Source organism: Stegodyphus dumicola, chromosome 8 (assembly GCF_044657685.1).
Source record: "Stegodyphus dumicola isolate Sdum_Otavi_A_Nest chromosome 8, ASM4465768v1".
NCBI lineage: Eukaryota > Metazoa > Arthropoda > Arachnida > Araneae > Eresidae > Stegodyphus > Stegodyphus dumicola.
The window spans coordinates 36,908,309-37,152,101 of record NC_140775.1 but is presented as its reverse complement, the minus strand read 5'-3'; the positions used below and the strand labels follow the sequence as shown (position 1 = coordinate 37,152,101).

Below are 243,793 nucleotides of genomic sequence, written 5' to 3'. Positions count from 1 at the left end.
TAAACATAGTAGTATTTTTTAGAATAACACTAGTCAGAATGACAAAGTACTGCCTACTGTTACTAATCAAAATAAAATCAATCACTTGCAAATGAAGTCATGACATAATTAAAATTATGATAAAAGAAATTGCAGCTAAAATTATAATAAAAGAGAAACTCATTCTTCATAATTATTTTTATCGCATTATTGAAAATAAGAATTTTAAATAATTTTTTTTAAATAACATTTGATGCATGTTGCTTTGTAAAAAAAAAAAAAACACAACATATATGCCTGCACGATTTATTCACAAATGGGATAAATTTAAACAAATAATAAAAAACTATGCATTATAAATAAATTATATAACTAACAGTGACTTGCATGTATTTTTAAAGCAGATTAACAACTCTAACATTTTCAAAATTGGAAAATATAACCACATATTAAATAAAATGCACATAGAAAACATTAAAATATCAGATAAATATTGAAAAGTACACAATGAAAATAAAAAAAGCTTGGTTAGACTTTTTCAATAAAAAGTGCACAAAGACTACTTGAATATGACATGGATACTAAATTAGGATAGAATCATATTAAACTGTTCCTATGATTTGAAATTTAAGGAAAAAAATTCAAATAATTTTTTGGCAATTATGATAAAAATGTTTTTAAAAATATATCTGACAGATTTATACATGAAAAAAAATTACATTTCTGTTACATGAAATTTCAAAAGCATTTTCTTTTATCTTTAAATCAATGTTTTCTCACTATTAGCGGTAAAATAACACAATATGTTCAGAATTAAAATACAATGTAATAGTTTGGCAAAAGTCGAGGAAAGCATAGATACATTATTAATTGCATGTATATATGAAAACAGTATCATCATGATCCACTATATATATTTCAATACATTTCAAATACAAAAATAAAAAGATAAACCAATACAAAATTCACTTATGAGTATTCCTCTTCTTAGGTACAATTTGCATGTTCTTAGAAATAATCACAGAAAAAATCCTTCATAAGAAGAAAGAAAGTGAAAAAATTCCTAAATAATTTACTCTTATTTTAAATACAAATTACAAGAAATACAACTTTTCAAATTAATTTTATTTTTAAAATTAATTTCTACTATCAAAAGACTTAAGATTTTATACTTTCCATGCTAACGATAACATTATACAACTAATGGCAACAGTACTCAAAAATATAAAGAGAAACTTGAATGTATGTTACATTTCATTACAATCAAGTTAAACTCATGGTTACAGAAAAATGACTACTTGAGTTATGATTTGCAATATTTAATTTTAGCAGATTGTTAGGAATTAAAATAAATACTAACATAAATTTAAGAATATTCTTAACAAAATATCTCTGCATTATAATATTTTACAGCTGTGAAATGGTGACCATAAAATGATTTATGACCATTGCAAGAGCTGGAACAGACATTTTAGTACATATATTTTCTAATCTTTTCTTTTTCTCTTAAATTATTATTCAATTTAAAAATTTTGATTTAAAAGAAGTTACTGGTATTAAAATGTTTCTGATCAAGTTTCAATCATTTAGTATAATTTCTAATTATAAAACAAATTTAAAAGGCTAAGAATATTATAACTTATTGCACTAATTTCTAAAAAGATGAATTATGGAATACATTTCATATTGCACTGCACTTCCAGCCCTAATTTTTGATAAGAAAAATAAAAATTTGAATATGATTGCAGCTTAGTATCATCAAGATAAGAATATTAAATAGTTGTTAGACAGATTACAAAAATAAATAAATAGTTATGATTTTTCTTCTGTATTCTTCAATATCAGTATGGTATACTGGTATGGATATGGGAACAATATTGCGCAAAATGCGTAAAAATAATGAAATGGAGTTAATTGAAAAAAGTTGACCTAATCAGTGCATAGTATATTTTTTTTTTGTTAGGATTTGATTAAAATAAACTAAGAAACAAAAAATTTAGAAATGATCGCACACTAAGAAATAACAGAGTATTTTTCTGTTATAAGTATAGAATATTTCGGTGGTTAATATCCAGAAGAGTATTTAGCTGTACAAAATTCAGAACTGACTTTGTGCTAAATAGAGCATCCTTTGTGCTAAATAGAGCATCAAAAGTTTTGCTTCATACCGCAATCCATTTTATATACAAAAGATTCAAAATAAGCATACAAGGCAAAAATTTCACATTCAGTATTACCCACATGACTGGACATTATAAAATAATAATAATAATAAAAATAAAAATAAAACAAACATATAATCCTATATACATAATGAGGTCAATTTTGTGTTTTTAATTTCAAGCTGCCATAAGGCAGAATAGCACATTAAATACAGTTTCATATTTATACGACTAATCATACATTACAATACACAAAGAAGATAATAAAGACAAAAAATAATTATCAATATATACAGAGATATATAATCAATATTTGATTTCTGCAACACCTTTTCTTAAAACATTTAATATAGGAAAAAAAAAATACAGATTTACATTTTTTCTATACAAATGAACAAAAAAATGTATGAAAATTTAATAATGTACAAAATAAATATTCATATATACATAATAACATCTCAGATGACACTTATTTTTTCAGAGCAGATGCATAAAAAATAAATCAATATAAAATTTTAAGCTTTACTGAATTACAACAATAGAAGTACTAAACAGAAAATGGCTCAATCTTTACAAATGCAAGAAAGAGGCAACATTCGTTTTTGCTAAATTTTAGAAATCTGAATGGGTAATATGTATATAAATATATGGCACATATGATGACAATGTGTACAAAATTATAGAAAATTACATTTTTAGTAGCATACAAAAATATAATTAGCATCACTTTACATTGAGAATTGTCAGAAAACGTCCATACCATAGAATGTGGCATAAATTAAATGGCAAATTTTAAATATTTGAAGACTGTCTGTGTAATAGATAAATTAGTCGTTTTATGTATTCTGCAAAATATAAATTAGTAATTAATTGGAAATGAACCAAAAACATTTTGAATATCATTTTATAAATATATATTCATAACTTAGAGCATTAAAATAAACTACTTAAATATTTAACACAGAAATTAAAAAATCATCATTTTCATATGTATCAAAGAAAATATTTTTCTTTACAAGTATATACCTAACATTAAGGCACCGTTGTATTTTTTATTTGCATAAACAGATTTAATGTTTTTTAAAAACATTTATTCTCACATTTCAAGATACTAACCACACTTGTTACAAATTCAATTCAAAACACACATACTGACTAAATAAAATGTACAAGTATGTATGTGAATATGCATAAAATTCTTTTTAAGGAAGATGGAGTTCTCAAGAGAGAGAATCTCCTATTTTCATGCCAGGCGTTGTTAAGACTTCTATGCTATTAGTTTTCCCAGATGTAGATGCACATTCTAAAGGCAATGAGCAGTTTTTAAAAGGGAGAGAAATACTTCTGCCATCAGTGGTGACTAATGTTATCTGAAACAATAAGTTAAGATTATTACACATAAGATAAAATGCTGGAATAAAAAATAAATACAGTATAAAATATGACACTTTTTTTAAATTTAATTTCTTAACAAATGAAAGGGTTTTTTAGCATCTTAGTTTAACTACAAATATAATTATAATCATACAAGGATCAGTAACGAGCACATTATAGTCATAACAAACATAATTATGTAAGGAGAGCATAATTATACAGATACATCCTTTCCTTGATGTCCTTTATTCCTTGACACATGTATTCCCATGATTATAAAAATTTCCACAAAATAACTACAAAAAATCTGATGTGTACACCACATGACTTCCTTGTACCGAATATTAAATTATACGCATTTTTCTTGTATTTCATTTAAACTTATTGGATTGAACTAAATCTACTTCTCCGACAGCGCATAAACCACAATAGAATAAATGCATTCTTTAAAATTCACTCTAGTATTTGTTTACCATAAATTGTTGCCACATGTTCTTTCAAATACTATAAATCTAGAATGATGTATAAAAGAAATTAAGCAAACAAAACAAAAAAGAAACAGTTTTTCACAGACGATGGAGTATTTCTCATTCAATTAATTCAGTTCTCACTTCGCGAGAAGGCAAAAATACATAAAAACTCAAAATATCTATATTAAAAATTACAAAGTAAATCTTGAACACTTATTTCCTCAAAAAAATTCCACAAAGGATTAAGTATGATTTAATTGGCAATAATAAATGAAGGTGTTATCTTTGTTGTTGTGAAGCTAAGTTTCTCTAGATTGGCAACAAATCCACTAGTCTGCTGTTTCAAATGTAAACAATCAATGGCCGCCGTAAAAAAAAAAGGCTTAGCGGCACTTAAACAACTTTAAAATTGTTGATAATTCTAAAAATATTGCACACAGATTTACTAAAGGCATAAAAACCTTTACCGGAAGATAAAAAAACAACATAATTCAATCATTTTTAAAGCAAAAAATGTACAATTTACAAACATATAAGAATAAAGAAACTGAGATCACTGAGCCACGTAACAGAGTGGATATATATATATAAATATATTTATATACGTTTGGTGCAGCCGATTGCAACCAAAATACGAGGTGCACATCTACATTTTATAGCAGTCCTATATACAAAATTTCAACGTTCTGAGGCTACTCGTTTTTGAGTTATGCGAGATACGTACGTATGTACGTACGTACAGACATTCGTACAGATGCCACGAAAAATTCTCTTCAGAATTAATTTTAAAGTAGTTTTATAATTTTTTTGGAGGAAACGAGTCTTTTATTCTATCCTTACGTACAGATATCACGCAAAAACATCGTTAAATTGCATTCGATAGCGGTCAAAATGGATATTTTCGTTGAAATATGCTGCCTGAAACTTTTCATGATTACAATACTTCCTTCTACTTCGTACAAGGAAGTAAAAATAGAAATGTGGAACTTAGATCATTACAAAATCTCGCTGCTATAGTTTCTTTACAGTACAATAGATAGAGCAACAATGGTTGTAAACACGGAATAATTAGTAATGAAACGATATTGTTAAAGGAAAACCTAAGGGCATTTTATAGTATCATGAAACTAACTTGCTCATCAATGACAATTTAGAAATTTACATGGACAAAATCCTTTAAATGGTAAGGTATCAGGAATGAGCATAAAAAGTTTTAAAGAAATCAGTAACATGGGTGACTTTCAAAGAAGAGACAGGCCTGTACATGAGGACAATGTTGACAGCATTTTTAAATTGGACAAAAGATAAGATCAAGGAAAGAATCTGTCATACCAGTTTGTGATATCAGCACTTTGAAAGCAGGAAAGATGTTACATCAACTGTTACAAAGCAAACATTGAAGAACATATGGGAAGAGCTGGAATACTGACCTGACATTCTTCAAACTACAAAGGGGTCACACTGAGATTTACTAACCTAGCACTTCATAAAAAGCTCAGTTACTGCAGTTACCAGTTCCAAAAACTTATACAAGTCTATTTATAATAGTTTTTACACAATAAATTTTTGTAATCAAGAAAAGACTTTATGCTCATACGGTATATATCTTAAGATTTACAACTATGTATGCAATTATTGGCATGCAAGTATGATGACAAAAACTTCCTTAACAACAATGCATACAACATCATAAAACAATTGCAGGAAGTCATTATAAAATGAGAAGAGAGATAAGATTAAATTCAAGAAGCCCATCAAATAAACATCTAATTACTAGTTATAATTGTCAGTTATTGTTGATACTGAACATTGCTGACATCATTATCAATATTTAACATCAATATTAAAAAATCTAACTAACTACCTAAAATTTGATGATATAGTTTAGCTAAAATTTAACAAATTATCCAAAAGAGGTAATAAAATTCATTAAATCAATGTTGTTGAACCAGCAGACACTGAACAAACTTAAAAATATTATGCACTGAGCCTGCAAAGTCCTTACACAGCCTTTGCTGCAATAGACCTCCAGTTATACCAATGTTTTAAATGATGCAAATATTTATGTTTTACCATGTTTAAATAGAAATAAATAAATAAATAAATCCTTTAAAATTTATGAAATCTAAGTTTTTTTAGAGAGTCCACCAGCTGATATAATTAAGAAAATTTCATACTCAGGCTAAAAAGTTAAATACAAAAATTGAGACTCCCACAAGACAAAAACTGACCAAGATAGAAAGATATTTTAAAGACTGATAACACATTAGGGAATGTACATAAATTAATAAGCATGATAACAAGTATTATGGATAAAATTAACAAGTATTATGTACAGTTTGAAAGATGTTTCTTAACATTTTCATGCAAATTGTCATAAAAAGTATTGACTAATAATTTTTTAAAGATCTTATTTATAGGATTTCATAGTATTTGTGATTTAAAAAATACTGGTATGCTTCAATATTGGAACACAGCCAACTCGTAACATTATCTCTGCACATATTTAAAATGAAAAATATTTCTAGTTAAATTAATTTTTTGTATAATTATTAAATTATGATTCTAATGAAATACAATTTCATAAAAGGTGTTTTAAACATTTGAAACATATAAGAGTCACACTTATAAGTGTGTTCATATAAACTTATAAGGGTTACACATTTTGAGTTTGAAAATTTTTCCTAAATACAAGTATAGAGACTGGGACATTTTTTCAATTTAAAAATGCCAAAATATGAATATTTGCATCATTTAAAACATTTTTATAACTAGGAGGATATGTCTATGACAACAGTAATGATTTTTTAAAAATTTTTATTATATCCAATGGCTAAGCAAAAAGTTACAAAAAACTAAAAATCTCACAAACAAAGGATTACAAACAGTAGAACTAAGAACAAAAAGACCATTTAAAAATGCCAAAGTCATTGCCTAAGGAGCATTCTTGCCTCCCATTATCTCAATTCTTTTGTAAGACCACGAAGAGCCTTCGATTAATTTGTAAGATTACGGGAGCTTCAAAAACAGCCTCCCACTTAAGTTCTTTCATATCATTCTGCATTTTGATTAATCTTTTCCATTCAACATTAGTCTTTCTTGACATTTCTCTTGCATATTTTCCCTTTTGCTGGAACTGGGAATAGGACTGTCCAAAGGCGTTTGTAATGGCCTTATCTGAAGATAGCAATTTATTTCCAATGGAGATCAGATTCTTCCTACACGAGGGTTGATGATTTTGGATGTTAGAAATAAACTTACAAATTCAGTCATGAAATTAAAAGTCACATAATGACTCTAGATACAATGTATACTTAAGTGCGAAGTCTCAGCAAATTAAATAAATGGTTTCATCCACAATCTTAATGATAAAATTTAAAAAGCTTGCTATATAGAATAGCTTGTTCAGAAAATAAGTTTGATATTAATCACTGTACTTGATTCAAAAATTTCAGTTTAAAAATATCTTTATAATTTCTTTTCTCTCCACACCTCCTTTTTTTTTTTTTTTTTCTTAAATACTCTGTTTTCTATTTCAAACTTCAACAGAAAAATTTTCACAATGTCTAGATCAGTAAGAACATGATTTGTTACATTTTCTCTTGAATATCTACTGTTTGTTCAATACCTTCAATTTTGATTTATTTAAAATTGTAAATCATATCTCCTTCTACAAAAAACAGTCAGTTAGGATCTTTTGATGAACTCGGATGTTTCACACTTCTATCAAAATTTATTACGGTTTTTAAACTAAAATCTGAAGAATTACACTGCAAGATTTTTTTTAATATTTCACTAATGGTTATCAACTTTTCAGCATGTTTTTGCAGTTTTAAAATAAATTTTATTTGTTAATCTTCAAGATACATGAACAAAAGTAATAAAATACTTAATATTTATACATACTACCAAATGCAGTAAATATTATTATTATTATTTATATTTAATGTAGAAATGAAAAACTACTTGATTCTGAAAATGTACTTTCTCGAAATAAGAACCGACTTTGAAGTACATTGCTAAGAAAACAATTCTAATGAATAAACTTTATACAAATATTAAAGTTACAATCCAGTTTTATTTAAAATTTAAAACGTTAGAATAGCTATTACTGCATTATAAAGTGGGGTGAAAAAGAAAAGAAACTAACCAATTTATTAGAATCTTTGTCTACAGATATATAAGATAAATTTTCTGAGGATGCCACATTATTTTCTTCCACTCCACTTAAAACTATCTGTCCTTGTTGTGCATTAAATATCCCATCCACTGAACTCAAAACAAATTGGCCACTTTGTAACACATTTAAAGTTTCTTCAGAACACTCGCTGATAGTACTTGATGAAATCTTAGGTGGCTCAGAATCTGAGAAAAAAGTTTACATAAGATATAATCATTGTTATTGATCAAATTTCAAAATAAATAAAAAGCACTAGATAAATAGATAGAAATATACTTTTAAACAACTAGGTGTAGATGCTTGGATGCAATTTAAGAAATGCATAAAATAAAGTGTACTTTTTACACACATAACCCTTTTTAGTAAAAGAATATGAACGTATAAATTCTAATTGATTTTTTTTCCTTTAACCTAACAGAGGGAGATTATTTTTGCAATAAGCAAAACAGGGATGAATTAGTTCATGGCAAAGCATGCTACTGCTATCTGTATAACAGAAAAGATGACTACATAGAGGATTTTCTATGGAAAATTGGCTTAATCTGGTTAAATATGTAAAAAACCACGACAAAACTATGCTTCCAAATCATTCATTAGAATTTGAACTCATTAGAAACTATTCATTAGAATTTGAAACTGAATAACCAATGCTCAGCAGTCTTAGCCATTCGGCCACTAGAGGGCCCCAGAAAATTAGGCCTAGAAAAAAAATTGGTGCTACTTTGGTAGACGGTTGCACGGATTTTGGCGACTTTTTGGCGATTTGCCTTTTGGCGAGTAATACAACTTGTTTCGTATAAATAACGTATCCAGCAATGGTATTTATTTGAAATAAAAATTTTGTTGTTTATAATATTTTATATAATTTTATGTTGTGGATGATGAAATCAATGATGTCACCTTACTTAAAAAGTAATTGATTTTATTAATATCTATAAATTTAATCTAATGTTTTAAACATTATTTATGGCTGTTAAATATTAAAATAAAATTTAATTTTGCATTTGTTTTAAAAATGATTTTAGTATGAATGATTATTTAAATAACTTTAATTCTATGCGTGATGTAATCAGCTTCCTGGTTGGTTACTGAATATTTGTGCATTACCATGCCATTTTAAAATTTTATTATTCATCTCTTCGAATTCCTCGGATTTCAAATGGAATGGATATCTCCGTTTTGAAGACGAATGTTGTTATTGGTAATTACCAAGAATTATTGGTATTGGAATAAAAAAATTGCCTTTTGAGATTTTATTTTGGCCAACCTGTCTTTCCTAATCAAAGATTTATTTATAAATTGTTAATAGCATCAGAGGAAATTTTGGAGGAAACCTCGCTAATTGCTTCTTCAATGAAGTGCGAGATATTTGGATAACAGATGAAGATGGTTAAAAGATCCGATTCAATTATGATTTCGATTTTTTTTGTGGTACTTATCAATAAACAAGAGGTTAAATTACTCAAAAAAATGTAAGTACATATTTTTCTTTTATTTTTTAATTGTATACTTCAATTTTTGTTAAAAAAATTAATACACCATTTTCAAAAATTGCTGAGATAATTATTGTCACATATGTTTTAATGTTAATTATATTTTATATAATGTATTTTAAAGTATTTGAATTTAATAATATTCTAATTCTTTTAAATGTTGGTAGGATGGTTTTTAATTCGATATTCAATTTCAGTAATATTTTAATCTAATTAAACGTTGGCACATTGTTTTTATTCTCTTTTTTGCTATATGAAAGTAATAATAGCCTTACTTTAGTACTTTATACTTATAGTAAATGTATTTATTTACACTTGCCTGCCATCTTAAAAAACGACATTTTCAACAAAAAATTAATCCATTACTTTTAACGATATTAATTTTTTTAAAGTTTGAATACTTTACTATGCGTAAAAACAGTGTTTTCCAAGATGGCTGACGATTGTAAAAATCGCGGCAACGTAAATCGCCAAAAATCCGTGCAACCGTCTACCAAAGTAGCACCAAAAAATTATCAAAATCATATAACCTAAACTATTCCCACTCTGATAGAATAGCAATTTTTATATAAAAATTTAATTTCTTTAGATAAAAGGTATTTTTTTATTTGATCTAAATAATAAAAAAAGCCACATTATTGCCATGTGTGGTATGCTATCTTACTAGATTTAAACTGATACTCTAAAATTTGGAAATTTACAAAATCTGCCAAAGTTTTGAAAATTTCAAATCTCAGACTTTGAGCTGATATTAAAAGGTGTCATCTAACAAAAATTTTACTAGTATGCTATGTGATTTAATATATTTCACAAACTAGGAACTATGAATCTATTATCTAGTTTTTAACGAGATATTTATTGAAACATCTCATATTTGAATACACATAAATGAAAATGAAAATATAAATTATTCCGAAGCAATAAGTAACTTTGAAGAACTCAGTTTTAAATAAAATTTCCTAACTGGATTGCTCATACATCCACAGATATAGCAAACAACTTTTTTGAGATTTTGATTGTATACAAATAATAAACATATCTTCTGCAGTCTTGATTTATTTAAGATTGAATAAACTGATTGACATTGTGATCGAGTAAAAATTTAAAAGCTGTTCTTAAAAATTAACATGTATTCATTGAACACTGGCAAGAATTATAAAAGAGAAAATATATAAAATATGAGACAAACTAGTGATGGAGTGAGGATGTAGGAGGAATATAATAAGATCATAAGATGATTAAACTTATATGCAGATTTACTTTGAAAGATGTTGTCAATAAACAAAAGCCATACTGCATAGCGGATATGAAAGTTTCAGCTAGAAAGATTACATAAACTAGAATGATTACAGAAATCAATCATAAAGTAATTTCTTCTCAGTAGTGTGAATAAAAGAACAGCCTCACACAAGGTTTCACACACAGCGGCACATTTTAACACAAATATCATTCTACAATATTGTTGTGGATTTGAAGAAGATTAATTTTTTCTTTCTTTTTTTAATTGCAATTGAAGTTGATTACAACCTTGAATTGTATTGGTAAACTCTAAATGGTTCAACCAAGGTGATGAATTCTCTGTTTGTTTTTATTTATGTTAGGTTACAGCCGAAAACATCGCGGACGAAAACGTCTAAACATCGTGGTACAAAACATCGTCCTCGAAAATAAAGCGGTTCAAAAACTTCGCAGTTTAAAAACATCGCCGTCGAAAATATCTTGGTAAAAAATAAAGTATCTACAAATCATCGCATGACGATAACATCGCTGACATGCTTTTTTCAGGCTTTAATAACTGTACATGGATATTCCCATAATGATTTGTGAGCGCAAGTCATGTAAGGAAGGATAATTTTTACTTTCACATTTTTTTATTAACTAATAAATTTTTGCTGAGAAAATAAGAAGGAAACTTAAGCATAGAAAATTAAATGCAACTTAATAGATTATACTTTTTATAAAAAATTACCTGTAGAATCTTTATAAAAAATTATTTATTAATGGTCTTTGTTAGTTAACTATGTTGATTTAAAATTCTATTAAGTGCTATAAGTTGCAGCATTAATTTTCTATGCTTAAGTTTTCTTCTTATTTTCTCAGCAAAAATTTAATATTTAATAAAAAATATGAAAGTAAAAATTATCCTTCTTTACATCTTGCGCTCACAAATCATTATGGGAATATCCATTTACAGTTATTAAAGCCTGAAAAAAGCATGTCTGCGATGTTATCGTCATGCGATGATTTGTAGATACTTTATTTTTTACCACGATATTTTCGACGACGATGTTTTTAAACTGCGAAGTTTTTTAACCGCTTTATTTTCGACGACGATGTTTTAGAACTGCGATGTTTTCTCTTTGCGATGTGTTCTCCCACGATGTTTTGTATCACGACGTTTTCGCCTTGCGTTGCTTTCTCCGCGACGTTTTCGTCCGCGATGTTATCGGCGGACACCTTATGTTAAGAAATGTATATTTGCCTTCAAGAGAAACCAGAAATAAACCAAACACTTCGCTGGAAACAGGTGTTTAGGCAAAATTAATATTTGTGTAAGATCTTTCAAGGAGTTATCTCCTCTTCAAGCATGGTAATATGCATATTTTGAGATTTTTATTTCTTGCTGTTTCGGAGGAAAATAGTTTACAGCTCTGGAGAGATGAAAATAGAAGCAAGATTTTATTTCTTGCTGTTATAATCTTTAAAGAAATAAATTTCTCACAAGACATAAAATCTAGATATAAGAAATCTAGACAAGAGATACTATTGCAGTTCATCGGAGGTTTGAAAATGTTTTGAAGAAGTAATAATGTTGACAATTTTATATGGATTCAGGATTCATTTGGGAGCTAAGACACTCTGTGAATTTATTTATCCAGAGTAAAAAATTTCATATTGCAATAACACACTGAATCAAATAAAACTGATCACCTTTTGGATATTAGTAAAAAAGAATATTTGTAGTTAAGCAATTAAGTTCAGAAAATCTTGATTATATTTACCATAGTTGTGTGATGCTGGTTTTGGGATTGTTGGTATAAAAATCTTCCACATGGAATAGAAAAGAATGTGGCTAATTTAGAGTTTTATTCGAAGATTTGAGATATGCAGTTCAAATGTTCAACTAATTCTAAATTATATCTTTTATGTAAATCACTTCTGAATTAAAAATTATGTATTTTATTTTTAAAAAAAGAATCAATTTAAAAAGTCAACCACATAACAAAAAGTTAAGTAAGCTTATATTCTTACTCTAAACAACATCGAAAAGTCCTGAAACATTTATAGGTATCATAAATAGAAAAAAATATGAGCACCACTAGCATAAGTAATGCTGCAGATACTTCTGCTCCTGCAGAAGTTTATTTCTTACCCGATATTATCTCGAGTGGCATTTCTTCCAACAAAGCAGTTTCCTTATTAACTTCGATTGAAATACTTTCATCCCCTTTTGTTAATTCCTGCGCTAACAGGTATGTATGACACTGGCCATTCTTCTTGTGTTCCTAGAAGGTAGAACAATTTTATACCTTATTTAAGAAATATATCTGTTTTATATTTAAAGTTCAACAGACTATGAAAGAGAAATGTTCACAATTGCTTTATCACCAAATTAAACAAAGGAAATAATCCATGGATAAATTTCTTTTATTAAATAGGCTAAAATTTAAGCACATGTGTCATGGACTTCGCCCCCCCTGCTTCTTAATGCTTCCAGCTGAGTATAATGGATTCATTTATTTTAATACTATATGAATTTCATCCAATATTTAAGATCAATAAATGGTAAAAATTTAAAATATTTCACTCAAAGAATAGTGGTAAATCCTCTTGCCCTGTTCCCAATATGATAATTACACTATGGCTTATGTTTCACAATATCCTACTTCTTCATGATTTTCAGTGGAACAAATTATTCAGTCCAAAATTCTATGCACATTTCAGCTAAGGGAAAGTTTTATTATACATCATGACTTTTTAACAACTGATGCATAATTTTAGTAGATAAATGCTACAAAAATACTTCATTGATAACTCTGTTATTCAGAAGGGTTTATCCTCCTCATTTATGTTTTTTTCCCTTGTTTCCCCTATGCTCTAAAAAATCATATAGTAATAATAATTTTAAAAAAACCTACCCAAAAAGGCTCTTTTAAAGTTAAATTTGGTTTATCAGTTATGTTGGCTCAGATGGAATAACAAAACATTTTACAGGATACTACATGTATATGTATTTAGATGAACATCAGAAATTATATTTCTTCTGATATTTGAAAAGTGAAAAAATACACAACAGAATTCTATAAAAATGTTTAATGTTTTTAATTAGATATATCCAGAATTAAATGTATTTTTTAAATCAATCAAATTAAAATTTAAAAAAAAAAAATAATAATAATATTCTTAAGAACTGTATCTACTGCTTTTAAATAGCTTGGTTTATTAATCAATAAAAGAAAGACCTAATTTGAAAGAAAATACAGTCAAAAGTCGTTAATCCGGACACCCATAATCCAGAATGATCTATAATCCGGACCTCGCAGCTACAAACTTTCTGCGCATGCGTCAATGCATACTGCGTTCACGCATGCGCATAATACTTTTACGCATTCGCATATGCGTGTGCGCATGCGCGTAATACGTTTATGCAGGCGCTTTTGATGTATACTTTTGATGTATAACGGACTGTGTAAGCTAAGCTAAAATTATCTAATTGTCTATTTCAGTTAATGTTGCAGATTGCGTTGTTCCTTAATCTTCGAATTGGATCCGGCTTATTATTTTTTGCAGACTGTTAGAGCAATTTTATAAAAGTAAGCTTGAACTTTCGATTAAGTCAAATAGAATTTCCGATGCTGGAGCTGCCAAAGCGAAAGTACGATGTCCATCAAACAAAAAGTGGAATTGCTGCAAAAAATGGATAAAAGCATATCCTTTGTTTCTCTAACCATTCCGAAATCTGTTTATCAATTTCACGTTGCTCTGCGGGGGGGGGGGGGACGTAGCGGCACGCAATAAACTGGAAGTTGATCTGTCAGCACTATCCTTATCTTCAGGGCAGATGTTTTTATTTTATTCAGCTTATAATTCCTTACTAAACGTAGCATTTCATCTCTATGTATTCCGTCTTTGATATGATTTAAATCAAATTCCTCGTCATTATAAACATCACGAGTACACATCAAATAGTTTTCTGGTTGCAATTTTCTAATTTCGACTTTGCGTAATGTATGCTTTACGTATGCGCGCGTTGAAAGAAATGTTTAATAAAGTAAACAAATAAATATTAAGCTTTTTCTTTCCTAAATTTTGATACTCTTTAGATCATAATTGCTCTTTACTTCATAAATTACGGTTTCATATTTTTAATTCTTTCATTTCTGCATGCCATCTTACCAGATTTAAACTGATGATCTATAATCCAGAAAAATCAATAATCCGGAATCGCCGAAGTGCCGATGAGTCCAGATTAAAGACTTTTGACTGTATCTTACATTTTGTCAAATGGCAACAGACTCCAATGGAAACAATGCATTTAAGTAAATAGCATAAAATTGTGTTTTGAAACTAATTAACCTTTATGAGGTCACAAATAAGGCCTTGGAAGAATTTGGTCTATACATTAAATTACAACTAAATACTTTCTGATGATTAATCAATTGACTTATATTCAATAAAACTTTTTAGTTTTAATTACTATAATTAATTTTAATTTAGATGTTAAAACAGAAATAAATTGCAGAAAGATAGATCAAAAATAAAATCAAGATTTCAGTTTCACATAAAACAAACCTACAAACTAATGAAACTTCATTTCTCTAGGCAATAATAAAAATGAAAAAGAAAGAGAAGAAAAACAGAAAAGATAATATTTATTAATTTTATATTTAAAAGGATGCCTTTATCTTTATCTAGATTTGTCCGGACAATAAATAAGTCACCAAGTCTCATAAAATATGCATACCTTAAGTTGCTCTAGATTTTTATATGCCTGGCCACAGTCTGAACAAGTAGAAAGCTTCTGATCTGTATGGCGACGCTCAATATGTTTTCTTATATCCGTAAAGGTGTAACCATAAAAATCACAAACACCACACTTGTAATCCCGCTGTTTTAAATGCCTAGAAGAAATTATTTTTGCTGTCAAAAAACACATTCATTATGAATTTTTAAATCAATGCCAGAGCCAAAATAATTTAAAAAACAGTAATTTTAATTATACTTTTTGGTTACAGAATTTTATATGTTGCAAGATATAAACAGAACTGATTTTTAATGCAAAACAAAATTACCCCTATTGCAGATAAAAAAAATTCCTACACATTGACTGGATATAGTATTCAACAAAGACTTTGGAAAATAAAAGAATTGATGTGGGGTTGATGTGATTGATGTGTGAATTGGGGTGATTCATTTAAAAAAATCATTGCTTTACTAATTGACAAATCATTCCTTTACTAACTGTTAGTCTTGCTTCAAGATGCTCCTTTATGAGAAAGAAATTATGCATTAAAACATTTGCAAAAATTCAGCACTTATTTTGCAGTAAAATTAATTTTTTATGATCTTTCTAGCAATACAAGTTTCAGACAATTTCCATTTTCCATTTTGCAACTTTTAAAAATAAAAAAAAAAAAAAGTACAAAAACTGACTTTATTTGATTATATAAATCTAATTTTGAATCAGATATTTATAGGCACATGACTGTTTTTACAAAATTAGATTGGATTTCTCCTTTTACTGATTTCTTTCGATAGTCTGTGGTATTTAGTAAACTTCACACTTCTTATCCTAGATTACATTTATCATATATTCTGACGTCTAACCTGCACTTTTAATACAAAAAAATAGATCAAAATTTACAGGTGAACGTTATATGTCAGTTATATACATAGAAAAAATAGGGGGAAGATGAATATAAAAAAATTAGATTTCTATATGTACCTAAATGCTACTTATTTAAAAGAAATGACATACCTTAACAACTTAAATATTGTTACGAATTTGGTATTTAAAAAGCTAATGTTAGTTCAATTATAAATTAAATGGTTTTATTTCCCACGCAGTGCAGCGCGTGACGAATATTAAAAAGAAAGTTAAGCCGGAAAAATTGAAAATACAGGAGCACGTGCATTTAACATTAAATAAATAAACAGGTCTTTTGATTTCGAGAAAGCATCAGAAAATTCTCGCACGCGATTTAAAAGTCTTATAAAGGGAGAAAAACCTCTCAGTTCGTAGCAATTACTTAGTTTGTTGTTGTTTAGAAAACTGCTCTTGTTGATTGTAGCGAATTCGCGGATTAACTTTCTTTAGCTGTTTTGATTTATGTTCTATTGGACATTTGAGTAGTTAGAAGATAACTACTGTGAGATATTGTAATACTGCATGATAATTTGAGGAAATTTAAGCATTTTTGTTGTGATAATAATAAATTTTTGTTCATTTTCATCGGACTTGTGCATTCATTTTCGTAACGAACCCGTACGCCCGCAACAATATTTTCATTGTTGGATAACACAAGAAGTTTGTCTCATCCAGCTTCCTTTACATCTTCTGGTACAACATTAAATTCTGTTTCATCATCACCATTACTGTTACTCTGACCCATACATAAATAATTCTCTTTCATTCCATCTAGATTGTTATATATGGCACATTTTTTAAATGTGTGTGTGTGTGATTATGGCAAAGCCTCGAGGGCTATCTGCCTAAGGGGAGGGATGCCTTCGTGGAGGACTTTCTAAGGGAAAGTGGCTCGTATACACGTTACACATGGGGAAAACCCCGAAAACGCCCATGCAGCCAGCCCGTTCGCAGGATTCGAACCTCGGACCGAACTACCAGTGTTCAGCGACTTTACCACTCGGCTGCTGGTGGGCCATTTTTTAAATGACTTTTGAATGACATCACATGTAATTTCATTCCATGCTTTTATTATCCACTCACACACTATTTCTAGAGACTGTCATAAGGCATTTGGCCACATTTTATAAATGTTTTCTCACCTTCTAACATCCACATATTCCACTGTAATTTAAAATTTTTTTGAATGGTTTATTGATACAAACATCTAAAGGCTCAGTTAATCTGCCTGGAATAACTCCCATGTCTGCATCACCCCCTTTCAGCAATTTCATATTATCCATTTGATGAGATCTCAACATGTCCCACACCAAAAGACTTTCTGGATTTTTTAAGGCAACAGGACACTTTTGCCAAGCATTTGTTATCCACAATTTCACACTGTTTTTGTCCATCTATCCTTTCTCGTGAACATAAATGAAAACAACATTTGAGAAATTAAATTTTACCATCATTTTTCTTTTAAAAATAACCATGAGTTTTAATTTTGTACTGTTCACTAAGCAGGAAAGCATTACAAAGAGAGGAGAGACTGTTCACAACTTGTTTTTATGTGACCTGTTTTTGTTCCTTTCATATCAATTGTTTTATTTCCTATCATATCGGACATTATTGAAGCTTCATCCATATTTCCAATATGTGACCATTAATAATTTTTTTCCCCTTCGTAGGTCAATAACACACTTCTCGAAATTTATCAATTTGTTTTCAAGATCTTTTGAAAGCCTTTGTGAAACTTTTGTTATTTCGATAACACACTTCTCGAAATTTATCAATTTGTTTTCAAGATCTTTTGAAAGCCTTTGTGAAACTTTTGTTTTTTCTCAGAGAATTAAATTATTCCATGCCATACATTGACTACACCAACTCAAAGTTGCTTTAAAGTTTTTACTTTCAGTTGCTTTCTTTCTTGCCCACTTTAAGGCAAATAAAATAAACGGTTTCTTATTATAATTAATCAGTTTTGGCCATTTTCTGGCATTCAGTTTGCAACACTCTCTTCTAAGATAAGCCATTTCATTAAACCTTTATGCAGAGCACATTTATTCTTTTATATATTAATTAATTTTGTTTAATTTTTCTCCCATTCATGTACGGAGTTTTCACCAACACCAAATATCCATGCTGCAGCACTATTTCCATTTTATGTTCCAAAGTTTCATTTAGCAGAAACCATATTTAACTACTAAAAGGATATTATATCAACTGTATTTCAACTACAGAAAATGCAAGTTACTAAAACCTTCAATATGCATTTAAAATCACAGCTTCAAATGACTAAATGAAGAGAAAACATCTGACTCCTAATTCTGTGAATTCATTCGGCTCTGAAGTGCATTCTTACCCTTCAGAGCCAAATGAATTCACAGAATCATTCAAATTAAGTCCCCCCTTTTCTCAAAACCCTGGAATAACATTCTCATGCACAACTACATTAATACAATTCAGTCTCTTTGCAGAATTATTTACTCTTTCAATCATCTCACCCCCCCCCCACACACAAACATATTGTTCCCTTTATTGCTTGTCAATTCAGTATACTATTGTTTAAAAGCCTGGGGAAAATCTTTGAATGAATGACTTCAAAAAATAAGTATGATAAGCATAACACATGTAACTTTCAAATTTTTTAATAAGGGTTCACATTAGACAGCAAATATACTTAAAAATTTAAAAAATGTAGTTTGAAGTGCATACTATATGCCTGAAAATATGGTACTTATATAAACAAACAATTCAGTTTTAAAATCTTTTTGGTATCAAACATTACAAGGGCCTAGATTTAGCAGATATTAACCCCATGACACATTATCATTATAATTATTTTGTATTTTACGATTTCTGTTTATTATGATAATATATAAAATATAACCATCCCTCTCCACTTCTGATGTAATGATTCATCTGCCTCAATGGATTAAAAATCAAAATACAGCCTCCCCCCATTAAGTTCCATTTCATCAGTTTTCAAGGAAACAGAGAAGTTTTTGCAAACCTTTAGTATATTACTGCAAGTATATTCTTTAATTTAAAAATTCTAGACAATCAAAAGATGTTGCTTTTTAGATCATTTTTAAAATGAAACTTATCTAATGAAAACTCTCCACCAATCTTTCCTTTCTTCCCATGTATTAAATTCTAAAAAACACAAACCAGACTATCAAACTGTTTGTGAATATCACACATGCTGATGCAATCTAAAACAACCGACAACAAAGCAATACATATTCAATATGAACTTTTTTTAACTAAAGGATTATGAGCTCGCCTGCAGACTCTGATCTCGTTTATGAAAAGTTTTTCTTGCTTAATTGCATCTTATATACTTTAGTTCACATTCTTTAATCTTTACAATAATATCAAGGGGGGATGCCATAAGGACTAATATCAAGATTTAAGTAATAAGATTTCAGTACTTAACATATAAATTCGTTATACATTCTAGCTTAGATGAGGTTAATTAGAATTTTATGTATTAGATTTACTAATAAAAGAATTCAAAGTGAGTAAAGCCAATATTGCATTTACTTCATTCAGACAAATAAACATTTTAATAGAAAGAAAACCATAGCGTACAATAAATATTTCCCAGTCAAGCAAAAGAAAAATAATCCAAATAAATTACAAAAACTGAAAAATGATTAAAAGCATAATTACTTCTTGATGATGATTACCTTTTTAAATGCAATTCTTTATTTTTTATGTGACGAAATGATTTGTCACACAGATCACATTTGTGTTTGGGAGCATCATGAATTAGAAGATGCTTTGTTATATCAGACTTCTCGCAGCCCCTGAAATTTAAAAATAAGAACATTAAAAAAAATCATACATGAACATTAAAGAGCTAATGTATTTACTTTTGCTAAAAGCATTACTCTATGAATCAAATAAATTAGTTCAAAAAGTTATGAAAATGAGTTTGTTTTCCTGCAAAATGTATGCTAAAATTTTCAATCAAATTTACAAGCTCCGATCCATACTTCCTGACGATGTTTTATAAAAACCTTCAAAAATCTTAACTAGAGCTTGTAAATATATATTAAATCAGAAACAAATTATTTTTAAGAAAATACAAAAAATTATAATAAATAGTAATAAAAGAGTTAAAAGAAAATATTGCACATATAGTTGCATACAACATGTTAAAAAAAATACAAGTTCCCGTATAATGTGCTATGCAGTTCTAAAATAATAAGAATAATTCTGAAAGGAAGTTTCCATTTTTTTCAAAGACATTTTTTATAAATAATTAATTACAAAAGTTTTAAACATATCACATCCTTTTTGCATTATAAATTGAAAATTATGTTGAAGTGTAAACACTGGAAGAAATGAGATTCTGATGTTCACAAGATTAAAGGTAAATGACACAAGATTTAACAGACAGATGTGAATCTAACATTTTCAAAGGATACCTTAAAAAGTAATTCTCAGAATCGTATTGAGATGGATGCAAAAAGAATAATGTAAACATGGACATCCAAAAATTAAATACAAAGCAGCTAAGTTTATTAATATAGCTGAAGCTTGTATACTATATCGAGAAACAAAAAATTAGACATAGAAAACCTCATGAGCCACCAGGGCTAAAGGGCTAGTTCATCAGCTTCTCGTGGCTGAAACCGAAAGAAGAGACTGATGACGTAGTTGGGTTCGCTTGGTCAGTTCTGCTGTTCAGTTTCTTAAGCATTTGCTTGAGAATCAAAACGCTTTGAAAAATAGTTTAACAACCAATATGAGCCGAGATTTTAGCTCATGAAATTGCAATATACATGCATTTATATATGAACTAGAAATGTATTTACGTCATACCAAATTAAACTCTAATATGCGTAAAACATAAGTAAAACATGCATAAACATAACTATTTTTTAATTAACACATATGCGTAAACATAACTAATTTTTTTAGGTCGAGTGTACCCTAAATGTAGTAATTCTTTTTCATAATCATCTTTTTAAATATATGTAAATAGTAACCCACCGATAACATACGTAAATTTCTACATTTACGAAGAATTCTTTTTGCGTTAAAATATAAGTTAGTCGCAAAGTAATTTGCATTATAGAAATATTAAATAAAAATATGCAAATACATTTTGAGAATACATGCTAAAGACATTACACATCTATCTAATTAAAAACTAGTTAATACTAATAATATATTTCATAACACATTAAAATGAAACAAATTTCACTTCTTCCATTTTTGCTTTTCAATTAGCGTTGATAATGAGTAGTAGAATTTTGTAAGCTTTTGCAATGTCTATTATGAAAGCATTATTATGGAATATCAGTATCAGTATTATTATTTAACGTCAATTACTCAAAAAATAATGAAAATACTTATTTATATATTTTGGAATAATAGTATGTATTCTTACAATTTAAAAGTATATGCTCTGATACTAATTTATGTTTATGCAGATTTTCATGGTTTATTTTATATAGTAAAATTTAGCAGTCTAAATTAGTATATAATAATATATAATATTTTATATAGTAGTCCAAATAATTAACTGAAGCATGCATAAATTAGGTCACAAATTAAGTGAATAATAAACAAAGTAATGATTCAAATTATTATTTTTGGTAGGAATAATATGAATCAACTTACATGATTTTTTTTCCTGTATAGTTTGGTTCAATAATCCTCTATTACTTTTCATCCATTTATTTGCTTTCTGGTCAGCTTTTCTTGCCGATACAAGGGTTGCATTCCTATTCAAGTGCCGAACCCTTATAAATGTTTGTGAACGGCAAAATAAACGAATTGCACTCTTATTCACGGAGGGAAAACGTTTCTCAAGTTCCGAAATGAGATTCTGAATTACACCTCTACCTTTTCGAAAAGAACTTGCATGAAAAGAATGGAAAACATTTTCCATTTTCATCATCGTTTCCATCCAAACTGGTGATGGTACAGTTAATTCTCCTTTAGATAATAAAAATATCCAATTTGAGTCGTTAGATATATCTACGATTTTTTTTTATATTTCACCCAAAGTAGGATCTTTATCTTTTACACGATATGCAATATAACCTGCCACATAAGCGAGCGATTCTTGTTCATATGCAGATATATCTTTCGTTGAATCATAAATTTCTGTTTCCCAAGGAAGTGACGTACATTCATCATAGATGTCTTCGTAATTAACTAAATCATCTTCGTATAAGGAAGACTCAAACATTTGTGCTTTTTCATTTGAAGAAAAAGCTGTTTCTAACAGCTCTTTTGTCAAATATGCTTCAACTTTCTTCACATCTTCACAGTCATTAACATTTGTCTTTAACGACAATTTAGGCAATTTGTTTGCCAATAGCAACCTTTTCAGGCAAATTATTACGTCTGATGGAGACGGATGGTCATTAAAACGCCCTAGATCCCGAATCTGCCTGAACAAGCTTTCTAATACATCTTGAGTCAGTCTTGATGTTAAAATATATTTCACATTTATAGATTTTACGTCGTCAAATAAACCGAAGAGCGAATTTATCGACATGATAATACCTTTCTGAGAAGGTAGCATTGTCTTCTTTCTGCATACTCCGAAATCAAAAATCATTTGCTTGATCTCATTTAATTTTTCTTTTTGTACTTCATAATAGCTTTGTAGGACAAAAGCAGCTTTTAAAAGCTTATTGCTAGAGGGTAATGGTACATTACTATTCATAATGTCAAAAAAATCATCAACCATTGAAAAAAAATTACTTGTTGCAGCATTACCAGTCAAATGCATAATTGCTTTAGCCGTTTTGGAGCAAAATAAGGCTTTTGCTGGTGCTACTTTCTGTCTTTCGTTCCCTTTCACAGATAAAAATTGAGGTTTCAGTTTATAGCACAGTTTAATTTCTCCGATATCTTTATTGAGTACTTCATATACAACGTCTTTGTTCATAATTGTACCATTTCTGATCATAAAACCTTTATCAAGAAAATGGTTTCTCAAAAGCTTTATGCAATGTGGCATATCAGCGAAAACCCATATTTTGGTGCTGAACTTGGGACTGTAAAAGAAAGATTTATCTGTTGAAATTTGTAATTCTTTCCAAAGGGTCCGACTACCTCCCTTGTCAGATAAAATTGCTTTGACTCGAAGCCCAGACGATTCAAGTGCAAACAAAATGGAAGACAGAAGATTTTCCTTCATTTGACGATCAAAATCAAAATAAATGGGCTGTTTCCATTGCGAAACGAGTCCTCGAACCAATACAAATTGAGTCTTTTTAAAAGGACCTAATATCTGATCTAATTTTGAATCATAACAGAGTCTTGAATCTATATAAATTTCATGGAAACTTAATACGCATAATCTTTCTTCGTCAGTTTCATTTTGGCAAGATTTTTTTATCAATAACAGTACATTATTTAAAATGCCAGGAATGCAACTGAATCTTGAGCACCATCTTTTCAGTGTACTTGCACTTGGAAGCGGAATACCCATTTTTTCTTTCCAGAAGTCGTATGACTTTAAGGATAAGGATCTGATTACTATGCTTTTTGAAATGTCGTCTGGAGACCATTTAATTCGCTTTTTTCATTAATGCATTTATTTGGGTTTCGGTAAATATGTTTTGAATATACGTTTTCATTTTTCTTAGCTTTTCATTTTCTTGATTCACTTTTTTAATGTCCTTCCTCAGTTTCTGAACTTCTTCTAATATTAGTTTTCTATTTCTTTTAAATCTTTTTCTTTGCTGGGAGATAGTTTTTAAATGCTGCTTTCTCTTAGTCTGTAAAACAGAAACCTTATTCTCAAGAGCTAATAATTTTGTGATTAAATCATTCACGTTCTTCTGGAGGTTGGAACAGTTACAACATTGCTGAGTAATATTATTTTCAGTGAGCTCCTCATAGCTATTATTGTTATTGTTTTGAAGTTCCAGACATGCCTTTTTAGGACTTAAATTCTGAATTCTTCCAAATGCACTTTGTAATTTTTTTTTTTTTTTTTTTTTTTTTTTTTTGCCTTTGCTGCCTTGGTATATTCTGATAAATAACCAAGTCAGGAATACAAGCAATTGGAATAGCAGTTGACTTCAGTATCTTTTTTGTCGGTAATCCTAGTAACCTATTTTTCATATCATCTTCATAATCAGATTCAGTGAAGTGATTGCTGCATATTCGAGCACTATTTGTGTTAACAATATCCGCTCCTCGACACCTATGCAACCATTCTTTCATTAACTGAATATTTTTGTACGGAAATCTATTGGAATAGCAGTTGACTTCAGTATCTTTTTTGTCGGTAATCCTAGCAACCTATTTTTCATATCATCTTCATAATCAGATTCAGTGAAGTGATTGCTGCATATTCGAGCACTCTTTGTGTTAACAATATCCGCTCTTTGACACCTATGCAACCATTTTTTCGTTAACTGAATATTTTTGTACGGAAATCTATGAAATACCATGCTAGTTTCTTTCGTATTATGATACGTATTGCTACAGGTAGCAACGGCACACGATACCATTTTTCAATGATTTCTCATTGCAAGAACTTTCTAAATACAAAATTCCTTTAAAAGTATCATCAGTTATAACTTTAAAATAAAAAATAAATAAATAAATAAATAAATAAAAAACTCTTTCTCTGAAACTAACAGAGCTAAAGAAAGAGAATCCAAGAACTAAAGATTCAATCTTTCGCACTGATGCTCTGGTCAGTCGACGACGGGACGAACCCAGTGAAGTCACATAACATCCGGTATGGTCACCAAGAGGGGTTTGTGTCGGCATCGTTCTTCTCAAAGGGATGACCCAGCCCTTCTCTTTCTTTAGCCCTGATGAGCCACACTGATATAAAAGGAATGTGAGACACTTATCACTTAAATGACCCAAAGGAGAAAAAATAAAGTGTACAGATATTTCCAGTATATTTTTCAATTAGATTCTTTGAATAAAATATTAACTTGCATGAGGAAATCTAACTAAATGCACAATTTCAAAATTCTTAAAAGAAATTATTAGATTAACTTAAGAAACAATGTATGAACAACAGCAAAGCATAAATATATATATACATTAAAATTTGAGGAAGAGTAGAATCAGATTATTAACTTGCCTCACCTCAATAGACACCAAGCACATAAAAAAAAATACATCATCATTTTTATAAAACAAGACATAAAAAAGACCAAAAATCCTTAATTCATAAATAAGTAAATATATAAACAAAATTAAATGACTGGCATGCAATTCTACAAGTTAATTGAATACTTCAGTGTATATGTATGCACATATACATATTTAAACGATAAAATAAAATTACTCACCTATAATCACAGTAAAGGCACTTATATGGTTTATCAGGTTCATGAATTCTTAGATGCCGCTTCAAATGTGCCTTCCTTGTAAACTTTTTATCACATATATTGCAGGAATATAAAACTTCAGCAGGCAAATGTACCATTTTTATGTGCATTTTTAAAATGTAATGATCCTGCACAAATTTAACAAAGATACTGGTGTTAATTAATCAATAAAATGACGAGACAGAAAAACTATATATAAGCAAAGCTTTAATTTGAAAATATTAACCCTCTGCATGGTAAGGTTACTTTTTGTAAAGATGTCAATTTATTTTACATTTTTCACCAGTTCTACAAAATATTTCAGCTTTTAATTTTTTGATGATATAAAACAGTTGTTTTCGGAGCTTCCATAACTGACAAATTAATTTTGATATCTTCATTATGTTCTATATTATTAAAAAACATATATGCAAATTTTGCTAACATTTTGACATAACATAAATAGTGATGAATAAACTACATTGGTGTGGCTGATATTTATTATTCATCAATAATGATTACTTAAGATACTTTCTAATTATTTGCACCCTCATCTAAAAGTCTTAAAAAAAGTATTGACGAAACAAAGTAATATAATTATGTCGCTGAAATAGGTATAAGGCAACACACAATGTTAGCAAAAGGTATTTATGTGGCACTTCAGGTATGTCTGTAGCACATGTCTATTTTATTTGTTTTAGCCAGTGTTCAATTTATTATGTGTGTTAGCCAGTGTTTTAGCCAGTGTTCAATTTATGTTCAATTTATTAATATTAGTCTATTTTATTTGTTCATGTTGTGCATAGCCAAGTTTATGCAGTTCTCCATTTTTCTTAATGAAAACATATTGCTGTGCCTATATAGGAAATAAAAGTGCAAAAAAGAAGGATTTCTCAAAATAAATAAATAAATAAATAAATCTGAAAGCTTTCGGATTTTACATTACGCCTAAAGGGGGATTTTTTTTTTTGTAACATTTTGTGTGCTACCTTTATTTATTAAATATCATATTCTTCGCACTTAAACCACAAAATTCAGTTCAGGAGCAATATAGCAAAATAATTTTAAAATGAGCATATCTTCACAATTTCCGATACACAATCTCGTGCTCTAGAGATAAAAATTGTCCCCCCCCCTCAATACAGTGTTGCCATTGCTTGCTTTGAAATCATTCTGTTAATCAAAAATTCATTTAAGTTTTACAAAATATGAAATAGATAATAAAATAAAATCCAAAGTTGGGCTTCCAGATGCCCACATTCAGGTGGAAACGTATGTTATTCAAAATTTGATGGCTTTAGGTACTGTTGCTTTATCACAGTGCAAGAAACATACATACATTTATACAGATTCTTCTTTATTTCATTTCTTTAAATATAATGCAGGGCTCTAATATTTATTGGCAACAATTTGAAAAGTGAATCAACATTTATAGTGAATCGATGCAAAATGCCAAAACAAAATTAATAGTCCTTCTGAGCAAATTGCCCTTTTGGACTAATAAATAAATAAAATAAAATAAAGTGTTTTGTACTGATGTTTCTTGCATTTTCAGTTTCGTTGACTGACTAGTTTTGTATGGAATTTTTAGTGTGCCACCTTATTACACATGGCTGCTAACTTTTGCACCAGCTTGGCAAAAAAATTAGTCTCCAATGAGTTTGCAACTTTTGGGGGGCAAGGGGATAATCAGGAAGTACCATCATTAATCTTACTGTTACTCAACACTGCTGATTATTATTCAGGAGCAAGCTGCCAGCAGCACAGATGAGAACTTTCAAGAAAACTACATTTCAAGAAAAATAATAGCAGTGACACACTAATTTAAGAAAATATAGTATGTGGTATCAATTTTAACACTGAAAAATAAATAAATAAATAAAATAAGCCACATATTCATTAAAACAAAATGTTGAAATAAATTTATCTCAGAATAAAATCTTTGGATTCCTGTATAACAAAATACATAAATAAAGAATTCATGATTCACATGAATAAAATCAAAACTCGCATTGCTGTAATACATTCTTCTTGTTTACACTGCTAGATATTTTCCACACCTTTTCTAATGCTGTACAAGCCCAAAATCCAGATGTCCAATACCTGGACCTCTGGATTGCCAACCAAAAAATAAATAAATGAATAATTCTGAAAAATCCTCTCTTATAAAATCTAGGAAGGAGACTGTAAAAAGCAGATGTGGTGTGAATGTAATTTTTCTCACAACTAACTGAGATTCCTGGATTTTACTTTCAAACACTTAGGAAGTTGCACTGTAGGCAGTAACAATACATTGATCAGGATTATGTTGATGTTGACCAGGATCACTCTCCCAGTTCTTAAGTAGTTGTGAGGAGATGACAGTGCCAGCACTACCCATTTGCCGAAATTTCTGCAGGTCCTAAATTCTGCACCCAGTACCTCCCTAAACTCTAAAAATTTTACCATACCTAATTTTTGCTCCTCAATGCTCCCTCTAATTTCTAAATTGTTTACAACGTTTGAATTTTTCCATCTAGAGCAACTGCACTGGCTTTTGGTGCTTTTGGAGGGTTAGTATTCTACTTGACATAAACAATAAATGAGGCTACAATGTTGCCATGTCTATATGTCATCTTACCAGAATTAAATTGGTGATCTACAATCCAGAAATTTCTAAAGTCCCAATGATTCCAGATCTCAGATTTTGTATCTCATCTTTTAAGATGCTTATGGATACTGTTATTCATAACTTATAACATCCATTATAACTCATGTATGCCTTCTATCCTAAACACGAAATCTACTTTTGTTAAAGAATGCATATTTTTAAATACACTGGGGTACAAAGAAAAAAAAATGTTTTGAAATGCTAAACTAGAAAGCATTCTTTTTGTCTGCAGAATGCTTTATATAAGAAATAGCTTAAATAACAATCAACAAATGTTTACAAAGCAAAATAATGAATACATGGTGACTGTAAATAATTCATAGGGTTATGAAAACACTGCACTTAAAAAAATTACATATGAATGATATATGAAAATAAACAGTAGATATCCAAGTTTCTGTTCATATTATCACAAATTTACAATGTGGCTTCTTATGGACACACTAAGTCTACGAAGCATTCAAGTTTGGTGTACACCTGCCCCACCATCTAACTATTAGCTGCCATACATGCATTAGAAATGTTATTCTTGACCTCAATCGAAGTTTTCAGTACAGTCAAAAGTCATTAATCCGGACTCGTTGGGACTTCGGTGATTCCGGATTATCGATTTTTCTGGATTATAGATCATCAGTTTAAATCTGGTAAGATGGCATGGAGAAATTATAAAATTAAAAATATGAAACCGTAATTTATGAAATAAAGAACAATTATGATCTAAAGGGTATCAAAATTTACAAAAAAAAAAGCTTAATATTTATTTGTTTACTTTACTTTCTTCGCTATCGGAAGCGAATAATAATGACGAGGAATTTGATTTAAATCATATCAAAGACGGAGTACATCGAGATGAAATACTACATTTAATAAGGAATTATATGCCAAATAAAATAAAAACATCTGCCCTGAAGATAAGGATAGTGCTGACAGATAAACTTCCAATTCATTGCGTGCCGCGTCATCCCGCTGCAGAGCAGCGCGAAATTGATAAACAGATTTCAGAATGGTTAGATAAACAAAGGCTATGCCTTTATCCATTTTTTGCAGCAATTCCACTTTTTGTTTAATGGACTTCGAAACATACTTTCGCTTTGTAGATCCTTTACATATTAGTAAATATATATCGGAAATTCTATATGACATAATCGAAAGTTCAAGCTTACTATTATAAAATTGGTCTAACAGTCTGCAAAAAATAATAAGCCGGATCCAATTTGAAGATTAAAGAACAACGCAATCTGGAACATTAACTGAATTAGATAATTTTAGCTTAGCTTATACCGTCCGTTATACATTAAACGCGCATGCATAAACGTATTTTGTGCATGCGCACACGCATATTTAGCAGTCGTAAAGGACTTTGCGTCCACGCGACGCATGCACAGAAAGTTTGTAGCTTTGAGGTCTGGATTATGGGTGTCCGAATTAACGACTTTTGACTGTACTAGAGTTACATAAAAAATTCTTAGCATACTAATACTCAGGGATAATAAGAAACATTATTTTGATAGTTTCTGTTGCTTGGTCCTCATTAACAAAGGCTGGCAGTAAATAACTTACAAGGCCAAAAATTTGGCTTGGTGGAAATAATGGCCAGATTGGATTGCAGACAGAGATTTTGAGTGTTCTGATACTTATGACACTTTTTTTTTTAAAAAAAATCTGTGATAATGTGTCTCTACATGCTTAAATCTTTTGAGGGAAATCTTTTGAGGGATACCTCAAAAGACAGATCCATTTAAAAAATGTTAAATAATTTTCAGTGCATTGCCAAACCCAATATTATGGAAGTTTGTCAGTAAGTTTATCATACAAATTTTTAAATTAATATGTAAACTTATATATTTAATGTTTATTATGATGTATCATTCATTATTCCATGTGTAAAATATTTCTTCTGAAATACAGTGTTTTAAAACCCAGTGAATCACTTATAATCACATTGTATTATCCAAAAACACCAATTGAAGAATACCAGTTGATGAATAGCTCTAAAAATCAATGTAATTCAATAAGATGAATAACAAAATGAGTTGGAGAAGATAAGAAAAGAATACCTTATATTTTTTTCCACATATTTTACAAAAACAGCCACTGTTATTATGTCTGTAAGAATGCCTCTTTATCACATAGGGTTGTTCTGCCATGTAATTACATTCTTTACAGATACATCTTGGATGGTTAGCCTGCAAATGAACAAACACAATTTTTCACTCTCTAAAAATATTAATTTTTTTTTAAATTCAATTTTAATCAATTTTAAAAATAGCTAGGAAATTGTTAATATTCATTTTAAAATATCTAAGAAAACTTAAAATTCCTCTGCCTTTTGAAACAACAATTAGAAATGCTAGCAAACAATAAGTAAAAACTCTGATGCATGTAAAAAACACTGAATAAACTAGCAATAGTAATAAATTTTGAATTAATTTTATATTTTTATTTATTTTATGTGGAAATGAAGAAGCAATGGCAATGGTTTCATGAGTTTCTACATTACTGCATGCTTCATGAATAATCAAAATACATATGATCAATAACGCTGGTATTTTAGCAGTCCATAAATTAAACACTATATAAGATCAACTGTGCTTTAAAATTATAATAATAATGATGTGTTGACAGATCGTGCGATTTTTTCGCAAATTTGCTACTTTTGAGAAACTTCTAGGACTAAAATTTGTGTGTATTTGATTTTGCAAAAATTTTGCTACTTTTTCATTTCCTTGTGCTACTTTTTATGAGTTTAAAATTTTTTAATTCATTAAAACTTTTATATATTAAAACAATGTATCTGCTAAAATAAGTTCATAATAAATAAATAAAAAGAAAGCAATCTAGGCTTAAATAGAAGTTGGCATCAGGCAAACCTAAGATCATAGAGCAAATGCACTTTATAACCAGTGGCTGATGTTTTATGATGTGCTTAATTGATTAATTTGTTTAATCTTTAAAGTTTGCCAATAAGCAATGCAGTTGTAGAAAGGGTATTTTCAAGAGTCACTTCGACCAAAACGAAACATCATAACAGAATGTGTTTGGAACTCCTAAATTCCGTATTTCGAACGAAAATGTCATTGAAACATTGGATTTTTCCTCCTTAAAATTCTGTAAAAAAAATTCAATATTAAGTACACTTTTATTTAAGCATATTTGTCAGTAACATTTCTCTTTTCCATGCTAAAAAACTAACCTTAGGAGAAGGAGCTTTTTATGCAATTTCAAAAATTAATTGATATTTGCCTTTTGTGTAAAAGGCAATTTAAATTTTGAACTCATAGGGCACAGAATGTATTATTAGAGATAGATAAGAGAATTCCATAAAAACAATAGCAATGAAAATAAAATTTAAAATTCCCAAAATTCTTCAGGCTGCTCTCTCAGCCACATTAAGGCTTCATCTTGAATACTATTAGCATCTGCAAAGAATTTGTCTCCAAAATGTTTTTAGTAGACCAAACAGGAAACTACTACTGTTATTGGTATAGTATACAGTACATTTCTTGAATTAATTTCTCCATCCTCTGCACTGCTGAGTCCATTTTAATCTGAATAGGATGCCCAATTTGGTTTGCAAAATGAAATTTATGTTGAAAATACTTCTTAACCCACTATGACAAACACTTCTTTCCATAAACAAGAAATATTCCTTTATGAACATTATTTACAAGAAGACCTTTTGCCTTCCCAAAAAATGGACAACAGGATAATAATCGAGTTTCAATAGCATTTTCAAACTGAACTGCACATGTGCAACTGGTACTCAGTAAACTATCTAAATGAATATCATGAACTAGGATGGTTCTGCAACCTATTAATATAAGTGGAAAGTACTCATTGCTATTCTCAAATATATCACGCCAATTTGTGACATTCCCTCATAAAAATCTTTTAACTAAACATCAGATTATTACTCTATTAACATTTATTACTCTATTGATTAAGAAAACCTAGATGGGATTAAGAAATATGAAATAAAAATTTTCTGGAAAATCAAATATATATTATTACTAATTTTATGAAAATTTTAATAAGTTTTAAAAACATGTTAGAAAAATAAAACTATGTATAATAAAAGAATTAAATGCTCCAAAAGAATAATAAAACAAGACTTTGTCAAACTTACAATACAAGTGTATGAAATCAAACAGTTTCTAAAACATTTCGTATTATATAAGACATACAGTGTCTCAAAAAAGTGATGGGACACTTGTGCTTTACAAAAGGAAACTGCAATAAAATAAATTAAAAAAACATGTAAATTTTTTTGTGGGTGTGTTTCATACTTAAATTTAGTAACAATTGTTACATAACATACATTTTCTCAAAATATTAAAATATTAATTTAATAAAAATAAAATTGTTTAGAACGGAGCAGAAAATGGCTCACTTAAGTGATGGGACACTTACTTTTCCATCAAATATTTTACTTTTTAAAAGGTTTTAACATTTTGTTGGATTTCCTTTTACTTTTAAAACATGATTTAATCTTCTTGGGATTGATTCGACTAATTTTTTTTTTTTTTTTTTTTTTTTTTTTTTGTGATTTCTGGAGTGATTTTACCCAATTCTTCTTGAAGCACCGATTTTAATTGTTGTTTTGAAGAAATGGTGTGTTTGCGAATTCTTGATTCCAATTCTTGCCAAATATTCTCTATGGGATTTAATTGTGGAGATTGTAGAGGTGTTTTTATTATTTCAGGACAGTTATACTGCAGCCAGAGTCTAACGTTCAAAGCACTGTGCTTGGGGTCATTGTCCTGGTAGAATTTAAAATCGTTATGAAGGTTCAATTTTCGTGCTGAAGATTTCAAATTTTGATTTAAAATGTCAATATACTTGTACTGATCCATTATACTGTCGATAAAAACAAGATTACAAACTCCAGCGGACGACATACACCTCCATACCATAACTCCTCCTCCACCATGTTTTACTGTTGGCACCAAGTTCTGTTTGCGAAATTCTTCCCTGGGTTTTCTCCACACCAAGATTCTACCGTCAGAACCAAATATATTAAATTTACTCTCATCAGCAAATATAACTTCATTCCAGTAATCAGAATTCTTATTTATGTTGGATTTTGCGAAAGCCAGTCTGAGTTTTCTATTCTTTTCACTTACGAAGAATTTTTTCCTGGCTTCTCTACCGTGATATCCAGCAGATCGAATTACTCTTCTAATGGTCTCAGAATTAACAATTACTCCATATAATGCTTTTAAATCAGCTGCAACTTTAGGAGCACTCATTCTTGGATTTTTTTTAAATATTTCGAACTATAATTCGCTTTATTCCATTGGATAGCTTTGATGGTCGGCCAGGTCTTCTTTTATCCTGAATCATATGATTCTTTTTATATCGTTTAATGATATTGAAAACTGTTGAATGACTGAAGTTAACTGTTTCAGTAGTTTCTCTAATAGATTTTCCACGTTCAATATGCAAATTAATAACTAATTTTCGAATTCCAGGCAAAGTTTCTTTTCGTTTAGCATTCATGGCTGCACAGAGCTAAAAAACACAAAAAGTCCAAAACAAACTGGAGAGAAATACTGCAGACGATTTTATAAATTATTGGCAATTGCTTTTGAGTAAAAATAAATACCCCAAAAGATATTTTTATTGCTTACTTCAGACGATTTTTGTGGCATAGTACGTAGTGTCCCATCACTTAAGTGAGCCATTTTCTGCTCCGTTCTAAACAATTTTATTTTTATTAAATTAATATTTTAATATTTTGAGAAAATGTATGTTATGTAATAATTGTTACTAAATTTAAGTATGAAACACACCCACAAAAAAGTTTACATGTTTTTTAAATTTATTTTATTGAAGTTTCCTTTTGTAAAGCACAAGTGTCCCATCACTTTTTTGAGACACTGTACATATATTTGAAACACTAATAAATGAAATTTTTAATGCCTGTATAATATATACTTATCGGTACTTTCTGATTATTGGCTTCCCAACCAAAAAGTCACGAAAAAGATTCATAAGACAAAGCAGTATATTACCGAAATACTGTGGCAACACAAGATGTCACCGAAAGTACTTACATGGCAACCCAGGTATAAGTGTAGCACATGTCTGTTTTGGCTGGTCTGCAGTGTGGAAGTTGTACTAAGCTGAGTTAGTGCAACAAATCACTGCGTAGAGAAAACAAGTCCAAAAATGAACAATTTCTCAAAAAAGTTATTTTATTAATGAAGCTTCTTGCTTTTTTAATTTTATTGGTAGAGTGTTCTTGTATAGAATTCATAGCGTATCATTACTTTTAAAATAGATGTTGCTTTTCATGCACCAGCTTAACAAAAAATCAGTCACCAATGAATTTGTGAATGCTCTCCAAAGTCTGTGACTTTTCAGTAGAGGGTGAAAATATCAGAAAGTATCTGTTTATTTCTAAAATGAAAGTTCTCTGAATACCTTGAAATGCTGAATAATTTCTTCATCTGTCAAGTATGGCATTTGGCATACTCTGCACTTTTTCGAGCCTTTAAAAAAAAATGTTTTTTACAAAATGGTTTAATTTTCAACTAAAATTTCTCATCACATTTTTAATAAAATGGAATATAAGCAGCAAGAAATGAAGTATTCATAGCACAAACTTTTAATAAATAATGCTATTTTTGTTTACATTAATGAAGTATACAAATAAAACAAGCATTTAATATACAGACAGTGAAAATCAGAATAAAATGCCTATAACTTGTTGACAAGACGTTACAATGAAATGGCATCAGCATATATGTAACAGGATTCAAAAGTTGAAGAATTTGGCATACAGTTTCTTATTGTAAACAATGTAAAGTACTTGCTTCAAAATAATCCCTAGCATGACAATCATTTTTACCAGTGCACACTGCAGCACCTGAAAGCACATTGCTATATGTCATTTTTTGTAACATTCCATTATGCTTCCCCCCTTTTTTTGTTGTTTTTGTTGACATGAACCTTCAAATCTTGTTTTATATAAAAGCACCATTTTTGGAAAAAAATTCTGTGGTCAAACGGATAAGCAAGTGCACACTCATAGCAAAAATTAAGGAAAGGGCTGTATATAATATGCAATATAGGGCTGTATATAATATGCAAAAAATATGGAAAATATGGGCATTGTTTCTCGTATACTTAAAATTTTCAAGATTAAGTACTGGAAGTTCATAAATCTGAAAACTCTTTCTACTTTAGAAACAGTACGAACTCTGTTCATAAACCTGGAAAATTTATGAAGATTAGAACAGATGAAACTGACTAACAAGTGTGGTTACTGAAGCAAACTAGCAAGCATGGGTAAGTTGGTGAGATTCCGAGAAAGAAGAATATTGGTTTTGCATATTCTGCAAAACGTTTTAAAAGGTTTGTTTTGCAGACAAACAAAAAAAAAAAAAAAAAAAAACTTCAAGTTAATTCAACTAACAATATTTCAAACTTTTAAATTAAGAAAATATTAAATTAATTATTGGTTTTAAAAAAACTATGTATTTTGAAGAAATAAAACATGGGATCTCTTCAAAAAGTGAAAATATTTTGGCATACGTATTTCAAAATTAATTATTAAGTAATCACAATAATTACAAGGCAAATACCCTTTCTGCAATGTATTTTAGTATATGGTATTTAGAATATTTTACAGTAAATCATGCTCGTCATTTTGATAATCTGGATGCCAGGTATCTTTTTCAGTCTTTAGTGCTTGTGCAGTAGTGGAGAAGGCACAATAGTTTTATATGCTTAATTTAATCATTTAAACAAACAGTATTTTAAACTTTTCTCTGCATTTGCTTTCATCTGATGTTTTTCCTTTTGTCAAGGAGAGGTTTCAACCAACAAAAATCAAGGCAAAAAAAGTTACCCAAAAAAAAAAAAAAAAAAAAAATTTACTAAAAGGGAGACAAAACCTGGAAAAGCTTGTAGGGGGTAGAGAAAAATGTGTAGTAATTAGCAAGAAGTAAGTCAAAATGTGTCAATATGGTAAAAAAAAAAAAAAATAAATAAAATAAAAATAAAAATAAATAAAAAATAAATAAATAAAAAAAAAAAGTGGTATGAGTTTAACAAAACAGTTCCAATAATGATTCTGTTAGAAATTTGATATCTATAATAAAGGTGACCATATGCTTCGAATTTTCAGTCCCTGTCCCGATTTTTTGCAACTCGTTTTTTGGTTTCAAATTCATAGCATTTGTTCTGAACTGTTCTGAAAAACACTAGTGTGAGAATGTAAAACTTTATATGCATATATTTATTTAAGTAGTGTAGATTGCAAACTGAGAATACAAGTGCAAGTTAAGAGACATGTGCCACAATTTCTGCATATAGCATTTACCTTAGAAAAATTGTAGTGGCAAAGTTCTATTTCTCATCCCTGTATTTCTTCCCCACTCTCCACAAACACACACAGAATTTTTACTCACAGTTGCAGTTTACACTTTCACTTAAAGACAGCACTGCAATTTTTAATTGATATATTCATGCCATTGTTGGTATATTAGTAATTGCCCCTTTGGTTCTATTCTGTTTTGAGGACTATAAAAAAATTGCAGCGAAAATGTATGCGCAAAAGTGCCAAATCTAACAAACGTGCCCATTTAACAGTGTGCCAAATCTAGCGTACACACCGATTTCAGATTGCATAAGTTTACATAGTTCTATATTTCTTAAGACGGCATTGAAATACTAGTTTAATTTTTAAATCCTTTTTTTGATATTCTACGGATTTAACAATTTGGGAATTACCCCTGACGAAAAGTCTGCAATAGAATTTTGGGTAAAGTACAGATTCACCCATTGCTTGATGTGTTTTTAAGAATTGCACATACTCGCTACCCATGTACACAGCAAACTATTTTCACTTTAAAAAAAAAATCCCAGAATTGCACAAAAATGGCACTGCGCACACCCTTGACTTTATATATGTACACATCGACCTATTTTCACTCCAAAGTTCCTATTTTCAAAGTAAAAGAAAATTGACAAAAATCCAATTGTTTTTAACCCTTGTAAAAAGGGGCAAACAAATAAAGGGCGATTCTGCACTTTACCAAAAATGTTTTCAAAGAAAAAGCATCATTCATTAGAGAAAATTATGTTTGAACAACCAAAGAGATGAAATTATGCTTTAGCAATAACACGGTAGTGAAATATAGATGCAGGCATCCATTCAGTTATGTTTAGCAATTTTTATATAAATTATAATAATGACCTGAAATAGTTATTTACTCTTATGCTTCCATTTAGTCATGTTTAGCCTTTTTATATAAATTATAATAATAAAAAAGTATTATATGAAATTAACCTTTCATCTAAATTAAAACATCAAACTTAGTTATTTACTATTATACTTCCTTTCTTTAGGGTTGACGAAATTATTTTTGGCAGCACTTTCATCAAAAATAGTTTAGTGATTTTTTACGGCCTTTTTTAGTACCAACCCCTTTAATTTATATATTAATTGCCTCCCCCTCTCTGTAAACATACACAAAATTTTTACTGTTTTGTTTTGTCACAGTTGCAGTTCAGATTTTCATTTACAGACAAGCATTGTAATTTTTAATTGATATATTAATGCTACTGTGATTTGAATTTATAATATATACATATATTTTTTAATTATCAATGCTGCATTATATATCTGTTCAACGGGGTGCATTACGTACGGTAGTTATACCATCCCCTTACGCATCACACAGCATCTATAAATAAATTCTTTTGTCATTTGCTGAAATTTCACTGTAGATATACCCATCTAAAATCATTCTTCTTTTGCTACATTTAGACCATCATCATTTTGATTTTGCATAAGGGGTATTTTTTTTTTTTTTTTTTTTTTTTAAATCTGCGGAAACAATAACATGTAATGATATTTCCTATTTCGAAAAGACACATATATTTTTTATTTATCAATGGTGCATTACATACGCGCTAGGGATATGTTTTACTGCAGTTTAATTTATTATTTTTTTTTATCCTATTGACTTTTTTTTAGTAATGGGTTCAAAACAAGAATGTGAACATTTAACGAAGGCCTACTGAAGGAATACCCATGTACTGAAAAAAACTATACTGGTTCCAATTTATGCTGCAATACATTTCTTCAAAATCTTCAATAAGCCATGGTGAACGTAAAGATATTAAACTTCATATAAATAGCAATAAACATAAAATGTCAAATGTCAGACTTTTCTCTTGCATCCAGCTTATTATTAAAGAAATTTTTCAAACAAGAGAAAATAAGTGATAAGAAGATCAGCTACAATAAAAGGTACTATTTCATACCATACTATTTTTCACAACCATAGCTATAGATCTATAGACTGTACGTCTAAGCTACTTCAAGTATCATTTAAGCCTAAAGTTACATATGCGCAAGTCAAGGCCAAAGCAATAATACTAAATGTTTCCATGCCTACTTTAACAGCTTTGCACAATGATTTGGAAAAGTGTTCATTTGTTTCAATCTTAACTGAGGAATCCAATCACATGGAAATAACTTTTCTAATACTTATTAGATTTATAGATTGGAGTTATCGAGTTAGAGAAAAAATTTTAGAATTTAAATTCTTATCTCATAAAACATGTCATATTGTCAGCAACTATTAACTATCGGTCTTGAAGAAAATAATTTTTTAAAAAAGTTATAGTTCTTTGTGCCAATAATACGAATTCTAACTTTGGAGGATCTGAAAGACACGGAGAAAATAATATTCTTGTTAAACTGAAATGAAACCTTAACCATGGTTTAATTGGAGTCAGATGTGCAGCGCATATCATTCGTAACACTATAAGAACATCAGCTGATGTTCTGCCAGTTGATATAGCAATGAATATTTTTAAGACATACTTTATTCTTGCACTATTAGAGTAGAAACATTGAAAAATATCTGCAACTTCATAGAAACTGATTTTTCAATGATACTAGGGAATTCATAAACAAGATGGTTAGCATTATTTCTCGCCGTTTGAAAGGGTACTCCAAATGTTTTTAACCACTGAAAGTTTACTTTCAATCTTAAGTGAAGTCTCCCATGCTTATTTTAAAATTCTTTGAAAACCCAGAATCAGAACCTTGGCTACATTTCATTAACACTCAGGCTTCAATATTTCCTTAAGTTATTAGAACAACTGAAAATCAAACTGCGTCGATATTTGATGTAATTGCTTCAATGGATGATTTGAAAGGTTCAATATTGAGCGAAGCAGAGGATAACTTTATTCCAAATAATGTTAAACTCTAGGAAAACTTGAAGAGGATGGACATGTGTCACAATACCAAGTTATTGAATTTCAAAAAGCTATTGTTTCATTTTATCAGACTGCTTACGATATTTGGAGAAATGCACAAAAAAAAAAAAAAAAAAAAAAAAAGGTATTTCAGGAGATAGAAACTTACAGCTGGTTCACATTAAATGAAATATCTTCTTACACTCAAGTTGAAACAGTCTTTCTGTTTATTAATAAAATGATACCAAGTCATAAATTATTGGATTATTGGAAATTGATATATATGAGGAACATGTCATATATCATGGAAGAAACAATATTGGAATGATAAAAAAATAAGATGTGCCCAGTTCAGAGGTGGATGGAAATAGCTAAATATTTTAATGAAAACCAGATTCCTAGTTCAAATGTTTTAAAATTGCCAGTTTTTCTGTTGTCTTCCTGACATTAATGTTGCAACTGAGCGAGTATTAACATTATGAATATGTTTTTGGACTAGTGATAAGACGCAGTTTAAAGTGGACATTCGAAGGATAAGAAGAACAAAAAAGATATTCCAAGAAATATTCATGCTTCAGAGAAATATAAGGCTACTTCAAAATAATTTAGAAATGTTACAAATATATTATTTTGTTTAAAAATAGATATCGTGCTTTGATTTATTCTTTAATTATTAAAAAAATATTATGCCACTATTAAAAATAAAACAAAAATTATTTATTTTGATTTATATATATAGACCTACATACCACCTCCACAATAATAAACTACAGTCAAAAGTCTTTAATCTGGACGTCCATAATCCAGACTGATCTATAATCCGGACCTCAAATCTACAAACTTTCTGCGCATGCGTAAACGCATGCATGCACATAATACGTTTACGCATGTGTGTTTAATGTATAACGGACGGTATAAGCTAAGCTAAAATTATCTAATTATCTATTTCAGTTAATGTTGCAGATTGCGTTGTTTCTTAATCTTCTAATTGGATTCAGCTTATTATTTTTTGAAGACTGTTAGAGCAATTTTATAAAAGTAAGCTTGAACTTTTGATTATGTCAAAAAGAATTTCCGATTCTGGAGCTGCCAAAGGATCTACAAAGCAAAAGCAAGTTTCAATGTCCATCAAACAAAAAATTGAATTGCTGCAAAAAATGGATAAAGGCATATCCTTTGTTTCTCTAACCATTACAAAATCAGTTTATCAATTTCACGCTGCTCTGCGGGAAGGGGGGGGACTTCACAGCACGCAATGAACTGGAAATTGATCTGTCAGCACTATCCTTATCTTCAGGGCAGATGTTTTTATTTTATCCGGCTTATAATTCCTTACTAAATGTAGTATTTCATCTCGATGTACTCCATCTTTGATATGATTTAAATCAAATTCCTCGTCATTATAAATATCACGAATAAATATCAAATTGTTTTCTGGTTGCAATTTTCTAATTTCGACTATGCATAATGTATGCTTTACGTATGCACTCGTTGAAAGAAATCTTTAATAAAGTAAACAAATAAATATTAAGCTTTTTTTTGTAAATTTTGATACTCTTTAGATTATAATTGCTCTTTATTTCATAAATTACAGTTTCATATTTTTAATTTTATAATTTCTGCATGCCATCTTACCAGATTTTAGCTGATGATATATAATCCGGAAAAACCATGACTGTAATTTATTTGTAATAAAAATATTTAAAAACTTACATATATAGCATCCCAAATTTCGATCTTCACATTGCAATAATAATAATAAAATAATTTGTTTGTAAAAAAAAAATAAAAAAAAAAAAAAAAAATTACACATGTTACATCACAAATTTCCAAATTTGATTACCTTATCTATAATTTGCATTTACAATTTCACACAAATTTTGTATTTCAGGATTTAAAAAAAATATAACATCTCTACATAAGAAGCAGTAATAAATCTAACATACATAAATCTAACATCTACATAAGAAGCAGTAATAACTAAATCAGCTTATAATACATGTTTATTATTATACATGCTTATTATACAGTGCATAACTAAATCAGCTTATTATACATGTTTTTAAATTCATACTTCTATTTATTTTATTTATTCATACTTCTATTTATATTCATACTTCTATTTCAGTTGTTAAGTGAATATGTTAAACTCTAGTATTTCATACTGAACTCATTTCTAATGAGACAACTGATTGCGTGAGCTCTCTCCCCCCCAACTGTGTAGTAAGAATATAAACAGTCAAAATCTGTTTGCATTATCATGCAGTTAAGATTTCATAGTAAAGGCAGGAATAAAGGTAATAGGTGAAAGGTGATGTTTCTTCGTATGTATATATTTTCGGTACTTGTCTTCTGTAGTGGCCTCAGCAAGAGAAAACAGCATTGGTGTGATTCGAGCTCAACAAAGTACAATTAGTTGCCAAACTTCATAAACACCCATGAAACAAAATTGACTATAAAAACAAACTGGCAATTCATTCAATATCTATACAACACAAATTATTTAATATACACAAGTATATGCAATTTAATATAAATTTCTATTTATTATAGCTTTTAATAGAATTTTGTGAGCAATTTATTTAAAGTAAAAGAAAAAAATTCAACACAATTTATTAAATATATATACACATTAATTATTGTATTTAATACAATTCTGTAAGTAACTGTTTTAAAATACTTGGGTGTCTAGCCATTAATCAGATTCCAAACAACACAAAAAACATGCCAGAAAATTCCATTTATTATTAAATATGCCAGGAAATGTTATTATTTTATTTAAAACAATTTGTAATTAATGCAATTTATTTTTTAAAAAAGAAAAGACGTAAGTATACTGGAAAATTCTATTTATTATTTATTTAATATTATTTTATAAGCTATTTATTAAGAAAAACATGCCTAGAAAATTCATTTTTTACAGATGCTTTCTTGTGGCCACAGTTCAGCAATTGCTGATAATAATGCCTGAAATTACAACTACAGCTTCTTTTCCCATCAATGGAAGATTAAAAATAGTCAGCACAATGAATAATTTAGCATGAAAACTCATTATATCAATACAATAAAATAACAAAAAATGGTTCGATTATTTTAACTGTTTGTTTCTTGCTCACATGCAGATTGGTAACCGACTGTTTCTCACTAATGCAAAAACATGCCAAATTTACTTTCTCACCAAAGCTGCTACAGAAGACAAGTACCACATTTTCTCCAGTACCTTCTGATTATCCAAACCCTAGCTTCAACATTTGATAGAACAACTATGTTCTTGGCATATTTTTGGCTATATACCAGTGTTTCCCAACCTTTTTCGTGCTATGCCCCCCTAATCCTCTCTAAATTTTTTAAGCTCATCCCCTAGCATATATACATAATTTTTAATATTTAAAAATTGAAATTTTCATGAAAGAAACTTTAATGATAGCTTTTAGGAAGAAATGACTATGAAATTTTATGAGCAAACACAGTAAGTGAACTTTCAAAACATGGAGAACTCATATTCAAGAAAAAACTCATTTTAGTGAAAGTTTTTTATTTTAAGTATTATCAATTTTTATTATTTAAATTTAGCGAGTTCTTTGTGCTTGATACTTGCTGCAAAGAAATTCTATGTAAGATTTCAATTTAGATAACTTGAGTCTCAAGTCTCCTGGTTTCATTTATATCCAACTGATTTCTTTCTTTCTTTATTTTTTTTTTTTAAGCAGCAAATCATTTATGGCACTAAATCCGCATTCAGCAAAATATGAAGATGGAAATGGTAACAATAGTTCTCTTGCAAATTTTGTTGCATTTGGATATCCGATTCTGGTTTCCTCACAAAGTTGTGTCATTGCTCCTTTTATATTAAATAAAATTTTAATTGATTCATCATTTCGCATTTCTGCGAGTTCCTTTTACTGCATATTTGAAATATCAGCCAAATCCACAAGCATTGGCTGCATCATCCAAGTTGGAAAATCAATTTGTTTTAAGTTACAACATCTTTTAAATCAGCCGATAAAATTTTCAGATGATCGACAATAACAAGTATAGCGGTACCAATAAAAAATATAGTGGTAGTTACGTCACATTTTTTCAGCCGATGAGACTTTTCAAAATTTTTGTGGTATATGCCTGACATAATTCAACAAAGATAATGAAACCAAATATCTTCCTTTTGCATCATAAGTTTTATTTGCTCCTTGAAGTTTTTTAATTAATATATTTAATTTTTCAAAGATATCGGCTAAATAACTCACAATTGCCTTGTTATCTGTTAACAGATTTTTCATTTCAGGTTTGTCGCTTAAAAAATAACTAAGAGTATCAAATAGTTCCATAAATCTTCCAAGCAGTTCCCTTTCGGCAGCCTTCTTACTTCAGAGTGAAGTACAAGTCCCATATAGTCTTCATTTTGTTCTTCATAAAATAACTTGAAAAGACGTTCACATTTGGCCCTAGCTTTAGTAGCATTGATACACTTTATAACTGAATTTAGTACTTCATTTAGAACAGGCAAATTGTTTTTAGCTTCCAGGTTTTCTCTATGAATAACACAATGCACAAGAAGCATTTCTGGATTCTCATCTTTTATCACTTTTAAGCAAACCTTTTTCTTATTCCGTGCTTTATTTTATTTTTCAACCATCATGTTAGGAGCACCATCTGCAGTACAAGATGTATTAGATTTTTTATTGGTATGTTTTTATATCTAAGCAATTTTTTAGCTTACTATAAATATCTTTGGAGGTAGTGGTGCTTTCTAATGATTACAGAACATTTCTACGGCAAAATCCCCTTTATGAATATATCTTATACAAGTTACAAGTATGGTACAAGTTTATTGGTATGTTTTTTATATCTAAGCAATTTTTTAGCTTACTATAAATATCTTTGGAGGTAGTGGTGCTTTCTAATGATTACAGAACATTTCTATGGCAAAATCCCCTTTATGAATATATCTTATACAAGTTACAAGTATGGCCTCACTGTCTCTCAAAGTTGGTTCATCCATTTGCACCGAAAATTTTCTTGTTTTCAGCTTTTCAACAAGTTGTATTGCAATATCTTCACTCATTTAATCTTTCTTCTGCAAACAGTATTATTATTTAGTGGCATCTTTTTCAAGAACAGTTTTAAAAGCTGATATTGAGGGTTTGATTAAATTTTCCCCTATAGTACGGCTTTTCCCAGATTAAGCGATGAGTAATGAAATTAGATAAATAGCCTCAAGAGCACGATTAACAGTTGCATTATGAGCAGTAAATAGACACTTTAATATTGCTCTTTTTCAAAATTGTTCCTTAAAGTGGGAAAATAATTCAAATCTGAATTAATATCAGCATTATGTTTTGCCTGCAAATGTGCAAATGTGACGACCTAATTTCATTGATTTGTTGGTCAGGCATTATTGGCATAAAATGGACAAAAGTTGACCGTTTATGGACCGAGTATGAAACCAAATTTTAAATATGCCTCCAAATAACGACAAACATTTTTTCTTGCTTGCACCCCTCATTTCACTAAGGGCTGAAAGAAATAAATATAAAATCAATATAAACAAAGCTGAAAGCAGCTACTGTTGCCATTCAAGGAAAGAATAAGAAACGGGTTGCCATTCCTACAGTAAAAAATAAAACAAATTCGTTGGCTGAAATGTACAAGAAGCGTTTGGAAAGCATAATGTGTCAGTTATTTAAATGCCTTTGCATAATGTGTCAAAGTATAATGTGTCAGTTACTTAAATGCAAGCATTTAAATGTCCATGTCTACAGCGAGAATTCTTTATAAAATATTTAAAAAGCACCGCAACTTAAAAAGTTTTTTTATGTATATATCACTTACATTTTTCTTTATTTTGGGGAACAAAAAATTAAATTTTGAAAAAATTTGACTTCATGAAACATAGAACGTCCTTTGTCCCCTTCAACTCTGGACGAGTCCATTTTCGAATTACCCCCCTTAACTGTAGTATTGCCCCCTTGGGGGCGTGGGCCCCATGTCAGGAAACATGGTTATATACCCATGTTGGCATGTAGTATTGTTTCTAAATGTACAGGCATGGTAAGATGGCTTCCTTGTAAACCAGTTTTAGGGTTGCCATAAAATAGCAAGGAAGGCAGGGTTGCCATATTTGGCCTGAAATCGACCATGGACAGATGGAGAACCTTCTGGAACGAATTCTTACCGGTTTAGCCCAGAATGTTCTCGAACACAAGCCGAAAGCTATATAAACCCTGCAGGTCCACAATTAGTTAGTGTGTGCCTCGTCTAGAGTGCAAGATAGTCAGTCTAATCTAGTTAGTTCGTGCGGAGTTGATCGAGTTGACAGCTGGCCAGCGAGTGCCGAATGGGTCGTTGAGTGCATCAAAAGAGTATCTTCGTATATCGTGTTAAGCTCCAGGAACAATTGAACCAAAAAGTCGGGAGTTGTGCTCTGTGTGTCGTCGAGTGCATCACAAGTTGTAGCGTGGAGAGACTCGAGAGTACGTGGAGTTCCGAGAACAACCGAGGAGAGTCGGGAGCTGTACTCTGGTGCTTTGCAATGAAGCTGTCTCCACTGTTATAGCCTGATAACCTCTAAAGGCTGTGTTACTGATTGTGTCGCCATGTTTATAGTAGTTCTTCAACGACTGTAACATGATTTTGGAGCTATCCTGATTAGTACTGGCTAAATAAATTGTGTTTCGACATTCCATCAAGTGCTGTCATCGTTATTCACTCCAAATTCACACGAACCCCGTACGAATGTGAAGGAAGAAAATAATATACAAACTGGTATCAGAAAAAAAAAAAAAAAAAAAAAAATGCAACAATGTGTAGTAATGTTGGCATGTGTCATAATGTTGGCATATATGCCAAGTGTTTGAATATACACGAATTTATATGTTTTATATTAACTGTCATTTCCCTGAAGAGTATCCCTGGCAGTGAAAGTGTAAATATTGGACATACAGATTTCTTTTTTTTCTAATACAATTCCTTATTCTTTAATTAAAAGAACTTTTTTTATTATTATTATTTTTGCACTGAGCAATACTTTTGAGGCATCGAAATAGAGAAACAATGCAATTTTGTTAGAGTTGCCAATAAGGTGGCAGCTTTTCATGGAGTTGCAGATAATCAGAAAGTATATTTCCTTCATTAAAGTAATCTCTACTGTGATATCACAGTTTCCTACATTTAGAAAAGGCACTTTTAAAAGTACTCTACTTATTTTGATAAAAAAAAAAAAAATAATAATCCATCAAATGTAATAAAAATTAGAAAACCAGAAAAAAAAAAACCCCACCAAATATACACAGTTCATAAAAAATATGTTTTGAAATTAATATAAAATATCTACCACACTGAGTTATCATAAATAGTAAATTCATACATATTTCAAAATATGTTCACATTTATTTAACATACCGGTTATTTCTTGAGCTGGTAGAAGTACGGGAAGAATTTTTTCTGGTCTAGTTTTCTGGTCAGTTGAGACAGGAATGACAGTAGTTGTTGTTGTCGAGGTCAGACTTTCTTCAGAAGTGGAAGGTTCCAGTACTGGCGAGATTTTTTCTATTGGTAAAATAGCTTGAAAGCTTGAAACATTATCTGCAAGAATTCCTGACTGAATGAGTCCTGAATTAGAGTTTTCATTTACATTAGTTAATTTACAATTATCAGAGTCATGTAAAAATTGCTTACTCTGAGTAAAATCATTACTAACTGAACTATTTATGACTAAATGAGCTTTTAAGGATATTTTACCGGAAGTATTATTTGAGCTAGTCATAGTGCACCTAAATGCATTAGATTTGTCACTATTTCCTTTTAAATTTTCTTGATCAGGTACTTGTTGAATAATATAATTTTTATTACTATCACTCTTTCTCCCAATCATAGCTTCATAATGTACATTAAAGTCTTTTAAACTGACATTTGAGCCTAAGAGATCTTCAGGTAATTCAGAAGGTTTACAGCTTTTGCCATCTGTTACAGTAGCATTTGTACTTGTACAGTCAGATATTGATGATTCTGTGGTTGTGGTTACATTCTGCAACAATAATTGTATATTTTTATCTTTCATAAAGTCACTATTGATAAAGAAGTCTTTGGGAATTCTAGAATTTTCTAGGCCTTGAACATTATTAAAATTATCATTAAGCACTGCTTCATCAGTTTTAGTAACACAATAACGATCATTTAAACTATCAGAAAGACTGCAGATCATGGAAGAACTGTCAACAGAAGATGAATTTGTTGAAGGAATATTCATGCAGAAGTTTTCCTGTGAGCATTCTGGCACATCAATTCCATTATATTGAGGGTGGGTGGATAAAATAACATCAGGCAGAACAGAATCACTTTTAACATTCATATCTTTAACACAATCATCATCTGCAAAATAAATAAACAAATCTGAATTAACATAAGCTAAACATATAGGAAGAAAAACATACGTTCATTTACAAATAAATACCTCACACAGTATACAGTTTGATACATTTAATTTAAAGTAAATACAAAGTCTAAGATTCAGCACTGCAGAGACTTTGGCAATTAGATTTTAGAAATTTCTAGATTTTGAATCATCATTTAAATCTAGTAAAATGACATGTAGACATAACAACACTGCAGTTTCACTTATTGTTCAGGTCAGAGAGAAAAATGATAATCCACTCACAACCACTCAAGGGCCAAAAGTGTTATTCTGGCCAACATTCCACTCCCTAGCCAGCAGGTGTTTGAAAGTGACATACCTGCAGGGAATCTCAGTCAGTGGGTAGGAAAATGGCATTTAGGTATACTTGCCTTTGTTGGCTGAGTTTTATATTCTCTATTCTTAGACCTTTTTAAATGAGGAACAGAATTTTTCTCATTATTTTGACTTTATTTGCATACTTATTTACTTATTGGATAGGTGATCTGGAAGTATGGTTATTAGATCGTTCTGGATACTGTACATCAGAATGTGGAATATGGTGTAAGTTGATGTCAGTTGATCATATTTTATAAAACAATGATAGAATGTGAAGAAAATAATACAATATTCTTACGCTATTATATGTACCAAATTTTAATTTGCAGTTCACATTACATAATACACATGTATACATTATAAAACAAAATTTGATACACAGAAAACTATAAATTTCCTTCTAGATCTTTGTATTTGTTGCTAAGTAGATTTTATACAACTATGAGTATATGATAGTCCTATTTCTGAAGAAAAATATATGTATAAAAATGGAACTCTTAGAGAAATATTTTACATTAAAAAATGTAATGGTAAAATATTAAAAAATGTGTGCAAGTTACAAAATTATGCAGCTGTTTAAAAATAGTAGAAGATAACAGAAAGGACTGTTGAAAGTCTCCAAATTATACTGGTAATAAACTCATGATATTGCAAATAACTATTTCTAGTTATTATGTTAAGTAACCAATTGCTTGTTGAAACACGGTTTATAGTCTTGTACTAGTTTATATTTTAAAAGTTTTTGAAGAAAGAGATCTTGTCACTCCCAAAATGTGATTTATTATATGAAATTTATTATTCGTGTTTCATTTTACATAAATTTCCAGCTAATTTGTATATAGAGTTACTTTTTTTTATTACTACATTAAAAAGATGTTATGCAATAAATTTTACTTTATTATTCAAAAAACTTTAAACACTGCTTACTTTCTAAAATAACTTCACTAACTTCTGACTCAGAAACAGGATCTACAATAATATGATCCATATTTGATATGATATCTTCACAAGAATTATCTACATCAGCTTCAGAATGGGTTTCCATATTTTCCAGTTGCTCTGTCATAGGGAAATTTGTAGTGCTTCCTATTGAATGATCTTGGACAGCTGGCTCGGCAGAATCCACAGTGCTTGTTTCAGAATTATTTTCACTGAGATTTTTCCCAAGCGAGAAAGCTTCATTTTCTTTTGATGATTCATCACCTTTTACTTCAGTAACAGAATCATTATTTACCTGGAAAGAAAACATGCATTATTTATTAAATAAAATATATATGCTATCAATAAATGCATCATACATAAATAATCACTTGCGATTGCCCAGAATTTTTACATTTACTATTATTTTCCAGAAACAGGAATGCCTGAGAGAAAGAGCTAGAATTGCAGATTTTTGATTGTTTTCTAATATGTTCTTTAACATAGAATTAAAGTATGAGTTAAAGTCTGATTTTTTCCATTTGTTATCATTAAAACTTGGAAGTCTTCATTAAGTTTTAGAAACATTGCAATTTGTTAAATATCTAAAAATTTACTTTATATCTAAAGATGTCATTTAAGTTTTATAGCAAAATTATTACTTTCATAGTTACTTTCAGTCAAGAGATTTCAGGTATGTGCCTTGTTAAGCCCATTTACGATAAAATACAAACTTAGCTGAATAAATTAAAATTTTTTAGGCAAGATTTACTGATAGTATCTTTAATAATAAAACACTTATCACACTTTCATAACAAAATCATTAGTTTCATTAGACATACTGGATATATTAATTGCATTGCTGGTAAGTAAAAAAAAAAAAAAAAAATTGTGCCAAAGTGACATCATACATTCACTCTTCATATCAAAGACATAATAAGAACAAAAAATGCACCATAAAAATACATAAAAGCTTACATATGAAGAAAAGATTATTAAAGAACAGCTAAGTACAGTGGAGAAAAAATGCATTTTTTCCTTCTGTACGCATGCTTAGGTATAACACAATCTTTAGCAGCAAACATACTTATTGCTTCATAATCAAGATTGAGAGATCTTTGAAAGCACATATATGCATTCAAAGCATTCAGATAGTTAATATCTTTATACGTGATAATGTAAATATTTTATAAAACAATATAAATCGCATTTATTAATCAAATCATACTCTTATTGCTTCACATTTGTTAATGCAAATTTTTATATAAAGCAATATTTAAACTAAAGAAAAACTTTCAATTTCCTGAAATAATAAATTCCCCCCTCCCTTTTTTCCCTCTTCAAAATAGTAAAAGAAAAGCAAAAGTAAAATCATTTATTTACTGTAATTATTTTTGTACGATTTGCAGCAACATTTTTATTTATTTATTTATATATTTTTGCTAACCAATTAAAGATAATTGTGTAACAAACATTACAGAATAAGCATAGAAAAACATTCATAACAATCTTGAAATGATTAAAACATAATTTAAACATATTAAATTAATGCTAGTTACAATTTATAGATAAAAAGCACAAATTTATTTTAGCATATAATTTTGTATTAATAAAGTAGAATTCTTAGTTATATTAAAAATAAATCCCATGATAACAGATTAAGTATTATATAAATGTTTTTCTAAGAGCTTAATGAATATTAGATAACAATTTTTGTTGACATAAAAATTTACTGATGACTCTTTAGTATTTTATATATAAATATCTCAAACCATTTACCGTTTACGAGTTTCGAAGTAAGTAACATATAGTAAAGTTAGTGCATAAGCAAATATGATTCAGAAATTAAAAATTTAGAATATAAATGAAAAGCAGCAAATCAGTCATAAATATTCATACGTTTAGTCATAAGTCATTTTGATTGTTGTAAATGTAGGAAAACCTATTAAAAATGGCATACTGTATAATAGTTACCTGAAAATGCTGAAAAAGAATTAATAAAATTTTGAGAAATTTCTTATTTATGTATAAAACAAACCTGGTTAAGACCTAGATTTAATCTGTTGGCAATAGTTTGAGCCATTTCCTGTAGAGTCACACCAGCTGGAATACTAGATAAAGGCACTTGCATCATTAGAGTTTGGCCATCAGCAGTCTGTACCAAAAAAGCTTGCGTTGGTTCACTTTCAACTATAGTTTTTCTTGGCCTTCCCCTTTGACGTTTTGAACCTAAAATTTTAAAGTTCATCAGTTAGAATAATAATTTAAAGAATGAACAAGTGCAAATATATCGGATTTTAACGAAGGTCTCCCGCCACCACAAATCTTGTCTGCACAAATAGTTCGCATTGGTGTGTTTAATCATACTTTATCAAATGATTTTTGGCATTTGAAAGAAAAAAACTTGCTTAGAACACTGTGTTGTAAAATTTGTAAAAAAAAAAAAAAAAAAAAAAAAATCATTGTCATTAAGTACAAGGTACCTGAAATGAAACTATCATGCTAGATTAGAACAATAGCAAATTAGAACCATCATTTACTTCCAGTCCTGTGGCAAAAAGTAAATTAAAGAATGTCACCAAATTATACATACAGCTTCAGGTACTAATGTTGTATCATATGACACTGTGAAGATTTAGTACCGAAAGTTCAAAAACAAGGACTATGACATTCAAGAAACAGATCACTCTGGCTGGCCTACTGATGTTGATGAGGACTGCCTGTGAGAAACTGTGGAAGAAGATCAGTATGCAACCACTCTAGAGCAAGCTAAGGAGTTAGACACTAGTGCCACATCCATTGCATGATATGCATCACATAAACTTGACGTACAAGTTCAGTCGCTGGGTGCTGCAAGAGTTGACTCAAGCAGATAAGGACAGACACATTCGGGCCTCTACTAACATGCTCGAATATCAATGCAAGGACAAAATTCTAGACCAGATTGTCACTTGTGATGAAAACTGGATTTACTTCAACAACACAGGCTAAAAAAGGGGTTGGTCTGCACTCATTGAGACTGTCCGCAGCATCGCAAATTGCAGTTTGACTAACAAAAAGATACTGCTTTGTATTTAATGGGGCTGCTGTGGTATTATCCACAAAGAGTATCTGGAAAAAGGTAAAACCCTCAACAGTAAGGTGTACAGTGAGAAGCTAGTCTGCTATCAAGGAAAAACACCTAATTGAGTTCAGACACAAAGGAGGTAATATCAAAATAGTACAAGACCACATGTGTCTGCATTCACCGGCTGACTCTGTACAGATTCGAATGGGATCTTTTGACCATATACTACAGTCAAAAGTCGTTGATTCGGACACCCATAATTCGGAATGATCTATAATCCGGACCTCAAAACTAAAAACTTTCTGCGCATGCGCCGCGTTGACACATGCACATAGGCGTTTACGCGTGCGCGTAAGACCTTTTACGACTGCGTATATGAGTGTGTGCAAGTGCAGAATACATTTTTGCGTGCGCGTTTTATGTATAATGGACGTATAAGCTAAATAATTATCTATTTCAGTTAATGTTGATGATTGCGTTGTTCCTTAATTTTCGAATTGGATCCGGCTTATTATTTTTTGCAGACTGTAAGAGCAATTTTATAAAAGTAAATTTAAACTTTCAATTATATCAAATAGAATTTCCGATATATATTTGTTAATATGTAAAGGATCTAAAGCGAAAGTATGTTTTGAAATCCCAAATCTGTTTATCAATTTCACGCTGCTCGGCAGGGGGAACGCCGCGCCGGGCGCGTAATGAATTGGAAGTTGATCTGTCAGCACTATCCTTATCTTCAGGGCAGATGTTTGTATTTTATTTGGCTTATAATTCCTTATCAAATGTAGTATTTCATCTCGATGTGCTCCGTCTTTGATATGATTTAAAACAAGTTCCTCGTCATTATAATTCGCTTCCGATAGCGAAGAAAGTGACAGAGGTTATTGAAAACGAAAAAATTTCGATTGACAAATTAGTCAGTATTCTCAACACAGCAATTATAGGACTTGAACAGCGGAACTTTGTAACTGAACAAGAAATTATGTCTGTTTAATAGAATTAAAGAGAAATATTATCACATGAAATGAAGCAAAACTTAAACAACTTACATTGAAAGAAATGTTTAATAAAGTAAACAAATAAATATTAAGCTTTTTCTTTTTGCAAATTTTGATACCCTTTAGATCATAATTGTTCTTTATTTCATAAATTACGGTTTCATACTTTTAATTTTAGAATTTCTGCATGCCATCTTACGAGATTTAAACTGATGATCTATAATCTGGAAAAATCGATAATCTGGAATCGCCGAAGTCCCGACGAGTCCGGATTAACGACTTTTGACTGTATATAGCCCTGACATCGCTCCTTTCGACATCTTTTTTCACACCTGCAGCTACATCTTGATAATGCTAGCTTCCATTTTGCACACAATGTCCAAAATGAGGTTGATCTGTTTTCGGATTTGCGGCCACAAGTTTCTGGGCCAAAGTGCTTGAAAAATTAGCAAAAAATTGGCAGAAAAATATAGATTTGGGTGTTGACTACTACGAGCACTAAAGGTACTGCTTTCATCTTTTTTTCTAACTTTATTAAGAACGTTTTCTTACAGAAAACTTTTCTTACAACCAGATACAGTAAAATTCCAGAAATCCGCAAAGCTTGGGACCAGAGGTTGTGCGGATTTTAGGATTTTGCGGATTTCAGGACAGAAATGATAAATCATAATATTCAGACTAAAAGTGCAAAATAAATAAGGCATATTAGAAACATTTAATTAAATTATTATACAAATTATTGCAATAACTTATTATATGCATTAAATTGCTATTACATATATAAATTGATTATATTATTCACTGTATTATATATATACAGCATTGAGGTTTGCCGATTTCGCCTCATGCAAAGATTTCCGGTTTCGGATTCCGGTGTTAGAATCACTGTTGCTGTAAAATTTCAACAGCTTTTCTTTATTTTTTTCGTATCACAATTCTGTACGATTCTGCTATAAACCGAGGAGTGGCACCTGTCTCCATCTTTTGCAGAATTTGCACTTTTTACATTACCATCAATGCAACGTGTTTACGTTTTTCAATGTTGCAAGCAGTAAAATCATGAGTGCATTTCTAATCTGTAACTGTATTAAAAAGGGCTGAAATTTAAAATATTCTTAATTTATCCACAAAATATTCGGATAAAAAAAAAAAGCACTAAATAATCTTGTGAAAGAACAAAGCTCAGAAAATACAGTCAAAAGTCGTTAATTCGGACACCCATAATCCGGACCTCAAAGCTAAAAACCTTCAGCGCATGCGCCACGTTGGCACATGTGCACAGGCGTTTTACGCGAGCGCGTAAGACCTTGACTACTGCGCATATGCATGTGCGCAAGTGCAGAATACGTTTTCGCCTGCGCGTTTAATGTATAACGGACGGTGTAAGCTAAAATTATCTAATTATCTATTTCACTTAATGTTAATGATTGCGTTGTTTCTTAATCTTCGAATTGGATCCCGCTTATTATTTTTTGCAGACTGTAAGAGCAATTTTATAAAAGTAAACTTGAACTTTCGATTATGTCAAATAGAATTTCCGATGCTGGAACTTCCAAAGGATCTACAAAACAAAAGTATGTTTCAATGTCCAACAAACAAAAAGTGGAATTGCTGCAAAAAATGGATAAAGACATGAAGAATGTGACAGAGAGGTTAGTGAAAACGAAAAAAATTCGATTGACAAGTTAGTCGGTATTCTCGGCACAGCAATTAACGGGACTTAAACAGCGGAACTTAGTAACTGAACAAGAAATTATGTCTGTTTATAGAATTAAAGAGAAAGTATTATCACATAAAATGAAGCAACTTAAACAACTTACATTGAAAGAAATGTTTAATAAAGTAAACAAATAAATATTAAGCTTTTTTTTTTTATAAATTTTGATACCCTTTAGATCATAATTGTTCTTTATTTCATAAATTACGGTTTCATATTTTTAATTTTAAAATTTCTGCATACCATCTTACGAGATTTAAACTGATGATCTATAATCCGGAAAAATCGATAATCCGGAATCGCCGAAGTCCCGACGAGTCCGGATTAATGACTTTGACTGTACAACAACGTGAATCATGAACTTGAAAGAAGAGTTGAGTGAATTGTCTGCTTTCTTACCTTGATGCAGATTAGAGAGGAAAAAACTTTGATCATGATGTCAATAATTTGGTATTTCCCTTATGACTCATTATTATTCGTTAAGTATTTTTTCTTTGATATTTAGTACTCAATGTTGCAGTTTTCGGAACCTATAAACTGAATGCTTATATTTTGAGAGACAACGAGGATTTCAGGAGTTGCTGGATTTTAGGTCGGCGGATTTTCGGTAATTGACTGTATACACATACATATATATATATATATATATATATATACACACACAATAGTTCTTGAAAATGAAGGAAACATTAAGTATTGCAATAACTCAAAAAAAAAAAAAAAAAAAAAAAAAAAAAAAAAACAAGTATTACAATTTTTGGTTGAAATATACCTTTTCCCATCAAAATAAAACTGTTATCAAACAGTGCTTATAATAAAATAATCAATTGCAAAGTTAGTTATGTATGTATTAACCCTTTGACACGCGATGATCGCACCCTGAAATCACCAATTTTCGAATTTTTTTCTCCTCTTCTTTCCAAAATTTTTGAGTCAAAATCAATTGATTACTAATCTTTTACCTCTAAATAACACAAAATGACCGCAGAATCATATATATTTTAAGTCTTAGTACTTTAAATAGAATGCCTTTTAAAATTCATTTTCAGTGAGACAAATTAACTTCCTTTTATTAACATAAACAACTTTAAATTTCAAAACCTATTCAACACACATCATGATTTCTATCGTGAAAAATAAAAAATTGCAATAATTAAACTGCATATATAAAAAAAAACCATCATATATAAAAAAAAACCTATCTATTTATGGCATTTGCTTTGTGGTTTCAGGGCGCGACTACTGCGCCACTAGAGCATTGTGTCACAGTGCTCACAGTCCTCTAGAGACTCGGTGGTCGTGCCTTGAAACCACTGCTCTTCACAATGGCATTTGCTTGACTTTCAAATAGGAATGTTTTTTTTTTTTTTTTTTTTTTTTTTTTTTTTTTTAAAAAACCAGATATAGATAAAGGGCTTTGAAACCACAGAGTTATTTTATTACTAAACAATACATGCACCTGCCCTGTGAAAAGGTGTTTCTTTTCCAGAGATTTTTCTCTGACCTCAACACACTTGCTTTCCAAGCTAGTGTTGTGAGTTTATAAATTATTTGGTGTGGTTTAAATTTAATGTAAATATACTTTGCTATAATTAAAAATAGAAATCACGTACTAAAAGTTTTATTTATATTAAAAATATTTTCTAAATGTTTTGGGACAAAATACGAATAAAATAAATATGAATAGGAAGCGAATGATCCGTACTAAAGCCAAAAAGACCAAGCCCCCCAAGTAACATAATAAACCACAAATTTCATGTGCCAGATGAAAAGAAACTAAATAACGCTGGACATATACCAATGAAATTTAGAAGATCCAGGCAGTGTACATTTTGTAGCACAAGGAAGAAACCTCATAGAACAAGATTACATATGCGAAATGTGCAATGTGAGTCTATGCATGTACCAAAGAGACAAAACATACTTTGAATAGTGTCACAAAAAAAATGTGTTCTTTGAAATTAAAAAAAAAAAAAAAAAACACTGATTTTTTTCCCCTTACTTTACTGAGTTTTTTAATCCATTTATCTGAACGTTCTTATTATGCAGGTACTTAATACTCTCACTGCTATAGTAAAATTACATAAATGTTTATTTTTTAATTTATTCTGACGATTTACTTTGTAAAAAAATGTAAAAAATTTACATATAATACAATTCTTACACACATTTTTTTTTAAATTCGTAAATTTTGTCATTTATTGGAAATGCGCACGGAAAAAGGTAAGTTCCTCCCCCCTACTACCACAGTAAGTTTCAAACTCCTAAACGCGCACTGGTTTCACAGTGCGTCCACCACCCACAGAACAATGGGCAAGAGTAGATATTTTTTAATTCATATATTACTTGTCTCTAGAATCATAATATTCAATTTCTAGAGTTTTTAGTTAAAAAAAAATTGTAAAAATAATATAGCGTGAGTCAAAGTGTTAAGATGTGCCTAAAGGGCAGGGGCGTAGCTAGAGTTTACAGCGCCCGGGGACAACTGAAGAATTTGCGCCCCCTTTCTGTGTGCTAAGAATGGAAAACATTTCATTAAAAAATTTTGTAGCATCAATTTGGCGCCCCTTGAATGCTGCGCCCGGGAACAGATATCCCCCCTTCCCCCACCCTAGCTACGCCACTGCTAAAGGGAAAACATTGTGACTTTCAAAACTTTTCTTTTGTAAATATTTCAATTGTATGGTAACTTTGCATAAATGTACTTTAATCTCTGTACCTCACATTATTTTAAAAAGTGCAAATACACATTTCCATCAAAAAATTTATATACACTTTAATGAAAAAATTATTTAATGTGTGTTAGTATCAAATTTAATTATAGGTTAATATATCAGAGGTTTGCTTGGGTTAGGTTTAATATAATCTTCCTACCCCTGTACCTGAACAATTACTTAATTGTGATCATTGCCAGCCAGATACATAGTCCATGGTTGTTTGAATAATATTGGTCAATATGCCTGTGAGGACTGCTGTACATGAAACTGTAGTTTCTTGTTTCCAATATGTGCATGGATCTTTGCTTTTGGTTTATCTCTTGTGCAGAACACAAGTGCTATGGTGCATCTCAAATTTGCCACAAACCTGCGTAATTGCCTAACACATTGAAGACTGAAATTCATGCCTCCACTGGTGCTGAACTTAAACAGAATTTTCAAAATTGAAATACCTTTTTAGAATAGACCTCCATTCTTCAAATGCCAAGCATGCCTCAGCCATTCTGATTTACTATCATACACCAGACGATACAGTTGTGAGAGTAGTGGCATCTGTTGAGAAAACTCTCTACAAAATATTGTAATGAAAATTTAACTTTGACACCAGTAAGCAGATACTCTCACTTAACTGTATATACATTTTTTAGACAGTGTACTATCAATGCTGTCACAGAAACAGACATTTTAATAAACAAAATGAGACTGTGTACTCTCGCAGGTCCTTAAGAGCGAAATCATTTTTCTTTTGTAAAACACTTAACTAAATTCAAAATCACCTTATCCTAAGCAATGACAAAATACCATAATGCGTAAGTTACTATCTTGTTTTCTAGTTCACCATATACACTAATTACCAGCCAATCTCCTATTAGTTTTTATGTGATTATACTTCTTGGCACATTTGAGAGAATAAAATTTTTAATAACATACTCCAATCTACTAATAATAAACCTTAGTTTATACATGTGGGTTCAAGGTTCAAAACCTGCATTATCTAATTCAATACCAAGTTTAAATCCTGCAGTCATCTTTACTCTTGATCATATCTTCCACTAAAATATTTTATCTACAGCATTCTGACACTTCATTTTATAATACATATTAATTTTCTAATAAAATAACTTGAAGTCAATCTAAAATCAATAATGTAACTCAGACTTTCAGAAAATTTCATCAGAGCCTTTTGTACAGTTATGATGATTCTTCCCCAATTCTGGAAATTCAGTATGCAATCAAAACTCAATAAGTGTTTAATAATGTGAGAATAAACATATCGCACAAAAATTAAAATGTAGTCATGTAGTTTTATTTACAAACTCTGAGATTTAACTTTCATAGACTACATTTTATATATTCTAAATATATCTACTGACTTAAGAATTCTTTTTATTACAGACAACTGCATTAATTTATTTCTATGTAGTTCCATCATAGGAAATAAAAGTTTAAAAAAATGGCATTCTAATTACACTATGCAAATAAGAGTGGATAAATACAATCTTTCACTGGAAATTACCATTATTAAAAGACCCAGTTGAACTCACAGACTGTGGTAGAACATATTTCTTTGGTCTTGCAATAGCTTTTCCTTTCCTTTTTCTGGAATTAGCCTCTGAGTCACGTTCAGTAATATCAGTATCATCAACATCACTACCAAGTTCTTGCTTTAGATTTCCAGTTTCATAATCTAATAAATTCACACATTCACATACATTTAGTAGACATCTCAATTTTTTTTATCATAATGATTCAAAATAACAAAAGAAAGAGTATGTATAGCATTTAACACTAATATAAACAAGAGCTGCTCAATTTTGCATTATTCATTACAGAATTTTAGTTGTTGGGGGTTGAAAATGAATTTTATTCAAAGGACTTTTTTGCAATTTTTCCGAAATCAATAAATTTTTTCAACAATTATACCTCTAATAGTTTTAAAATCCAAAATTTAAAAATATAGGTCTTGTAGTACTTTTTCCTAGATTAAACTATTCCCTTTAAAATAAAGATTTAAAAAAAATTAATTAGGCAACTTAATACTTTTTTGATGCACACGCGTACCTTCAGCAGCATATGCTGTTGTTTACTTCAGAGCTAACATGGTGAAGAATTTAATTTCTTAACTGCTTTTCGCTCAATAAATGAATAAGCGAGCATGCGCTTTACATATACAGCTTAAAGACTGTAAACCACGAGTTTATTACATTCGGTTACTCAGAAATTACCATATTTGACGGCATATAAGATGCACCCTTATTTAGAAGGCCACATACATGTAGATGTAGAAAAAGTTATTTGTGTCTAGACCTTTATCCGGGCTAAAAATAGCATTCAGTATTGAAAGTTAACCCGTGTCCTTCATGTATAAGATGCAGGTAACTTTTTTGAGACCAAATTTAGGAAAAACGTGTGCTTTATATGCCATCAAATACGGTATATTTTTGAAGTAATTTTGTATCATTTCTTAAAATTCTGTCAAATGTTTCATACAAACAATGAAAATATATTTAATTTGTATCACATATTTTCATGCTGCAACTTTCAGTTCAGTGTCTTCTGATATTTAATATTTCTTAAATAATATAAATAAGCTCCGAGTCAACTATTAGAACTAATTTCAAAAATGCATTTTGAGTGCATGTGTTTTGCCAGCACATGCTTTTTACTCAAAATGTTTCATTACCTCCTGCTACATTACATTTTAATCTTATCTTATATTTTTTTCATTGATACACTGTTTCAAAAATGTAACTTCCTCAAAAAGTGCACATTAAAATATATTAAAATTTTTATTCAATTCAAAATGCTTTACTTCACAATGTTACTAAACTTGACAAACAGGTGCACTATAAGTAAAACAAATAATAAATTACTGAATATCTTTATAATATTTATTTGAAACAATGGCATAAATGATTTAAGTTAAAATGTTTATGTAATAGTATAACACATCAAAAGAGTTCAAATAAAAAATTTTAATTAGCTTAAGCAATTTAACCGTTTGTCAGTAAGCTAAAATCTTACCTTTCAAAACTTTAGCTAACTTTCTTTTCCTTGAACTTCGACGAACTAAAGCTCCATCTTAAAAAAAAGGGGAAAAGGAAAAGAAAATTCATGAGAATGGAAATAAAGAACTTTTAATTATGATAGAAAGCTAAGAAATTAAATGTACTATACATTGTTTAAATTTTAAAAAAAAATATTTAAATAATTGCATTTTATGTATATTTTTTCTTTTTCTTCTATTCCACTAAAGTATAAACAAAATATTTTTAATAGTTCCATTACCTACTTCATATTTTACTTAACAAAGATCCAACATGCAAAACTAAAGCAAAAGATCACTTTTACAAAATCATGCATAATAAAAACAGAATTTCGTAGTGTTTGAACAACTCAGAAGATAAATTTCAAACAGAAATGAGACAAGGAAATTGATAAATTAGTCATAAAAGCAGCAATTTTTTTTTTTTTTTTTTTTTTTTTTTTTGTTTTGTTTTGTTTTAATTTCTTCAAATCACAGACACAAGATACCTCTCATTACACAAAGTACACAATTAAAAGTATTTTTTATTTATTAATTGTAATGAAATTGGATAAGTAAAATGTTACAAGTTTCTTTCACAAACAGAGACCACTTATACATACAAATATATAAACAAAACATTTTTTTTAAGGAATTTGTATGTTTTACATTTCCAGATTTAATAACATTAAATTTTAGATTAAACTATTATTCTGAATTCATTATTTAATGCACTCTTTCAAAAACTTCCGTAAATAAAATATGCTTCTAGTAAGTAGAAATAAAATATTCTTCTTTTATGAAATATTTCCCACTTAGAAAATTTTTCAATACATGGTTTTACAAAATTTTAAACACTGATAATATATAATTTATTCAATACTTGATTCTAACATATAATGCCCTCTAAAAACTTAAAGTATTAGCATAGCTTTTGCTGCATTAAGATATAACTTACAAAGAAATATTTTGTTTGATAAATTATTAAAATACTTAACCATTAATAGCAAAACTTTAGTGTTTCATTATTATAATAAACATTTCAGCAACATTCACATATCATGTAATATCCAAACACATTTGTATATTGCTGAGATGGCTTCTAGCTTCAGTTAGTTGTAAACCAAACAGAATTTCTAGTGACTTCAGTGAAGAGTATTCCACTGCCTGACTAAAGACTAGTTTACACCTGTCCGAGGGACCCACAACCAAGCCCTCTCTGCGACTACTTTGACAATGTACATGCTCACTTCCTCACTTCGTCCGAAAAGAAACGTAGGGGGAATGAGTCAATGAGTACATTTTTTCTTCGAACCAGTTGAAAATCTATCCGGGCAATAAATAACTCTGAACAGTTTTCACAGAGACGTTGTGTCCAATTTTTTTTTTTTTTTTTTTCATATCGTAAACGCTGAGATGCAGCGATAATCTAACTATGGCATTTTTTAATGCATATGCATCTTGTGAAGTATTATAGGATACTTCACTACCTGAATATTACAACCATTGTTTAGTAATGCCTAAATATAATGTGGGTATAACTAATGATCAGAATGGATTTAGGTTTTTGATATTGTAGATAAAAAACATAGAAGAAAATTAAATTAGGATATCAGATTCAAAATATTTATTTTAAATATATTTATTTCTGAATTTTCTTTAATCAAAAAACAATTAAATTATATATTATTCAACTCCCCAATAAAATATAGTTTTCATTTAAAAAAATAAGTGAAAGGGCAAACATTTATTTTATTTTGTTGATATAAATTTCAAAAGACCAGTTTCTACTCATGGCCAGTTACATCTAATAAAATGTAATCTAAAATTTTGTTTTATAAACTTTCCTTTTTATTTGAACCACAAATCAGATTTTATTTACAAACGATAAGTCAGAAGTATTAAAATAAAAATCGCCGACAGAAGGCATATAATTTGAGGGTGTTGGAGAGTTCAAGCAAAAAATTAATAATTTTCACTCATAAACAGAAAATGGCCTCAAACACTTCTGGAATAAATATGCTGATTGTGCATTATGGCATTCGAAATAAATATTGCAGAGAACTGTAGGAGTCACCCGTCCCCAGTAAACAAAGCGTTATCTGTGTTTTAATTTTGCTGGCAGAGCATCTCAAAAGTTTTTCCTGAATAAGTGGAGTGACTATTTCAATAAAGTTTCAAATTATCCTTCACCCATTTTGATGAAGTTATTGTAACTTTGGATATCCTTGCCCTGGAGTTCATTTAAAAGTTGATTTAATGCTCCCAATCCCTCACGGCAAACTAGTTTTCTAGGCAAAAGTCATGTTTTGATTTCTTTTCCTTCCCCCCCCCCAGAACAGAAATTAATTCATTGGAAACTACTTCAAGCACAGCAACTTGCAAGTCAGTATCCATTTTGCAAACTAACGGAGGCGAGTTGTCAGTCTGCTCTGATTGGTGTAAACAATCTATCAGAGTACAAGTCCGTTCCCTCGGCTCAAGACGCTCGGACGAGAGGCTCACTGAAAGTCACTCGGGGCTCACTCAAGATCAGTGTAAACTGGCCTTAACTATAACTCCAAGGTCAGCATGAGAAACCAGTTGGCACAAATCAACAATCTATAGTAAAATGTTCAGAGTGGAATATAAGGACTTAAAAATAATACTGTTATAAAAATGCTGAATATATTGCATACAGCAGTGGTACCAAACTAAGACTGTATGTAGGCCAAATATAAAATATAAAAACAGCTGATGAGCCAGGAATATATATATATATATATATATATTTTAAAAAAACAAAAATATTTTAAATAAATTTAAAATTTTATAAATAAATATTTTATCAAAACATACATAAATAATGATAATGATATTGCAAAGTAAAAATTCTAATTTTTATTTTTTACCTAAGTTTGGTACCTACAATTTTTTTTTTTTTTTGGCTACAATTTATTATTCAAATATAATGACAGCTAAATATTAAATTTTCAGACTGACATTTATTTAAAATAGTTCTAACATGTTTAATTAATCATTAAATAACTAACTTTAGTTTAAACTAAAAATTTTAAAAAAATTATAAACACATTTGTCAGAGAAAATTTTCTAGTGAGACAAAAAAGAATAATAAAGACAAAGCACTGTCTTAACTTTTCTTCATCGCATAAGTACATCTAATTGCATTTAAATAATTAAAAATTTATTTATTTATTACTACAGCTTGTCACTTGATGGCATCTTGATTCTGATAAAGTTCGCAACTTTTACTTGAATTATCTTAACAATAGACTGCAGATGCTCATTGGTCAATCGGGTTGTTTTCTTATTAATTTTCAAATGTGAAAATGGCAGCTCACATATAATGCATTTCTAAACAAAGTGATTATTCTTAGTGCAAAAATTCATAAATAAGCTTATTTATTTTTTGACCAAAGAGTAAAAGTTGATAAAATCTGTATCTTCAAATGCTTGAATAAGATTTACATCACACTGTAAATTAATTTAATTTTTTTATTTTCTGGTGCGTTTTCATGTTCGTTTTTAATGGTTATGAAAATTAAGTAAACTTGGACTTCAAACAACTAAAATCTTAAAATGTTTTTTTACACTATGTTTGCACCAAATACATAATTGAAATGTGCTCACAAACCACATAAAACTGCTTTGGGGGGTCACCAGTTTGAGATCACTCGTATACAAGACACTTGAATTAGTTGTATTAATTTTATGACTGATTTGGTTTATGGCAAAGTACATATGAGGGCTATCTGCCTGACGAGTGGGATGCTTTTGTAGAACACTTTCTATGGAAACTGTCTTAGATTTAAGTTACAGATGGAGAAAACCATGAAAATACCCATGCTGCCAGTCTCTTTGCCAAGATCTGAATACAGATATAAAAAACCAGTGTTAAGTCATCTTAACCACTCAATTGCTATACCTCACGAAAATACAGAATACACACCGTTCTTCTGCTAATACAGAATGCACATTTTGCAGGAATGGTACTATCTTTGCATTGCAGTTACACTTTGTGATAATATACTTTAGCTATACATTTGATATACAGTACATAAATTATTGAGAAAACTGAAGACATGTTAATATAACCATTGATGACTCCTGCAAATTCCAGTGCTGTTAGCTGTTGTACAATTTAGCAGACCACACATTTCATAAGTAATAACATGCACATTACAGGTCAAGACACAACAGTGGTCTAGAGTTCTAACCCCTGTATAAGGAGAGCACAATATGATAAAACATAGATGGGCCCATGCCTTGATTATTCAATATATGTTTAGGTAGTATGTGCATATTATGCATGGCCTTGATTGCTCAATACATGTTTAGGTAGTATGTGCATATATGCATGCTTTTATGATGATTTAAACTTTAAAAGATGTATCAAATAATACTTTTAACCATCAATAGACTTTTTTTTTTTTTTTTTTCCCTTTTCTTTTTTTTTTTTTTTTCCCTTTTTTTTTTTTTTTTTTTTTTTTTTTTTTTTTTGCAGGTGGGGGTCCAAACCCCTCATCATAAACAACTAATGAAAACAACCTTTCTGTAAATAAGAATAGGCTCAACAATGGTGCATCACAGACTATAACTTGAATGTCATAGTGAGGCATAATGGTAAAGCATAAAAGTGAGTTAAAGTTAAAGAACAACTGCTGCCTGAAAGCTACATCTGACACAGAGGGGCTGAAGATAATTATTAAAAATTACCCTGAATGTTACTGCTTTCTCATAATTCTAAAAAAAAAAAAAAAAAAAAAAAAAAAAACCACTCAGAATTACGTGCATATGCATGAAGAAATTTTGATTTTTCTATACTAAATATCAAGACTTTTATAAATAAGTGAAAGTTATTAAATTTAGTTACTGAATGATCCACATGATATCTGCATCTGGAAACTTGCATTAAAATTTTTAGTGCAGACCTTACATAAATAAATACGAAAATTTAAATTTATTAAACACTTACCATCAGTCACTACTTCAAGCAAGCCTTTTTCTTTTTCTTCTTCAGAAACAGTTTCAAATTCCATAGATTCAGCTGGCTCAGGAGGAGGTGGAGTTTCTTTTGTAATTTTCTCTACTGAAGCTTTCCTGAAGAAAAATTTATACATATGTTTTACATACAATTTATACATATGTTTATACATAATACCACATAAGAATATAAATGAAGTATAATTCATATTCATATAATACTGTAATACATTTTAAATCTTGCAGTTAGGATTTAATGAAAATTATTTTGGCCCAACAGATTTATAGATTAAAAAATATGCATATATTTTCTGATAATATTCTGCCTGTATGTATCTCTCTCTCTCTAAAAATAGAAGCTACAAAAAAGTTCCTTCCAGTGAACTTAAGTTTTATGCAAAGTTTCCCAAAAGAATTAATCAGATAATAAATCTTGTTATTTATTTTACACAGTAATTCTTTAAAGACAGTAGGAAAATATTTACTGAATTGTCTCACAGTACATATAAATCAAAAAGAAGTTAAATGCACATCAAAGTCTTAATTAGCAACATAAGGTAAAATGAAACATCAGACATTTCTCTTTTCTATATCTAAAAGGTTGTAAGACACTTATTTTGAAATTGATAATTTTATAATTAAGAATATTTTAATACATTAACATCTTAAATTTAAAATTTACCTAGATTATAATTTGAATTTTTCAGTTATGAATAAACTTAGTTTTTATTTTACCTTTAGACATGCTATTGAATTTATACTTTAAGATGTTTATTTTTTTAATTAAAAAAGTAATGATAGAAATTAATAATAGTTTTTGGCTTAAGAAAAGTAGTATTTTTTGGAAGTGGAGGATCGAACCGTACAACACATAAAGCATTATTTTAACATTGTAGTGCCTAACATTGTAGTGTAACAATGTAGTAACATTGTAGTGTAGTGTAACATTGTAGTGCTATCAACATTGTAGTGCCTGGTCCTCCAACCCTGAAAATAGGTAGCACCCTCTAGGTGGAAAAACGGAAATATTTGGGTCATGTAATCGGATCTGGAAAACATCAAGCAGATCCTGAGAAGATAAAAGTGATTTCCAAATTACCAAAACCAAAGACCACGAAACAACTCTGAAGTCTATTAGGCCTATGTAATTATTATAGAGACTATATTTCAAAATATTCTGAATTAGTATATCTACTTATGGAACATACAAAGAAGAAGATAGCTAAGGAAATACCATGGAGAGAAGAGCACAACATAGCTTTTGAAGAACTCAAGAATGCTCTGATTAAAGCTCCACCATTGTATACATCAGTTTTGGGGCAACCAATTATTATACATTGTGATGCCTCACAAATAGGAGTTGCAGCATGCTTTTATTAACAAAATTTCAATGAATGCAATCAGTAGCTAGTTTCCAGTGCCCGGGGACAAATGAAGAATTTGCGCCCATTTTCCTGTGTTCCAAGAATGGAAAACATTTCATTAAAAAATTTCGTAGCATCAATTTGGCACCCCTTGGATGCTGTGCCCGGGAACAGATGTCCCCCCTTGCCCCCCCTAGCTACACCACTGAATGCAATTATCCCATAGCCCATGCAAGTTAGAAGTTAACTCGAGCACAGATGGTTTACTGTTGAAAAAGAAGCATATGCTATTGTGTGAAGTTTGAAGAAATTTGAAACCGGATTTTTGAATTTAACGTTGAGCTTTACACCGACCATAATCCTTTACCTTACCTGATAAAATGTGCACCGCAATCATCTAGATCACAACGTTGGGATTTTGCCTCACAAAAATATAATATAGACATGAAATATTTACCAGGAGTCAAAATGGGTAATGCAAATGCTTTATCCAGACTAATTTTTTATTTTTTATTTATTTATTTATTCATTCTTTTTTTTTTTTTTTTTTTTTTTTATGAACAGAAAACTCTTTAGATACTTAATGATATGGACATAAAGACTTTAATTTTGGTGTTTAGATTAATTGTTAATTTTCTTATTTTCTTTAAAGCTTATTGCAAGATATTCTTTTACTAAGTAATATTTGTAAGGTTATCGAAATTAGTTTACTTACAGCAATTAGATAATTTAAGTGTAACATTCTTAACCATTTGGAAGTTTTTCTTTAAAATGTTTACTTATAGGAGTTAACTATTTTGTTATGCAAATGTTGTAACATTTTTATATTTTCTTTTAGTTGATTAGTAGTTATAATGTTGAATTGTGAACACCAAGCTTTGTTATCAGAATGCGTCTGGACATCCTGCCCGACCACAGTCTTAAGGGGAAGGTGTAGTGCCTGATCCTCCAAACCTGTAACCCCAAAATAGTTAGGGCCCTCCAGGCAGAAAAAGGGTAAGTTGGAGACTTGACTTTCAGCAAAAGCCAAATGCTTAGTATGCTCAGTGTGGTAATTTTATAAATTTAAAAATTTAATCAACTGGTATATTTCTATTTGTACAAAGTGTATATAGTTTACGTTGTGTGTGTGAGTAAATTAATAAGGTTAACCCAAGTCCATTAATTGCAGGCAAGACACTAACACCAGCCATGGCTGGATCCTACAAACATTTTATTTACTTTCAACTGCTCTAAAACACTACTGATTTTCTGTCTTTCTCAGTTTATTCTGGTGTTATACATCACCTATCCTATAACTGTAATTTAAATTAAGGAATTTATTTTAATGTACAGAAAAGCGAAGAAATATTCTACTTAGAAAGATTCATAGAAAGGTTCATCTGCCCACCTGACATGAAGAGAAAACAGACGCTTGTAGCTGAACTCACAAAATTACGTTTTTGAAAGTATAAATGACTCTTGGAATGTAAAATTCTTATTTTTTTTTAATTCAGAATATGGGATACCTTAAATCTATATTTGTAAACCAAGGAAGAAAATAAGAATTTTAATTTAAAAAAAAAAAAAAAAAAAACTTTAGCATCATTGCACAGAACAAATAAACATCAGAAATTATATAAAACAAACAGTAATTAACAATAACTAACTTTCATACAAAGTTTTTCATCAAATATATTTCCTGAGCAACAAAATAATTAGCTTGAGAATTTAATCTTCTAAAACCTGGACGAAATTCTTATAATATAGCCTTCAGACCAGTACAATCCAAAACACTTTTGCCCCCTCTTTGACTTTTTCCTAATGAGAAAAGTCGTTAGTCCCCTCCATAGATGCAGTAAAATTTACATGTTTGTCGGACACCGTTTCACAGTAGATGGGTTGTTAGATTTATGATTTTTTCGATAATTATTTTGCTTTCATTCAAATGAAGTTCTAAATAAACTGTTTATTTAGAACAAAAGGTATGCAATGTTTATATTTCATTTACTATTTCTGATCAATCTCGGCAATAATTTGTGAATTTTATAACTTTGTTTTCACACTTCATTTATATTTGCATATTTTCATATTAGAAGTTAGAAAATGAGGACAAAACTTTACAAAATATAATAAATACGAACTAGCTTTGTAGGTCTGCAGGTTGGAATGCAATTTTTAATAACATATTTTTATTAACAAAATATAGTAATGACTAATTTAATGAAATAATAATAATAAATTCATTAATAATATTTATTACTATTAGATGATTAGAATGAGATTCAATACAATTACTTGAGATGAACTCACAGCAATAATAAAGCTTTACATAACAATAACAAAGCTTTAAATTTGCTTTTTTCAATAATTTTGCTATTATAATATAAAAAAGAAACATCAGAGATACATTGCTTGCGTTTCATCATTTAATATTACATTGGACTATCAGGCAAAGGAGATACATCATTAAAGAGAATTCTCTTTGTAAAATTGGCTTTTGTTTTTGTTAGCAGAGAAAAAAATCTGCGACCTATATATGCAATAATCAAAAGTATTTTTCAGAACAGTTTTAAATGTTTATAAAGAATTATATGTCAATTTCCTTTCATAGCCAGAAATTTTGTCTAAACCCATCGTTATATCCAAAGGTTGAAGTCTATTTCATTTTCAATGAATATTCTATTTGCACATAATATATTTTCTAATTTATTTTAGAAAGAGTAATCTTTCACGTTTTCAAAAGAATAAGGGCATACTGGATGTTGACACTCACAATGTAGTAAATCTGTTTTTCATATTTCTTCCAATAATGAAAATGATTACCCTAGAATATTTTCAAAGCAAAATTAAAAAAACTGTTTACGCCAAGTTTTGCATAAAGTATCTTCTAGTGTATTTTTTATTTAAAGTGTGAAATTTTCTCTCTGACAAGGTAAAAAATCATGAACGGAGGAAAATTAATTCATGAGAAATAACTTTGAAATGCAATATTTCCATCGTAATATGGAACAGTGGAGAAAAGTGCAATACAGTTTATTTATTCACAAATAATCCTCTCATCTGTTTAATTTATGTACTGTCGTTTGTGAAATATAGGTTAGTAAATTAAATCAGTTATTTCAATACTTTTTCTTTATCAATTTTTTACGAGCCCTTCAGTAGAGCGGTAAAAGTGGCTGAACACTTATAGCTCGCTCAGATTTGAATTCCGGCTAAAGGATTGGATTCATGGTTTTGTGTATCATAAATAATAGCCAGCTTCCCTTAGAAAGTCCTCCGTGAAGGCATCCCTCGCCTTATATAGATAATTGTTGTGTGCTTTGATGTAATTCAGTAAGCGAACAAAATTAATCCAATCAAACCAGGAGAACAGGTTAATTAAATGTGGAATTTTCCATCAGGGACATAAATGCGAGTAATTTTCTCTTAAAAAGGTTTACACAAAAGCATCCATCCGCTTAAGCAGCGTTCGTGTGCTTTTCCGTAATCCAATCCTAATTCTCATATATTTAATAGTAAGTTGACATACACCTTATTACAGACAAAATAACATTCCTTTTTTAAAGATACATTTTTTTATTAACTTGTCTGAATTCCTTTTATCTCTTGAGGAGTATAAGAATTTCAGCAAATAAAACGGCTGAAATTTTATGCAAAGTAACTGATGTTTTGATTCAATTTAGAAGTTACGTGAGCTTTAATGATATTTAATACTTGAAATACTTTACGAGGTCATCCCTAAAAGAGGGTCTAAAGATAAATTGGTTTTATTTAATTTACAATGAATGAAAATCACAAAAACTATTATGCATGTGACTGTCTCTTACTTATCTCCTTATAAATCAGACAAAATTGCCTACACAATAGAAGCACTTCAAAAGAGTTAACAGTTCTTAAGGGTTTATGCACTCCAACAAAAGGGCCAAAATAACATCTTATTATTCATAAGTATAAAAAAGGAACTAAACGATAAAAGTTTTACCTATTTTCTAGAAGGGCATTAAATCTAAAATTTTAATCTAATCTTATTTGCTATGATTAAGAAGTATTAAATATCGTAAGCTTAAACAGCGTGCAAAATTGCTGAAGTTTTAATCATAGCAAAAGTTAGTACTAAAAACGTTAGCACTAAAATTATGAGACATAAAATATTAAATGTTACTCATATTTAATAATACATTAAATATGTGTGCTCTTACATTTGAGAAAGAGATAGCTTCTATTTGATTTTCAAGTATGTTGGCTTGAGACGAAACCTGTGGGTTTTGCCAAAATGTAGCCAAACTGATAAGATGAGGGAAGCAATGCGTAGCTAGTGGTTATTCTGAGCAGTAGCCAGTACTTATTCTGAGCAGCGACAATCGACCACCCAGAGATCTACAGATAGGAAATTCTCTAAAATAGGGAGAGGGATACTGGTACGACAAATGTACCACTACCGGCGTTAAAAACAGTCATTTTCCTGGTACGACTGCTGTACCGCCGGCTTTAAAAAGTTAAGATAGAAAATTTAAGCCAAGTTTATTTTCTCAAAATTTGGTTGTAAAAAGGAATTCATCATTGTGCAGCCTATTAGAACTTTTGTTCTTACCTCATCTCATGATGCTTAAAGCTGTTATTAAAAAGATAACAAAAATAAATTCCATTCTTCTAGTCTTTAAGAATATTTTTGTTTTCTTAATAATTTATAAAAAAAAAAAAAATGCTTAAATATTTCCAATTGTTTTATTACCATTAACTTGTTACAAAGCAAATTATCATGAATATCTCAAAAACTTACTTCCCTTTAAGAAGCATTTTTAAATATAAATAATATTAACTCTCTCTTAGTTTATCTCTGAAATCCATAACTTAAGAATGCAGAATCATCTATTAGGATGATTCACAACTGATATTCACAACCGTCTGTGTGTATATTACATAAATATACATTCATAAAATGAGATACTAAGCATTTTAGAGAGTTTAAAGTTTAATACAATCTACAGTAAGAAATATGTTTTACTAAATCTTTTCTTCAGTCATCCCCAGCAAGAATTTAAATGTTTATTTAGTCAGATCAGTTAACATATCAAATATCTTAAGCTTAGATATTTTAATTATTACTGAGGTGCTAGTATTACCGAGGCCTTCCTCTTCTGCGACGTGGTTTTTCTTGTTCTCTAACAGGATAAGCAACAACTTGGCCGGTCTGTGCATCATGCTGCAGAACGCATTTCTGACCATTTACCATAATCAAAGAATTTTGGGAAAGTTGGATAGGTTTACTAACATCAATCATCACAACATCACTTGGAGTATCTAATATAGCACAGAAAGAGATGAGGGGAAAAAAAAAGCTAATTAAAATTTGCATAGTATTATACTCAAGCACTTTATGGTTTTTGCATGCATATTAAATGAATGTTTCATGTTATCTTTCAAATAAGAATGAAATACATTTTGCAAAAAAATAATTTTCATAACAGGCTTTTATTTTGCCCAAACTGCAGCTTTAGTAAACAAAACAGACAAGAATTGTTTTTAGGTTTCTGAATTCTTCAAAGTATTTATCAGTAATCTCAAAATATATTTGGAAAATTTATTAAAAAGTGCTGATATAAAGAAAAAATTACAAGATACAGTTTTTTTTCATACAGAAAATAATGTAATCCTGTAACCAATACATTTTATTTCCCATATCTTGTTCTTCCCTTTGTCTTAAAAAATTAAAACCTTGCATTAAAAAAAAATTCTGATTATCTCCTCTACCATCAAAAGTTTCCATGAGGCAATGCACTATGTTCCCAAACAATTATGTGGCAATTCATGATATTGCCTAAAAATAATTGGCAACTCAGGTATAAGTGCAACAGACATGTGTTTCAAGCATATGCAGATTTCCATCTCCAAAATGTGAAAGTCATTCTTCTAACTTACTAGTTTATTTTTGCACCAAGTAACTTTTCGCCCCTTGTTATGAATAACAAGGGGACTGTGTATTTTACCAGCAGATGAAAAAGGAAGTGATGCATTTTATCAGAGCACATTCTCTCTTTCTGTCTCTCTCCTTTTTTTTTTTTTTTTTTTTTTATTTATTTATTTATTTTTTTTTTTTAAGCAAAAAACAGATTACCGTGTACATCGGAAGGACAATTGGTTTGCAATGCCGAGTTCAAGCATAATACCAAATTTGTGCAATTCTCTGACTTTTTTTTTTTTAATGAAAATAGATTTCTGTGTTCATGGGGAGAACAAAAGTTCAAAAGAAGTTGTATAAGGATTTCTTGAGTGTTTTATTATGGTTGTTTCTTGTTTTATTAATATTATTTATTTATTGTGCTTTTACAAAATTCTTGCCACTATTTTCAAAACGACTGTTGCTTTTTGCATATTAACTTATAAAAAAATTAGTCTGCAATGAGTTGGTAACTTTTTGAGGGAAGGAGGATAATCAGAAAGTACCCAAATTTTTTCAAAGAACAGAAGTTAATCAATAATAGCAAAATACTTGAAGCCATCCGCCTAGAACAATGAATCAGATTCTTCAAATCATGGAGGATAACCTAATGCTCTAAAATGCCAATCAAAATTAATGACTATGTCATACACTACAACAATGAAATTTTTAATTAAATTTTTTATTTTAAAAATGCTGCATTAGACCACCTTTAAAAAGAGTCTAGTACTCCTATACATGCTTTAACTATTATACTTAAGTATCTCCATCTAATAATTATTATACTTAAGTATTCTTTATTTGTCTTATAGTATGTTTAGTAGTTTTTATCATTTGAAAAACAGACACCTAAAGAAATTTTAATAAAATTTTATTGATTTTTCAAATATACAGTTATAAGGAACACTGATTTTACACTGAACATTAGTTGAATTATTTTAATAATTCATAATTTAGCCTTTAGTGGGAATTAATTTGAATTAAAAAAAAAAAAAAAAAGGACGTGAAGGATATGCACTTTTTTGCATGCTTACAATCTACTTATGGGTGTGCCACAAAGAAAGTATTTCTGAACTCTTATGAAAGTATTTCTGAACTCTTATGACACGGTCAAAGGCTAAGAACCGGTTTGCAGCACGAACAACCTCTAATGAAGGGCAATTTATTCTATTCTCACAGAAACCTACTTCAGGCATATGGAACGTTACGTCACTCCATTTTTGAATAAAATATACATCTAGCATCTAACTTTATGCTCAGATAAACTTCTTAGCAACATTCAACAATCTGCTCTACTCTTAGGAAAACCCAAGCAGTACAAAAAAACATTCTGGAATAGAGACAATATTAAAAACATTTCAGAAAACAACTTTTTTGGGGTTAAAGTAAGTATGTATAAAACACACTTTTTCACATTATAGCCAAATAAATAAACATAAAATGCTATAAAATAACAATATAATCTTATGAACAAACAAGGAACTCCATTATATTTTCATTTTGCAGTACTGAGTTTATATAAAATATTTAGTAATACAATATCTCACTTTTTTTCACAACTGGCATGCAGATACAAAATAACAAACTACATTTGAATAAACCTAATTGCAATAGGTAACCAGTAATGTGTTTTCAATCAATAACACAATATTGTAGTAAAATTTAATTAATTTTATACAATTTTATTCATACTGAACAGATATTCAGAAAAGAACTTCATGACATTTTTCCTTTTTAAAAATTTTAAAACAATTTATTTGTTTATTACTAATTAGCAAAATTTTATAAGTGAAATAAAAGCATTATTTACAGATCTGCTCCTAATTTAGCAGCTTAAAAGAATACACTAATTTTTCAAACTGATTAGGCCTTTCACACAATTTCAGCTTAACATGAGATAAAAGTATGCTGCCTCTAATAAGCAACCCTTTTATATTAGCTGAAATATAACTTTTTTCACAAATCCAATAGTCATGCTATCGGAAGTTAAAAAAAAATAGCTTCTCACATCAAAAACAATAGTTTTGAAACATATATAACAAGTTTAAATTCTTATACAGGCAAAGACAGTGCTAGGTTTTTTTCACCACTAGGTGCAATATTTGTTCCTGAATTTTGCCATGCACTGCATCTGTAAACTCTAAAACTTTGCCAACCCCTAAATTTTCATACCCGGTGCAGCTACACAGGCTACACCAGCTCTTGCACCAGCCCTGTATACAGATTATAAAGAGAAAATGCATAATAAATACATTTAAAATATTTTTGCTATTGTAAACTTCCATCCAAGTGAAATACAGCATCATAGACAAAAGGGATGCAATGCATAGTAAAAAAAATTTTTTTTCCTCCCTTTTTTTGACTTAACACAGAATAAGAAAGGTATTAAAAAAAAAAAAAAACACTACTCAAAAACTTACTTTCTGGTTCTGCAGTGAACTGGTCTTTACTTGCAGCAGAAATATTATTAAGATTACTTTGGAGGATATCTAGAGAATGAGATGAGACTTCTGGAATCAATCCTTGAAATTCTTTGACAGCATTTTCATTCAGACTTTTAGAATCAGGAATGGTAACAGACTCTTCTGTTTCATTCAAAAAACTGAGGTCAATATCTGAAATATTGCCTTCAGAACCCACAGGAACTTCAGCACTTTGAGACTGAGCATTTTCAACCGATTCCACTAATAAATTAGGCACTGATAATGAATTTTGAGCATTTATAGATTCTGCAGATGCTGAAGAATCTTTGAAGATTATTGTAGCATTACTTGTATCAGTATTTGGTACTTTTTTCATTGCAGAAACTGTTAAAATTGCAGAATTTGGCATTATTTGAAAAACAGTACCTAAAATTTAAGAATATTAATTTAAATCGTAGCAGGCATAAGAAAAAATAATTTGATAAAAGCAAGAAATTTTAGCCCACAACCAATAAAAGTAAAACTTTTTTTTAAAACAAATATTTCAAGACTTGAATAATCTGGCTTCACATGGTAACACTTGTTATAATCACTCATGAGATATTCCCATTTTGCATTTACTATCTGAATTTTTGCATTTTGATTTAATGCTTTACTTCAAAAATCTAAGGCATAATGAATGAATTGCACAAAATTAAATGCCTAAATAAAAAAATGCTATATAAAATAAGGATATAAATCTTGAATGGGAACATCTCATAAGCAAAAACAACAAGTGCTACCACTTGGAAAGTAGATAGGAAAAAGAACAATATCTTCCCCAGTCAACTCTGAAGTTCACTAGCATAACAGGTAATTCTGGTTTTGCAACCATTCACCTGGGCAGTTCCTCTCTTCAGTGTTTCTTTACTTCCTCCCTCCACAGTCATATCACTTATATGTAGGTCAGTCTTTTGCCAGGTCATTGAACAGGTTGCAACATAGTGAAGACATTTACTCATAACTTAAAACACACAAAACAACTAGCAAAGAAAAAAAAAAAAAAAAAAACCAGCTTCAATTCTACAATTTTCCTTGATCCATTGATCAACATTAGATCATAGAGCATGATTTTTGAAAGACAATCACATTCTTTTACAAATTATTTCAAGACATCTAAAAAATAAATAGCAATAAAAAAATATAATCTTCAAATTCATCAAGTACATTATTTTTTGTTAAAATTTTGCAGTTCTTAACCATTTATAAACAAGTTACATTTTAATTTTCTCTTATTATGCTATCCAGCACAAGTTTTAAAATAAAGAATACTTTATTACACAGCATATGCAGAAAAATATAGGTTAGTAACAATATAGTATTACTATGAGAATTTACTCAGACTCTTGAAAGACAAACAAAACTGTTTGCATTGTTAACATAGAACCTATGAAATATGGATACAATGAATAATAAAGTCAATAACTTATAGATTTTATCTATCTAACTAATGACAAAATTATTTAAATTCAGATGCTGATTTTGAAATAAACATACTACATGATACTTCTTTGAATTATTCTGCAAATATATTAATGAATTTGAATGGTATGGAAATTCTGAAAAATTATTCTGTCTGAAAAATAATTAATTACTCTTCAAATTCTTTATTACAATGAAAACATAATTACTTTAGATACATATATTAATAAAGAAATACACTTTTCACCCCTTTTACCAAATAGTAATCTGTTAAAATCAAACCAAGTATTTTGGAGATTCAGATTTTAACAAATATTTTTTATCATTTATTACTTATCACATGCAAATATTAAAAATGACCAATGAGTACCCAGTTTTCTGTAAAACAAGCATTTTATTTCACATTATTCTTAAAAAAAAAAAAAAAAAAAAAAAAAAAAAAAAAAAAAAAAAAAATTTTTTTTTTTCCAACCAAAAAACTTAATCTGCCAGCCAGCCTTCCAAAGAAATTAACAGCTCTATATGTATAAACTATAAAATTTATTAATCTTTAATCATATTTAGTATGATGAAAAATATTTAAAAATATGGGGGAAATGCAATCCAAAATCTTTAGATTAAAACCTAGATGAACAATTCAAAAGACATGCCATAAAAATTTCAAAAAAAGATAAAAATCTTCAGATTAAACAAAAGCTGCACTCTGATACCAGTACCTAGACCAGTATCACACCTGAAACGATTTTAAGATAAATACTCAATGATAGGCAGTATAGAAACTTTTAATTTAAAAATTCATCCACCCAGAAGTTTAAGATACACAATGTAAAATCTTATATTTAAAATAAGCTTTTCAAAATGGCCGTGCCAGCTGCTAGGGAGAAAAATTTACTGTGATAACATTTGATCAAGAATTATTGCCACATGGAGTCTATGCACTTATAAAAAAGATCATTAAATGTTCAAGATATAATTATTCATTGCTTGAGCATGAGGCTTGGAACAAATATTTGTTATAAGTGGTAGACTTTTTCTAATATGTCAGGACATAAAAAATCCATGAACTGAAAACAATAAAACAAGTCAAACATACTTCAAGATGTTTAAAAATTTTTTTTAAAAAAGCCATCCTTGCCATTCCTAAAGATGCTAAATGAGATTAACCTTTTGAAGATGGGATGGCCATTATAATGGCCATAGAATCCTCTGTTTGAAATGACAGGGTTATCCACTTTAGTGGCCATGTCTTTTACCGCCCATTTTTCAGGCTGAAAGAGTGGGGTGAAATGTCAAATTTGACGTCTCTGGGGTTTTAACCACTTATCTCTTTCAAAGGTCTTTGTGTTAAGAATCCGGTTTTTTCCAATTTTTCCCTTTTAGTTCTTGTAGCTACATAGCTACAGAATTCGCAATAACTGTGTTTGTAAATTGTAAACAGAGCCTTGTGTTGCTTTAGAATATTGCATACTTTCGTGAGTTTTTTAGGAATTATTTTGACATTTTTCTTGCAATATGCCAAAAATTAAGAATACGTAAACTTCTTCAAGAGCTTGATGATGAAATATATACACATACATATATCTGTATGTTTATACACGTATGCATAAATCCACACGCAAACACATATATATAAATGCATCTGTGTGTGTACATGTACGTGTCTATATATACGTTATTGCCATTTAAGGGTACGCATGCTTTCCACTTTATGTGCATATCTGCACTTATACCATATTATATCAATGCAGACATACATACTACATGGATATGTAGTATACATTTCCATAAACAAATATAAATTCCCACGTACTTGTATACATGTACAAGCACTTTTTCTTACATTCTTATCAGTTTATTCTTAACAGTTCTGTCTGACTTTATTTCCATTTATATCTGTTTATGCTGAAGTGACCTTCACAACGGAAGTTTACTGTGATAGTACTGTTATTCAAACAAATCAAAAGAACATAAATATAAATTTTGTGTTAAAGAAACAACAATAGTTTTACAATTTCAGTCTGAAACCTGGAAATTGTAAATATACTAAACACTAGTCAATCAGTTTGAAAGGTCATCTCTAGCCATTAGATTCCAGATGTAATGTTATTTTAAAAGGTACCTCCGTATCAGTGTCTCAATTTCACAGTCAAATAATTTTGAAGTAAGATGTTCAGAATCGATTAGAGTAGCATTTGTGAAATTTCACTGTCCGTTGAGCTCTGAGAATACAAACAGGATGTAAAAGTTCTCAAATAATGTACAAATCATTGTTCTAATGTTCAATCATCTGAATTTCTGAACCTTGACCTTTTAAGTGATTGAATGCCTTTGTCATTCATTTCAATAAAAAAAAGAGAAAAACTGTTAATTCAACTGTGTCAGTATAGATTTCGCATGGCCTGACATTGAAGATTTTTTTAGTAACTGCAAGTAAAGATACTTGCTAATATATCGTAGAATTTAAATTCCACCATATAAAATATGCCACCATGGTTGATGTCACAGCTGCTATAAAGAGAGTCTGTAGTTGAAACGAACTGGTTTAAACAACAAAGGAAATAAGAAAAATTCACATGGGACGACGATTTCAAACAGGAGAAAATTTTGCTGACCAGGCACCTGAAATTATCTGGAAATTTCTCTTAATGTGCTAAATTATGTAGCATAATATAGAATAACATAATACAGTACTGAAGACAACAACTCATTATCGCGTAACTTTTGTTCCACAGTTTTTGCAGACACTATGCATAACAAGCAATTTTCTCTTCAATTTGAAAAGCTCTTTGCACTAAGAAATTACCTAAATTTTGATACCCCGAGTGAACACGTTTCCTTAGTAAGGCTGGGAATTTAGTTTCAGACAAATGGAAAAAAAAAAAAAGACAAATGGAATTTACGTTTTGAATTATGGGTTTACATACTAAATAATTTGACTTTTAACGACTTAAATTCATTCTATTCTTAATACTTGAAATATATCACTTACTAATTTTCAATAAACAGTATAAAACGATACATGATTAAATATTCTTTTTTTTTTTTTTTTTTTTCCCAAATTTTTAAAACTAAAATATTCTAAAAAATAGCTTTTGAGTGTCTGTTTTACTATGCATTAATTTTCGAAAAAGAACTGAATTTTAATTAGTAGCACTTATGTAGTTGGACATTGCAATACTAACAATCTACAATAAAATAAAATTATTTTTAATTAAACCAATTATATTCTAATTTGCTGAAAGTTTCCTCCTTCAGTAATATGTTATCAAGCAGATTTTGAACAATTATGTAAAATTAAAATTTCATTACACATATAGAGCATAATTTTAACAGTTCCACTGAACTTTAATTTTTAATCATTTCTATAGCTTTAAGCTTTTATTTTTTAATTATTCCCTGTATGGAAAAAAGTTCAAAGAATATATACCAAAACAGGACATTTAACAGTTAAAAAAAAAAAAAAAAGACTGGTTAAATTTTAAATTATCCAAGGAAATAATCAAATAGTTGAAAAATTTTTGGACATAACATTAATATAAAGATACAATAGAAATAATTATTGTAAGCACTTAGTAAAGACACATAGTTTTGCAGTGTAATTTAAAATTCACACCAAAATTTTATAAAAGTGAAAGTAACGTCCTATAATGTAAAAACTGGCATTTTCTTTAAGGAAGGTTTACACATTTCCCAGTAGTCTCAATCCGGAACAACTGTAATATGAAATTTTCCCTCAGTGACGAAAAGCATCTTGAACTCTGGTGACTAATCCCTACACTTCTGTTCCTTTTGCAACACAGATGCACCCCTCTGAGAATCCATTAAACTACACACAAGAATCTTTGTTGCAAATAGGAGGTGATTTCTTATAGGGGGGAAGCATTCGGTTCAAGATTCCCCGTCCTTTCAAGGCTTTTACTGCTACCAAAGCCCCCACCTCAAAAGGTTTAGATCAGGTGAGTATAGTTGCCACTCTATGCAAGAAATATTCTCTCAAGGTCCTCTACCAAGTTTGCTCTGTATGGACATACATTATCATCCCTTAGGGTAACAGCCGGACTAGCTGTTGCAGCATACAGTCAATCTGGAATCAAGAGTTTCATCCTCATACCTTTCAGCCATACTTTTCAGTACTTCTTGCAAAGACAAGCAGGGCAGTGTAATAGCTGAAAGAAATTCCAGGCTGTAGTCTGCACTGAAGGGATACTGTTCAATAACATTTGACATTATAAGAAATTCCAGGCTGTACTATTATGTAGTCTGCACTGAAGGGATACTGTTCAATAACATTTGACATTATTATTATTCAAATGTTATTGAACAGTATCCAATATACTGTTCAATAACATTTGAATAATAATAATGTCAAATGTCCGTTATTCAATATTCATTTTCTGTTCAGATCTTCACATTTTATAATCAGATTCCAAAACTTTGACTCATCCATAAACAGTACACAGGACCACTTAGATGCTTTCAGATTCACATGCCAATGACTCTTCTACAATATTCTTCTTTCTGGCTTTGTGTAAAGAGATACAAACTTGTGATACCTAGGTCTGCATATAGCCCTTTTATAGGAAATCTCCAATACATGATAGTAGAGATATTGATCTTCCAATTATTACAGCATACTGCTCTTAAAATTGACACTTGGATTAAACTAACTAAGCCATATATTTACCATCAGGGGTGTGTATCACATCCTCAATCAGGACTTCTGAAATTATTTCCAAAGCCAAAAAGTTACAGAGTGCACCAAAGATAATGGCAACAACTTTAATGAATGTCCTGCTTCAAGTATGTAGTATTAAGAATAATCCAGTATTTTTTTTATTTATTTATTTATATTTTTAGAGTGATCACAAAATAACTAAAATCAAAAATCATCTTTAAAAAGTTTTTCATCAAACTCAACTTCGTAAAAACCAGGCAGAAAGGCAGAGTCTTCAAGTAATGCCTGATTTGCACATTTACAGACAGTAAGTCTTAAATGATCACATTATACAATATTTGCACTCTTTCTATGAACATAACGAGTTTTTTACAAGGAAAATTTAAACATGTATATTATACAGCTCAGAATTTATACTGTGAGAATTTATACTCTTGGAAAGCAGTGTATATTTTACACTAAAGCATATTGTGAAAATAAAATATTGATAAAATTGCAAATATAAAGATAAAAAGAAAGGAGCTGATTTGGGAAAAACTGTTCATCATTGAGATTGTTCTATGCTGTAATACTAACAGCCAAGGCTTTTACAATTGCATACTATTACAATACCAAAAAAGATATTTAATGTCAAGTAATCAACAATGCTATCATGAAAATCCCATGTATCAGGTAAAAAGCAAAGACATTTGTTAGTGCCAGTCTTAAAAAGGCTGTTATTACAATATGATTGTTTATTTGTACAGAATATATAATCACCAAATTTTTAGTTAATACCACTGATTACTTGTGTTTATTGTTTAGAGATAAGTTCTTTCAGAAAGCCAGTACTTGGATTATATTCAGCATAGAATGTAAAAATATGAAACATATTAAATCATTTCTGATTTTTATTCACCATTCTGTATCTGTGTATCTATGCATAATCATCTACTGGAAAAAGCATACTGAAAATTATTAAATTTTGTTAATTTTACATTACTTATTTAAAAGAGTAATTTATAGAACATTTGTGTATATTTAATTATCTTTTCATATTATAATAATTATACATATTATAGAATACTAAATAAATATGTAAACAGTGAGAAAATGAAAGACAGTAAAATTTCAAGGGGGGGAAAAACTAGAAGAAAGAAAATTTAAAAATTAGCAAAACACAGTTTCTCCCCCTCCTCCCCCCCCAAAAAAAATAGTACATGAACTTGCCATTAGTGGCATCTATGAAGAGAATAAAGCTTTGTTTACACAGTGGTTTCTAAATCATAAGTGCTCTATGCCGAGTTTCGTTGCTAGGCATCGAGTGAACATTTTTGCCTACACTCCAGTTTGGTTAAATACTCTAATATGAGTGTGTAGGTGCTAATGATCAGCATTACTAAGAGAACACAATATCAGGTGTTACTTAAGCTGTTGTACTGCATTACACACTGCTCATCAAAATTAAATAAGAGTCTGAAAAAAATATGCTCATTACAAGTTCTAACCAAAATCTAATAATGTTATTCATGTAAATTACCTGCAACTGAATGCAAATTTAACTTTTGCACATAAAATATGCAAATTATATGATTGACAATAATATACCGGTGGGTGGACATAAATTTGAAATTTGGTGTGTACTTTTTTTGGTACTATTCGGTTTTGAAGGCCGTAAAAAATTGCAGCAAAAATGTATGCACAAAAGCACCAAATCTAGCAAACGCGCCCATTTAAAAACGCGTCAAATCTAGCATACGCGTTGATTTCAGATTGCATAAGTTTATATAGTTTTATATTTCTTAAGACGTCATTGACATACTAGTTTAATTTTTAAATTCTTTTTTGATTTTAAATCCTTTTTTTGATATCCTATGAATTTAACAATTTGGGAATTGCCCATGACGAAAAGTCAGCAATAGAATTTTGGGTAAAGTGCAGAATCACCCACTGCTTGACGCGTTTTTAAGAATTGCACATACTCGGTATCCATGTGCATATCGACCTATTTTCACTTTAAAAAAAAATCCCAGAATTGCACAAAAATGGCACTGTGCACACCCTTGACTTTATCTATATACACATCGACCTATTTTCACTTAAAAAGTAAAAGAAAATTGACAAAATTTCAACTGTTTTTTTTACCCTTGTAAAAAGTGGCAAACAAATAAGTGAGCGATTCTGCACTTCTGAATTCCGATTCTGAATATTTTCAAAGAAAAGGCATCATTCATTATAGAGAATTACTCTTGAACAACCAACAAGATGAAATTATGCTTTAACGATAAGTTGGTAGCGAAATAGCGATGCAGGCATCCATTCAGTTATGTTTAGCAATTTCTATATAAATTATAATAATGATCTGAAATAGTTATTTACTCTTATGCTTCCATTCAGTCATGTTTAGCCTTTTTCATATAAATTATAATAATAAAAAGTATTATATGAAATTAACCTTTCATCTAAATTAAAACATTAATCTTAGATAGTTATTTACTATTATACTTGCTTTCTTGCCGCAATTATTTTTGGCAGCATTGGCATCAACAATAGTTTTGCAATTTTTTACGGCCCTCGAAACCGAACAGTACCCTTTTTTTTTTTTAATGTGATTTCTGAGAACACTCAGTTTATTGGTGATGATTCAAAGTATCACTTGAGTAAAAGGCAAAAGTGGAGGTTAACTGTAGACTAATTTATTTGTCCCTCATTTTTAATTTTCATAAATTTAAATTTAGTATTTTGAAATTAATTAAATGCCAAACAAGGTATTTTGTAATAAATAATGCTTCTGTACAAACTGGTTTTAATCATTCTGCAATAAGTAACTGTAATGTTTTCCTTTTGTCAATATCCTTTAATTTTAATAAGCAATGTATTATAGTACCCTCCCATTTTGTTTGTATTTCAGAATATAAGCAGCACTTTTCAGCTCCTCCTAGCCTAGACAATGAAAAACAAACCTGTATGATGCCACAATTATTCTCAAAGAGATAGATATCTAATAAAACTTCCATAAAGATTTCTCCTTAAACACTTTAGAAAATGAAGAGCATTTAATCTTAAATGAGCAATTTCAAAGGATGCAAAGAAATGCATTGATCATTTATGACTCTCCTTCAAACACAAAATCAAGACAGCTTATTTCTATATACTAGCCAGCTGATCTAGTTAATAATGAACCTAATTGTACAACATAGATCTCTGTCAGAACTTTCCAAAAATAATGCTTAGAAATAAGACTGAGAAATACCTGCAGTTTTAATATTGACTACATGTTTAAATATACCCTGTTCCTTAAAAGTACTATTTCTTTTAAAGATACTGGATTGTATGCAAACTAAAAAATATAACAGCATATACTAATACTTCACAAACAAGTACACACCAATATAGTTATACACGTACTTTTTACTGTTACATATTTTAATAAATAATTATGACACTACACAAATGTGCCTAGGAAAACCCACAATCATAAATGTTCATTTGAAAACCACCAACTTCAAAAATTGCTCGTATAAGTAAATGCTCACACAAGCAAATGATCAGGCAGAATAATATGCACATAAAAATATTCTTAAATAACTACCATTCATAATACTGCCAAGATTTTTATTTCTTTGACTCTGAAATAAACATTTCTATACATGTATACCTTTAAATGCAGATTGTACTTCATCTATCCTGCCTGTAAATGTTCTTCATGCACATATGTTCAAACAGCACAAAAATTAAATTGTACAAATCTTTAATGAGTATGGTTAATATGTTTAAGTTAATAAGCTACTTTAAAATAAAAATGGAAAAGAATAACACACTAAGTAAATCTGACTGCAAGAAAATCAATGATAATTGTTATTTATTTTAGCAGGAGCAAGATTTTTTCAACGTCTACCAAAGTATTCATAACTTCAGCAGTTTGTGAATTAGACTTCCTTGAGGCTTTCACATCTAGAAAAATCTAGTTCTTACTTATTATCAGAAACAACTTTGCAAAAATCACTAAATTTTCAGAATGTGCCAAACTCTGGAAACCATGTACACAGCCATTCTTTTCACAATCTATGTTCATAACAATCCTTCAGCCAAGCAATATCATCATTTTTATATGCATCCTTTTTGTTGTATTCCAAGTTGCAGTTTTTATACACAAACTGCGACTTTTTTTTTTTTTTTTTTTTTTTTTTGTGAGAGTGTGTGTGTGTGTGTGTCTTGAACTCAATTTCAAAAAAGGCATTTAAGGAAGTGGAATCTGCAACAATGGAAGAAACTGCAGTAACATTTCTGCAGGAATGCAATATTTTATATAAAATCACATAAGGGAACAATAATGAAATGCTATTGCTAGATAGCTGGTGCACAATGCCTGCACAGACTCTTCGCACATGGACAAAAACTCTTCGCACATGGGGTTGGACAGCACAATATACTTACAGTAAATATTGCTAATTACAGGACATAATGAGAGATATATTTGATTCAGGATGGAGAGACATATTACAGAACTTCCATTACATGAGCTACTATAGCAAAGTTTTTGATAACCAGTGCTCATGCTAAATTGCTGGTTTTAGTGATGTCAGAAACACAAAACGGACAATATGCAATGCAAAATAGGTACTGTTCAGTGTCCCTTTCACTGTCTTTTCCTCTTTCGGGAATGTTTTTGAGCGAAGATACCATCAGTTGCATTAAAAACAGTTTGGCCTGTAGTATTGTGAAAAACATTATTGTTCTAAACCAGATATTTCTTAAGATGCCAGTACAAACTCCTTGGAGATTGATGAAATTTTAAAGGGGGTCAATGAAATTTTAAAAGGGATCAATGATGATCAAGGAGTCGATAGCCGGATGTGCATAAGCAATTGATCGGCATGATAAAGATCCTATTGATTACAAAAACATTATAAATAAATTGGTAATTAATTGTAAACTGATAAGCAATATCATATAGCACATAAAAAACCATATAATATAGGGGGAAAATTCACAAGAATTATTTAATGCATTTTAAAAATCAATAATACTTTTTTAAACTATATATATTTTTTATGCTAATAGTATATTCTAAAAACATAAAATGCAAGAACACAAGAAAACATAACCAAAAATATATGAAGAATATAAAACTTTTCTGAAGATATATAGATATATTGTTGCATAAAAGCGACTCGCAAAATTTAAAATATTTTAATGTTTGCTTTCAAGTCATTAAAATTTTTAATGAGCCAACATGGCTCATAGAATCGTGATATATTTGATCTTGATGTTATGCCACAAGAAGAGTTGATTGCATTTAAGAAGGATGTTCAAGCCCAAGCTTATTCAAAACGTATGTGTATGCAAAGTTTCGGAATTTAAAAGTCATCTAAGAGAAATCCCATAATAAAAGCTGTTACCAAATAACATTATTGAGATTTCTCTCTGCAGGCTTTGGTCAAATTAATAATTTACTATGGAAACAAGAAGTAGGTTGAATATTTTTTAACAACGTGACTTAAGAATTAAGCAATATGATGCCAAATATTTTTAAAAATTGCATCAATACATCAAGTGCATCCATACAGTAATTAAATCTAAACTTTTGTGAAATTTGTATTTACGACTTATTTCTGTGATACTTTATTTGTATTTGTAAAATTAAAAATTACAGAGATAAAGTCTAGAATTCACCTGCAGAAAAGGATCCTGCAAGATCAGCTGGTATCGCAGCAGTATACACACAGGAATTTTCTATCGTCATATTAGGATTTATATATACAGTGGATGCTGGCTGTGAAACGGGAATACGAACATCAGACTGCTCTGGTGATTCCACTGCAATTTGCTGATGAGTGCTGAGCAAAGAGCACTCACCCTCTACATCTTCTGTCATGGCTAGAAGATACAACAGTTTTCAGTTTTTCAGACAATATGCAAACATTCATTACATATCTATGCTTAATTTATTAAAGTCTAATTTATTTCTTGCTGAATGCATCAGGTGGAGTGCAAATAATATTATTAATTCATCTATCTAAAGTGTACATCAAAATTCAATTTAGTTTAAGAATGGTTTTATAGAAAACCCCATGAAACCTCTCTTTCAGAAAGAGTAAAGATGATCTGCATTATAGCTGAATATATAAAAAAATCATATACTATTCTTGGTTACATCAATTTTCTAAAATTCTGAGTAGTTCCTTGATATGTAGCAAATTTCTAAAATTAAAATATTGCTTAAACATGTATACATAGTAACAGTACAAAAAATATTATGGATTTTACACTTTTTCATTTATTTTATTACGATTAAAATATTTTTTAGCATGTATACATAGTAATAGTACTAAAAATTATAATAGATTTTACACTTTTCATTTATTTTATTTTAACCTCAAATCACAAAATGACATTTAATTAAAAAATTAGTCATAAAAAATTACACTTAAAGTTTCATACATTTAAATACATGATTTTCTTTTATATTTGCTTATTTAAATAATATATTTCTAGTGCGTAATGCAGAATATTTTTGCTCCTTTAAAAAAAAAGACATGATGTGCCAGTCTCTAACAAAATTCAAAGGCTAATGTTTACAAATTGGTGCCCTTAGTTTTTTTTTTTTTTTTGGAGATCCTTTATCGACACCAAGACTGGCACCAGGAAGGCACTGATTTCGATCCCGAAAGACCCTTCACCTTCGGACCTCTCAAAAAACTGCTACCAAATCTTCACAAATCCTTCCGACCCACTTAAAACGATCGCTTATCCCATCTGCTGTGAATTTTGCCAGATTATAAGCTCTTCCCAAAATTCATAAAAGTGTATTCCTTTCACATAAAATTTAGGCACTGCTTCGTATCTGTTAGCTAAATATTTAATTTCTAGATTTTTAACTTATTGGATAATAACATTTACACCATAAAAAATTCAATACAGTTTGCAAAAAAAGTTAAAGGTATTTCTCTACAAAATTTCCTGATGGTTTATTTTGATATTAAATCATTATGGTACTATTCGGTTTTGAGGACCCTAAAAAATCACTAAACTATTGTTGATGCCAGTGTTGCCAAAAATAATTGCGGCAACCCTAACGCAAGAAAGGAAGTATACTAGTAAATAACTATCTAAGATTGATGTTTTAATTTAGATAAAAGGTTAATTTCATATAATACTTTTTTATTATTATAATTTATATAAAAAAGGCTAAACATGACTGAATGGAAGCATACGAGTAAATAACTATTTCAGATCATTATTATAATTTATATAAAAATTGCTAAACATAACTGAATGGATGCCTGCATCGCTATTTCGCTACCGAGCTATCGCTAAAGCATAATTTCATCTCGTTGGTTGTTCAAGTATAATTTTCTATAATGAATGATGCCTTTTCTTTGAAAAAATTCTCGGTAAAGTGCAGAAGCGCCCACATATTTGTTTCCGCTTTTTACAAGGGTAAAAAAAACAGTTGAAATTTTGTCAATTTTCTTTTACTTTTTAAGTGAAAATAGGTCAATGTGTACATAGATAAAGTCAAGGGTGTGCACAGTGCCATTTTTGTGCAATTCTGGGATTTTTTTTTAAAGTGAAAATAGGTCGATATGCACATGGATACCGAGTATGTGCAATTCTTAAAAACGCGTCAAGCAGTGGGTGATTCTGCACTTTACCCAAAATTCTATTGCTGACTTTTCGTCATGGGCAATTCCCAAATTGTTAAATTCATAGGATATTAAAAAAGGATTTAAAATCAAAAAAGGATTTAAAAATTAAACTAGTATTTCAATGGCGTCTTAAGAAATATATAAGTATATAAACTTACGCAATCTGACATCAGCGCGTACGCTAGATTTGGCGCGCTGTTAAATGGGCGCGTTTGCTAGATTTGGCGCTTTTGCCCATACATGTTCGCTGCAATTTTTTACGGTCCTCGAAACCGAATAGTACCATCATTATTTACCAATGTTCTAGTGGAAGGTGCATTAAGATGTCTAAATACTAGATTTCGTGAATTTCATTTCTCCTGCATCGAAACTGATGAACTAATTTCACTTACTCAACTCTGTTTGATACAAACACATTTTGTTTTTCAAAATAAGTATTATAAACAAACTGAGGGATTAGCCATGGGAAGTCCTCTTAGTCCAATCCTTGCTGATATCTACATGCATTATTTTAAATCTAAAAATAATTTTTATTAGTATTTGAAACTTTAAACTTCCTAGTTTGGTTCTGCTACGTAGACGACACATTTAATCTGTTTGATGGTAATGAAACTGATTTAAATAATGTTCTTTCAATAATGAATTCAATTGATCCTGCTATTCAGTTCACTTTTGAACTTGAGATATTCAATTCTCTTCCGTTCCTTGACATTTTGGTCATACGTAACACATCCGACTTTAGCACTACTGTTTACCATAAACCTTCATCGGTTTGCCTTCCACCACACTTCAAATCATGTCATCCGACGAAACAGAAGTTGCCTCCATTTTATTTCAGTGTTTTCCATGCACTTCAAGTTTGCTCCTCCAAATCAGCTTTTGATCAAGAACTAAATTATTTAAAAGCAGTTGCTATTGACAGGGGCTTTACACCCATTATTAACCATGCAGTTAAAAAATTCTCATCACACATCAAAAGGTACAATCCTGTTTTAGGTTATTATAGGAATCCTGTTGTTATTCCTTTCTTTCCATCAATTAGCTATAAAATTGCATGTATTTTTCAGAAATTTAACTTTCGGGTTGTTTTTTCTTCCATCAATAAAATTCCTAGTTTCATGCTTAAGGACTCCATTCTGGATATGAATTCCTGGAGTATTTACAGGATTCCCTGCCACTGTGGTTTAATTTACATTGATCAAACAAAAAGAGCCTTAAAATTTCATGTTAAAGAACATGAGGCATATGTTAGGAAAAAGGAAACACAGAAATCCGCTGTTGCTCAGCATTGTTGAAATGAAAATCACTTTGCATTTTTCTGCAGCCACAATTATTCAGAAAACCATTGGTGAATTAGAATTTTTAGAAGCATTTCACATCCAAAAAAACATTTCTGTTCAAGTTAATGATCTCAATTGCAATCCATCTTTACCTTTAGCCTTTATAGAAATTTTGTTTTAGTTTTTCTTGTTTCATCAATAGATGGCACAAGTAGCTTAACTTCTGTCCAACATTTCTTATCTTATCTTTCTTCACCCTTTATTTGGTTCATTTGTACTTAGCAACTGAAGAAGTAAGTTAGTTGGTTTCCCTTGAAAGGTCAACTAATTTCTACTAAATGAGCATAATTACATCGTTCAGTGACTGCATTTTCATTTGTAATTATACCTTTTCAAATTTCCATTTTGAATTTAATCAAGATTCAATTTTAACTATCTAATGAGTTACTTAATTTAAATATAATTCTAACTACTTTTGTCACAGGAGATAATACACTAAATACTCTATTAGAAAACAAATTATGTATATATATAAATTTAAATATAATTAATAAATTTCTACTTATGATTATCACCTAGGAAAGGAAGGTTTAAAACTATTTCAAATTGTAATTAGGAAATGGTAAAGCTTAAAAAGACTGTGATTAATAACTTGTAATAAACTTAAAATAAGTTTAATATTTGTATTGGTATGCCTCAAAAATGTACATTTTAAAATAAAATAATAATAAAATTTATGTGTCAGGGAAGTACCTACATAGGCTTGGGATTATAAATTACTATGGCTTTGTACTTTTAATAATAATTTTTTCCTAAAGTGAATTTGCTTTCTAAATTTCTCATTTTAACATTTCACTACTTTTGATTTTGTGCAATTCTTAACCCATACCTATATGGTTTAAGAAACATAAATTAAACAATTGAAGAGTTAGGTTCTGGGAACAACTTCCCCTTGAAAAGGTCTGTCTCCTGCCTGCTTAACAATTATTCACTTGCGATTTAGTTTTAAAATTTTTAAAAGATTTCAGGATAATTTTTGGATTGTATAATATTTTTTATGTATTTATATGCTTATCTGTATTTACTTATGTTTTCTGAATTTGAATGATACTGCAAATTAGTTCACAGCAGTAATCATTTTATTTATTTTCAACTGAATTCACATAAATAAAACAATTTGCTGTATATAAATGAGATGTATTTGTTTATACATATATATTGATGACATAATGTTGTCCATCGCAGTTAATTTGATATCAGATGAGTGCTTGACTAATGAAGACTCCAATCATTCTGCAGTCACGGGTGGAATAAAGATAAGTGATCACTAAAATTTCGGTTATATAATAAAAGATGCTGGGAACTTTTGAGGAATAGCAAAATCACTTGATAATCCACACATATCTTAATTTCTTGTTGATTACTCTCACAGCACGTCACAACGGAGACAATCCATGCCTCACAATTTTGATGATGATGCATTACATTTTTAATACAAGTAGCAAAGCAAGAGACATCCTTCAGATAGAAAATGCATAGTTGGATTGCTCAGGTACTTCTAGCAAAATTTTTCATTAATCCGATTGGCTAAGGAGTTTCGAAAAAAGTTATTACCAGTTTTAGAATACAGGGGGGGAAACCAAAAGGAGGAATTAAGAGGGATATTGCAATTTGAATGATAATGTTTTTGCTAAAAAGCCTTATCTATTGCTACATCTTTTTTTCTCAAAGTGAGGGAATATGTAAAAGAAATACCTACTTTTTTAATAATAAATTAAATATAATACTTTGACTTCTTTTTGGCTCCCCTTTTCATTAAAAAAAAAGCAATAACTTTTCTAACAAAATCCTTACTTCCTGTAATTCTGAAAAGTGATCTGTCATCTGATGTCTATTGTGCAATTATTCCTGAAATGTGACAACCAAATATTAATCTACATAATCTTGCTCTTTCAGACACCACTTCTTTTAGTTCACTGTTTTAGTCGACCTTCCTTTTCCCCTCCTGCTAGCCATACAAAATTTACTTTCCTCTTCTTCTATTGTCTAATAAGATATAAGCTGTACAAAGCTGTGGGGTGCATGTTGCACCCATAAATAATGCTGGTAAACTTATTTATATGTTCAGGAGGTTCACTATTATGAAATAAAAATTATGTGTTAAAATCTGAAGCCACATCTGAAAATTTTTCTTTTCCATTCTCTCATCTTAAGCATGCATGCAACTGTTTTTTGAATGCTCAAGCCATCTTCCTAAATCATTATACAAGTATATATGGTTAACTCACCCCAGTGCTTGAATCACACCAATATTTGCAATGTTTCTATACTGATTTTTTTTTTTTTTTTTTTTTTACAAATTTATTTTTATTCTTAACCCCTCGAGTACATTTGATGTCTGAGACACGTCATTCACTTTTTTCACCTAGAAGCGGATGACGTGTCTAAGACGTCAAACCAAAAATTAAACTCTTGGGTACATTTGACGTCTGAGAGACATCATTCACTTGTTTTCCCTAGGAGTGGATGACGTGTCTAAAACGTTATTTGAGGTTAGACACAATTTTGTTCATTTCATTGTAGCTTGTATCAGTCATAATAGAAGAGGCAATTACAGTATTTCAGTGCGATACACTGCCCCATTATGTGAAAAATAAGGAATATATTTTATGATAGTGATAGAAAAAGTGACTTTGAGAAATCTAAAGAATTGTTTAGTGATCCTGAAATTGACAATTACAATGAAATACAAAGCGAAGGTGATGAAGACGATATTGAACTAGAAAATGATGACAATTGTAATATAATATCGAAGACGCACAAGACGTCTATCGAGCAGTGATAGTGAATCTCCTCGTGAACCAGTATCAGAGGAATGGATTTGGGAAGAAGAAAATGTAGCCGATATAAAAAGTTTTTCTGAAATATCTGGAATTAATCCTTTGAGCCTGCGTAGACTAGGTGGTAATCCTACGCCTTCAGATGTTTTGAAAGAAGTCTTGAATGAAGATTTTTGGGACAGTATAGTAGAAGAGACGAATAGATATGCCAGACAAGAGATAGAAAAAGAAGATTGAGTAACAAAAAAAAAAAAAAAAAAAAAACACCAAAGGTGGTTTCCTGTAAGTTCTGATGAAATGAAAGCTTATATTGCATTATGCATCTTGATGTCGCAAATGAAGAAGCCAAAAATGCATATGTATTATTCAAAACGATATGCAGTAAGTACTCCAATTTTTGCCAGCACTATGCCACGCGAAGGTTTTTTTGATATTTCAAGCTTTCTACATTTTACGGATAATGAAAAGGAAAATAAAGATGGCAGAATAAGAAAGATTAGAAATATAGTGGATTACCTAAATAAATTTTGTTACCTTTATACTCCCAATAGTGAAGTAGCTACTGATGAATCACAAACAAAAATTATATCCGTTCCACATGCAAATATTTTCTCAAATAAATCCGTACCCACGGGGTTAATATCTGACACAAAAGTTGTTTCCTTACTTGGATAGTTTGTTACAAGATACATTTGATTCATTCTACTGCGTTTACTATTTTACTTGTAGTTTGTATTTGTTTTCAGATTTAATTTGCTCAAAATATTTTGTATTTAAATCAAAAAATGGCTGTGTTGCTGTTTTATGCTATTATTTGGATTTTAATAGACAGCCTGTAGAACCTGAACTGGGGTAACTTAAAGAACTATTAAGTTTAGAAAATTTGCATCATAAGTTCAAAAATAGGCTAAACCAATTGCTTATCTTAACACATTAACCCCTTGGGAGTAATTAAAGGAAGATTTAAGTTTAGAAAATTTGTATCATTTAAAGTTCAGAAACAGGCTGATCCAGTTGCTTATCTCGACACATCAAACCCTTGACAAGAATGTGCTGACAGTTATTCATATTTTGGTTTAATCCTAGTATCCAGTGCACACGGGATTTGGCTACTTTTGGTGACTTTATAATGAGCAATAAAAACAGGACATATACGATGAGTAGTAAACGGGTCACTCAAAGAATATATATAGTTATACTTAGTATATAGTGTATAGTATATACATAGACGTTGTTTGGGTATATATATAGTGTATAGTACATAGACGTTGTTTGGATAATTTTTGGTGTTGGCGATAATTTTCAAAATTGCGCCAAGGCTGCACCGTATACTAGGATTTTACCCATATTTTTTCTACATTATTTCCAAAATGCAAGATTAGGATAGTTAGAAATTAGCACTGATAATACAGGCATGGCAATATTTCTCGATTTTCATTTTAAATTTTATTAGATTTTTTTTTTTTTTTTTTTTTTTTTTTGTATAATTACGTTTACTTTTACACACAAATTAATTGCACAGGTGCTTTTACCTACAATAAATTTATAGGTTCATATTTCTAGATATAAATAATACTTGATGAATTATCTATTTGTAACAAATCTTAGTAACAAAATTTTTTAGATAAAATCATTGTTTAAACAATATTATTGTTATTACTATTTAGTTTTTAAATTATTCACTGTTGAAAATTACATAGCTAACATGGTAAAATTAAAAACAATAGAAATGTTTTTCCTAACTAACAGCATTAACAAAAAAAAAAATTTTAACTTACTCCACATATTAATTATTTAATAGAAATCGCATCTCCCTACAATATAACGATTTTCAAATAGTAACTTTAAATATAAACAAAAACCCAAAGCACTGTATCATTAATGCTTTTTGAAACTCTCGCCAATTATCCAAAACTAAGAAATCCACTCCTAAAGGAGATACACTAAACTCCTACAGCACACTTCTCCGTTTCCCTTTGCTGAAATCCTATTTACAGATTTTCAGTAAATGGACTCAAATTATCAACAATTAATTTATGTTTCATAGTATATGCTGTTTTTTCAATAAATTTATAAGCAACATAAATGCAACAGTTCAGACATGAAAACCGAAACATTTACAGCTTAAATTTAATGATGGTAATTATGTTGGACTTGGTGATGTGATCAGTATTAGTCATTATGACCATCTTTCAGGCAAAATGCAGTAAAATGATTTTCCTTTAATATTTAAATAAAACTCATTTATTTAAATGTAAACACTTGATTAGCTAAATGTAGCTAATTTAAACAGATCGCCTGTGACAAGAAGGCAATGAGAATATCAACACATATTCCAATATGTGGTTAAAATATCAACATTTACCAAATTCATAAAAGTGAAGCAACAACCTCTGTTAAGCCTAGATTCAGTTTCTATACTAACATCTATGCCAAACACAGGTTGTTGCTTTACTTTTATGATTTATTTCAGGCATGTTTCTCTTCTGTCTTGATTAACCAAAATAAAATACACGATAATTTATGTTAAACTGTAGAGACGAAAATATTTAAATTTCACAAGTTGTTTTTTTTACACCTATAAATGCAATACACACTTAAAAATTCCCGCTATTCTAAAATTTTCAAGAAAAATCATTTTATTGCATGACACCACATGAGTCTTGCAATTGCAAAAAACACATGTCATATCGAAAAATATAAACTAATATGGCGTCCACACGAGCGCAGCTCCGCGCGAACGTTTTCTAAATGATTTTCTATTTCTTATAATTATACATTAAAATTGCTGAATAATAAATAGCTAACAATTATGCAAATATTTCAAAAATTTATAAAACCATATAATTCTTCATAAAGCTTACCATCAGCTTTCCGAATACTCTTTAAGCGTTTCTTCGGGATAATTCCATCACTTTTAACAAGACCGGAAGTTACGTGCTGCCCTCTGCTATTTTTGATGCGACTTGTTAGGCATTTCAATATTATTTCTTCAAATTAATAAGTTTGATGAAAGTACATGATTTAAGGAACATAAAGATTTAGTGAAGCAAAGGAAAATTATGCTAAAATTTTGCTAAATGGTGGCCTAAATACAAAATAAAATATAATTTTTTTTCCCGCCTTTCAGATTTCTTTATATGTTTTCTGCATCGTAATTGAGTTTGTATTTAATAAAACAATCCATTAAATTTTTACCTAAATTTCTAAAATATTTTTAAAAAAACTACTTTTCATGTAGAGGAAATGAAATGAAATGACATCATGATAAAATAGTCCAGATGTAATGATTGATAGTTATATTTAGAAGCTGATTTTACCATGTTATTCAGCTCAAGTAGGTTTAAAAGTTTACTTTTGTACCTTATTGCTTCTCCTTTTTATCATTATCTTCAGAAAGTTAACACAGTGTATGATTTAGTATTTGTTTGGAAACGCTTAACTGTCTTGTATGTGCGACATAAAATAACATTAACATTTAGGATACATTCAACCACGGTTTTGTGCATTAAAACGGTTTCAAAATAATATTAGAATTCTAATTAAATTCCTCTTTCTATTGTTCCAACAGCCTCACTGTATTATGCAAGTCTTGAATTATAAGTAATATGGTAGTAGTTAATCCGCAGTGTTAAGTCTGATGTAATATTTTTCCTTTCTGGTAAAAACAATGCAAATTGTACTGTCTTATACTTTTTATATAATTCCAAGCAAAAATTAAACCCGTATGTGTGCAAAAATAGAAGTCATTCTTCGCAACAGTTAGAATTTTCTGAAAATATTCTGCAATTCATTGTTATCCGGACGTCATTCTTTCCATATGTGAATTTATGAATCTACTTCTGCGGTAATTAGTCAAAAATTAAGCAATTAGGTAATTTTAGATTTATTTAAATTTGAATTATGCTATTATGCTCCTAGAAATAGTGCCACATCGTTTTGTTGATAGTAATTGTGCAAACTTTTGTTGTATTGATAAGTAGAAAATTTTATATTTATAAGCAAGTGTATTGTTGGGTTTTCATCCGCAGAGAACCCGTTAGCGCCGTTGCATTTTTACTCGCCAAGCTCGCGGTTCATCGACGATAAGCCGAGCCGTGAACGTGATATTTTGTAAACGTGATTTTTAGTGCATGTAAATTTAAGTTAGCAGATAAAACAATATATTAAGCATATGGTAGTAAAAATTCACAGATAATAAGCATGTAGATGTAAAACTAATCGGTTAAACGTGATATACGAAAATAAATTTGTATTAAATTCAAGTTAGCACAGAAAAGAATATATTATTAAGCATAAGACTATATAAGTGTTTATAACGGGAATAAAAATTCATTTAAGAAATATAAATTAGTATTAATATACTGAAATTTACCGGTTAAACGTGATATACGAAAAAAATTTGTCTTAAATTCCAGTTAACACAGAAAACAATATATTCCTTACACCAGCAGTGGTTTGCTAATTTTGATGACCATGTTGATGCATCAAACTATTCCGTCATCTTAGATAATCAATAATATTTTTTTATTTCAATTTAATAATATATTTATGTCACACCTGCCATCCTCTGAAAGGTTATTGTTAGAAAAGCATTAACAATATATTACCTTGTTAAAATTTTACACCATAAAAATTGATTTATTCTCATAATTTTAGATAACAATAACCAATAATAAAAGTAAAAGCATCACTTAATTATTTAAAATGCACATGCACGTTTTTGCAGTCTACGAAAAAAAATTATTTGGTACTTTTCCGTTCTGCCGGTGCAAGCGATAAAGTCGCCAATAATGGTACAACTGATGCCAAACGGAATATTCTTGCTGGTAACCTTTTACGCCTCATTTTCAAAACAAGTCGCGCTTTTTCTTATCACATTGATTGTTTCTTTCAATACTGGCATATAATTACGTAAAATTTTTATCAGATAGTACAGTTTTATGTCTAAGGCCATTTTCGGTAATTAAGTCAATTAGGATGCAATCACAGCGCTTACCCGAAGCCGAAAATATAGAAAAGGTAAAGTCAAGGGTTACATTCATCAATTCTAATGAGAATGCATTAGCGAAGTAAAGCACTGCAGTTTTACATAATTTCTGAGTAAGCTATTCGTACGAATTGAAATATTTCTTGCATTTAAACTTGTGTTCCAAATTAAGATTTAACTTGAAATTAATGTAGATAATTTTTGTAGAGTAGTTTACATGAGATGAGATCGCTTGGGGTCACGTGATATGAACCAGCGAATTAGGATGTTGAACCATGAAAGCATAGTAAATTTTTAAATTAATGTCTTTTTACAAATTTATTGGCTTTTTATAAAATTTTAAGCAATATTAAAATGTTTGTGCCTTCAAAATAAAAAAATTCGTGTAGAACATTTTTTGAATATTTTTTATGTGTATACTGTATGTTGTCGCCAATAAAGTCTGCTTGGCGAGATTTGCGCCGGCGAAACGGAAAAGTACCAATTATTTTAAACGTTGGAAACCTCATGGTTCTTAGAGCTGTTAATAATTAAGAACACAATGTGAACAGTCGTGTTACAAATTAGCATTCACCCCTTCTTTCATCCCGAACCGAGAACCGGTATCTATCTACGAAAATATTTCTATCTATTCGTTGTTAAAAAATTCAGAAATAATAATAAATAAAAGAAGAATAATATAAATCTGCAAATGCAAACAACGACAGTGATATTTCAACAAAATAAACAGAAGCGAAATAGTTGCAAACTTCGAATAAGCGAATAGGATATATCCGATGGGTTACCAGGTTTGAACTATTATCGCCAAAGTTGGCGATGTTTACATTTACCGGGTTCTTTGCAGAAGTGCTTCCGTATTGTTATTTAACTCATAAATAAAATTATATGAGGTATCCATTCTATTGTAACTATGCATTCATCTTCATTTGTATAGTTAGTAAAACTTCATTATTCATAGAGGAAAGATACGACATACATGAAAGTTTATTACAAATATTATAATTTTGTTAATAAAAGTAGTTATATTAATATAAAAATGAGAAGTTAATATTTATTATTGTTACAAGTCTAAACCATAGTTTGAATGTGAAGCACATGGTCACTGAATACTCGTATTTTGAACCCAGGTAAATGGGCTATCTTCATCAATGTTTTACTCATGTGAGCCAGTTTCTCCTAAAAAGCCCTCCACTAAGATGTTCCTTCCCCTTGAACAGATATCCCTTGTTTGTTTTTTCAAGTAATGTGAATATGAAATACACTTTTTAACGTGAATATGAAATACACTTATGTCCATAAATTAAGGCTAATTCAGAATCACATGGAAATTGAACTGTAAAGTTAAAATTTCGCCTTTGGAATTATCGCACACATTTTCAAGAATAATATGCAAATTACAGGCCATCAGATGATGTTGATATTACGTTACAATGATGAGAGTGTAAGAGAAGTGTATGTAAGGAATGGTAGTAAAGAAGTAAAATTTTTCAAAGTATTCTGTAAGCTACTTCATACCACAACCAAATAGTTATGACACAGAGGATGCATTTAGATGATTTTTTTATGTGGTAGAATTATCGGCTACCAGGAACATGAGTGTACTCAGATGGAAGCATCCAAGGAACTTGGAATAGTCCAAGTGTCATTTCTAGGCTTTGGCAACGATTCCAAAGTGATGGAAATGTCAGTAGACATTACAGTACAGGTCTTGCCAAGTTACAACGCTGAGTATGACAACCGGTATTTGGCAGTAACTGCCAAAAGATGCAGATGGAGCACATCATCAGATATCTTTAGCCATGGGTATGACAATTTCAATGCAAACCACATATGAACGTTTGCGGCAGATTGGTCTATATGCCCGCAGCATCTTGTATGTGTTCCATTCACGGCAACTCACTGTCATCAGTGGTTAACCTGGAGTAAAGAACATGCAATGTGGATATCATCACAGTGGACTTGTGTGATGTTTTCCGGCGAGTCCAGGTTTAGCTTGCAGTCTGATTTACATTGGATTTTCATTTGGAGAACTCCAGGTACCTGCTACCAGCAAGACAACATCACTGGACGACATCATTATGGTGGTGCATGATTGCTCGTTTGGGGTGGAATTATGCTGGGCTCCAGAAGATCTCCATGTTCAGATCAAAACCATGACACGCCAAATTTATGGTGACAACATTTTGAAACAGCATGTACCTTTGTTTAGGGGTGTCTTCATTGTGCAGACATTGTAAAGGAATGCCTTCAATCGGAGGATGTCACCTGTATGGAAACATTCTCACCTGACTTGAATCTGATATGGCATGTGTGGGATATGCTTGGCCAACAAATTGCATCCCATCAAGCACCTCTGAAATGTGCACCTGAACTTCAGAGAGTAATGCTTGCTGAGTGGAGTAATCTTCCCTAAGATCAGCTCAATAATTTGATACTCAGCATGCCTAAACATTGTGTGGACTGTATTTGATCTTCTGAGAGACATACAATATATTGACCATCATACCAACCATGTAATGTCAAGTTTTTAATTAGGGAGTTATTTTTTGTAATTGCGTTTGTTTTGTTTCTGACCCCTTTTTTTGCCAGAGTTGACATTATCCTTAATTTATGGACATGAGTATATTTTGTAAGTATGCAGTGGAATTCTGTGGTTTAATATATTTTTTAGTTTATAAATATATTTATGATTACTGCATCCACAGTAGATTTTATTCATTGAAATACAAATTGTGAGTGGACTTTTTGGAGATTGAAATCATGGTGTTTGCTTCTGCTAAGTCTTAAAAGTTTTGAAATTTTGCAATGGTTAGGGAGAAAAAATGTTATGTATGATATATAGTCAATTAACTATCTAGCACTAGCTTACATGTTATTTCTTAAATTTCCTGTGTGTAAATTAAAACAGTATTTATTATTAAAATATGCTAATTTACTAATTGTAATTTTTTGGCTATTTTAACAATAAATAAAGAACATAACAAATAAAAAGTAGCCATTAATAAACTGTAGGTAACATTAAGAATGTTATTTCTTTAAAAGAAACCTATATTTCAGTATGAATGCATAATAATATTACAGTATCTAATAAGATATCTTCGTTTCTACTTTTCTGTAACTTAAATCTTGCACATTCTTATTGTCATCTGTGTTACATCTTGGGCCTAAAATAATTCATTAGAGAACTTACTTACTGCCAGCTGAGTTGCTGTATGTCAGAGTTTCTTAAACTTTTTTCAGTCGCGACCCCTTTTTATCACTGAGATGCTTTTGAGACCCCCAGGACCCCATAATATTTACAAACATTTTGTAGGACCCCATAAGTATTGCGCAAATCCGACACACGCATATGTGAAACTACTGTCAATTTTGTTCACTTGTACTGTAATATACTATTGCAGTTTTAGGTCATTAACTTTAATTTCTAATTTTAAGCCATAGAACAATGTGAAAATTTTAAATAAGTAACAAACAAAATGGCAATGTTGCATGCAAAGGAAGGAAAATGAGCGTTTATATTATAGAAAGAATGCGACGAAAATTTTTTGTTTTTTTCTTTCTGTATTGTCTTATGTTTATCAATTTTCAGATACATTATGTAAAAATAATTGGCAATTGTAAAATTTTTATAATTTAAGAAAATACCAAAACTACTAAAATTTTTGGCGACCCCCATGCTGCAGTTCCCGGGACCCGTAGTTTAAGAAACCCTGCTGTACGTGAATATGCAGTTGACTGAGCAAAACTGTAGACTTAATATCAGTTCATGTTTGCTTTGCTATGATGCATCAGTTTTTGTATTAGGCTGGCAGGAAGTTCAACAGTTAGAAGGAAAAATTTTGACATGACTTCTGCGGGTAGTTTGCAAGGGTTTGCCTTTGTTCGTGAGATAGAAAGAATCATCATTTGAACGAATTCATTTTAAATTTATGAGGAGCTTGTTATCTGAAGCCATTGAGGAAGGAGAAAATTATTCGAATTTAAAAATTTTTCAGAATCCGCCGCCAAAAACCTAGGAGAAAAAATATGCAAGAAATGGTATATTAACAAAAAAAAAAAAATTAGAATCGATAGGTTTATCAGTGCAGGAACATCAAAAGGGTGCAGTAATCTTACTGGCACTCCGTGCTAGCTGGATGTGCTATCCATTTATACCGAGAAGGCACTTCGTAAGGAAAGAGTAAACACCTTATAAGATTTTTCTGTACATAAAGATTTATTAATACCTTTGATTTTAAATGGTTGCAACTGCATATGAACAGTGTAATTCTTTAGCTGTTTTAACCAAAGGGCATTCAATCTATTATATGAAGATGCTATAGAAACATGAAGTAATAAAATTAATCTTCCTAACAATATATCCCTTTTATTCAGGTATGAGATTTTTTGGTACTTCATATTTATTAATTTGCTTTAAAATTTTTTTTGAGTGATATTGAAAATTTTTATGGCTCATGTATGTCCTAAAAACAAACATAAATCATTTTGCACATAAAAAAAAATATTGTAGAAACAAAACACTCTATCAGTAGATTTAAATATATTAAAAATTGGTCTTTTCCTTTCACACAAATACATTAATAAGAATACTATACTTGTAAACAAAGCTGAGCACTGTATATCGTTTTTGATTAATTTTTAGATATAAATAGGGTATTCATGATGTGGGAAATGAGGAAACTGTGCTATTACTAAAATAAACATATTCAAAAAGTATAAAAATATATGCTGACATTGTGTTAAAAAATCTAACTGATTTCAGTTATCTGATCATAGAATGTAATAATAAAATGGAATCATTACCTTATATTTTCCCCTGAATTTGGGTAAAGTCAAATTGGTACTCTGCCTCAGAATTGATTTAAAGTCAAAATGTTACTAATTTTTTAGTATTTTGTTTTCCAGTATTTATGCCTAGATGAAAATTAGATAAAAGTATATTACATTACTGGCGGAAATTGGAGGCACATGGATACAGAGTTTGTATAAATCTTTGACTTGTTATTTTGGCTTTGTGTAGCAGCGTTAGTGCAAAAAATCACTACTACATAAAGCCAAAATAAGTCAAAGAATTACACAAACTCTGTATCCATGAACACGTCAACCTATTTTTGCTTAAAAAAATAAGAGAATTGCACAAACTCAGAATTGCGCACTTCCTTGACTTCGTCCATGTACACATAGATCTATTTTCACTTAAAAAGTCAAAGGAGCATCCTATTTTACACTAGAGCCAAAGAAAAAATATATAATCTCAATAAACTACATTTTAAATCAAACAATGAAATAACATAAAAAAGGAAATTAGTCTTATAGCATCTAAGCACTACACAAAGGAAATATCCACTTAACCTTATTTAGAAATTTCCACGGCACACAAAATTCCTGAACAGCATCCAAAAACTTTCCTCAAACCATGTTCCCTTTCTAATTGAACACTTTATATTGTGAGCATTTGAACTTTTCTTGTGACATTTGAATTATCTTTATGTTCGACCATACACATTTCCTTTGTTCAAACAGGACACTTCCATTGAATTACATCCAACAAAGTTTTTCTTCTGTCCTCAACCACTTCAAAAAAAAAATACCTTCCGCCTTTCTCGTTTTATACCACCAAACATTTATTTTACCACCGGCAGCCATTTGATGATGCGCAGCACACAGTACACGACGTACTTAATAACTGACATCCAGCAAATATTTTCCCATCAGTCAAATTTACCGCAGTCACGCAACCAATCACATCATAATAGGGCTTCCATAACATTCAACTACTCAGGTTATCATAAATAAAACAACAACTTCGCGATAATCCAAGAGGCCCCTTTAAATATACATTATCCAAAAATTGTTATGATTGCAAAGGAAAAAATTTAGTTCTTTTCTGGCATATTCCCATTTGGAAATACTTAGCATTTTTCATTAATAAATATATTTGAATTGCATGTTCATATATTACTTTCCTCGAATATTGTTAAGTAATTATTTTTATCAGAATGATTTCCAGAGGAAAAACGTTTAACCAAATTAGATATTTCCAAAAATACATGTTTACAATAAATCATAACCGTTTTATTTCTTTGACTCGAGGTGCACCTTTCTTACCATGTTAAACATTGCTAAACACAGACTGCATTTTAAAATTTATGGCATCTGAAATTTGGAGATTTTTTTAATTATTAATTATTCCAAAATAATTAATTTTCCCAAATTACTTATAGACATATAATAGTTGAGTAAGTGAAGTTAGTTATTAGAAAAATATTTGGCATATAAATTTCAGCATTTTATTTCCTTTATTTTACCCGCGTTTGATTGAAGTCTGTTTTTAGTACTGAAGCTGAGAAGTATGTTTTATAATTGTTGGTGTGTTAAAATTAAAAAAATATGGGGAGAATTTTACTGAAAACAAATTGTTTAAAAAATCAGTTCCACATATCTATTAACTGAAGTAAATTCATAAATGATTATAGAAAAGGAAAAATTTTTATAAAGGTGCCCCCAAAAATAATTTTATTCCTAACTGTAAACATGAACAGAAAAACAATTGAATGAAAAACAACTTGATACTTTGTAGTAGTATATTGTGATTTTTTTTTATTATTGATGTAACTGTGTTTGATTTTTATAGCTGCTGCATTTTAAGTATGGCAGGTTTGGATTCTTGTCTATTACCTCCTGCCAGGACTTTTGAAAATGACATAGAATTCACAGTGTATGACTGGAATAAAAAATTTGAATGCAAATCATTGGACGATTCAGATTTCAAACAATACTGGGCCAAAAATGTTCCAGTTATTTATAGTCCTAAACCAGACTGTGATTGCCTTAACTTGATTTATGATGAAGCTACTGCACAACGGGTACTCTTTGCACCACTGGAGCAGTTCATCTGTGGAAGCAGCGATCCATCACAAGTGTTTGAACGTATCAAAGAGCTCAGCGAAACTCCATCTTTATGCGGAAAAGTTTTTAAAGCAGGAGAACCTACGTACTCCTGCAGAGACTGTGGCCTCGATCCAACTTGTGTTCTCTGTGTTGATTGCTTTAAGAACAGGTAATAAAAAAGTGTTTTTAGTTTTTATGTAACTCTTTTTAATTGTAGGATGTTAAATTCATTTGTCCTTAAAATTTTACTCCTATCCCAATATTTTTCGACAGCAGTAACAAAGCAGATTTAATAAAAGATTTATTATTAATTTATCAATTACTATTAAATTTACTAATTAATGAATTAGTTTAAATATTCTGTTTCCTTTTGGGGGGATTGTGGTACATGTGCCTATTTTGCTCACACCCACATCTAACTTGTATGTTTCTTTCACTAATGAGTGTATTGATACTGCATACACTTCAGTGCAATCTGTGTGTCATTAAGTATTTGTTAGTTTTATTTTGAATTTTTCTGAAGATACTGCATAAAAATAATATTTTTACAGTGGGTTTTCCCTTACAAAGAAGTTTTATTTGTCAGTGATTGTGCATTGTTTTCTAAACCCTTTCTCATCTTCCTGGTAGCTTTGTAATTGTCCTTGTAGAAGTTTAGATTTGAATTAAAAAACTCGAAGTGTATGGTAGCCATTGTCCCAATCTTTAAATGTTTTACATTTTAACAATTGTGGCAGAGATTGAAATACATGATAATCTGATGAGGTAATATCTTAAAAAAGTACTGTGTGAGAAAGGATTGCCTTGCTGAATTGTTAAAACTTTTTGTAAGGTACATTGTTTTCTAAACCATTACTCATCTTCCTGGTAGCTTTGTAATTCTATCCTTGTAGAAGTTATTTAGTTCTTAATTAAAAAACTCAGAGTGTATAGTAGCCATGGTCCCGATCTTTAAATGTTTTACATTTTAAAAATTGCTGCAGAAACTGAAACAGATGAAAATCTGATGAGGTAATATCTTAAAACGATAGTGTGTGAGAAAGGATTACCTTGTTGAATTGTTAAGACTTTTTGTAAAGTCTTTCATTCATTATGTGGTCTACTTTTATTTTGCTGGAGGATTACTCTTCTTGTACCAACTAGTGCTGGGTGTTTGATGAGAAAAACTTGATGCAGATGCTCAAGGTGATGAACAATATATTTTGTAATGTATGATTTTGTTTATTTCCAAGAATGCAAACTAGACTATGTACTTAACTTCCCACCATACTTAATACATATCCTGTTGGATGTTGTCTTGGCCAGGACTCAAATGCTATTTTTCATTGAATGTTGGTATAAAGAACCCATATTTTGTTACCTTGTGACAATATAATAAACAGAAAAATCAGTTTTTACTTGTTAAAAAAAAAAAAAAAAGATTGCTAGTCAAGCACTGGTGCATGCTGTCTGGTAAGAATTGATGAAGTCCCCTAATTCTTTTTTGTACATCTTTCTAAAAGTTCAGAAAGTGATTTATTATAGCAGTGTATGATACCCGTAGCAGAATAGCCATTTTTGGCTGAATATTTTGAGAACACAATTAATCTTAGATAGCAGATAGTCATTATCTGCATTTGGTGGTTTTCCACATTTTGTAAAATTGTTAAGATCATAATAACCTGACCTGCAATGTTTGTACCAATGATGATGTTGCTAGAGACATCTTGGATATTTGCAGCAGCTTATGTTGACACATTAAAACCTGTATTGTAACCTTTATGTCTTGTATCATTGAAACCTGTATGTTTGATGTGCACCTTGTCACTTTCCATTTTGAAAAGAAAAGTAGGTAAAAGTATAGTTTAGGGTACCCCTTGGTGATTTTTGGCGGTACATGGATATCGATTTTGTGCAATTCTTTGACTCATTATTTTGGCTTGCGAAGCGGCGATTTTTGCACGATAAATCACCGCTACACAAAGCCAAAATAACAAGACAAACAATTGCACAAACTTGGTATCCATGTACACATCGACTTATTTTCACTTAAAAAAAAATCCCAGAATTGCACAAACTTGCATTGCGCACTCCCTTTACTTTGTCCATGAACACATCGATATATTTTCACTTAAAAAGTCAAAGGAGCATCAAATTCTACAATATAGGCAAACAAAAAATACATAATCTCCTAAACCAAACAATAAAATAACATAAAAAAGGAAAAACATATTATACATTTAAGCACTACCAAAAGCATATGTCCACTCACCATGATTTTCGAGTTCGCTTCGTACACCCAGAGCCACGTAAAAATCAAAATATCAATCATACTCAGATGACTCTCGTGGAAAGTTGGAGCTAGAATCAAGTCTTTCAGATAGAAGCAAATTGCTGTAAGAAATACTTCCTTCATGCTTAAAAATTAATTATTAAAATTGTTTCCATATGCTTATTGGTTAATCCAGCTCTGTGTGCAGTAAGGGACCAGACCTTAGTTCAGAAGGGCTTCAAAATAGCATTTATAGACTTAAATGACATTAAAAAAGTCTCTTTATATATTTTTAATATTTACTTAATTTTTTTATTAATAATATATTCTAAAACTTGCTTTCATTTTGGTAGTTAATAATTTCATTTCCACCAACTGAAGTTTCTCATTTCAAATCAGTGCAAATTTAACATATAACAAGTACTAACAAAAAATATGTGCATGAAGCAAAAGCAATCATAGCAGCTATTAACTAATGTATAGTGTAAATGTGTACTCCTTTCTGCTTGGAATAACTAGAGAAGTTTGAATTGCAGAGCAGGGAATTCTTCATGAAAATATAGCTAATTAAAGCAAGATTTTACAATCTAGCAGAGGGAAATATGTTAGATATGAAACATTATCTAATATTTCAAGATTATTAGGCTATATAATTTATTTTCATAATTTTGTTTTTGCAGTGCACACAGACTTCATCGCTATAAGATGAGTGCAAGTGGTGGGGGTGGCTACTGTGATTGTGGTGATGAAGAAGCATGGAAATCATTTAGTTATTGTGACAATCATCATAAAGGCAAATCAGATGAAGTATGTAAAGTACATAAATTTTTTATACATTATTTGTTCGTTGTTGCTATTTCCCCTGTGCCACTTATAGTAAATTTATAGCATCATAATAAAACTCCCATAGGAAAATATTCAAAAATTTTAAAGCTGCACACATAATGCACAAATAAATATTAAGCTTTTTCTTTTTGTAAATTTTGATACCCTTTAGATCATAATTGTTCTTTATTTCATAAATAACGGTTTCATATTTTTAATTTTGTAATTTCTGCATGCCATCTTACCAGATTTAAACTGATGATCTATAATCCGCAAAAATCGATAATCCGGAATCGTCGAATTCCCGACGAGTCCGGATTAATGACTTTCGACTGTATTTATTTGTTTACTTTATTAAACATTTCTTTCAATGTAAGTTGTTTCGTTTCATGTGATAATATTTTCTCTTTAATTCTATTAGACAGACATAATTTCTTGTTTAGTTACAAAGTTCCGCTGTTCAAGTCCTATAATTGCTGTGTCGAGAATACTGACTAATTTGTCAATCGAAATTTTCTCGTTTTCAATAACCTCTGTGTCACTTTCTTCACTATCGGAAGCAAATTATAATGACGAGGAACTTGATTTAAATCATATCAAAAACGGAGTACATCGAGATGAAATACTACATTTAGTAAGGAATTATAAGCCAAATAAAATAAAATCATCTGCCCTGAAGATAAGGATAGTGCTGACAGATCAACTTCCAATTCACTGCGCGCCGCATCATTTCCCTCCCCCCCGCCAGAGCAGCGTGAAATTGATAAACATATTTCGGAATGATTAGATAGTCCAAGGATATGCCTTTATCCATTTTTTGCAGCAATTCCACTTTCTGTGTAATGGATTTTGAAACATACTTTCGCTTTGTAGATCTTTTACGTATTAGTAAATATATATCGGAAATTCTATTTGACATAATTGAAAGTTCAAGCTTACTTTTATAAAATTGCTCTAACAGTCTGCAAAAAATAATAAGTCGGATCCAGTTCGAAGATTAAGGGACAACGCAATCTGCAACATTAACTGAGATAATTTTAGCTTAGCTTATATTGTCCGTTATACATTAAACGCGCATGCATAAATGTATTATGCGCATGCACACAGGCATATTCGCAGCCATAAAGGTCTTACGCGCACGCGTAAATGATGCAAAAGCAAAGTTGTAAAATTAAACTTATAGCAAAAGTAGCAATAGAAGCTCCCTAAGGTTATGTACTGTGCAGATATTGAAGACAAAAGTTTTAAACTTAGCCAATTTATTAACAATATATAAAAATAAAAACACAGTGAATAAATTTAATCAATATCAGAAACTTAGAGTATAACATAATCATTATCAAAAATTACTCTTCGTTGATAATCCATTAACCCCAAAAATTTTTCCTTTAAAAAATATTACACTATTAAAGACACAGTAAATATTTTACCTTATCTCCAAATACTGGCATTTAATATGCAAAAAACATATCACTAAACAGAAATTACGCGGTTTTAATCTAATTCGCTACACTATCAATAAGTCCATGCTTCGTGGTCAAGAAGGCACCTGGAAAATTAAATTAAATCCTTGAGAGCACTTAAACCGGCAAAACGCCACTCACTGTAGTTACACATGAGAAATCACAGCTTGGGAAATCATCGCCGCTAACTCTGGAAAAACACTTGTGTTGAAGATGCCGCCTTTATAAAGACAGGATGCCAGCCACATCAGTCGCTCACATCGTAGCCTCTTTTGAGAATCCAGGAAAAGTCATCTTGTAGATTGGAACCACGGCACTTATCACTGGACGGCACACATCTCAATATCCTCTTCCAATGGGGCCTGGAACGGCACACCACAGAGCAAAGAAACAGGAACCAGAAGGAATAAGCCAGAGCGAAGCGAGAAACTTATACCTGAAGTAGACATGACGTCATCTCACGGCAACCAATCAGCTATCGGCACGACTCAGCTCTTCCGGATGACGTAACATCAAGTTTTGTTTTTGCATCTTAATTAGACTGGAACAGTCCGTTCTTAATACAAACAGTGGCAGTGAAAACGAAGTAGAAGTAACTACTATATCCCTTTAAAATAAGAACTAAGCCTTATGTAAAAGTTAGAAATATTTCAAGGAGGAGAGATGATGCAAAACAAGGGTTACAATAGGTCATATTTTTCAACACTAAACGCCTATGCGCATGCATCAACGCGACGCATGCGCAGAAAGTTTGTAGCTTTGAGGTCAGGATTATGGGTGTCCGAATTGCGACGCATGCGCAGAAAGTTTATTGCTTTGAGGTCCGAATTAACAACTTTTGACTGTATATATTTATATATGTATGTATTTTGCAGAAAAAAGTTTTATTATTAATATTTATTTTAAGTAAAAAATAACGCTTTTTGTTTCATGTTGGAAGGCAATGTTCTTAAATGAGCTCATTATTTTTAGGCTAAAATGTGTATTATATTTGGTACTTACCACAGCTACTTGAATAAAAATTGCCAAATTCTAGCAACCAAGTGCATAATAATTCAGTTTTAACAAACAATAATGTCATTTTCATATGGAACAATTATTGGATATTTTATTGTATTTCAAAGTTCAGTGTGTTTTATGCATCATTTTTGTCTTACATTCAAAATTTTTATGTATGTGCTGATTGTAAGTAAATAAATTTTCAGTATAAATACATAATTTAAAAGTAAAATACAAATGAAGTAATATGTATGTAATAACATATTAACCCGTTCACGACGAGCACCTCTGTTACCGAAGCGCTGTCTTGGGACAGCGCGTTAACCGGATACGTAGTCTTGTGGGGATGGGCAATTCGCACTGCTAAGCCTATCTTTGGAAAAAAATTTGTATAAATTAAATTTGTCATCCAATTGTTTAAATTTTTGGTACATTATAAGAAGAACGCTCAGGTAGTTGTCAGTTAATTTTAAACCGTTATTATTATAGTTTCCTTAAAAATTTTATAAAATACTCATTCTAGAATAGTATAATTTTTCCTTTATCCTGCAATTAAATATACAGTTAAAAGTCATTAATCCAGACTCGTCGGGACTTCGGCGATTCCGGATTATCGATTTTTCCGGATTATAGATCATCAGTTTAAATCTGGTAAGATTGCATGCAGAAATTATAAAATTAAAAATATGAAACCGTAATTTATGAAATAAAAAACAATTATGATCTAAAGGGTATCAAAATTTACAAAAAGAAAAAGCTTAATATTTATTTGTTTACTTTATTAAACATTTCTTTCAATGTAAGTTGTTTAAGTTGCTTCGTTTCATGTGATAATACTTTCTCTTTAATTCTATTAAACAGACATAATTTCTTGTTTAGTTACAAAGTTCCGCGGTTCAAGTCCTATAATTGCTGTGTCGAGAATACCGACTAATTTGTCAATCGAAATTTTTTCGTTTTCAATAACCTCTGTCACTTTCTTCACTATCGGAAGCGAATTATAATGACAAGGAACTTGTTTTAAATCATATCAAAGACCGAACACATCCAGATAAAATACTACATTTGTTAAGGAATTATAAGCCAAATAAAATAAAAACACCTGCCCTGAAGATAAGGATAGTGCTGACAGATCAACTTCAATTCATTGCCTGCCGCGGCGTTCCCCCCGCCCAGCAGCATGAAATTCATAAACAGATTTCGGATTTCGAAACATACTTTCGCTTTAGGTCCTTTACATATTAACAAATATATATTGGAAATTCTATTCGATATAATCGAATCTATTTGATATAATCGAGAATTAAAGAGAAAGTTTAAGCTTACTTTTATAAAATTGCTCTAACAGTCTGCAAAAAATAATAAGCCGTATCCAATTTGAAGATTAAGGAACAACGCAATCTGCAACATTAACTGAATTAGATAATTTTAGCTGAGCTTAGCTTACACCGTCAGTTATACATTAAACGCGCATGCGTAAACGTTTTATGAGCATGCGCACAAGCATATTCGCAGCCGTAAAGGTCTTACACGCGCACGTAAACGCCTATGCATGTTGCTTTGATGTCCGGATTATAGATCATTTCGGATTATGGGTGTCCGAATTAACGACTTTTGACTGTATATGGAAAAATATCCAAACAATCGCAGATTTTATTTAACACAACACATAATTAAAATTCAAAAATATTAAAACTGTCTTTCATAAAAATTCAATGTTAAACAATGAAAAGAAAGCAATATTTCAAAAAACAGACAGTGTATGATATTTTTTTAAGCATGGGTATACGCAAAGCCCAACATTGCAAATGTACAGGAATAGAATATCAGTAAATTTGACTTATTTAGCATTTGTGTATCTTCTACGGTCAAATAGCGCTATCGTTTTGTCATTAAAAAAATAGAATACCAGCAATAGAACATTAAAAAAAAAAAAAAAAAACTTTCACTAAGCCGTACAAAATATTCGTCTCAATGCCAGAAAAATCTGACAGTAATAAAAAAGTCTCGAATGATAGAACATCTACTCCACTATACAGGGATTTAAAAAAAAAAGGAAAAAAATATAAAAATTAAATTTAAAAGTATTCCAAGCATCAAAAACATGTTCATTTGTTTATATGAAATGACTCAGTAAGAGCCATCAGGTTACTCAACACTAACGAATTAGCATTTGTGTATATTCTTCTACGTTCAGATACCTATATCGCAAAAATAAAAAGTACCTTAAAGCATGGAGAACACGTGCATTTGTTTATATCAAATGACCCAGTTAAAGAGACATTACATTGCTCAACACCCACCCACAAATCTCCCTCTCATTCCGAAACAAAATACCAAAAATAAAAAGCATTGCAATGGAATGAAGGTACACATACTTAACTCGATATATTTCCCCATAACAGACATCATCTAGACTACATCTAGTGGCAACAAAAATACTAATTAAACATTCTATCTAAAAAGTCAAATGTGGTACGCTCGGCCATAGAGTGAATTAAATGGCGATTCAAATATGACACACCTGGCCGTGAGGTAATGTTCGCTGCTGATGCACATATCATGCGCCCGTACTGAATGGGTTAAATTTGTATAATATATCATTCTATATATAAATATATCATTCTTGTTCCCCCTGCCCCCCTCCTTGTTAAAAAGTCTCTAAACTGCACCAGGATAGTTGCACTAATGAATAAGTATATTTTGTTTGCCATTTCTCTAAAGTACTGAGGTTTCAACTTCTAGCTACTGGTGAATATTCAAATTTTAATTCTAAGTTACATAAAATTCTGACTGAAATGGAAGTCATAGTTTGGAAATGTGCCATCTATAGCTGTGGTTTGTGCATGCATTCAGTACAAAGATTGAATTAGTTTAAACCAGCCCATATAGTGCTGCAAGTATTGAATTTTTGAAGAAGTTTTATATCTATCAGTGCACGACTCTTAATTAACCTGATCTAACCTTTTTTGCATCCAGTCTCAGCTTAAGAAAATTATTTTGAAATCTAGGCTTAAGTTAGCCAATGTCCAGTTAGAATACATAGCTTACTACTCGAGTTTGTAAATGTATCAAACCAATAATGCTTCTTTTGAATATCCAGCAAACCACTGTGCATGGCATTGCCAAACTGTAGCTTGCGAGCCAAATTGAGGCTCTTTGGCACCTTAAATGTGACTCGCATGTAATAAACAGTAGTTTTATTTTTGAATTACAGTTGCAATTTCAACCCTTTAACGTGGCACTTTTTTAACCTTTACATACATGGTTTATATGTATGGTATATGTTTCAGGGTTTAAAAACATATTTAGGATGTTTTAAGAATGGTACGCAAGTAATTTTTAAAAAAATTACAAATACTTTTTGAGATATAGTGCATGTCTATATGAAGTTAGGTAAATGTCATAGAACTGATAATTTTCATAAAAGCTCATTTTTATTAAAAATATGTACTATATTTGATAATTGTAAATATGGTAATAAATTTCATTGATTGATAAAATATGATTAGTTTTCCATAAAAATATCTAATTCAAAACCAAACCTTGATCATTAATTACATATTGATGAAATAAACAATAAAACTTACTCCAAATTTTTGAAGAACTTTTAGTAAAAAAGTATTTACATATAGGTTAACAAAACATGCAGTAAGATGAAAATTAAGCACTGCTAGAAAATCTGAAAGGAGAATTGTGTGATATTTGAATACCATTGAAATTTAAACTCTTAAGGTATATTTTGGGATGAAAAAATGCTAAAAATTTACTCTGTGGTACTCCTTGGTGTATCTTTTTTTTTTTAACGACAACATCGGTGCCAGGATGGATTGGCAGCGATTTCAAGATGGCTGCTACATAAAACCAAGTCATAAGAAGTCAAAGAACGAACTAGGCAATGTGCACTGACTCAACTTTGCCCATGTACACATCGACTATCACTATTTTCACTTGAAAAAAAAATCAGAGAACTGCACTAACTAGGCATTATGCACTGCCTTAACTTTGTCCATGTACTCATCTATCTACTTTCACTTAAACAAAATCAGGAAGCTAAAACAAAATTAAAACTATCATGATAGCCAGAAAAAAAGTCACTACTGTCGTAACACACAGAGGCGAATGAATAACCAAAAATACAGAAACCGAGGGGAATAAATTACCAAAAATACATATTTCCTATCCTAAAAACATTAAACAACAAATCTTTTAACAAAATTTAACACACAGAGACAAATAAATGAAACATCAATTTTTTTAAGATACCTTTTTTTCACGTGCATACATTTAGGCTTCCCACACTGTATCCTCCATCCTCCAGAAAAGCAATTCAATTAAATTTTTTGTCATTTTCCCTCATCCGCTGCTAATCAATGTTCATCCTCTTTCCCACATCAGGCATACTCAAATGATGGTACCTACAGCAAAATAATAGCAACTTCAAAATCCAAGACCATACCACGAACATGCAAGCAAACACAGCAAATAATGACAAAAAACTTAAAAAAAAAAAAAAAAAATTTCCCTAAGGCTAGTTTTGCCAACATTATCAACATTAGGATTACCGAAAAACCTATTTCATGCAGCAGGCTTCCATATTTCACGAATAGCCAATACCGCTTGGCGAATTTTTCAGACAAAAACCAAGGGGTACTGTACAGTAAACATTAGCCAAAAAATTATTATACACAGGGTTCGTAGCAGTCCTTATATTTGAAAATAAAAGGCCCTTATAGGTGCTTACTTTTTCTTTAAAGCCCTTAATTTTTTGTTTTTAGTGCTTATTTTTTGCTTTTAGTGCTTTTTTTTTAAATGAACGCACAATTTTTCCCCGTACCAAAGCCAAATCTAAATAAACAACTTTTCTTCCTAATATGGAATGTCATATGGTGAATCATACTCCTGAAAATAGCTTTTCCCTCTTTCTCTGCATTGTGCGCGGAGAGTACAGACAGGTGCCCGTCGTTCTGTTGGTCAAAGAATTGCGAAAGCAGTAGAAAATTCCGGTACATTCGGAATTCTTTTTCTCCCACACAAATACTACACACGTTTGAATTTCTATCAAGATCTTAATTTGCATTCTTGTTCCGCTTGGTCAGCTCATATTCGTGTTTATTAAGATCGTTATACTTATATTATGAGCATATGTATGAATGTTTATAATAACATAGTTGCAGTAACTGCTGAAGTATAGTAAACTTCCAAAAATGGTTGTGTTTTAACACAGATTAGCTTTCTAAGGAATGATATTCAGAATGGCTTAATAAAGGGAGAGTAATCAAATAGTCAAAATAATTTCATTATTTTTTTGTCCAATACGTTGTACAGTACGAAGGTTGAGAGGTTCTCCCCTTTCTCCACAAAATCTCGAATATTGAAACTGTTACATCGCTACAAAACAAGCAATGGACCTTTTTTTTTTTTTTTTTTTTTTTTTTTTTTTTGTCACTTTCCAATCTGGATTGAATAGGGCTAAAAGTTCTGCGGTCTACCAACCCAAGCAAAGAATGATTCTATTCCGGAAATTTAACGCAGTCTGTTGAAAATTAGAATGAAAAACACCCCAGATTGGTAAATCTCTTCTTTTTCCTTTATTTAATTCTTTATTCTCCCAATACCGGCAGCTGTTGAATCCGATTGCATAATATCATGTAGGGAAGAATTACGGCATACTTATTACGCAATAATGTTTGCAATATTTTGCAGAGATAATTAATTTTGATGTTAGGTCCGAGATTTGTTTATGAACACTTAAAAGAGTTTTACTGTGCTTGCAAAGCAGAGTATTTTTCTATTCCGTTTTCTGTTCCGTTTCTGTTCCGTTTTTTATAGGATGCACATATCGAAATGACAAAAGCATTTATTTAGTGGAAAAATCTAAAGAACGGCTACAGTCTATCCCCCCCCCCTCCGCTCCTCTTTTTCAAGTTACGCTCGACTGTCCAAATATTCGCCAATTTTCAAGTATGCGGGTAGTTAAGCTTTTACTGTTAAAGGATGACTGCATGAAGCAAATTTCTGTCTTCTGATTTCAGAAATGTTCCTCCTTTTTTACTTAAATTACTTTGCTTGCAATATCTGTTAAGGAAAAACTGATATACGATGAAAATTTAGAAAATGTTCAGAATTTAGATTTAAATTAGTTAAATATCAATATGAGTGGAAATATAAATTGTATTTATTATTAAGTTCCAAGCGAATAAAATAAATATGCCTTATTATTATTTATTTCCTCTATTTTGAACTGAAATTTCATCATGAAATGTTGTAATATAGTTTAGTTCTGCATAGTTTTTTTTTTTTTTTTTTTTTTTTATTTCATTATAAACTAGTTCTGTAAATTGAACTGTTATTTAAAATTTAAAAAAAGTAATTATTTTCCATGGTTGAGGTAATGCTTATTCTCTCTTAATAAATACTGCATTTCTCATATTTTAAATTATGAGTCTAATTTTTAAGGTTATGCAGTTGTATATAATGTAATTAGACAGGTGCTTATTTTTTTCTTAAAATGTGCTTGAAAAGTGCTTATAGGTGCTTATTTTTTAACTAAAATGTGGCTATGAACCCTGTATACAAAATCAGTTTTGTCTCATTTTTCTTCATGGCAATCCACAAAACATGAAATACATAGCCTGACTTGACACGTTGTACATTTTGTACAGATTGTGCTTTTGCAATTTTCTGAAGTAACATCTTTTGCAGGGAGCTACAAGGTGACCTAGTCCATCAAATCGCAACTCTTTATTTATTGATCATTAAAGATTAGTTGCTCTTGATACTGGTGTTCTACCAATTTTAAGAGGGGGTACATATTTTCAGAGATAGGTATTAACAATTTCTCTTTGAAAATGCAATTGTGTTACGTCTTCAGACTTTCTTGTTAGAAACCATGCATTCTAGATACTTAATCAATGAACCAAGCAAGTATTGACCACCGCCAATTTTTTCCCTGTTACTGAAATTCTGTAATAGATTTCTGTTTGTATTTATTATTAGTCGCTGTGTAGCCAGCCTTCGTCTGGCTTTTATATGTACCAGAAAATTGCCTAAAGGAAACACCAAACATTAAGTTTAAAAACTGCACAGAATTTTACTCTGCAGAACTACATTACCCCCCCCCCTAAAAAATCAATAAAAAGGTATTACATATAGAAAAATTACAATGAAATAAGCAATGTCCCTTAATGCAAATATTAATTATCCTTATAAATAAATTAACCAATTTCCCGTGGCCTTCTCTTGACAAACGTCCAGTATCCAAAAGAAACATTAAATTTAAAACTGCATAGAATTGTCGCTCCCATTTTTCCGAGTGGCAGCAGTGATACATCAGCAACAGTGCCATTGTTGCCAATATTATGTGAGAGAATTTTCGATTTCATGCGATTTCATCAAAAAATGTAAAATAAAAAATAAAAAAAAACTGATTCGAATTCTGAAAAAAATCGCTTTGAGGTGCCCTGGGTCTATTAGCTTATTTGCAGCATGAATGAAAGACACACACACACAGAGACAGACTCTTCTTTTTATATATATAGATATAAAAAAATTACAATGAAATAAGAAATATCCCTTAATATAAATATTAATTATCCTAATAAATTAATCAACTTCCTGTTGCAAAATCTTAAGAATTCAAATGTATAAAGGAAGTTAAGAACTTTGTTTCTTAAAAAAATCATGGAAAACTTTTTATATAATTAAAATTATATATAATTAAAACATAATATAAAATTACAATGAAATAAGCAATAAATCTTATATTTTCAAGAGAAAATAGTCAGCAGTCCAGTATCCAAAGCAATGAATGAAAAACTGTTGCCAAAACCACATTTCTAAAAGAATGAAACTATCATCAGAAAGCAATAACCAATCAAAATTGTGCTTTGTGGATAGCATAATTCGAAGTATACAAACCTCTTTGCTGTTAGCTAATAGAGAGGGGGGGAAATTCTTTTGTGCCATGCGAGACACTTGCACGTCAAAATAAAATGATTGCCATATGCATGTTCCATGTCCAAAAATCGAAAAAAAATAAGCAGCATTTTATCTCATATTTTCAACAGTCAGCAGTCCAGCATACAAAGCATTGAATGAAAAACTGTTGCCAAAACCACATTTCTAAAAGAATGAAACTATTCAAAATGATGCGATTTCATCAAAAACATATGATTTTAAAAAATGTGATACGAATTTTGAAAAAATTTCTTCTATGCGCACTGGCTCTTGCCGAGATGCACCTATGTACCAAATTTTGTAGCCCTTGGTCCCTTTTCATCTGATGGAACAGGAAGAATTCTGTATGAACCAAATCTGATGATTCATCAGATTTGATTCCCACTGACGTCTTCCTGTATATACATATATATGGATATATTCCTGTGTGTATAAGGCATATAAGTGAATTTAGTTATTAGCATTGAGGCAGGAGACCAGTGAACGCTGACAACCGCATGTGCAGGAGCTTTGTCACAATGCAAGAACCACTGGCTGGAATTCCCCTAAGCCGGACGTTTTCACATTGCACTTCTGCGCAGACATTTCAACACCTCCAAATAGAATTGTTGCTTGACAGTCGTGTTTTGAGGGACGAATTCTCAGTGTGCGATCCCTTTGGCGTCGGAAAAAAAAATCACCATCGTCTTCAAATTCGATTTAGCCTGATGAGTCTTGTTTGGATGAAGGCGAGCAGGTGACTTCCATTATCTTTACTGTTTAGTTTCATGGTAGTACCCATAACACCATGACTCATTGACTGTAAGATTTTGGTGAAAAACTATGGATCTGCATCCTTCATTTCACGACAAGCTTTCATGCAGTGATCCATTTGTTCTTTATTTAGAAGTCTGGACGCAGTCAGCAACCATTACTCACATTACCAAATCATCATGCAGAATGCATTGAATAGAAATCCAAGACAGTCTGGATATGTCTTCGAGTTGGTCAATTGTTCCGAGTTAGTCTTCTCTGATGAGATAACGGATTTTGGTGATGTTGTCCTCGGTTTGTACACTTGAAGGATGAAAGGAATAGAGCTCATCTTCAGTGGCCATTTCCCCCTTTTAAATTGAGAAAACCATTAACACACATGTGCTTTAGTGAGAGCACGGTCTTTGTAAGTTGTTTGCATCATCAGAACAGTTTCAGATGCATTCTTGCTCAGTGAGAAACAAAACTTTATAGCTGCCTGCAGTGCGTGAGAATCTTCCATTTCTTCATATTATTTAATTTTGAGTCCCTCCTCATGTATATAAATTTCAAAAAATTCAGTTACATTTCAATTTTTCTGTCTGTTAATACTTTCAGTGGGCGTTCTTTGTTCACATTGCTGCTAAGTATTAGCATAATTGTGTTAAACTTCTGCTGGGAGATATTTTGTACAACTGTTTTATTATTATTATTATCAGTAATTTTCATGTAGATTATTTAATTTTTCAGTGCTACATTTCATAATAAAAAAATATGGTACTATTCCGTTAAAGCAGCGTCATTTAAAAATAAAAATAAATAAATAAAAAAAAAAAATAGAAGAAAAGAATGCTACAATACACCAAATCATGGCTTGGGATTTCCAGTTTTCATTTGAAATATCATCATAAGTTATTTTTATTTATTCTCTCTTTTTTTTATGTATTTCACCATTTTTTTAGTACAATGGACTACAATTTGGAAATTACCTAATAATTAAGAGGTTGCCATAAATATTCCTTCAGGACAAAGGAATAATTCATAGCAATTGACTTTGTTCCCAAAATCATCTGATGAAGTTAACTTTTCACTGAAACAAAGCTCCTATATAGCATTGTAATGTATGTTCTTCCTGTGGGGGGGGGGGGAACTGAGAACTAAAACATGATTTGAAGGCTTGTATTCTTTCCTCAGTGCCATTTGTTTTATCTGTCTGTGGTGTTAAGAGATTGACGTCGATTGAATTTTGCCAACTTCAGTTAGAAATTAGCTATAATATAACATAGATTAGAATAACTATTTGAGGGAGGTATGTGCAAATAGTTTGTCTCGTAAAAGAAATAAAATCTGTGGAGCCAACAAAATCATAGAAATAGATGAAAGTCTTTTCACACAGAAACACACACAAAAAATAAATAAATAATAACAAAAAAAAATTGGATATATCCTTCCGAAACAATAAGTATTCAGGGGTTTATGCCAGGAAAGCAAAGAATGTTTTCTGGTCGCCGATCCCGATCGTTCTGCTATAGCATTGATGACTGCCATCCAAGAAAACATCATGGATTTCAGCATAATTTTTTCAGACTGCTGGAAAGGGTATGAGAAAGAGGAATTAAGAAATGCTGAATCACAGTTATAATTTTGTAGACCCCGAAACTGGATACCATATCTGAACTGTGGACTGATTGTGAGACAGTGCTAAATGGAGAAATAAATTTCAGTGGGGCACTGCTTGCCACCATTTAAAGTTGTATTTGATAGAATTTATGTGGTGTCAGTTACAATCAAAAACTCAAATTTTTCTATAATATTGAATAATATTTGTAATTTTATGTCACCTGTTTAGATAAAATTTCGTTTTGTTTTGTTATTTTTTATTTGTGTGTAAAGTACTCTAGATTAAAAAATTAAAAAGAAAAATTTACTTCCTTTGAGAATTATGAAATTTAAAAAAATTACTTTTTGGTCTTTTGAACTCTTATTATTTCATAATTTTATACTTGGCATGATGGCCAAAAGGAAAGAACCAAATTTTTAACTGACGCCGCTCTAACGCAGTAGTACCAAAAATATATAAGTATGACTTAGTAATAGACTAGAAGAAATGAGTGGGATGTAAACAATAGGTCATGGAGCCCTATGTTTGCATTTTCAAAGGGTTCAGTTAGCCCTCATTTCATTATTTATTCACAACAGTGCTCATCCGCATAAGGAGTAAGCTGGTGAGTGATTAATAGGATAGATTGTCGGCCATATATTCAGATCTGAAGTTATATAACATGTTTGGAGCTCTTGGGAGGGCTGTTGTAACTCACCTCCCCAAAACCTTTAAGGATTTAAAATTCATATTGCCACACAAGTGTGACCAACATACAAAGGAACTCTTAACTGCCTCATTTTCAGCATGAAGTTACATTGCAAGAGTTGTATAATTGTTAGAGGGGACCATATTTCCCTATTACTATTATTAACTTATGCCTGTACACAATTTCATTAATTTCTGACCATCAATTCTGAAGATAATTGACCCAATATTAAAATTTTGTTAATTTTTGAATATCAGTGTATGAAAATGCAGTCAAAACTATAAAACTTAGATTTAAAACAAAAATGAAGGAATACAGATCTGATACAATTTGTGATTTCATAATTGATTATTAATTTAATATAATAAATCTTATAATACCATTGCTGCAATATATATGTATATAATAGAGAGAGAGAGAGAAATATATAATTTACATCATGAATAATTAATTATACAGAACATATTGAGGCAATTAGGAAATGATGTAGCGAGTATTATTCATCCATTTCAAAAGAAAAAGGGAAAGCTATGGAAAATAAACTCTATAGTTAGTCTGGAATTTGAAAACCAGTTTGTGGTTTGTCTTAAATATAATATTTTATTTCTAACCAGTTATAATAAGTTGTTTTTATGAAAAAAATGTACTGTTTCTTAATAGGGTGTTGATGATTTTAATGTAGTGATCAAAATCACTAATTAAAATTAAAATATTGTTTGTTCAAAAATAGTATATGGTTAAATTTAGACTAGTATAGGGCCAAGGCTTTTCTGTGCTGTCCAGGAGTATTTTGTAAATGGGAATGAATTAGTCTCTTATTTTTTAAGGTGGAGATTCTGGAACTACCAGTCAATAGGAAGTGTCTGCTAAATGGGAGTGTCATTTAATGGATGTTCAACTATACTTAACATTGCTTATTATCCAAATTGGGAGGGAACTAGAAGTTTTACTAGAAAGGTATGCAGGCGCTGGTGGTTCATGCAAGGCTGAGGATGTTAATTATATTTTGGCAGTGAATGTTATGGTTATGTTTTATTCAACTGATAAGTGTGCTAATAAATTTACCTTTATTTTCAGATGTCGGGAAGTCCGTTGGATAAATTACCTCCTGAAGTAATTGAGAGATTGCGCTTGGTAATGGGAATAGTCCTTGATTATTGTCATACCATGCTGACATATGAGCAAGGCCTAAGTTTACCTGCTGACCTCCTGTATGCTAATAAATCTATAGGAAAACATGATCTTCCAGATAACTTTTGTACAGTTCTTTTCAATGACGAAATACATACCTATGAGCAGGTTAGACCATTTCCAAATTGTCAAGAAAAATCTTCAAATTTTATTGTTTAATGCTGTATAATGGATTGTTTTAAAAATTCTGATCATTTCAAAACCTTGCAAAATAATTCTTTATAACATTCTTGAAATTTTTGCTGTTCATTATATAAAGGATGTGTTAAAGCAATGCAGAATATTTTAAAATTAAATACATTTTCTGAATATAAGCTACAGTCTGCTTCTGAATGAGAATTTTACCTTTGGCAGCTTCTGTAGCTTAAAAAAAAAAATTATTCACTATGTTATCAAACTGAGAACAATTTTAAAAAGGGTGCAGCAAGAGAGTGCATTGCAGTATATTGGATTGTTCTATTTAATGATGATAACTTTACCTCCATGTTCAAACTTACTTTGAATAACATTTGGCAATAAATTGCAACATACCCTATTTGTAACTTTGAGTGAGGGTTCAGAGATCTGAGGACTGTATAATATCACTGTGACCAATACTTACATGCATTTGCATAGTTAGGAAACTTCAGCAGTAGGACAGCCGAAGCAGGTCATTTCGATGCCGTATTTTTATCTATTCTTAGAATAAATATGGAGTAATATAAATAAGTAATATGACTGATTTTTATTTATTGAATTCGCGATTGTTTGCATGCATATTTGAAATAAATATATGTGTGTATATGTGTGAAAGTGTTCTAGATTTTTGTTTGTGTCCCAGATTAGTGAGAAGCCCCCTCGCCAACGTCAAGGCCCCAGGACATGAGGGAGGGGGTTTTTTTCATTCATTTATTTATTTCACAAAACAGCATCAAAAAGGCAAAATACACAAATAGTAAATAAACATATGGTTACAAAGTACACAGTCCAGTCACATTAATGTGACCACCACGTACTTTCCATGTCAGAGTTAAATAACCAATCACAGAAGGCAGGTGGCAGCACAGTGCAGTTGAGCGTATATAAAGGGTGTGTGAGGGCTTCGGAAAACATTTCAATCGTTGGTGTAATGCAGAAACGAAGCGATTTATCCGACTTCCAAAAGGGCATGATCATCGGCTTTCGGGCCAAGGGTGGAAGCATTTCCGAAACGGCTGAGTTTGTGAACTGTTCGCGTGCCGCCGTGGTAAAAGTGTACCGTGCATGGCAAAATGGGACTGTCCAAAATCAGCGACGTGGCAAATGTGGTGCACCACGGGCCATAGATGACAGAGGCGAACGACGGTTGCGGAGATGCGTTCGGGCAGATAGACGGGCTACCGTTGAGCAACTGACCACCAAAATGAACCAAGGGGCTACCAAAAGTGTCTCCCAAAGTACTATTCAGCGAACATTGCTGCGTCTGGGCCTCCGAAGCAGACGCCTGGTTCGTGCACCTATGCTGACTGCTGTTCATCGACGGCGAAGGCTAGAATTTGCACGCCAGTACAGCAGCTGGACGTCCACTGAGTGGCGACAGGTTGCGTTTTCGGATGAATCGCGTTTTATGCTCCATCGCACAGATGGACGTTGGCGTATAAGGCGTGAAACCTCTGAAAGGAACCACCCTACAACCATTGCCGGAACGGTCCAAGCTGGAGGCGGGAGCATTATGGTCTGGGGAATGTTTTCCTGGCATTCTCTAGGTTCACTGATCATTGTGGAAGGCACAATGGATCAATACAAGTACGCATCTGTCCTTGCGGACCATGTTCACCCCTACATGCGCATTGTTTTTCCTCAGGATGATGGCATCTTCCAGCAGGACAATGCGAGGTGCCATACAGCTGCCAGTGTACGTGCGTGGTTCGAAGAGCACCAGGATGAGTTTACCGTCCTCCCCTGGCCAGCAAACTCACCTGACTTAAACCCAATCGAGCATCTGTGGGACCATCTCGATCGAGTTGTTCGCGCCATGGATCCTCAACCGCGTAATCTAGCGCAGCTGGCCACGGCATTAGAGTCGGCATGGCTCAACATCCCAGAGAACACCTTCAGGGACCTATGTGACTCTCTTCCTGCACGTCTCGCAGCAGTCCGCTCTGTGAAAGGTGGTTATTCTGGCTTTTGACAGATGGTCACATTAATGTGACTGGACTGTGTAGTTGTATTATATTGCAGACAAATATAATTACAGATAAATAAGATTACACATAAATAAGATTACATCACAGAACTGTTATTATACTAATCCATTGCAAAATTATGCGCCACACCTTTCAGGTATTCCATTATTTATCGATTTTCAAAATCTTCAACTATTACTTTAATTCTCATATCAGCTCACAGATACCTATTCCGCTTGTGCTGCGGTTCATCTCCACATACAGATTGTTTATAACATTGATCAATTGATTTTTGAACATGCCTGAGACCATCTATGAATTCCCATAATGTGGGGTGTGAAATACCAAATGATGATGACATTAAATTTATTTGAATGATGATGCAAACTTATTCTCAAATTAAATAAAAATATGAAAAGTATGGCATCAAACAAAAGCAAAAAATTATGGCCTCGAACTTACCCCTCGTCAAAACGACCTCGTTTCGAATTGACCACGCGTCGAACTGACCTGTACCGGTAGGACAAGCAGTGCACTGACTTTGGCAGGTGGGAGGCTTTTCCTCACTGTTGTATTAAGGTTCGGCCACATGAGGAGATAAAATTGCTCGGTGATACGGTAAGATCTCCCTCACTAGCATGTAACGTAACAACATTTGCTGTGCTTAGGGCGATTTTTTTCCAAGTTGCTCCGAGCTGCTGAGACAGTCAAAGCGGATCACATGATTTGTATCCGTGAGGAGACCTCCTTTGGTCTCACAACAAGCATAATAATTTGCTAGTTTTCAACACCTTTATTTTTCAGGGCTTAATTTTAAAAACAAGTAGTAATAATAAAAAACAGAAACTAGCAATTACTCGAAAGAGTTTCTGCCCACAAAGATTCGCTTAAAAAATATTCAAATCGACTTTTCCCATCCTAATGCAGAATCTTATGAAGATCTCACCATGTTTCAATTAAGAAATGTAGTATCTCGCACTGATAAGACTTGCCCTGGTCCTGATGGCATAAGTTATTTGATGGTAAAGCACCTGCCCTATGAATCTCTAGTGGTCCTTCTTGCTCTTTATAATAAGATATGGAAGGAACAAATTTTTCCTACTGTCTGGTGCAGGGCCTTATTATCCCTATAGTAAAACCTGGCAAGGACCCAAAAAATCCTTTAAATTATTAGTCCATCGCGGTCACAAGCTGCCCGTTGCAAGATTATGGAAAAAATGGGAAATCACCGTCTCACCTCTATCTGGAGACTAATCATTGCCTATCGCCTTACCAAAGTGCTTTCCGTAAGGGAAGATCTTCACTTGATAATGCCCTGTTTTTAGAAACTGCAGTACGCAATGCATTTGTGAAAAGAAATCATGTGGTTTCAATCTTCTTTAACATGGAAAAGGTGTACAATAGAACTTGGTGGCATGGAACTCTTCATGACCTTTACAGCACTGGATTGTGAGGTAATTTACCCATTTTTATTCAAAACTTTTTGAAGGACCGCACTTTCCAAGTCAAGATTGGTGCGCTGCTTTCTCAAATATTTGTATAACAGGAAGGTGTACCACAAGGTTCAGTGCTCAGTGTCACTCTTTTCAGCCTGAAAATTGATTCCATTTTAAGAGAACTTCCTCCCACAGTGTATGGTTCCCTGTATGTTGATGATCTGATGATCTATTGTCAAGGTCAAGATATGAGATACATTGAGAGACAACTACAAATTGCTCTAAATAGAATCATAAAGTGGTCCAACAACAATGGTTTTAAATTTTCTAGCCAGAAGACAGTCTGCATGCACTTCTGTCACAAAAGAAATCTACATCTTTATCCAGAGCTGCATCTTGACGGCTCTTTGATCCGCGTTGAGCCAGAAGCAAAATTCTTAGGAGTTATATTTGACAGAAAGCTCACTTTCCTTCTGCATATCTTAAATCTAAAGAAAAAATATGCTAAAGCTCTCAACATACTGAAAGTCCTGGCCAGTACTTCATGGGGAGCAGAACATTGTTCTATGCTCCGCATTTATAGAGCTTTAATCCGTTCCAAACTTGACTATGGCTGTGTTATCTATGGATCAGCAAGACCTTCTGTGCTACTGAAATTGGATCTAGTCCACCATCAAGTGCTACGGATTTGCTGTGGAGCCTTCAGAACATCTCCAGTCCAAAGTTTATATGTCATCTGTTTTGAACCATCTTTGGAATTCAGACACAAGCAGTTGTCCATTAATCTTCATTATAAAGTAATGTCACAGGCCGAACGTCCTGTCTGATTCATGACATCTGATCAGCACTGGCGTCTTTACCAAGCCCGTCCTTCATGTATCCCACCTTTTGATCTCCGCATTCACTCACTGATTGAAGAATTCAACCTAAATGATCTGCATCCCAAAAACTTTGACCTTTTCTGTATTGTTTTCTGGCAAGAAGTGAATATTCACCTACTTAACATTTTAGGAGAACTAAAGAAGAGCTGTACCAATGATATCCAATATCAATAATTTTCCTAGAGCATAGAAGCAGTTATTCTAACTACAAAGCAATTTTTACTGATGGCTCAAAGAATCATGATCATGTCGGGGCAGCTTTTGTTTGTGATAAAGAAATAAAGGGTAGTAAACTTCATAAGGCTGCATCTGTCTTTACTGTGGAAACTTTTGCCATTTTGAATTCCTTATTCTTTATCTCTAGGCTAAATAGCAGAAAGTTCATCATCTACTCTGATTCTCTGAGTGCTCTTGAATCAATAAATACAAATACCAGCCGCCCTTTGGTCTTAGAAATTTAAGGCACACCTCCGTTTGAGAAACGCATTATATTGTGTACTGCTGGGTGCCTGGACATGCTGGCATCAAAGGTAATGAACTCGCCGATATCGCAGCAAAATCTGCTGATATTACCTCAGAAAATGATATCCCTTTTACAGACATATGGAATTACATCAGAGTAAAGATCTTGTCCAGGCAGCAAGAATTCTGGGAATGCCAAACTCTGAACAAATTAAGGCAGGTAAAACCCAATTTGGAGTACTAGGAGTCGAGAGGGAATCAGAAGGAGGATATACTACTGACTTGCCTACGAATTGGTCATTGCAGACTGACACATCAGTATGTCTTGAAAGGAGAAAATGAGCCTATTTGTGGCACTTGCAACGTTCCCATTTCGGTCAATCAAATTTTAACCTGCTGTCCTGCTTTTAGTCAGAAACATGAATTTTATTTTAACACATTAAATGTTACCTTAACGAATCTCATTGGAAGAAACCCTCACATCATCCTCATAAGATTTTTAAAAGACATCTCTTTTTACCATATGATTTGAACTACATTTTATCCCTGCTCTACCTGTTGCTAGAGCATTTCTCAGTCATTTCTCCATGCCTTCATCTCAATGGAAGAAACCCCCACATCAACCTCATAAGTTTTTTTAAAAGACATCCTTTTCTACCATATGATTTGAAGTTATTTCCCTTTTACCCTGATCTACCTGTTGCTAGAGTGAATGGACATTTCAAAGTCATTTCTCCATGCCTTCATCAGCATCTCAGGTCCATTTCATCAATTCACTTGATACAATGTGTTTTGCATCTTGAATTTTATTCACCATTTGTCTAGCTCATAATAACCGTCAAGGTTTTGTGCCATTAAAAATTCAACCAACCAGCTCAGTTCAGTTCAGGAAACAGGACTTGAAATTTAAGTCAATCATGTGGATAACACCCATATTTTAGATTGACCACCATTTGGTTTTGTTCGGAATAGCTGCTATAATTTCCTCAATGTCCTCAATGATTAAATGAATACTTTTATTCAGCTTTGTGAATAGTTTATTTTTGTCCATTATGTGTAACAAATAAGTATACTTTTAGTTTTACTTTTTATATTTTTTTTGGGGGGGGGGTGTTATTTAATGTATCAAATATTGGTTTATTCTTGCTTAAATATTTAATGTAACTTTTTTTGGCAGTGTATTATTGGTCAGTAATTAAAGATTATGCTGTTATTTATTGCAATTTACATTTTCTTGAATACTAAATTGTTTTATATTTTAACTTTCAATCTTGTATTTTATTGTATACTATTAGATTTCAGTACTTTAATTCAAAATCTGCAACTTAGTTGTTTAAAGTTGCATAAATAGTATAATATTTTTTTGTGCAAAGGTATCAAAAATTATAAATTTTTTCTTTAGGTTCTAAAATTATATAAATCATAATTCCTATACATCTAGAATAATTATCCATTCTCTTTTAATGTATTTTGTTATATGATATTCTGGTACTTTTCCGTTTCGCCGGCGCAAATCTCGCCAAGCAGACTTTACTGGCGACAACATACAGTATACACACAAAAAATATTAAAAAATGTTAGTTCTAAGAATTCTTTTAAAAAAGAAGGCATAAACATTTTAACATCGCTTAAAATTTTATAAAAAGCCAATAAATAAAGACAGTAAATTTGTAAAAACACATTAATTTAAGAATTTACTATGCTTTCATGGTTGAACATCCTGATTCGCCGGTTCAAATCACGTGACCCCAAGCGATCTCATCTCACGTAAACTACTCTACAAAAATCTAATGCTCTCAGTAATTATCTACATTAATTTTACGTTAAATCTTAATTTGGAACACAAGTTTAAATGCAAGAAAGATTTCAATTCGTACGAATAGCTTACTCAAATTATGTAAAACTGTAGTGCTTTACTTCACTAATGCATTCTCATTAGAATTGATGAATGTAACCCTTGACTTTACCTTTTCTATATTTTCGGCTTCGGGTAAGCGCTGTGATTGCATCCTAATTGACTTAATTACCGAAAATGGCCTTAGACATAAAACTGTACTATCTGATAAAAATTTTACGTAATTATATGCCAGTATTGAAAGAAACAATCAATGTGATAAGAAAAAGCGCGACTTGTTTTGAAAATGAGGCGTAAAAGGTTACCAGCAAGAATATTCCGTTTGGCATCGGTTGTACCATTATTGGCGACTTTATCGCTTGCGCCGGCAAAACGGAAAAGTACCGATATTCTTATTAGTTTACTCATTTTAACAAAAGCAAAAATTTCATATATTTTTCTTGAATATATTTTTCTTGTTTAGATTATGATTCCTTTAATTTAAAAATTTTAATATGTTCTTTTATTATTATTTGTTATTAATACTTATTTTACTAGAACTGTGAGCATTATTATAAATTGTCATGTTTATTATAACTTAAATATATGATGAAGATTTATTGAATGAGTGCATTAAGTTCCTTGTTTTGAAATATTTTTCCTTTGACTTTTATTTCAGGTTATTGAGACGTTAAATAAGGCTATTAGCTGTACTAAAAAAGCTGCAATTGATTTTGCGACAATGATAGATCGAGAAGGAAGAAGTATAGTGAAGAGCTCTACATTTGCTATTTGTAATCAGGTGCGGCATGTTATCGAGAGAGTTACTGCACGTCAAGCAAGCAAGCTCAAAGTGTTAGTCATGCAGTCAGAAATTATTGCTCATCAGACATTTGCCTTAAGGCTTCTTGCATGGTTACAGAAAATTGTGACTTTAAATGAAGGTTTGTTTTTCCTTTCTCTAAAATCAAGTCAGATAAAGTTTTATGATTTAAAATTCTGAGTTGAAATCCTGAAAACTAAAAAATGATTGATATAGTCAAGCTGTAGTATTTGATTCCTCTTTAAAAATAATTAAGGGGAAAAAATGAAATATGTAAATTATCAGATTATTTTTTTTATTATAATATATTAAGTACTGAATGTATCAAGGTCATTTTTATACTTGGAGATTTCTGATTTTAATTGGTTAGGACAATGCTTTTCAAATTTTTCAGAGCATTTTGTTATTTTCTCTAACTTTTATTGTGGAGAGGGACAAATTATTATTTTATTTGTAAATATTTTGTATTACAAGGTGTGTTCAAAAAGTTCGGTGAAGTTTACCATAAAAAAAAAAAAGGAAACAAGAGAAACAAGCAAAATAGCTTTACTGGCCTTCAAAGTATTCGCCATTAGCAACAATACACTTTTGACATTGGGTGTACAATTGTTAGAAACTGTCTGCAAACGCTTCTTTCGGTATGGCGCAAAGCAACGTTGTCACATGTTGTTGGATTTCAATAATGTCGGAAAAGTGTTGGCCTTTCAGAACTCCTTTGAGGCAGGGAAACAGGAAGAAGTCCGCGGGAGCCAGATCTGGAGAATATGGAGGGTGATCCAAAACTGGAACCTGATACTTGTCGAGGAATTGGGTTACACTGATCGCAGTGTGCAGCCGGGCGTTGTCATGGAGCAGATTCCACTGTCCATTCCGGTACTGTGGCCGAATCCGGCGTATGCATAGCAGCAGCCATTTCAAAACCCCCTCGCAGTATTTTGCATTGACGGTTGTAGCCGCTGGTACAAATTCACAATGGATCAAACCCTTACTGTCGAAAAAGACGATCAACAACGTCTTGATCCTGGATTGTGTCAAACGACTTTTTTTTTTTTTTTTGGAGTGGGTGACGACGTTGAACACCATGCCATGGATTGCCGCTTGGTCTCCGGATCGTATTGATAGCACCAGGATTCATCCCCTGTACTTATTGTTTCCAAGAATTACAGATTCCTGTCACACATGTTGATAAAATCTCCAGAGGTTTCCATCCGGTATTGCTTTTGCTCGTCTGACAGCGAGTGCGGTACAAACCGGGTGCATATCTTATGTTTATGCAAATGTTTGTGCACAATGGTGCTCACACTGTCTAGGCTTATCTGCAATTCGCCAGCTATCGTTCTTAAAAATAGTCGTCGATCTGCCGCAAGCATCCTTCGAACTCGTTCCACATTGTCTGGAGTTGTGCATGTTGTAGGGCGCCCCGACCGCATCTCATCTTTAACATCCTCCTTTCCATCTGTAAAGCTTTTAAACCACTCATAAACACACTTTTTACTCACTGCTTCCTGACCTTAAACTTTCACTAACATGTTATGTGTCTCCGTCGCCGTTTTGCCTAACTTGAAACAAAACTTTATGTTTATGTGTTGCTCCATGTCACACTGACAGTGTTAAACTGCTCATAGCGTGTGCTTCCTCTTATCTGTCGTAAAATGGCCGTTAGATGGCTCTAGATGACATTTCTCTCACTGCATTTGCGTGAGTGCAAGATCCTAACCGACGCGGTTTTTTAATTAGAAATTTCTAATGCAGAAGCATCTATAAAGAATATACATTAAGAAGAAACTCATTATAAAGTAACTAGGGATGAAACAGATGTCAATTGGCTAGTTGCCAAGTACTTAATATTCGAGTTGAATTTGAGCTGGACAATGTATGAATTATGTGTTTTTTTTTTTTTTTTTTTTGTTTTTTTTTTTTTATTTAAAGAGAGGCTGAAATGAAATGTATATTTTTTCTCAATGGTGAAATTAAATGAGTACTTTTCAGGAGCTGCTATTTGTTAATCCAAAATATCCGTCCTCTCCAGTAAGAATCAAGGAAGTGAGTAGTGACATGTGGGATATCTAAAAATATGTTCTATCAGTAATGATGGGAGGGGGATTCCTAGTCAAAATTTTCTGAAAATCATTATTTATAAAATATAAGTCCAGGTATAACAAAAATGAAAACTGTAATAAGATCCATTGGTTTTTTTAGGTTTGGCAAGAATAGTTTTGCACTAACTACAAAATACTGATAGTTTTCTCTGGTTTCTATTCTAGAGACAAAATGAACTAACTGCATTTTTTTATTATTTATAACATAAATTTTGACTGTGAGTATTTTTCATACATTAATATTCATGGTGTCTCTGTGTAACAAACTCTTAAAATAGTAACTTGTTTTTAATTTGTAAATAAAAAATTCTTACATGTACCTTTTATCTGCATTCTTACTTTCTTTTAATTTTTTCTTCCTGCTAGAACCCCGCATTAAAATTTCAAACTTGCTTTAGAGTGTAATTCTGAGATTCCAGTTTAAAAGCAAAAATTTATGCAATAAGAAAACACTTACATTATCACTTTAACGATAATACTTTCACAAAAAATATTTCTTCATAGTGTTTTTCCAATAACTTGACTGTTTTATCTGCTTTCTTGGAACATTATTTATGCAATTTCATGTATAATAGTAAAAATTAACATTAATTTCCTTGTCATCAAAATAAGAGTGAAATGTTTAAAAATGTAGCTTTCTCACTGACTTAAAAAGAATTTAAGTTTATCCAGATTTTTTTTTTATATCAGAGCTAACTCTTTTTTAATTAATAGCTTATTCATTAGGTCTGTAGTTTTCCGTAAATTTATGATGAGGAGAAAAACATAAAAAAATAAATGGTCGTTTAATCACATTTCTTTGCAAAAGAGCCTTCTGGTTGCAAGGAAGAAAGGAAAATTATGTACATGGCACAGTTTAAAATTATATTTTTATGTACATTATCAAATTTTATTTTATATTTTTAACTTTATTTACTATGTATTGACTTATTATTTTGTTTTTTCAGGATTTTGCCAAATTTTCACTAACTGTATTATGGAAGGTGGACTTCTGGAAAATGTAATGCTAGTTGATACACAATTATGGAAGACTGCACGAAATCAATGGCATCAGCTTTTCATAAGTGGCATGCTTATGGAACAAAATTGTAAAAAAGCATTTGCTAAAAGTTTCACATCTGTATATCCAATTTTATTGAAAGAATTTATAGCAGATGATCATGATCACTCAATATCTGTTACATCATTATCTGTTCAAATTTTTACAGTGCCTACTCTAGCTCATGCTTTAATTCAAGAGGAGAATGCTATTACTGTGGTGTTGAGAGCATTTCTGTCTGAATGTGAACAAAACCGAAATGAAGATGGTAAACTTTCTTTTTCACGAAGTCAGAATAATGGCTTTCGTAGAGCACAATATATGCTTTATGATCTTGGTTATCTTGTTACTGTTACTCCATCACAGTGGAATGATCAGATACGAAAGAGTTTTCGTAATGGTTTACAATCATTTTTCTCTCTGTTAGGCATGATGCAAGGAATGGACTCTGTTGTTCGCCAGGTTGGGCAGCATGTTGAGTATGAGGCAGAATGGGAGACTGGAATAAATCTCCAACTAAAAGTTGCAAATGTAGCCTCATTGCTTCTTAAGTGGTGTGGTTCAGACTATGCTGTTTTTGTTAAGGCTTTTAGGGCAAATTTGAAGCATTTTCACTCTTTGCAATCCAAAACTACTTGTGTGGGAGTGGAATTAGCTAACCATTCTGCTTCTTGTATTGAATATGATGTGGCGTCTATGCCCATTACAATACATTTGCCTTTAGTTCGCTTCCTTGCAGGACTGTTTCTCCACTTAGAAAAATTCAGTTTATCTTACGAAAGCCCACAGTTTTTAATAGAAGGAATGGAAAGACCAAGCCCTGAGCAACTAATGGAACTTCCTCTTCGAACACTTGTGATGTTAGCTCAGTTTCGTGCGGGAATGTGGCGAAGAAATGGTTATTCTCTGCTCAATCAAGTTTATTTTTATCACAATGTCCGCCTCAGGGATGAAATGTATGACAGAGATATTCTAATGCTCCAGATTGCTGCATCAATGATTGAAAGTAATGAATTTCTAATACATTTAATATATAAGTATGGATTAATTAACTGGGCTGCAGAAAACTATGATGGTACTAATCGTAAATCAGAAGATGATAACATTAGACAAGTTTTAACTGTAGCTGAAGAATTCTTGAGTCTTGTCCTTGTAATAGTTTCAGAGAGGTTCACGCCAGGTTTAGGTAATGTGACTGAATCAGAAAAGATTAAGAAAGAAATCATTCAACTTCTGTGTATTGAACCAATGCCTCATAGCCAGTTATTCAAGATGTTACCGAAAGATCCAAATGATGAAACAGGGATGGAATATGTTGTTAAAGAAGTAGCAATTTTTAAAAAACCACAAGGGCCTGGCACTGGAAAATATGAACTTAAACCAGAATATTACAAATGTTTTAATCCGTTTTACTACCACTACACTCGAGAGGAACAATCAAAAGCTGAAGAAGTCCAGCTTAAAAGAAAGAAACAGCTTTGTGAGGAAATGTGTTGCCCTCCTCCAGTTCCACCAGAATTCTGTCCTCGTTTTGCAATAATAGCAAATATTCTTCAGTGTGATGTCATGTTGCACATAATGGAGCTGGTCTTGAAAAGAACGCTTAATTTGCATTCTGCTGCATTTTCTGAGACACAGTTGGAAAAAGTTTTGCATTTGATTGGTGTGGCTCTGCATGAAGAAGAACGAGCAACTCTTGCTGAAAAAGAAGGTTCATTTTTTTGTTTTACTGCCAAAGCAAATAAACGAGGATTTGTTGGCTTGTTAGAGGAATGCTTAAAGTCTCCAAGAGTAGATCTTTGTGGTGAACCACACAAAGATCTATTACGATGGGTCTTGAATAAGTACAAAGCTGTAGAAAGCCTTCATGTCAGAGACAGCAAACAGACACAAGAATTAGATGTAGCAACAGCAACTGCTAGTACAAGTGAGTCATCAGCTCAAGACAGAAAGCGAAAAGCTGAAATGGCTGCTGCCCGAAGAGCTAGAATTATGGCTCAGATGTGTGCTATGCAGAAAAGTTTCATAAAAGAGCATGCTGATATGTTTAAAGAAACACTTGTTGAAGATTCTAACTTGTCTAAATCTGAAATGGATATATATGAAGAGCTTCATACAGATGATCCAGTCTGTTTTGTCAAAGATTCAAAATGGAGAACTGCATCTCCAAAAATATATACTTGCATATTATGTCGAGAAGATCAGGAATTGACATGTGCTGGCAGAGCTTTAGTTTTGGCAGCATTTGTGCAAAGGTCATCTATTCTTTCTAAAAATCGCAAACATCAACTTATTGACCCTGAAACATATGATCCACTTCTGCTACCAGCTGACTTGTTTAGTGCTCCTCATGTTAGCACTTGTGGTCATGTTATGCACAGCGATTGTTGGCAAAAGTTCTTTGAATCAGTTCTACGTAAAGAGCAGAGGAGACCTTTGCGGTAATTTTTTATGTTCTATTATGTAGCAGAATTATACTGAGGAAGCATCTTCATTTAATGATAGAATTTGTATTTCAGTTAAAGAAAAATAAATAGTTATTGTACACAAATATTTTATTAAGCATATGTAAGTATGTTGATATGAAATTCAGAAGCTAAAGTATCAAGATTTGAAATTGGAAAGCAATTGATTTTGTAAATCACTGCTCTCTGATGATGAGCAAAAAGATACAAAAAATCCTTCTTTTTTTCATTTTGTTAAAACCTTTTTACTAAATAAATGTTTTTTAATTTCTTTTAACCAAGTTAAATAATTTTAACCTTGTTCTCCATGAAATACTGAGTGTTTATACCCCTTTCATGTGTTAATATATTTAATTTTATGTAAGAATGTATGTAACTATCTGTGCATGTATGTATACATGCATGCACAAATAAATGAATGAATGTGTGATGATAATGAAAAAATATGAAGAAAATTATATGTGCTATAAGCAGCAGTATAGAAATAAACTTAAATTTAGGTTTAAAATAAAAGATGCATAAGAATATTGAATAAGTAAAACTCTTTAATATTTTATTATGGCTAGAAATATACTATGCAGGTTGACATTACAACCATTATATGCTTCATGTTCAGATGGTTGTTATAATCTGAACCTGAATGAATAGGTTTCCAGTAACTTCTGAACTAGCTTTGTTTATTCAAATTCTTGTGAATATTTTTTTTTTAAATCTAGTTTTAAATTTAAAATATATGTGGGGAGGGACACTAAAGAAGTTATTCTCGATTAAGTAATAGGAGAAAGGTATAATAATGTATTATAAGCTGCAGTATAGAAATAATAGTCTAAAAAACATTCTCTCTCTCTCTCTCTCTATATATATATATATATAGTATATTAAAGGTTTTCTCTAAGTTTTATAATATTTGAGGGATAATTGATAATGCCATTGAACCATTTATATTTTTCCAACTACAGCTTCATTATATAGTTTGAATTTAAAGTTTGTAATGCAAAATAGTTTTCATAATTTATTAATGAGTCATTTAGTTTAGCAGTAAAAATTGTTTTAGTTTAATAATACCAGAAAACAAATTGTTTTAGTTTAATAATACCAGAAAACAAATTGTTTTAGTTTAATAATACCAGAAAACTGTTTAGTAACTAATTATGTTTAGTTTGTGAAGTTGCTTGATTTTTAGCAATTTTTATTTTTAGGGTAAAAATAGTTATGTATATAAATATGTGTGTATAGATTATATGGAACTCGGATACTTTGTTAAGTTATATGCATTAAATGGCAGTTTTTATTGTAGCAGAATTATATGAAATTTTTTATTCGGTTATATGTAATCTTTTTTAATATTATAAATGATTTTTATCAGCCATTGTCATTTTCTAATAAGGCTTTATCTTTTTTGTTAATATTATGTCATTTTCCCCCAATAATCCAAGTAAAAAATAATGCCACATTTGTCACTTCTTGTCATATTTATTCTAGTTTTTAACATCCTATGTAAATATGTTAATAGCTCTCAGTAAATTTATTTTTATTTAATTGTGAAAATGACTTATCTGGCACCCTGCAAAAATGAAAGAAATCAGCATCCTAGCCCGCTGCCAATGTTCCCTATACTTGAGCTGGTTATGAGGACGCATGCATTGTATGTGTCTGCATGTATATTTCTGTATACACTCTGCTGCAAAAAAAATATATGCACTTAGAAAAACTGAGCGACAGCTATGACACTCTGCATGAAAATGTGGTTTGGTGAGATGTGTAAATAAATGATTAAACTTGCAGCACCACTCAGCATTGTGAAGTGCTGAGCTGGTAGAATGTAAAAGGACAGGTGCAGTGAGTGACGAGTATTTACAAACATGCTGACGGCTTGGATATACATCACACTGCAGTGAAAAATGTCTTTAAGACATACTCAACAGCATTACGAACAGTTGCCAGGCTTTGCAAGGGGTCACATTATAGGGTTGAAGCTCAACCAGCATATTAGTCGAAGCAGTATGGTTGTTGTTGGAATCAGTGGCTCAGTGAAGACATGATCAGCCACCATAGTGGCTTAGGACTTCCCCAAATCGCCAGTGAGCTATATGATCACAATTATAAGAGCTGCCATGTCTGCACCAACAGTTATGCTATCATTGATTCAAGGCCATCTGCCAACTCACTGGGATCCAGGGATATGGTTCGCAGAAGACTAGGTGAATGTGGGCTCAGATCTCGTTGTTGATTAAGATGCTTGCTGTCATCTTGCATGGTGCTGCTGGACAAGCTCAAGGTGGACAATGTTCAGTTAAAGAAATGTGATCTTCAGCAGTAATTCACGCTTTACTCGCAATGTTGATGACCACCCATATATGTCTGGAAATTGAGAGGTGAGCGGTCCAGTGTACCGTTTGTTACCTAGTGGCACTCAGCCATACACAATGTGACAGACTAGAGAGCAATGAGCTGGGACAGCCATTTGTGCTATAAGGTATGTTGATGACATTTTGCAGCTGATCGTATACTGCCTATGCTAGCAGGTAGTCCAGGTTTTGTTTTCTAGCAAGACGATGCTCAGCCATCTACACGACTTTCCCAATAATGTCTTCAACATGTTAATGCCCTCAATGAGCCTGCCAGGTCTCCAGACCTACTGCCTTTGAAACATGTTGGGCAGGCAAATTCATCTGTGAATAAATATGTCCCAACTCGCTGACCAGTTGCTCCATTTGTGGCACAATCTATCGTAGAGGGACATTGGCAACTTAATAGACTCCATGCCCAACTGAGTATCAGCTTATATAACTTCCTGTGGTGATTTTACCGCCTGCTGATTTTCATATTCTTTGTAATGCTACTCATAAATAAAAGATTTTTTCAGCCCAGTTTTGTATCATTTGTTTATCTATTCGAATGCCAAACTGCTGCTGAGTTTCATAGTTTGGGCTCAGTTTTTTCTAGGTGCATGTATTTTTTTGCAGCAGAGTTGTGTGTGCATATATGCTTATATGTATATATACTCATACACTTTTTGTAAACATTACAACACTATGGAAGAATTGTGCGAATAAACTGCAGCTGAGAGGAAAGGTAAAAAATGTTTAAGTTACGCAAACTATTAGAATTTCAGAAAGATAGTGCATGCTTTAACTGAACAGCTCTCCTTCAGCTATCATGTTAGATTTATAAATAGAAGGCCATAGTGAAATGTTAAAATTAGTGTTTCATTATCTACTGTTAAATGTTTCACAAGTCAGTATGTGTTGTCAGTGGCACTGGGTCCAATATAAGCAGGTTATGTAATTTAAACAGATTTGAATGATCAGCCTGTAAGAAGAAGGATTTTTCTGTCATGAAATCACAGCTCACATAAGGTATGATGAATATCGGTGATGTGCATGTGGAAACAGTGAGCTGAAGTGTGTACCAGATAAGTGACAGACTTTGCAATGGACCACAGAATGCTGCATCAGCACAGGATGAATTTCACCTCATCCACATGATACTGACAGACCATCTTGATGGTTGGCACAGCTCTGGAGCACTGGTACAAATATTTTGTTGTTAACTTTGGCAGTTCATTAGGTGCAATATGCTGTTTGCATATTGCACCTGTAAGTGGTTTCCAATGAATCTTGTTTCAGTTGGAAGTACAACGATACTCAAAACACATTAAATGCTATAAGAGTAAACACCATCTTCCCAAGTGCATTATCTAGCATCTTATTGAATGATTGCCTAAGGGTGATGGCCTGGGGAGGCTGTTGGATGAGGGGTGATATTGTCTTATAAGAGCCTAAGATACTTTTGTTAGTAATAGCTGTATTAGGAAGATAGTAAAGCTAGAAGTCTTACTCTTTATTCAGTGCATTTCTGGAGGTAAGTAGGCAGATATAAGTGTAGAGGCTATCCAGTATTTATCATAAATGAGTGGGTATTGATCTCGTACACTACATGTCCATATTACCAACATCCTTTCATGGCACCCTAACATCTTCAGACACTGCAATAATGGGTTCTAGGAAAAAAGCCCACAGAATAATGCTTACAGTGAAAAAACCCATATAGAAGTATGTCCACATAGAAAAAAGCTCGCATAGAAATATATTCACGTGGAAATAAGCCCACTGATAAAAAAAATCACGTAGAAATTTCCGTACATCAATCAATCAATAGTTAATGGATTCGAACATAGTGCAGCTACTTGAGTTTTGTAAATAAAAATTATCCAAAAATTCTATGATATATATTTCAAAAACTATAACTTATGTATAGATTCTATAGCAATATATGATTAATAAATATGCTGTTTTGTATTAAGAAAAAAAGAGTGGAGGAAGGAAGTAAAAATGAAATAAAATATACAATTAACAAAATATTGCAATTTTAATTGTTAAGAAAATTTGTAAACATTTAGAAGAATAAGCAAATAGAAATAATTACTTTATTTAAATTACTAAAAATACCTTATTGTAATTAAATCATAAATATATATTTCAAAAAGTTATCAAAACATAAACTTACTGAATATTAGCTAATATACACAAAAATCTAATTTTATCATCTGTTTCATCATAGTCTCTTACGTGATTCACGATTACTGAATGTATGTTTTCATATTTTCTTTTTTCCCCTTTCACTACACCTTGAATTTACATTAGCTAATAGCAAACGTTGACATGCTAATTTTTTTTTTTCAGTTAGTCAAATAAAAACCGCATACTGGGATGGCTGCAGTCAATGAATTTAAGGCATTATGAAAGCCTTCTCAACAATTTGTGGTTTTAGGCGATTTTTTGAAGAGTGTGTTGTAATGATTCCACACTTCGATTGGGAATTGTGGTCGTCTACCCATAAAGCCCTGGATGTATGTAAGAATTTCATTTATACCTGTCTTTGTTGGGATATGTATCAGCAATTTGATCATGAACTCTTCTTACTTCATGGGGTGGAACAAACGATAAAGCCGCAAGTGATTTTATCATTATTTTGTAATCGATGCTTGTTTCAAAGTCATTCTTTAAACAAACATTTAAAATTTTCTCTACAATACTTTGGCATAAATGAAAGTAACATCCTTTTATCTCAGTGTGTGGAAAAGCATTGGCTGCAGCATTCGCACATGGCTTTTCAAAATCGACTAAAACTTTGTTGGGAGCCAAATCCAGAAATAAGTTTTTAATTATATCAAACATTTTTGTATAGATACCTTTGGTCTTTTTTGTTAGTAATAAATTATACACAAGGTGGATAAGAATTGCCAAATGTACAGCTGGTAAAACAAATTGGGAACTTTATCAAAGTGCTGTCTCCGTAAATTGTATGTTTTTTTAATTCCAATAATAATTCTTTATCACCAAACACCAAAATTCTGTCTGGATCATCAACACCACTATCAAATAGAATTAATTGAATATATTCACTCAAAATTTTACTATGATTTTTAATTCTTTTACATACCGCCCCTGAAAGGGTTAATGTGAGCATATTTCTATTCCAGCCTCTTTCTGTGTGAGCATTTTTCCATATGATCTTTTTTCTGTGTAGACGTTTTTTTTTTTTTTTTTTTCATGTGAGCATTTATATGCGTAAGTATTTTTCTGGGTACCACAACGATGATGTAGTTGATTTTGGGCAACATAAATATAATAATTCATGGTAATTAACATCTACTGGCATTCCTATATATGTGTTTCAGCAGAACAATACTCATCCATATATTGCTAGAAATGTTTAACTTTACCTTAAGATCTTGTTCTTCCTTGGCATACTCATTCACCAGATATGTAGCCAATTGAATGTGTCTATTATTTCATGAACAGGCAACTCACTCATGATACTCAGATCAGGGCCAGCATCAGAGGCTGTGCAATCAATGCAGTTGCACAGGCTAATTTTGGAATTTAGGAAGCAAACAGGCAGTAAAATTTAGAAGTTGCAGAGTTTGCACCAGGTAACAAAATGCCTACTGCTTGTCTTGGCTCAGATAGAAACAATATGAAATGCTATTCCTCAGGTATATATTCAGTTCAAATATATACCTCATTGATTCAATGCCACACTGAATAGAAGCTCTTATTGCAGTGCACAATGCTTAAATCTGATACTGGTTTGAGAATTTAATATTCTTGTATTATTTTGTAATGATTCTGATGTGTAATTTTCACAAACAGGAGTATATAATAAATAAAGGGTACTCTCTGATTTCCAGAAAAATTGCCTATTTGTTGGAAACTAATTATTCGCCAACCTCATGAAATATAGTGGCCATTTTAAAAAATGGTGTGTCATTGAAAATTACATAAACTAGCAGCGAATTAGTGAAATTGAAAATATAATAACATCCCCAATGAAACACTGAAGATTACATAAAACAAACACCTATAAAGAAATACTGAAAATTGCATAAAGCAACAACAAATTAACTAAATTTTGAAATGCAATAAACATCCATAATAAAGCATTGAACTCCCTTTTTTTCTGATCTTCTTGTCCATGTGCCCATAAATCTGTTTTAACATTAAAAAAATTGGAGAATTGCTGAACTCTCGGCATTACAGAGTAACTTGGCACTGCTCTCCATATATACATTGTACTTTTTTATCTTGAAAAAAAAAATGGAGACTTGCATAAATTTGGAAAAGGCTATTATTACTAAAAAAATAAAATACAAGCCCCCCCCAAAAAAAAAAAAATCTGGAAGGTTTCAGATTTTAAATTACGCCCAAATAGGCATTTTTTTTTTTTTTTTTAACATTTTGAGTGTTTTTTTTATTTCTTAAATATCATTTTCTTTGCACTTAAACCATAAAATTCGGTTCAGTAGCAATGTCGCAAAATAATTTTAAAATGAGCATATATTTAGAATTTCCAATACACAATTCTGTGCTCGCGGGAGATAAAAAGATTCCCCCCTCCCCCGGTAGAGTGTTGACATTGCTTGCTTTTAAATTGTTGAGTTTGTTACTCAAAAATTCGTTAAAGTTTTACAAAATATGAAACCGATAATCAAACGAATTCCAAATTTCAAAATTTGGTCTTCCACATGACCATATTCATAGGAGGATTACATCATTCAAAGTTGGATGACTCTATGTACCATTGTTTTATCACAATGTGAGAAATATATGTACATTTATGCACATTTTCCATTATTTAATTTCTTCAAATATAATGCAGGACTTTAACATTTGGTGGCAACAGTTTGAAAAGTGAAACGGACATTTATAGTGATTCAACGCAAAATCGCAAAATGAAAACAATAATCCTTCAGGGACAAAGCCCCTTTTGACTAAAAAAGGTTAATTGCGCTTAATTGGAAAAAAAAATTTATCACAGTCACCTAAAAACAATTCATCAACTATTTTAAAACTGCAAAATTTCTATAATGTAACATCAGAAAAAATAGCTAGCTTTTTTTCATTAGTGGGCGAACTCCACAATGGCATTGCAAGGGGAAAAAATTCCACATATTAATAACAAGTAGAAGCCATAAACATGACCCTCGAATTTTAAAATCACATTCATTACACACTGGCATAATACCTCCACAACCATTAGTGGTTGGCAAATAAATACCTTTTCATTAAACTCTGAGTTGCCTACTTTGGTGACATAGCACTTTGCCTGATGGTTCTTCATCAGCGTTGGGCAGGTAATCAGAGTACCAAATAAAGAATTGGTAAATACGTAAATATATAATGAATTTAATATGTAAATGTGTATGTAAGATGACTTTAGTATTTTATGAAAAACAAAAGTTATTCTGCTACATTTATTATCATTTAGGTATTTAATTTTGAAGTATATGAATTTTATTGTTGATATTGTACATGTAGCTGTTACTAAAATTCTAACAGTTCTGTGTTCTATTTATTTAAATATTAAACTATATAATTTAATAAATTATTATTGTTAATTTTTCATAGCAATGCATCAAATGTATCTTTGTGCCACAAAGATGGCTACTACAATAAAGTTTGATGTTAATGTGTGTCTGTGCGTAAGTCACTACTACAAATAAAAATTATAATGTTAGTAGTTCTGCTGTTTCAAATATTGCCAAGTTTTCCCATCTGTATTAAAAATGTGCTTCTCACCCCCTCCCTGTTATTTAAGTTCTTGAAAGAATAATAATAGTTATGTTTCAGTTTTGGAAGGCATACAAGTTTTGATGTTGAAAAAAAAGAATTTTTGTGCCCATTGTGTGAACGCCTCAGCAATAGTGTCATTCCTATAATCCCACCATTGTCGACACTTATTCCACCATCAGTAGGCATAAATCAGGTTGAAATTTCCATGGATGAATGGTTAAGTGCTATGAAGAAAGTGGCTGAAGGTTTTCAGTTAGAAAAACTAGAAGATCTACCTGATGGTAAGTTTTTCTTTTCTCAAATGGTTTACTCATGAGATTTAACACCTGCTTTCACAAGCAATTGAAATTGTTGGAACAAATAGAATAATCATAAGGTTTCTTACCTTGTTTCTTCACTTTACACACCATTTTGACACTGGTAAGGCTGCCTTCTTAAATCAAAAAGGCTACTAAAAGGTAACACTTATCACTTATTAATCATTTTAACACACACTTAATATACATTAGACGCTTAAATATAGTAATAAATCAAAAAGAAGTTAGGGTCATGAAAGTTTCTGGGCATGTGCAGATGCCTGGTAATCTGAAGCACTCCATTCTAAGTTTGCCATTCATCATTTTTATGTGAATAACATGGGTATTTGGGTCTTGTTCAGGATAAAGTTCAAGTATTCTTCCCATAGGCCTGTCTATTCATTTTCTGTTGTCACTTTCAATAAGAACAATTTGACCTAAGGGTGGCTGGATGTTTGTACTTTGAGTAAGACCACAATTGACCCAGGTATTCTATCTGATATCTTTTCATCAGGTCTTGCTTAAGTTTTTGACGATAACAAAAATGTTTTAATAAATGATTTGACTTGAAAACATCTAATTCAGGTAGAGATCCAGTAGGTATTTCTTGTAGAAAAGGTTAAAGGTTGCAAATCTTCAACATCCTATGACAGTCAAGGAATGGCTATTGATTATGTATTCTGCTTTGCTTAAGATGGTACCCAGTTCATCATCATGTAGTCGAGCTCGTCCCAGATTTCTTCTTAAGAACTGTTAAGTCATCCCAATTAGTTGCTTCCACCATCCGCCCCACCAGGCAGAGGTAGGAGGGATGAAAATCCACTGAATCCACCTAACTGAAGCCAATTCCTGTACCTTTTGCCGTTCTACTTGATAGAAAATATTGTTGTGCCCACAATATTTGTACCATTGTCAGAATAAACATATAAGAGTCTTCGTTTTCTTGATACGAATCTTCGGAATGCTAAACAAAAAGTTCCAGTGTTCAGTGTTCATACTAATTCTACGTGCACCGCTCGAATCATAGCGCTTGTGAAGAGAACGAACCAAGCTTTATTTCTTAAGTATAATGGCCCTCTTAAATGAGTTCCTGTTATTTCAAATGCAGTTGTGTTCTTTACATGATTTTCTGGCAAAGGGGAAAGCATAACCTCAGCATTGGAAGCTTCAAATCTTCTGCAATTCTTCGCAATATCTCAAAACTTCACAAACAGTTTTTCTATATCTTAATATCTAGAAGTTTTCTGTCAGTTGAGATATCAACATATGTATTCCAGCATGGCCTCCTAATCTTTTGTGATGTTCCAAGATAAGCAAACAAACAACTGGATGTTTGCTAGGCAATATTATTGGCTGTTTGAAACTGTTGGTGTCTTCTCGTTGTATAAGACTTGTAGTGACACGGATTAAACCATCTTCATCAAGTTGAGGGTATAGATATTTCAAAACGGGATTGGTAATTGAGCCAAAAGCTTCTTGCTGTATGCTTTTTAGTAATATCAGTTCAGCTTTTTCTCTTTCCTTGACAGTCAATTCTTAATAGAACCCTTCTAACTTAGGCTTCTTGGCATTTGCTATGAAATGTTTCATGCAGGCAAACATTCTAACTATCACCAAGTAGGAAGAAAAACCTATTGTGATACTAGGGTATCTTTTTAGTGTTGATCATGGCCATCTTACTTTTCTCTTGATTTAAACTTTCTTTGTCAGCTAAAATTTGAGATTTGGCCATTCCTCTGCTGAAGATTTTAACTGTTCTGGACCTTGTAACCATCTTGGTTACAAGGTCTTCGTTTTATAATAAGGTATCTAACAGAACTTCCTCTAGACAGAATATCTGCTGGATTAGGATTTCCCAGAACATGATGCCAATAATCAGGGTTAAGCAGTTCTCTTATATGATGTGACCTATCGGTGACAAAAGTCATTCAGTGCTCATCTCATTTGAACCAATTTAAGGCAATGTTAGAATCCGTCCAGTAATGTGTTCAGGGTTGCCACGCTACCTGGAAAACCGGAAAAAGTCAGGAAATTCGAAAATTGACCGGAAAAGTCAGGGAATTTAAGTATTTTTGTCAAAATCTCAAAAAGTCAGGGAATTTAAGTATTTTTGTCAAAATCTGGAAAAGTCAGGGAAGTTCATACAACAATCCCACCAAAAAACGCGACTTTTGCGCCGACGTCTGAAGAGATAACTTTTTTGGCGAATTGTGTATCACGCGAGTGTCATTCGGGCAGCTAGCATAGAGCCAATTTTCGCAGCTCCAATTTGATTGTCTTTTAGAAAGGCAAAGCAAGTTTCCCGCAACTTTTGGTTTCCAGTGCAGTGCATGAATTAAAGAAAGTATCTGTTCTCGTATAAAACAAAATGGGTTTAATCCTAGTATACAATACCATGGAGGTTAGAATCAAAGAATATGTATTGTAAAGAAGGGAAACAGCTGTGCATGCGTGATATATCTGTCGCCAAAGCTCGAAACCGGTGTCGAAGTTCGAAGGTCACATTATCAAGAGTTCATAAAATGAATATCGTTTAAAATTTCTTTAACCACTTGCGCAAAAAAGACATGACACGCACGTTGAGATGCTTTTGTCTCAAACCACGAGCGACGTGAACACCACGTCGATAAGCATTTATTGCAAAAAGGAAAATAACGTGGTGCACACGTCGCCTAACAACGAGATTGTGTATTTCTCGAGTTACAGCTCTGGATTGCACTCGCAGATGCGGAGCGGCGTAAATGAGGCACTTTACCGCTTGTTATATTGTAGCGCACGGCACCGCAACCGTGAAGTTTAGTCTTAGCGCAAGTGGTTAAACTCTGAAGGAAAAGAAGATATTTTTTGGTGCAAGTAAATTAATTCATGGATTAGTTTTCAGTGGAAAAAAAAAAACTACGAAAACCCGTTTTTAAAATTATTGCAAAAAATCCAAGAAGAAACGTCCTTTGATAAAACGGAGTTTTTGCAATAATTTAAAAACGGATTTTCGTAACTTTCTTTTTGTCAAAGAACGTTTCTTCTTAACACCTGTTTCTCAATTTCCTGTATACATCGCGGAGAGGGAAATTCTGGCCGCCAGGTTCCGTCGCCAAATCCCTTGGCAAATTTTCCCTCCGCATTCTAGTGGCGTAATAACATTTTACTTGTATGGAACCTTTTCTTCTTTACATAGACGTTCTTTGGTTAGAATAATCTCCATGTATGGTACAATGGGATTTGGCGACATGACGATGCGCAGTAAATGGGTCATTTTGGTCTTGGCGACAATTTTCAAAATTGTGCCAAAGCCTTACCGTATACTAGAATTTTACCGCAAAATATTTTTAAACCTTTTTTTTTTTTTTTTTTTTTTTTTTCGGTACTTTTCCGTTTCGCCGGCGCAAATCTCGCCAAGCAGACTTTATTGGCGACAACATACAGTATACACATAAAAAATGTTAGCAAATGTTAATTCTAAGAATTTTTTATTTTGAAGTCATAAACATTTTAATATCGTCTAAAATTTTGTAAAACTGCAATAAATAAAGACTAAATTTGTAAAAAGACATTAATTTAAGAATTTACTGTGCTTTCATGGTTCAACATCCTAATTCGCCGGTTCATATCACGTGATCCTGAGTGATCTCATCTCACGTAAACTACGCTACAAAAATCTAATTCTCTCATTAATTATCTGCATTAATTTCAAGTTAAATCTTAATTTGGAATACAAGTTTAAGTGCAAGAATTATTTCAATTCGTACGCATAACTTACCCAGAAATTATGTGAAACCGCAGTGCTTTACTTCGCTAGTGCATTCTCATTAAAATTGATGAATTTAAGCCCTTAACTTCGCTTTTCTATATTTTCGCCTTCGGGTGAGCAGTGTCAAAATCCATGAATGTCCTTAAAGCATAAAATTGAACTATATGGTAAAAATTCTATGTAATTGTATGCCAATATTGAAAGAAACAATCAACATGATAAGAAATGGCTGCGAATTGTTTTGAAAATGAGGCGTAAAAGGTTACCAGCGAGGATATTCAGTTTGGCATCAGTTGTACATTACTGGCGATTTTATCACCTGCGCCGGCAAAATGGAAAAGTACATAATTTCCATACAATGGGATTTGGCGACATGATGATGCGCAGTAAACGGGTCATTTTGGTCTTGGCGACAATTTTCAAAATTGTGCCAAAGCCTTACCATATACTAGAATTTTACCGCAAAATATTTTTAAACCTTTTTTTTCCCTTCTTTTTAATAAATACCTTGCCATTTTGCAGTAAAATAAAAAAATAGTAATCAGTCATCTAGGCTAACCATGTAATATAACTATATTCGCTAAAATATGGTTGAGTATTCTAATTCAATTTTTAAGTAATTATCTTTATTTTTATGTTATTCGTATAATTTAATATTGCTTCTTCCCTCTGAATTTATTTATTAGTAGTAAATAATATTTCCAAATTTCAGGAAATTTTATCTGGGATAATCCTGAAATTAATTCTAGCAGTATGATGACATACCATCACGAAATTTAATGCACGTATTTTTTCCTTATGTATGCTGCGATACATAAGGAAAATAAATATAAAATACCTCAATTCATTAAAATAGGTTTCTTTCTTTCATTAAGCTGCAGAGTGTCTGCAAAAAAAGCCTTATTTTATTCCAGATTGGGAAGATTCTAATCTCAATCTTCAGTGGAGAAAACAACAACTATTATAATTATATTTGTGTTTTCAAGTTTTAAGGTGCCTTTTACACATTTAACACATGTAAACTACACTGTTTCTTCGGAGAAGTTCTCTTCTTCATCCATCTCAGTATAAATGTGTTTTTCAGATGTGTTATACCTCACACAAGTTAAATTTACCTAAAATCTAACCTAACTATTTAGCATTGCGTTGTGATTTATAAGGACTGGATTAGCCTCGTGTTGAACTGGTGATGATCATGAGTAATAATTAAATAAAACATACATTTGTTATCCACTGGATATATCTTAAATTTTATTAAGTTTTCTTAAGTGGAAAAGTAAACAAAATTATCAAAGTATACCAAGAATAATTAAGAATAAATGTCCTCTGGGATTTATTTAATAATTAAGTGAATTTGCTACACAATACAAGTAATACCATAATTAATTTACCTCCTATCACAGCCAATGTACATTACGTGGATAGACTGAAATTTTCTTGAAACACACCTGGAAAAGTCGGGGAATTTCATTCTCCTGTTTGAGTGGAAACCCTGTGTGTTGGTCTTTTTAAGTCTGTCTTAACGTTAGCAGTCAAACATGCTACGAATTCCAGTCTGTCAGTTGTGATTGTCTTTAGTAAAGTTATCCTATTTTTAGCTGTAATGAATTCGCAAGACATGGACTGTTCGGTTTTTATTCGGATAAAAATACAAGCTGCATAAGCGTTCTTGCTGGCATCAGCAAACACATGTAAACTACACTGTTTCTTCGGAGAAGTTCTCTTCTTCATCCATCTCAGTATAAATGTGTTTTTCAGATGTGTTATTTGATTTTGCCAGTTTAAAAATTTTTTCATGATAGCTTCAGGTAATTCTCTGTCCCATGCTATTTTCTTTTTCCAACATTCATCTAGTAGTCGCTAACATGGAGTAATTGTCTCGCCAGCTTCTTAACTCAAATTCAACAATTCTTTCAACTGCTCAACGAATAGTTCTGACTCTTTAACACTGTCAAAAGTAGCAAGACACTTATCAACATAGAAGGAGTCTAGCAAGATCAAAGCTGTATCTTTAAACTGAGAAGGAGCATTTTCTAAATGGTATTGTAACGTGGCACTCAACAAAAAGGGACTGGATATAATTCCAAAAACAACAGGACAGTGTCAATAGATTTTCAACTTATTTGGATCAGCATCTTCCATCCAGAGAAATTAAAGATTTAATTTGTAAGAAGACTTGTTTTATGTCTGCTGTAACAGCAAATTATTTTATGCGGAAATGAGTTAATATCGCTGGAATGAGTTCCATGAGATTCGGACCTTTCACTAAACATTCATTGAGATATGCCGACTTGCAGAGGCATCAAACATAGGCTTAATTTCCGTTGTTGCTGATTTCTTAAGTATTGCTCGATGAGGTAAAAAATGGCCAGGAGTCATTTACCTCATCTTCTTTCAGCTCTTCAGTTATTCCATCCTTTAACCATATTTGTAAGATCTCTTGATAGGCTTCTAATTTGTTAGCTGTTTTCAGTCTTTTAACTGTAATGTGCAATCTTCTTTCAGCTAATTCTTTGCCCTCAGGAAGTGCGAGATGCAATTTGAGACAAGGTAGCGTTACTTCGTACCTTCCCTCATCATTAACTTTCAGAGTATGCTGAAAATTTTCAAGTGCAGCTTGTTGGAATTCCGCAGTAATTTGGCTTTCAACTGTATCTATAATACCTATGTGCTCTAAACTGCACATGTCTGGAAGGTTAATGTCATTGGTGAGTAGAAATATGATAGACAAATAGGATTCGGATACTTTGGATACCTATAGAATCTTTCCCATGAGTGTTCAGCCTAAATGAGTCCAACAGCAACGGGTTCATCAGCCAAAACTGGCAGCAATTTGTTTATCTGAGCTAACGGAGTGAGTTCCATGTGTCGACTAGCTCCGCTGTGTCTGTAGTTCAGATTTTTCAACTTGCTGCCCTATGGGGGAAAAAACTGGTTTTGGAGATGGGTCGGCTACGTCAATTGTATTCGTTAGCTCAGATAAACCCAAGTGGGAACAGGCCTTAAGAGTTTATCAGCCATATCCGCACTGACAAGTAGATGAATCTTAAAATCAATATCTTGTGAGACGTTATTGGCACTATCAGTCAAAGTTTTTTCTAAACCTTTCAGTTTTTAATGAAGAAATTTTTTCTGTATTTTTGCCTTGCCACGAAGTGAGAACTGAATTAATTGAATGAGAAAAGTATGTCTAATGAAATTCTAGGGAAAAAAAATGTTTCGTATTAGCAGCAAATATTGTTGGCAGTCTGTCTCGGACAGAGGAGAATGTTTAGGAGTATTGCTTGTGCATTATATGAGTGGCGCTGAATCGTCTGTGAAAAACTTTTTTTTTTTTTTTTTATTTGTTTAATTTTTTTTATACATCATTTTAGATTTATTATAGTATTTGAATAGAACGTGTGGCAACGATTAGATAATTCTTCAGATGATGTATTTTTTGTACATTCTGAGTTATAAAATGAATAATATATAATGCTGTTAAGTGAACCTAGCATCAGTGTCGCTATGGTAAATAAATATAGTGAATTTTAAAGAGTGCATTTATTCCATTATGGTTTATGCGCTATCAACAAAGTAGATTTAATTAAATTCAATAAGTTTAAATGAAATGCAGGAAAAAATGTGTGTAATTTAATATTTTGTACAAGGAAGTCATGGTGTACACATCAGATGTTTTCCTTGGGTTGTAGATACAGACTATGTAAGGTTTTGATTCAAAAAAAAAAAAAAATAGTTTCAATTATTTAATGAAGTAGTCAAATATGATTTTATTGAATTTTATGAAATGACAGAAATGAAAGGGAAAAAAAAAAGAAAGAAATAGTGCAAATATTTTTTAGAAGAATCTGTTTTGGCAGCAATTGACATAACTCAATTTCATATTTGGCATATTCAAAAATTCAAGTTTATGCAAAATGAAAATATTAAACTTTTAACTGCCTAAATGGCTTGATTGCTTTTATGCAGCCATAAGAATTATTTAGTTTATTCATATTTCTATGTTATTTAAAGTATTTTGTTTTCCATACTTTCTTAACTGATCTATAAATTATTTTTATGACCTGAAGATTATGCAAATGTTTGGTAAAATAAATTCTCCTGAAAACAGTAAATAAATAAAGCTAAATTATTTTTATATGAAGGTATGAAATGTATAACATAATTAACGTCTTTTGTTTTACAATAATGCTTCAGATGTTCATAATTATCTTTTGGATGCATTTTAAATTTACATCATTTAGCTAAATTGTTAAAAAATAAAAGATTTAAATTATTAAAAGTGCCTTTGTTATTGTTAAGTAATTATAATTTAAAAGATAAAGATGTTAAGTAATATTGAATTACTATTTAACTACTAAGTACATTAGCTATTTTGAATTAAAATAACATTTCGAGTAATGATTAAGGGAAGTGTTAAGGATTTTTGGAAATTAAATTTTTGTTGCCTTAACACGTTCAATAGCTATATTACTATCTGCCACATTGCATGAAAGATGATTTAAAGACCACAAATTTTGTCTAATGGCTATCTTTTCTATATCACATGAAAAAGAACCCTTTGTATTATTTGTAGCAGAGCATATCATGATAAAAATCTAAAAACTTTGGAACTAAAAACATTCTGATAGTCAAAAAGAAATAACTGCTTCGCAGATGCAAAAATTTGCTGACATATTAAATCAATTTTTCTTTTTTATTGTTCTTGCATCCATTGCTTGCATTTTCAGGGTGATGAAAACTTAGTTTAAATTTTAATAGTTATATCTAATATTTCATAATTGTAAATTTTCTGTTATTATACAAAATTCAATCAAAAATAGCCACCCATTTCATTTCTAAATATTAATATTTTGCTTAATGGTTAAATAAAAAGATCGGTATAAGTTAATTTTAATTAAGACTTTGCTATTAATTTATTCAATTAGAATGCATTTTATTTACCGTAATGAAAGCTATGGAAGTCTGGGTGTAATATATATATATTAATATCTTATGGTATTTATTGGTGATAAAGAATTTCAATCAAACTACTCATTTATAAATTGAGATTTCACCAGCTGTAAAGATTTTCAGGGTCTAATTAAACTCTTCAAAGTTAGATTATTGTGTATTTCACTGTGTAAGTTGAGAAGTTTTAGCAAATTTTTTACTACCAAAATATGCGAATTAGCTTATATATAAATTTGAAATTATTTAGAAATAATTTGACCTCAAACAAAAAATTCCGAGTTGGATAACGATAGAATTTTTTTGCAATTCTTCCAAGTTACTCCCATCTTGAAGTAAGTCTTGGTAAATGTCATTATCATTTCCTTCCATAATAGTGTTCATCAAAAGTGATTACTTTTAGTTTTAAAATTAGCAAAAAACGCATTTCTTCTCCAAATTACCTTGACATTTTTTATTGTATAGCAGAAATAAAGAATTCTAGTTTACTCATAAAAGCAAGAGTGCAATTAAGAAAAAAAAAATATTATTGATCATTTGAGAATGATTACCACAGCAGAGAACTGAAGTAAAATTCACCTTGCTCTCCCCAAGATGAAAAATATTGCACATGCCCAAAAATTGCAAGAAGTGAAGAATTATTGGGGACAAAAATACCTTTTTTTCCACAGTATTCTCATGCTTATTTTTAATAGAAACACAAAATAAATAAATGCTCACCTTCAGCTAAATTAGACAATGAATTACTTGAATATTTTATGATCTGTATATCTGAATTAATAGCATGATTATGATTGTCTGAAAGATCTCGTTAAGGTAGAAAATTAATTATTAACATGTGTGGGAGTAGCTATAGGTGGATTTCCTGGGCACTTTTAAATCTGACTTACACGTTATTCAGCGTTAGCTGAATTTTTGAAAGAGCTTTTTTTTTTTTTTTTCCTTTGCTTATATACATGTCAGCTTATATTTAGAAATGTAGAATATTTGTTTGTCTGCCCAGTTGTATTTCCTTAATGAACAAGATATTTGTCAGCATCATAGTTAAAACAGTGATTTTTTTATAAGTACATTACAAAATTCAAGATCTGTTTGTCCAATATCTAAACCTCTAGATCACCAACCGAAAATAAATAAAATAATAAAAAATTTTGCTCAAATCTAGGAATGGAAAATATGATACTCAACTAAAGGAAACAAGTTTACTGTATATGATGATATTTCTTCTGAGATTCCTGCATGTTGCTTTCAAACATCTTCTGGCTAGGATGTTACATGGTAGCCAAAGGCAATTTTTTGATTGACATTATATTCATTATTGGCCAGAATCACACTCTCAGCCATTGAGTGCTTGTGGAGGGGATCTAAACCAAAAGTGAAGCCCTATTGTTGCCGTGTTTGCTTGTCAACTTCCTGTATTTAAACTCATGATTAAAAATCCTGAATAACTTAACTCTCAATGATTCCAGATCTCGTACTTTGTACTGCAATATGAAATAAAATTTTTGTGTATGATAAAATATATTTATTTCTTTTTTTCTAGATGATAGGTTTAAAAACTTCCCGTTCCTGTATAAAGCAATGTCTCTAGAAAATGCAACTAGACAGTTAAGTGGCCCAAGTTGTGCCAGTTTCAAAGAGTTATTCTCAGTTTTTGGAGTAAAGCATCCAGCAGAATCTGGTCCTCTTTTCTCCCAGAATTTGATTGATATGATGAAACTCTTTTCAGAAGCTACATACACTGTTAGTATTTTTATTCTGGTAAAACTAAGAAGTGTCATTTCATCTTGAAAATGTAATGAACTGCTGTATTGTAAAATATATAATTATAATGTTTTCTAAAACAACAGATTTGAAATTTTGTTCTCCATGGTATAAATGTCTTTCAAAGCACTATTTCTGTAATAATCTGAATGTTCATTTTTTGTGGGTATGTTGTGTGATGCCTCTGAAAACTGGTATCGTTTTTAAAAAATTTGGTGTTAGTGAATTTAAACATTATCTGCTATCAGAATGAATACCCTGTTTCCTGGAAAAATTATATGTCTCTATTGTATTTAAGTTTAATATTTTTCTATATCTGTATATAAGTCATAGTTATATAGTTATAATAGTGTAATAAATATATCTAATATTTAATTTTGTTGCTGATTTAAAAAAATGTGTTCAGATAATTTATGTAAAGTATTTATATGCACATGAACTGGAATCTTGGATCAAGAATGGCTTACTTCCTGAACAGTGTGATTCATAAAAAATTATCTGACCCAAAAATGCCTTGGATGATGGACAATAGTGTTAAGAACGTTGAATCTGGCAATATAGGATTTCCTTATATATATTTGACCTGTGGTACCATAAGTAACATGGGCAATATAATTACCACTGTTTTCTGTTGCTTAACTCTCATTAAAAAATGCCTGGCAGCAAGTGACACACAACAGAATCATGAATTTGGCCTTGAAATTATTTCAGATGGGTTTGTAAGCAGAGAATTTGAGCTCTTTGACATTTTAAAACTCTTTTAATTATCTATGATATTGTGTCTTTAGGGAAAATGTACGGTAGGACCATGTGGTCTAAACTGCGATCCACGTGTGGCCCTCTTATTCATTTTTGTCAGCACTTGCACTTCTTACTAGATAAAAACTGTTAATTAAACACTTGGGAAAAGTGTATACCCTTTTTACTTCTTTAAATAACAATAAACAGGATAAATTATATTTGTGCAGAACAGGCCATATAAAGCAATCATTAGGATTCAAATTAGCTGGCAGTGTTCAATAAACTGCAAGGAAATGCCATCAACAGTATTTGTAACAGCAGTTCAGGGCAGAGCGACCAGTACTAAACATTATTTTCTTCACTGTGCTGCAGCTTGTACAAAAACAATTTAGTGGGAAACCACTGACATTGGCAACGGTGCCCATCAGATGGCTGTTTTCATTCTCAGAGATGGTAGCACCGTACAATCTTCATCTCTCATATAACGGCCACCTTAATCTTTGACCATTGTAATCCATGATGTGCATGCTTTAATTTTTACTGCTTCCATTCAGTACTTACTGCCTAAAATAGCAGAGCTAAAGAAGTGGTGTTTTGAAGATGAGAAACAAAAATTTCGGTCCAAGTGTCAGGAAAGTTATGTTTTTATTGAACATAATAGAAAAGCACGGTGTGAAGTATGGCTCAGGGACTTGGAGGATTAATGCTGAAGAAGTAACATCCTGAAGGGTATCATAAATTTTAAAGAATTAAACAAAGAAGCTTTCATTATTGTTCAATCTTTATAGAGCAATAATACTATAATATTGGTAAATGAGGAGTTGCTAAAAATGTTATTAGAATATGAAAAAGCTTCTAAAACTCATTTTCTCAATTCTTAAAAAATATGCTAGCTTCCTATTTTAATAAATACTTGGCTTGTACAAATTATTGCATTATATGCTCTAAAAATGAAAAATAAATTCTTTAGCATTTGTAATGAAATTTTATGTGTGTAAGTTAATAAGATGCATTTCCTCCCTCTCTAGGTTGGCCTCAACATCAATGTTAATGTTTCTGATGTAAGAATTCCTTCTATGGCTTGGTGGTCATGCACATACACAATACATGCAATGGAATGGTTATTACGTGATAAAAAGAAAGCCTTGTTTGGTGCACATTCTTCAAGGAATGCTCTCTGTCTTGATGCAATTATCCGATTTTGTGGAGCAAGCTTAAAAATATTTGATCAAGACATTATAAGAACAAACTGCATTCGAATTCTGCGCTACTTAGTCCAAGGAGAGCATTATCTTTCTAGTCCCCAATGTTGTCTGGACTTTGATGCTTTCTCTTTATTGGCTTTCCTTGTCTTGTCAATGCCTGTTCTTTTTGAAAGTTCCGAGCCTGATAAGACACGTGTTCTTCATCCTTTGGGAACTGCTTTGGATAAACACATATTACATTTATTACTTACCTTCCATTTCGTGCAAGTGCTTCTTACATATCCATTTCAAGAAGAGGAAAATATGGATACGGATGAGATGTCAGAAGTTAGTGAAACTTCTAAACTTCATGGTGAAAATGTGACTGCTCTCCTTTTCTATGAGGAAGTCTGTACCGCCGCCGGGTTTGATCAGCGGTTGCCTGCACCGTCCGGACACACCATTGTTCACTGCCTGAAAACGGGCTCACTTCCTTTCCTCAGGTGTGCAGCCATTTTCTTCCATGTACTAACTGATACCCCTTCTACATCTGCTCTTCAAGAAGTTAATGATACTGAATTTGAAAGTATTTGTAAATATCTTGGACTGCCAACAACTCTTGATGAACTTTTATCATCCACATCTCTAAAGCATTTAGCATTGAGGTAAGATTTTTCCATTTTTTCTAAAAGTGAATATAATAATATTTTTTAAGTGATAAATTTTATTTACATTGGAAAGATTATATTCAGCTAATTAGGAAGTGTATCATGTGTGCCATTCAGCTCCATCATGAAGAAATTTTGAAGAAAAGTAGTAAAACAAAAATACAAGTATTTGCTTTCTGTTGCATAACTAAATTAGAAATATTGGTATATACTGTGTGTATCAAACAAATTTCTTCATGTAATCTCTCAATTAGATGATACAGACCAGGGGTTCCCAACCTTTTTTCCCTAAGAGCACATTCTAGAATATCTGTTGGATAGTGTGCACCATTTACGTTTTCAAGGTGAATTTATGGTTGGATAGAGTATACATGCGATAAAAAAAGATATCATTCACATTTCACTTTGTGCTGCTATCTGTGTTAGATGCAATTTCTGTTTCATTAAAAATGAGAAGACTTTCACATAGAATTTTTTCTTTCACATAGATGATACAGTGATCCCCTCGTTTTTCGCAGTTAATGGGCACCAGAACCTTCCTTGAAAGCTGCAAAACCGCGAAGTAGGATTTGTCCCTAGGAGTATTTTAAATATATAAACAATATTTATACTTTACACATTTAAGACAAAAATTACAACAGTAAATGTGTCAATGCTAATTAATAAGATTAATTACAAAACCTTATACAGTAATAAACATTAATCAACATTGCTTTCTGAGAGAGGCGAAGAGTCTTGTGTTAGTGTCGGGGGAGAGGCTCTCATTTGAAGAATAGAAGAATCTCATAGAAGCTTTAGGCTCACTCAGAGACTCTTTTGCTGGAGTCGCTGATGGTAGAGCCAGGGGCTTTTCCTTAGAGGAAAACATGGTGGTGGGTAATTGTTAATTTTTTTTTTTTTTTTTTCCTTCAAAATTCCCCTGTGCAAGAACATAACCCCATCAACTCTATTGCTGAACTCAACAGCTCGAACCATATTGTCATCAATGTCTTGTGCAAATTGTTGCATCACTCTTGCCATGTTACACAGTTGCAGATTCTCCAGGGTTAAGGTTACGCTTTTTAATTTCTTCTTCATCTTCTTCTTCCTCACTTGCAGACTTTGTCATCTCAAGGAGGTCTTCATCGGTAAGTGCGTCTGAGTGGCAATCGATAAGGGCGCTGATGTCTTCTTTTGTCATGTTTACAAATCCTTCATTGCTTTTGATATGAGCCAGCCTCACTGCTGAGTGATAAACTTCTTCAGGAGTAAAGACTGGATAGTCATGCACCACGTTCGGCCATAATTTTCTTCCAGCTAGAATTTATGGTCTCGCTCTTCAGGTTCTTTAATGCTCACTGAATATTAGATAAACATGAGGCAATGTCGTAACTGTGCCAGTATGCTTTCAAGGTAAATTCGTCATTGGCATCGTCAACTGCAGAGATGAGGCCCTCCATCGTGGAGCGAGTGTAGAGTGCCTAAAAGGCATGAATGACACCTTGATCCTTGAGCTGAATTAGAGATATAGTGTTCGAGGGCAGGAACTCTATCTGCACACCGTCATATTGCAGGTCCATTGCATGGCCTCCTTCACAGTCTATTAGGAGAAGGACCTTAAAAGGAAGGCCCTTTTACGCCAGATACAGCTTCACCTGGGGAATGAAGCAATGGAGGAACCATTCAAGGGTCAGAACTTTTGTTATTCAGGCCTTGGAGTTATGCATCCAGAACATGGGCAACAGAGCTGTATTTTTGTTTTTTAATGCCCGTGAATTTTTGGCTTTATAAATAAAGCCTGGCTTATGCATAAAACCTGCAGCATTGCCAGCCATGATGACAGTTACACTGTCTTTGTGAGCCTTGAAGCCTGGCTTCTTCACTTCATTTTTGAAGAGGAATGTATGTTAAGGCATCCTCTTCCAAAAAAGGCATGTGTCATCCATGTTGAAAACTTGTTCAGGGAGGTAGTCTCCCTTACTGATGAGGCTAGGAAACTCTTCCTCCATGTAACGACAAGCAGCATCGTTGTCAGCAGAGGAAGCCTCATACCATATAAAAACATGTTTCTGAGGCCGTATCTTTTTTGGAAATTTTTCAAACCAGCCTTTGCTGGCTGAAAAGCCTCTTCCTTGAGGAGGCGAATTGCTCCTGAGAGAGAGCTTTGGCCTTTGTTCTGATCATATCAGTGTCCAAACTCACTGTCTTTCCTGCAATCCACAATGCCAGTGCAGCTTCCATTTTCGCACTTCTGTTATCATGCAGAGTTACCACACGTTTCTCTTCTTTATTGAAAGTTAGTGAAGCAGTTTTGCAGATGTTTGCTTCCTCTTTCTTGATGTACTGCACTGTAGATTCATTCACCCCGTAATGGCATGCATTGATCATATCTAAAAGTTTCACTTTTTCGCTGATGGTCATCATCTTCTTCCTCTTGGGTGCTCCGGAGGAAGCTTTCGCAGGAGCATAGCGCTTAGGCGGCATTATAAGGGCTTAATTAATAAAAAAAGTTATCGCTTAAACAAAAAAGTTATTGCCAACACAACACTAAAATACAGTATATGAGATAGTCAACATCATGGACAAGACTGGCAATATACAACAAGAGAATATGCTAGGTGAGGCTGCGATGATGCGCAGACAATCAACTCGCAGGGATAAATCTACTTGTACTCTCATTGGTCGATCACTGGAAACCAATCGCGCGCCTTTATGAGAGCCCATGTTATGTAGTGCGAGTCAACTCATCTCTTTGTTTGACATGCAGGGATCCTTATCTCTCGCGCATCAACATGAAACAACGCTCCCTTTCCGCAATGCGGCTGCCGACATGGTTATATATTTTTATTTTTTGATGAATATTTTGGAAAAGCCGCGAAGCACAGAAACCGCAAAACATGATGCATGAAGTGGCGACGGAACACTCTATTCCTCTCCTCTCCTTTCCAAAACTTGAAACATATATATTTAGTTTTTCCAAAAAAAGAAACTTAATACTGTGTAAAGAAAGCCCAAATCTAATTTAAAAAAATAAATAGCATATAATTAATGAATATCTAATCTCTTATTAATATATTTCAATCCATATACCTCACAATGCATAATTCTGGGAATGCTTCATTTAGTGAGGGGACTTCTGTATGCATTTCTTTTGTTTATATCTGCGTCCTCTTAATATCCAAACCACCGTAAGGGAAAACTAGCAATTTCTGTGCACATCATTATTTTTCTCATCTGTCAACTAGCTGTCTGACTAGCATTGTATTTCGCTAAAAAACCCAAATTTTCGAAAACTGCGAGAAAAAGGTATATGTATTGTTGCGTGCATACGGGTTTGTAATAAATTGAGTGCAGAAGTCTGATGAAAAGTGAATAAAAATTCATTATTATCACAACAAATAAAATACTTAAATTTCCCAGATATTTATGCAATATTGCAATATCTCACAGTAGTTATTCTTTTTTTTAAACTACTAAAACGTTCAACAGAACTTAATTCAAAACAGAGAATGCTAATACAGTTTCACCTTGAATTCACTACAGTCATTAACAGCAATAAGTAAACAACAGTTTTCTAAACAAACTGAATTGAGATGTTTTGATCTCGCTTTTTATAAGCTTTTTAAATGCGCACGAGAATGTTCTGTTTTTTCTTTATTTTTCTGGATGTTAAAAGAGTACAATTACAAGATATTCATTTATTAAATGCTCCTGTATTTTTTATTTTTCTGGTGTAGCTTTCTCTTAAAATATGCCTCATGCTGCATTGCATGGTAATATAAAACAATTTTCATTAATTCTATTTAAAAAATAGCTAAATCATTACAAAAACTGTAACACTGCCCCCTTCCCAAGGACTGCACATCCCGGACAGTACAATCTCTGGACAGGAAGCCAAACTTACAACTAAGGCATCAATGCAATAATAAACATTACATTACAATAGCATACAAATCAAATACTAAATACAAGTCAAATCAAATACACATTATGAAGGACCATGCTCTTACACTATTTGCAATTATTCACACTACATCCTAGGGCTATAGTAATGAGCTAACCTGTCATAATGAACGATTTTAGGTTTAGAGTTAGATGAGTTATGGATCCAAACCACGACATCATTCACCCTGTTTAGGACTATATAAGGACCATCCCAACGTGACTGCTTTTTCGGACACAGTCCTTTCCGTCGAGTCGAATTCCACAACCACACCATGTCTTCTTCGTCAAATCGATGTCCAACAGTTCTTGTGTCGTATCGGGTCTTCACCTTTTACATCGCTCTTGCATCACTTCAAACCAGGCCTGAACACCATGGATGTATTCTTCAGGCGATGAAGGTGCATCTAGAGCGCAGCCGAGTAGAAGATCGCAAGACAGACAAAGCTCATGACCGAAGAGCATCTGAGATGGAGAATATCCAGTAGTCTAGTGTTTCTCTTCTACCCAAATATGATTTTGGCAGCTTTTTGTGCAGGGTCTTTCACAAAAGGCATCGGCGTTTCCTGGTGAGGATCCCTTCTGATGATGGATATTTATGTCATCTGCTGCTGAATGCAGTTCGTTGTTTTTAAGTCCAAGGAATATTTCCTTAAAAAGTCCAATCCGAGTATGCAGGATCTGTAATCTCTTCCACGTATGCCGTGTGATGGTAGGCAGCACCTCCAAATGCAATGCTCACATTTAACTTCCCATCTATGTTGATTTCATCACCAGACGCATTCTGGAGGGTAACAGAGGATGTCATCCAAATGAGTTTATCTTTAAACTGTTGAGCTAAATCCTTCCGGATGATAGTAACATTAGCTCCTCTGACAATGATCATACTCCAAGGAACTCCATCGATATGCCCATTGATGGACAGTCCATTACTGTTGCCACTCACTGTAGAAATCTTGAGTGCTTTAAAACAGGGATTTTTATTATCTGGCAACCTCCACTCCTTGATATAGTCATTAATTTTTTTTCTGTGTCATTGCTGGGAAATGATTGTATTTTCCATACCCTGGGTTGTTCAGCAGTTCCTTCGTATGTGGCCTTCACTCCATAGTTCCAGCATTTTTTTCCTTGTCACTCCTTTTCCACTTCATGGCATTTAATTATCTGTTTAAATTATCTGTCTTATTTTCCGTGCTATGGGACATTCTGAAGTTCCTTGCTATGTGGCCTTCAACACCGCAGTGTTTCTTTTTTCTTCTGTTCCATCTCATGGCATTGACATATCTGGTCAAATTGCTTGTTTTATTTTCTGTGCCCTGGGGTATTCTGCAATTTCCTCGTTTGTAGCCTTCAGTGCCACATTTCCAACACTTGAGAGCCAGTTTGTTCTCACTCCTACTCCATATCAAAGCACTAACTTGTGTGGATAAATAATTTAAACAAGCCATCAATCCATCCACTGGCTCATGGTCTCGCACAGCACTGCCTGGGTGAAGCTCTCTACAAGTTGCCTGCTGGGCTGCCTCGAATTTCATAGAATACACTAAAGTGCTTTTTATGTCCTTGACATTCGCAGTGCTTTCTGTATTTCAGGATCTTGGATTTTGTCGATGAAATATTGCAGCGGCAGGATTTCCCTTATTTCTGTAGGGCACTCCGGAAATAAGAGATGGGACAGCCTTTCAACATCCATGGCGAGCTCCTGGAGTGTTTCCGTGGGCTTCTGTTGATGGGATTTTAATTGAAGTCTGCTGTAATCTTTTACACATTTTTCGCCAAAGCACAGCTCCAACGTTCCAGGTAAAGCTTCAAAACCTAGCCTTTGATTTTCTGGAAGACACTAAAGGATATCTGCAGCGTCTGCTGAAGCGGCTAGATGACAGGCCTTAGCTTGGGAATCCCATCAATTTGCTTCAGCCACTATTGAAAATTGCGTCTTGGACTCTCGCCGGGAGGTCTTCCCGTCATATGTGGATAACTTCAGGGAGGGACGAGCAGGCATGGGTAAAAATTTAAAACCATTGAAATTGCTTCCTTCTGTCGCTATGAATTTCTTTAAAGTATCAACTTATTTGGCAACTGCAGAAACCCTGTCGTCAATTTGTTGTTTGATTTGGTGTTGAATGGCAAAAATCTTCCCTTCAATTCGTTGTTCCACAAAAGAAATTCTCTCTTCTATTTGTTTTTAGACAGAAGAAACTCTGTAAATGATTTGAAACTCTCTCTTCTGTTTGTTCTATGAGAAAAGAAACTTTTCTTCAATTTGTCTTACTTTATTTTCAACCTTGTCTATTCTGCCTTCCATAGCCTCGAATTTATTTTCTATTATGCAGGTAATTTCTCTTTTCATCTCCTCTTGTCCTGCTTCAATCTTGACCAGTATTCATATTTCCTTTAACTGCTTCCATCTTTCCCTTAACAGATTCCTGTCCTGCTTTCATCTCTGCTTGGCCTGCATTTCTATTTTAACAGAATCTTTCATCTCTTCTTTAAATGCAGCAAACGCTGCCATGAATTATCTTAATTGTTCTTCTATCACTGTTGTTACTGGCATTCAAAATCCCACTTCTGACACCAAAAAGTCTTGCCTGCATACGGATTCGTAATAAATTGAATGCACAAGTCAGATGAAAAGTGAATAAAAATTTATTATTATCACAACAAATAAAACAAAATGCTTAAATTTCCTCAGATATTCGATCAATATTGCAATATCTCACAGTAGTTATTTTTTTCTTAAGCTACTAAAATGTCCAACAGAACTTAATTCAAAACAGAGAAAGCTAATCAATCCAATTTCACCGCAAATTCGCTACTATCATTAAGAGCAACAGTTTCCTAAACAAACTAAGTTGAAATGTTTTTATCCCACTTTTTATAAGCTGTTTAAATGTGCATGAGCATATTCTGGTATTTTCTCAATTTTTCTGGATATTAAAAGATTACAATTAAAAAAGATATCTATTAAATGCGCGTACTTCTGTATTTATAATTTTTCCGGTATAGCTTTCTTTTAAAATAAGTCTTGTGCTGCATTGCACAGTAATATAAAACAATTTCAATTAATTCTATTTAAAAATAGCTAAATCAATACAAAAACTGTAACAATATGTATATACACATATACTTTTTATTTATATGTATATAAGTACTTGTGTATTATCCCCCCCCACCTTTGTATAATTTGGCAGATTTTATGGGGGGAAAAGCAATTATTTTTATTGTAAAAAATTATATATTATATACATATTGTTACATTACATTATTATACATACATATTCTATGTTTCAGTTATATATACAATGAAGAGCCATTACATTATGACCACTGACCATCAATAACAGTAGGCTTGCCCAGGAACAAAACCACTGCGCCTGCACGGCTGATGTTAGATTATACAGTACAAAGGCTGTAATCCCAATGTCCATTTTCCGGACTGATCTAAATAATAATTCAGACCTCCGAAAAACCAATGCGCAAGCGCTTGTGCATAATACGTTTACGCATGTGCCTTTAATGTATAATGGAGGGTATAAGCTAAGCTAAAATTATCTAGTTACCTACTTCAGTAAATGTTGCAGATTGCGTTGTTCCTTAATCTTCTAATTGGATCCGGCTTATTATTTTTTGCAGACGGTTAGTGCAATTTTATAAAAGTAAGCTTGAACTTTCGATTATGTCAAAAAGAATTTCCGATTCTGGAGTTGCCAAAGGATCTGCAAAGTGAAAGCATGTTTCGATGTCCATTAAACAAAAAGTGGAATTGCTGCAAAAAATGGATAAAGGCATGAAGAAAGTGACAGAGATGTGATTTGTTTCTCTAACCATTCCGAAATCCGTTTATCAATTTCACGCTGCTCTGCGGGGGGGGGACGTCAGAGCGTGCATTGAACTGGAAGTTGATCTGTCAGCACTATCCTTATCTTCAGGGCAGATGTTTTTATTTTATTCGACTTATGATTCCTTACTAAATTTAGTATTTCATCTCAATGTACTCCGTCTTTGATATGATTTAAATCAAATTTCTCGTCATTATAAATATCACGAATACACATCAAATAGTTTTCTGGTTGCAATTTTCTAATTTCGACTATGTGTAATATATGCTTTATGCATGCACGCCTTGAAAGAAAGGTTTAATAAAGTAAACAAATAAATATTAAGCCTTTTTTTTTTTTTTTTTTTTTTTTTTTTTTTTGTAAATTTTGATACCCTTTAGATCGTAATTGCTCTGTATTTCATAAATTATGGTTTCATATTTTTAATTTTATAATTTCTGCATGCCATCTTACCAGATAAACTGATGATCTATAATCTGGAAAAACCGATAATCCAGAATCGCCGAAGTCGCGACGAGTCCGGATTAAAGACTTTTGACTGTACATGATACCATGTTGATCCCACCATATACACAACGTTATTTTTTTCCATGAATATTCTGTTTATTGGTTTCATTTGGTTTGAGCGAATCATAATACATGATACCATGTTGATCCCACCATATACACAACATTATTTTTTGCCATGAATATTCTGTTTAACTGTCAATGTTGAAGCATGGCCAGGTGTTCCCCTGATTTCTCTGAGTTATCATAGTGGATTCTTTTTTCATCACCAGGAACTTTACAATTCAAAAAACCTTTTTTCTTATGCTTGCCAAGCAGCATTTCACATGTTAAAAACCAACATTCAACATTTCTCGGCATCAGTTCATACGGAACTCAATTTCCGTGCTTTTAAATCATTCCTAATGATTTTAAATAATGTGAAATTGCTTGGTGAGTCAAACATAATTGTAAATTCTACTTGCATTTGGCATGAATCTTCATCCTGTAATGCTTCCAATTCCATGTCTTCATACACTTTCTTTCTTCTGCCATGTTCTTTGACGTCAAATTCATTGTTGTTAAATTTTTTAACCACTCCTGACAATTTCTCTTACTTATGGTAACCTCGCCACATGTTTCTACGAGCTATGCCTCGGCTGCATATTTCTTCAAATTAAAGAAGTACATCAAAAGTTCTTACAAATGACACTTCTTCAACTCAAAACTTGACATTTTCATGCAAAAAAATATATGATGCTGGTACAAAATCACTAATATTTCAAGGTTATGTTGTTGGCCAGCCTCACAATATGATGTTTTACATCAGACGATTTTAGCCATAACTTTCTGGCGGCACCATTTTTTGCCAGACAGCAGAGACTTATTTGTACTTCTAATATATATACCCACTCTGTTACCCAACATTTTGAGCTCGATTTTTTTTTTAATTCTTATACGGGGTAAGTTGTGCAATTTTTGCTTTAAAAACGATTGAATTATGGTTTTTTTTTTTTTTTTTTTTTTTTTTTATGTATTTAGTTAATCTGTATGCAGTAATCATAGAATTATCAACAACTTAAAAGTTTAAGTGAAGCTAGGTTTAATGAGGCTGTCACTTGTTTATATTTAAAATTCTCGCTAGAATAGTGAATTCATGCCAATATCAAAATGTTTCAAAATACTCTGCATTTTGAACTGTTATCAATTGATTATGAGGTTTCTATTGAAGATTGCAGCATCTAGTCAGATAAGTCTTTGCATGTGTGATGGTTCCAATCTTATTCATACTAATGCTCCAGCTTCATTCAGATGAGTCGCATTATCTTCTTTTAACTGGACCATTTCAGCATCTTTTTACCCTGTAGGACCAAAACTTAACTTTAAATTTTGTGTGCCGAAAATTTTGTCTTTCTGCCCACTGGCCGAATTGCTTGCTTTTGCATAGAAATTCTAATTTTAATTGCAAAAGTTACTTTTTTAACTGTTTTTAAGGGTATATAGTGTTTTTGTTTTTCTGCATTTTGCAATTTTTAATGAAGATGTTTTAAGTTATGTATTTTTCCCTTGCGGTTAAGTGAAAACTGAATTAATTGAATGAGAAATATATCTCTAATGAAATTCAAGGAAATAAATTTGGATGAATTGCAGCAAAAATTGTGTGTAATTTAATAGGTCATAGGAAGTCATGCAGTGTTCACATCAGATATTTTATTCAGTAAAAGAAATACAGTCAAAAGTCTTTAATCCGGACCTCAAAGCTACAAACTTTCTGCATGTGCATTTAATGTATAACGGACGGTATAAGCTAAGCTAAAATTATCTAATTATCTATTTCGGTTAATGTTGCTGATTGCATTGTTCCTTAATCTTCGAATTGGATCCGGCTTATCATTTTTTGCAGACTGTTAGAGCAATTTTATAAAAAGTTAGCTTGAACTTTTGATTATGTCAAAAAAAGTTTCCAATTCTGCAGCTGCCAAAGGATCTACAAAGTGAAAGCATGTTTCGATGTCCGTTAAATAAAAAGTGGAATTGCTGCAAAAAAAGGATAAAGGCATGAAGAAAGTGACAGAGAGGTGATTTTTTTCTCTAACCATTCCGAAATCTGTTTATCAATTTCACGCTGCTCTGTGGTTGGGGGCATGAAGAAAGTGACAGAGAGGTGATTTTTTTCTCTAACCATTCCGAAATCTGTTTATCAATTTCACGCTGCTCTGCAATTGGGGGCATGAAGAAAGTGACAGAGAGGTGATTTTTTTCTCTAACCATTCTGAAATCTGTATATCAATTTCACGCTGCTCTGCGTCGCAGCGCGTAATGAACTGGAAGTTGATCTGTCAGCACCACTATCCTCATCTTCAGGGCAGATGTTTTTATTTTATTCAGCTTATAATTCCTCACTAAATGTAGTGTTTCATCTCGATGTACTCCAATATAATTTAAATCAATTTCCTCGTCATTGTAAATATCACGAATACACATCAAATAGTTTTCTGGTTGCAATTTTCTAATTTCGACTATGTAATATATGCTTTACGCATGCGTGTGTTGAAAGAAAAGTTTAATAAAGTAAACAAATAAATATTAAGCTTTTTTTTGTAAATTTTGATACCCTTTAGATCATAATTGCTCTTTATTTCATAAATTACAGTTTCATATTTTTAATAATTTCTGCATGCCGTCTTACCAGATAAAATGATGATCTATAATACGGAAAAACCAATAATCTGAAATCGCCGAAGTCCCGACGAGTCCGGATTAAAGACTTTTGAGTGTATTTCTTTCATTTGCACTGTAATAGGATAAAACTTTTTAACATTCTTATTTATTATATTGTGTTTTCTGTAAAAGTTTTTATTTGTTTGTTCTTAATTTATTTGTTAGTTTATTATGTTTGGGTAGAAAAATTTTTAAAAGTTAAATTTCAGTGTGAATCCTGTTATATTCACATATTGTATGTATATCTTAAAAATTTGTAAATTTTTTCAGCTGGGCTCGTCATCCACGTACCCTGCATCTTCTGATGCTGGACCCTGAAACTTCTGGATCTGAGAGTCTTGTTCGTCATCCACTTTCAATAAATAAATTGGTTCCTTTACCTTCAGATTATAGTGAACTGATCAATAGTGTATCTGAGTTCACTTGTCCTAATTCAGACGGGGATGACAGTCGTAATCCAACTATTTGCCTGGTGTGTGGTACAGTTTTATGTTCTCAGGGTTATTGCTGCCAAATAGACCTAAATGGTACCCTTGTTGGAGCCTGTACTAATCATGCACATTTTTGTGGATCAGGAGTTGGAATTTTCTTGAGAATCAGAGATTGTAAAATTCTTCTACTCTCAGATAAAAATAAAGGTAAGGTGTTTTTGTTGATATCCCTCATATTATAAATATCTCAAACCATGTAATATAGAGTTTGACTGAATCATCTGCAATTCGCTGGTTGCTCAGCTTACTATATTATTCAAAAATCATGATTTTGAAGGCCGCATTATAAAATAGTTTTATATACTTTACACCAGTAGTCTCAAAGTCAAATAGCATGTGGCCTAAATGGATAATCTAAAAGCAGCTGATCATGTGTGTGTATTGTGCCATATAGTATAAATATCTCAAAACATGTCATATAGAGTTTGACTGAATTATCTGCAATTCACTGGTTGCTAAGCTCACTATATTATTCAAAAATAATGATTTTGAAGGCCGCATTATAAAATAGTTTTATATACTTTACACCAGTGGTCTCAAACTCAAATTGCATGTGGCCTAAAATGAGTAATCTGAAAGCAGCTGATCATGTTTGTGTATTATGCCATATAGTACGAGGGTAAGTTGAAAAATAAGTTTCCCCTGTCGACTGTGGTCAGAGTTGTGTATGAAAGTCAAAAAATAGAATGAGACATTAAAGATAAGACATACCTTTATTTTTCCACATAGGTACCAAGTACATTGAGACATTTGTCATATCGCTTGATAAGCTTCAAAAAGCCCTCCAGGAAAAAATCAGGGCTTTGCATATGGAAGAAGCGTTGAACAGCTTGTTTCACTTCAGTATTGCTTCCAAAGCGCCTTCCCCCGAGATTTTTCTTCAAAGCCGGAAACAGATGGAAGTCGCTTGGTGCGAGATCAGGACTGTATGGCAGATGGTGTAGGCACTCCCAACCAAGAGTTGCAATATGGTTTTGCGTTGCCGTCGCCGAATGTGGTCTGGCATTGTCATCCAACAGCAGAACGCCAGATGTGAGAAGGCCAGGCTGCTTTTTCCGAATCGCCTCTTTCAATTTCGACAGGGTGTCACAGTAGTGCGTAGCATTGATGGTTCCAACCTCCAAAAAGTCCAGCAACAAAACTCCTTGGGCGTCCCAGAAAACTGTGAGGAGCACTTTACCTGCAGAGGGAGTTGTCTTGAACTTCTTTCGGACAGGTGATGACGGATGTTTCCACTCCATAGATGCGGCCTTCGATTCTGGCGTGAAATGGTGGACCCACGTTTCATTCCCCGTCACAATCCAAAACAGAAAGTCATTGCCATCTTCATGGTAACGCACAAGATGTTCCAGGCTGACCCCCATGCGTTGTTCTTTGTGTGTCGATGTCAATTGTCGGGGCACCCATCGAGCTGACGCTTTTCTGTATCGAAGAATGTCGTGAATGATGTTTCGAGCTCGCTCATGTGAGATTCCAAGTTCTTCCGCTACTTCATCGATGGTGATACGCCGGTTCGCTCTAATCATGTCATCCACCTTCCTGGCATTTGCATCTGTAGTGGCCATGCACATCCGTCCAACTTTCGGTATGTCCTCCACTTGCTGATGTCCATCACTGAATGTGCGACACCATCTCCACACCATTTGCTTCGACTTCCCACCTGGCCCATAGTGAATGTGCGACACCATCTCCACACCATTTGCTTCGACTTCCCACCTGGCCCATAGACTTCCACGAGGCGGTTATGAATTTCTGTTCCTGATACTCTACGTGCCCATTCATAGCGGATAACCGCTCTCACTTCCTCCTTTGACCACAAATTCAAAACGCACCTTCTCTCCATACCTACCAGGACTCAAATGAGAGGCTGGTCTCTGCTTTGCGCTGGCACTGCAACAGTGCCATCTGCTTGATTTGCAGTGACCTCTACCCAATGGTGTATCGGTGACTTGCACGTTTTCCTGCTGTGTCGCCTTTCGCCCATAGCCGTTCAACACTTCTTCCATATGCAAAGCGTGAATTTTTCTTGGAGGACTTTTTAAAGCTTATCAAGCGATATGACAAATGTCTCAACGTACTCGTACGAGAATAATAAAATAAAGGTATGTCATATCTTTAATGTCTTATTCTATTTTTTGACTTTCATACACAACTCTGACCACAGTCGACAGGGAAAACTTATTTTTCAACTTACCCCCCTCGTATATGTAACCACTAAAGTGCTGAAATCAGTTTTATGCAGATTAACTAGGATGATCCATTAAAGGAAAATTGTTTAATTTCTTAAATTACCTAGGTAATCTGCGCATTATCTACTAGGCACTCCCTAAAGTGAGAATAAGATCTTTGCTGGAATAACAGCAAAGTTTCTGCACCCTTAAAACAGCTGCCATTTCAGGTAGGCTTTCAGAAAATTTTACGGCAAATGTAAACGTATCACAAATAGGTGTGCTTGTCACAAGATCCAGTTGCTATGTAGTTCAAAGTGTCAACAATCTTTAAATCGTATTAATAAGTGAGCATAATTTTATATAGGTTTTGCAAGTTCATTTCCTTAATTGTAATAATATTTTAAATTGGTTTATGCATTGTATTATAGTTTTGTAATTGATTGATTCTATCAACTAATTTGTTGATTGTCTAATCGTATTAACCTGATTTTTTAGATATTGAAAAATAAGTAAATAACAATATGTTAATTTAAGCATACAGAAATGTTGGTTGCTGTTGTTCCAGCAAAGCTCTTTTTTTTTTTTTTTTTTTTTTTTTTTTTTTTTTTTTTTTTCTCCAGTTTAATGATTGCCTAGTAGGTAATGTGCAAAGTGGGTGGAAGAGGGAAAGGAAATGAAAAAAACAAGCATTGAACTTTAATGATTTGGAAACCATTAATGTGCACATTACCTATGTAAAATGCAGAAAACTCTTGATTCAGCACTTTAGTGGAGCAAATCAATTAATATGCAGATTAGCTAGGTAAATAATATTCATATTAACAACTTTCGTACTGAAGCGGAAACATATACACCTAATGTATGGATATCACCCTTTTATAACCTGCTGTTATGTGTAATGTCTGTATGTGATGTACTGCACATAAGTTTGTAATACATTTGGATATTATATTTTTTTTTTAATTTAATTTGCCTTGAACAGGGTTTAATTCAAAATTTGTTTCAATAAAATTCAGTTGTATTTTTTACGAGGCTTAACAATGCAATACAGTACAGTGCAATACTTTCAATACAATACAGTACTTTGCAATGCATTACTTACTTTTTATTTATCAAACATAAAATCTTTTTACGAGATTCTTTTTTTTTTTTTTTTTTTTGGCTAAATTCTTTTTTCCATTTAATTTAGGTGCCCTTACAGATATTTATCAAAGCATAATAAACTATAATAATATCACAAAGGAAATATTTATTTATTTTCTGCCTGAAATCGAGATTTTGGCAATAATTCTAATGCATTAAACTTAAAGTAAACAAATTTTATCAAAACTTTACAGAGAAAAACTTTAGAAGTGTTGCAAAATGTGATAATAAATAATGGCTACCTCTTTCTTTTATTTATTAAATTTTTCTTCGACACATGCAGGGAAAAAATGCATATATGTAAAAGAATTATAAAATTCTTTATATCTTACTACAGTTTGACAATTGATGGCATTTCAGTTCTGATAAAATTTGTAGCTGAAGAAAAATTACTAGAAACTGTCAACATGGATTTTAGATGTTCATCCATCGAGTTCTTTTCTCAGACTTCAAATTTTCAACTGCAGAAAATACTTCACATATAAATAAACTTCCAAATAAAGTGATTCTCTTTTTCAAAAATTCGTAACTGAGGGTATCTTCTGACCGAGTACAAATAAAGTTTAATCAAATATACATCTTCTCATTGTTGAATAAGATTTGTATAGAACTGGCAAGCTAATTAGCTTCCCTTGTAGAATGCATTATTCATGTTCATTTTAATATCAATAAAAGTAATGTAAATTTGGATTAATTGAAGTTAAAAAAGCATTAAAGCATTGAAATGTTCCATCTTTTTTCCCCTGAAAAAATCTTGTAATAATGCCCCCCTTTTTGTGTGTGTGTGTTTGAGTTTCTTTATTTGAAATAAATAATAGGGCAGGATTTAAGATGTAGGAAATGTTAAATGTTTTTAATTTTTATTGAATGAAAAATTAGATGTATCAGTAAATTTCAAAAGCCGCCCAGTGGGTATGGTGGTCAGGGAAGCTGACTACGATGTCGAAGGGCCTGGGTTTGAATCCCGGAGAAGGCATGTTTGTAACTGTCCATCCCTTCATAAAAAAGGCAATGATGGTCCACCTATTAGGTGCCCCTATAATAAAGAGACCACCACATCTGGCCTTGTATAGATTAATGGGTTACATTTTTAATTGTTCACAATCTGCCATTGGATTTTTAAAAAAAATTCAAAATGTTACTGTCTTTATTTTTTCACTTAAAAAATGATGTCCTGTTTAAGATGCTTCACTTAATATAATTTTCACTCTTCAAAATACATTTTTTTAATATTGTAAACAAATACTACATCCAAAAAACTACATGTATTTATTCCCATTTAATGCGACACCTCTTGCTGAGCGTTATTAGCCATGTCATTTATATTTGACTCGTAACTTGTTGTTTTTAATAGCACACAAGATTCACTTAAATCTGAACCAAATTGATTTTATAGAATTCATTGATGAAAATACCTGCTCATAAATGTATGAGGACCCAAACTAGTGACTCATGAATACATTTCAGTTATGATTTATTGTAAATACACTTATATTTCTCAAGATATAGAGATATGGACTGAGCTTATATGCAGAACTGTTTGGTGGAATAAGACATAGAATGAATAAATTAGGCTTTCTTTTTGTCAATGCAGATTTGTATGTTGGTGATTTATCATACCTTGGACTAAGCAGCATTTTAAATATTCTCAATGAAGAATTGTGAGGAATAAATGAACTAGTTTGCTTGTATTAAAACTTTTGCTATAGTCAAACTGCATCTAAGATTTTAATAATTTAGACTCTGATTTTACATTATTTTCATTACTACTTAAAAACAAACATAAAAAAAAGTGCCAGAAAATCTATAAATGGAACTAATTCTTTATAATGTGATATGAATCTTATTCAGAGATTTGAAGATACAGACTTATTACTTTTATTCATACGAGTCCTCAAAAAATAAATATCCTCATTTAAGAAATTTTATGATAAATCTATGAAAAAGAACCTGATGAACATCTACAATTTGTGATTAATATACTTTCTGGTAGTTTAAATCTGAAGTTAAAACTTTCTGAGAATCGACACGTGTCAAGTTGTAGCAAAAAATAAAGAAGTTTACAACTACATTGCATATGTATTTTTCCTGTATATATAAAAAAAATTTAATAAACAAAATAAATTAGGCTGTTGTTATTTACTCTTCATGTCAAAAACTTTTAAAGTTTTCATAATTTATCTGTTTTTAGTTAAATTAAGCATAAGTTATTTTAGTGATTAGTTCAATGTAATATGATTATTTGAAATAAATGTCAGTCTGAAAATTTAGAATTTGAATAGAAAATTAATATAAATTTGAATCTCCCACCACCACCACTTCTTCATTAATATCATCATTGTTTGTGTATGTTTTGATAAATGTTTAGTAAGAAAAATTCCAAATCTAGTTTAAAATTTGTTTACTCAGTTTTAAATTTTTTCCCAATTTAAAAAGAAAAAAAAAAAAAAAAAGAATTCAGCCATTTAGCTGCTTTTTGGTGTTTCAGATTGCTGCTTTCTGAGTTGATGCCACTACAGTAAAGAACTGTTATTATATGAGAGAGACTTGGAGACTTTAAGCTTTATATATCTCAAATTTAATATAGTGCACTTGTGTGGTTATTTTTAAATTGTGTATAGTAAAAACTATGAGAGAGTCTACTTAACCAAAAAAAAAAAAAAAAAGTTTTGTTGTGAAAAATTTAATATAAAAAATTCTAATTTTTTTATCTGAAATGTCTTAAACATTAGAATTAAATTTTTTATAGGAAAAAATATTCATTTAAAGCTTCAATTTGTAAAATAATAATAATAATTTTTATATCATTCCAGATTTTTAACATAATGCTTTGAATAAATGGAATATTTAAAATAATGTAAAAACACTGTTTTGAATGTACATTACTTTTTTACGAAAGATAAATTTTGAAGTGGTATAGAGAAAATAATATTGAAGAATTTTGAAAGCTTTTCATTATTTTCCCCTTTGTTTCTTTCTAATTAGCATAATTTTTTTTAAACTATGTACCAGCTATGTTGATTATTTTTAATTTTATTTAAAGGTTGTTTTACTGCACCTCCATATGTTGACGAATATGGAGAGACAGATCAAGGACTGTTTCGAGGCAATCCTCTCCATCTTTGTTCTGAGAGATATGAAGAACTGCATGAGTTATGGTTAAGCCATAATGTTCCAGAACGTGTCTCACACAACATGGAGCAATCAACCACACTACCAAATTGGCAATTGTTGTGACCCCATGACTGACATTATGTACCTTTATTTATTAATAATCTACTTTTGACTTGAATAAGTAATTGCACTTATTCTTTTGTTGTATTATTGCCGTTTATTTTTTTAAATTACGAAGTCTCTTCTTCAGAGCAGAATAATTTGAATCTAAATTTCCATTTTGTATGTTACCTCAAATTTGAAATACTCAAAAGATGTACATAATATAGCCTTTTTTTAAATCCTTGTTTCAAATCAAATTTTCTCTGGAAATGTGTTTTAAAATTTCAGAATACATAAAAGCAATTAAAAAGGATCTGTATTTTATGATAGTTTCCTCTCTGATGAGGTTCTATGAATGTCTGTATTGTATGATAAATCCTGCCCTTCCTTGACCCCCTTTTTCATGTACAGTTTTCGGAGACTGACTTTTTTCATTGATTATGTTAGTCTTTACTTCCTGTTATATAATTCTATTATGGGCTCAAATTGGTAACAGATATGAATATTTGTTGTATAATTGAGTATGTAATTAAAGTTTAAAATACCAACTTAACATGTTTTTTTTTTAATATTTGATTATTATCTTAATTTTTTGGTATGAATATTCAGAAAACTTGTTAGTTGTAGAGTGGCAATATAGCATTGAACAGCAAGAGGGAATAAAAATGCACTTGGATGTTTTGGCCACCCTAAACAGTTGATTATATATGAGACTACATGAATATTAAATCCAATTATATGTTATATATTCATTTAATTGTGTAAATATTATAATTGCTATATTAGAAAGAATCATATCAAATCATGTTAATCAGTGCTTTATGTTTGTTAAACAATATTTAAAATTATTTTAAAATGTAACATAAAGTTGGTTTTTTATTTCAAGAAAACACATAACATGAAAGTTATGCTTAAAATTCTAAAAGCAAAGTGACAAGTCTTGGCAGATTGCTTAGCACAGAGATTTAAGAATGACAAAAATACAGCCATATATAAAGAGTATTTGCACATGAGGTCTTGACTTCTCAATAACGAGTATTTTTTAATATTTTATATTCCGAGTTTTATAATTCCAAATTTGTTCCATCAAATAAAAAAAAATATTGTTTTCAATTTTTCATTTTCTTATTAATGAGCAAAAAGACTATCAAACAAAGCAAAAAATATAAAAAGAGCTGGGAAACAATGCTATAGATAAGATTTTATGGTTACAAAACTTGCTTATCCATAAAATTGATTGATTTATTTTGTGAAGTTTGTATATGGGTTTAGAAATTTCATTAATAACCCTCTAACTGTTAAAATTTTTCATAAAATTCTGAATTGGTTGGTGTAATATATATTTTTTGTGAAATTTAATTTTTTTATTTATATAAATATATTTCTAAAAACTTGCACATATTGCTTAACTTGTTTGTGGCTACATACATATAAGCTTGTAAGGGGAGGTTTAGTGCTTGCATTTACATTATACAACTTTGCATATGGTTTAAATAATATACACACTATCATATAAGATAGTAATTTTATTCATTTAAAATTGCATGGTCGTTTATCAGTAATTATGGTTTCAAAATTTGATAATTTTTCTGTGTGTGGCAGATCTTGAAACAAAGTATGCATAATCCAATGCTATAAACCTGGGGAAAAAAAGTAGCATCAGAAAAAATACATATATTAAAATTACATCAAGATTTTTTAGTGCTAAATTGTTTTCTGCCTGTAAAGCTATGTATGATGTTAAGGGGAAAAAAAAAAACTGCATTGAGCACATACGTCCTCTTACACAGAATTCTAAGACAAAAAATTACTTGCATAAAATCAAATTTGCAGGGTTTGTGCTGCCATCTGTTGAATATTTTTGGATTTAAATTAGTACTGGCATAATAAAAGTGAATAAGAGAATAGTTTTTATTGATTCATTTCATGAAGAGTAGAGCATGTAAGATGCACAGAGATAACAAAATTAATTTGGAATGACCACCTATATGTGAGTCAGATACAGTTGTTAAGGTACATTGGTGCATGAACATTTAAAAAAAATATTGGTTTAGCATTATATATTACTAATTATACCTGTAAATTCTTTCTTTTAATACTTGTATGAATTATTTAGAAGCATGTGTTTTTAATAGTTAATTTTGTACAGTGATAAACAGTATAACTTAAAAGATAATAAAAATTATTGATAATTGATTGCCTGATTTTTTAAATTGTAAAGTTTAATTTGGTGTGAGAAGTGAAAAAACTAGTTTAATGACATTTCTAATGTCAGTGCAGAGAGAAATTAATGATCACATCCATAGCCAGGACAAGGGTGAGGGAATTGCCTCAGGTGAACAGTTTTAAAAGTGGAGCCAAATATGCAATGGGAATTTAGAATATGTTTAGAAAAATGAAATCATGATTACTTGACTAAGCATTGGAATGGATGAAGAAATATAAATAATAATAATAATAATAATAATAATAATAATTGTGTGGTATAAATGATCCTGCTGAATTAAGGTAAGAATTAATAACATTAATTATATTTTTTTAATGCTGAGTATTATGTAACATAAAATCTATTATTGGAACTAATGTATTGAAGTTTATTTATACTTATTTTCAACTAACATTCTGAGCTACATAAGCTAAACTAGTACAGAAAGCACCATACTGCCAACATTAGTAATTCTCTACCACTTTAATTTAATAATGACTCTTTGCTGTGATTTTACCATACTTGAGTTAGTGAGTTTCTGAGTTCCTGAACTGAGCATGAATGGCAACACAAATTCAAAGTTTATTGAAGCAAACCTAATGCAAAAAGGCCTATTAAAATAGCACTAGAAGACCAAACAAGAATACCTCAAAATGAAAAGTAACATATTAAAATTGTTTGCTTCATAACTTTTTTATTATTGTTGTTGGTCTTGGTGGTGTGTATTTGTGTAAAATTTGTCATTGATGGAGATACATGAGGCTAGAGTTTTGCTTTGTTTTATCCATATTGTATTCATGCTAGAACTTTACAGTTGGTTTCATGTACATTTAATTCTGGAGCACTTATGCATATTGCCTGACTGAATCAGCATATTTAGTCTGTATTTCTGAGACTGGATGTCAAACATAACTTCTATTTTGAGTTATTCTGTTGATCCTTGTATAATAATTGTTGAATTCTTTTCAATGAAGCAATAAAATGAATTGTTTAGTGTCAAAGAATTAAAAAATGTGATCTGGACACCACACAACTTTGTTGTACAGCCTATTTTTATACACATTTTTTGCTGCACTTTATTTAATCGTATTTCCTAGAATTATTTTAACTTAATTAACTGATCCCTTGAGGTAAGTTAAAAATGACATCAAAAATTGCAAATTATGAAATTAACTATCTCAGTCCATTTTTGTTGTACAGGTATCAAACTTCTTATAATTTTATTTTTTCATAATGATCATAAAACGTTTAAAAATATAAATGTAGGAACTGAGAAACTGCATTAAAAGTTATATTTTGGTATTTGTCTATTTCTTTTTTAATCTTACATTGAATATTTTTGTCATTTAAAACACTTCTGTAATTGGAAGTCTATGACTAACAGAACGAAATTTTAATGTTCTGCAGCTAATCATTTTCGAGTTATGCAAGAAACATACATACAAGACGTCACGAAAAAAATTCAGTTTTACAATCTATTTTTTGGTAAAGAGACTTTTATTCTGTCCATATGTACAGACATCATGCCAAAAAATTAGTCAAATTTAATATTTCAGTTGCAATACTATATCGGAAGTTTTTTGCCATTACAATACTTTTACTTCATACAGGAAAGTAAAAAAGAGGTTGAAGATAAACTATTTGGGCTAATTCTAATATAATTGACATTGAAACGAATATGTTTCAAAAAGTTTAATTTCGTTCCATTGATTGTAATGTACCTATATAAAAAGTACTTTTTTTTTTTTTTTTTTTTTTTTTTTTGTTTGTTTCTTTTCAATGGTTCTCACTTAAGAAAATTTTAAAAATACAGCTGCAAAAAAAATGAAATGAGAAGAAAAATAATTCATCTATTAGTGCTGTTAATTTAATGATTAAAAAAAATAATCATCAAAGCCAGGAAGCAAACTTGTTGATTGCTGGGATTAGTCTCGAACACCTATCATACTCATTAAATTGAACACATTGAAGCCCTCTGAGTTGACATGAGGTGGGATACTAGTCGAGATAAATCATAAAGAAGCATTAAATCTTATTAAAATTGTGCTTATATTGTGGGGATATGATGAGGATGGTAACATAAAAAATATTATCTGCTGTTTCTATTACCATATTTAAATTAGAGTTAGTTGGCACATAATGTATTACCATATTTAAATTAGAGTTAGTTCGCACATAATGTATTAGTTCACTTTCACTGTTTTCCAAAAATCACAAAGATAGCAATAACTCATTCAAACATAAGCCAATCTGTATCAAATTTGAATATGTTGTCATATAAGAGTTGTTGAGTAAAACTGCCGTATGCAAATTAGTGGTGCTGCAGTCTGAATGCGTAATCTGTGAGGAGTATAAAATTGCATGTTTTGAGAGAAAGCCTGTAAATTTCGCTGTGATACTGAGATAAGAAATCTAGGATAATTAATTCATAACAATGACCTCCAGGCATCATCCGAAGAATCTGCGACTGGGAGACTAGTGGCATGACAAAGTCAGATAGAAGTGGCCATATGACTAAATGTTGAGTCCTCCTATGGTTCATAGATTTTAGCAACAATTTCTAACCACAGATTTGGCATCAAGAGGTTCAGCCAATGCTGAGGCTAACAGAGATGACATCCTTGATACTTATATGTCTCCTGGCAGTAGGTGATGATTTGCTGCTACAGGATGATAGTGCTAGATGCACAAGGCTCTCATCGTAAATAACAATCTTCAGTAGCAAACAATCAGTGCATAGAGCTGCCTGCTCGATCACCGGACCTGAATCCACCTGATAACCAAAAAAAAAGAAAAATATCTGAGTGTTAAAAGACTTCACCTGTAACCCAATCCGGACATAATTTTCTCCTAGTTAATGTAAGTCTCTTGCTGCCGGGTTTTGCTAATGAAAATTAAGCAGTGGAAAATATTAAAATGGTATTTCCAGAAGTCCCTGAATGTTTATTATGTTTCATAGATTACCATAAATTGTATTTGAAAATTATATATTGCCGAGTTGAATGTTCGTAAGAGACACTTTTTGTCATCCGAGGCATTTTTTGTTCAGATAGCTTGTTATCCGAGCTCTCACTGTATCTCTTAAAATGAAAGTAAAGATTTACTCAACGTGTTATTAGGAATGATTTGCACATCAGTGTTAAAAGAAAAAGAATTAAAGTGAAGAAAAAATTAAGAAGCTATAAAAGTTATTGCACTTAACAGAATTGGAACCATTCAATTGGAAACAAGTTAGAATAATTTTAGGAAACCCAAACAATTTTAGCGGAAAACGTTATTTGGTTTACATCTGCATAACATCAGGTTAAATTAAGAGTAGTTATGGATTTGGAGCTTTAGTGAATTAATTGCGGGAGAAATTTACTTGAAAATGTTTATAGCGGAGCATAGGTCATGTTAAAATTCGGAATTTTTGTATTATTGAACAATACGCTGTTGCCTATTAGCTATTGGTAATTAAAATGTGTCATTTTTACATTTTATAAAAGCGTTCTTGCTTTCAAAGTAAATAACATGGATATGCGATGGGCATCAAGAACTAACGCTATTAAAGAATTGTTGTCTACAAATAATCAAAGTACTACATCGTTTATTAAAAGGTATGACATCCGTATAGGGCTGGCTGTAGGTATTTTGCTGTCCGGTGCAATCTCTGTGGGACCTAAATTGTAAAAAATTTTACCCTTGTCAATCCTGTTTTCCGTGTCTTCCCTAAGTTCTGAAGCTTTTGCTGTTTCTAATTTTTTCCTCTCGTTTCTTCTACAAATCCTAAAAGTTTTGCAGGCCCTGCACCCACAAGTAAATAAAGTGCATCGATTAATACAAGATATGGCCTCAAATGATAAATTATTGCAGTGGGATGAAAATAATAGTATTTTGAAACAAATCAATTTAAAATTTTTATGAATGTTATTTAGTGAAATCAGAAACAGAACTAAACCTTGCATTCTGTAATTAACATAATGTATATAAATCTGCACACTTAATAGAAGATTTTTTTTTTTTTAACAACAGATGACGGAAAATATTACCAGAAGAATTCTCGAGAAGTGTAAAAATTTATCATTAAGATTTAAATATGCCAACAGGAATGGAAAAGGAAGGTTAATTAAATTAGATTTTCCAGAATCAAATCATAAGAAAACGAATTCGATGGAAGACTAACTTAGATAACTGAGATTTAATTTAGATATATAAAACCAAATTTAGAAGTAATTATGAACATACGACGATTGAAAAGATTTTTATCGCATCAGAAATGTTAACAGATCCAATTAGCTATAAACTAAAAGAATTAATGATAAAGAAATTATAAGTACATTTCATGAAAAAGTAATGGTAAAACATGATAAAGAAGGTCATATATGTAAGATTGAAAAAATATAAAAAAGAAAGGAAATAAACTATTTGTTAAATAGTTAGGTTATCCTGATGAATTTAACAGATGGTTAAATAAACAAGACCTAAAACATATGCCTTTTCATCCGTAAGACGTTAAGCTTTTTCGACTTAGGATTTCATCCCTAATAAATGAATATAGATTACAGAGAAAGAGTCCAAAAATACCCAGTCGAGAAACTTCAAAGGACCCTCCGATTAAGGGCACTTCTTAGATCCTTTGTTATAAGACGGAAGATCTTCAGACAAATAAATAAAACACTCTCTAAACATGAATAAAACACTCTCAGAATCGAAAGGATAGGGATTTAAAAAACTACCAAAATTCTAAGACATAAGTCTTTCTACTTAATCCGAAGGATTTTCATCCTTAATAAAGGGGAAATTTTTATGATCTAACAGATAAGTTTTATCATTATGATGATAATATAGAGAGTAAAGAACTGATAGAAATAGAAAGAACAAATGTAGATTATAATAAAGTTAGTAAATATGAATTTCTTTTCAAAAATACAAAAGATAGAATTTTACTTTCTGAATCTTGTATTGAAATAAAATGGAAAATTCTAAAGAATAATAGAAATTCTATAAACAAAGATAATATAGCAGCAAATTGTGGATTAAGTTTATTTATTGGTAAAGAAACTTACACAAGATGGAAAAGTTATTGAACATACATACTTTAGTGATTATTTTCCTATCATTCAACAAGTTACAAGACTTGGAGAATATACGCCTGATTATTCAACAACATAACCAACTGATATTTTTTTTTTTTTTTTTTTTTTTTTTTGATAAGAGTGATAGCGCTAATAGAGTAAAATATAACATTAAAGATGATGGAACAATAAAACAGCTCAAACACCTATAACTGAGAACTAGTAAATTAAGAATTGAAGAAAATGAAAACTATAGCGGAGGATTTGATAAAAGCTTGAAAATGGCGAGGGACAATCAATCTGTTACAATGTGGGTAGATCAAATCTATGATTCTTTTAATTATTTCAGGAAAGTAATAACAGGTTTTCAAATAAAAATAGAATTTGAAAGAGAAAAAAATAATGAAAATATGATATATACGGATGTCGCAAATCCTAATTATAAAATAGACCTTGAAGATTTAACATTTTTAATACATGTGAAGTTTAAAAACAAAGCAGAATTATTATATAAAGAATTACTATTAGCTGATAAATATATAGATATTTATTGGAATCAATATGTAATTCATAAATGAAACAAAATTGAAAATGCTAAAAGTGGATCATATCCTATAAGCACTACATCTAATGAAGTTTTAACATTATTCGTTATTCCACAATATGTAGACAGAAGTTAAAAATTATAAAAAAAAAATAATAATATGATATTTGTTCATTTAGATATGGAAGAATGTTAGGTTACAATAAATGGAAAGTTATACAATATACAGTATAAATGGTAAAGTATAATATGGATTTTTTTTAATAAAGAATGGAATAAACCCTATGAAGTTTATCTAGAAATTACAAAGAATAGAAACGAAGAAAGAGGATGTATGCTAGTTTATTTAGCATATGGAAAACTATATCCTGTTACTCCTTTTGATCTATCACATCATGAAAATTATACATCTTTAGGAAATTTAACTTTAAACTTTCGTTATGGATTAAAATGTTAAACTGCGAAAAGCTATATATATATTTTTTTTATTATTGTAGTATTTGTTATTATCCATATTATTGTAGAAGGGAATGTCTAATCATATTAAATATGAATAAACAAGAAATTAAATTAGTTGACACTTTATCATCAAATGCCTAGTCTCTGATTGCCAATTATCTACACTTTGATGATAAAATTAAATCTGGTCAACCAGGGTCACATGGGGATGGTTGGTTTTAAATTAACTGATTATGGAAAATAAAATTTTGAAAATCCCATAGATGTTAGTACAAAAATATATGTTTTGAATGAATTGACAAATAATTATTAAAATTAAAAAGAACTCATTGATAAGTATAATATTGATGATAGCTTTTTAAATTTTGTTAATGAAACAGCAGAGAAAATACAAAAGTCTTAGAAATAAAATGAATAATTATTTACATTCAAATGATGGTCATGCATTTGATGCAAACAATAAAATTATAACGAGTGTAGCTAAAGCACTTAATGAAATGGATGCTGTTAATAAAAAATATGTAGATAAACTGATATTTGTTTCAAGTATCAAATTGTAATATTAAAAAGGTTAAAAGTTATTATTTTAATGAAAATTTAAAACTTAAAATTAATATGATAATGGTTTGTTTATAGAAACTCGTATTTATTTTAAATTACAGGTAAATTTTGAAACATTAAAAGATAACACAATGATGGAGTCTAAAAGATGTGAAACAGAATCTATGTCCAGGAGGTAGATACTTATATTCTTATACTTGTTCAACTATTTTAAAAGGTTAAAAAAAAATTAGAAATACATATAGATAATGTACCACTTGAATTTTAAAATATTTTTTTAAAAATAAAATTATGTAAAAAACCGAAAGGTAGTTCGGCTAAAGGCCTTTAGCCGTAAACGAAAAGCCCTTAAAGGAATTATACTAAATAAAAAGAGATGGAAGAGTTCAATAAGTTCAGATTCTTATCCAAAATCGTTAAAATTAAAAGATTTAAATCCTGGAAATTATGATCTGCTCTCAATGAAAAAAATTCAAACAAAATTTGGAGAATCTCTCACTATTAAATTAGATGTGAATGATGAACTAAAAGCGTATTATCTTGCTAAAAAACATGGTGATCTTCCTCATAAAGCCATAAATGAAATTAATAATGGTAACTATGTTTTCTACTATAAAGGAATGAAAGATGGGCAATATATATGCAAATTAGTTTGAAGTGAAATAAACTTTATATTTCTTGTTATTTTAATTTTTTGTATTATTTTAATTTAAAGACCTTTTCGGTTATAAATTATGTATTTAAATTTTTTAAAACTTCATTTTACACTACTATGAAAAAGATAAATTTTCATCATTTTTCAAAGCTGAAAAGTTTTATCCTAAAAAATGATAAAAATTTATATATTTTCGTAAAAATAATGAATTTTGAGAAGTGTTGAAAATTTGTATATTTTCGTGAAAATTTAAGAGTTTTTCGTAAAATTATTCAATTTAAAAAATGATGAAAATTTATATATTTTTATGAAGAGTTTTTAAGGGGCCGTGTGAATAGTGCTGTTCCGGGATACTTCTCGGAGAGAAGTGTTCCGGAATAGGGTGACCGGAAAAATGCCCACAGGAAAAAGGCTCACAGGAATAATGCTCACAGAATAATGCTTACAGGTATAAATGGTCCCAGGAAAAAAGCCCACACAGAAAAAAGCTCAATGGAAAAATGCTCACTTAGAAATATGCTCACACGGAAAAATGCTCACATTAGATATATGGTCAGTGGTATAAAATATTATAGTACATACCAAATTTTACTATAGTTTTCATTCTTTTATATACCGCCTCTGAAAAGGCATTTGTCCAATAACCTTTTCAAATGATTAAAAATTATATTTTTCTTTTAAAAATTAAGTAGGTGTACGATGTTCAGATAGATTAATTAATGTAAGGATATTTCTACGTATTTTATTTATCAATGGGCTTATTTCCATGTGAGCATAGCTTTTTTCCGTGTGAGCATATTTCAAAGTGAGCATTTTTCTATGTGAGCATATTTCAAAGTAAGCATTTTTCCATGTGAGCTTTTCTCTGCGTGGGCGTATTTATGTGTGCGCTTTTTTACTGTGCTCATTTATACCTGTGAGCATTATTCCTATGGTCTTTTTTCCTGTTGGCTTTTTTTCCTAGAACCCCAGAATAGTCCTATTTACACTTCTCGAAATTTCAAAAACAAGGACTATTGACATTCAAGAAGCGGAGCGCTGTGGCCGGCCTGCTGGTGTTGATTGAGGCCCACCCGTGAGAACTTGTGGAAAAAGATCAGTATGCAAACCACTCGAAAGGTTTCTAAGGCTCATATCACACGGCGTTTGTTTCACACGAACAACTGTTTCGGACAATTTTTCTGCCTGGTTTACTATTGAAAGAAAGACGCGCGACTTTTTCCTTCCTTTCCAAAAAAAATTTCAGGTTGTTCGTTTTCAACCAATCAGCTATCAGCTTCGAATGCTATCAGCTTGTTTGTTAGTGGGGAACCAGTTTCCCCTGCGTTAACCCCAAAGCGATCTGTTTTGATTGGCTGTTGTGACAAAGCAGAAAAATTGTTCCAAACAGTTGTTCTTCCGAAACAAACCGACGTGTGATAGCAGCCTAAGGAGTTAGACGTTAGTGCCGTATCCATTAGTCGCGCTATGCATGGCATAAACTTGAGGTACAAGTTCAATCGCTGGGTGCCGCGTGAGCTGACTCAAGCAGATAAGGGTAGACGTGTCCGGCCTGCATAAGCTGCTCGAATACCCACGCAAGGACAAAATGTTCTGGACCGGATCTCCACTTGTGGTGAAAAGTGGGTGTACCTTCAACAACACAGGCCGAAATTCTTTTGAAGTTGAGCCCTTCGGCAGCGTCGCAAAGCGCAATTTAATTTGACTAACTAAAAGCTCATGCTTTGTATCTGGTGGGATGGCCATGATATTATCCACAAAGAGTATCTGAAAAAAAGTAAAACCCTCGACAGTAAGATATAGAGCGAGATGTTAGTCCGTGTTGACGCTGCTATTAAGGAAAAACGTCGAACTGAATTCCGGCGCAAAAAGGTAATATTCCATCAAGATAATGCAAGACCACATGTGTCTGCATTCACCGGCTGGACTCTGTACGGACACGCTCACCACATAGCCCCGACATCGCTCCTTCGGTCTTCTTTTTTCAGTTACATCTTGCTGGTGCTATCTTCCATTCTGCACAGGACGTTCGAAATGAAGTTGATCTGTTTTTTGGACTCACGGCCACTTTTTCAAGTTTGTGGGCCGAAGGCTTTGAAAGAAGAAAATCGTGGATTTGGGGGGGGGGGAGATTACTACCCGCACTAAAGGTACTGCTTTCATGTCGTCCCCCCAACTTTATTAAGAAGGTTTTTCTGCGGAAAACTTTCCTTACAACCAGATATATTGATTACAGTACTATATATGTATATTATTTCAACGTTATACGACATATATTAAAAAGGAAATTTTAATGCTTTTCATTTGGAAAATAATTCATTATATCTATCATTTTCTGAATATATCTGAAGTTAGTAAACATTATTGTAAGTGATATGGTATTATGATCTGAAAACGTTATCTTTAACGAATATAAAAGTGTGTAGATAGAGTGAACTTATTATGCTCGTTGAGTGTCTACATAAAATATATTTCTTCCTCTTTTTGTTACTAGCCCAAAGAGCAACTTACCCAGAAGGGCTATTAATTTCGTTTTGGCATTTTGCGTCGTGCACCATAAAACAGCGTTTCACTTTTCAAATTGTTGTGACCAAATATTAGAGCCCTACATTATATTTAAAGAAATTAAATAATGAAGAATCTGCATGAATGTATGTATGTTACTAGCACAGTGTAAAAACAACAGTACCAAGAGACATCAAATTTTGAATAACGTAGTCCTCCACTCGAATATGGGCATCTGGAAGCCCAAATTTGAAATTTGGAATTTATTTTATTATCTATTTTCTATCTTGTAAAATTTTAACGAATATTTTATTAATACGAATGTACGTGTGTTTCTCGCATTGGGAAGAAATAACTGTACCTAGAAAGATCAAATTTTGAATAACGTAGTTTCCACTCGAACATGGGCTTTTGAAAGCTTAAATTTGGAATTTGTTTTATTATATATTTCATATTTTGTAAAATTTTTAAAGAATTTTTTATTAACAAACTCAACGATTTCAAAGCGAGCAATGGCAACACTGTACGAAAAAAAAAAAAAAAAAAAAAACATTATCTTCAACGTGCGATTAAGTGCGAAGAACATGGTAGTTAATAAATATAGCTAACATAAAAAAAAAAAAAAAAAACCCTCTTGGGAGTAATGTAAAATCCGAAAACTTTCAGATTTTTTTATTTTTCTTTTAAATTTCTAATTTTTATCAAATGGCCAGACACCTTTAATTGCACATAGGAGTACGCATTCCCTCTTTGCCTCAAGTGAAAAAAATACTCACGTACTGTGCAGTTTCTAGAAACATGTGTTATTCCTAAATTTTACTCTATTTCAGGGATCCTAAACCTTCTCGTACTTTAGGGCACATTCTAGAATATGGGTGGGGTGGCAGGCACATTTTTTCTTCCATGGTTAATTTGACTTTCTAAGTTGGCATAATTAATAATATACAAAATATACCAAAAAAATCCAAAATTATAATTTTAAGACATAGAAACTATCAATTGTACTCTTATTTAAAATAAATAATTACTAAATAGTACAGACAAAATTTTCTGGTAACTGATATTGCATTTCATAGGTCATGCCTTCATAATAAAGAGCGTAGAATGATATTACAGCTCGTAAGCAATCATCAAGATGTTCATCTGTAAATCGATATGTTCTTTGATTCTGAGATAGTCATTGTTAAAAACAATGATGGAAACATTTTTTTTAATTTTCAACAAATAACTGCGTCAAATCACCCTCAAACTGGAGCCTATTTAAAATGATAAGCAAATACGCTTATTAAACCCTTCTAATTAATACTAATTCATACTTTAACTACTAAATATAAAATATTTATATAACATTTTACTGAAAACTTCAGTAATTTTTCTTCGTAGTTGCACAGCAACGGGCACACGTAAAACCGTTGGCGGGCACAATAGTGCCCGCGCGCAGAGGGTTGGATACTCCTGCTCTATTTTGTTAAATTTGTTGGCTGCTTTTAACACATCAAAACAATGTTATTCGTTTAAGTTTCGATAAATTCTCCTCCGATGTAAATAAGCGTTGTTCCCAATCGTAGTTGAATGGATCAATTTTGGATATTTTAATAGTTCATTGCTGAATATAGTGTTGAATTAATCATTTAAAAAGTCATTACATAGTCTTTAAAATTTTGGGACAACCGTTGGTTTATATTATCGAGTTCCGTAAAAATATTTTTTTTCATCTCTACATATAATAAAAGAAAGAATCTGTGTGTCTTTCGTTCGTGCTACCCGTAAGCTAACAGACCCAGAGGGCTACGAAATTTGGTATATAGGTGCATCTAGGCAAGAGCCAGTGCACCTCGAAGCGATTTTTTCAAAATTCAAATCAGATTTTTTTTTTTTTTTTTTTTAATCTTTTCGATTTTATCGCATCATTTTGAATAGTTTCATTCTTTTAGAAATGAGATTTAGGCAACACTTCTTCATTCAATTGTATACTGGACTGCTGACTGTTGAAAATCAGCACTGTTGCCACTCCGAAAAATGAGGAGATAATTCTGTGCAGTTTTTAAATTTAATGTTTTTCTTGGATACCAGACTTTGTTGAGGGAAGGCAACGAAAAGTTGCTTAATTTATTTATTAGGATAATTAATATTTGTATTAAGGAATACTGCTTATTTCATTCTAATTTTGTAATTTCATTGTAATACTTGTTTTAATTTTTTTTTTTTTATGAAGTTGTTTTGCAGAGTAAAATTCTACTTACTTTTTAAATTTAACTTTTGGTGTTTTTTCCCTTCAGGCATTTTTCAGGTACCTTTGAAAGCCAGACGAAGGCTGGCAGCGTAACTGTAGTTTATAATAAGTGAATAGCAAAATTTCTAACTGTAGTACTTGTGGACTTTGTCATTTGCCTTAAAAATAAAATCTAATAATGCTGAGAAAGTTTTGCAATAACATATATATTACAAACCTATGACTATAAGCATATACATTACAAGCCTATTACTATATTTCATTTTTAAACATTTAATTAAGGAAGGCACAGGGAGATAGAATTTAAGTATTAAAGAGGCAGCACCGGCTGCAAAAATCAAGCGCCGAATACTTGTTTCGGCGTAAAACTAAAGATTTTTGCGGTGCACGGTAGCTACTCTATTACTATAAAGTAATTTTCTTTCAAAACTGAGATTGAACTTAGGCAATCTTTCTTTAGGAACTTTCTTAATGTTTTCTGCGTACGTTCCTAAAATTAATAATATTGTTGCGTGCGTATGTTTTCGTAATAGATTGAATGCACACAGAATCGATGATAGCTTTCTAAGATTTACTTTTATCGAAAGAAACACTTTACAGTTCTGGAACTTTCCACAAATACTCGTACAGCTCTTCAAAGAGTAGTTACACTTCAAACAACTAAGAATGTTAAACACAGCGCAAGGTAAAAAATAATTTTAAAAGGCGAAAGCTCTTACGGAGATGTCTCAATACTCCGAACTCAGGTGATCGAAACAATTGAGAACTGAGGCTCTCTCCGGTTTTTGTATAGTTAGTTATATTTGGTTGTATATTTGGTATGATTCTTTATTTAAAATCGAATAATTGTTTCCCCATTGCTCATGGTGACTGCTTCTTCTAACATGTCAAATGTTTAGTTTTAGTTTTTATGTACTTATGTACTTTAACTGTACTTTGTGATTGGTATATGCTCTGATTTGTAGACAAATTCATATGTAATCGGTTTGCCTCTCTTATTATAATCTGTTTCGACATGGTCATACCGCTTTTTTTTTTTTTTTTTTTTTTTTTTTTTTTGAATGGTGGAAAATTATTATAGCACATTTATGGTACTACTGCATGTTGTTTATGTAACGACAAGATTAACAAAATGCATATATGTTCTTGCTTTTATTTAGTTTTATTTGACTTCACCAGAGTTTCTGTGAATAACCTAATTGTTCGAATATTTTCTTATATATTGTATATTTCAATAATTTTAACATTGTTTGACTAGAATTATGCTTATCCATGAATATCTGGTGTACTCCTGGTGTTTGAGACTGCAACTTATTATTATGTATATTAATTTGTAACAAGTATTGTGTTTTAAAATGTATTAGGTCTTTTGTATTTACAATGATTATATGTAACATAAGCATTATGAAAAATATGTATTTTTATAATAAGTAATAATTTGTAACAATATGCAATATGTCTTGTGTAATTTAATGTAATTAGTAAGTTTTATATGAAATAAGTAATATTGCATGTATTTGAACCAGTATTGTATGTCTTTGCGTATATCTCTTACTTGCATTAATAACCATGTTTTGAATACTGTTACGGATTTGGTATTTAAATAGCTATGTCTATATCTATGACTATATCATAACACCATTAAGAAGCAATCGGCCTGTTGCAGCCTTTACCAATATATTATAAGTAGGGTGTCTTTAATGATGAGTTGAATCCAGTAAGATGAAACGTACTTTTTGCACCTAGTGCAGTCTCTAGAAAAGAAGTAAACGTGGCTCCACGATGTCAGGATCTGCAGCTTGAGGATTTCTGCCACTCGGCTATGCTTGTCTTGAAAGGAGCTGCGAATTAATCTTGATCTGCAAAGTTCAAAATAATCTTGATAGCTTGAAAAGCTAGACAAAGTTTCTGCATATTTAATTTAGCTGATTTAATTCTCTGACCTATTGTGGTTATTGATTTCCTGAGAAAAAGTTTTATGATCTTTGAAAATGTTAATGATTTCTGCTAAATTTTCCTGCGGGTTTTTCTGCTTAACTTTGTCACTGTAAAGATTTTTAGGCATTTCTTGATTAGTTTGGCCTGAAGCTTGAATGAATTCGGGGAAGTCATCTTTAGTTGGAATTTTTTGTGGTTTTTCTATCTTCTCTAAATGATTGAATCTTTTTCTGTATACTTTACAACCACGATAAGAAGAAGCGACAGTAAATGCAAGTTAGTTTTTCATCTGATTTTAATTCACAGGTATTGGGATCTGTGATTTTGTCCGTACTTACAGCACCTGACCTTTTTAAAGTAGTTATTTTGGGAGTGCCCGAACTCCTGGCAATTGAAACATTGAATTGGGCGTTTTCTGGGCTGATATTTTTCTATTGTGATATTGAATCCGAACATGTTGTTTAATTGATGAATTTTCTCTCCTGCAGAATTCTTTTTAGTTCAAGGAAAAACATAGGTAAACAGATAATTTGGTCTTCTGCTCTCTTCGTGAATTGCTTTACTTTAATTATAGGGAAGCTTCTGCGTTCTAAGTCTGCGTGAATTGCTTGCTCTGTGTAGAATCTTGGGATATTCTTAAGTATAACTTTTTGAAGAGGCTGAGGAAATTTGGTACGTATGAAAACTAATCTGTGCTTTCTGGAATTTGTCAACTGTACCTCGGCTTCGGTGGTAGTGTAAAGGAAAATCTGTCTGGATTTAAATGTAACTTCAAATTTGTTTTTATATATTTCTCTGAGCATTTTGTCTATTTGAGGCCAAGCAACATCGCTTTCTGGCGTGACTAATGGGAGAATTTTCGTTTTATTTTCTGCGTTATTCTGTGTTGTAGTCGTTTGCGTTTCATCTGTAACTTCCATAGCTTCGTTATTTTCGTTAAGAGTTTCAAATCTGTTATTTTGCGGAATATCTGGTGGTGGGATAAGCTCCGAATTTTTCGCTGTTTTCTTTGGAATTTGCCAATCCTTGTGATTTATTGTTTTATCATCTGTTTTAGAATTTCCGAGCTTCGGGGTGTTCTGAATGCTTGCTAAAATGAACTGAATTTTTTGAATTTCTTCTTGCAACTTTGAACGCATTTCTATCACTGATGGGGAGGTTAATGTCTTCATAGAATCAATGCAGTTTAACTTATCGGCGATTTCGTTTTCTAATTTGAGTGAGAGATCTTTTGGGCTAGTCGGAAGCTGAATATTAAGATATTCTTGCGAGATAGCTTTTGTTAAATAAGTGAAAACTTCTTTAAGTTTGTTAACTACTACTTCAAAATTTGAAGGGAAGGGTTTGAATTTCTTAGTATTATCGGCTATTTTCTTATGACTTCCTGCGGTTTTCTTTTCTTTTCTCTGGGATTTACTTTTCTTAGTAGAAATTACAGTAGCAATTATACACTCATGTCCATAAATTAAGGATAATTCGGAGTCACGCGGAAATCGAACTCTAAAATAAATATATCACCTGTAAAATCACTACACACATCTTCAAGAATTATATGCAAATTTCAGGAAGTAACCAGATTACATCGATGGTACGTCACAATGACGAGAGTGTAAGAGAGTGATATATAAGGAATACAGGCAAAGAAGTAAAATTTTTCGCAGGCGCTTTATAAGCATTTCAGTGCAATAACCGAATAGTTATGACAAAAAGGACGAATTTGGATGATTTTTTACGTGGTAGAATTATCGGCCGTCTGGAATGTGGGCGTACCCAACTGGAAGTATCAGACGAACTTGGAATTGCCCAGAGTGTCATCTCCAGGCTTTGGCAACGATTTCAAGATGATGGTAATGTGAGTAGACGTTACAGCACAGGTCGCCCCAGAGTTACAACGCCGAATGAGGACCGGTATTTGGCAATTACTGCCAAAAGAAACAGGTGGAGCACAGCCTCAGGCCTGTCTCGTCAGCTCTCTTCAGCCACTGGTACGACAATTTCAAGGCAGACCGTGTACAGACGCTTAGGACAGATTGGTCTATATGCTCGTAGACCTGTCAGATGCGTTCCACTTACTGCAACTCACTGTCGCCTGCGGTTAGCCTGGAGTAGAGAGCATGTATTGTGGACACCGCAGCAGTGGGCTTGTGTGATGCTTTCTGACGAGTCCAGGTTTAGCTTGCAGTCTGATTCTCGCCGGACTGTTCATATGGAGAGCCTCAGGTACTCGTTACCACCAAGAAAACATCATTGATCGACACCGTTACGGTGGTACAGGAGTGCTCGTTTCGGGTGGAATTATTCTGGGTTCCAGAACTGACCTGCATGTTCAAATTGGAACCATGACTAGCCAAATCTATCGGGACGTCATTCTGGAACAACATGTACGTTTGTTTCGGGGCGCCATGGGCGCACAATTTGTGTTTATGGATGACAACGCCCGTCCTCATCGTGCAAACAGCGTAAGCGAATGCATTCAATCGGAGGATATCACCCGTATGGACCGGCCAGCATTCTCACCGGACTTGAATCTAGTAGAGCACGTGTAAGACATGCTTGGCCGACGAGTTTCAACCAGTCAACCTCCTCCTACATGTCTACCGGAACTTCAGAGAGCATTGCTTTTTGAGTGGTGTAATATCCCCCAAGATCAGATCGATAATTTGATACTCAACATGCCTAGGTGTTGTAAGGATTGTATTTCATCGTCTGGGAGACATACAGTGTATTAACAATCATACCAACCATGTAATATTGGTTTTTTGTAAAGAGGTGTTTTTTGTAATTTGCTCCAGGGAGAAAAAATCGCTAATTTTTTTAATAATATCAAACATATAGCATCTTTTTTTGCTCTTTACCTTTTGTTTAATAAATAAGCTTTACAAATAAGTCAAATTTGTTTTGCTTCTAACTCTTCCTTTGCCTGATTTTGCATTATCCTTAATTTATGGACATGAGTGTACTTTGAAACGCCGGGTCATCTGAAGCAATTACATTCATCTCTTTGGATGTAGTCGATTTTCTTGAATAATTCGAATAAGTAGAATCATTATCGCTATCATAATCGCTGAAAGTAGCATGCCAAGGAATTTTGCCCCTATGAGGTGGTTCGCTATTACTGGCCATATCGAGGAGAAGAGGCAAAAATGATATTTACCAAAAATCAAGAAGAGCCGTCGTCGTCGTCGTCATATTAGTCATTTTTTAACTCAGAATGGCTCATATTATTAATCAGAATGCATATGATCATTTTTTTAACTCAGAATACACCTATTATTAAATAGCTAATATTAGTAAGACTTATAAATTAAATTGTTTTATTCCCCGTGCAGTGCAGCGCGTGACGGATATTATGAGAAAACTAAGTCGGAACAATTAAAAATACAAGAACACGAGCATTTAATAAATAAATAAATAAATATCTTTTTATATTATTTCAAGAAAATTCCAGAAAATTCTCGCGCATTTAAAAATTTATATAAGCGGCATGAAAACCTCTCAGTTCGTTGTTGTTGTTAGTCAGTTAGTTTGTTGTCGTTTTAAGAGTTTGTTTAGAAAACTGCTCTTGTTGACTGTAGCGAATTCGCGGAATAGCTTTCTCTAGCTATTTTGAATTAAGTGCTCTTGAACGTTTGAGTAGTTAAAAGATAACTACTGTGAGATATTGTAATACGAACGAATATCTGAGGAAACTTAAGCATATTTGTTGTGATAATAATAAATTTTGTTCATTTTTCATCGGACTTGTGCATTCATTTCGTAACGAACCCGTACACACGCAACAATTTTTGGTGTTAGGAGTGGGGTTTGAATGCCAATAACAAGAGCGATTGAAGAACAACTCAGGCAGTTGATATCAGCCTTTGCCTCGTTTAAAGAATAAATGAAAGAAGAGATTAAATGTGGTCAAGAAAAGATGGAAGCTGGCCAGGCATCCGTTAAAGAAGAAGTTAAGGCGAGTCAAAAATCAGTTAAAGAGGAGATGGAACCATTAAAGAAGAGTTCCTGCGCATCCTGCGCAATAGAGAAGAAATTTGATTCTATGGAGGGCAGAATAGACGCTGTTGAAAATAAAGTTGGAGACATTCAAGAAAGAGTTTTTTTCTGTGACAGAACAAATAGAAGAGAGAGTTTCTACTGTGGAGCAGCGAATCGAAGGAAGAGTTTCTACCGTCCAACAGCGAATCGAACAGCAAATCGAAGAAACAGTATCTGTCATCCAAGGACATATCAAACAACAAATCGATGACAGAGTTGCTGCAGTTTCCAAAGAAGTTGATAATTTAAAGAAACTCATAGCAACGGCAGGGAACAATTCGGATGGTTTAAATTTCTACTCATGTCTGCTCGTCCCTCTCTTAAGCTATCCATGTATGATGGAAAGACCTCCTGGCAAGTGTATCAAATATAATTTTCTATAGTGGCGGAAGCGAATGGATGGGATTCCCAAGCTAAAGCCTGTCATCTCGCCGTTTCTCTGAGCGCAAACGCAGCGATATATCCTGCAGACTCTTCCCGAAAACCAGAGATTAGAATTCAAAGCTTTGTCCTGCTCACTAGAGCTGCGCTTTGGGGAAAAGTGTTTGAAAGACCACAGTAGGCTTGAATTAAAATCCCACCAACAGAAGCCCACAGAAACACTCCAGACACTCGCCACAGATATTGAAAGGCTATCCCATCTCGCCTTTTCGGAGTGCCCGACAGAAACAAGGGAAATCCTGTCCCTGCAATACTTCATCGACGGCATCCCGGATCCTGAAATACAGAAAGCTCTGCGAATGATGGATGTTAAAGATTTGAAAATCCAGACAAGTCGACGCTTTGATACGCAGTAGCAATGAAAACAAACTGGCTCTAAAGTGTTGGAAATGTGGTACTGTAGGCCACATACGGCGGCATTGCAGAACACCCCAGGGCACGTAAAATAAAACAGACGATTTGGAAAGACCATTCAGGGCCTTGAGACGTAACAGAAGTGAAAAGTAGCCGGATCCTGAAATACAGAAAGCTCTGCGAATGGTGGATGTTAAAGATTTGAAAATCCAGACAAGTCGACGCTTTGATACGGAGTAGCAATGAAAACAAACTGGCTCTAAAGTGTTAGAAATGTGGTACTGTAGGCCACATACGGCGGCATTGCAGAACACCCCAGGGCACGCAAAATAAAACAGACGATTTGGAAAGACCATTCAGGGCCTTGAGACGTAACAGGAGTGAAAAGTAGCCGATCCTGAAGTGCTGGAAATGTGGTGTTGAAGGCCACATACGAAGGAAATGCAGAACACCCCAGAGCACGGAAAATAACGCACAAGATTTAAACAGACAACTAAATGCCATCGGACGAATAAGGAGTGACAAGTAACCGAAATGCTGGAACTGTGGAGCTGAAGGCCACATACAAAGGAATTGCAGAACACCCCGAGGTACGGAAAATAAGACCATGTCCCAGCATCGACGCAGGAAACAAAATAGTGACCATATCGAGGAACGGAGGTTGCCAGATTGCCAGATAATGAAGAACCTTGTTTTAAAGCGCTCAAGATTTCTACAGAGAATGGCAATAGTAACGGACTGTCCATCAATGGGCATATCGATGGCATTCCTTGCAATATGATCATTGACGCAGGAGCTAATGTTACCATCATTCGAAAGGATTTAGCTCAACAGTTTAAAGATAAACTTATTTGGACGCCATCCAGTGTTACCCTTCAGACTGTGTCTGGTGATAAAAATCCACATAACTGGGGAATTAAACGTGAGCATTACGTTTGGAAGTGCCGCTTACCATCCCACGGCTTATGTGGCGGATATTACAGATCCATACATACTCGGATTGGACTTTTTTTAAGGAAATACAATTTTTCCTTAGATTTCAAAAACAACAAACTGCGAAAAGAAACGCAAGACTCCCAGCTATTCTCCATCTCAGATGCTCATCGGTCGTGATCTTCGTCTTCTATGTGATCCATTGTTTGGTCGTCCTACGGATGAGGCTTCATCGCCTGAGGAATACATTCAAAATGTCCAAGCTCTTTTTGAAGGGATGCACCGTTCTGCAAGAAAGCGAGTCAATTTGGCGATGGAGAAAGTGAAGACCCGATTCGACACAAGAGCTACTGGACATCAATTAAACGGAGGAGACAAGCTGTGGTTGTGGAACCCGATTCGATAAAAAGGGGTCAAGGCCTAAATTACAGTCACCTTGGGATGGTCCGTACACAGTCCTAAACAGGCTGAATGTCGTCGTGGTTCGGATCCATAAGTCTTCGAACTCTAAACTACAGTCGTTCATTACGACAGGTTAGCTCATTACTATGGCCATAGTACGTAGTGTACATAATTGTAAATAGTATTAGACCATGGTCCTGCTTTGTTTCTAAATGCGTATTTGATTTGATTTGTATTTAGTATTTGATAGCTTTTGAATTGTTTATGTTGTTTGATACTGTAATGTAATGTTTATGCCTCAGTTGTAAGTTTGGCTTCCTGTCTAGGAATTGTACTGCCCGGGACGCGCATCCTTGGGAAGGGGGCAGTGTTACCGATTTGGTACTTAAGTAGCTAATGTTAGTAGACTTATAAATTAAATTGTTTTATTCCCCGTGCAATGCAGCGCGTGACGAATATTTTCTATGAAAGCTAAGCCGGAAAAATTAAAAATACAAGAATACGTGCATTTAATAAATAAATAAATATTTCTTTTTGATTTCGAGAAAATTCTCACGTATTTAAAAAGCTTATATAAGCGGCATGAAAACCTCTCAGTTCGTCGTTGTTGTTAGTCAGTTAGTTTGTTGTTTTAAGAGTTTGTTTAGAAAACTGGTCTTTGTTGACTGTAGCGAATTCGCGGATTAGCTTTCTCTAGCTGTTTTGAATTAAGTTCTATTTAACATTTGAGTAGTTAAAAGATAACTACTGTGAGATACTGTAATACTGAACGAATATCTGAGGAAACGTGAGCATATTTGTTGTTATGGAACAGCTTTAGTATAGCCCACCTTGAAAGTTTGGCGAATTTGGTTTGGCGCCAAAGCACATGAAATACGTTGTTTTGAAAAATGGTTGCCATCCAGATTTTCGACGAAATTCCGTGTTTCAAAAAATGGTGGCCATCTTGATTTCACCAGAAATCGTGGATAATAGAAATAAGTTTACGACTATTATACACGATTTTAAGAGAAAGAAATATTAAGAAATGATTAATAAAAATGATTAAGGTTAAAAGGATGTAATTTTAAAAACAATACCGGAAACCTTTAGCTATTTCACCTTTAATAAATAATTTGGTGTGACGTCACAATGTATATTTCATGCTACGCGTAATTTGTATTTTCTCTTTAAAAAAATAATGAATTGTTTATTATTGTAAATTGACATCAAATTCTTTAAATTTACATTTCTGAGCTTAGGCGTAACTGAAAATAAGTATAATAAATTGTTTATATTTAAAATTATCATGATACAGTAAGCGAATTCTACCAGTTATTACAACGATAAAGAACGTTGCAGTTTCTCATACTTGTATTTCATACAGCTTCCATATTTTCAAAGATTTTTAAGCTTTAGCATTTATACAAATAAAAAAAGTTTTTTTTGATTAATACTCTGGAACATATCAATTTTATCATATTTACAAATTAACGTTTTGCTACGTAACAACATAATCCCTTATATACCAGTAAGTAGACAATTTTCATTATTTTCTAAAAATTTAAATTTCCCATTAATGAAAATCAGGTTCTTAAATTTCTAAATCACATTATATTCTCTGTAGGCAGGCATACTAGAATTCTACACATAAATAAATAAAAAATTTAATTTCTCGCAATGAAAGAAAATATTATAAGAAAATAAATACTACAAATTAGGAACACTAAGCAATGCTTCACATACACACACATACAGTGTCTCACAAAAGTGATGGGACACTTGTGCTTTACAAAAGGAAACCGTAGTAAAATAAATTTAAAAAAAACATGTAAAAATTTTTTGTGGGTGTGTTTCATACTTAAATTTAGTAACAATTATTACATAACATACATTTTCTCAAAATATTAAAATATCAATTTAATAAAAATACAATTGTTTAGAACGGAGCAAAAAATGGCTCACATAAGTTATGGGACACTTACTTTTCCATTCTTCCATCAAATATTTATCCAAAAATTTTACTTTATAAAAGGTTTTAATAATTTGTTGGATTTCCTTTTACTTTTAAAACATGATTTAATCTTCTTGGGATGGATTCGACTAATTTTTTTGCGATTTCTGGAGTGATTTTACCCCATTCTTCTTGAAGCACCGATTTTAATTGTTGTTTTGAAGAAATGGTGTGTTTGCGAAATTCTTCCCTGGGTTTTCTCCACACCAAGATTCTACCGTCAGAATCAAATATATTAAATTTACTCTCATCAGCAAATATAACTTCATTCCAGTAATCAGAATTCTTATTTATGTTGGATTTTGCGAAAGCCAGTCTGAGGTTTCTATTCTTTTCACTCACGAAGAATTTTTTCCTGGCTGCTCTACCGTGATATCCAGCAGATCGAATTACTCTTCCAATAGTCTCAGGATTAACAATTACTCCATATAATGCTTGTAAATCAGCAGCAACTTTGGGAGCATTCATTCTTGGATTTTTTTTAATATTTCGAACGATAATTCGCTTTAGTCCATTGGATAGCTTTGATGGTCGGCCAAGTCTTCTTTTATCCTGAACCATATGATTCTTTTTATATCGTTTAATGATATTAAAAACTGTTGAATGACTCAGGTTAACGGTTTCAGCAGTTTCTCTAATAGAATTTTCACGTTCAATATGCAAATTAACAACTAATTTTCGAATTTCAGGCAAAATTTCTTTTCGTTTAGCATTCATGGCTGCACAGAGATAAAAAAACACAAAAATTCCAAAACAAACTGGAGAGAAATACTGCAGACGATTGTGATAAATTATTGCCAATTGCTTTTGAGTAAAAATAAAAACCCCCAAAAATATTTTATTGCTTACTTCAGACGATTTTTATTGCATAGTACGTAGTAGTATCTAATGGTGTCCCATCACTTATGTGAACCATTTTTTGCTCCGTTCTAAACAATTGTATTTTTATTAAATTAATATTTTGAGAAAATGTATGTGATGTAATAATTGTTACTAAATTTAAGTATGAAACACACCCACAAAAAATTTTTACATGTTTTTTTTAATTTATTTTATTACAGTTTCCTTTTGTAAAGCACAAGTGTCCCATCACTTTTGTGAGACACTATATTATCAAAGAACTCACATTATCAAGTGCGATTACGATTGCAAACACTACGTATTATAATAATGAGGTAAAAGTTACTTATAGGGTCAAAGTTTACAGTTTTGCTACTGTCGAGTAGATTGTCGGGCTATCGATATATATCGTAAGTCGGAAAGCATTATAAACATATCAAAACCAAAAAATTAAAAATACAATTTAAATGAAAAATGATGTCTTAAATATAATTCACAATTAAAACAACAATACAAATTAAAAATACACAAACGATATGTTAAACATTGCATATAAAATACGTTACATTACAGCTCGTCACACATTATCTCGTTTTCCTTTGTACACAACGATCCGTATTCGCCCGAAAAACATCAAAGCTCGGTGTCCATGTACACATCCATCTATTTCCACCTTAAAAATATCAGAGAATTGCACAACCTCGGCATTGCGCACTACATTGGCTTTGCCCATGTACACATCGATCTATTTTCACTTAAAAAACATCCTAGAATAGCACAAACTAGGCACCGCGCACAACCTCGGCATAGCGCACTACATTGGCTTTGCCCATGTACACATCGATCTATTTTCACTTAAAAAACATCCTAGAATTGCGCAAACTAGACACCACGCACAACCTCGGCATTGCGCACTACATTGGCTTTGCCCATGTACACATCGATCTATTTTCACTTAAAAAACATCCTGAATTGCGCAAACTAGGCACCGCGCACAACCTCGGCATTGCGCACTACATTGGCTGTGCCCATGTACACATCGATCTATTTTCACTTAAAAAAACATTCTAGAATTGCACAAACTAGGCATCGCGCGCAACCTCGGCATTGCGCACTACATTGGCTCTGCCCATGTACACATCGATCTATTTTCACTTAAAAAACATCCTATAATTGCACAAACTAGGCACCGTGCACAACCTCGGCATTGCGCACTGCATTGGCTTTGCCCTTGTATATAGCGATCTCTTTTTACTTAAAAATCAGAAATTGAATAAACTCTGCATTGCTCATATACTAAGAAATCTGCTTTCACTTAAAAGAAATCGGAGAATTGCAGAAATTCGCGCATAAGCAACTCCATTGATTCGCGTTGTAAAAAAAAAAAAAAAATAAAATAAAATAAAATAAAATAAAAAAAAATGTTTCTAGAAAAATTGAGCTTACTACAGGCGAATCAAGATCCTAGCCTAATTGATTTCTCAGCCGTACATTTCTTGCAAATACTACCATTTGATGACTTTTTCTGACTAACTAACCAGCATGGTATCTTAATTTTTCACAGAAAACGTTATCCTTCAATAATCGATAATCCATCAAAAATCCTCTAAAACGTTCATACTCTATTGTTAATTCATACATAAAATATCTGTTCCCAAAATTTTACGCTTGTTTGAAAACTCCCACCTTAAATTTTCCTTTATAATCTCCTGATATTTAATTACAACATAACTAGCAGCAGTTTTAGAGCAAGCAATAACTAAACGCAAAAATATCACCTCAAGTAGCCGAAAATATATATACAAAATAGTATTCACGGTATCTGAGCGTTAAACAATCGCCAATAACAGTGTTACGAATTGTGTATTTAGATATTAATTTTAGTAGAATTCTAATTTAAAATGTTGTATTTCCTCCTGCAACGCAGCGTGAGACAAATTTTAAGAGAAATCTATACCGGAAAAGTAAGAATACAGGGCACGTGCATTAAACTTTGAGACGACATTTGAGGATATGTCGGTAATTTGTATTGAAATTGAATAAATGTAACTGACTACTAAATTAGCTGTAACCGTAATTCCATCCTCTTGTTTACATTGCGGTTGGCGAATAGTATGGGTTACCAGATCATATCATTTATCGCCGCTCTTGGCGATATTTTTTTTGTTTAAAATTCCGGGTGGGCTATACTAAAGCTGTGCCGTTGTTATAATAATAATTTTTTTTCATTTTTCATCGGACTTATGCATTGATTTCATAACGAACCCGTACGCACGCAACAATACAAATGTAATATATAGTGTTGAATACTGCCCTTAGAATTACTTTAATTTAGCGATTGACTTTCTTCGTACATCTCTTCGTGGTACTTTCCGTTTCGCCGGCGCAAATCTCGCCAAGCAGACTTTATTGGCGACAACATACAGTATACACATAAAAAATATTAAAAAAATGTTAGTTCTAAGAATTCTTTTTTTGAAGGCATAAACATTTTAATATCGCTTAAAATTTTATAAAAAGCCAATAAATAAAGACAATAAATTTGTAAAAAGACATTAATTTAAGAATTTACTATGGTTCAACATCCTGATTCGCCGGTTCATATCACGTGACCCCAAGCGATCTCATCTCACGTAAACTACTCTACAAAAATCTAATGCTCTCAGTAATTATCTACATTAATTTCAAGTTAAATCTTAATTTGGAACACAAGTTTAAATGCAAGAAATACTTCAATTCGTACGAATAGCTTACTCAGAAATTATGTAAAGCTGCAGTGCTTTACTTCGCTAATGCATTCTCATTAGAATGGATGAATTTAACCCTTGACTTACATTTTCTATATTTTCGGCTTCGGGTAAGCGCTGTGATTGCATCCTAATTGACTTAATTACCGAAAATGGCCTTAGACATAAAACTGAACTATCTGATAAAAATTCTATGTAATTACATGCCAGTATTGAAAAAAAAAAAAAAAAAAAAAAAAACGATCAATCTGGTAAGAAAAAGTAGCGCCTTGTTTTGAAAATGAGGCGTAAAAGGTTACCAGCGAGAATATTCCGTTTGGCATCGGTTGTACCATTATTGGCGACTTTATCGCTTGCGCCGGCAAAACGGAAAAGTACCCTCTTCGTATATCTGGCGCGAAATTTCCATATTTACACTATGTTCTATCTTACTGCTAAATAATATTCTTGTTTGAATCTGTGCATAATGAAATTTTGTTTTAGCTTATATGAACCAGTGAATATCTGGAATGACATACCTACTAAATAATATAATTGTACTCTTAGTAATTGTAACATCTGATTTCTTATAAACGTTATTGCATTCTTTCATTCAAAAGCTACAGCATAAAAAAGTGTACAGCACTTGCTTAGTTGTATCTGAAGTAATCTTTTTTTTTTTTTTTTTTCTGAAGTAATCTTTGAACGTCATGAATACGTCTCTCAATATTATGCTATCTGTTCTTCTGTAGATTAACATATAATTGTACCCATAGTTATTTCTCCTGCCACATTCATGACCAAGTATGGAAACATCATGTTTATTCAATATTGTGTATATCTGGTGGGTTCTTCTTTAACTCATTGTCTCAATTATATGTCAACTGTTAATTGTACTGGAATCAACAAACTTCTTGATTTAACTTTCGGATTTTATTGCTATGTTTTAGTACAAATTCTAGTACCTCTGAGTCACATGACTTGAATCTTGTATGAACTATACAATACTTTGCTTTCGACAAAACATTTAGTACTGGATTATATGTAACATAAAGTATGTTCATTTACACTTAAATTTGGACTCTAGAGAACTGACTTGATTCTTTTATGACTATATACTTGTGTAACTGCTTCATTTCAATAGCGCACAAATTCTGATGTTGATCTTTATTGTTCATTTACATGTATTTTTCTATTATATATGTTTGACCTTTATCGGTTACTTTTCCGTTTTGCCGCCGCAGGCGATAAAGTCGCCAAAAATGGTACAACCGATGCCAAACGGAATATCTTTGCTAGTAACCTTTTACGCCTCATTTTCAAAACAAGGCGCAGCCATTTCTTATCAGATTGATTATTTCTTTCAATACTGGCATACAATTACATAGAATTTTACAAGATAGTTCAATTTTATTAAGTGAATTGTTCTGTTTGATCTGTGCATCGCATACTCACCCGATGGCGAAAATATAGAAAAAGGCAAAGTCAAGGGTTAAATTCATCAATTCTAATGAGAATGCACTAAAGAAGTAAAGCACTGCGGTTTTACATAATTTCTGAGTAAACTATTCGTACGAATTGAAACAATTCTTGCATTTAAATTTGTATTCCTAACTAAGATTTAACTTGAAATTAATGTAAATAATTACCGAGAGAATTAGATTTGTTGCAGGGTAGTTTACGTTAGATGAGATCCCTTGGGGTCACGTGATACGAACCGGCGAATCAGGATGTTGAACCATGAAAGCATAGTAAATTCTTAAATTAATGTCTTTTTACAAATTTATTATCTTCATTTATTGGCTTTTTTACAAAATTTCAAACGCTGTTAAAATGTTTATGCCTTCAAAATAAAAAATAAAAAATTCTTAGAACTAACATTTTTATGTCTATACTGTATGTTGTCGCCAATAAAGTCTGCTTGGCGAGATTTGCGCCGGCAAAACGGAAAAGTACCCATTTATCTAACTATGATTTTCTACTTTAAATGTTTTGCATTTATTGTTACCATGTTTGTTACTGTAGGCGGCTGTCCATTACTGTCTTAACTATTCTGAAAAATCTTAATATAACAACTTCAGATGTATTTCTTCAACGTATGAAATATACCTAAACACCTCTGTATTTTGTACAAATGTAAACTTTGAAATTTTGACTCTGACAATTAAATGCCCGACTGATCTGTTTTGGCCCCGACCTAAGGTTGTGGCTAGCAGATAGTAGATGGTTTTACCTCTGAGTAACATATTCCTTTTGTAGCCTTTAGGTTAACTTAGGTTGGAAGTTGCTCAGTAGGTCAGTGTCAGTTTACCCCGGCTGCCGAGAAATCTCTAGTACCTTATATTTCTCAAAATTACTGGAAGGAATATACGGTTAAAGTTACAAATAAAGGTCGTATATGGTTATATTTACAAATAGGAATCAATTCCAGTTATTCAGTTATAGCACAAATTAGTTATACAGAGACCGGACCAAAATATCACCAAATGGTGGTCAAGTTTGGCAGCATTTGGCGATTTCTCGCCAACTTTGGTGATAAAAATTAATAACCAAAACCTTTGCCAGCTTCGCGATATCTCGCCAATTTAGTGAGACAGCATTTCAAGCATTTCATATTACATTATACAAAACAAAATACTACAAGTTTAAAGATAATTTCACTAAAATTATTAACATATAACAAAATACGTAACAATACCGTATTTCCTGGCTTATTTTCCTCCCAGCATTTTAGCGCTAAATACTGATTTTTAAAACAGTCGCGTAATTTTCCTCTTCCTCTATTATACACAGTTTTTCCCTGTGAGGGCTGCTTTATTGATAAATTGTATCCCCTTGATTTCATTTATTTTTATTTGTTGTATACAATTTGCATTTACATTTTTGCATTAGCATTTCTTCCATTTTATTTACCCTTCCGTTTATTATCTGAAACGTGTTTTGCGCAGATTCTTCGTTAAGCTATGCGGACGTGGCACGTTTTTCTCACACTTAAGAAAAAAATTTCCAAACATGTGATTCCACCTTACTTCTGTTACTTATGTCCCAGATCACTCTATCCATTATTTGCCTCTGATGTATTCGGTCATTCGAAATCCAGGTCTTTTGTTCACCTCAGCCTTAGCTCCTCAGCTGTATCTCCTGGGAACTGAGGTTAAAGTCCCAAACACATATGTTTCCGCTACGAGGGACTGGACGTCGAAGGGGACAATTCTCAGAACCCCCACATTTCCACGAAACCTACGTAGCTAGGTTACCATTTTCACTTACTACAAAGTAACAAACAGTAATCGATTATCGCTCAGACTGGGATCGCGTGATCCTTCAGAAGCAGAACTTTCGTCTGATTGGCTGATTCCTACGGGGTACAGAGCTGCAGACGGTACATTTTCGGTGAAGTTTCAAAATATCTCGCGTATCTGGGACATGGTTTCCGTAGCTAGGCGAAATTTCACTTCCAGTGGAGCTTTTTCTTCTAGAAATCCTCCATTTTAAACCAATGCTACCAGAATCTCGTTTCTCAGAAAAGTTCCGTCTAGCAGGAATCGTAGCTAATGTGATATCGCTAGATGTGATAACTTCTTTATGAGGATATCACATCTAACGACGGTCCCCGTTAGCCGGGACATTTCTGAGAAAAGAGATTCTGGTAGCACTGGTTTAAAAGGAAGGATTTCTAGAAGAAAAAGCTCCGTTGGAAGCGAAATTCCGCCTAGCTACGGAAACGATGTACCGACTACGCGGGATTTTTTGAAAGCTCACCGAAAATGTTTCGGCTGCCGCTCTGTCCCGGTTAGAGATCAACCAATCAGACGAAAATTCTGCTTTTGAAGGATCACGTGATCCGAATCTGAGCGATAATCGATTACTGTTTGGCGTTCAAGTCTTTATAGTAAGTGAAAATGGTAACCTAATCACGTGCGTTTCGTGGAAATGTGCGAGTTCTTAGAAATGCCCCTTTCGACGTCCACTCCCGCGTAGCGGAAACGTATGTGATAGCACTCATTTGAGGTTTTCTAGGGGCTTCACAAAGTAATTGAGCGGCAGTGTGTCCGACTCATTTACCATCAGATATCGGCTGAATATCGGTCAGATATTGTTATGTTAATATTATTATGTTTTCTTATTGGGGTGTAGTTTTCTTTTAAAGAAATAATATTAGGATAGTTACCAGTAGTTTATACTTTTCATTTGTTGTGCTTTTATTGTAAGCGCATCCTTCAGAAATTAAATTACTCGCATGATTTTATCCCTGATGATAAAATTAGTTAGAAAAGAGGAAAATTACGCGAAGAAACAGAGTGCCTCTAATTCATTCAGATTTAAAACTGGCTGACTTGATAAGGTTTAACGCATCTAATCTTTTCAAATTAAAAATATTAATTATTGAAACATTGAACGATAAGAAAAATTTGATTATAGTGTTATTTCCGCGTTCAATCAAACGCCAAAGGCCGTCAATAAACGTGATTATCATTTTATTTATTTATTTATTTTGTAATATTGGTAAACAAAAAAAAAAAAAAAGAAAGAAAGAAAGAAAAAAAAGAAAGTACAGATATTTTATAAAGCTACTTTGCTAAATATATCTTAATATTTCCTTATCAGCCAAAAAACTGGCAATCCAAACTTTTCTCAATTTTTTTTTTTTTTTTTTTTGTAAAAATTACTTAGCTTCATTAGTAGCCAAGCATTCCCTGCTCCAGGCCCACAATCCAAGATGGAACAATGAAAGTATTTGGTCTAGCATATCATAAATTACAATGTGACCATATGGAAAGGTAACTTTCCCCTGAAGGCTCAAATACTGTTGATATAAATGTCGCTATTTATTTGGGCAGCTTCGGTAATTAACGATCACTAAAGGGGGGAGGGTCAAGGCCCCCCCTACCAGCGAGATATGTGTTATCTTTGTCGGAATCTGTGTTCCCACGGGCCTGGAGTCACGAGGCCCCATTCCGCATTCGGTGCGCGTGAGCAGCCTTGACCCCCCCTTCGAGGCCATCTCGAAAGTAAACTAATGGGAATTAATTTGGCTTTCTCGCACCTCGACCTCTCGCTTCTTTTGCTGTCCTTCCGTCCATTCGTCTTTCGTTTTGGGGAGGTTTGCCAAAACATTGGTTTTTCCTGTTGTGACACGCACGATCTACATTAGATTATTAACAGCCGTTTTCTCGCATTAGACCTCGAGTAAGGCTTGGGAATTTTGCTTCCTTTTCTTTGAACTTGAAAGCTAATAGTCACTATATAGTTATTATAAAAGACTGAGAATTAGAGTAGATTCTAGTTTTGTTTTAAAAAAAGTGCCTGTGATATTTTGCGCTGACTTATTCTCTGAACAAAGTGTACAGTGTTTTCTAATTGATGTAGCGGCGACAGACAGGTGTATTCGTGAAGACATAAGACATGTGTCGGGGAGTTTTTGAAATTAAATAGGTGTTTTAATATTTTGCTTCTGTTTTTAACGTAATACTTATTTGAATAGGTATTTGTACAATGGGAAAGTATAGAAAGTATAAAAGCTAGAATCGGAATGGTGCATCTTTATATTCATATCAGTGCTGGTCAGCTAACCGTTGCACCACGTCTTGAAGCATTCTCTCCAGCACAACAGCCTACTTCTTCTTGGTCAAGTTTGTTTGGTATGGTTTATTTGATTATGGCAAAGCACACGAGGGCTATCTGCCTAAGGGATAGTGGCGTAGCTAGGCTGGGACAAGGAGGGACATATGTCCCCGGGCGCAGCATCCAGGGGGCGCCAATTGATGTTATGAAATTTTAGAATGAAATGTTTTACATTCTTGGTACACAGAAAGGGGAGTAAAATCTCAGTTATTCCCGAGCGCTCAAAACCCTAGCTACGCTTCTGCTAAGGGGTATGCCTTCATGGAAGTCTTTCTAAGGGAAACTGGCTCGTATCTACTACACATCAGACGTAGACAGTCAGGTATGATAATTGTTGTTCTTTTGAACACTTCTCTTCAGTACATCAGACTACTTTTTCTATGTCAAGTTTGTTGCTGTGGTTTATTTGATTATGGCAAAGCACACGAGGGTTGTCTGCCTAAGGGCGACTCCTTCATCGAAGTCTTTCTAAGAGAAATTGTCTCGTATCTACGACACATCAGACGTAGACAGTCAGGTATGATAATTATTAAATTTCCCTTAAAGTAAAGTTAGAAACTACTGGCCCAGAAACTATGGCTGGGGGTGTTGGATGTATCATATTAATTACATTATATCTATTTGCAGAGTTTTAATATACATAAATAATTACATCAAAGCATACGGTTGACGGGGGAAAAAAAGAGAAGTGAGTCATTTTCAATTTATGGGCAGCTTTCAATTTGTATGCGCATGCTATGTATGATTATCTCAAAGTTTTGTGGATTCTGAAGTCCACAAAACTTAGCTTAATTCTACGTTTTCGACAAAGAAAATGGGTGCAAGAACAACACTGTTCCTGAGACTCAATAGATGTGGCGTATACTTGAAGTTTTTGTATAAGACAGGACGCAAGTGCAAAAATTAGTTCTGCTATCGATTGATTTTTGGCAATCTGATTTATTATTTTTCCCCCTTTTCTTCCTTTTCTATTGATATATTCATCTTTAATGCTAAATTTTAACATTTTTCAAGAATATTTTCTTTCATTTTCCATAAAGAGAAAGAAAATCCATCTACTGCACTTTTTTAGAAAAATTCAATATGGTAAATTATACCAGGGGTATATGCTTATGGAGAAGGATGCCTTAACGGAGAAATTTCTAGTGGAAAGTGACTTGTATTAACGTTGCACATCGGGGGAACTACGAAAAACCTTCGGATCAAACCTATTTGCCGGATTTAACATTTACTTTTTATTACCTAACCTTTTACTTTTTATTATTATTAAATTTCACAAAGACATGGATAAAAATTTTAAACTCTTGTTGTTGTTGAGACTTATCTCACTTATCTAAAAGTAATATCATAACAAGCACACGAAGTTCATCATGGCAAGGAGTGCAGTATTGCAGCTGTCATTGGCATGAGCCTTGAGCACCATACAGGTGACAGTACGACTCAGTCCCACCCCCCAATTCTGATGGAGAACACCACGGGGTCACGGGTTCGAGGGTCTCCCACCCCTATTTCCCTACTAGCAACCTCTCGAGAGTATTTTCGGCTCGCCGCATATTTAGAGTGCCTCCATGCCGCACAAACACTATACATTTACAAACGTCCATGCCTTCTTCGGGATTCGAACCCGGGCCCTTCGGTATGGCAGTCAGCGTCGCTAACCACTATGCCTGTTGGGCAGCAAATTTTAAACTAATTTGCTTAAAGAGACATATAGGATACCTTATATTCATCTGGTGCATTTATATAAGTATAAAGCAATATATGTATAAGTATAAAGCAAAAACAACAAACTTAAATTATATAAAATATACTGTAAAAATGATTTTTCTGTCTCACTTAAAAATATTAAATCGTTAGTGTGAATTAAGTTTTGCTATGATTTCTTTAATTCAGTAAGGAAAACCATGCGAGTGCTCAAGTGAGGATTTAGCACTCCTTTTAGTGGGTTAAACGTCAGAATTTAAAATAGTGCTTTTTGATATATTTCAGAAATGAGAGTTAATAACCATAATTTAATTTTTTAATGTTTTTGTAAGATTTCGCAGCTGATTTGACGCCCCCTCTAGCTGTTCATCTGAGGTAAGTGTCTCACTTTGTCCTGGTTCTGGATCTAGGTTAGGGTTATCGGAGGCATAAGTGGAAAAGGAGGACTTTTCTTTTGAAAGAAGAAATTTCAAAATATATTAAATTTAAGCTATATAAACCATTATTGTCAGAGATTGCGAATAACCTCACCATTAAAATAATTTTTAGAATATAGTGCTAATACCAGTTACACATTAAAAATATTTTTCAAATCTATTTAATTTTTTCAAAAGTTCATTTCTTAAAAAGTAATTATAAAAATCCGAGCATGCCAGACTTTGAAATCGTATTGCGTGAGTATCATCGCCTTTACTGACTCCGCATTAAATCTATTCCGTTCCTTGGTCGACTCAGAGTTTATCGGGGAAAGGGGAACTCTCTTAACATTTGAGCTATGAACAGAAGTGGAAAAAAACGCGCATACACACACAAATTTTCAGTAATTTCAAAAAGCGATCAGTATAGGGATAAGATGTTAAGAATACCATACATCGTTCAAGCAGATTATAAGCTTCGATGGACTTAATTTCTTAATGTTCAGATTTGAGGAATGACACCAGGTTGCAAAATGATCGCACAGTTTCACTTCCTCGATGATAAGACCTCTTTGTTGCAATACAAGGAATCAAATCTTCAAATTTGTACCTATTGTATTATTTAAATAGCATCCATTCAAAACACAAACTCGTACAATTTCCCGGTCCATTTTGTCAAATATTCGGTATATGTTTTATAAACACATTGAAATTCGTCATAGGCATTTTGTTCTTCTCACTATTCAGTATTTTATTTTATATTTACAGTAGATACAAGTTTCATGACTCATTTCAATACTATAAAAATGTAATAACCAATCAGAGTAAAAAAGTGATAGTATACACTTTTACAAAGTGATAATATACACAAGATAAACTTATCAATGTAGTCGAAAACCGCGAACAATCAAAACGGCTGGAAGTGAAGGATGAGATGCGTGACAGCACGAAAGCTGGTTTTATGCCCGACGAAGAAAGGAAAGGAGAATCGAGACTGCCCTGGCTGACGAGGCTGTTGGCGGTAGATATGTTCCACACGTGTGAATTGTTCGTGATAACTCGGGTTGGGCACGAATGTAAAGATAATATGATTGCAGAAATTAAATGTGTGTATACTAAAACAGTACTTTTGTATTGCGCGACTTTTTCGAAAAAGAAGGGAAGGAGGATATTTTAAGGTTGATGGAGGGCATTATATCTTAATTGAAAAAGGAGAACTTATACTTCTTTTGGATACTATATGGTAAGCCTGCTCTAGGTAGGAGCATGCGATTACTGTAATTCATTTCAGGCATATAAAGCTAACCTATACTTATGCGCATCAAATACCACAAGCCATTTCATGCACCAGAACTGTTTAAAAATCAGGAGTATCCCATGCATATTCGGTTATATGATAAGTTTTCAGAAAATTTTCATTAAGACTAAATGCAAGGGGCGACATGGGACAATCTAAAAATGCGGCGAGCCGAACGTCCTCTCCAGAGGTTTGGTAGAAGGGGAGAGCGGTCGGAGATCCCTGAACCACCTCCGGGGCTGATCTCCATCAAAACTGGGGTGGAAAGTAGTTCTCTCTTTGGATGAGGCTCTGGCAACCATTTTTCCATGTAATATAGACACGACAACAATGGTTAGTTAGTCGCAGCAAAATGGTGGGGTGTATAAGCGGTGACTTTTATGCAGGTGATCTATGATTGCAGCTCATAATTTATAGAGCAAAATGCTTACCAAGCATTTTAGATCTAAAGAATCGATGTCGAGGTAATCTTCATTAGTATACAATAGCCATTGATAGCATACAATAGCCATTGATAATTCTTTCATAGAATGAAAATACTTAAGAAAGTAATTTTTAAATGTAAACTTATGGCGTATGTTTTAAACCTACACACAGCCGAGTAATTAAGAATGTTAAATACAGAGAATTTTATTTCGGCTCCACTTATATACTTTACAGTATGATAGCTAGAATTACCTTACGTAATAAAATAACTGCCAATTTCCATCGGTCAGTTATCCACTGTCTAATGGAAACTGACTAGAATTGTTTCATGCAAGGAAACTAGTACTATCGAATTTATTTCTTCCAAAAATCAATGGATCTTCCTCTTTTAATAAGCCAATGGATTCTATCTCAGGCAGTTATCCCAACATGTTTTCTCTTTATCCAATTTTCTGTTTCTATGACAAGTACTAATGGATTTTTTCCCTTGAATCTTTCAGCGGGATTGTTTGTCTTAATTTAAAATGATTTCATTTACTGCATTGAAAGTATCTTTCAATTGCCAACAACATGTAGTCATCTCATATACGACATTATTTAGCTGAGATCATGTGTAACGGAACGGAAGTAATGGAAACGTTCTCCAAACGTCTGTCTGGGAGATAAGCAAAATGAGCTTGTCACGATTCGGATATATCTGATCAAAAGACTATTTCTTCTGACGTCTTTCTTCCCTGAGTTCAGCGATGACCGTGCTGTTACCATGTATCTTTCACCTCAGAGGAATATGAATAATAATAAAATTACATTATACAAGCAAATCTCGATGATAAGTTGTCATTGGTAGGAAAGGATGTAATAAGAGGGGGCGGAATAATTTTTAAAGCGCATTTTGGAAAGTTGAATTAACCTTTCAAATTTTCTGATTAAATTCAAAGTTCAAGCTAGAGAAAAAAGGTTCCCCCCTTCCATTTATAAACCTTGTTATGAGCTTTTATTTAGTTCACTCATGGTGTGTGTAGCAATGGTCAAAGGTTTGTCATCATTTTTTAAATTACGTCCTGATAGGCTATCGACTTCAAATTTGTTATACACTCTGTTTGTGCATGACAATACAAAATTTTGACGAAATATTTTCATAATTCGATTTAGAGTCTTTAAAATTTTGCATTAACGCTTGCGTTTGCGCAGTTCTGTATAGAATAAGAAGTGTTATATAATCCCACAGTAGAAGTTTCTGCTACTGTGACGTTGTCCTGGTATCGTCCTGATTATTTTCGAATACTTAAAAAAAAAAAAAAGTTCGATTCATAGAAAAAAAATCTATCTAGTTCTTAAGTTCCAATTACTGTTAAACACTTATCCTTTCGTTCATTTTTCAATTACAGTGACCCACATTTGTTCTCGAATCCTTGTGTTTTTGGATTTTGTTTCAAATATCAGTTACTAAATATTAGCGAAATTACGTTATTTTTCTTTCACATATACTACTGATCATGTTTTTCAAAACCTGTTTGTTTTGAAAATTTTTAATTCAAACTTTTTAATGAAAAAAAAAACGATTAACTCAAATAGTTCTAAAAATGAACCCACATAAGTATTCGAACATTTCGAATAAACAGTATATCTCTACATATAATAAAAGAAAGCGTCTGTCTGTGTGTGCGTCTTTCCTTCGTGCTGCGCGTAAGCTAATAGACCCAGGGCTAAGAAATTTGGTACATTGGTGCATCTAGCCAATGCACCTCGAAACAAATTTTTCAAAATTCGAAACAGATTTTTTTTATTTATTTATTTAATCTTTTTTGATAAAATCGCATCATTTTGAATAGTTTCATTCTTTTAGAATTGTGGTTTTGGCAACCGTTGTTCATTCAATGCTTTGTATACTGGACTGCTGACTGTAGAAAATATAAGGTAAAATATTATTAATTATACACGCAACAAGCACATCGAAATCTTATTCTGACGCGCATGTGTCTCGGGAGGCACAACAGAAAGAATTTCCTTTTTTTTTTTTCTGTCTTTCTTTATTAACTAATGGCAGAGAGGTTTGTATATTTTGAATTACACTGGTGTGCAAAAATTAAGGACGAAGTCGAAAAATTAGCATATCAGCTGAACGAAGAGGCAGAGCGGACAGAAAGACCAATCAGGAGATTAAGTAAGGTGATGTACGGAGCACATGCGCAAATATGCAGGTAGACGTAATGGGGGAGTGTCTGAGTAGTATAAAGCATGTTGTCGGTGTAAGATCAGTATTTCTGGCAAAGAGATTGCACGCCGTATAGCACTTAAAATCACACCGAGTTGCTGCTTCAGCGAGAAATGGCGAATAATCAGTCTGTTAGACGACATCTGGATGCTTTTACCCGAGTTAGAATCATTGGGAAATTGGAGGAAGGCCGCAGTGTGACAAGTGTGGCTGCAGAGTTCGGAATTGCTCACAGCATCGTTTCACGACTTTGGAGACAATTTCAAACTGCAGGAACAGCTATCCGGGGGTTTAGTAGTGGTCGTCCACGAGGAACCACACCCGCAGATGGCCGGTATATTGCCTTACAGGCCAGAAGAAACAGGCGGCAGACAGCGGGAGAAATCGCTAGACACACGACACAGGCGACTGGACGACATATCGCGTTTTACCATGGCCAGAAGACTGCACGGTGGTGGTCTGTTTGCACGACGCCCTGTACGGTGTGTACCTCTAACGCCTGCCCATCGGAGAAGGCGTTCTCTGTGGTGCCGGGAACACCGGAATTGGAGAGACAATGAATGGGAACGAGTACTCTTTACAGATGAGAGCAGATTCAGTCTGAGTAGCAATTCTCATCGCATACTCATCTGGAGAGAGCGGGGAAGCCGCAATCATCCCTCGAACATCATTGAAAGGGACAGGTATGGAGGTGGCGGTGTTCTCGTTTGGGGAGGCATCATGCTTGGTAGTCGTACAGATCTTCACATCTTCGACTCAGGTTCAGTCAACGGGACCCGTTATTGTAACGAGATTCTTCCTTCCATATGTGCGTCTTTTTAGAGGCGCTATGGGTCCGCAGTCCCTTTTCATGGACGACAATGCACCATGTCATCGCACAGTAGCTGCCGAACAGCTCTTAGAGAGTGAGGATATTGAACGTATGGATTGGCCGGCACGATCTCCGGATCTCAATCCCATCGAGCATGTATGGGATTTTCTAGGCAGACGCTTGGCAGCTCATACCTTACCACCAGTAACGATTCCGGAGCTTCGATTGGCACTGCAAGACGAATGGGCAGCGATGCCTCAACAACTCATTGACACCCTCATTCTCAGCATGGGCAGACGCTGTGAAACCTGCCTAGCAGTCAGGGGAGATCATATCCCCTTGTAAAGACCGGATGTTTCTTGCTGGACACCCATCACAGGGATGTTTCGGCCTTCAGTCGCATTGCGCTCCATGCTACTTTTTCAATAAAGTTTCTTTTTATCCCTCTGATTTCTCTTTTGGTAAGTGTTGCTTACATTACTCATGTCCTTACGTATTGCGGATCTTACGGTATTAAATGTGTTGATTTGTAAAGCTTTTGTACAAAGTTATATTGAAAAAACCGTCTCGTCCTTAATTTTTGAACACCAGTGTATGTCATCCACAAAGCACAGTTTTGATTGGTTATTGCTTTCTGATGATAGTTTCATTCTTTTAGAAATGTGGTTTTTGGCAACAGTTTTTCATTCATTGCTTTGGATACTGGACTGCTGACGGTTTTCTCTTGAAAATATGAGATTTGTTGGTTATTTCATTGCAACTTTTTATATTATGCTTTAATTATATCTAACTTGAATTATATAAAAAGTTTTGCATGATTTTTTTAGGAAACAAAATTCTTAGCTTCCTTTATACTATTTGAATTCTTAAGATTTTGCGACGGGAAATAGATTAATTTATTTATTAGGATAATTAACATTTTTGTGTTAAGGTATATTGCTTATTTCATTGCAATTTTTTTATATATAATAAATTTTTATTGAAATTTCTGTTTTTTTTTTTTTTTTTTTTTTTTTTTTTTTTTTTTTTTTGATAAAGTTGTTTTGCAGAGTAAAATTCTGTGCAGTTTTTAAATTTAATGTTTGGTGTTTCCTTTAGGCATTTTTCTGGTGCATTTAAAAGCCAGACGAAGGCTGGCCGCGTAGCGTCTAATATTTAATAAAAACATGACAATAACGGAACGTTTAATGTTTCGTCAGATATCGTTTACCTAACATTGCACTTTTCACGCGCTTTGGCATGCATTCAGCTAATTTTTTTCGTGTAAGAATATTCTATTTTCTTCTATTCCTCCGTAAGAACTACTTTAAGAAGAGCTTTCAAAGAAATACCATGTTCCCTTATTCTTTTCTCCAACTCACTCCATATATGTTCCATAGGATTTAAACCGCGAGAATACAGAGGGGTTCTGATAACTCCAGAGCAGCTATATAATAGCCACAAGCAAAGTTTAAGGCTGTATGGTTAAGATCTTGACAGACTTGAATGTATTTTGCATTCTAAGCTTTCTTGTCGATCTTTTCAGGTTTTCATAAAAAATACTTACATTTTTTTACTCATCAGCATGTTATCTTCTACAAAAATTAAATTTCCCATCTCAGAAGCAGTGAAACGTCCCCAAACCATTATGCTTAACAGTAAGCAATAGATTTCTCGGATTCAGTTCTTCATTTGCCTTTCGCCACATCAGTTATTCGTCCATTGAACCCCAAAATATTAAATTTTGACTCATCTAGAAATAGGAATTATTCCAATGGGATAAATTTTTGCTTACCGCATGGTTATGCTTATCATGGAAAGTCAGGCGTGATTTCCTCCTTTTCTTGTGGACGAAGAATTTTCTTGTTAATCTCCCGTTGTATCCATATGCCGTAATGACGTTTCTAACAGTTTCAGGACTAAATTTTATTGCAAACTATTCTTCTAAATCAACTACAAGTTATACATCATTAGTTTTTTGGTCTCGTTTGATTTTCATAGAATATATTTCCGATTCCTTAGTATAAGCTTGGAATGCAATCCACACTTCTATGCATTTTCAACAAATGCACTCAATTTCCACCGTTTTCATACATCAAACATAGTTGAATGCTTTATATCAAGGATTTTCTGGGTATTTCGAATACTTTTAATCTGTTTAAAATGGTGAATAATTAAATTTCTAACAGAATTTGTCATTAATTTGTACGGTTTTGCTAATTTCACTTGTTTAGCAAAATATATTAACAGTTCACATGAAACTGTTAATATATTTTGCTAAACAAGTAATACTTTTCAAATGCGGGCAATAACTGTTGCGATATATTTTAATTTAAAACAAAAAATTAAGACGAAGCGAATCGTCTTTCAAAAGATCTCAGCCGAAGTGTCCGAATTATTGATTCTCACTTATCGAATAAATTATTTTATCGCAAAAAATATTTTGATGATATTTATTTTGCAACAACGAAGGCTTAAAGAAAAATAATACACTAGGAAACAAGCTGAAGCTTAATGTTTTAGTTCTGAGCACGAGATCTATGAAAATAAATTAAAAATATGTAAGTGTCTGAAAATAAATGTGAGCCACTGTATATGTTGAAGAAAGCACGCTGAACACGCGTGACATTGAGAAAGGAGGAAAATAATGTAAGAAAGTTTAATAGAAAGAAATTATTAAATTAAATGGGGTGAAGAAAGTGTAACTGGAAGAATTTAAATGTTGTGAAATTGTAAAATGGTATTACAGAAGTCAGCACTAGCAACATTTTATGTTTCTCCTTTTTAGAAGTGACTATACAAAACAAATTTACTGATGCTTCAACACAGTTGAACTTTCAAGAGAAAAAACACTTTTAATTTTAGATAATCATATTTATTATTTCTTCTTAATTCATGGCAAACAGATTGAAGGTAATTCAAATCGTTAATTTACACAAGAATCTATATTTTCTTTCGCTTGCTATAATCTACTATTTTCAAAAATCTCAATGAAATATGAAAACAAAATTAAAAAAAAAAAAAAAAAAAAATCTGAAATGTTTCAGATTTTAAATTACGTCCAAAGGGGCGTTTTTTAACATTTTGTGTGTTACCTTTCTTTATTAAATATCATGTTCCTCGCACTTAAACCATAAGATCCAGTACAACAGCAATATCGCAAAATAGTTTTAAAACGAGCATATCTTTAGAATTTCCGATACAGAGACTCACGCGCTGGAGATAAAAATGTTTTTTCTGCACAACGTTGCCATTGCTCGCTTTGAAATCCTTGAGTTTGTTAATCAAAAATTCGTCAAAGTTTTAAAAAATAGGAAATCGATCATAAAACAAATTTCAAATTTCAAATTTGGTCTTCCACATGCTCATATTCGTTGGAGGATTACGTTATTCAAAATTCGATGACTCTATGTACCGTTATTTTATGACAACGTGAGAAATATACATACATTTACGCAGATTTTTCATTATTTAATTTCTTCAAATATAATGCAGGACTCTAACATTTTATGGCAACAGTTTGAAAAGTGAACCGACATTTATCCGTCCGACGCAAAATGCCAAAACGAAACTAATAGTCCTTCGGGATTTAAATCCCTTTGGACTAAAAAAAAAAAAAAAAAGGTTGAATTTCTACGCGGTGGTAGTAAATTCTGTACTTTGTAAGTACAATATGTTTTAACCAGCAGACCAAAAACGAATTTAATATAAAGCATAAAAGTAAAAAATAATGTTAAATTTGTGTTCCGTCTTTTTAGTAGATAGGTGGCGCTCTTGATGCGCGCCGATGAAAAATATTCCACTTGACGCTTGAACATGAACAATGACGCATGTCATATTTATTTGATGCTTGATTATGTTTCATGGCCGCTATAGGCGGAAGTAATATAAGTAATATAAGTTTATCGTTAATAAATGTTATTTCTATGTTCTAAGAAATCTTGAAGTTTTGATTTGAAATTCTAATGCTCTCCCAACCTTGACTCCTGATACGAAACGATCTTTGAATTCACGACTCATGAATAGAGACATCACACATTTTTTCTGGTGTCTGAAACCCGCGACAAGGGGAATTACCTTTTGAAAGGTAAGAAATTTGATTTATTTGTTCTTGGTATCGATCTTTGAAAACGAAACATAATGGATGATTTAGCAAAAGAGAAAAAGAAACGTGCTATTGTACGTAGTAAAGTTACTACACTTCTAAATAAACTTGAGAAATTATTATCGGAAGAATTAAGTAAAGAACATCTAGAAGATCTAAATTCATCATATGAATTGTTAATTGAATACCATGAGAAACTTAAAACTCTTGACTCAAAGATCGATGCTCTCATAATTGATGAAAAAGAATATGATAACGAACTACTTGTATGTGAAGAGTATGATGAAAAAATTATAACGTTTAAAGCTAAGATTGTTAGTAAAGTAAAGAAAATTAACAGTAATGAAGTTGTTGAAAGAAGTATAATTACAACTAGTAATGGTATTAGTAGTACTCTGAATGGTAATAATGTTGTTACAAGTAGTGCTTCAGTAAAGTTACCTAAATTAAGTATTGAAAAATTTGCTGGTGATCCCAGTAAATGGCTCGAATTCTTTAATTCGTATGATAATGCTCTTCATTCTAATCCAAGTTTATCTAAAATAGATAAGTTTACATATTTGAAAAGTTTATTATCTGGTTCAGCATATAATTGTGTTTCTGGTTATGCTTTATCTGAAGAAAATTATGATCTATGTATTAAAAGTTTAGAAGAGAGGTTTGGTCGTAAAGATGTTATTATATCAAAATTCATGCAGATGTTGTTACAGTTAGAACCAGTTAAAAGTTCTTCAAATGTTTTTGGGTTAAGAAAGCTCTATGATCAGTTACAAATCTGCCTTAGAAATTTAAGTAGTTTAGATGTTACTAGCGGTTCATACGGACAGTTATTGAACCCAATAATTCTTAAATTGTTACCTGAAGATTTAGCTCTTGAATTCCATAGAAAAAGAACATCTAACCAAAATATAGAAGTAAGTGAAGTAATAGAGTTCATTAAAATCGAAACTGAATGCCGAGAAGCAAGTATTTTGATTAATAGCTCAAAAGGTAATAAATACACAGGGGTTAATCCTAAACAAGGGTTAAAAAATTATAAAGTCAAATCACAAGCTTCTACTTTTAACACATCGGTAAAAATGTTTTGCATATTCTGCAAATCAAACGAACATACATCTGCCGGATGTTTGAAATTTTCCGACGAACAAAAACGAAAGAAATTAAAACATGAAGGTCGCTGTTACAGATGCTTTCTGAGATCACATTTGCGGGCGTTTTGTCGATCAAAAATACAACCATGCGAACATTGTAACGAGAAAAATCATAATAAACTTTTCTGCCGTTTGAAATCGAAAGAAATGGAAGATGTTAACTCCGCAGATACGCAAAATAAAACTTTAGTATCTACTTCCCACTGTAACACTCTAAAACCTGAAAATAGTGTGCTTTTACAGACATGTTCTGTTATTGCTCAAAGCAGAAATAAATAGAGAATCGTAAGATTATTAATTGATTCAGGTAGTGAACGAAACTTCATCACCCACAAGTTAGCGCGCGATTTAGAATTGCAAGTCATTAGAAAAGAATTTCTAACAATTTATTCGTTTGGAAATCAGCGCGGTAACTCGCAAGAATTTGATGTATATAGCCTAAAAATAAAAAATAAAAACGATGATCGCTGCCTTGTTGTAGAAGCTATAGGGATAGAATTAATATCATCAATAGAATTCCAGGCGCCATCAACATGTCAAAACGTTAAAGAATTTATGACTAAAAAGGGTTTGGAACTTTCGGATACAAGTCCCGTTAATGAGAACATAAATATTCTGCTTGGCGCGGAGCATTTCTGGTATATACAAACAGGAAGTAATTCAATGATAAATGATGGTTTGTTTATAGTACCGACCATATTTGGATACACAGTGATGGGTAAAGTAAAAAATAATAATACTCGAATTAATGCGTTGTTTTTATCTGCCGTTGAAGGAAACACATTTGATTTGCAGTCATTTTGGAAATTGGATTCGCTAGGAATTGAAAATGAAAACAAAACATTTTCGGAAACTGATTTGGATACTATTAAGCATTTTAACGACAGTTTAAAATTTAATAACGGCAGGTACGAAACAAAACTCTTTTGGAAGGACAATAAATCACAACTCGCTGATAATTTTTTCGTTGCTAAACAACGATTTCTAGGACTTAAGCATAAATTAAAGGGAAATGATTTCCTATATAATGAATATGATAATATAATTAGAGAACAAGTTGAAAGGGGGATTGTTGAACAAAGTTTGTTGAAAATGAACCTAACTGTTATTATATGCCTCATAGGCCCGTTATACGTGAAGGAAAAGTAACAACAAGAATAAGAATAGTTTATGATGCCTCTTCTAAGTCTGAAGGAGCTAAATCGTTAAATGAATGTTTGATATCAGGCCCTAATTTAAATCCTAACTTGTTGGATATAATTTTAAAATTTCGCGTACATAAAGTTGCATTTTGTGCAGACATAGAGAAGGCTTTTCACCAAATTCAAATTGATAGTGAAGATAGAAATTTTTTAAGGTTCTTGTGGTTTGATCATTCTTACGACAATAGTGACAATAGTTTAGGCTTTAAGGTTTTCCGAATGTGCCGAGTGCCGTTTGGAATGACAACAAGTCCGTTTATTTTGTCCGCCACTATCAAACATCATATTAAGGGTTATGAAAAGAAATATAGCAAAGCTGTTGACATGTTAAATAAGTCCCTATATGGTGATGACCTTATCCATGGAGCAGACTCCGTTGAAGAAGTTTTCTCATTATCAACTGATGCAGTTAAAATTCTTGAAGACGCTGGTATGAACTTAAGAAAATTTGAATCAAATTCCGTATCTTTAAAAAATCATTGGCAAGATATTGGTTTAATTAATAAGGAAGATAATTTGGATAAGAAAACGTTAAAGGTGCTGGGAATAATTTGGGATCTGGATGAGGACACATTGAAATTAGATGTACAAGAACTTTTACAACCAGTTGACTGGAAACACGTTACAAAGCGAAAGGTATTACAGATTGTGGCAAAAATTTATGACCCAGTTGGATTCATTGCACCCTTTGTTATCAGAATAAAATTCTTATTACAAGAGTTATGGGAATTGGGTATTGATTGGGACACAATTTTGCCCAGCTATTTGAGTGAAAAATTTTAAACTTGGTACTTTGAAATTGAAGTTATTCTCAACTTGTGTATACCTAGAAAATACATATTAAATGATGAATGTGTAAATTTCGATAAAATAGAGCTTTTTGTCTTTTGTGACGCCAGCCTCAAGGGATATGGAGCTATTGCATATTTTCGTGATCCTGATTCTTGCTGTACGTCTTTTGTTCTTTCAAAGAGCCGTGTATCCCCACTTAAAAAATTAACCTTGCCTCGTTTAGAACTTATGGGAGCTATTATTGCCGCAAGAATAGTTAAATATTTAAGGAAATTATTTAACATCCAAGAAGATAATGTAATTTGTTTTAGTGACTCTAAAATTGTTCTTCACTGGATCAGGGATACCGCTGATAAATGGAAACCCTTTGTTGCTAATCGTGTACGTGAAATACAAGATGTTGTATCACCTTCGCAATGGAAATACTGTACGGGAAATGACAATCCGGCTGACATAGTTTCACGTGGATTAAGAGCTTCTGATCTAGTGGAAAATAAACTTTGGTTCAATGGACCAGTGTGGTTAAAAGAGAAAAATGTACCTTCATCATCTTTTGATCCTTTGATTGAGCCTATGGTAGAAGGGGTACAGGTAGAACAGCGTCAAACTACTGTATGTTCTGTTATTAGCCAAGAGGCTGAATTTGAATTGACATCCAGATTTTCATCCTGGAAAAAATTGAAACGCGTAACTGCATGGTGTTTAAGATTCTGCCACAATATTAAACCTACATCTTTAAAACTCAAGGGTTTTTTAACAGTTCAAGAATTGGATAAGGCAAGCAATTTGATTTTTAAAATCATGCAAAATTCCGAATTTAGAGAAGAAATTAGACTTTTGAAAGCAGGGAAGAAATTGAATCTCAGCAGTAAAATCCTGAAATTAAATCCTTTTCTTGATAGAGAAGAAATCCTTAGAGTCGGTGGTAGACTCTGTAACTCGAATCTTTCAGAAAACACAAAGCATCCAATCATTCTTCCCAAAAGTCACCAAGTTACTGAATTGATAGTCAAGCACTTTCACGAAGTGAACCTTCACGGAGGAGCCACATTAACATTATCTGCTCTGCGACAGAAATATTGGATCGTTAATGGCCGAGAAATTGTAAGAAAAATAATTTGGAAATGTATAAAATGTTTTAAAAATCGAACAAGCACATCCAGTCAGATAATGGGCGACCTACCTGCTTCTCGCGTATTGCCGTATAGAACATTCTCGAATACAGGACTAGATTTTGCAGGCCCCTTTTTAATTAAAGCTAGGAAAGGAAGAGGAGGAGCGAGATATAAATGTTACGTTTGCCTTTACATATGCTTCACCACAAAGGCCATTCACCTAGAAGTGGTCAGTGATCTAACAACTGAAGCATTCCTAGCATCTCTGAAAAGATTTGTGTCACGCAGAGGAAAACCCAAGAAAATCTTTTCCGATAGAGGCACCAACCTTGTTGGGGCTGATCGAGAATTAAGAAGATACATAGATACACTTTCCTCTGAGGAAGCATTTCAAAACTACCTGAGCGGTGAAAATATTCAATGGATCTTCAATCCTCCTGCTGCCCCTCACTTTGGAGGCCTTTGGGAGGCTGGAGTGAAACAAATGAAGATTCACTTAAAGCGGACTATTGGGACCCAGGTTCTGACATACCAAGAATTTCACACCTTAATTACTCAGATCGAGGCGTGTTTGAATTCCAGGCCAATAGTTTCCATCTCATCTGACCCTGAAGATTTTAATCCTTTAACACCTGGACATTTCCTAATTGGGACTACATTAACAGCAATTCCTGAACATGATCTTACAAATAATAAGCTAACCCCTGCTGAAAGATGGAAATTGACACAGCAAATTTTCCAGAGCTTTTGGAAACCTTGGTCTAGAGATTATCTTTCACAATTACAAGGGCGTACCAAATGGTTGAGGGATAAACCAAATTTAGCCCTCAATGACTTAGTCTTGATAAAGGACGAAAATTTGCCTCCATTAAAGTGGCGACTTGGACGAGTAATTGAACTATATCCTGGTGCTGATGGAAAAGTTCGTGTTGTGAAACTAAAAACTTTATTGGGCGAAATGAAGCGTCCTATACATAAACTTTCCCGCTTACCATTGAGTGAATAAGACTCTAAAAAAAAACCATTAATTGTATATTCATAATTTGTGTCTTTATTATTATTATTATTAATTCAATTATGTTTCAGATTCAGAGAATGGACCACAATTGTGGAATATGGTAATTTAGCAGTTTCATTATTTTGTTTTCCTTCTAGAGATTGTAAGTATGTTTTATTTGTAAAATTTTGTGCTAAATTTATTGTTGTTATTCAATTTAAATTTGTCATTATGCATTTTTATTTTATATGATATACTGTTGAACTTTGGAAAACTTGTTTGAATCTAAAATTGAAGATCTTTATAATAATGTTGTAATGAAACAATGTTCATCGGGGCGGAGTATGTTCCGTCTTTTTAGTAGATAGGTGGCGCTCTTGATGCCCGCCGATGAAAAATATTCCACTTGACGCTTGAACATGAACAATGACGCATGTCATATTTATTTGATGCTTGATTATGTTTCATGGCCGCTATAGGCGGAAGTAATATAAGTAATATAAGTTTATCGTTAATAAATGTTATTTCTATGTTCTAAGAAATCTTGAAGTTTTGATTTGAAATTCTAATGCTCTCCCAACCTTGACTCCTGATACGAAACGATCTTTGAATTCACGACTCATGAATAGAGACATCACACAATTTGAATAACTTTAACTCTCTAAAGAGCACAAATTGAAGATAAATATATATAAACAGAAAATTATGAAATAAAACGACAGAAATTTAAAACAGAAGAATATGAAAAAAGTATATGTTTTTGAGTCGTATTAAAAAACTGCTTTGCCAAAAAACTTCCGTGAATTTTTGCAAGTTTATGAATATTTAGATAATTTTAACTTTTTAGATAACTCAGACAAAATATTTTTTTTAATCATCATCTCCCATCGAAAATGTGTAGATGAATACAGCCAATCAATTTTCTTTTACCCCAAGTTTGTCTGCAAGGTGGGATTACAAAGTTATGAATATCGATGTCATGAATCGTAACTTGTCCAACAAGTTCTTGAGGAGCTATGCTGTAGTTAATTACATGTTCGTAATATGAAGTGAACGATGCGGTAACAATTATGCTAGATATGCGTGAACTAATGGAATAGCGTATAATTGCACCGCTGACAACTTGATGCTTGTCAAATATAAAATTTCTTCGATTGCAAATAGCACCTGCTGCTTTTGTTCTTTGATATAAATTGATATTACTGTTACAAAACAATATGGAGCTCAACTGGTCTCGAAATCTTGAAAAAGGAGAAATTATACGGCAATGGTGATTGGTATTCAGCTGTCAGTTTTATTTAATAAGGCATGGTTGGTTATTTAAAGAATTCTACTTACCTTTTGCTAAAATAGAATTATAGTAAGCGCTATGGTATTCCTTAGTAAGGCAAATAACAAAGATGTTCTCTTCTCTACTATTCAGTAATAAAGAAGTTGCTTATATGTATGTTTGTATGTTCCTAGCATTGCGTTAAAACGGCAGCACCTAGAACCGGTAAATTTTGAACACACGGTCTTTCTATACCTGGAAGCCGGAATTTTGATTTTCGAATTTGGTTTTGATTTATTTCCTACTTTGTATAAATTTAATAATTTTTTTATTAATAAAGTTAAGGGATTTGAAAACGAGCGGTGGCAACACTGTTCAAAATAAAACATTTTTATCGAAATTGAAACACTGATATCTCACATTTTGCCGAAAGTGCGCGAGACTGCTGCCATGAGGCAAAATGTAAGATATTACTGTTTTAATTTCAGTCGACAAACTTTTCCCGCTGTTTAAAAGCATCGTATTGCCAATGCCTTGAAATGAAATACTTTTATCTTCTCAGTACCAACGCCTCAAATTTAATCTATCTGATATTCAGTAAAAAAAAAAACTAAGCGATTTAAAAACAATAAATGCAGCTCTAAAAAGTGTTTTTTTTTTCTACTTTTTAATCTGATTGATTTAAATTAGTGTCTAAGTAAAAATACTGAATATTTTTATGAAATTACACTAGCTGGACTCATTAAAATGCTCATACTTTTTTTCTTTTTTATGATAACTATTTTAGAAACGCGACCGCGCAAGCCGTTCTTAAGTATCAAATTTAATAATTAGAGAATTGTTCTCACATATTTTACATGAAAAAAGTAATATTTAATAATAAAGTGGTAGTTAATTGTTGAAATTAAAAAAAAAAAAACATACAGTTTTTTGCAACGAAAAGTGTAACAGTAGGCAGAGTAATAAGCACTTTCATGTGCAGGTATCAGCTGGCAAAAATTGAAAAGTTGATTATTCAGGTATGCACCGTAATAATAATACTATTATGCATAGTAATAATTTTTGAAAATTGACACTGATTAACAGAAAAAGAGATTTATAAATAAAAAAATCTGATACGGACACCACGCGACTTCCTTGTACGGAATATTAAACTATACACACTTTTTTCTGCATTTCATTTAAACTTATTTTCTCGAATTTCATTAGCGATATGCTTCTCATTGAATTAATTTAGTTCTCACTTCGCGGCAAAGCAAAAATGCATAATAAGTTAAAATATTTTCATTGAAAATTGAAATATATAGGAAAACATAAAACACCAAATACTGTTAAAACAATTAAAAAAAATTTACAATTAAAATTACAGTTCCTACGCAAAAACCAGCAATGAGGCCCGCAGGCCAGAAGGCAGACTGTCGGTGCACAAGACTGAAAGTTTATCACTCGGCTAAAAGACACCGAAGGTGCAGAAACTTATTCTGCTAAGTTTCAAATGTAAACAAATACGGCTGCTACGGTAAAAAATAGGCTTAACCGCACTTGCACAAATTTTAAAATGTTGATAATTCTACTACTGTTGTATGCAGATTAACTAAAGGCATAAAAACCTTCACCGGAAGATAAGAACAACATAATTCAATCATTTTTAAAGCAAAAAAATGCACAATTTAACAATATATAAGAATAAACGAACTGAACTCACGGAGCCGAGTAACAGAGTGGGTATACGTATATATTTATTTACGTGTGGTGCGGCTGATTGCCACCAAAAAGGGAGTTGCACAACTACATCCTATAGTTGTCCTATATACAAAATTTCAACTGAGGCTACTCGTTTTTGAGTTATGCGAGATACGCCACGAAAAAAATCTCTTCTGAGTCCATTTTAACTTAGTTTTATAAGTTTTTTTTTGGGGGGGGGGAGAGTCCCTTACTCTGTCCATACGTACAGATTTCACGCAAAAACATCGTTAAATTGCATACTGGCGGTCAAAATGGATATTTTCGTTGAAATATGGTACCGTGAATTTTTCTTGATTACAATACTTCCTTTACTTCGTACAAGGGAGTAAAAAAAAAAAAAAAAAAAAAAAAAAAAAAAAGCTCCTTTAGGCGCAATGTAAAATCTGATAGCTTTCCGATTTTTTCCCTTCATTTTTTTCTTATTTAATTTCGTTTCATCTTCGTTTAATCTAACCGCCAAGTCTTAAAATGTACAATACGATTTTAAAGTTTGATTTATTCTCAACTTTTATTCTCCCATTATCATTCCTGTGCATTTCACTCGGCCTTTTGGCTAAGATCAAAGTGTAGTACCATAGAGAGTTTTACGCGTTCGCGTATTAGATTTGTTAGAGAACAGAGGGATTACACATACTTTTAAGAACTTTCTAACACCTTTATATTTCTCGTGAAAACTATTTTCTCTATGCTCCTAGCGTCTATTGTAACTTAAATAAATGCAGTTGGAAACTCAAGGAAATCACGTCACTTGTATTATTAAGATGGACTGGGACCAAACCCATAATATCTTGAGATATGCCTGCTCTTAAACATCAAAAGATTTTTTTAAAGTTACTTTGTGCTTAGTGGGATTGGCATCGGAAAGTTCTGGTCATCCTAAAACTGAACCTTCTTAAGAGGGTACGGTCTCAATCATAACTTATCTCTAACTAATTCGATAATTATTTTTTCCCCCTGCTCACTGTAACTGATTTCATGAAGGGTTGCATGACGGGTAAAATGCTTCGGAATTGGTAGAAATTCATTACTGGGCAGACACCACGAGGCGCGAGACCGACTGCGGAGACGAGCGACATACCTCCGCATATCATAAGCGCCTGAGCCGGCGGCTGCGGCAAGAGGCACGATCGTCCATCCGTCATCGTGTAATGGAGATGAAGCGATAACCCTTCTCCTTCAATCAATTAGCGTTAATGCCCCCACGCACGAGTTGTTGCCTTTTCGTCGGGTATGCGGATATGAGCAAAGTACAAGCTCTCTCACTTCATCCGAGGTATCTCATCGCATGCCCACCAAGACCCCTCGCAGGGATTGCAGAGGATTTCCATTATTAAATAGTAGAAGAAAGCAAATAAGAACATTTCATTCCTTTTTGGCAAATAGATGTATATTTATTCTACATTACCTGATAATAATGTAATCAATTGCGTATTTTTGCGCTTTTGTTTTTCGCAGCGGCTTAAAATATTTACCAAAAAGAGAAAAAATATATAAATAATGATTTTAATGAGTCCAGCTAGTCATTTCATAAAAGTATTTAATACTTCTAATTAGACATCTCATGATTTAAATACATTTTTATTTAAATCAATCAGATCAAAATGTTTATTGCCTTTTAAATCGTTTGGTTTGTTAATCAGCAACAGACATATTAAATTTGAAACATTAAATATATTTCCGAATCGCAACACCCTGCGCGTGGAAGATAGCAGTATTTCATTTCCAGCAATAGCAACATATTGCTTTTATACAGTTCAGTTTCTTAATAAAAATTTTAAAGTAAACATCTTTCATGGTGCCAAATGGTAACATTCTGGCGTGCCGAAGATAAAAATGTTTTATTTCGAATAGTATAGCCAATGCCCACTTTCAAATCTATGAGTTTGTTAATGAAAAATTCATTAAATTAGTACAAAATACAAAATTAATTAAAAAAAAAACTCGAAATTCAAAATTCGGATTTCGAGGTGAACATGTTCGAATGGAGGACTATGTATATTAAAAATTTGGTGGCTGTAGACACCGTCGTTTTTCTATATTGAGAGGAATACTCATACATACATTTGATACATACATGCATGCATACAGATTTTTCTTTATAAAGATAAGGGGGCATTATTTGATAATACTGTGCTTACTCGAGTAAGTTTTCTCTACATTTTACTCCTTGAGAATTGGCAGGAAGAAATATGGTGTATACGGTTTCCGAAATGAAGAAAAAAAAAAAAAAAAGAAAACTTGCATTATTTAAAATAAAACACGAATAGATTTGTTATTGTTATTATTATCAGTTTGTATTTTTATGATGTGTGTGATCGATTCTATTAGTATCGATCCTTATTTTTTGTCTGTATCGCATTTGTGTCCATGTCGCTTTTCAAATGTGTTGCCACTCAGCAAAGCTTAAAACATTAAGCTTAAGACTGTCTTGTAGAGACATTAGGTATTTTTGGATGCAGGCAAGATGAAAAATTAGCAACGCCTTCGCCGGGAATCGAACCACGGACCTCTGGAATACGCGCCCAGCGTGCGGACCACCACACCACGAAGGCATGCCAAGAAGGCGGGAGAAATTCTTTATAGTCTTTCAAGTTTAATAAAAGAACTCAGCTATTGAAATGAAATGTGTTATCACCGCCTGATATAAAATATTTTTATCTTCTTCCGCGCACCTGTTTGTTGCCATTTGGAGATCCGTAAGAATTAATAATATTAGTAATCCGCAGAATCCGTGAATAAATGAGCCATGAATGAAGCTTGAATTTATACATACAACCACAGAACATTTATTTTAAACAAACAATTATTATTCCTGTTATTACAGGCTGGTAACTTCTTTCCCACTAATCCAAACATAATGAAACATTCTCTACGTATAGCATAATGAATAATTCATTCTCTATCGTATAGCACCATCTACATAAAATTCTCTATACATGTAATTTTTAATTGAGAATATGCATGATTTGAAAGGAATTTGAATAGGTCTGATTTCTCAGCACATTATTTTACCATCCATCACCTTTGAACTAATGAATTTTAGCATATCATATTACTGAAGAGTAAACAGTCAAAAATTAAACAGTTTTCGCAAACAGTAAAACAGTGCCAACAGTAAAACATGGTGGAGGAGGAGTTATGGTATGGGGGTGTATGTCGTCCACTGGAGTTAGTTGGTAATCTTGTTTTTATTGACAGTATAATGGATCAGTACAAGTATATTGACATTTGAAATCAAAATTTGAAATCTTCAGCACGAAAATTGAAGCTTCATAACGATTTTAAATTCTACCAGGACAATGACCCCAAGCACACTGCTTTGAACTTTAGACTCAGACTGCTGTATAACTGTCCTGAAATAATAAAAACACCACCACAATCTCCAGACTTAAATCCCATAGAGAATATTTGGCAAGAACTGGAATCAAGAATTCGCAAACACACCATTTCTTCAAAACAACAATTAAAATCGGTGCTTCAAGAAGAATGGGGTAAAATCACTCAAATCACAAAAAAATTAATCAAATCCATCCCAAGAAGATTAAATCATATTTTAAAAGTAAAAGGAAATCCAACAAAATATTAAAATCTTTTAAAAAGTAAAATTTTTGGATAAATATTTGATGGAAAAGTAAGTGTCCCATCACTTATGTGAGCTATTTTTTGCTCCGTTCTAAACAATTGTATTTTTATTAAATTAATATTTTAATATTTTGAAAAAATGTATGTTATGTAATAATTTTTACTAAATTTAAGTATAAAACACGCCCACAAAAAATTTTTACATGTTTTTTTAATTTATTTTACTACAGTTCCCTTTTGTAAAGCACAAGTGTCCCATCACTTTTGTGAGACTCTGTATATTATAATAGTAAAGCACCAGGCATACGCCTGTTAAGGACCAGTTCAAAAAAATGCCTGAATAAGAAAGATGCAAAATTAAAATTTCAGTTAAAGATGCGATGTGCATTTTTGAGTTGGAATTTAAATATTGCTGTATAAATTCTATACTTTTAAAATATGTACGCCTCTATCTGTTTGTTTGTTTCTGGCATTATCTCCTCCAAAACCGGCGGGGAGTTGAGTTTCGAGAGATGTAGCTCCGGATTCCAAAAATTCGTGGGAAACCGTTTCGACCTGTCTCATCTTCGTACGACTTTAATTAGCGGAGATATTAATTAAAAACTATAAAGTCGCTAATTTTAGCCCTCATTTTGCTGAGTGGCAACAGTCACGCGGGCTGGAGGTAAAAATCTGCTTTATTTCGAGAAGTGTTGCCATTGCTCACTTTCAGCTCGTGGAGTTTCTTGCTTTCAGATCGTAGAGATGAAAAATTTCGGAAGTATTACAAAATACGAAATAAAAATAGCATTGCCAAAGATTAACTATATCATTTCGGTTTCCAAAAATTTGTGGAAAGCCATTTCGATTGTTCCCATCTTCGTATGACTGTAATCAGCCAAGATATTAATAAAAAACTCAGAAAACACTAATTTTCGCACTCATTTTTCCGAGTGGTAACAGTCTATCACGTTGGAGATAAAAAATGATTTATTTCGAAAAGTGTTGCTACTGCTATCTTTCAAATCGTAGAGTTTGTTAATCAAACATTTGCAAGTTTTACAAAATATGAAATAAACACAACATTGCAAAGCTTTAAACATATTATTATTATATAAGGTCATATTCTGAAGAAAGCACACGATTGCATGTGACGTCACTGTATGTCGAAAATTGTTCTTTAATGCCAACATTTTAAATAAATAGCTGCTGTTGGCAACTTTTTTTCTACAGATTAGTATAATATTATTGCCACGTAATTCTTTTATTAATATTGAGAAAATGTTGTTATATTACATTAAATTTAAATCACGACGTTATACGTATTAACCTGAAGCGTCAAAATTTTTCGTGTTCTGGTTCGGCAATAAAAAATTACGAATAGTTGTTGCTTGGAAAGAATGAACTAATTTCTTTCATACTGATATGTTTTCATACATTTGCTTTTCAGGGCTACACAGAACTTACAAATTTTGGTTTGGCTGAAGCCCGTTAGTTTTATTTAAATTTTGCTACTACAAAATTCGATTTGATCATCCAGCTTTCAGTTTGTTTAAAATACTCCGTATATTTTCAAAAAGCCAACCTATTTATTTTATAAAAGAATAATGAGATAGATTCCGATGACCTCATTGATCACGTGACTTATATATATCTTTTATAAACAAACAATGCAGATGACCTCAGAGATCACGTGACTTATGCACAGCTAATGGAAACAAGCAAGGTCATTCTTCCTCTTCTTCTCTTGCGGAATGTATCTCATTATTTTAATTGCGTAATATTTAATATAAAAATCTGATCATGACTTCCCTGCACAGCCTACTAAATTATGCACATTTTTTTTGCTTACAGGTCATTTAAACTAATTTTTTCGAATTTCTGAATTAACAAACCAATCCCTCAAGGCAACTTAAAATGACTCCAAAAATTGGAAATTTTAAAGTTGAATATCCCGTTCAGTTTTGTCGTACAGGAGTCAAATTTCTTGTATTTTTACTTTTTCATACCGAATATTAAAACTTCCACAGATATGCGTATAGGAGATCGCATTAAAAGTTAGATTTCATTGTTTGTTCAAAATGAATTTTTTTTATTTTTAAAATTTGACACTGTCGAAACATGAATATTTTTGTCATCTAAAATACTTCTGCAATTGGAAGTATATTTGATTGCGAAAATAAAGGCCGGTTAAAGGGTACATATATATATTTTTGGTGCTGCCGATTGCGGTAAAAAAGGGAGGTGCTCAATTAGATGTCACAGCAGTACAAAATTTCGACGCTCTACAGCTAATCGTTTTTGAATAATACTTTAATACAGATACAAATTTTAATTTTTTCTAATGGAAAAAAATAAATATCGTCTGGCGTGGCATTTCAAGTAAAGTTCTAACAGCGCAAAGGATAAAAAATAGTTCTACTGAAATATTGTTGCGTTTTTCTTATTCTTCTGACACCAGTTGTTACGTTATTTTCTTCCTTCACGTTCGTACGGGGTTTGTAGATTTGGAGTGAATAACGACGACACTTGATGAAGTATCGAAACACACTTTATTTAGCCAATATTAATCAGGAAAGCTCCAATAACACTTTTCACAGTCGTCGAAGATCTACTATAAACACACTGACACGATCAGCGACACAGCCTTCAGGTTATCAGGCTATCACGGTGAAGACAGCTTCCTCTGACTCTGTTTTCCGGAGTACAGCTTCCGACTCTGCTTGGTCGTTCTCGGAACTCCACGCACTCTCGAGACTCTCCACGCTAAAAATCGCGATGCACTCGACGTCACGCGAGCACAGCTCCCGATTCTTCGGTTCAGTCGTTCCCGGAGCTCAGCACGCTCTCTCGACGATGCAGTAACAGCGATACTCTACGAGACTCTTTCGGTGCACTCGACGATCCACTCGGCACTCGCTGGCCGGCTGTCAACGCGATCGCCTCCGCAGCATGGACCTTATAAGAGATAGACTAACCCAGTGGGCGGGGAGCGCGTCACCGCCATGTCGGCAAGAAAGAGTAGGGACGATCTGGTTTACTTTAACACTGAAACCTGTGGCGTTTGTATCACATAAATATCACACAGTGCAGTTTGTATCACACAGTGCGAGAAACATACATGTATTCATGAAGATTCTTCATTATTTAATTTCTTTAAATATAATACAGGGCGATAGTATTTGGTAGCAACAATTTGCAAGGAGACACGAACATTTATAGTAAAACAGCGCAAAATGCCACTTCGAAACTAACAGCCTTTCTAAGCTACCGCCCCTTTGGGCTAATAATTTAAATTAACAGTAAATAAAAAAAAATCTTATGCAGAACTAAAAATAAATTTTAAAAAATAATCACTAAAATACAAGCAAAATTAATTATTACAGTTAAATACAATTTTAATATTAGAATTAAATGTATAAAAATTTTTAAGGAGTCAGTGTTATCACTATGATGTATTACAAAATATAATTGAAATAAAATTCCTTTATAGAAATTGTACTATAATTAATACTCATCTATAATTTAAAAAAAGCAGCACAATTTAGAATTTTAAACAAAACTTTCAAAAATTTGTTTTTAAATATTTTAGTATTTTTTACTTTTTTTCACCAATAAAAAGCATAAAAATTGCAAGAAAAAATTACTTGTTTGAAATTTTCTATTAGTTAAGATTTAAAATATTATTTTACAAAAGAAGTAGTTACAAATTTCCTTACAGCATAGGATAAGCTAAAAAAATATCTAACCCTGAAAGCATGCGATATCTTTATAATTATTTGGAACGTTAATTATGCTTGATAAATATGCTAAATTTTTAAAAATCTATCTCAATTTCAAAAATAAAAATATGTAGAAATTCTAATTTGTGAACTGAGGCGCTAGAACCAGCTTTTTCTTGACAATTATACACGCTGCAATAGGCAACCACTGTTAAATTTCTGCAAGTCGTCCCTACTCCTCCGGATGTGATCAAGGTGACAGCCGGGAACACGTCAGACGAGGGAGAAAACCCATTTGGGTTAGTCTATTTCTTATAAGGTCCATGCTCCGCAGGGATTGACTCGCTAGACGAGACACACTCACTCGATGAGAGACGCACACTGACTGACTGCGGACCAGCAGGGTTTATATAGCTTTCGGCTTGTGTTCGGGAACATTCTAGGCTAAACCGGTAAGAATTCGTTCCAGAAGGTTCTCTAACCGTCCATGGTATATCGCTAATTTTGTCGCCAAATGTCGCCAAATGGACGATTTTTTCGCCAAATGTGGCAACCCTGTTTTCCCTTGCTATTTTTATGGCAACCCTAAAACTGCTTTGCGGGGAAGCTATCTCACCGTCCCTGTACATTTTGTAACAATATATTTACCAAATGGTATATGAAAAAAGGGTCTCACATCAGCAAACTTGTCTGGTTAGTATGATCCAGTGGATATTCTACCCTTTCATCCACCAGCTGAATTTGAAATCCCTGTCCAGTCTGAAATAGCCTAAAACTTTTTTTCATCCCTTCGTATTTAAATATATAATTTCCAGATACAATAAGAAGAAAAAAATAATTTTTGAAGAATCTTTATGCGCTGCGAAAATGAAACGTGTGAAAAAGTAGAGGGAGGGAGATGACATATAACCGAGGTTATGCATTCGTATAACTGAAATATTTTTCTATTCACACAAATAGGAATGAACCGAGGAAGAGATGAAGCCACTTACAAATATAAAAGGTACTTAGCTATATAATATACATAGCATACAAAATATATGTCACCAGTTACTAAATAAGATTTTTGGAAAGTGAAATTTCTTAGATGTTTAGATGTTCAGCAAAGCTGGCAGTTAAACTTTATGCTACTTAGTATGAGAGATATTCGATGTAAATCTCGCTTTCTTTCTGCTAAAGGTTATAAACACTCACTTTTAACAAAATATGGTACAAGGCGTACTGCGTTATGTACAACTCTAGTTAACGGCGCCATCACCAGAGAAAATTGAGTGATTAATTCGAAATGCTTAAGTAGGCAAATGAGGAGGGGAGGGGAACCTTTTTCAAGCATGGAGAAGGAAGTATTTTCCTGTCCCTCAATCATTTGTATATGACCTTCTGGTATTTGCTGCAGAGAATGATACTTGAATTTGGGCCGGGGGGGATGATGGCTCAACAGAATTGTTTTGTGCGGCCCCTTTTGCAACCCGCCCCCTCTTCTTCACGGCGAATACTAATATCGTTTTATGGGCCGCACCCTCTCTGCTTCCTCCTCACCTCTGCGCACGATAAAGAAACCGCAAAATTCACGCCATTGAACATATTTATGACCCAGAGACGTTTAAGATGTGCTTTTACAACCAAAGCAATTGTAAAAACATCCTGAAATTTCGGGTAACAGAAGTAAATATTTATTTGCTAGTTCGTGCCTCTAATTTTGCCATTATTCGTTTTTTTATTGTTTAAATATTTTCGCTTAATATGTTCGATGTTTTTGATTTATCCAATAACACTTTCCTTTCTTACGTTCTTGTACAAAGAAAAGGAAGCATTGTAATTGCGAAAAACTTCGGGTATCATATTTCAATGAAAATATCCATTTTGTCCGCTCGAATCCATTTGAACGATGTTTTTGCGTGATATCTGTACATTCGGACAGCATAAAGAATGGCTTTTTCCCAAAACGGATTGTAAAATGGTTTTAAAATGAATTCAGAAGATTTTTTTTTAATCTGTACATCCGCACGTATGTACGCATGCAGGTCTCTAGCATGACTCAGAAACGATCACCTGTCCATTTACATTTTGCTCTGTTATACTGGGCTTAGCCTACGTGACAATGCAGGCTTTTTGCCAGTTGTCATCTCATATATGGCATCCTGAAAGTAAAAAACTTTTTAAAGGTGTCCTAGAGACAAGATGTGAAAATTTAAGAGAAAGTGGCTGACTGCAGTTGAAAGATTTGCCATTGTGAGGTGGAGTTTCAATAGATATCAGTAAATAACATGATCAAATTTTTTGGTTAATAGGAAAAATGTACATACATTCAATAATCAATAAAGAAATAACACAGTTTGGGGGATACAATTTTCCATGAAAAATTAAAGACCTTTGCGATGGGAATTTCTTGGTTAATTAGGAAAATATATACATTATTTACATGGTCACAAAAATATTTCTAAGTCTAATTTTGAAGTCACGTCACGTGATGCGAGTTAAGTCATTTCATTGGTTTTGGTTATTATCATTCCATTAAGGAAGAAATTCAGGAATTAATCTTTAGCTGGAAGTTAATACAGCTAGCTCTCTTCTTCTCTTCTTTCTTCTTCTTCCGGTGTAATATCGCTTCTTAAACCTGTCCCCAGTGTGTTTAAAATGTCTAGAATAAACAACCATCTAAAAGGGTTAAATGTTAATTTTCAGTTTCAGTTTTAGATGAAAATTAACAATAGCTCAGATTTAATGGACGTAGCATAGCGAATTTCGGTTACATGCGATATCTGTTCATTTATGAACTGTTCCTTTTTTGGATGAAGTTTTTTATCTCAATTTTTTTCACTTACTGTTAATTTATACCTTTTATGTTCAAAAGTAGAAGTTGTTCACATATTATGTGAGATAACGCCATAAGCTCGATTTCAGTATATCAAAAATTGCTAATCCGTAGAAAGCCAGATTAAATAAACTGCTCAGTGGGAAACAGAAGAAATGCTTTAGGAGTTACATCGATTTGAAATATTTAGATTTATTATATATCCTAAATTCACATGAATATTTCATTTGCTGTAGCTTAAAGATAAAACATTGAAATTAAAGATTTGCCTGTGTTAATCATTTCACCATTCTATAAAACTCAAATATTTGCTTCTTTTTCCCCTTCAAAGATAAAATTTTGCATCTGAAATTGGCCTTAGAAATATTTCTTCCCCCCCCTCCTTTCACCAGCTGTCAAGACCCATTTAGAAAGCCTCTTATTTGGCACAAGCAAGGATGTTGAATGAATATCATTTCACTATGCCATGAATATCCCAGGAGAGAACATTCTTTTACGTTCCTTAATCTCTTAACAAAAAACGCATGTTTCCTCCAAAGGCACACTTTCAAATGAGCAGTAATTCTATTGTAATACCAGCTAAAATGTCTCGCTGACGAGTCTCTGTTGCGGCAACGATCCAGATCACATTTAACCCCGACGAGTGTGTGCTGCTGCTAAAGCCTGAAGGCACTTTTCAAATCAATGAGCTTGTCTCGGGGAAAACGTTGAAGTGGTTAAATATAATGCTAAAAGAAATGTTGTGCTAAAAGAAAAGCGGTTTACTCGCTACGCAGTTTGGGAAGTCCATCGAAAATATCGCTACAGAAACATCGCGGACGAAAACATCAGGGAGTGAACAATTCGAAAAGAAAATTCGTAGAGAGAAAGAGAAAACACTGCTGTAACAAACATCATGATAGAAAATAAAGCAACGACAAAGACTGTAGTTTTAAAAATTCATCTTAGAAAATATCACAGTAAAAATTAAACACTTTAAAAAACATCGCATGATGATAGCATAGCAGATAAGCATCTTCAGCTTTGAAAAGTTTCAAATGTATGCTTTCTGTTGCGATATTTAATGAGGATATTTTTCTCGTCTTATTTTTCCTTAAATTAATCATTGTTTTTGAACTGGGAGAAAAACGCAAGAGTTCAGAATCGTAAATTAGTAGAAATACTGCTATATCGAGCAATTTATTGAATTTTAAACTTTTGTAAATACCTGTTTAAAGTCTCATCTAATTTATCTTTTTTGTACAGGCATGTTAAGAATTTTTCATAAACAAACGCATTTGAAACTTTCAAAATCTGAAGAAACATGCCTGTGATATTATCACCATGTTACATTTTGTCAGTGTTTAATTTTTTACATTGACGTTTTCGCTTTTTCTCACTATATTTTATACAGCGAAGTTCTAGATATGACGTTTTCTCCTCGCTTTTTTCTTTCGCGGTGTTTTGAAAGACAACATATTTTCGTCACGCTGTTTTCTCCAGGTCATTCTCGCCCACAATGTTTTTCTACAATAGTGTCTTCATCTTTGCGTGTTTTGTGAGTGAACGCTTAGTTATACAAAAGGAGGTAGACAGATCCAGACTTTACAAAGCATGACAAAGTTACAAATGGCACTTGTAATGGAGGATCTCATCCAACATCTTATGGAGGATGTCCTAATTTTCTGAAATATTTGATGAAACAGAAAAAAATAAATAGATTAGGAGGTCTACAGGTTTTTCCCATATTCCGATGAGCAGAAAAAATGAAGAAGCAGAAGCTGGAAAGATGGCAGAGAGCCGCAGATTATACAGTTCTGTGGTAACGGAAAAAAAATTGTCTGGTATCAAAGATACTGGACTTTCTTAACCCAAGCGGCTGAAAAAAAAAATTCTGAAGGGATATCATGAACCTCGCAAAAGAAATTAAGCAAGCCAAGTTCACTCTAGATAAAATCCAAATTGGTTAAGAATCGTAGAATTTCTTCAACACTTTAGTAAAAAAGAAACTGATAATTCTTTTGTAATTTCCCACAAAAGATTTCACAGTCTATATTCTTCGATTCTTCACTCAATCGGCGATGTATTTCATATTTCACCTTTCTAAACTGTAAATGGATATAATACGCCATCGTGTGACGAAGTAGTATAAATGTTTGGTCATTGAAACCTCAGTTAGTGATTTCAAGTTCCGTTATAAATCAGCTTAAGTGTCGAATGCCGTTAGTACCAACTGCTGTAAATGCTGACTGATGACAAAAATTTTCAGTTGATCACTGAATTCCTGTGGATTTCTATCTAGAGAGTTCAATCTATTGTGCAGTAGATTGTAGAGGTGCTGATTTGTTCTTTACTCTGAGATGGTGAGGTGATCTCGTAGATTCCATACCTGAAATTCTCTTGACATTCATTGCATTTGGCACGAAAATGACATCTGTCGTCATATGAGGCATTTAGTGTCATTTCTGTAAAACTCTGGGCGCAGCCCTGCCCACCTATATAGCAAGCTCTCCTAATAACATTAAACGGTGCACACTTGTTCCAGTAACAAATGGGGACATTCAGCGACCCGGCTATACCCCAGCAAAAAGGCAAAATTATGAACTAATATAAATGAACATAGTTATAATTATGAGCTCCGAGAAGCCAAACCCAGACCCCCGAGTAACTAAAAAATTATAAAAAAGAAACACATGCACACGAAAGTAATAAAATACTCTTAGCGGGGCTAGCAAAACTGATCCATCAAAATCCAATTTCAAATGCTGGACAAAACGACACAAAAAGAACGAAGAAAAACAGAATAAAACTTAACTGAAAATAACTGCGTTAGTAGAAATGTTAACAAAAATAAAGGAACAAACATTAAAAGACAAAATACATATAAAACAAACCTGAGCAACAAACATGTAAACGATTACACACCTATACCAATACTGCTGCGGTTAGCATTCACAACGCACATTATTTCTGAAGCTAAATTCGCAGCCACATCGTAACTGGCAAGAAATTATCTGAATTTAAACGCACCAACGAGCTTATTATACCGATCTGTTCATTCAATTGGATTAAAGAACAACCCTTGATGAAAATCCTGGCTTTGCCGACAAAGTTACAGTAGCGGCAGAGGTCTGAGTCTGGAGTCCAAGTCTTTTTAAATACACAGAAAACCTGCCATGCCCCCTAATGAGCTAATTGATATTGATTTTTGAATAACATTGACTTCCAGGCGCAAAACATTCCGTGTACTCTTTATTTCTCTCAGTCATGCGCCACTGATCTTTCCATTTGTCAAAATCAAAATTCTTCAGATAAGAAACTGCTGTTTTTCTGGAATCAATCTACCTAATTGCAATTTTCTTTTCCAACTAAAACAACCTTTTTAGCCAAATGTGTCCGCCCTCTCGTTACCAAATATAACGACGTGAGCCTTAATCCAATGAAAATGAATATGTTTTTCCATAACTGATCTACACAACATCTTAATTTCATGCATAAGTAAGTTTTTATGCTCAGGACAACTTAACGACTGCATTGAGGAAAGTATGTGAGTCTGAATATACATGACAGGTCTGTGTACTAACAAAAGTGTTTTAGACCCACAGCAGTGCAAAATATATGAATATTAAGTTCAACTTGATAAACAGAATTAAATCTATCTAATTTAAAGATCTGTTCTTCTGTTTCAACATCATAAAAATAGCAAACAAGCGCACAGCCAGTTTCACCATCTTGTCCTGAATGATCAATATAAATAATAAAAATTCAATTTTTTATCGTAAGGAACACCAAATTTTTCTACCGAATGTAATAAATATTCATTAAAATGAATAAAGGCATCACTTTGTGCAATTCTATTCTGTATATCGATAATATATGATTTTAATAAAACCTTTTCATTTAAATACTTATACCAAATCGACAGGATGGAGAAGAATGAAGATACTATGCAACGCCTTGAAGAAAACTATATGTGATGGTCGATGTGTACGATTTCTGTTTTCTTTGAAAAAGTTAAAGAGACTGGAAAATGCCATCGAGTATTTCGGACTACTCCATTTATCACACAGATACAGTATCTTGCAGCATGGACGCCTCTGTATTGGTTGAAGATCATATTTCTTGAGGTTATAGATTCAACGAAAAAGATAATTTAAGTGTTTGCGATTTGGCCACGTAGCTAATAAATAAGAATGACTGGGTTTGTATTAAGTGTTTCGGTCGGCATGATCGAAGACACAATACATAAAAGTCACAATTTCGAAAGCAGTTTTTAAACAATTATATTAAGGAATTATCTCCTTGCATTGAGTATTAAAATGCATCGCCTTTATCAGAAATTTCGGCGTATTTATCTTCTTCAAAGTACTTACATTTTTACCCAATTCACTTCTGTTTGCCATTTTCTAAATACCTTTTCTATAATGAGTTTCAAAGGTTTTATATTATCCTGGCTTAAGGATGTTTTTGCATTTATAGAAAACGACATTGATGTTTTTCTAGAAAGAAATCAGAGGTGTATGTAATCTAGCCAGTAAACTAATTAGTAAAGTTATTCTTTATTTTTCAGTTCGCTGTCGCATTTAAAAAAAATCAATAAAAATATTGCTTGTCTACTACGAGTTCTTGTTGCTATGGTAAGTTAGAGGTAAATTCTTGTCTCCTTTCAAATTTCGAGATTTTTAAGTTTTTGATAGTAACCAGTGCTGAAGCCGCACGGCTCTTTAATAACAGAGTAACTTATTCCTTCAGTTTCTTAAATCAACTGCTGTTTCACTTCTAAATATTAATGTGTGTTCGGGCAATAATTATTACGGCAGGTACTGTATTATCTTTTTACTTTGTATATCGCTCAAATTCAACTGAAATATCACGGCTTAAATTTAGCCGAAACTTCGGCTTAAATTTAAGCCGAATTTAAGCTTAAATTAGCCGAAACTTCGGCTTAAATTTAAGCCGAATTTAAGCTTAAATCGGCTTAAATTTAAGCCGATTTAATTAAGGAATGGCTTAAATTTAGCCGTTCCTGTACTTCTCAATATTTCAACGAAATCTTTATTCCATCTATAACCTCAAACAAGATCAACTGCAACATTTTAATTTTTATTGTTCACTCACTTAAGCAGTTATGATGATTATCATTAATTTAAGTTAGTTAATAATAATTTTCATTAGTTTAATAATTATTTTTGCATAACTCTTTGCATTTTGTTTCGTTTAATTATTAACTGCTTTATTTATTAATTTTTGTTGTTCAGCATTTAAGAGGAATCATAATTCTATCTATAACCTCAAACAAGAACAGCTGTAATATTTTCATTTATTGTTTAA

General features: G+C 32.1%; 2 protein-coding genes across 3 annotated transcripts; one reads left to right on the top strand and one right to left on the bottom strand.

The window, feature by feature from the left end:
* Positions 1-271: 271 nt before the first annotated feature.
* On the bottom strand, positions 272-96,377 carry LOC118197917 (uncharacterized). Its single transcript, XM_085821739.1, has 18 exons — positions 96,307-96,377; positions 87,347-87,550; positions 75,553-75,981; positions 72,318-72,495; positions 65,841-65,965; positions 60,865-60,921; positions 59,357-59,527; positions 51,380-51,570; positions 49,351-49,657; positions 47,094-48,062; positions 34,899-34,966; positions 30,530-30,658; positions 25,805-25,971; positions 20,201-20,320; positions 15,624-15,780; positions 13,032-13,164; positions 8,136-8,350; positions 272-3,511 (listed from the first exon to the last, which is right to left on the bottom strand). Exons 2-18 carry the CDS (start codon positions 87,546-87,548, stop codon positions 3,362-3,364), a joined length of 3,768 nt encoding a protein of 1,255 aa, XP_085677865.1. The 5' UTR covers positions 87,549-87,550; positions 96,307-96,377; the 3' UTR covers positions 272-3,361.
* A 311-nt stretch (positions 96,378-96,688) lies between these two features.
* On the top strand, positions 96,689-179,160 carry Ubr1 (Ubr1 ubiquitin ligase). 2 transcript variants are annotated; one of them, XM_035369484.2, is made up of 11 exons: positions 96,689-96,779; positions 105,067-105,492; positions 108,255-108,381; positions 122,939-123,160; positions 130,489-130,753; positions 133,679-136,211; positions 144,371-144,594; positions 154,851-155,050; positions 156,841-157,661; positions 168,902-169,269; positions 175,480-179,160. In XM_035369484.2, the coding sequence occupies exons 2-11, from the start codon at positions 105,083-105,085 to the stop codon at positions 175,671-175,673; spliced, it is 5,364 nt and encodes a 1,787-aa protein (XP_035225375.1). In that variant the 5' UTR covers positions 96,689-96,779; positions 105,067-105,082; the 3' UTR covers positions 175,674-179,160. The 2 variants fall into 2 exon arrangements, with proteins under 2 accessions (XP_035225375.1, XP_035225376.1); XM_035369485.2 differs by lacking the exon at positions 96,689-96,779 and adding an exon at positions 97,087-97,316.
* Positions 179,161-243,793: the final 64,633 nt, after the last annotated feature.

Bases quoted from the DNA above. Each gene is read 5' to 3' on its own strand.
- LOC118197917 (XM_085821739.1), bottom strand. From the start codon at position 87,548: ATGACAGAAGATGTAGAGGGTGAGTGCTCTTTGCTCAGCACTCATCAG. The intron at 65,966-72,317 runs GTAATACTAGCA...ATTTTTCTTCAG, and splicing joins CGCAGAAGAGGAAGGCCTCG to GAAAGCTTCAGTAGAGAAAA. The intron at 13,165-15,623 runs GTATGCATATTT...TCTACCTTCTAG, and splicing joins AAAATCTAGAGCAACTTAAG to GAACACAAGAAGAATGGCCA.
- Ubr1 (XM_035369484.2), top strand. From the start codon at position 105,083: ATGGCAGGTTTGGATTCTTGTCTATTACCTCCTGCCAGGACTTTTGAA. The intron at 123,161-130,488 runs GTTAGACCATTT...CTTTTATTTCAG, and splicing joins AAATACATACCTATGAGCAG to GTTATTGAGACGTTAAATAA. The intron at 130,754-133,678 runs GTTTGTTTTTCC...TTGTTTTTTCAG, and splicing joins AATTGTGACTTTAAATGAAG to GATTTTGCCAAATTTTCACT.